Raw genomic sequence first — 261,419 nt, 5'->3', positions numbered from 1 at the left:
TTATTATTTACCTTTATTTAACTAGGCAAGTCAGTAAAGATCAAATTCTTATTTACAATGACGGTCTAGGAACAGTAGGTTAACTGCCTTGTTCAGGGGCAGAACAACATATTTTTACCTTATCAGCTCTATCTAATATGAGGTCTATCTAACCCTATCTAATATGAGGTCTATCTAACCCTATCTAATATGAGGTCTATCTAACCCTATCTAATATGAGGTCTATCTAACCCTATCTAATATGAGGTCTATCTAACCCTATCTAATATGAGGTCTATCTAACCCTATCTAATATGAGGTCTATCTAACCCTATCTAATATGAGGTCTATCTAACCCTATCTAATATGACCTCCACAACTGTACAGACAGCATTTTCTCCCCACCTAAAGCCCTGATATACATACCTGAGAAATATTCAGAAATAGCTATGCATATAATAAAGACTGCAGGAAGTGAAAGCTGGCAATATATCCCAGAGCTCCTGAATCACAGATATGAGAAATACAGAATGGAGAGATTAATAAAAGAATAATCAACCATGTATTAATTGGAAGCTTTAATCTGGGTTGAATGTTTCAGATGAAGTGTATGTATGATATAGTGAAGGGAGTAAAATCGTGAAATGTGGGACCACAGGGGCGTCTGTTGTCTTGTCTCTGTGTGTGGTGAATATGACATAACATAGATAACAGACAACCACTGAGCACTATCTGCCCTTCATGCTCCAGGCTTTCATCTAGTCACACACACACACACACACACACACACACACACACACACACACACACACACACACACACACACACACACACACACACACACACACACACACACACACACACACACACACACACACACACACACACACACAGACCATTTCATACGGAATAAAGTGTTATGGTGCATTAGGCACTGATGGAAACATCACTGTGCTGCTGATGGGAAGACAGAGTGAGGAGAGAGAGAGACACACACAGAGATAGAGAGAGAAACAGAGAGAGAGACACACAGAGAGAGAGAAATGAGCTGGGCAGCTAGCGGGTCTACTGGCTGGGCTGGGTGTTAAGGGTGGTGTAACATTGTGGTGTAACACCCACTAACTGAGTGACAGTGCTACTGTGCTAAGACACAGAGAAGGGTAGCTGTGGTGAGGTGGTGAGAGGGACGGTGTTAGGGGACTTATAGACCGTTGCTATGGTAGCCAGTGGAACAGATCAGCTGTGTGAACTCCAGTCTGTGTGTGTGTGTGTGTGCGCGTGTGTGTGTGTGTGTGTGTGTGTGTGTGTGTGTGTGTGTGTGTGTGTGTGTGTGTGTGTGTGTGTGTGTGTCAGCCACATTATTGATAGCTGAATCCTAAAGGTGACACCAGTGAGAGAACATACATCTTTTTTTAATGTCAGGTATGAGGTAAGGTAGAGGGGAGACACACACACACACACACACACACACACACACACACACACACACACACACACACACACACACACACACACACACACGTTTCTATTTAGGCCAAAACTCTTACTCAACAAAAACACCTTAATGAAAGTTACGGTGTCAGAATGTAAAACAGTTTAATTCCTCAGATAAGTTTGAATATTAATGAGACAGGCTCCTCGGTCTAGCCAATGACATGCTTGAATGGTCACTGTGGTGCTCTTCTTTATTCCAGAGGGAAAATGTGGTGACGTAGATTGGCTTCTGTTCCGGTTATTATGAACTCCATCTCGAGCATCATTACTGACCCCGGTGACAGAGAGAGGGGAAGAGAGGGGGGAAGAGACGGGGGAAGAGACGGGGGAAGAGACGGGGGAAGAGAGTGAAATAGACAGCCATGCAGGAGCTGATATGAATATTAATCAATCAACTCTTTATAATTACCAGTTGAAGACAGTTCACATTTAAGTTGGCCATTTACTGAAGGGGAAATGCATCTGTTGAGATACACTCAGATCAAGTATCTATGACTTTTATTGCGGGGTTCCATCTATTCCATAGAATCCATGTTCCATCATCAACAGTACATTCTCCAAACTGTTTATATTGTTCAGTGGTATTCTTTGTTGAATATTCTCTGATCCGCACACACAGAATTCCACATTAATATAATCATTCAATGATGTCAACTTACCTAGAATTCTAAATCTCATGTAAAACCAAATGAAATCACAAGTTAAACCATACGATCTGACAAAGTATGTAATACTCGCCTACATCGTCATGAAAGTTAACATTTAACTATACAGTAAAACAATATCACAGTACTGTTTCCAGTTGAATAAAATCGAAAGCACTACTAAACTCAAAACAGATACCTATAATAATAATCATGTAATTACAGTAAGACACATTAGAAAGAAACACGACTTGTTGATGTGCGTATACGTTATGTATTTTCTAATCAGTGGTTTTAAACACGAGCAGCTCAAGAGTATCTCTAGAAACATACACGTTTTATTTCTAATGTATCGGTTTGAATGTCTGTTATCTGTGGGTTCATCTGGCATGGCTGTGAATCTCTTGTCCGTTCAGAGAGGCCTGCTGTCAGTTCTGTGGTCTTAAAGTCAGAGGCCACGTCGTTCCAAACAATTAGTCTGTTCTACATGCCTTCGATCTGACGGACACTCAGGGGCAGACACACTCTGCATATCTACCAGTGGCAAGGTTTCCACCAGAAACCACGGAAGGAAAAACACAATATAACAAAGTCTGGTTATTAGAAGGAAGAAGACAATATGTTCAAGTCTAAGAGAAGACAGTGTCACGTTTTAGCTTCATTGGTTGTAGTATTCTCTACTGAAAAAACCTGTCCCAGTGTGTGTGTATGTGTGTGTGCGTGCGTGGGTACGTGCGTGCGTGTGTGTGTGTGTGTGTGTGTGTGTGTGTGTGTGTGTGTGTGTGTGTGTGTGTGTGTGTGTGTGTGTGTGTGTGTGTGTGTTGTACAGTCTCAATCCCTCTCGCTCTCTCCCCCCTCAGGTGTCCAAGGTGTGTCTGGGGGCTCGGTGTGGGTCTCCTTTCCCCCTCCCCTTCCTCTCTCCTATTTCCATTGGCTGGGTGTATCTGCGTTTAGTCTTCCTGCGTCTCTTCCCTGAGCACCAGACCCTCTCACAGTACTCCTCCACCTTCTGGGAGTCCCCATAGCCTATCAGCTGGAGAAACTCCTTGTACCACAGCTGTGAGGCAGGGCCTGGTCCTGGGGCTGGCAGCCTGGATGTAGTACCTGGGCCTGGGGCTGGCAGCCTGGAAGTAGGACCTGGGCCTGGCAGCCTGGAGGTAGGGCCTGGAGCTGGGGCTGGGGCTAGGGATAACCCTGGCAGGGCTCCTTGTAGCCTGGAACTGGGGTCAGAGTTGGAACCAGGGTGGGGGCCTGGAGAGGTATCTATAGGGAGGTGACAGGTTGCTTTTGTCTCCCCCTCTCCCTCCCCCTCCTCCCCTGTCCTGTGTATCAGGGCCCCAACCTTCTGCCCTCCCAACACGTGTAGCGTGACCCTCAGTAGGGTGTGGACATAGCCATGTTCCACCGTCTGACACACGTACACACCAGCATCCCCGCTCCGAACACGAAGGAATAGCAGCCCGTGGGTTGTCATAACTACACGCTCATCACCTCCGACCTGGAGGTAGGGAGAGAAGGGTAAGGTTAAAAAGAGGTGGGAAAGCAGGGAATAGGGGAGGAAAGTGATGTTTGTGTGTGTCTCACCTCCTCTCTGTCTGGGTCTCTCTGTATGTACCACATGACTCTGGCCTGTAGAGAACGAGGGGTACACTCTAGTAGAGTACTGTTACTCTCTACCCCATACACCTGCCTCTCCACTGCACCCTGGTACTGCTCCCCTACATAGACATCAGGAGACATTAGATGTGAGATATAAAAAAAGAGGACAACATAGTAATTCAACTTACAGTGATCTCTTTTATCTTCTTGCCTGTCACACAAAGCTTCTCTACACACACACACGTCTCTATCATCCACAGGTACATTTTTTTATGGACCTGAGCTTCAAAATTATTAGCTGCATGAAACATACCTCATAGGAGTTAAATCTCAGATGGGACAGCTTCACTCACACACACACATGAAATGTCAGGACTTTTTGGAGTGTAGAAATGTTTGACCATTAAAGTATTCCTATATTCCTTAACCCCCAACCCTAAACCTAACCCTAAACCTAACCCTAACCTTAACCTAAACCTAACCCTAACCTAAACCTAACCTAAACCTAACCCTAACCTTAACCTAAACCTAACCCTAACATTAACCCCAAATACCCTAACCCTAACCCTAAACCTAACCTTAACCCTAGTCGTAAACCCAAAACACTAAGTCTAACCCTTAAGCTTAAAATAGCATTTGAACAAATTCAGGACCTCAACAACAATTGTTTTCCTACCTTTTTGGGACTTTCAGGTGAAATGTTAGGACTTTGGGGTCCTGATAATGTAGGAAAACAAACACACACATAGACTGACCATCAATCTGTAGCCCGTTGCACAGCTGTACAGCGTTGCCATGGCGAACATCCTGTCTCCTGAATCGTCTACTGAGAGAGGGGTAAGGGAGGAGGGTGTTAGATTGGCATTTGAGAGAGTGAGATAAGGACAGAGAGGAATTAGGTAGGATAGAGGTGCTGGATGAGGTGCTAATGAGTGATATGTGATCCTTCTGCACCTTTGTGTGCTTGTGCACATGTGCATGAGTCTGTGTCTGTGTGTGACTGTACATGCCTGTGTGCCTTGTGTGTTTGTGTCTCACCTCTTGGTGTAAACCCCAGCAGGGTAGTATCGTGAGCAGGTGATTCCATCCCAGGCGCAATAAGGGTCCCTCGCTAGGCAACAGTCGGCACACTCAGACCCGTACAGGTCACACTGATGGAGCCTCACCTGAGCCACACCAACCTCAGAACCCACATAGAGCTGTTGCTATGGAAACAACAAAACAGGGACAGAAATGAATGGAGGTACACATTGGAGTATATATCAAGCACAGGAGGATGGTGGCACCTTAATTGGGGAGACAGGGCTCGTGGTAATGACTGGACCGGAGTCAGTGGAACGGTATCAAATTCATCAAACACACGGTTTCCAGGTGTTTGATGTCATTCCATGTGGTCCGTTCCAGCCATTAACATGAGCCGTTCTGCCCTCAGCAGCCTCCTGTGATATCAAGAACATAAAATGCATTACATTCCCCAAATTCAGATGTCAATACACTGTGATCTTGTGGTTAGATGAAGGTGCTACAGTTTTAAACAACCGCACATTTTCTTTTTATTAATGAAACATTTTAAGACAATACATAGATTTCATACCCGTTTAGCTGATATGAGGATCTCAGTTATTGGAAAAGGGACCTAAAGAAGTAAAATATATATATTTTTGAACTTCCACAATTAAATAAAATTGTTAAGTGCCGATCTTTTTTATGTGCGCAATGACTATTGTTTGCCACATGGTGGCGAGGACTAACAAAAGTACCTTGAACACCTGCAGTTCCTCCAGTAGAACTTCCTCTATGGTGTCTGTGTCTTTGTTGTAGATGGTGATAACCTTCAACACAACAGAGTCGTCTACGGGAGAGAGTGTTATCTGATGTAAATATAACCCTTTCACCAATACAACCACCCATTCAGAGAGGAAATCCAAATGGAAGAGTCAAAGGCTTTGTTTTGGGATGTCATTGCCTCTCTCTCTTCATCTTGTCTCTGTAGATTGCGATTGTAATGCACATTTTTGGAGTTCAAAATATTTTAAGCAAAATCTCATGAAAGGCAGATTGAGTGACATTAATAATTTGAATGCTTTGAACACTGGGCATACAGTGAGTGATACTGTATGCCCAGTGGAGGGAGCACTAACCCTGAAGATACAGTACACAGCACTGGACAATTTCAGGATTTGTACCTGTTCCTATATACAGAACATGATAGTGTCCATCCTGGGCCTGGACACGGTCCACAGCGATCTGAGTTAGTCTCCTCCCCCCTGGCTCTGTCTGCAGTAGAACTGGTCTGCGGTGGAGGGGGAGGACCGGGCTAAACATGACAGGGTGGGAACGCACGAATCGCAGAACCTCATCAGGGAACTCCTTAGAACCTGAGAACCCACCACCATTTACCTCACTGGCACACTGGAAAGAGAGAGGAAGGGAAAGAGATGGAGAGGGAGAAGGGATAAAGAGACAGAGACAGAGACAGAGACAGAGACAGAGAGAGAGAGAGAGAGAGAGAGAGAGAGAGAGAGACAGAGAGAGAGAGAGAGAGAGAGATCGAGAGTGATGGGGGAGAAGACATTTTGGAATAAGAAAATAGCATTACACTGTAATAGACTACAATAATTCACTGGCGTACCGGACACCCCTCCTGCCCCGCAAGGCTCAAACAAGCTCTGAGAGCCAATGCGCCTGTCTGACATAGTTGTCTATTTTTCTTTATATACTGTATACAGTATCAGTCAAAAGTTTGGACACACCTGCTCATTCAAGGGTTTTCTTTACTTTTACTATTTTCTACATAGTAAAAAAACAGTGAAGACATCAAAACTATGAAATAACACATTTGAGTGGTACTGTATATACAGTGCATTTGGAAAGTATTCAGACCACTTGACTTTTTCCATATTTTGTTACGTTACAGCCATATTCTGAAATTGATTACATTTATTTATTTTCCTCAACAATCTACAAACAATACCCCATAATGACAAAGGGAAAACAGGTTTTTAAAAATGTTTGCAAATGTATAACAATTTAAACCGAAATATCTTAGTTACATAAGTATTCAGACCCTTTGATATGAGACTCGAAATTGAGCTCAGGTGCATCCTGTTTCCATTGATCATCCTAGAGATGTTTCTACAACTTGATTGGAGTCCACCTGTGGTAAATTCAATTGATTGGACAGGATTTGGAAAGGCACACACCTGTCTATATAAGATTCCACCGTTGACAGTTCATGTCAGAGCAAAAACCAAGCCATGAGGTCGAAGGAATTGTCCGTAGAGCTCCGAAGACAGGATTGTGTCGAGACACAGATCTGGGGAAGGGTACCAAAACATTTCTGCAGCATTGAAGGTCTCCAAGAACACAGTGTTCTCCATCATTCTTAAATGGAAGAAGTTTGGAACCACCAAGACTCTTCCTAGAGATGGCCGCTTGGCCAAACTGAGCATTCGGGGGAGAAGGGCCTTGGTCCGGGTGGTGATCAAGACCCCGATGGTTACTCTGACAGAGCTACATAGTTCCTCTGTGGAGATAGGAGATCCTTCCAAGAGGACAACCATCACTGCAGCAGTCCACCAATCAGGCTTTTACGGTAAAGTGGCCAGACGGAAGCCACACCTCAGTAAAAGGCTATTGACAGCCTGCTGGGAGTTTGCCAAAAACTCTCAGACCATGAGAAACAAGATTTTCTGGTCTGATGAAATCAAGATTGGGCCTGAATGCCAAGCGTCATGTCTGGAGGAGACCTGGTACCATCCCTACGGTGAAGCATGGTGGTGGCAGCAACATGCTGTAGGGATGTTTTTCAGTAGCAGGGACTTAGACTAGTCAGGATCGAGGGAAAGATGATCGAACCAAAGTACAGAGAGCGATCCTTGATGAAAACCTGCTCCAGAACGCTCAGGACCTCAGACTGGGGTGAAGGTATATCTTCCAACAGGACAACGACCCTAAGCACACAGCCAAGACAACGCAGAAGTGGCTTCGGGACAAGTCTCTGAATGTCCTTGAGTGGCCTAGCCAGAGCCCGGACTTGAACCCAATCGAACATCTCTGGAGAGGCCTGAAAATAGCTGTGCAGCGACACTCCCCATCCAACCTGACAGAGCTTAAGAGGATCTGCAGAGAAGAATGAGAGAAACTCACCAAATACAGGTGTGTCAGGCTTGTAGTGTCATACCCAAGAAGATTCAAAACTGTAATAGCTGCCAAAGGTGCTTGAACAAAGTAATGAGTAAAGGGTCTGAATACTTATGTAATGTAATATTTCAGTTTTTTATTTGTAATACATTCTGCTTCTGTCAAGGTTGTCGAAGAGAGGAGCAGACCAAAGTGCAGCGTGTGTGTCGTTCCACATTTCATTTACTCTGTGAAACTATGCAATGCACAAATAAACTGAAATGACAAAACAACAAACCGTGACGCAGAGGTGAAACATACAGTGACTCAAAATTAATCTCCCACAAACCCAGGTGGAAAAAAACCCTACTTAAGTATGAGCTCCAATTAGAGACAACGAGGACCAGCTGCCTCTAATTGGAGATCATTCCAAACAAACTAACATAGAAATAGAAAAACTAGAACCTAACAACATAGACCTAGAAAACATAGAATAAACCCCCCGTCACACCCTGACCTATTCTACCATAGAAAATAACAGCTTACCATGGTCAGGACGTGACAGCTTCGTCATTATGGGGTATTGTGTGTAGATTAATGAGAGAAAAAAACGATTTAATAAATAGATTTTTTTTTTGCTGGAATGTAACAAAATGTGGAAAAAGTCAAGGGGTCTTAATACTTTCCGAATGCAATGTATATGAATAATGCTGTCAGTAACCCTCCAAAAAGTAATTTATAAAATTGTTTAATTTCCATATGTACTAGGATGCTAAGTATTTGTTTCTTGTGCTTCAAGAATGTGACTGATGAAAGTGCCTCAGGGCTTGAAAAATAAATAATTGAACCTATTGAAAGTATAAGGGGATATCGGTGAACAAATGCCGTGGTCAGGGCGCCAGTGCAATGAGTGGAGCTAACTCGGGTGTTCAAAAGTGCGTCAGGGATGGTTAAAAACAGCTTGATTGCCGTAGCAACATCGGGGAAATTGTGCAGAAGCGGGTGGTGCTTCAAATACAGCAGTTCTGCAACATCTTTAACTGAGCTTCTCGCATTCTCCTTTGTTGCCGGCCGCAACACGTGACAGAAAGAGATTAAGTGTCCAGGTAGGTCTGGGACAGGTCGTCTGGATACTGGACAGCCAATAACTTGGCAGATGCAAACAGATGATCATCTTTAGCGACCAACTGTTCTTGGCTCAAACAAAAAAAGCGGTTTGCGATTTTGTTCATACTGGTGAACTGGCCTTTGAGTTGTGTGGTTGCAAAATCAACAGTCCCTTATCTCTGGTATATCTTGGCATGCATCATTCAAGATACGTTTAAATTATGTGAAGCACAATGGGCATATAATGCACAATGTCTCAGGAAAGACCGTTTGGGTTGTCAATACTCAATATAGAAAACTGTTGGGCCGGCAACCTGGACCTACAGGCAGCTGTGAAAACAAGGCAATGCAGTCACATATTGCAGCTCCTATAGGCCTCTACATATAAAAAAGAGATTAGCATTAATAATACAATCTTAGAAAAGGGTTCCAAAAAGGTAATTCAGCTGTCCCCATAGGAGAACCCTTTTTGATTCCAGGTAGAACCCTCTTGGGTTCCATGTAGAACCGTCTGCAGAAAGGGTTTACACCATTTTCTATCCAAGCTGGGAGAGAGCGTGAGGACGGCTCATGTCATGCAGATTCAGGTAGGCTATACAGGAGTGTGGTATATTTTTAAGAAATACGTTGGTTGCTGATTAGTATGCTATTGTCTCTAACATTCTTTTTACAATCTGCAATGTTTGAATTTCCAACTTTAATTACTGAACCAGTGATTACATTGTTGCCACCAGCCAACAGTCTAAATGGACGCCCTGCGACATCATGTGTTGTGGGGGTCCAGAGAAATTGCGTTATGCCAGTGCAATGATTGCTTCTAAAGCTGTGTGTTACTGTATAAAAAATATAATATAGCATGCCTGTATTGGACTCAGGCCTAGATTGTCCTCTTCCCCGATGTTACCTGCAGAGATAGCTACAGTTGCTCTGACATTCACAGGAAAGGTTCTACAACAACTTGTAACACTATGTATCTGCAAAGGGCAGCTGCCAACGACAGGGGAGTGCTGGGAATGTACAATTCTGCTGCTTAAATATCACCTTGTTCAAAAATATTGTTGAAATGGTATGGTTTGGATATATGGAGTTTGCTGTAATGGAGGTGCATCTCTTAAGCAAATTCCACCATGCAGTGCTTGGACCCTTATTCATCAGGTTTGGAGAGGCAATCAGGTATATTGATAAGTCAGTAGATGTTGTAGCTGTGGGGGTGGCTGGTGGAACAGGACTCACAGATCCGGGGCGTGGGTAGGGGACCCGGCCTTCGTAGGGGGTCCAGTGGTGCTCTGGTCTCTCCCGGTGGGCAAACTGGCCATTGAACGCTGCTCGCACATCATCCATGTGGTACACACACACCGCATAGCCCTGGAACACAGCACTATGGAGGGGAGAGAAATGTATTTTGATATATTCATTTCAATATACCAGTAAATGGTATGAACATTAAAAACATGACTCAGCTGACCTTGTAGTGCTGAAGAGGCCAAAAATCTCTGGATTCTTCTCATCCTTGTTCTTCAACACAAATACATCCTCTGAAATGTGACATTTAATAACACATTTATTTATTTGGAATACATGCATAACAATAAGCTAATGAGGCGTGATTTCGCCTGACATAGTAAATGTTTTCACTCGTCAGGACACTGTTGTTCAGAGGAGCCAGCAAACATCACAGCTAACACAATCACTTCAAACTGAAGCTGGAAAGACTGCAAACTAGCTGCAATTTGTTTCGTTTCACATTTTTTCAATTTACATTTCTTTGTATATATGCCTAAAAAGTATGCCTGCTGATTCATTATTTCAACTGGCTGAGAAACGCTTCCTGCTTTTCTGTCTCATCCTGACTCCTGACATGTTCATTACTATGGGACAGCTGAAGATCTAATTTTAATATTGAAACAATGTTGCAAATGTTGGAGAGAAAGACAGCAAGGTTTACGCAAATCTCCTCCATTGAAAACTAAATGTTAGTCTAAAAGTAATGTGAGATCATTTCTAGATGCTTTTTATAGTGGAGATCAAGTTAATAAATTGCCTGGCTGGGCTGATGAGACAGTGGATTGTGCAGTCAGATGGAACAGAGTAAATAGGCATTTTAACGTCATAGATTTAGCCGGTGGTAACTTGTGGAATAAACACCTGCTGAAATGCGGTTTTGGCAAATCAGTATTCAGGATTAGACCCACCCACTGTATAAACGTTGCTATGGAGTTGCTACTGTAAGAGAGTTTATAGCTACTGGCTACCTGCTGTTAGCTAATAAACCTAACTAATAAATGAAAAAATTGACAATAAAAAAATGACAAAGGACAGGACAAAGGACGGTAAAACAAGTAACTAAACTTACACAAGCAAGAGAAAAGAATTCAGACAGAAAACAAGAAAGGTAGGCTTTGTTTATGTTCTAAAACTCCTAGGTACAACTAGCCAAGTGCAAACCAGCTGTAACATCTACTGTATCCAGCTGTAAACAACTAAGATGGATACATTTACAAGCCCCAAGCTCAGCAACCTTGCTATCAAATATGCAGAAGGTATTGCCAGTGAAGCAGGGAAGAAAAAATATAAAGCAAAAGTTTAAAAAACCCAGAGACCCTAGAGCAGACTTTATGCAACAAAAAGACAAAGAAATCCATGTGGATCTTCTATTTTTCACTGAACGTCCAAATGCTTGGCATGCAGCCCTCAGCAAAGCAAACAAACATCTTCACATGTCTGGAAACAAGACCATGAGACAGTTGTATGTGGACACAACCCCAAAATTGAATTCATATTAATATATATAATAATGGAACAGTAATGATCCAAGGCTCAGATGCCAGTCTAGAGCTGTTTGAAGAAGAGTTTGACAGGATGTATCCTTTAGTGGATGATGTACTAAAAACGGACATGTCTCCACTAACAATGCCTGCAACACCCCAAACTTGGAGTTAAAAAATAGGAGGCCTACAGTACATCACTCCCTCCCTTACCTGTAGCAGCCGTGTGCACCCCAAAAACTTTACCTACCCTGACCTGCCAACCTCCCAGCAGTCTGACCACGTTCAGCTGAACACACCTCCAGAGGACAAGGGACAGGATCCGGTTCAACCCAGGAGACCGCCCAAAACTGCAGTTCTGATAGACTCTAATGGAAAGTATCTGGAAGATAAGAGACTATTCCCAAGACACCAGACAGCTAAATTATGGTGTCCCACTACTGACAGTGCACAATAACTGCTCTATCAAGCCAAGCTGGAAAGTCTTGACAACCTTACATTACATACTGGGACAAATGACCTGCGCACAAAAGGAGAAAGAGTGGCAGAGAAAGCACACACCCTGTTCCCAAGGACAAACATGATTATATCCACCCTTCTACCAAGGAAAGATCTCTCCTGGCAAATGATCCATAATGTCAACCAAAGAATCACCATGGACTGTGCCTCACTAACAAATGTCAGCATCTCTCACCACCCCAACCTGACATGTAAGAACTTGTACGACCATGTACACCTGGTCCATGAGGGATTCAGAATATTTGCCAAGGACCTGAAGGATGCCACGTTAGGCAGAGTTCCACAATCATACCAGCCGAGAAACAGTCATACCAGCCACCTCCCCGCTATCTAAGAAGAGAGATGAGGCCAATTTAATCTCAGATGAGAAAGACACAGACATCTCTTGCCACTACTAACATATCCAACACAAAGGTGTTGAAGCACTTTTGGCAGGGATTACAGCCTCAAGTCTTCTTGGGTATGACGCTACAGAAATACCTTACTTACATAAGTATTCAGACCCTTTGCTATGAGACTTGAAATTGAGCTCAGGTGCATCCTGTTTCCGTTGATCATCCTTGAGATGTTTCTACAACTTGATTGGGGTCTACCTGTGGTAAATTCAATTTATTGGACATGATTTGGAAAGGCACACAACTGTCTATATAAGGTCCCAAAGTTAACAGTGCATGTCAGCGCAAAAACCAAGCCATTACGGACAAAGGAATTGTTCGTAGAGTTCCGAGACCGGATTGTGTTGAGCCACAGATCTGGGGAAGGCTATCAAAAAATGTCTACAAAATTGAAGGTCCCCAAGAACAGTGGCCTCCATCATTCCTAAATTGTAGAAGTTTGGAACCACCAAGACTCTTCCTAGAGCTGGCCGCTTGGCCAAACTGAGCAATCGGGGGAGAAGGGCCTTGGTAAGGTATGTCATGACTGTCCTGATCAGGTCAGGTTACAGGAGACCACAAACCTACAGATTATCTCTCAACCCCCAACAGAGGAGGAGAGATCTAGGTGTATGAGGATGTGGGGGTTTTGTGAACCCTCACGCCCATGATAAATCTTAGGACACAGAAAAATTCCTTTGTCCTCACTATGGAGAACTGGCCTCAGAACATTAAACATGCAATAAAGGGACTTTGGAACAATGGTTTCCGTCAGCCACAATGGTGGTCATGACGAGATGGAATATGAAAATGTATGTAATTTTTGTCTTGTTATTAAAGGTTAAGAGATGACGTTATTACGAAAACATTGTACCTTTAAGAGTTTTCCAAGTATATGCCTGATGTTTATACATTGTACGTTGTGTGGAAAGTATCCAAATCAAAGAGAATGTTTTGGTAAGGATGAAATGTGAAGTTAGTGTCTAAAATTGGATTTGAGTAAAATCTAGGCCTTGCTCTTAACTTGGTACGCTCACAGAATTGCCCTAAAGGCGCTTACGCCCACTTCTGACCAGAAGGTATAAGACATGGGACTGAAGAATTAACATATCAGACTAAAGTGACCCCAGGCTGCAGCCATGGTCTGAATGGTCAACGAACCCCAAAACGCAACACAAAGTTTGAAGACAAAGAAATCTTTTTCTACCCAAGCTACGGATGAGTAGCTGTGTCTAAGTGGGTGAATTCAAGCCGAACCACCTAGCCTCCCCTCTTCATTGAATCGTGGTATCTACACTGTCTCATTCCTACGCTGTGAGCTCTGAGCTACAGAGCTGTCTGTCCTCAGAAGACCCCTATCAGAGCAAGGACGAGGAATCAGACCACTAAGCCAAAAGGGACACTGACATCGTGAGGACAACCAGAGAGATGCGTCGGAGCAGTGCATCATTGAGAAGCCTAAACGAGCCATGCGGGACGCCCCTCTGAGACCTCCAACACGTAATTACATCATTATATTCTGACCCATAAGAGCGGCAGTTCGGGGCAAGGCTAGGTTTAAATAAGCATAGCTGATAAATGAACCCAAATGTATATTTCTCTCGTGTACTTTCTTTGTTTCTCTCTCTTTTAAATCCCAATTTTGGGTAACACGTGCCATAGTGTGTTGGCCTGTTATACTAAGTCCTAATCAATAGCCTAGACTGTGTTTTGTGTATGTGTATCTTTTATCATTATTTTAGCTTGCAAGTAAATAAATAATCAACTAAGATTGGTGTGGTAAACTCATTGGTGTAGCCCGGGTTCGTGCAGATTCCCGGATTATGCGACGTTCAGAAATGAGACAAGAGGAGATTGATTCATTTAGCGACTGTTGTAAAATTGATATTCTGGTATTCTTTGAGTTAATTTGGGAAATAGAAACTCAATAAAACTAATTTTCCCATGGTGCCCCAGGTTAATGAGTTAATAATTGCTTGATTCATTGCTTGATTCATTTAATCACGCAATTATAAACAGTTAATCATTCGATGAGCAACAGTCGTCACATTAACTAATACAAAGTCACGACAGGTAGGAGACCAAAATGGTTTAAGGACAACAAAGTCAAGGTATTGGAGTGGCCATCACCCTGACCTCAATCCTATAGAAAATGTGTGGGCAGAACCGAAAAAGCGTGCGCGAGCAAGGAGGCCTACAAACCTGACGCAGTTACACCAGCTCTGTCAGGAGGAATGGGCCAAAATTCACCCAACTTATTGTGGGAAGCGTTTGACCCAAGTCAAAGGGGGAGGAAGGGAGAGAGAATTTTAGGGTTCCATCAAGTAGAAGTACTATAGCTGTATCCCCTGCCTTCGCACACACACACACACACACACACACACACACACACACACACACACACACACACACACACACACACACACATCTGTACCTAGCTCGTCAAAGTGTGTGTCGATGCCGTTGGGTCCAGCCACAGAGCAGATGAGACGAGTCTTTAGGAAGGAGCTCCAACGATTCACCAACATCCTCTGACCTCCCTGATCATTCTGAAGGGAGAGGATGGAGAAAGGGAGAGGGAAGGGAATAGGTTAGAATGGGAGGGAGTTGATGACAGTATACAGTACCTCCAGAAAGTACTCACACCCCTTGACTTTTTCCACATTTGCTAAAACAGCCTGAATGTAAAATTGATCAAATTTAGATTTTTTTGTCACTGGTCTACACACAATATCGCATAATGTCAAAGTGGAATTATGTTTTTAAAAATGAAAAAAAATTAACTGAAATGTCTTGAATCAATAAGTATTCAACCCCTTTGTTATGGCAAGCCTAAATAAGTTTAGCAGTACACATTTGCTTAACAAGTCACATAATAACTTGCATGGTTTGTACTTAACGTGACTCCACACATACAAATATCTCTAAGTTCCCTCAGTCGAGCAGTGAATTTCAAACACAGATTCAACCACACAGACCAGAGAGGTTTTCCAATGCCTCGTCTGGAAGGGCACCTATTGGTAGATGAAAAAATATATATATATCCCTTTGAGCATGGTGAAGTTATTAATTACACTTTGGACGGTGTATCAATACACCCAGTCACTACAAAGATACAGGCGTCCTTCCTAACTCATTAAATGAAGAGGAAGGAAACCGCTCAGGGATTTCACCATGAGGCCAATGGTGTCTTTAAAACAGTTACAGTTTAATGGCTGCAATAGGAGAACTGAGGATGGATCAACAACATTGTAGTTACTCCACAATACTAACCTAATTGACAGAGTGAAAAAGGGAAGCCTCTACAGAAATAAAATATTGTTTGCAACACGGCACTAAAGTAATACTACAAAGGGTCACATTGCCTTCGGAAAGTATTCAGACCCCTTGACTTTTTCCACATATTGTCACTTTACAGCCTTATTCTAAAATTGATTAAATAAAAAATCTACACACAACATCTACACACACAAAAATATATACACACAATACCCCATAATGACAAAGTGAAAACAGGTTTTTAGAATTTTATGCAAATGTCTTAAAAATAAAAACAGTAATACCTTATTTGCATAAGTTTTCAGACCGTTTGCTGTGTGACTCGAAATTGAGCTCAGGTGCATCCTGTTTCCATTAATCATCCTTGAGATGTTTCTACAACTTGATTGGAGTCCACCTTGATTGGACATGATTTGGAAAGGCACACACCTGTCTATATAAGGATCTACAGTTGTCAGTGCATGTCAGAACAAAAACCAAGCAATGAGGTCAAAGGAATTGTCCGTAGAGCTCAGAGAGAGGATTGTGTCGAGGCACAGATCTGGGGAAGGGTACCAAAACATTTCTGAAGCATTGAATGTCCCCAAGAACACAGTGGCCTTCATCATTCTTAAATGGAAGAAGTTTGGAACCCCCAAGATTCTTCCTAGAGCTGGTTGCCTGGCCAAACTGAGCAATCGGGGGAGAAGGGCCTTGGTCAGGGAGATAACCAAGAATCCGATGTTCACTCTGACAGAGCTCCAGAGTTCCTCTGTGGAGATGGGAGAACCTTCCAGTAGGATAACCATCTCTGCACCACTCCACCAATCAGGCCTTTACGGAGTGACCAGACGGAAGTCACTCCTCAGTAAAAGGTACATGACAGCCCGCTAGGAGTTTGACAAAAGGCACCTAAAGACTCTCAGACCATGAGAAACAAGATTTTCTGGTCTGATGAAACCAAGATTGGACTGAATGCCAAGCGTCACATCTGGAGGACACCTGGCACCATCCCTAAGGTGAAGGATGGTGGTGGCAGCATCATGCTGTGGGGATGTTTTTCAGCAGCAGGGCAAGTTCAAACAGCCAAGACAATGCAGGAGTGGCTTTGGGTTAAGTCTCCCCATCTAACCTGACAGAGCTTGAGAGGATCTGCATAGAAGAATGGAAGAAACTCTCAAATTACAGTTGTGCCAAGCTTGTAGCGTCATACCCAAGAAGACTTGAGGCTGTAATCGCTGCCAAAGGTTCTTCAACAAAGTACATAGTATGTAAATGTGATAATTCATTTTATTTTTTATTTTTTATAAGTTAGCAAAAATGTCAAAAAATTGGGTTTTCTCTGTCATTATGGTGTATTTTGTGTTATTAATCAATTTTAGAATAACAAAATGTGGAAAATGTCAATGGGTCTGAATACTTTTCGAAGGCACAGTATGTTTGGAACAAATCCAATACAACATATTACTGAGTACCACTCTCCATATTTTCAAGCATAGCATCGTGTTATCGGTATGCTTGTAATCATTAAGGACTGGAGAGTTTTTCAGGATAAAAAAGAAACGGAACGGAGCTTTTCACAGGCAAAATCCTAGAGGAAAACCTGGTTCAGTCTGCTTTCCACCAGACACTGGGAGATGAATTCACCTTTCAGCAGGACAATAACCTAAATCATAAGGCCAAATCTACGCTGTAGTTACTTCCAAAGAAGACATGAAATGTTTGTGAGTGGCTGAGGTACAGTTTTGACTTAAATCTGCTTTAAAATCTATGGCGGCAGCGTAGCCAAGTGGTTAGAGTGTTGGACTAGTAACCAAACGGTTGCAAGATCAAATCCTCATGGGTGTAAATACTTATGTATTTCATTTTCTATAAATTTGCAAGCATTTCTAAAAACAGGTTTTCACTTTTCATTATGCAGTATTGTGTATGGTATTGTGTATGATTTTTTAAAAATACATGTTTAATTCAGGCTGTAGCACAACAAAATGTGGAATGAGTGAAGGGGTATGAATCCTTTCTGAAGGCTCTGTATATGGGGATATTCTGGCATGCAGGATAAAGCATAGCGTTAGTTCCGTTCTCACCGCACAGACCCGTCCCACCCTGGTGTAAACAGCCTTGTTAACCCCCTCTGCGTCCGTCCCTCTCTCCGTGAAGAAGAAGTAGACCTTGTCATCATCCCTGTCATTGTTATCAGGAATCACCACCGACCCAATAAACTTAGGCTCTGGAGGAAAGATGACAGTTTCAGAAAGAGAAGTTGACAGTGACCATGTAATGTAATTAACCTTTCCGATACAAAGTTCACTGTGCTGTCCTGGAAATGTCACGCAATCTACTTTTATTCAACTTTATTTAGGCTAGAAAGCATATACACTGAGAGTACAAAACATCAAGAACACCTGCTCTTTCCATGACATAGACTGACCAGGTTTATCCAGGTGAATGCAGTGTAGATGAAGGGGAGGAGACAGGTTAAAGACGGATATTGAAGCCTTGAGCCAAACGAGACATGGATTGTGTATGTGTCAGTGGAGGCTGCTGAGGGGAGGACAGCTCATAACAGATAATGGAATGGTATCAAACACGTTCCAGCCATTACACTCCATTCCAGCCAGGTAAGTGTGCCATTCAGAGGGTGAACTCAATATTAGGAAGTTGATCCTAAAGTTTGGAACACTCAGAGTATACTGTATAGTTTGTGAAAAAGGTACTGTTGGTATTATTATTGTAAATACATGTTTAATCCTCCGTTGTTAAGACAATGTAAAGGTCAAATTCTTTATTATCTAAATGTTGAAAGTGAGTGGGCAACGGAGAGAAACAAAATGGTGCAGTTTGAGGCCATGTGGAAGAGAGTGGTGCGGGCGCTGGAGATGGCGGTGTGAGCAGGTGGGTCTGGGAAGGTGTGATGTCGTTTATGTTTGTGTTACATTGTCGTTTGTATGTGTAAGTTCTGTATTGTTAAAAAAAATGAAATAATATTGTTAAAAAAAATGAAATACATGTTTAAGTATTCAGTGTATCCATTTGGGAAAATTAAAACAGTGTTAAAAGTAAGCAAATAGGAAATTCCCCATGCCACAGAGATTCAATAGGGACTACACCATCATTTCTGCTGTTAATTAAGAGAGAATTCTGCTCACACAATTGTTATTTGTGAAATAAGGTAAGCTATGACTTTACTGTGTTTTTGATGAACCCCCAGACTGAAATGTTAAAGGTAGGAATATGATATGTAGAATTCGCTCGGACATTACCTGGTTGCACAAATTCGAAAATGTTCACCTAATTTCAGTTTAGAAGTGTAGAGAATCATTGTACAATCTAAACTGATGGGAAAATATTTTCAATTATCCAAAATGTCTTATTTTCAGCTGTTTGAAGCTGGTGAACAAAAGAGCAAAAATAAGTAAAAGCTCAATTTAAGGACCGGGAGAAGCATAGAAATAGCACACGTAGAACGGATCTATCACTTATCACACTTGCTTTCAATGAGAATGAAAGATATATCAATCACATTTCTATGTGAATTTGGTTGTGTCGCCACAAAGCTACATACTGGACCTCTTCGGTATGTAGTATGTAGTTATTCGGAAGTTAAACATGTTTCAGGCCTAAAAGTTCATGGTTTATTTTTCATTTGTTTCCACATTGGGGTGGCAGGTAGCCTAGGTGTTAGAGTGTTGGGCCAGTAATTGAAAGGTTGCTAGATCAAATCCCAGCACTGACAAGGTAAAAACCTGTCATTCTGCCCCTGAGCAAGGCAGTTAACCCACTGTTCCTAGGCTGTCATTGTAAGTAAGAATGTGTTCAAACTGACTTGCCTAGTTAAATAAAACAATTGGAAAGGCATTCATACATATTGATGACTGCAGGTGCTGCTGGAGCCAACATGGTTAATAACTCAGCTATTTTGTGTAAAGTAATTTGTCATGGTCATTCTATTTCCTAATACATGTATCTATATAGTATCCACTCCTACAGTACAAATAACCCATGTTGCTAACGATTGTGGTGAGGCTGTATACGTTGAAGTTGTGGGATCAGATGGAGCCAAAAAAGGTCATGTAATTCACTATCGAGACATATGAAAGTTTGCTACAGAAAAAGGGACGGTTACAGTTACTCTCTTCACATGAATATGTTCTTTGAAAATTCATTGACCATAATCACAGTGTACTAGTCAAATTATTATAATATTTTTTTTTACATTTGATGTTGTCCTGGTGGTATATGAAACAATCTGGAAACCTGATGAATAACTAAATCAATACAATTTAATTAAAGTAATTTTAACATATTATTATCTACATCGGAGGCTTTCATTGCATCATTAGATTATCAAAACTGCTGTCTAGTATCTGATTATATGTAACTTTCCTCATTGTATTAATCATTGTTTTATATGATTTAGGAATATAAATCCAATACTGCATAACACTCTATTTCTAAATATGATGTTCAATTGCATTTTCATTTTCTACAGTATTTTCTTTCATTTGCCATTTTTGTTGCTTCATTTTAAAAAGGACTTTGATTTTACAGCTGAAAAACCATGAATTGTTTGTTTTATAGTCTGTGAAATAGAATAAATTAGCACATGGAATATTTTAGCTGTGTGTGTTTCCTTGAAATTCTCTGGTAAAAACAGACCCTTCAGTGGTAAGTATCTAGATGTAGCCTAGAGCTCCAGGAAAGGAAATATTTAAACCATATAACTCAAAATGGTACATAGCAGGGATGTACTGTGTTATAGCCCACCTTGTTTTCAACTTGAGTATTGATCATAATTTGCATTAAGCCTACTTTGTCTCTGACTTGTCCGATCTGTTTTAGAAAAAAAAGGTGTGATATGTGAAGTCATGTAGAGATGGATAAGAATCGAAGCAGCTATCAATCTTTATAGGGGCAGAAAAATAGAGTGGGAGATGCATACAAAAAGGGTTCCAAAAAGGTTATTTGGCTGTCCACATAAGAGAGCTATTTTTGGTTCCAGGTAAAACTCTTTTGGGTTTCATGTAGAACCCACTGTGGAAAGGGTTCTACATGGAACCCAATAGGGTTATATCAGAAACCAAAAAGGTTCTACCTGGAACCAAAAAGGGTTATTCAAACAATTCTCCTTTGGGAACAGCTACAGAACCCTTTTAGATTCCAGAAAGAACCACTTCGGTAGCACTTTTTTTTTTTTTTTTTAAGATTGCCGATCAAACAGAGAGTAATAATGAGACACCGTAAATGCCCAGCCACTGACCGTTGAGCTGTTGTCTGTCGTCTCTCTCAGTGCGTGTGTAGCTCTGGTTGTTCAGTCGACACAGAGCTGCGTCATTCTCCCAGTAGTCTGTGTACAGGCCAATATACAGCTCTCCTCCTAACAAACACACAGAGAAGCATTATAAACCAGATGTTTCACCAGAGCAAAGTTTTACACTCCTGATTTTTCACACAAACACACAATGAAGAACAAAATTACAATCAATTGCAAATGTTGGTAATTTTGGGAAACTATGTTTGGTTATTTATGCGGTTTACAAAATAGCCTCCAACACCCTACTCAACAAATTGGATGCAGTCTATCACAGTGCCATCCGTTTTGTCACCAAAGCCCCATATACTACCCACCAAAGCGACCTGTACGCTCTCGTTGGCTGGCCCTCGCTTCATACTCGTCGCCAAACCCACTGGCTCCAGGTCATCTACAAGACCCTGCTAGGTAAAGTCCCGCCTTATCTCAGCTCGCTGGTCACCATAGCTGCACCCACCCGTAGCACACGTTCCAGCAGGTATATCTCACTTGTCACCCCCAAAGCCAATTCCTCCTTTGGCCGCCTCTCCTTCCAGTTCTCTGCTGCCAATGACTGGAACGAACTACAAACATCTCTGAAACTGGAAACACTTATCTCCCTCACTAGCTTTAAGCACCAGCTGTCAGAGCAGCTCACAGATCACTGCACCTGTACATAGCCCATCTATAAACAGCCCAAACAACTACCTCTTCCCCTACTGTATTTATTTATTTTGCTCCTTTGCACCCCAGTATTTCTACTTTGCACACTCATCTACTGTCAAGTCTACCATTCCATTGTTTTAATTGCTATATTGTATTTACTTCGCCACCAGGGAGGGAGGGAGGGAGGGAGGACCGAGGGATGGAGGAAGGTAGAGGGGAGCAGGGAGGGAGGGAGGGAGGGAGGGAGGGAGGGAGGGAGGGAGGGAGGGAGGACCGAGGGATGGAGGAAGGTATAGGGGAGGGAGGGAGGGAGGACCGAGGGATGGAGGAAGGTATAGGGGAGCAGGGAGGGAGGGAGGGAGGGAGGGAGGACCGAGGGATGGAGGAAGGTATAGGGGAGCAGGGAGGGAGGGAGGGAGGGAGGGAGGGAGGGAGGGAGGGAGGGAGGACCGAGGGATGGAGGAAGGTATAGGGGAGCAGGGAGGGAGGGAGGGAGGGAGGGAGGGAGGGAGGGAGGGAGGGAGGGAGGGAGGGAGGGAGGGAGGGAGGGAGGGAGGGAGGGAGGGAGGACCGAGGGATGGAGGAAGGTATAGGGGAGCAGGGAGGGAGGGAGGTAGAGAGATAGACGGCAGGCAAGTTGACCTCAACTTGCCTACCTGGTTAAATTAAAGGTGAAATAAAAAAAAAATATATTTTTTTTTATCACAATCTATACTTTATTTCCACATGGTGGCAGCATTGTGCTAAAACTAAACCTGCCTCTGAGCACTGTGCAATTTTCTCAGTAACAGCAATTCTACTAGACTAGAGTACGAATTTTGAAAAGGGTTAGGGTTAGCATGCCTGACTGAGACAGAGACAACTAGGAGAAGAACATACTGTATCATGAAACACAAAATAAGGTAGAAAGTGAAAGAACAGAGGTGAAAATGCGTTGCATTATGTGTTAGGTATTCTTACTGTCCAGGGTGGATGTAACGGGGCTGTTGTGGTCGTAGGGACATCTCCCTCTGCCGCTCTCTACACTCTGCTCCTCCAGCTCAAACTGCCTGACCTGGGGACCAAAAAGTAGCAGTGAGAACACACACACATGCACACACAGCGACATCCCTGAGCTTGACCTTAGCCATAGCGTGCCTGGTGCCAGAGGAAGATTCTTTATTTTTCCTGATGGTGCTGTTGTCACAAGTCCACTCAGACTGACATTGGATTATATAAACTAAACTAACTCACAGCCCAAACAAACACACTCCCTCTCTCTCAGAGGACACACAAACTAACCTTAAGTACCAACTCCCTCTTTCTCTACCTCTCGCTCTATCTATTTCTCTCTCTCTCTCTCTCTCTCTCTCTCTCTCTCTCTCTCTCTCTCTCTCTCTCTCTCTCTCTCTCTCTCTCTCTCTCTCTCTCATGCACACAGTCCAAACAAACACAATCCCTCTCTCTCAGAGGACACACAAACTAACTTTAAGTACAAACTCCCTCTTTCCCTATTTCTCTACCTCTCTCTCTCTCTCTCTGTTTTTCAGAAGACACATAAACTAACTGCCAGTAGGCTACCATAGATGAATAAAATGTAAAATGTCAATGTTTTACCTACAGATTCCATATTACTGTATCTCATATTACTGTTTCTCATATTACTGTTTCTCATATTACTGTATCTCATATTACTGTTTCTCATATTACTGTATCTCATATTACTGTATCTCATATTACTGTTTCTCATATTACTGTATCTCATATTACTGTTTCTCATATTACTGTATCTCATATTACTGTATCTGATATTACTGTATCTCATATTACTGTTTCTCATATTACTGTATCTCATATTACTGTATCTCATATTACTGTATCTGATATTACTGTATCTCATATTACTGTATCTGATATTACTGTATCTCATATTACTGTTTCTCATATTACTGTATCTCATATTACTGTATCTCATATTACTGTTTCTCATATGACTGTTTCTCATATTACTGTATTGACAAAACAAATGTATTATTTGTGCAGTTCTTTATTAATATTTTTGTTATTTGTTACATTTGACTGTTTAAAACCTAGAATTACTACAAATTCTTCTGAAATTGAGACAGATATATAGTATTGAATAAATACATTGAACAATCTCTTTCATAAATTCGTTAAACAATAAAAGCTTATTTACCAACATTTCTGAAAATGGATATATAGCATTTTTGAAAAAAACTCATAATTTATGTCACTCCTTGTGTATTTCTGTGTTTCACTGTCAGGTGAATAAACAAACTCCCCTTCTCTCTCTCTCAGGAGACACACATTGTCCAGTGGATGTGTTGCGGTATTTACAGATCATTTAGGAAAGACTGATGACGAGACTGAGCCAAACCAGCAGCATGTCCTTCTAAATGTGTTCATACATTTATTAGGTTCACCACCCCGTTCACAAAAATGGTTTGTTCCTACAGACAGTAAGTCACGTGGCCATGGCTTGCTATATAAAGCAGGCAGACAGGCATCCAGTTACTGTTCGCTCGAACATTGGAATGGGCAAAACGAGTGACCTAAGCAAAAAACATCCAGTCATTGGCAGTCCTGGGGGCAAAAACAGCTTGTTGATGAGATGTCAAAGGAGAATGGCAAAAAGTACAACAATGGTGTGCAGAACGGCATCTTGGAACTCACAACTCATTGGTCCTTGTCACGGATGGGCTATTTCAGCAGACGACCACACCGGGTTCCACTCCTATCCATAGCCGCAGGAACTAGGGGTGCTCAGGGTGCTGTAGCACCCCCTGAAAAATCATAATTACATATTGTGATTTTTTTTCGCATACCTCCCCAATGGATCCTCAGATTACGCAATCTTTATTGCACTCCACACTGCTCTTTCACACCTGGACAAAAGGAACACCTATGTGAGAATGCTGTTCATTGACTACAGCTCAGCATTCAACACCATCGTGCCCTCCAAGCTCATCACTAAACTAAAGACCATGGGATTAAACACCTCCCTCTGCAAATGGATCCTGGACTTCCTCATGGGCCGCCCCAGGTGGCGAGGGTACGCAACAACACATCTGCCATGCTGACCCTCAACACGGGGGCCCCTAAGTGGTGTGCACTTAGTCCCTTCCTGTACTCCTTGTTCACCCACAGCTGCATGACCACGCACTACTCCAACACCATCATTAAGTTTGCAGATGACACAACGGTGATAGGTCTGATCACTGACGACGATGAGACAGCCTGCAAGGAGGAGGTCAGAGATTTTGCAGTGTGATGCCAGGACATCAACTTCTACTTCAACTTCAGCAAGACAAAAGAGCTGATCGTGGACTACAGGAAATGAAGAGCGGAGCATGCCCCCATCCACATTGATGGAGCTGTAGTGGAGCAGGTCGAAAGCTTCAAGTTCTTTGGTTCCCACATCACTAAGGAATTATCATGGTCCACACACATCAACACAGTCATGAAGAGGGCATGACAATGCCTCTACCCCCTCAGAATGCTGAAAAGGGCCCTCAGATTCTCAAAAAGTTCTAGAGCTGCACCATTGAGAGCATCTTGACTGGCTGCATCATCGCTTGGTATGGCAACTGCTTAGCATCAGACCTCAAGGCGCTACAGAGGGTAGTGAGTACAGCCCAGCACATCACTGGACCTAGCTTCCTGCCATCCAGGACCTTCCTGCCATCCAGGACCTCTTTCAAAGACTTCAACCACCCAAGTCATTGACTGTTCCCTCTGCTACCGTACGGCAAGCGGTACCGATGCACCAAGTCTGGAACCAATAGGACACTGAACAGCTTCTACCCTCCTTATACCCCAAGCCATGTTTCATGAGCTGAAATGAAAGATCTCAGACATTTTCCATAAGCACAAAAAGCTTATTTCTCTCAAATGTTGTGTACAAATTTGTTTACATCCCATTTAGTGAGCATTTTTTCTTTGCCAAGATAATCCATCCACCTGACAGATGTGGCATATCAAGACAATTATTAAACAGCATGATCATTACACAGATGCACCTTGTGCTGGGGACAATAAAAGGCCACTCTAAAATGTGAAGTTTTGTGACACAACACAATGCCACAGATGTCTGAAGTTTTCTCTACCATAAGCCGTCTACAACGGAGTTTAAGAGAATTTGGCAGTACATCCAACCTTCCTCACAACCGCAGACCAATTGTATGGCGTCATGTGGGCGAGCGGTTTGCTGATGTCTACATTGTGAACAGAGTGCCACATGGTGGGGGTGGAGTTATGGTATGGGCAGGCATAAGCTATGGACACCGAACACAATTTTTTTAAGGTGTCTGTGACCAACAGATGCATTTCTGTATTCCCAGTCATGTGAAATCCATAGATTAGGGCCTAATAAATTCATTTAAATTGACTAATTTGCTTATATGAACTGTTACTCAGTAGAATCTTTGAAACGGTTGCATGTTGCGTTTATATTTTTGTTCATTATAATTAGGTAAAGGGTTAACCAATAGCTACCCGGACTATCTGCAGTGACCCTTTTTGCACTCATCACATACACTGCTGTTACTTTTTATTATCATTCCTGTTGCCTAGTCACTTTATCCCTACGTATATGTACATATCTACCCCAATTACCACGTACCCCTGCACATCGACTTGGTACTGGTGCCCCGTGTCTGTAGCCAAGTTATCGTTACTCATTTTGTATTGTTCTTTGTATTATTATTTTTCTGTTGTTCTATTTTTTCTTTATCTCTGCATTGTTGGGAAGGGCTCATAAGTAAGCATTTCACTGTTAGTCTACACCTGTTGTTTACGAAGCATGTGACAAATACAATTGATTTGATTTTAGTCAGAATTTTGCGTGTGCAAGAATGTTTTCTTCGCACACGTTAGGTCCCTTAATAATAGCAATTGAGCAACTTTTCCATGCCCTGAAGAATTCAGGCTGTTCTGTAGGCAAAGGGGGTCGCACCTGGTACTAGATGGGTGTACCTAATAAACTGACCATTGAGTGTATATCAGCCCCATTAGTATCTCCAAGTCAACAAACAACCCTCCCAACCCTGCTCACCTGTCCTGTGTGTCCCACCCTGATTTTGGCACAGTGAGGGTTAAATGCTCCTGTTCCGCAGGCCAACAGGTGGGTGGTGTTATACCGCTGTAGCACCTTGATGTAGTTAGCACACTCTGGCTGTAGGGAGAGAGAGAGGGCAGAAGGATGGAGGAAGTTAGAGGGGAGCAGGGAGGGAGGGAGGGAGGGAGAGAGAGAGAGAGGGCAGAGGGATGGAGGAAGGTAGAGGGGAGCAGGGAGGGAGGGAGGGAGGGAGGGAGGGAGGGATGGAGGAAGGTATAGGGGAGGGAGGGAGGGAGGGAGGGATGGAGGAAGGTATAGGGGAGCAGGGAGGGCAGAGGGATGGAGGAAGGTATAGGGGAGGGAGGGAGGGAGGGAGGGCAGAGGGATGGAGGAAGGTAGAGGGGAGCAGGGAGGGAGGGAGGGAGGGAGGGAGGGAGGGAGGGAGGGAGGGAGGGCAGAGGGATGGAGGAAGGTATAGGGGAGCAGGGAGGGCAGAGGGATGGAGGAAGGTAGAGGGGAGCAGGGAGGGAGGGAGGGAGGGAGGGAGGGAGGGAGGGAGGGAGGGCAGAGGGATGGAGGAAGGTAGAGGGGAGCAGGGAGGGAGGGAGGGAGGGAGGGAGGGAGGGAGGGCAGAGGGATGGAGGAAGGTATAGGGGAGCAGGGAGGGAGGGAGGGATGGAGGAAGGTATAGGGGAGGGAGGGAGGGAGGGCAGAGGGATGGAGGAAGGTAGAGGGGAGCAGGGAGGGAGGGAGGGAGGGAGGGAGGGAGGGAGGGAGGGAGGGAGGGAGGGAGGGAGGGAGAGAGAGAGGGCAGAGGGATGGAGGAAGGTAGAGGGGAGCAGGGATGGAGGGAGGGAGGGAGGGAGGGAGGAAGGTATAGGGGAGGGAGGGAGGGAGGGAGGGAGGGCAGAGGGATGGAGGAAGGTATAGGGGAGGGAGGGAGGGAGGGAGGGAGGGATGGAGGAAGGTATAGGGGAGGGAGGGAGGGAGGGAGGGCAGAGGGATGGAGGAAGGTATAGGGGAGGGAGGGAGGGAGGGAGGGACAAGAAGGATGGAGGAAGGGAGAGTGGTTAGGTATGTATTTCAAGGGTAAACTATGACACATTACATTTTTGAAAAAATTACGGAGTGCTACAAACGTAGAATGATCAGATGATGTTACCTTCTCTCTGCCTTTCATCAGACAATCTTCTACCTGTGACACAGAGCTGGCCCAGTCGATCTGGGGAGAAATGACAATACATAACACACCAACACATGCATATCCACATGCACACACACTCACACATGCACAATGTACAGTATGTCTGTTTGACTGGTGTGCATCATAACATGTTGTGTCATGTATGTCCCTCTCTATCATCATTAAAGATACTATCTCATCAGTGATACAATATACATTTTTTTTACAATAATAATAATCTCCATTACCTAATAATAATGACTTAGAAGGAAATGGACAATAATAATCACATTATTTTCTCTACATTACAGATATTCTCCGTAGTAAGTTATCCTGCCCTTTATGTCATTGTCTAACATTTTAGTCGACGCTCTTATCCAGAGCGACTTACAGTAGGGAACGCATACATATCATTAATTTTTTTCTCCGTACTGGTCCCCCGTGGGACTCGAACCCACAACCCTGGCGTTGCAAACACCACGCTCTACCAACTGAGCTACACGGGACTACTTAAGTAAACAGAATTAAAGTTAATAACACCTCATTATAACACACTCAACTGTTACTTCAACCACCTCAAGGAAACAGTCGGATTTGACAGCCATTATTACACGTATATAGGGCTGGAAAAGTACTAGTAATACGGAGACAATTCCACCTAGCCTATCAGAGGTTAAGGGGCAGACCTGGCATATGGCAGTATCTCTTTCCTCTCTGTGTCCAACTGTGTGCTCTTTATGGAAAGACTTGGTAATATAATGAAGATGCACAAACACATACACTCTGTTTAGGTAACCTAATGACCTGGAGGGGTAAGAGTTCAAATCCCCTCCACACACGAACAGACAGACTGACAGACAGACAGGCCTACAGTACCTCTCTGTGTTGGTGGTTAACTCTCTCCAGGCTGAGGGAGTACAGGATGTTTTTAGCCCCTACATACAGCCTTTCATGGGCCTCGTCCAACAGCATGGTCTGGGGCTGCAGGGAGGGACCTGGTCCCTGAAACACCCACGTCCTGTTCAGATCCCATAACTCTGCACAGGGAGAGAGAAGAAAGAGAGAGAAAGTGGAGAAAGGGAGAAAGAGAGATGGGAGAGAGAGAGAGAGAGAGAGAGAAAGAGTGAGAGAGAGAGAGAGAGAGAGAGAAAGATGGGGAGAGAGAGACTATTACAGATCTATAGGCCCACTGACACAGCTCTAAAGCCTGTAGGCCCACAGAACAAGCATTTAAAGTTACACAACCAGTAGGATACAGTGGCGCCCACATGATCGAAGGCTTGTAAAATGTGAAAAATGTAACCACTTTATATCTGAAATCTGCACTCAGTGTTATAGCATACCTTCAAGCACTTTAATCAACATTACGTAAAAGTAGAGCGCCTGTGATGAATATAAATTTTGTTCACTGGCTGTTTAGCATCAGCATAACAAATTGCACACCCTAAAGTGCTTTGTCCATCTGTGTGTGGGTGTGTTTGCATGCATGTGTTTTAAAGCTGAGCAATTACCCTGTCATGTAGATTCCTAAAAGCTGCCCCAAATCCAACACTGTCTCGTACATGGTTCAAATGTTGTTGTATCATATGAACTTGAAGATACTAATCAGGAAGAACACTAGTCACATCCCAAAGCTTCTCCCAGAAGAGCATTGGTAAGAACTCGGATGTAATGCCTGGGAAAGATGTTGTGATTGCTGAATGGGATATTTGATCCTCACAGCCCAGCCTATCAGCTGTCTCGAGGGGAGGAAGTCATTTAATCAGACAGGAAACGGAACTGTTGTCTTTATCTGACCTTGGGTAGCGGTTGCCCTTAGGCACCGATCTAGGATCAGCTTACAATCCTCAAATCCTAACTTGAACCATTGGGAGAATAATTTAAAACGGGCCCTAGATCAGTTTCTAGGGGGGGACTTCTTCCTTCTGCCTTTATCTCTAAGTTTTATTTATCCTATTTATGTATCTAAAAGAGGAAACAGTGTGTCACTAGACCGTGAGTTTGATTAGGAGGGTGAAGTTTAATAATGACTGAACACATGGGTCACGCACGCATGCACGCACACACACACACACACACACACACACACACACACACACACACACACACACACACACACACACACACACACACACACACACACACACACACACACACACACACACATTCACATATTTTCCCTCTAATCAAACCTGTCAGGTCTGCCTTCGATCATGTCTACAGCTCTGGAGCCCAGGTCTGGGGGTGAAGGACCAGAGCCAGGAGCTACAGCCCCAGCGAGGGTCACTTCCTGTGGGCTGTGGTGGGTTGCATGCCTTGGGCCCTAGAGCACAACTGGATGTCCTTGTGGACGATGAGACAGAGTCTGGAGTGTGTTAGGAAACCCCCTAAAGCTTCGTAGCGTCATGCAGAGCAGTCCAGGACACGGGTGGTTTATATGATCAAATGAGACTCTCTATTTGTATTCCTCCCTTTCCCAAATTGGAGCTGCCATTTTTTCTTGCCCAGAAGAGAGGAGAATACTCCTGGCTACCATGACCATCACCTCCCCCTACCTGTCTCCTCAGACGTAACTTCTCTGGAGTTATATGTCAAGATTTAAGTGACTGCCAGTGTTTCAGGAGGGGGGCTCTGTGATTTGTTATTTCAGCATCTGTGGGTTTTTAGTAGCATTACATCTACTACAGTATTAGATGTCTCGGTAGAGACCAATAGATTCGGTTTATTTTTCTGGTTTTAGATTTCTCTGGTAGATCCAGTCTGTTTGTTTTGCTAGCATTAGAGATCTGTGTGGTAGAAACAGAGTGAAGGTTTGTTTTAAGAGGTATTAGATCTCTAGGTGCTGTTAGGATTGAGATTAGTCTGATTGTTTTGGTAGCGTCATTGATTTCAAACAGTGTGTGTGTATGTGTTTAAATAATAAAAATTGCCGTTAGATCTCTATGGTAAAGACAGAGGGGATATGGTGGTGCTGATATGCCAGTGCCCAGACACGCTTCCCGTAATGATCTAAACCAGGCAGTTACAGCTCTTAACACTTTTTAAAAGGAATGCACTGAGCACGCATTCAAGCACACATGCACACATACACGCCTGCACACACACATACACGCCGGCACTCACACATACACACACATGCACGCACACATACACCTGCATGCACGCACACATACACACAGATGCATGCAGGCACACGTGGCACGCAAACACACATACGTGGCGCTCACACACATAAGTGGGGCGCACTCACACACCTCCAGATGTAACACACTATGGAATGTGTAATGCTTCAGCTGACGATAACAAGGACAGGCGTGTAGTGGAGGAGGAGGGAGTTTGTCATCCACTGAGGGAATGATGGGAACTGAATGGGATAAGTTAACATTCACTGAGGGAATGAATGGGAACTTAATGGGATAAGTTAACATCCACTAAGGGAATGAATGGGAACTTAATGGGATAAGTTAACATCCACTGAGGGAATGAATAGAACTGAATGGGATAAGTTAACATCCACTGAGGGAATTAATGGGAACTGAATGGGATAAGTTAACATTCACTGAGGGAATGATGGGAACTGAATGTGATATGTTAACATTCACTGAGGGAATGATGGGAACTGAATGTGTAATGTTAACATTCACTGAGGGAATGATGGGAACTGAATGTGTAATGTTAACATTCACTGAGGGAATGATGGGAACTGAATGTGTAATGTTAACATTCACTGAGGGAATGATGGGAACTGAATGTGTAATGTTAACATTCACTGGACCAAAAGCCCTTCATATTGATAACAGTGTTGTTGGTGATGATGATAAGGATAAAGGTGACAAATTCTCATAACAAAAATTATAATGGTGATGAATCGTGATGATGATGATGATGATGATGATGATGATAATGAAATGACAGGACTTGACTTGAGTGAATTAAATATGAAGAGTGTATTTCCAAAATGGTATAACCACCGATTTTTCACATTTGGGTTTTTTCATCAAAAATGATGGCTTATGGGTACCTTCATGTGTGTCTAAAATACTACAGCTTTTTCATTCATAGATTTTAAATGTGCATGCTATATATCCATTGTTTAGCTGGAATGGAAAGTTCGTGTCGTTTATATTTGACTGCGATATGTGGTTGTCTTACCAAGCTATCTTAAAATGAATGCACTTACTGTAAGTCACTCTAGATAATAGCATCTGATAAATGACTAAAATGTAAATGTTTTACATACAGATCTCATATTAGATACTTTTTCTAAACTCTTAACACAGCAACACACCCACATCACACAATTAGGCAAATAGTTAATTTTCTGCTCAAAACCACATTTTGTTCATTAATACCAACTCTACATTTCAAAATACAAAAAAACGTTCCTTACATACTCTAACTCTATCAAAACACAGTAAACCCGACTCAATATCTAATCATTCTGTCAAAACTCCAGCACATGCTTACTATCTAAGAGGAACATAGTCAATCACAGCACAATGACTTTCAAAATACTAACAGTTGATGGCATTACAAAAACTGCAATGCTTTTCATGTTTCTGTTCTACCTGCATACAATAGACAATATGAAATCCATAGTTTTTTATAATTCAGTTTCCTATAACTGTAAACCACTCTACATTTTTTGGTTGAGTGTCGAATGTGTGCATTTTTGGCAACATACTATCTATCAGTGAGGAAGTCATCTTTACTTTATAGAATGTACAGAATGTACAGTTGAAAAAAGTAGTAAGTGACAGAATTGCTGCAGTAAAATATTTATTAGCAACATGAAATTGCTGCCAGTGATCAACATAAAATCCAACATACATGGCCTTTGGTTCCAATTGTGTAAAAATAAAACACATTTACGGTAAAAAAGGCACAGAAGGGAAAAAATGCAAAAATGCATAGTCCTGTTCTAATCTATGCGATCTTCAGCATTTGGCCACATGTTCTCGTCCCCATCACATTTTATGTCGTCTCTCGCTATGCACCTTGGATAGAAACGCTTGGCATGCCTTATCCACCCCTGGCAGTCTTCAGCTGAGATGTCTCTGCAGCCGGCATCCATTGCATCCAGGAGGGACATTTGGTCATGTGGTTGATGTTCATACACTTTCCACCTCCAGGCAGAAAAAAAATCCTCAATGGGGTTGAGGAAAGGCGAGTAGGGGGGGAGGAAAAGGGAAACCATTCTTAGATGGGCTGCAAACCAGTTTGTGATTACATGTGAATGGTGGAATGCTTCATTGTCCCATGCAATCACAAATGTCTTCATGTTTCCTCCCACCTGTTCCCTTTCTGCTTCTGGCACCAGTTGTTGGTGGAGGTCATCTAAAAACTAAAGAAGGTGCTCAGTGTTGTAGGGACCAATCTGGCATTTCTGCAGGACCAAACCAGCACTCCAGATTGCAGTACACATTGTGATATTTGCTCCTCTCTGACTTGATGTCATGACTTCCGCCGAAGTCGGCTCCTCTCCTTGTTCGGGTGGCATTCGGCGGTCAATGTCACCGGCTTTCTAGCCATAGCCGCTCCATTTTTCATGTGTACATTTGTTTTGTCTTGTTCCCTGCACACCTGGTTTTCATTCCCCAATCAATCTACATGTATTTATTCCTCTGTTCCCCATCATGTCTTTGTGTAAGATTGTTTGTGTTACGTGTATTTGGTCTATTGGTATTTTTGTTACGCGCCAGACATTTGTCTATGTTCCGTGTTTTGGGCACGTTGTTTGTGCTTTTGATATTTTACCGGAATAAAGTGTGCGCCTGTTCACTTCACTCTGCTCTCCTGCACCTGACTTCGCCTCCAGTACACATCCATTGACACTCGACACATCAACGGTGGCCCTTTTCTCGATGACGTTTCTTCCCCGCCCTTTTTTTTCCCACTTTAAACCCTGCCTCGGCTTCATCAATTATTTCATGTGGGTTCTGATTATCCTCCAACTCCATGACTCTCTGAAAGAAATCAAACACAGTATGTGTAAATGCTTTTCAGTATGTCCTGCTGTATGTACTGTAACCCATGTTAACATGTAGAGTAGCATAGTGTCCTGCTGTATGTACTGTAACCCATGTTAACATGTAGAGTAGCATAGTGTCCTACTGTATGTACTGTAACCCATGTTTACATGTAGAGTAGCATAGTGTCCCACTGTATGTACTGTAACCCATGTTTACATGTAGAGTAGCATAGTGTCCTACTGAATGTACTGTAACCCATGTTAACATGTAGAGTAGCATAGTGTCCTACTGTATGTACTGTAACCCATGTTAATATGTAGAGTAGCATAGTGTAAAACTCACTATAGAACTAGACATATTGGATAGACACCATACCTGGACATATTGGTGCTGGAGTTCCCTGACCCGCTCACTGTTCCTTTCAAAAGGAACTGTGTACAACTGTTCCTTTTGTCAGAGCAATGGTAGTCACGCTGATGCTTTCCACATTGTGAAATACCAGGTTGTCCTCTACAGTTCTGGTCTGAATTTCTCTTAGTTTTATTGCAATGTCAGCAATGAAAAAATCCTACAACGGCATGCTCTTGGTCTTCACTGAGGAGCTTTCCTCTTCCCCCAGAGGGAGGAAGAAGTTGCATCCTTTAGAGGAACAAAATAGAACATATGTATTTGCGTTGGGACAGGTGGCCTACAGTTACTGTGGGACATAGCAACATCAATGATAGAAGAAGCCCTTGTGAAATGTGTTACTTACCTGTTGGTTTGTTGAAAATTCCGGATAATGGAAGCCACGATTGACCGTCTGTGATTAGGCTGGACTCTTTCACCAGCTGTTCTCAGTGATAGACCATGGTATTAGGCTGGACTCTTTCACCAGTCTCTCTCAGTGATAGACCATGGTATTAGGCTGGACTCTTTCACCAGTTTCTCTCAGTGATAGACCATGGTATTAGGCTGGACTCTTTCACCAGTCTCTCTCAGTGATAGACCACGGTTTATCACATGGTCTATGATGGAGGCTCTTATTTCATCGGTGACAACAGCTCTTACTCTCCTTTGAACACCACCATGCATTCTTACTCCTCTCCCCCTACCTCTCCTTCTCCCTTGTCCTGGTCCAACTACTCCTCTGCCTGGTCCATTTACTCCTCTCTTTGGTCCAGCTACTCCTCTCCTTGGTCCAACTACTCCTGTGGCTAGTCCAACTACTCATCTGCCTGGTTCAACTACTCCTCTTCCTGGTCCAACTACTCCTCTTCCTGGTCCAACTACTCATCTGCCTGGTCCAGCTACTCCTCTCCCTGGTCCAACTACTCCTCTGCCTGGTCCAGCTACTCCTCTGCCTGGTCCAACTACTCCTCTGTCTGGTCCAACTACTCCTCTCCCTGGTCCAACTATTCCTCTCCCTTGTCCAGACATTATTTTTTCTCTCTCTGCTCCTCTGTGTTGTTCTGTATCCACATTGAACAAAATCAATCCAAAGAGTCCCCTTTTTACTGTGTATGTCCATGTAAATGAAATAACTTCAACACCTGGCTGGGTCTCCGATTGAGATTGGAATCAGCTGTGGTTGGTCTATTTTACACAACTTACAGTAAATCAGCTATTTCTCAATGTTTCAATGATCTGTTCATTCAAAAATGCTTAACAGCTGTTTCAATATAGCTTTTGAGCTGCTGTTGCAGAAGTAGAGGCGTTATACTATATTTAAGGTTTCAACATTAGGTCTTCATTTCTGGCATGCTGTGTGCAAGCATTTGTAAATAAGACAAGAAAGATCCATCATTTTGGTATTGGGTAAGCTTGTATGTAAAGAAAATGTAAGCATTTTAGAAACGTGTTAATTGACTGAATATTCTGTGAAAACAACATGACGGATGTTGTGCTAATTGTGTTTAGAGTTTTGAAAATGTGACTGCAGATTGGACTAAAGGATGTTAGCGATTATAAAAAAACTGTAAATTATTTGTTTTTTAAATATTGATGTCACAAATGTATGATCTGTACATTTCATTATTAAAAATGTAGTTATTTGTTACATTTGATTGTGTAAAACGTCCTGTAGCAGTACTACTTATTTCTCTGCTAGTGAGGCAGATATATAGCATTCTGCAAAAACATCAAGTGATTTTAAACAAATACATGTCTGTCAATGAATAACCCCATGCCATGATTAGATAGTGAAAAAACACACCAATCTCTTTCATAAGTTCTTTAACTTTTTGGTGACAGGGGGCAGTATTCGGAAATTCAGATGAATAACATGCCCAAATTAAACTGCCTGCTACTCGGGCCCAGAAGGTAGGATATGCATATTATTAGTAGATTTTGATAGAAAACACTCTGAAGTTTCTAAAACTGTTTGAATGATGTCTGTAAGTATAACAGAACGCATATGGCAGGCAAAAACCTGAGAAAAATCCAACCAGGAAGTGTGGAAATCTGAGGTTTGTAGTTTTTCAAGTGATTCCCTATCCAGTATACAGTGACTTAGGGCACTTCCTAAGGCTTCCACTAGATGTCAACAGTCTTTAGAATGTTGTTTCATGCTTCTACTGTGAATAGGGAGAGAATAAGAGGTCCTGGAGTCAGATGACTGAGAGAATGACATGAGTTCAGTGGCACGCTCTCACGTGACAGTTAGCTGTGTTCCTTTTCATTTCTGAAGACATTGGAATTGTCTGGTTGGAATATTACTGAAGATTTATGATAAAAATATCCTAAAGATTCATGCTATATATCGTTTGTCATGTTTCTACGAACGTAAATATAACTTTCTTGACTTTTCGTCGTGACATTTTGCGCGCGCTTCCTGCATTTGGAGTAGTGGACTAAACACGTGAACAAAAAGGAGGTATTTGGACATAAATTATGGACTTTATTGAACAAAACAAACATTTATTGTGGAACTGGGATTCCTGGGAGTGCATTCTGATGAAGATCATCAAAGGTAAGTGAATATTTATAATGCTATTTCTGATTTTAGTTGACTCCAAAATGGCGGGTATCTGTATTGCTTGTTGTTGTCTGAGCGCTGGACTCAGAATATTGCAAAGTGTGCTTTCGCTGTAAAGTTTTTTTGAAATCTGACACAGAGGTTGCATTAAAGAGAAGCGTATCTATAATTCTTTGAATAACAGTTTAATATTTTATCAACATTTATGATGAGTATTTCTGTAAATTTATGTGCTCATTCACCGGAAGTTTTGGGAGGCAAAACATTTCTGAACATAACATGCCAATGTAAAATGGGCTTTTTGGTTATAAATATGAACTTTATCGTGCAAAACATACATGTATTGTGTAACATGAAGTCCTATGAGTGCCATCTGATGAAGATCATCAAAAGTTAGTGATTCATTTTAGCTGTATTTCTGTTTTTTGTGACGCCTCTCCTTGCTTGGAAAATGGCTGTCTGGTTTTTCTTGTCTCGGCGCTGTCCTAACATAATCTAATGTTGGACAATGTGGTTGGATTAATGAGAAGTGTATCTTTAAAATGGGATATAATAGTTGTATGTTTGAGAAATTTTAATTATGAGATTTTTGTTGTTTTGAATTTGGTGCCCTGCTATTTCACTATTCCACATTTCCCAGAGAGGTTAATAAACCAAAAAAAATAGCCATAGCTAATTTACCAACATTTCTGAAAATTGATATCCAGTGTATAGTGTTTTGGAATTAAACTTCATATGATGATTTGATAATGCGGAGATATGCTTAGTAACAGGTAGAGCTTATACAAGTCAAACAGTGTATAATTATCTAAAACAGCTAATTATGTTCCGTCTCTATAGACAGAGGGGATTTCCACTCCTCTCCTCCCTATCATCTTCTGCAGCTGCTGTGTGTGTGTGCCTCTCTTCATCTAAGGAGTTGAACCAGGGAGTGTGTGTTCACTAAAACAAAAGCGAGAGAGAGACACACAGGTCTTACAGTGCTCCCACTTCAAATGGAAAATGGAGGGAGAGAAAAAGAGGAGAGACTCCCTCAAGTCTAATCCTTTCATCTCCTGCGTGGGGAGTGCTGAGAGATGGCAGGAGAGATTTAGAGAAATAAAATAATAATACAATATTTAAATCCCTCCATGGAAATGCTATAACTTTTCAGCAACTATGGGAGAGAGTGGAGTGTGTCAGACTGGGAGGAAACAAGGCTTCCTTTACTTTTCTCAACTGTGGCGAGGGAAACACTGATGTGTAGTTATAGAGGAATACAGAGGAGTCAATTAAACATGAACCTTGGCAAACCTTGGGAAAGGTAAAGACAATAATTAAATTTGTTGGAAGAAGTTGATGTCTTGCCACTGGCAAGTTGTTAGTTCTAACCACAGGTTCAATGTTAAAGTGTATGTACTGATGACAGGCATTCCCATTTGTCTGCAGAGAGACACAGCCTACTGAATAATGAAGTAGTGCAGGATCAAAAACAAAGAGAGATGGGAAAAGGGTTGCATTATAAAGGAAAATAATGAGTGTTTCTTGTATTTCTACAGGGGGGCGTGAGACTCCGTAGTCCCCAGAGGGAAGTGTGTGTGGCGCCTGCACGTTGGATGGCCATGTGTTCCAAGACCACCACGCATGGGGGAATGATGTCACAGAGTAAAATGAGAGCCACATGGAGTAGGACAGGACAGAAGAAAGGGGGAGAGAAGAGAGTAGCAGAGGAGCTAGGGGTGATGAGCTGGGGGAGAAGAGAGGAGCTAGGGGTGATGAGCTGGGGGAGAAGAGAGGGGCTAGGGGTGATGAGCTGGGGGAGAAGAGAGGAGCTAGGGGTGATGAGCTGGGGAGAAGAGAGGAGCGATGGGAAGAGGACATGAGGGAAACATAGGGGAAGAGAGGTGGACTAAGAGGTGGATATAAAGTAAAAGGAAGAGTTGGGAAGGCAGAGAGAAGAGACGGCTGGATGACAAAGGAAGAATGAGACCTGTGATCTTTGAATGAGACCATAGCTACATCTGGAGAGCAGGAGAACCAAATTGCCTGACATAATACTTCCTGTAAAGATCAACAACACAACAAACACACTGTCATGTGGTTCACCCAACTCTGTTTTAAGTTTGACGTGACTAGATTGTGCATTGTTTTGTGGGGTGTAAATCCTTGTAGCCCAAAAGAGAGACAGACATCAGAGGGCTAATATCTCTGAGCACTGCTCACGTCAGACACACAAAGACGGAGTCTCTCAGAGAGTGTACAGAGATTATATTATGATGGAGTTTGATTAAAGCCCAGCTAGCAGAGTAGATGCCCCAGCAACAGTCGTCTCTAAAACCCTAAACCCCATCTGCTCCATGGTGTGTCTGTGGGGGTAGTAAAGGCTGAGGTTCATTCAAAGGGAGGAAGTGGTGGTTGTGCTAGATATAGGCAAACAGACTGCATTGTGCTGCCTGATTAAATCTGCATTACCTCACATCACCGCTGCCTCATCCCTAACCCCCTCTCACAATATCCTAACCCGTGATCCCTCACCCCACTATCATTTCACCCACTGCATCCTCTCATCCCCTCATTCACCTCTCTTTCTTGCTCTCTCTGTCCCTCTCTCTCTCTCTCTCTGCTCTGTCCCTCTCTCTCTCTATCTCTATCTCTCTCTCTGTCCCTCTCTCTCGCTCTCTGTCTCTCTCTCTCTCTTTCTCGCTCTCTCTGACTCTCTATCTCTCTGTCCCTCTCTCTCTCTATCTCTCTGTCTCTCTCTCTCTCTCTCTCCCTCTCTCTCAACCCTGCTCATCTCCCCCTGGTGTTTGTACTGTTAAAAGGTCAGAGCAGAAATGTCTCACAAGCTGTTTCACCCTCTTGACACTACAGACCTACAGAGAACAAACACGACAGAAAGAGAGAGAGAGAGACTGAAAAAGAGAAAGAGATCCTATAAATACCCTCTCCTGAGGTGAATATGCTCATCTCCCTCTCACATCTTATCCAGGTACTTATACAGTACTTAATATAAAGACTATATTTAATGAGACAAATCTCCCTCATTTAAAAGATACAGGACTTCATCTAACAAACACAGGGCTTCATGCAACACTGGTATTCCCCAACTCATTCCTCATCACAATCCCACCTCAGCCATTCACATTTTAGTCATTTAGCAGACGCTCTTATCCAGAACGACTTACAGTAGTGAATGCATACATTTCGTACACTTCATGCATTTTTCTTTGTACTGGCCCCCCTGTGGGAATCGAACCCACAACCCTGGCGTTGCACACACCATGCTGGTGTTGCAAACACCATGCTCTACCAACTGAGACACAGGGAAGACCATTTAAGACTTTTAAACACATACAGCAGCTCTCTTCTGTTCTAGTCTGGGAAGTAAGGTTTTATATTACCACTCGGAGGGGGGCTCCTTACTGGTAATTACTACCTGAGTACTGCACAGTAGGATATCAAAGATTGAACAGAGGAACAAGGACTAGACATTGTAGTGGAACAGAGCCATGGAGGATCAGGAATGATCAGAATGCAAGTGGTGTACACATCTAAAATGTGCAAACTCTAAACATCTCAGGGATGGAATAGGCATCAGAGATGAAGCACAATATGTTCTGCATATTTTAAATCACCTCAGAATGCCATCTACAATAGGGGGACACCAGCTGTCTTAACTGTGTGCTTTTACTGCATGGAATTATGTATGAAGTATGTAAGGTACTGTATGTGTAGTTTAAAGTAGTGTGTTGGTGAAGTATGGCCATGAGAGCTTTTAGGCGCTCACTGTTTGACTTGTCTGAGAGGAAAATGTTCTGCTACAACATGGCAGTGGCAGGAGTTTATTTATCCAAGTGAACATATCTGACATTATCCCTGTCCAAACACTCTGACATCACCTGAGCACTTGATTCACCACGCACAGAAAATCAGAGGTTTTAGAAATAATATTTACCAATCTTACAAAATTATTATGCTTTCTAAATAAAGATTCATTTGGCAGAGGTACTGTTTGAATTATGCTAAAGTTCACTTTTCAGTAATTGCTGTGGTTTTCAACAGGAATATGTTTATTAAAATTGGCCGTTAGTGTGGGGTATAATAATGTTTTTCCCTGTGATCAGAAGCAGCAGAGAACTACCTCTCACTTTCAGCTTCAGTAACAACTTTTGCTCAGAGTTTAATGTGATTCTTAAACCCATAATGGTCTCTTTAAACACATTCAACGAGGAGAGCCTCTGTACAGGTAACTATTATCTGGGTGTGGTGACACAGTTAAGCTTGAACTCAGATTGGAATGTATGAATCAGAGGACCCCGTCTGCAATGCCTAGAGAACATGCCAATACTGGAGAGCTAATAACCTGCGTTTGAAGGAGGCCTGTACTCTCTCCCTAGTTTCTCTGTCCCTAGTTACTCTGTCCCTAGTTTCTCTGTCCCTAGTTTCTCTGTCCCTAGTTTCTCTGTCCCTAGTTTCTCTGTCCCTAGTTTCTCTGTCCCTAGTTACCCTGTCCCTAGTTTCTCTGTCCCTAGTTTCTCTGTCCCTAGTTACTCTGTCCCTAGTCACTCTGTCCCTAGTTACTCTGTCCCTAGTTACTCTGTCCCTAGTTACTCTGTCCCTAGTTACTCTGTCCCTAGTTACCCTGTCCCTAGTTCCTCTGTCCCTAGTTTCTCTGTCCCTAGTTACTCTGTCCCTAGTCACTCTGTCCCTAGTTACTCTGTCCCTAGTTACTCTGTCCCTAGTTACTCTGTCCCTAGTCACTCTGTCCCTAGTCACTCTGTCCCTAGTCACTCTGTCCCTAGTTACTCTGTCCCTAGTTTCTCTGTCCCTAGTTACTCTGTCCCTAGTTACTCTGTCCCTAGTTACTCTGTCCCTAGTTTCTCTGTCCCTAGTTTCTCTGTCCCTAGTTACTCTGTCGCTAGTTACTCTGTCCATAGTTATAGCAAGTCAATTAGTCCAATGCCTGGCTCTCTGTGGTATTTCTTTAGCTAATAACTGGATTGAGACTCTGAAAAAACTGTCTGTGTTGGAATCCTAGTGAAGGTCCAGCTTCCAGCCAAGTGTGAGGACAGAGATAGATGGAGATGGTAGAAGAGAGATAAATAATGTGTTGGCTCCATCTCTCCCTCCACCCCATCGCTTCATTTGTCCCGTTGCCTCCACCACATCATACTCTGACACATGCCAGCAGTAAAAACTTCTCATTAAACATACAGTATGATAGAACACTTGTTTTACCATGAAGAGTTCACTACAGGGCCACAATACGCAGATGAGCAGATCCAGAATCACCTTTACTTACCAAATACATTAGCATGTACAGGAATTTGACTTGGTGAAATGGTGTTTCCACAATAAACAGAATATACAGACAGACAATAAAAAGGACACAGACAACATATGATGCAAGACCACATATCATTTCAAGTAATGTAATGTATTCTACAGCTCTGTTATTGTTTTTCATTGTGTTTTTTAATAAGGAGTTCTGTTCTATTCGTTGTAATACTATGGCCAGACCAATCCCTCTGGAAGCCATTTTTAGACAATCAGACAGATGTGACAATTTTGACCACTAGGATTTAAGAGTTTTGATTGGCTGAAAGCACTGCCCAACGAGAGTGTATTAGGCTCTCATAAAGCGTGTTCTGCTTTGGAAACTGGAGACAATCTGTGATTGCAACTCGTTCCAAAAGCAGATCTTCAAAGCCAATTGATAGGAATGAGAGTAAATGGAGATTATAGTTGATGGAAAAGATCAACAGTGTTGGAAAAGAGTTGCGCTTACACGTGGTGAAATGTTCAGGGAAGAGAGGCAGGAGAGGAAAGAGGGAGATGAGTGGAATGAAAGAGTGGAGAAAGAGATAGTGATAATATAAACACAGAAGACAAGATGGTATCTCAATGTCAGAGCTCTGAGATGGAAGCTCTGATAACATTCCCAAAATAATTCTGACTTGTAAACTCAGTCCTGGAGGATGTCCATCTGAGAGCATATTTCCACGAACCTAAAGGGTAGACTTGATTGATCTCTACAGTACTGTAACACCTGTAAGCCAGACAGAAACTGGGTCACACATCTCTGATGACTACATCCATGATTTCAAACAAACTCCTCCACATCCAGATAGATTGTGATAGTTAATATTGTGATAGTTTAGTTCCTCAGGGCTAATAGCAGAGATTTTAACCACATTCCTCTCTTTTCCAGATCCGCCTTCAAGGCCTGCACATGGTAAAGTATTGACATTATTCTCTCTCTCTGTGTTTGTGTGTGTGTCTCAGTGTGTCGGTAGGTGGGTGTAAATCAAAGCTGGCAGAGACCATGAGACACTTATTATTAAAGCTTAGATGTTTTTCATTCCATAATGATAGGATTCACCAGCAGCCTTCTACAGCATGCTCTACCAGTCAGAACACGCTACAGGAGAGAAGGGGGGAAGGGGGGACACCCTAGACCCACTACAATTCTCATATCGCCCCAGCAGATCCATCGCCATTGCACTGCACACTGCCCTATCCCACCTGGACAAGAAAAATACCTATGCAAGAATGCTGTTCATCTCAGCCTTCAAAGAGAGCCCTCCAAGCTCATCACTAAGCTCAGGGCCCTGGGTCTGAACCTGTCCCTGTGCAACTGGGTCCTGGACTTCCTGACGGGCCGACCCCAAGTGGTGAAGGTAGGCAACAACACCTCCGCCACTCTGATCCTCAACACGGGGACACCACAGGGGTGCATGCTCAGCCCCCTCCTGTACTCCCTGTTCACCCATGACTTTGTTGCCTGATTAGCAACAACAATGAGACAGCCTACAGGGAGGAGGTGAGAGTCCTGGCGGAGTGTTGCCAGGAAAATAATCTCTCCCTCAGCGTCAACAAAATGAAGGATCTGATCGTGGACTACAGGAGACAGCAGAGAGAGCATGCCCCCATCCACATCAACAGGAATGGAGAGGGTCAAAACCTTCAGGTTCATCGGCGTGCACATCACTGACGACCTGAAATGGTCCCTTTACACAGACAGTGTCATGAAGAAGGCGCAACAGCACAATTTGGCTTGGCCACTAAGACCTTCACAAACTCCTACAGATGCACCATTGAGAGCATCCTGTTGGGTTGTATCACCACCTGGTACGACAATTGCACTGTTCGCAACCGCAGGGCTCGCTCCAAGTCCATTCTTTATTAAATGTTTTACTCCCCATACCTGCATCATCTCTCCAGTGTCATGGTATGTGACAGTTTTACTGTGGATATAGATACTTTTGTACCTGTTTCCTCCAGCATCTTCACAAGGTCCTTTGCTGTTGTTCTGGGATTGATTTGCACTTTTCAAACCAAAGTACGTTCATGTCTAGGAGACAGAACGTGTCTCCTTCCTGAGCGGTATGACGGCTGCGTGGTCCCATGGTGTTTATACTTGCGTACTATTGTTTGTACAGATGAACGTGGTACCTTCAGGCGTTTGGAAATTGCTCCCAAGGATGAACCAGACTTGTGGAGGTCTACAATTATTTTTCTGATTTCTTTTGATTTTCCCATGATGTCAAGCGAAGAGGCATTGAGTTTGAAGGTAGGCCTTTAAATACATCCACAGTTACACCTCCAATTGACTTAAATGATGTCAATTAGCCTATCAGAAGCTTTTAAAGCCATGATATAATTTTTGGGAATTTTCCAAGCTGTGTAAAGGCACAGTCAACTTAGTGTATGTAAACTTCTGACCCACTGGAATTGTGATACAGTGAATTATAAGTGAAATAATCTGTCTGTAAACAATTGTTGGAGAAATGAATTGTCTCATGCACAAAGTAGATGTCATAACCGACTTGCCAAAACTATAGTTTGCTAACAACAAATTTGTGGAGTGGTTGAAAAACGAGATTTAATGACTCCAACCTAAGTGTATGTAAACGTCCGACTTCAACTGTATATACTGTATTCTAGTCATTGCCCATCCTATATAAAATATATATTTTATTTTTCTTCTGGATTCTGTTTTTTATTATAATTATAATTTTTATAATTACTGCACTGTTGGAGCTAGAAAAACAAGCAGTTCTCTGCACCTGCGATAACATCTGCAAATCTGTGTACGTGACCAATAAACTTCGATTTGATTTTGAGTAAGAGAATGATGGGGGAGAGACAGCGATGGAGTGGAAAAGGGTGGACTGAGGGAGAGGAGACATACAGCAGACAAAATGAAAGTTTGTTTAAGATCGAGTTCAGTATGAGAGAGCTTGAAATAGAACTTTGGAACAAGTTCATGGTGGATGGGGGTAGCCACAGGCCTGTTCCAGTGCCCACCGTCTCTTCGCTCCTCTCCACTCCTCTCCTCTCCTGTGGTGTGTCTTCCTCCATCTGTCTGCCTTTCTCTCTCTCTCTCTTATCCTCTCTCTTGCTCTCACTCTAACTCTTTCTCTTTCTCTCTCTCTGTCCCGCTGTGTGTGTAAATCAGTCAGTGGAGCTTCTCTCCCCCAGGTTAGTAATGACTCAGGTGAAATATGAATGTCAGTGTTATTACTGTAATTGATGTGACGTTTATGACTGAACACATCAGCACAACTCAACACTCAGCAAGGGATTCTGTCAGTATACCAGCCTAACACACTTCACTTAGCAAACAAACCATACTCTCTCCCTCCCTTATTTCTGTTTCTCCTCTCCATTTCTACCATTTCTCATCTCTCTCGGTCTTTCCTTCCCTGCCTCCCGGGCTCGTCTCTCCCTTCTTTCCCTTCTTCTAGCATTCTTTTTCTTCTTCACTTTTTCAGTTATTCATCCCTTTTTAGCTCTCCTTTCCTACTCTCTCCCTTCTCTTTCCCTCTCCCTCCTCCTTCTACAGATATAGGATTTTCATTTGATCACTATTTTGTTGCTGAGAATTTGCACAGCAGGAAATGTAAACTTGTAGTGTATTTGAGTTTAAAAAAGGCTTCTAAAGTTTGTAATTCCACTTTAAAATGTCAGACTTGATTTGCCTCAACAAAAAATGTATCAACCCCTACAAAAATGTCCAATAATTATAATCAACATAATAATTCACATTTCCTGTTCCTGCAGGATTATTTTCCTGCTGTAGCAAACTGGCTCAAATGAATATCCTATATCTGTATTTATTAAGGTAATTTACTGTGAGATGTTATCTAAACTAGCATGGTGATAAGAGAGGGAAAATATTACAAACAGGCCCCAGTGAGCCTTCATAGTGGGGTACCATTTGGATAAACCACGCTGTTCTACTCCCAGGACAAACTCACTGCTTTGCCCCTTACACATATCCTATTTATTGACCAGGACAATTCCACACATACTCTTAACTATGGCCGACACCTTTTTATGTGGAATTACAGTATGTGTGTTACTGTTGCTATAGTGATCAAAGACACAGTGAAGAGAGAAAAGAGGTTGTGTTAACTACAGACTTAACTACAAAGACAGAGCCCTCATACTCCCTAAGATATACACTGCAAACACCACACACACACACACACACACACACACACACACACACACACACACACACACACACACACACACACACACACACACACACACACACACCACCATAACCTTACCAGTGTGCCCCTCTCTCATCCTACCAGCATAACAGTAGAATGCCACATTGTGGAATGCCAGCCACCGTGGCCAGAGGAAGAAAACAATCCTCTAGTCAACAACAAGAAGTGTGCCATTTTTAAATGTACAGTGCCAGTCAAAAGTTTGGACACACCTACTCATTCAAGGGTTTTCTTTATTTTTACTATTTTCTACATTGTAGAATAATAGTGAAGAAATCAAAACTATGAAATAACACATATGGAATCATGTAGTAACCAAGAAAGTGTTAGACAAATCAAAATATATTTTATATTTCAGTCTTCAAAGCAGCCATCCTTTGCATTGATTACAGCTTTGCACACTCTTGGCATTCTCTCAACCAGCTTCATGAGGTAGACACCTGGAATGCATTTCATTTAACAGGTGTGCCTTCTTAAAAGTTCATTTGTGGAATTTCTTTCCTTCTTAATGCGTTTGAGCCAATCAGTTGTGTTGTGACAAGGAAGGGTTGATATACAGAAGATATCCCTATTTGGTAAAATATCAAGTCCATATTATGGCAAGAACATCTGAAATAAGCAAAGAGAAATGGCAGTCCATCATTACTTTAAGACATGAAGGTCAGTCAATACGGAAAAGAACTTTCAAGAACTTCGAAAGTTTCTTCAAGTGCAGTCGCAAAAACCATCAAGCGCTACGATGAAACTGGCTCTCATGAGTACCGCCACAGGAAAGGAAGACCCAGAGTTACCTCTGCTGCAGAAGATAAGTTCATTAGAGTTACCAGTCTTAGAAATTGCTGCCCAAATAAATGCTTCACAGAGTTCAAGTAACAAACACATCTCAACATCCACTATTCAGAGGAGACTGTGTGAATCAGGCCTTATTGGTCGATATTGCTGCAAAGAAATCACTAGTAAGGGACACCAATAAGAAGAAGAGACTTGCTTGGTCCAAGAATTATGAGCAATGGACGTTAGACCAGTGGAAATCTGTCCTTTGGTCTGATGAGTCCAAATTTGAGATTTTTGGTTCCGTTTATTTGTGAGACGCAGAGTAGGTGAACGGATGATATCTGCTTGTGTGGTTCCCACCGTGAAGCATGGAGGAGGACGTGTGATGGTGTGGGGGTGCTTTGCTGGTGATACTGTCAGTGATTTATTTAGAATTCAAGGCACACTTAACCAGCATGGCTACCACAGCATTCTGCAGCGATATGCCCTCCCATCTGGTTTGCGCTTAGTGGGAGTATTATTTGTTTTTCAACAGGACAATGACCCAACTCACCTCCAGGCTGTGTAAAGGCTATTTGACCAAGAAGGAGAGTGATGGAGTGCTGCATCAGATGACCTGGCCTCCACAATAACCCACCTCAACCCAATTGAGATGGTTTGGGATGAGTTGGACCGCAGAGTGAAGGAAAATAAGTGCTCAGCATAAGTGGGAACTCCTTCAAGATTGTTAGAAAAGCATTCCAGGTGAAGCTGGTTGAGAGGATGCCAATAGTGTGCAAAACTGTCATCAAGGCAAAGGATGGCTACTTTGAAGAATCTAAAATATAAAATATAATTTGATTTGTTTAACATTTTTTTGGTTACTACATGATTCCATATCTGTTATTTCATAGTTTTGAGTTCTTCAATATTATTCTACAATGTAGAAAATATAAAAAATAAATAAAAACCCTTGAATGAGTAGGTGTGTCCAAACCTTTGACTGTTTCATGTTCTGTGTGGACCCCAGGAAGAGTAGCTTCTGCTATTGCAACAGCTAATGGGGATCCTAATAAAATACCAAGATAATCACATGGAGAAACCCACTTTACAATGTCATAGATGAGTTTAGGTCCTCTTACGTCTTACATAGAGTAATCTCAAATACTCATTAACAGTTTCTAACAGCAGAGATGATACTGTGGCTAGCTATACACTTAGTGATGAATACGAGCAGTTTAGTAAAGTAATAACTTGTTTCTCCAAATTGTTAAGGGGTTGTGCAGAGGTGTCTATTAGTAAACATTCTATATTGTCACTGACACACCTGCTGTGACATAACTGGAACAAAAATGTTAGCATGCTTTGACTAGTTAGGACTATAGAGAACACTGTGCATGAATATGTCATAAATGATGACGCTTAGCCAGCACGCACATACTAACGTTCCTGATTCCTACCTTTATGGGAGAGTCGTATTCTGGGGTAGACGCTCTGGGCTGAGTGTGCTGAGCTCAACAGGAAAACACTCAGAATCAGAGACACACTCTTTACACACTCCATCCTGACACACACACACCGGACAGGGAGTAAGCCAATCCAGTGTGAATCACCACTGAAGTCCAAGGGAAGAGTAGGAAATATCCACATGGGAGAGTCCAGGCTCTATGACCAGAGTATGTTATACTGAATCAGATATACAGTATCATCATCAAACTGTCCTCCATAGGAAAAGGCAGCAATCCAGTCTCTGACCAGAGGTATCGCAGATATCTCAGCCCTCCGAGAGGGAAGAATCCACACTTTCCTTCTACTGATCTCCAAGTGGAGCTGGACTGTTCTGTCTCAGTCTGTAGGGGCTACTGCAGTATTGTGTCCATCTTTATGAGAGGAGATCCTACAGGACTATGATTCAGTGATTGAGAGGGAGTGAGGAACTTAGCTCCTAAAACCAATTGCTTCAGGCGAGAGAGAGTACTCCAGCTGTTACAGCCCGAGCTGCATGACCACTGCTGCTCTCTGTCCGTCTGTCCGACTGACTGTCGTTCTTGTGGCAGCCTGGCAGGGATGTTGTATCTTCTTTCTATCTGAACAAATGAAGGAAAATAAATACTGCTGATAGTCCTTCCAAAGTGCTGCTGTGTGTTCTGTCATTCTGTCTAAGGCAGCATTGTGGTATCCTCAGCTTGTGTTCTTCCAGGATCCAAGAGAGTCAGTGTCTTGCCACTAGCCCAGGAGAAGCCGAAGAGGCAGAGGGAGACTCTCTCTCTCTCTCTCTCTCTCTTTCTCTCTTTCTCTGTCTCTCTTGGGATGTTTCTCTTGCGCTCTCTCTCTCTCTCTCTCTCTCTCTCTCTCTCTCTCTCTCTCTCTCTCTCTCCTCTCTGATCAGGCAAGGAGGATCCAAACAACCGTGTTCACTAATGTATACTGCTTCCACTCCTCAGAGGTGAGGATACATACCAGTGTGTGTGTGCCATTCATTAATTCATTAATTTTCCTTCTCAAGGCTGATGTTTGACTCCTGCTAATGAGAAGAAACATCTCTCTCTCCCTCTCTCTTTCCCCACTCTCTCTCTCTTTCGCTCTCCTTCTCTCTTTCTCTCTTCCTCTCGCTCTCTCTCTCTCTCTCCTATCACTCGTCAATCTCTCTCTCTCTCTCTCCCTCTCTCTGTCTCTCTCTCTCTCTGTCTCTCTCTCTCTCACTCTCTCTCCTATCTGTCCTCAATTTCGCTCTCACTCTCTCTCTCGCAGTCTCTCTCTCTGACAGCTGAAGTGCAGCCTGACCCTGTATCTCAGGGTCAGCCTCTCCCCTGCTCTGCTCCAAGAAATACTGCTTCTCCACGCGCCACACAGCACTGCAACGCACAGCACAGCCCACCACCTCTCATCTCCTCTCCTCCCTCTCTCCCTGTCCTCCTCCACTTCTTCCCCCGACCGCCCTTCTCCTGCAGCATTAACATGGACCAGAGCCAAAGTTTATCCTGACTCTTTAGTTTCTCCCTCTTCTTTTATCTCCTTCTCTCTCTTTCCTTTCCCCTCTGACCCTTATTTCTCACTCTTTATTAGCTTTTTGTTTAAAATTGTACTCTCACTTGTCACTTTCCACTTTCCTTCTCTCCTTTATCTCCACTGTATCTCTCTCATTCCCTTCCTCTCTGTCTCCCTTCTCCCCCTCTTCTCTCTCATCTGTCTGAAGCCCTGTTATTAGTGTGTTCTCTTCTCCAGAAGATCCTGCTGTTACTGTCTGTTCTTTCTCCAAGCTGTGTGTTTGTGTGTAGCCTGTGACAGATATGGTCAACACTCCTTATTGTGTTTATAACAGTGAACAAATGTCCCCCTCTTTGGAGTCCTTTGTTTTCTTTTTTGTCTTTCCATTTTCTTCAAGGAGACCATTTCTGTGAATCTGATTACCTCCAATTACATGGATCTATTTGAAACGTTACAGTTCTTTTGCTCACTGAATTTTGTGCATTCTGTATGATGAAAGTGTTGTGTGTGTCTGGGTGTGTGTATGTATGTGATAAAAATATCACCATGACAGCCTTAATATGTATTATTATTCTCTAGCTGTGTGATTGGTATACAACCAGGAGATCTGATACGGTTCAGGCTTAGCAGAGTTACAGTTGTGATAGGATGTTTCTCTGATGTTTGAAATACATGTGTAACCACTGACACAACTCTTCTAATTGCAGTCCTTCCCACATTGGTCTGTTGATTCCATTACACAGTATGTGCAGGATACGTGTGATAAGCAGGAAATAGAACCGCATCTCAAAAGAGACCGATCACTTGCTTCCAAAGTTGAGAGAGAAAACAAGGGGGAGAGAGAGAGAGTGTAAGCCCGCAGTTGACATATAGTGTGTATCCATCGGCATGGATTCTTTGATTATAAAGGATGCTTAAGTCAGGAGCAGAGAGGATCATGGTCCATAGAGAAGCAGCTGTCCTCCCAGAGGTCGAATGACTCTAACTCCCACTCTGCACCTGTTCACTGGCTGAACACAACAGAGCTCTCATTACACACGCATGCACACAGGCACGCACACTCACTCACTCACACACACACACACGCGCACACGCACACACACACACACACACACACACACACACACACACACACACACACACACACACACACACACACACACACACACACACACACACAGTTATGTTAACAACCCTTAATTATAAATCATTATCTGTTGTTGAGGAGGAGGTGAGTGGAATAGTTATCAGATTATTTTCCACATTTGAAATCACTCTGATGTGCATCTCCTTCGTTCTTACACTCCGTCTTATTACACTCCTTCTTATTACACTCCTTCTTATTACACTCCTTCATTATTACACTCCGTCCTTATTACACTCCTTCCTTCTTATTACACTCCTTCCTTCTTATTACATGACTTCCTTATTACACTCCTTCTTATTACACTCCTTCTTATTACATTCCTTGTTATTACAGTCCTTCCTTATTACACTCCTTATTACACTCCTTCTTATTACACTCCTTCCTTATTACACTCCTTCTTATTACACTCCTTCCTTCTTACATTCCTTCCTTATTAGACTCCTTCCTTCTTATTACCCTCCTTCTTATTACACTCCTTCTTTCTTATTACACTCCTTCTTTCTTATTACACTCCTTCTTTCTTATTACACTCCTTCTTTCTTATTACACTCCTTCCTTATTACACTCTTTCCTTCGTATTACACTCCTTATTACTACACTCCTTCCTTATTACACTCCTTCCTTTGTATTACACTCATTATTACACTCCGTCCTTATTACACTCTTTCTTATTACTGTCTTTCTCAGTGTAATGGTAGGGATCATTCAGATATGATTTAACATTGTCATTCATAGTATACACCCCTTTTATTCCACCCTCTTAGTCAACCAGCTGTCTGCCATCTATCTCTTGTGAATGATCTCCTTTTCTTCCTCTCACCCCATTCCACCCCTCTCTCTTTCACTATCCCTGTTTCTGGAGAGGAGAGGGGAGAAAGGAGAGGAGAGGAGAGGAGAGGAGAGGAGAGGAGAGGAGAGGAGAGGAGAGGAGAGGAGAGGAGAGGAGAGGAGAGGAGAGGAGAGGAGAGGAGTCTGTGTGAATGTACAGTATTCACTGTTGTATTCCAACATCCCCTTATTAATTTGGAATCAAGAATCAGGCAAAAGTCGGGGATTGGACATATTTCCATATAGGTTATCTGAGGTCCGTTAACATTTAAAACATCTGATCTTGACATATCTGGCTGTTTTATATTCATTACCAAACGTTTCACTGTTACCCACCTGGCCTGTAACAAAGAAGCCTCACTATGCTTCCTCTTAGACAAACACGTAGCAAGCTTTACCAAAACGTCTGGGAGCGATAGTGTGAATGACTGTTGTTGTCGATGGTTTGTTTTACTATGCCATATCCAGGAGTTCCTCTCAAGGTCTCCTCACACAGTCCAAATATTTTCACTCATGTTAATGTTGGGTCAATATCCGCCTCTGTCCAACGACTTTTCCTGCACACACCAACACACACACACACATATACACACAGAGTCGTATGCATGGGCTCATGCACGCACGAACGCAACATGCACACATGCACTCCACACGCACGCACGCACGCGCGCACACACACACGCACGCACGCGCACACACACACACACACACACACACACACACACACACACACGCCACAGTGCACAGCAGCAGCAGAGAGCGTGTAGTGTGTATATACCAGACCCCATGCTCAGAGGTCAGGCCGGGATCAGGGATGGCTACTACTCTTCTCCAGCAGTGTTCAGAAGCAGAGAGGACCCACTGTTCTACAGAGCCACCAGATACTAGGCCCGTTTACACAGGTGCACGTCATATGGCTCGGCACACATGTACTGTGTGATTTCTCAGTATTGTGTGTGTGTGTTTGTGTCCATCCGTCCGTGAGCCCATTCAGTGTTTGGCGTGTTGTGAAACTCTGATACCATCAGTTTAGTAGCTCTGGGAGAGATAGAAATGTATGGAGGTAGAGAGGACAGAAGGAGAGGGAGAGAGGAAAGGTAGATCTGAAGCACTCTGACTGAGAATCCAGGTCTGTTATGGTTGGCCAACAGAATGTTGTTGAACACTCATAGATGACATATATCTGGGCTGTCTAGTTCCTTAGTTGGTACAGCCCTGCACCCTCACTCTCCCAGCACATTGAATGCACTCGGCAGACACACGTAAAAAATATCACTTGTCCTCTGCCTGTATTGGTACAGCTCATCAACTTCTTATATAGCTCCCTGAACCCCGACCCCATTTCCCTTCTTTCCCCTTTCCCTCTCTTCTTCCCTCCCGTTGTCAGACACCAGAGATAATTTCTGAGCAGCTCACCTGGTCAGACATTCCATGAAGTTATGGAAGCTATGTGGCCACCATGTTGGCTCAGAGCCCGTACTGTGCTTGGGCTCCCTGGACAGACTGTTTCCCTGTGTATAGTGCCAGTAATGTGAAACCCAGGCCTAGTCAGAGATGGTTCAGCGGAAGGCTGGGTTACACCGCTCAAGTGATCTGCGGAAGTGATCGTCAAAGCTGCTGTATATTATCATCCATCATACGGAGCACTCTGAAATGTACTGATCTGTGTGTGTGTGACAACGTGAAGTGCCTATCAAGCCTCCTGTGTATTGTCATTCATCATGCTAGGCCTGGTGACATGTGTATTTATGGTTGTAACGTTTGGGTTCAGGAGAACAGAACAGAGGAGCGGAATTGAAAAAACATTTGAAAAGCACTATGACACGGTTGGCTTTATGACTGGGGAGACCTGAGGTCTTTCTCTCTCCTGACCTCTGCTTTAGTTGACCTTGTTTATGGAATATTCCCATTCTGATTCGATTTGTGGAGCTAACATACTGACAAATGACCATCATAAGGGTTGGCATGACACCTGTCAATGGCTGTCATTACAACAACTTTCAACCCTCCACTCATTTATACCAGTTTATGACAAATGACATGCCATTGTCGTTCAGTGCAGAGCATATTATTAAAGTGGTATGGAACAGAAGAATGTGAAACTGGATCTGAGAGAGAGCTGTATCTGAGGGATGTTGTGAATTACAAAGACCACTGTGGAATGCTTTGTGTGTGTATGTGTGAGTGTGTGTGTGTGTGTGTGTGGGTGTGTGTGTGCTAGATTGGTGGTGTTTTTAATTGAATCAGAGAGCTGCCATCCTGCTCCAGGACAAGACCACCATGAACAGAGCTACAGGGGAAACAGGGGAAACAGGGGAAACAGGGGAAAGGTCCTGCCACTTTCTATCAGTCTCCATGTAGCCACAGTCCCTTTCAAGTGACATAGAGGCAAAAAGACTCACCCCAAACCAGAGACACACTGATTGTCTGAGACTGAACAACTCATGCAAACACACACACAATAGCAGCGGTGGAAAAAGTACTCAATCGTCATACTTGAGTAAAAGAAACGATATCTTAATAGATAATGACTCAAGTAACAGTGAAAGTCACCCAGTAAAATACTACTTGAGTAAAAGACTAAAAGTATCCGGTTTTAAATGTACTTAAGTACAGTGGCTTGCGAAAGTATTCACCCCATTGGCATTTTTCCTATTTTGTTGCCTTACAACCTGGAATTAAAATGGATTTTTGGGGGGTTTCTATCATTTAATTTACACAACACGCCTACCACTTTGAAGATGCTAAATATTTTATTGTGAAACAAACATGAAATAAGACTAAAAAAAAGAAAACTTGAGCGTGCATAACTATTCACCCCCCCACCCCCTCAAAGTCAATACTTTGTAGAGCCACCTTTTGCAGCAATTACAGCTGCAAGTCTCTTGGGGCATGTCTTTATATGCTTGGCAAATCTATCCACTGGGATTTTGCCCATTCTTCAAGACAAAACTGCTCCAGCTCCTTCAAGTTGGATGGGTTCCGCTGGTGTACAGCAATCCTTGAATCATACCACAGATTCTCAATTGGATTGAGGTCTGGGCTTTGACAAGGCCATTCCAAGACATTTAAATGTTTTCCCTTAAACCACTCGAGTGTCATAAGCGTCGTAGTGAGTGGACCAAAACGCAGCGGGTATATGTATGCTCATCTTCTTTTATTGAAGAAAACAAAAACAAAAACAATTATACTAAACAAACGACGAAAAACAGTCCTGTAAGGTTCACTGACAGTACATGGAGACAACTACCCACAAATCCCATGGAAAAACACCCCTACTAAATAGGACCTTCAATTAGAGGCAACGAGGAACAGCTGCCTCCAATTGAAGGTCAACCCAAGAAACGTAAACATAGAAATAGACACACTAGAACAAACATAGAAATATACTAACATAGAACATAAACCAAAAACCCCGAAACACATAAGACAAACACCCCCTGCCACGCCCTGACCAAACTACAATAACAAATAACCCCCTTTACTGGTCAGGACGTGACAGTACCCCCCCCCCCCCAAAGGTGCAGACCCCGTATGCACCTCAAACAAAACACAAAATTAACCCCAACTAAAGGGAGGGAAGGGAGGGTGGCTACCGTCACCGACGGCTTCCGTGCTACACCCCCCCTTCCCAAACCTCCCCCCACGGAGGTGGCTCTGGCTCCGGGCTTAATCCCCACTCTAACCTGTCCACCCCTGCTGAAGGCTCAGGGCTGTAGCCCACCGCTGAAGGCTCTGGGCTGAGGGGCGACTTTGGCTGCGCCGGAATGGCGGGCGACTCTGGCTGCGCCGGACTGGCGGGCGACTCTGGCTGCGCCGGACTGGCGGGCGACTCTGGCTGCGCCGGACTGGCGGGCGACTCTGGCTGCGCCGGACTGGCGGGCGACTCTGGCTGCGCCGGACTGGCGGGCGACTCTGGCTGCGCCGGACTGGCGGGCGACTCTGGCTGCGCCGGACAGTGGGCCGTCTCTGTTGGGTCCGGACTGTGGGCCGTCTCTGTCGGTTCCGGACTGTGGGCCGTCTCTGTCGGTTCCGGACTGTGGGACGTTGCCGGAAGCACTGGACGGGGAACTGTCGCCGGAAGCTCTAGACGGGGCACTGTCGCCGGAAGCTCTAGACGGGGCACTGTCGCCGGAAACTCTAGACGGGGCACTGTCGCCGGAAGCTCTGGACGGGGCACTGTCGCCGGAAGCTCTAGACGGTGACTGCGCACTGAAGGCCTGATGCGTGGGACTGGCTTTGGAGGCGCCAGACTAGTGACACGCACCACAGGGCTAGTGCGAGGAGCAGGAACAGGACGTACTGGACTGGGCAGGCACACTAAAGGCCTGGTGCGTGGGACTGGCTTTGGAGGCGCCAGACTAGTAACATGCACCACAGGGCTAGTGCGAGGAGCAGGGACAGGACGTACTGGACTGGGCAGGTGCACTAAAGGCCTGATGCATGGTGCTGGCTTTGGAGGTGCCAGAACAATAACATGCACCACAGGGCTAGTGTGAGGAGCAGGAACAGGATACACCGGGTCTTGAAAATGCACTGGAGGTCTGGAGCGCACACCTTGCACAACCCCTACTGGCTGGCTTGTCAGCGTATCCCTGCACGGGCGGAGTGCTGGCACAGGGTGAACTGGGCTTTGCTGAGGACTGATGGCTGCCGTGCGTAGAGCAGGTGCAGGGTAGCCTGGGCCTTGGAGACGCACTGGTGGCCAGATGTGCTGCGCCGGCACACTTCTCCCTGGCTGGATGCCCACACTAGCATGGCACTTGCAGGGAACTGGTATCGACCGCACCGGGCTTTGACTGCGTCTGGGCAATACAGTGCGCATTTCCGCATAGCTCGGTGCCTTCTTGATCAGTTGCTCCTAATAATAAGCATGGGGAGTTGGCTCAGGTCTATTGCCTGACTTAGCCACACTACTCGTGTGCCCCCCCAAAAAAGATGTTTTGGGGCTGCCTCTCGCACTTGCCACTCGGTGCGTATAACGCCTCGTAATGGCGCCGTTCCGCCTTGGCTGCTTCCAGCTCCTCCTTAGGGCGCTGGTACTCCCCAGCCTGGTGCCATGGTCCTGCCCCATCCAGGATCTCCTCCCAGGTCTATGACTCCTTATAGCTCCTCTGCTGCTCCTTCCTCCGCTGCTTGGTCCTCTTTTTTTGGGTAGTTCTGTCATAAGCGTCGTAGTGAGTGGACCAAAACGCAGCGGGTATATGTATGCTCATCTTCTTTTATTGAAGAAAACCAAACCAAAAACACTTATACTAAACAAACGACGAAAAACAGTCCTGTAAGGTTCACTGACAATACATGGACAGAACTACCCACCAAACCAGGACCAAGCAGTGGGGATTGGAGCACCGAAAAAAAGGATGGACGTGGGAGGATGAACGACGATTCTGGGAGGACAAACTAAGGGAGCTAGTCAGGATGGAGACCTGAGCCAACTCTCTGTGCTTATTATGGGGAGCGACGGATCAAGAAAGCACCGAGCTATGCGGAAATGTGCACTGTATTGCCCAGACGCATTCAAAGGCCAGTGCGATCGGTAAAAGCTCCTCAGTATGTCCAGGCGATGTTTAGCACTCAGCCAAGAAGGTTTGTGCAGGCTGTATGCTCCAGACCTCCAGTGGATCTCCAGGGTCCAGTTTACCCTGTTCCTGCTCATCGCACTAGCCTTGAGATGCGTGTCACCAGTCTGGTGCCTCCAAAGCCAGCCCCATGCATCAGGCCTCTAGTGCGCCTGCCCAGTTCAGTACGTCCTGTACCTGCTCCTCGCACTAGCCTTGAGGTGCGTGTCACCAGTTTGGCGCCTCCAAAGCCAGCCCCACACATCAGGCCTCTAGTGCGCCTGCCCAGTTCAGTACGCCCTGTTCCTGCTCCTCACACTAGCCTTGAGGTGCGTGTCACCAGTCTGGCGCCTCCAAAGCCAGCCCCACGCATCAGGCCTCTAGTGCGCGAGCCCAGTCCAGTACGTCCTGTTCCTGCTCCCCACACTCACCCTCCAGTGCGCCTCCATAACCCGGTACAGCCAGTGCCTGCTGTGAGCACTCTGCCATTAATACGCCCTGTTCCTGTTCCCCGCACTCACCCTCCAGTGCGCCTCCATAACCCGGTACAGCCAGTGCCTGCTGTGAGCACTTGGCCTCCAGCGACGCCCTCCAGTCCGGAGCTGCCAGAGTCGCCCGCCAGTCCGGCGCAGCCAGAGTCACCCGCCAGTCCGACGCTCCCAGAGTCGCTCCTCAGCCCAGAGCCTTCAGCGGTGGGCTACAGCCCTGAGCCTTCAGCGGGGGTGGACAGGTTTGAATGGGGACTAAGGCCGGAGCCAGAGCCACCTCCATAGTTGGAGGATTGGGGAGGGGGGGGGTGTAGCACGGTAGATGTTGGTGACGGTAGCCACCCTCCCTTCCCTCCCTTTAATTTTGGGGTCTGCACCGGGGTCTGCACCTTTGGGGGGGGGGGGGGAATACTGTCACGTCCTGACCAGTAAAAGGGGTTATTTGTTGGCGTGGCAAGGGGTGTTTGTTTTGTGTGTTTCGGGGTTTTTGGTGTATGTTCTATGTTTTCTATTTCTATGTGGGTTTTCTAGTTTTTCTACTTCTATGTTAGTTTTGGGAACGACCTCCAATTAGAAGCAGCTGATTGTCGTTGCTTCTAATTGGAGGTCATATTTAAGTGGGTTTATTTTGTCTTGTGTTTGTGCGTAGTTGTTTTTTGTATAGTCCTTGTGTCCTTACGGAACTGTTGGTTGATGGCGATTTATTTTGTTTAAGTGTTCACTATATAAATAAAAGAAGATGAGCACGATACCCGCTGCGCCTTGGTCCACTTTCTACGACGCACCTGACATCGAGTGTTACTTTAGCAGTATGCTTCGGGTCATTGTCCTGCTGGAAGGTGAACCTCCGTCCCAGTCTCAAATCTCTGGAAGACTGAAACAGGTTTCCCATAAGACATTTCCCTGTATTTAGCACCATCCATCCTTCCTTCAGTTCTGACCAGTTTCCCAGTCCCTGCCGATGAAAAACATCCCCACAGCATGATGCTGCCACCACCATGCTTCACTGTGGGGATAGTTTTCTCAGGGTGATGAGAGGTGTTGGGTTTGCGCCAGACATAGCGTTTTCCTTGATGGCCAAAAAGCACATTTTTTGTCTCATCTGACCAGAGTACCTTCTTCCATATGTTTGGGGAGTCTCCCACATGCCTTTTTGGTGAACACCAAACATGTTTGCTTATTTGTTTCTTTAAGCAATGGCTTTTTTTCTGGCCACTCTTCCGTAAAGCCCAGCTCTGTGGAGTGTACAGCGTAAAGTGGTCCTATGGACAGATACTCCAATCTCAGCTGTGGAGCTTTGCAGCTCCTTCAGGGTTATCTTTGGTCTCTTTGTTGCCTCTCTGATTAATGCCCTCCTTGCCTGGTCCGTGAGTGTTGGTGGGAGGCCCTCTCTTGGCAGGTTTGTTGTGGTGCCATATTCTTTCCATTTTTTAATAATGGATTTAATGGTGCTCCGTGGGATGTTCAAAGTTTCGGATATTTTTTTATAACCCATCTGTACTTCTCCACAACTTCGTCCCTGACCTGTTTGGAGAGCTCCTTGGTCTTCATGGTTCCCCTTGCCTTGTGGTGTTGCAGACTCTGGGGCCTTTCAGAACAGGTGTATATATACTGAGATCATGTGACAGATCATGTGACACTTAGCTTGCACACAGGTGGACTTAATTTAAATAATTATGTGACTTCTGAAGGTAATTGGTTGCACCAGATCTTATTTAGGGGCTTCATAGCAAAGGGGATGAATAGATATTCACGCACCACTTTTCCGTTTTTTATTTTTTTGATATTTTTTAAACAAGTTATTTTTTTCATTTCACTTCACCAATTTGGACTATTTTGTGTATGTTAATTACATGAAATCCAAATAAAATTCAATTTAAATTACAGGTTCTAATGCAACAAAATATTTAAAAATGCCAAGGGGGATGAATACGTTTGCAAGGCACTGTTCAGTGGTGGAAAAAGTACTCAAGTAAAAGTAAATGCTATACACCAAATTCCTTATATTAAGCAAACCAGACGGACAGACAGGCATATGCCAACACTCCGACATAATCTACAAACTCTGTATTTTTGTTTAGTGAGTCTGCTTGATCAGAGGCAGTAGGGATGACAACGCATTATATTGACAAATAGATTTTCAAGTGGGTTTTGGTATTTCCTCAGACATCGTGGACAGGAATGTTGGATGGGCATGTTCAAATGCAGCAAGAAAAATTGTATTTTTAACCCTTACCTTAACCATTAAGAGTTAATGCCTAACATTACGAATTCAGAGTTAATTCCTTAATTTAACCCTAACCTTAAGAAATGTGGACTTAATGCATAAACTGAACCTTAAACACTTCAGAATTAGCCTATCCCAAACCTTAACTCCTACTTTAACCATTCGAATTTAACATGGATGAACATCTCATTTTGACGTGAGACTGTGAGAACTTGTTGCATAATAGCCCCTTCACTGATTTGTGTCCTATTGTAACCAGGCTGCTCCTGCCTATCTGTCTGCTACAAATCACACACATGCTCCCCATCAACACTTTGATCATGTCAGCTGGTTCCTGTGTGGAGGAGCAGGAGTTGGGTTAGGGTTCAGTTTAACTCAGAATAATCATCAGCTGTACAGAATCCTCAGGCTCAGCTAAAACTGTGGCTCACCAGGACCAGACACCACAGGATAGAGATTAATCACAGATAACTTTTACAACTGTTGTATCTGCTGAGGTTATTGTAGTCTACAATTACTCTTATGGACCTCTTTTTTCTTACCACTACATGGGTCGTTCCACAAAATGAGTCCCTTTTGCATCACTTTGATATTTCAAGTAGAAATTGTGCACCAAGACTAGATTGTAAAAGCTTGTTATATTAAATTAAGTGCCCTTTAATATAGACCACATGGACAATTCAATCAATGTTATGTTTTATATGAATAAATAAATGTCTTTCTGTGCACTCTCTGTGACTTCTCTGAAGAGTACAACTCACTTAACTACAACATTTCTCCAAGTTTTCATCATTAATGTAAAACCCTAGTTATTTTGTTGCTTTTACAAAGTCATTTCTAAAGATTATTATTTATTTCATGCGATTAGTGATTCATTTTAAGGTCGTTTTAATATTGTGAAACTATTATTTGAGCTGGTTTTGTGGTGGAAAACTGTGTCGGTCGAGCATAACACATCAACCCTGTGACCCATAGATAGACATGCTAGAAATGTTTTAACAATTACATTTTTTTGTTAACCTTGCATGCAATTGCCCCTCCCTGTGTCACACAGCAATCTACCATTCCCTCTGTCATAAGGGGATTTATGGCTGATTTAATATGAAATCGTCAACCCTGTTACGGTCAACGTTGTTACGGTCAACCCTGTTACTTTATTTGGCACTTATTAGGCACTTACAATAGTCATTTTTTTAATTTAACCTCTTGATATGGGAAAACATGTTTTTATTAAGTTTAACATGTGCACGTCAATACAGAATGTTAAAATATAATGTTTTTTCCCCCACGAAGTTACACTACCCAAAAAGTATTGAATTCAGGGAAAGACCCACATCACTGACTAACAGGTCCAAGCATCCGTGAGACCTCTAACATAATTGGATCCTTTATACCCACAAGTCTTCATTGTTGTTCCGAATAAAGTATTCAACTAGGTTTGAGACAGGCGCCAGTGTCTGACCAGTTTATAGTAGAGTCTGGTAGGATGCATATGAGTCTGAGACTGTTGTGTTTTCTGTAAGTCTGTAAAACTCCAGGTATTGTTTTTCTCTGTGTTTGTCTGGCAACTGTGGCTCTGATCAGTAATTAGTGGACAGACAGACACAGAAAACGACTCCAACAATTATACCAAACATCGTCAAAACATCCGCTCTGATTGTGTGAGTAGAGCTCTGAAAGTAATCTGGTTTTCACTCCCAATTATAGTAAAAGTGCTGTTTATGGCAAGTGGGAAAAAGTTTGTCAAAATGGAAGACATTTTTGGGGACATGCGTACATGTCCCCAAAAATACACATTTTTATTGCAGCTTAAGGTTCTGTTCTATTCTGTATCTGACATATTTATTTGTCTTGTGATTCAGCATTAGTTGGTAGCCACCAAAGACACAGTTTATCTTTAGCAAAACAATGTTTTACAGACAGAAGTTAAAAACAAGATGGAGCTCAGATTCCTTTGTCTTTTCTACTGTAGCTCAAACTGCACAGTCTTTGTTCAACTAAGTTAATACTTTATCATAAGAATTTAATTATTTATGACAATAGATAATTTTTTTTGACAATACCATACTTCGACAGCCAAGTTTGCACTAACACAGCAGTCTGAAACTCCTGGTTTGCAGGCCACATCTGCAAGTCTCTTTATGATGTCTTGCAAAGTGTTCTATAATTTGTATTGGAATCCTGCTGAAGTTATGATGTCCAACAATACCCTCAATGCACATTCCACGCTCAAATGTTCCAAGCCCTCTTCATATCGGGGGAGCCGTTTCCAGAGCGTTGTCAGTCATTGCGAACATGGAGGAGATCTTGTTAATTATGGATCAAATTCGTTAAAATTACTAAATGATATTCACAGAATTTAAAAACTACAGCAATGCGCTTGTGAGAAGAATTTGAGAAAATTTGAAAACCAGTATTTCAACATAGTATAACCACTGCAAAGCTGATGCTAGCTAGGTAGCCTCTTCCATAGACTTGACTGGTTAGCTAGCTTACATCAGAGCCTTCTGGCTAATATCATACTGGATCTAACAATGCTTTTCAGAGCAATAGGTCTATGTACTTTACAAAATGATTGTTCGGTAAGGTGTATATTTGGTTGGCTTTGCTATCTAGCCTCTATGGGCTAGGCGGGACGAATTAGTCCCACCTACGTAACAGCCACTTGAAGCCTGTGGCGCGATTTTCAAAACCTTAAAAATCCTATTACTTCAATTTCTCAAACATATGACTATTTTACAGCTATTTAAAGACAAGACTCTCGTTAATCTAACCACACTGTCCGATTTCAAAAAGGCTTTACAACGAAAGCAAAACATTAGATTATGTCAGCAGAGTACCAAGCCAGAAATAATCAGACACCCATTTTTCAAGCCAGCATATAATGTCACCAAAACCCAGAAGACAGCTAAATGCAGCACTCACCTTTGATGATCTTCATCAGATGACAACCCTAGGACATTATGTTATACAATACATGCATGTTTTGTTCAATCAAGTTCATATTTATATCAAAAACCAGCTTTTTACATTAGCATGTGACGTTCAGAACTAGCATACCCCCCGCAAACTTCCGGGGAATTCGCTAACATTTTACTAAATTACTCACGATAAACGTTCACAAAAAGCATAACAATTATTTTAAGAATTATAGATACAGACCTCCTCTATGCACTCGATATGTCCGATTTTAAAATAGCTTTTTGGTGAAAGCACATTTTGCAATATTCTAAGTACATAGCCCAGGCATCACGGGCTAGCTATTTAGACACCCGGCAAGTTTAGCACTCACCATAATCATATTTACTATTATAAAAGTTTGATTACCTTTTGTTGTCTTCGTCAGAATGCACTCCCAGGACTGCTACTTCAATAACAAATGTTGGTTTGGTCCAAAATAATCCATCGTTATATCCGAATAGCGGCGTTTTGTTCGTGCGTTCCAGACACTATCCGAAATGGTAAAGAAGGGTCGCGCGCATGGCGCAATTCGTGACAAAAAAATTCTAAATATTCCATTACCGTACTTCGAAGCATGTCAACCGCTGTTTAAAATCTATTTTTACGCCATTTTTCTCATAGAAAAGCGATAATATTCCGACAGGGAATCTCCTTTTCGGCAAACAGAGGAAAAAAATCACAAAGGCGGGGGCGGTCGGGTCACGCGCCTAAGCCCAGTGTCCCTTGATCGGCCACTTGAGAAAGGCGATAATGTGTTTCAGCCTGGGGCTGGGATGACGACATTCTGTTTTTTCCCGGGCTCTGAGCGCCTATGGACGACGTAGGAAGTGTCACGTTAGAGCAGAGATCCTTAGTAAAAGATAGAGATGGAAAAGAAGTTCAAGAAATGGTCAGACAGGCCACTTCCTGTAAAGGAATCTCTCAGGTTTTGACCTGCCATTTGAGTTCTGTTATACTCACAGACACCATTCAAACAGTTTTAGAAACTTTAGGGTGTTTTCTATCCATATGTAATAAGTATATGCATATTCTAGTTACTGGGTAGGAGTGGTAACCAGATTAAATCGGGTATGTTTTTTATCCAGCCGTGTCAATACTGCCCCCTAGCCCTAACAGGCTAGCAAGCTGACATCTCATTGCTCAAGTTGAACCAATGTTTTGAAAATCTAAAGTTATCCTAAGTAATGTTATTTCTCTGCATCGTTTCTTTTGTCATTGATAGGCTCTATATTTACCTGATTATTCCCTGACATTGTCCATGTCTTTTACAGCTCTCTGTTTATACATCCATAAACTGATTACTCATTCATTCTCCCTTCCTCCGATGTATTCCATATTGTCCACTACTTTGCCAGACAGTAGCAAACAACTAATAGAAACAGTGCTACTTTTTTAAATGAGTAGTAGACATTTACAGATCATAGTCTAGGCCAAAACTAATGAGAATGTTTCAGCATTTACAAAGTAACAAAACGTAATTTTTGCAAACATTTTGAAAGGCAACATAAAATAATCCAAGTGACCTGTGACTGAATATATATTTTATAAACATTTTAAAAAAATACATTATATTACTGATCTCCTAAATTATTCACATCTATAAAAAAAGTTAGAAACAAAATTAACAAAATGTATCCTGTATTTATTTTAGAAGATGCAACAATTGTTCGTGAAGCAAAGATTGGACGACTTGGTGAAGGTTTGGTACAGAGAAACTGTCTAATTTCCTCCCCCTCCTTCATCTGTGGTGTTTGTTCAACACAGCATTTGGAGAGTCCTGTGAATATCAACAGTCATGAACATGTCATTCTGAACAACACCATCTTCCTAATTGAGCCAATTTAAACTAATGTTAGTCATCAGTCTGTGTTGGTAATCCGGATTTAAAAAAAAATGTATTGTGTAGTGGAGCTGCATAAGTGTTGCTCTCCACTTTCTGTAGGATCAAGTTTTGAAATCAGTGGAATTAGAGTATGATAGCTAAAGAGATGGAGAAAACACCTGTCTCCAGATTACATCTTCAAACTAAGTGCAACCGTGGTATGGTATTCCTGACAGGGAGACGGGTCCACCATGCATGATGACGTATACAGGTATGATTGTCTAGTGTTAGCTAGCTACATTTTCAGATATTACACATTGAATTTTGACAGAAAGTGGTTTCATTTCAAGCTAAAGTGTACTGTTAGCTAGCTAGCTAACGTTAGCTGGCTGGCTCCCTAGCTGGCATTTTTATTCATTTCCCAGAGCTGTTTGCTTTTGTAGTTAGAGCCTAATGTTAGCTAGCTAACACTGAACCTGGTTGGTTAGCTCCCAGCACTGTGGCATTGTTGGCACTGTTCATTGTTGTTTAACTAGCTAACATTAGCTGGCCAGCCAAATTCAACACCCGTTGATATGGCCGGTGTCAGTAAACGTCTGCAAAAAAGCATCATTAAATTGTTGCCAGCAGAGCTGGTTAGGCTGTTTTCATGTTATCTAGAGATAACGAATCATCAGCCAGAGTGTCAAGTGTGCGCTCCGAGAGCGAAACGAGATGGGTGGGGCTAAAGCTTAAGAGGGTGTGAACGATGCTGAACGGTGCAGCCAAGAAGACCTCTTCACTAGATACCAAAACATTCAAAGGCTATTTTCTCAAAAGTGTGTTTACAAGTTGATCAACTTTCAAAGTAGAATTACTTTCCCATTGTTCCTCAAATGCAGTGTATGATATACCATTTTGTAGCTCTACTTTTATCCAATGTAAAAAACACAATTTCAAATTTTACTACGTAAGACCGAATCCAGATGGTGAGTCACAAATGACAAGTACGTAGACCTTTTGCTCTGTTACACAACTTAATAACAACCATAAGTTACAGGCTAGCCAGACATCTCTTATGCTAGCTAGCTAACAGCCATGTTATTTCAATGAAAAAGAAGCTAGCTAGCTAGTGTCAGTTTTGCAGCGGTAATGCTGTGGAAACGCTCGTGAAAAGATTTTCCTCAAATTTTCTCATCAATGTCTTGCTGTAGCTTACAAATTATGCAAATGTCATTTGGTAATTTCAACAAATTTGATCCATATTTAGCGACATCTCTTCCCTCCCTGAGTTAGCGCAACATTGCGATGGGCTGGAAGTCAAACCGAAGTCAAACGGAAATGAAACCCATATGAAGAGGAATGGAATGTGGGAGGTGCTAGAATGCATTAAGCGTATTGGAACTTTTGATCAAATAAAATAAAATAAAATTGTATTTGTCACATGCGCCGAATACGACAAGTGTAGACCTTACCGTGAAATGCTTACTTAGAAGCTCTTAACCGACAGTACAGTTCAAGAAGAGTTAAGAAAATATTGACCAAATAAACTAAAGTAAAAAATAATAAAAATTAACACAATAAAATAACAATAACGAGGCTATATACATGGGGTACCGGTACCGAATCATTGTGCGGGGGTACAGGTTAGTTGAGGTATTCTGTACATGTAGGTAGGGGTGAAGTGGCTATGCATAGATCACCTGCAATCTGCAGTTTGAATGACTGCCAATGTAGGGAAGATTAAAAAAGGAGACTAAATAAACCATCTCATTAACGAGTTAAATAAATTCAACCACTTACAGATTGGATTAGTTTAGAAAAAAGTGATGTTATTTATCTTCATGTAGTATAAGATCAATTAATGAATGTGTATGCAGAAACATAGATATTAAAACAAACTATTCTAAAAAGCAACCTATAACAAAGCATGCTGGGAAATATGATAATGAGAGAGTCTCTGAGAGAGTTAACGGATGTTGATTCCACTGTGATTCAAATAACACTTCATTTATTCCCTACAGGTGGCATCAATTTCAATCCCACTGGTGTTAACCCACTAGAATCAACACTCAGATATAACATTCAGAACACTTTTTACCTCAACACCAAGATTTTAACACCCGCAAATATGCTGTGTTTGTCTCTCTCATTCTCTTACCCATCTGGTTGGTAGCATAGAATGACAGTGAAGTAAAGCAGATCATTTGGAAGTGGGAACCCAGACCAAACCATATTCCAGCCCTAGAGGTTTACTGCCAATGCTAAAACACACTTATACACTGCTACTGCCAAGGTTAAAACACAACGTCACTGTTAGTGCTAACACTCAAACAGGTTCCTCTCCTCTACGAGTAATGTTCTGACACATTGAGCATACTGCCAACTCAGGGGGTTCAAAATAACAGAGTACACACCCAGACTATTTAGAGAGCATGAGGATTGCTCCGAGGCATTACTCATGATCAAGTCAATCCACAAGTCTGCAGAATTCGATTTTTCAGTAAATCACTTCAACTGTGTCAGTATTGACTCAATGAGACATGGCAGCGACACAACCCTACAAGCCTTTGATGAATGACAGAAAGAGAAAGAAAGAAAGAAAGAAAGAAAGAAAGAAAGAAAGAAAGAAAGAAGAGAAAGAAAGAAAGAAAGAAAGAAAGAAAGAAAGAAGGAAAGAAAGGGGTACCATTGCCACATGCAAGGTCTATTTGAAATAATGACATTGTAGTTGTTGTAATGTGCTAAATGTTCTGAGGGGTCATTCTCCAGGTGTAAACGGCAGACATGTTGAAGTTTAAGGGGAGGGTGTGAGAGTGGGCAGTAGGCCCCTCTAACTTTACTTAACTTTGCTTTCAAGTGACCCTTGTCACTATTCATATGGTCTATGCATGGAATCTGAAGTCAACTGTAACTGGCATCTGCATGTGTAGTACCCACCAATGGCTATATGAACATAGATAAAGACCTCTGGGTCAATAGGTTGTCAATAAACACACATGGGAGTATATATCACAGAGAATGGAATCTTCTCTTTTTGATTTTGGAATTTTCCATTGACCCACTGTATAAACATCACCCATGTCACAAGCCGCGACCCAAAACTAACCAGCTGAGAACCACCAGTGGTTCCCATCCCTCCGTGTGTGTGCGTGTGTGTGTGTGTGTGTGTGTGTGTGTGTGTGTGTGTGTGTGTGTGTGTGTGTGTGTGTGTGTGTGTGTGTGTGTGTGTGTGTGTGTGTGTGGGGGGGGGGGGGCGCGTGTCAAGTGTGCGTGTGTGCGTGAGTGGATGCTTTTGTGTGTGTGTGTGTGTGTGTGTGTGTGTGTGTGTGTGTGTGTGTGTGTGTGTGTGTGTGTGTGTGTGTGTGTGTTTATTCTCTTCAGTAAAGCGCTATTCACCCAGTGAGAGCTAACCCAGCGTCTCCCCATGGCAGAATGTGAAAACGACTGTATCTCTGCACCACTTCACCTCCACTAAACCAGGCAATAAGAGAGAGAGACTGATCCCTCCATCCCTCAGGCACCATAAAAGAGAGAGAGGAGTGTTGAATGTGATTGCCAATGTGACATGATTATTTTACATTTCTACTCTTATTCATATTGCCAATTGGTAATTGTTTTTGTGATTTCTTACTGAAGTTACTTCTTAGTCAACAGTAAAGGGGAAGTGTATTTCTCCCTGTGTCTGTCTCTCATTCTGTCCCTCTTATCAGTTCTTTGTGAGTCTTGTGGCGTCCCCTGGAGGTGAGGGATGGGAGGACAGGTCTATCCAATCAGACTGATGATGTGACTGATCCATGATGACAAAGGTCTGCTCTGCCAGAGGGGGGCAGTCACGTACCACAAGACAGACAGTGTTGTTCCAACGCAAAGGCATGTCAGCTATGTCAAACAACCATATCATCAACCTGCGGAGATTTCTGTTTGTTGAATTTCAGCATAGGACGAGATGATTAATCATCAAGCATCAATTATACTTTTCAGTGCTTGTAATTTATAATACTCATCTAATCCTGATGGTTAATGGGCTGTGTGCTCTTAACTAAATGTATAAAAACAACTATATTTTGGCACCATAGTTTTAGCGCATGGAAGATCATTGTGTTTGAATTAAATGTATAACTCTATAAATACGGTTTATTTACAATTTACAATACTGCAATTGTATTACAACTATTGTATCACCCTTGACAACCAGATCTCTCATCTCTTGGAGTTGGTATTTTATATAGATTAATGTGCCCAAGTCCACCATGGGCTTCAGTCATATGACATAGTAACATTGTGGCAGTGTAGAGTAACAATCTCAGATATCACAAATAACACATGACAATAAGAACAGGCTTTAGGAAGATGTTTTTATTAGAACAGTAGAATACATCATCATCATCATCATCATCATACCAAACACAGTCTTTACAGCAGCAGCAGCAGTTTACTCCCTCATTTACACTCAGCAGCCCTGCCAGTGGTTGAAGTGGGACGGAGATGAATGGTACAGAGAATCAGCACCTTTTATACTGTAGAATACCGGCTCTAAAATAGGACCTGGTATGGCACTTTAAGAACTGATCCCCATACAGAGACAGACCTACTGTACTGCTTCACTATGCGAGCCCACTACCACCTGTTGTAAGAGGTCTGGACTCTGTGGGCAGTATGTCACTGGTTCAAACCCTGTTTAGGCTGTTCCCCCTGGATCTCTACATCCACACTGATACAGATAATGGGGAGATCATGTATAATCTTGTTACCTGACCATGTGCACTGATCCATGTTGCATTGTTGTGTTTGATAAGAATTACATTGTAATATACTTTATATTTACTGTAACTTTATATGTACTGTAACTATGTGTGATCTGTATAGATGTTTGCATCCAAAGTGATTTCCAGCCCAGATAAACAAGAGTATCTCTGAGTGCCAGTGGAATACACCAGAGTACTTAATTTATGCCGTACTTCCAGTAACTCGTTCTGTGTGTCTTTACACCTCAGTAACAGGTAAATGTGTGTTGCCTCTAAGCTAAGAGCAGACCATCACAAACAACATTAAACAATGCATCATTATAGAAACAAAAGTACACTAGAATGGCATTCACATGCAATTAGTATACAGTGTCATACTGTTGGACCATGGGATTTACTCTTAAATGTTTATGTTGTGTTCACAGGTGTGTACATTCCAGGTTCTCTGTCTGTCTCTGTATGTCTCTCTGTGTTGAGGTATTTCAAAAGGAAACATCTCCTGACGTACATAAGATACACATGTCAGAAAAAAAACATCTCCTGATGTACATACTCTCAGAGTAATGTAGTGATTCAAGGAAAGATACACAGAAGAACAGATATACTCCTGGACAATAACAAAATACATGTGTGTATTGCTGGAAGAGTAAGATATGCTTGAAAGTACATTTGCAGGCTGACATGGGCAAACAGACATAGACAGATGGTACAGTAGTGGTATGCTAAATATTGTAATAGAACCCTGCATGTTCCATTCAACACCAGTGGTGTTTTTTTTAAGAGTGGAAAGTATTTGCACTGTTAGTTGGTCCTGTTTGCCAGCATGTACATTTACATGTCGGTGTTATCATAAAGTAACAGTTACAGGCATATAATGACATGTTACACAATGTTTTCTCAAATAGATAAACTTATATCATATAATTTTTCACAGTGTACATATACTGTACATCAATATATATGAACAGTACCTTCAGAAAGTATTCACACCCTTTGACTTTTTCCACATTTTGTTGTGTTACATCCTGAATTTAAAATAGAGTACATTTAGATTGTGTGTCAGTGGACTACACACAGTACCACATAATGTAAAAGTGGAATTATGTTTTTAGAAATTTTTACAAATGATTTTTGAATGACTACCTCATCTCTGTACCCCACACATACAGATAATTGTAAGGTCCCTCAGTCGAGCAGTGAATTTCAAACACAGATTCAACCACAAAGACCAGCGAGGTTTTCTATTGGTAGAAGGATAAAAAAATAGACATTGAATGTCCCTTTGAGCATGGTGAAGTTATTAATTACACTTTGGATGGTGTATCAATACACCCAGCCACTACGAAGATACAGGAGTCCTTCCTAACTCAGTTGCCAGAGAGGAAGGAAACTGCTCAAGGATTTAACCATGAGGCTAATTGTGACTTTTAAACAGAAAAGAAGGAAACCTGTACAGAATAAAAATATTCCTAAACATGCATCCTGTTTGAAATAAGGCACTAAAGTAAAACTGCAAAAAATGTGGCAAAGAAATTAACTTTATTTCCGGAATACAAGGCATTATGTTTGTGGCAAATCCAACAACACATCACTGAGTACCACTCTTGATATTTTCAGCATGGTGTTGGCTGCATCAATTTATGTGTATGCTTGTCATCGGCAAAGACTAGGTCGTTTTTTTTAGGAATAAAGAAAAGGAATAGAGCTAGGCACAGGCAAAATCGTAGACGAAAACCTGATTCAGTCCGCTTTCCAACAGACACTAGGAGACAAATTCACCTTTCAGTAGGACAATAACCTAAAACACACATACACTGATTGTCAAAATATTAAGAACACCTGCTCTTTCCATAGACTGACCAGGTGAATCCAGGTGAAAGCTATGATCTCTTATTGATGTCACTTGTTAAACTCACTTCAATCAGCATAGATGAAGGAGAAGAGACAGGTTAAAGAAGGATGTTTATGCCTTGAGACAATTGAGTCATGGGTTTTATAGGTGTGCCATTCAGAGGGTGAATGGGCAAGATAAAAAATGTAAGTGTCTTTCAACAGGGTATGGGAGTAGGTGCTAGGCGCATAGGTTTGTGTAAAGAACTGCAAGGCTGCTGGGTTTTTCACGCTCAACAGTTTCCCGTGTGTATCAAGAATGATCCACCAACCAACGGACATCCAGCCAACTTGACACAACCATGGGAAGCATTGGAGTCAACATGGGCCCGCATCCCTGTGGAACGCTTTTGACACCTTGTAGAGTCCATGCCCCAACGAATTGAGTCTGTTCTTGACAATGGCTGTCTAGCAATGATCAACAACCAACTTGACAGAGTTTGAAGAATTAAAAAAATAATAATGTGCAAATATTGTACAATCCAGGTGTTCAAAGCTCTTAGAAACCTACCCAGAAAGACTTATTGCGGTAATCGCTGATAAAGGTAATTCTAATATGTATTGATTCATGGGTGTGAATACTTATGTAAATTAGATATTTATGTATTTAATTTTCAATAAAATCACAAGAAATTAAAAAAACATGTTTTCACTTCGTCATTATGGGGTATTGTGTGTAGGGGTGGAAAAATATTTATTTAATCCATTTTGAATTAAGGCTATAACACAACAAAATGTGGAGTATGTCAAGGAGCATGAATACTGAAGGCACTGTATGTGGTGAAAACAAGTTTTGTATGCAAATTGATTCAATCAAACAACGTGACATAGTCGATGCAGAGACATGTTAAAGTTTTAGTTAAAATGGGATGCAGTGGTTGGACTGAAACATAAAATAAAGAAAATAAAGTCAACTTCAACTATGAAACAAATACTTATACAGGGCTCTGAGCAAATCAAAAAGAAACACGTTTAAATAAAACATTAAAACATTTGTGTCTTGGAAGAGTTTATCTATACACTTAAAACAGTAACTTTCAGAATCATGTTGGATACTTTATTTACCTACTGCTTTCGGAAAAACTAAATCACTTTCTGTTAAATACATTTGTTTATGGGGAAACAACATCATGTAACAAGATAACCGCAAACCCTTCCCTTTAGTACGAGGATGTGTCAAAGCATATTTACATGTCTGATTTAAATTAGAATTACATAATTAGTTATAAATCCATGGCTACTCTGAAGTATCTTGCAGTGCTCAGTCATCCTCCTCTCTCCTTAGGACTCTTCATTTCTCATAGAATCCAATCAACATCAAACTGTTGTGCTTTACATGACCTGTATGTAGTTATGTCCTTGTGATACACACGAGGTCCATCCCTGCTCCGTCATTTCATCGAACACTATCATCCCTTGTTCCAAGATAGTGGTTGTTAGGAGAAGCTACCTACTATATCTGGGTGGACAACAATAACGAGACACGACTAACAAACAAGGCTACACTACAGTGGAGACAGAGCCATGTTTTCAATAAGTTATTCTGCAGTATGTGGAGTCCAGTCCACATGTTGGCTAACACTGTCCCTCCATGGTGCTGGGGCTACAGAGGCCAGCTGAGACTATAGAATAGTACTGTATCATCTTGTGTCCTGTAACATCCTTTGTCTCTGTGCCGTGTCACTGTAAACATGGGTGGCCACGCAGCCTACCCGCACAGACCAGGGCTAGATATTGCCTTTTTTTCCAGTTGAGATTCTCTGTACAAAGTCAGTGTGGAACGAGTCTTTATCTCTGTAAGGAGAGATGAGGCAGGGGAGGAGGTTCAGGGGGGATCTGAGGATGAGGACAGTGTACATGGATTAGGGGTTGGGGGTCAGGGGGGGTCAGGGGATTTAGACGGTGCGAGGTCAGACGCTGCGGGGGGCTCTCTCCAGTTCGTGGGTCCGACGGTTGCGACCCTTCTGCCTCTCCTGCAGGTGTTTCCACTTGGCCGCAAGCCCATGGGCGTTCACGTGGGTGTGAGCGTGCACGAGGCCCTGCTGCTGCTGGTGTAGCTGGACCTGTTGGGATAGGTGTGCTTTCTGCCTCCTCTGCTTCTTTTCCCTCTTCCACACCTGCTCACAGAACTCATCCACGCTGTTCAGGGTCGGGTGGTTCACTAACGACAGGAAGTCACGGTACCATAGCTTCTGATTGGGCGATTCCCGGGCTGGGGGCGTGTCCCAGGGGGTGGTGTGTGTGGCAGCGGTGTGTGTGGTGGTTTCGTCATCACGGTGAATGAGATCGTCAAGGCGTTCGGTGTCGATGACTTCCAGGGTGACCTTTAGGAGCGTCTGCATGAAGCCGTGTTCTACAGCCTGGCACACATACGTCCCAGAATCCTTTTTGTTCAATGTGCGGATCAGTAGGCCCTGCTCCGTACGGACAAAACGATCCTCTGCTTTGATCTGCACAGAGGAGTAATAGAACAAAGTTTGCTTCACTTGACTTAATTGTATCTTACATACTAAGATAAACAACACCACATTTGAGATCCATATGTTCAATATTCTTTGTAGATATGCAGCTCAGACACAGTACCTAGTATTTGTAATACAGTATGCAGTCATTTATACACTGCTCAAAAAAATAAAGGGAACACTTAAACAACACAATGTAACTCCAAGTCAATCACACTTCTGTGAAATCAAACTGTCCACTTAGGAAGCAACACTGATTGACAATAAATTTCACATGCTGTTGTGCAAATGGAATAGACAACAGGTGGAAATTATAGGCAATTAGCAAGACACCCCCAATAAAGGAGTGGTTCTGCAGGTGGGGACCACAGACCACTTTTCAGTTCCTATGCTTCCTGGCTGATGTTTTGGTCACTTTTGAATGCTGGCGGTGCTTTCACTCTAGTGGGAGCATGAGACGGAGTCTACAACCCACACAAGTGGCTCAGGTAGTGCAGCTCACCCAGGATGGCACATCAATGCGAGCTGTGGCAAGAAGGTTTGCTGTGTCTGTCAGCGTAGTGTCCAGAGCATGGAGGTGCTACCAGGAGACAGGCCAGTACATCAGGAGACGTGGAGGAGGCCGTAGGAGGGCAACAACCCAGCAGCAGGACCGCTACCTCCGCCTTTGTGCAAGGAGGAGCAGGAGAAGCACTGCCAGAGCCCTGCAAAATGACCTCCAGCAGGCCACAAATGTGCATGTGTCTGCTCAAACGGTCAGAAACAGACTCCATGAGGGTGGTATGAGGGCCCGACGTCCACAGGTGGGGGTTGTGCTTACAGCCCAACACCGTGCAGGATGTTTGGCATTTGCCAGAGAACACCAAGATTGGCAAATTCGCCACTGGCGCCCTGTGCTCTTCACAGATGAAAGCAGGTTCACACTGAGCACGTGACAGACGTGAGAGTCTGGAGACGCCGTGGAGAACGTTCTGCTGCCTGCAACATCCTCCAGCATGACCGGTTTGACGGTGGGTCAGTCATGGTGTGGGGTGGCATTTCTTTGGGGGGCCGCACAGCCCTCCATGTGCTCACCAGAGGTAGCCTGACTGCCATTGGTTACCGAGATGAGATCCTCAGACCCCTTGTGAGACCATATGCTGGTGCGGTTGGCCCTGGGTTCCTCCTAATGCAAGACAATGCTAGACCTCATGTGGCTGGAGTGTGTCAGCAGTTCCTGCAAGAGGAAGGTATTGATGCTATGGACTGGCCCGCCCGTTCCCCAGACCTGAATCCAATTGAGCACATCTGGGACATCATGTCGCGCTCCATCCACCAACGCCACGTTGCACCACAGTCTGTCCAGGAGTTGGCGGATGCTTTAGTCCAGGTCTGGGAGGAGATCCCTCAGGAGACCATCCGCCACCTCATCAGGAGCATACCCAGGCGTTGTAGGGAGGTCATACAGGCAGGTGGAGGCCACACACACTACTGAGCCTCATTTTGACTTGTTTTAAGGACATTACATCAAAGTTGGATCAGCCTGTAGTGTGGTTTTCCACTTTAATTTTGAGTGTGACTCCAAATCCAGACCTCCATGGGTTGATAAATTGAATTTCCATTGATTATTTCTGTGTGATTTTGTTGTCAGCACATTCAACTATGTAAAGAAAAAAGTATTTAATAAGATTATTTATTTCATTCAGATCTAGGATGTGTTGTTTAAGTGTTCCCTTTATTTTTTTGAGCAGTATATAATGTACTGAACAGTGTACCAGTCATTTGATGGACATCATGATTGAAATGCTGTGTTATGTGTAAGGACTAGTGTACGGTGGTTTCATACGTCTTGTCTCCTGTCGTCGTTGACTTGTTTGTACTGCCAGTAGGTGAGTGCTCTCTGGGACTTGGGGCTACACTCCAGGAACGTACTGCTGTTCTCCACAGCATACACTGTCTTATCCAGCACCGTGGGCTGCCCATTCAGGTTATCTACAGGGACACACACAGAGATCATACTGTGAACACAACGTGAACTCAGCACCATTATAATGTGAAGGGAAGAGAGGAATCTTCCATGAGGAGGTTTATTTGTGAATACATACCATGAGGCTGCAGGTCTGAACACTGGGTTAAAGGGTCTCCATTCCTGATGTCCTGTCTCCTTGTCCTCCTGTAAAAACACACGTCAACAGTCAGTTTGCGAGTATGCACGTGCGTGTGTGTGGTTTTGGATGTGCTGTACTTGTGGTTGTGAGCCAGCCAGGCAGATTAGCTAACACCAGTGAGCTTCATACCACTGTAGACCGGCTTAGTTCTAATTACAGGGTGGCTGAGGAATCCAATCAATCAGTCCCTCATAGCTATTTTACACAGCCTGACTAACACAGTTACTCTCAGCCAAGGATACAGAGGGGATGGATTCGAAACACACACATGTATTGTAAACAATGACTGAATAAACAATGGAATATCCAGAGTGAGAAATAGAACAGAGATTTATTCATTGAGAAAGAACAAGTGTCTTCTCTCACATATATTCCCTTCCCCACAGGTCTGTTCTCTCTGAGAGTATCAGAGTATTCAGAGTGTAAAATATGTAGAAATATGAGACCTTCAGGCTAAAGCTCAAATCAATAACCCAACGGAGACTTTATGCGTGGGTGGGAGGCTACAGTGCACACACACACACACACACACACACACACACCCACACACACACACACACACACACACACACACCACCGCCCCTCCCATGAACAGCTAGAACCTCGAACACTTTATTTCACCCTGCATTCACCCAAACAGTCTGCCTGCAGATATGACTAACATTAGTTCTCATTGCCAGTAAACACAGCTCAGGGTACGTTTCTGTGTCTTAGGGAGAAATGTGACCTGGCTATCTTCAGGGCTAACAGATCTCATTTTCTGTACACAATGTACTCATTCTTTACAGTCTTTGAATGGGATAAATAGTGCTTGAATATTCACTATGCGATGAGTGTGTGTGTGTGTGTGTGTGTGCGTGTGTGTGTGTGTACCTCTTGGCCATGGGAAAGTATCGTGAGCACTCGGTCCCATCCCAGGCACAGTAAGGGTCTCTAGCTAGACAGCACTCAGCACACGCCTTCCCGTACACCTCACAGCGATGCAAAGGCATCTGGGATATGCCCAGCTCTGAGCCTAGGTACAACTGTTGCTGTAGAAACAGAACAGGAAACATTCTAAATACCTGATACCATATTTTTGGGCATTATGCAAATGTAAATGGTTTAGAAAGGTTCTCAGTGCCTGGTACAGTACAGTAAAAGAAGGCCTCATCATATTATTACAGGTGAAGGATTCTACAGCACAGTACTTCTACCATTGTCTTCCTCCCCTGGTATTATCACAAGAGATCTGTTGGTTGACATCCTAACAGTAGACATCCGTCTTAGACAGTCAGCATCATTTTAACGTCTTCTAACAAGTGTTGATTTTGTCCTTATACAGTCCTCAGGCTAGGTGTTACCCATGATGTTGACAGGTCACATCAAGTCTGTACTAAGAACACAATTCCATTGTATAAATAGCATAGATACAATTGAGTTAAATTCTTCTATAGTAGTGTCCCTCTCTTCTGCAGCTCAGTGTGTACAGCAAGTTGGGGTGTAAAACACTTGTTTACCCCAAAACAACACTCAGAGGTCACCAAGCGCAACATAGCTTCAGCGTGTAAATCAGCTAGAAAGATGTGTCGGCATCGATTAATTGTCTCTGGCCCCCTCCCAGTTAGGGGGAGTGATGAGCTCTACAGCAGAGTCTCACAACTCAATCGCTGGTTGAAAACTGTTTTCTGCCCCTCCCAAAAGATAGAATTTGTAGATAATTGGCCCTCTTTCTGGGACTCACCCACAAACAGGACCAAGCCTGGCCTGTTGAGGAGTGACGGACTCCATCCTAGCTGGAGGGGTGCTCTCATCTTATCTACGAACATAGACAGGGCTCTAACTCCTCTAGCTCCACAATGAAATAGGGTGCAGGCCAGGCAGCAGGCTGTTAGCCAGCCTGCCAGCTTAGTGGAGTCTGCCACTAGCACAGTCAGTGTAGTCAGCTCAGCTTTCCCCATTGAGACCGTGTCTGTGCCTCGATCTAGGTTGGGCAAAATTAAAAATGGCGGTGTTCGCTTTAGCAATCTCACTAGTATAAAGACCTCCTCCATTCCTGCCATTATTGAAAGAGATTGTGATACCTCACATCTCAAAATTGGGTTACTTAATGTTAGATCCCTCACTTCCAAGGCAGTTATAGTCAATGAACTAATCACTGATAATAATCTTGATGTGATTGGCCTGACTGAAACATGGCTTAAGCCTGATGAATTTACTGTGTTAAATGAGGCCTCACCCCCAGGTTACATTAGTGACCATACCCCCCGTGCATCCGGCAAAGGCGGAGGTGTTGCTAACATTTACGATAGCAAATTTCAATTTACAAAAAAAAAAACAACAATGACGTTTTCGTCTTTTGAGCTTCTAGTCATGAAATCTATGCAGCCTACTCACTCACTTTTTATAGCTACTGTTTATAGGCCTCCTGGGCCATATGCAGTGTTCCTCACTGAGTTCCCTGAATTCCTATCGGATCTTGTAGTCATAGCAGATAATATTCTAATTTTTGGTGACTTTAACATTCACATGGAAAAGTCCACAGACCCACTCCAAAAGGCTTTCGGAGCCATCATCGACTCAGTGGGTTTTGTCCAACATGTCTCTGGACCTACTCACTGCCACAGTCATACTCTGGACCTAGTTTTGTCCCATGGAATAAATGTTGTGGATCTAAATGTTTTTCCTCATAATCCTGGACTATCGGACCACCATTTTATTACGTTTGCAATTGCAACAAATAATCTGCTCAGACCCCAACCAAGGAGCATTAAAAGTCGTGCTATAAATTCTCAGACAACCCAAAGATTCCTTGATGCCCTTCCAGACTGCCTCTGCCTACCCAAGGACGTCAGAGGACAAAAATCAGTTAACCACCTAACCGAGGAACTCAATTTAACCTTGCGCAATACCCTAGATGCAGTTGCACCCCTAAAAACTAAAAACATCTGTCATAAGAAACTAGCTCCCTGGTATACAGAAAATACACGAGCTCTGAAGCAAGCTTCCAGAAAATTGGAACGGAAATGGCGCCACACCAAACTGGAAGTCTTCCGACTAGCTTGGAAAGACAGTACCGTGCAGTATCGAAGAGCCCTTACTGCTGCTCGATCATCCTATTTTTCCAACTTAATTGAGGAAAATAAGAACAATCCGAAATTTATTTTTGATACTGTCGCAAAGCTAACTAAAAAGCAGCCTTCGCAAATGGAGGATGGCTTTCACTTCAGCAGTAATAAATTTATGAACTTCTTTGAGGAAAAGATCATGATCATTAGAAAGCAAATTACAGACTCCTCTTTAAATCTGGGTATTCCTCCAAAGCTCCATTGTCCTGAGTCTGCACAACTCTGCCAGGACCTAGGATCAAGGGAGATACTAAAGTGTTTTAGTACTATATCTCTTGACGCAATGATGAAAATAATCATGGCCTCCAAACCCTCAAGCTGCATACTGGACCCTATTCCAACTAAACTACTGAAAGAGCTGCTTCCTGTGCTTGGCCCTCCTATGTTGAACATAATAAACGGCTCTCTATCCACCGGATGTGTACCAAGCTCACTAAAAGTGGCAGTAATAAAGCCTCTCTTGAAAAAGCCGAATCTTGATCCAGAAATTATAAAAAACTATCGGCCTATATCGAATCTTCCATTCCTCTCCAAAATTTTAGAAAAAGCTGTTGCACAGCAACTGACTGCCTTCCTGAAGACAAACAATGTATACGAAACGCTTCAGTCTGGTTTTAGACCCCATCATAGCACTGAGACTGCACTTGTGAAGGTGGTAAATGACCTTTTAATGACGTCAGACCGAGGCTCTGCATCTGTCCTCGTGCTCCTAGATCTTAGTGCCGCTTTTGATACCATCGATCACCACATTCTTTTGGAGAGATTGGAAACCCAAATTGGTCTACATGGACAAGTTCTGGCCTGGTTTAGATCTTATCTGTCGGAAAGATATCAGTTTGTCTCTGTGAATGGTTTGTCCTCTGACAAATCAATTGTAAATTTCGGTGTTCCTCAAGGTTCCGTTTTAGGACCACTATTGTTTTCACTATATATTTTACCTCTTGGGGATGTCATTCGAAAACATAATGTTAAATTTCACTGCTATGCAGACGACACACAGCTGTACATTTCAATGAAACATGGTGAAGCCCCAAAATTGCCCTCGCTAGAAGCCTGTGTTTCAGACATAAAGAAGTGGATGGCTGCAAACTTTCTACTTTTAAACTCGGACAAAACAGAGATGCTTGTTCTAGGTCCCAAGAAACAAAGAGATCTTCTGTTGAATCTGACAATTAATCTGGATGGTTGTACAGTCGTCTCAAATAAAACTGTGAAGGACCTCGGCGTTACTCTGGACCCTGATCTCTCTTTTGAAGAACATATCAAGACTGTTTCAAGGACAGCTTTTTTCCATCTACGTAACATTGCAAAAATCAGAAATTTTCTGTCCAAAAATGACGCAGAAAAATTAATCCATGCTTTTGTTACTTCTAGGCTGGACTACTGCAATGCTCTACTTTCCGGCTACCCGGATAAAGCACTAAATAAACTTCAGTTAGTGCTAAATACGGCTGCTAGAATCCTGACTAGAACCAAAAAATTTGATCATATTACTCCAGTGTTAGCCTCCCTACACTGGCTTCCTGTTAAGGCAAGGGCTGATTTCAAGGTTTTACTGCTAACCTACAAAGCATTACATGGGCTTGCTCCTACCTATCTTTCCGATTTGGTCCTGCCGTACATACCTACACGTACGCTACGGTCACAAGACGCAGGCCTCCTAATTGTCCCTAGAATTTCTAAGCAAACGGCTGGAGGTAGGGCTTTCTCCTATAGAGCTCCATTTTTATGGAATGGTCTGCCTACCAATGTGAGAGACGCAGACTCAGTCTCAACCTTTAAGTCTTTACTGAAGACTTATCTCTTCAGTAGGTCCTATGATTAAGTATAGTCTGGCCCAGGAGTGTGAAGGTGAACGGAAAGGCTGGAGCAACGAACCGCCCTTGCTGTCTCTGCCTTGCCGGTTCCCCTCTTTCCACTGGGATTCTCTGCCTCTAACCCTTTTACAGAGGCTGAGTCACTGGCCTACTGGTGTTCTTCCATGCCGTCCATGGGAGGGGTGCGTCACTTGAGTGGGTTGAGTCACTGACGTGGTCTTCCTGTCTGGGTTGGCGCCCCCCCCTTGGGTTGTGCCATGGCGGAGATCGTTGTGGGCTATACTCGGCCTTGTCTTAGGACGGTAAGTTGGTGGTTGGAGACATCCCTCTAGTGGTGTGGGGGCTGTGCTTTGGCAAAGTGGGTGGGGTTATATCCTGCCTGTTTGGCCCTGTCCGGGGGTATCATCGGATGGGGCCACAGTGTCTTCTGATCCCTCCTGTCTCAGCCTCCAGTATTTATGCTGCAGTAGTTTATGTGTTGGGGGGCTAGGGTCAGTCTGTTACATCTGGAGTATTTCTCTTGTCTTATCCGGTGTCCTGTGTGTATTTAAATATGCTCTCTCTAATTCTCTCTTTCTCTCTTTCTGTCTTTCTCTCGGAGGACCTGAGCCCTAGGACCATGCCTCAGGACTACCTGGTATGATGACTCCTTGCTGTCCCCAGTCCACCTGGCCGTGCTGCTGCTCCAGTTTCAACTGTTCTGCCTGCGGCTATGGAACCCTGACCTGTTCACCGGACGTGCTTGTTGCACCCTCGACAACTACTATGATTATTATTATTTGACCATGCTGGTCATTTATGAACATTTTAACATTTTGACCATGTTCTGTTATAATATCCACCCTGCACAGCCAGAAGAGGACTGGCCACCCCTCATAGCCTGGTTCCTCTCTAGGTTTCTTCCTAGGTTTTTGGCCTTTCTAGGGAGTTTTTCCTAGGGAGTTTTTCCTAGCCACCGTGCTTCTTTCACATGCTTTGCTTGCTGTTTGGGGTTTTAGGCTGGGTTTCTGTACAGCACTTTGAGAATATCAGCTGATGTACGAAGGGCTATATAAAAATAAATTTGATTTGATTTGATTGATTTGATTGTTTGTGTTGATGAAAGCTGACTACTAGTGCGATACACTCACCTAGAAGCACCACTACTTCATTACATATGAATGTAGCTGACTCTGCCTGTCAGAAATATGACGTATCTCTGTTTAGAGGGTGGATCTGTATGACATGGGCTGTGTTAGGTGTCTCTAGCTTCACTAAGGCCATGATTCTATAATGTAGGACTGCCTAGTACACCCATTACTTTTCCTGTTCTCTTCACGTCATGAGGAATATGATCAGCATTGGTTACCTGCTTCGTGGAGAGTTCCATTGCTGTAATAGCAGTTGGCTCCTAGGACAAAATACATGAGAAATGTCCCAAATGTTACAAACCCATATTTTGATAAAGTAATAATTGTGATGTTGTTTTAGCTGTAGGACTTTAACATAAACATGATCTGATAGCAGTAGGAGTGACCTACCCTGAACACAGTCATCTCCTCCAGTAGAACCTCTTCCAGGTCATGCCAGGACCCTCTGGGGATTGACACCACTTTCAGCACTTTACCCATATCTACAATGCAGAAGCAACATACACACATTCTTAGTGTGTGTGTGCACATATGTGCATGTGTGTGTGTGTGTGTGTGTGTGTGTACCTGTGCCTATGAACATGACGTCATACTGTCCGTCCTCAGCCTCCACTTTGTCCACCACTATCTGTGTGAACTGGTAGTCCGTGTCGGTCTTGACTATGATTGGTCGGTTGTTGATGGGATAGATGGGGTTAAACATCGCTGGGTGTCCTCTCGCAAATGTTATGACATCATCAGGCAAGTCCTTTGTTGAATCAAATCCTCCGAATGTCTTGCTGGGGCACTGTGGATTAAAAAACATCCATTACTATGTGGATCCTTACCTTCATGTCTTCCACTAGTTTACAATACAAAATGTTATAAAGGTGGTATGGATGTCTTATGTATAGCCCCTTTATGTAAAGTGTGTCCCTCCCCTCCTCCACCCAAAGACCCCGTCATGCCCTCACCGTGCCAGGTCGTGGGTATGGTACCCGTCCAGGGAAGGGAACCCACTGATAGTTAGGGCCGTCCCTGTGGGCATAGGGACCTAGAAACACCCTTCTGATGTCTGCCATGCTGTACAAACACACTGCTGAGCCCTTGAAGATGTTACTGAGGGAGAGAGAGAGAGAGAGAGAGAGAGAGAGAGAGAGAGAGAGAGAGAGAGAGAGAGAGAGAGAGAGAAGTTAATCAATTAGAGATACACATCTACTACAAAAATCTTCTGCAGGATCCATACTTCTCCAATGGGAGTGTAGACAGACAGGTGGCTGACCGAAGTAAGTACCTGGATGTAGTGAACACTGCATAGATGGTGGGGTTCTTAGGATCCTTAGCGCTCATCAGAAACACATCCTCTGAGAACAAAAACAACCAAAAGAAGAGTTAGTGTCGGGAATAAACCGAATACAGTAGACTGGTATACATGTGATATTTGTTTGCCCAAAACACACTCTCACACACTACAGCCCCCTTTTCCAGCCACACAGACACGCATAACATGCAACACAAAGGCTGATGTAAACACTCACGTAGTTCGTCAAAGTGTGTGTCTATGCCATTGAGTCCAGGTACAGAACACACCAGTCTGGCCTTCAGGAAAGTAGTCCACTTATTCACCAAACTCCTGTGGCCTCCAAAGTCATTCTGATAGAGGAAACACACCAGAGTCCAAACATTTACTACATCCCCCACAAAACAATACTGCAATACAGTAACTGCATTTTGTTATATTAACTATGACTGACACCTGAAAAGACAACAATGGCTTAATGCAGCTGTCTTACAAATTCTCATAATATGTTATCAAAACAAAAGTGACTTTGTTTTTCTGCACACATCGACAGAATACAGGCTCCCAGTGATTTTTGACGGTCTATTAAGACTGACGCCCCAAATATGCTCCGCCTAAATGTATATGGCATTATGAATAATGAATGTATTGTGTTGTGTAGAGAAAAGCAGATACCTCACATACTGAGAGATCAGGCTGGAAGGGTGCGTGTGTGTCCGTGTCTGTGTGTGTAATTGTGTGTGTTGGGCAGGCTAAAGGGTGACAGAGGAGACACCAGTCTCTGCCAATACCAGCCATCATCCTACACTCAGAAAAAAAGGTGCAATCTAGAAGACATTGGCTGTCCCCATAGGAGAACCCTTTGAATAACAATTTTTGGATCTAGGTAGAACACTTTTGGGTTCCATGTAGAACCCTTTATACAGAGGGTTCTACATGGAACACAAAAGGGTTGCACCTGGAACCAATAAGGGTTCTCCTACAGGGACAGCTGAAGAATCCTTTTGTAACAGTACCACCATTGTTATTTACTCTCTCTCTCTGGCTCCAGTGTCATTTTTAAACCACCTCTCTCTCTCAGGTTTTCCTCAGTAAGAGAACCACACCAAGCACAACAAACCTAAATATAACCTGAGAGGAGAGAGACAACTGGTTAGGAAAGCATCCATTTTGGAAATCCCTTTCATTCATCAACTCTGTTTGAGATAGAGGGAGCTGTTTTAGTCTGAGGTGTCTGAATGTGTTTGTGTTCTGAATGTGTACAGTACCTTGCAGAGCTGTCCGATTCGTGCGTGTGTAGCCTTCCCTGCGTGTTCCCCATCCATAGCGTTCTCTCTGAAGAACAGGTAGATCTTGTCATCCTCGGGGTTGTCACTCTCTGGGATCAGATGGACACTCACAAACCTGGGATCTACACATAAATATATAATATTTAAGAAATTATGAAATGGGAATCAGAAACTTCTTCCCCAGTAAATCGCTAAACATAGTGGGCCAATTGCAACCATCAAAAGTCACCAGATTATCATCAGCTGATTTATTGTTATTAAACCATCAATACATGCTAACATCACCCGCACAGCTGATCTCAATTGCAACCAAAATTTGGCAGCAATTTACCGTTCCCTGACGTGGATGTCAAGGTTATCTTTTAGTCTTGATTGCAGCCAATATTTTTCAAGACCATTTTGCCCTCTGGATGGTGTTACAGTATCATCGGAACAACTTAGTCCTACTTTATGAGCAGACTAAGAGCGATTTATCTATTTGACACAGAAAATCTATTCTGGCAATTTATCCGACATGTTGTATGAATGGAATACTACTGTTGATAGTGTAGTCAATTCTTATTATTTTATTAGTTTCCAATTCTGAAGGTGAATTTGTCTCTAAGTGTCAGTTGAAAAGCAGACTGAAACAGGTTTTCCTCTAGGATTTTTCCTGTGCTTAGCTCTATTCCTTTTATCCTAAAACACTCCTTAGTCGTTGCTGATGACAAGCATACCCATAACATGGTGCAGCCACCACCATGCTTGAAAATATGAAGAGTGGTACTCAGTAATACGATGTGTTGGACTTGCCCCAAACATAACGCTTTGTATTCAGGACGTAAAGTACATGTATTTTCCATGTTTTTTGGAGTTTAGTGCCTTATTGCAAACAGGATGCATGTTTTGGAATAGTTTTATTCTGTACAGGCTTCCTTCTTTTCACTTTAATCATTTAGGTTAGTATTGTGGAGTAACTACAATGTTGTTGATCCATCTGCAGTTTTCTCCTATTACAGCCATTAAACAGTAACTGTTTTAAAGTCACCATTGGCCTCATGGTGAAATCATTGAACAGTTTCATCCTCTCTGGCAACTGAATTAGGAAGGACGCCTGTATCTTTGTTGTAACTTCACCATGCTCAAAAATGACGCAGAAAAATGAATCCATGCTTTTGTTACTTCTAGGCTGGACTACTGCAATGCTCTACTTTCCGGCTACCCGGATAAAGCACTAAATAAACTTCAGTTAGTGCTAAATACGGCTGCTAGAATCCTGACTAGAACCAAAAAATTTGGTCATATTACTCCAGTGCTAGCCTCCCTACACTGGCTTCCTGTTAAGGCAAGGGCTGATTTCAAGGTTTTACTGCTAACCTACAAAGCATTACATGGGCTTGCTCCTACCTATCTTTCCGATTTGGTCCTGCCGTACATACCTACACGTACGCTATGGTCACAAGACGCAGGCCTCCTAATTGTCCCTAGAATTTCTAAGCAAACGGCTGGAGGTAGGGCTTTCTCCTATAGAGGTCCATTTTTATGGAATGGTCTGCCTACCAATGTGAGAGACGCAGACTCAGTCTCAACCTTTAAGTCTTTACTGAAGACTTATCTCTTCAGTAGGTCCTATGATTAAGTATAGTCTGGCCCAGGAGTGCGAAGGTGAACGGAAAGGCTGGAGCAACGAACCGCCCTTGCTGTCTCTGCCTTGCCGGTTCCCCTCTTTCCACTGGGATTCTCTGCCTCTAACCCTTTTACAGGGGCTGAGTCACTGGCTTACTGGTGTTCTTCCATGCCGTCCATGGGAGGGGTGCGTCACTTGAGTGGGTTGAGTCACTGACGTGGTCTTCCTGTCTGGGTTGGCGCCCCCCCTTGGGTTGTGCCATGGCGGAGATCGTTGTGGGCTATACTCGGCCTTGTCTTAGGACGGTAAGTTGGTGGTTGGAGACATCCCTCTAGTGGTGTGGGGGCTGTGCTTTGGCAAAGTGGGTGGGGTTATATCCTGCCTGTTTGGCCCTGTCCGGGGGTATCATCGGATGGGGCCACAGTGTCTTCTGATCCCTCCTGTCTCAGCCTCCAGTATTTATGCTGCAGTAGTTTATGTGTCGGGGGGCTAGGGTCAGTCTGTTACATCTGGGGTATTTCTCTTGTCTTATCCGGTGTCCTGTGTGAATTTAAATATGCTCTCTCTAATTCTCTCTTTCTCTCTTTCTGTCTTTCTCTCGGAGGACCTGAGCCCTAGGACCATGCCTCAGGACTACCTGGTATGATGACTCCTTGCTGTCCCCAGTCCACCTGGCCGTGCTGCTGCTCCAGTTTCAACTGTTCTGCCTGCGGCTATGGAACCCTGACCTGTTCACCGGACGTGCTTGTTGCACCCTCGACAACTACTATGATTATTATTATTTGACCATGCTGGTCATTTATGAACATTTTAACATTTTAACATCTTGACCATGTTCTGTTATAATATCCACCCTGCACAGCCAGAAGAGGACTGGCCACCCCTCATAGCCTGGTTCCTCTCTAGGTTTCTTCCTAGGTTTTTGGCCTTTCTAGGGAGTTTTTCCTAGGGAGTTTTTCCTAGCCACCGTGCTTCTTTCACATGCTTTGCTTGCTGTTTGGGGTTTTAGGCTGGGTTTCTGTACAGCACTTTGAGATATCAGCTGATGTACGAAGGGCTATATAAAAATAAATTTGATTGACTGATTTGATTTGATATTCAATGTCTTTTTGTTCATCTACCAATAGGTGCCCTTCTTTGAGAGGCATTGGAAAACCTCCCTAGTCTTTGTGGTTGAATCTGTGTTTGAAATTCACTGCTCAACTGAGGGACCTTACAGAAAATTGTATGTGTGGGGTACAGAGATGAGGTAGTCATTAAAAAATAATGTTTAACACTATTATGGTGTCACACCCTGATCTGTTTCACCTGTCTTGTCTCCACCCACCAGCAGGTGTCTCCCATTTGTCCCCATTATCTCCTGTGTATTTATACTTGCATTTTCTGTTTGTCTGTGCCAGTTCGTTTTGCCTTGTCAGGTCTTACCAGCGTGTTTTATCATTTTTCCTGCTCTCAACTTTGTTTTTCTAGTCTTTGCGGATCTGATCTATCTGCCTGTCCTGACACTGAGCCTGCCTGCTGTTCTGTCCTTGTTTGACCCTGCCTTAGATTACGAACCTCTGCCTGCCCTCGACCTTCACTTTGCCTGCCCCTTTGTATAATATGGAACTATCCGTCTCCTGTGTCTACATCTGGTTCATATCCTGAGCCGTGATAGTACGAACTGGCCATGACTGACCCAGCAGACTCGGACCAGCTCCGCAACGCTGTCTCCTCCCAAGCAGCCACCATTGGAAGCAACGAGGAGTTCCTTCAAAGACTTATGGAAAGACTCCAGACCATGGCAGAACACCCTGACCATGCTTTCAATGCATTACTGGAGCTATTCCGCGGATTAACTACCAGGCAGAAAGCCACTATGGTAACCTTCTAGAATCTCAGTAACCAGTGACATTTCTCCCCAGCCTACCCCGGCTTTCTGTGAACCCCACTTACCTCCTCCGAAGCACTATGCTGGAGATCTAGGAACCTGCCAGGCGTTTCTCTCCCAGTGCTCCCTCATCTTCGAGCTGCAGCCTTCTTCATTTCCCTCGGATTGCTTGAAGATAGTGTACCTGATAACTCTCATGTCCGGGAGAGCACTTGCCTGGGCTACAGCGGTGTGGAAGCAACAATCCGCCGTTTGCCTCAGTCTGGAGTTTGTGGCGGAGGTAAGAAAGGTGTTTGATTCTCCGTTGTCCGGAAGAGAGGCTGCTGGGAAGCTTCTTCAACTGCATCAAGACTCCTGTACTGTGGCAGACTATGCAGTGTATTTTGGCACTTTTGCTGCCGAGAGTGCCTGGAACCCTGAATCCCTGTTCGACACGTTCCTTCATGGATTATCGGAGGTGATATCTGATGAGCTCGCAGCCTGGGAGCTGCCCATGGATCTCGACTCTCTCATAGCTTTGACCATACGGATCGATGGGCGGCTACGGGAAAGTAGGAGGGAGAGGAGGAGCGCTATTCCTGGCCACACTCGCTCATCCACGATTCCCACCTCGCCTCCGAGAAATCCCGGAAGTTCCCGAAGTCTACAGGGCTGAGAGAATCCGATGTCACCCGAATTCCCTCGAGAATCACAGACTTATCTCCTCTGGAGCCTATGCAACTGGGGAGGGCTAGATTGTCTCCTGTTGAATGCTTGCACAGACTGAGCAGCAAGAGCTGTCTGTATTGTGGTACAACAGGACATTACATATCAACCTGTCCATTAAAAGACCAGGCTCATCAGTAGTATGAATATGCTGGTGAGCCGTACGGGGAGTTTCCAATCTCCCCTTACTCGTACCCCTCTTCATGCCATCCTGCTGTGGGGTGACCGGTCCAAATCTCTCTGGCTGCTCATTGACTCGGGCCGACAAGAGTTTTATGGACACTACGCTAGTGTTGGAGCTGGGTATCTCCACACAACCCCTTTCCATTCCCATGGATGTCACTGTGCTGGATGGGCACTTTATTGGCAGAGTTACCCACAATACGGTTCCTATCAACCTGCGAGTGTCAGGTAATCCCAGTGAGTCTATGCAGTTCCTACTCATTGAATCCCCTTATGTACCAATGGTTTTGGGGTTTCCATGGCTCCAGAGGCACAATCCTCTGATCGACTGGGCTACTAGATCTATCATGTGTTGGAGTCCGTTCTGTCATGCACATTGTCTGAAGTTAGCACAGCCTGCCCCGGGAACGTCTTTTTGTGGGCTTGGGAAAAGTCTCGGATCTCTCCGCTGTTCCTGCGGAGTACCAGGACCTCCAGGAGGTTTTCAACAAGGTAAGCACCGCATCTCTTCCTCCGTATCGAATCTACGACTGCGCCATCGACCTCCTCCTGGGTACTACAACACCTCGGGGGCCGAATTTATTCCCTGTCGGGTCCGGAGACCAAGACTATGGAGAAGTACATTGGGGACTCTCTTGCGGCAGGGAGTATTCATCCATCTGTCTCCCCTGCTGGCGCAGGGTTCTTCTTTGTGGAGAAAAAGGTCAAAACCCTGCTTCCGTGTATTGACTACCGGGGCCTTAATGATATCATGGTTAAAAACCGTTACCACTCATCTCCTCAGTTTTCGTACCTCTCCAGGGGGCTACCATCTTCTCGAAGTTGGACCTTCGGAACACCTACTATTTTGTTCGGATACAGGAAGGAGACAAATGGAAGACAGCCTTTAACATGGATAGCGGGCTCTATGAGTACCTAGTGATGCCATTCGGACTGTCCAGCGCTCCCGCAGTGTTCCAGGCCCTTGTCAATGATGTGCTCCGCGACATGTTGAACCAGTTCGTGTTTGTCTACCTCGACGACCTCCTCATTTTTTCCCAGTCAGCTTAAGTGCACGTCCCCCACGTCCAACAGGTCCTCCAGCATCTCCTGGAGAACTAGCTGTTTGTTAAAGCAGAGACGTGAATTCCATCGCTCCACCATCTCTTTCCTAGGATACGTCATCGGTGCAGGAAATATTCAGATGGATTCTGACAAGGTGAGAGCGGTGGTGGATTGGCCTCAACCCACATCCAGAGCGCAGCTGCAACATTTTCTGGGATCTGCACATTTCTACCGCCGCTTCATCCGGCATTACAGCACCTTGGCTTCCTCCTTCCTCAGCACTCACCTCTCCCAAGGTTCCTTTCATATCGTCTCCAACAGCAGACCGGGCATTCTCAGATCTCAAGCATCGATTCACTACAGCTCCCATCTTAATCCATCCGGACCCGTCCCATCAGTTTGTGGTGGAGGTCGATGCCTCTGACGTCGGAGTAGGGGCTGTCCTGTCCCAGTGTTCTGCCCAGGACTAAAAGCTGCATCCCTGTGCCTTCCTTTCCCATCGTCTTAACCCAGCTGAGAGGAACTATGATGTGAAAAATTGAGAGCTACTCACAGTTAAGATGGTGTTGGAGGAGTGGAGGCACTGGTTAGAGGGGGCATCCATTCTTACTGTCGGACTGACCATAAGAATCTGGAATATGTCTGAACCGCCTTGTGCCTCAACTCAAGGCAGGCTCAAGGCTATTATTCACTCTCCTACATGCTAACTGGATGTTTGTCCCAGACTCTGTCCATTCTCCGGTCCTGGAACGGGCCCATTCCTCCAGACTCACCTGCCATCCTGGCTCTCGTCGGACTTTGGCTTTCATCCGACAACGTTTTTGGTGGCCCACCATGGTTTCTGACGTCTCAGAGTTCGTCGCCGGCTACACTGCGTGTTCTGACAATAAGACTCCGCAGCAAGCTCTGGAGGGCCTCCTTCAACCACTCCCGGTTCCTCATTGCCCCTGGTCTTATATTTCCTTGGACTTCATCACTGGTCTCCCGCCGTCAGATGGGAATACCGCCATCCTAATGGCGGTGGATAGGTTTTCCAAAGCTGGCCATTTTATTCCCCTTCCCAAGTTGCCCTCAGCCAAGGAGACTGCCCAGCTCATGGTGCTGGGCAGGGGATCCCCTCGAGCAGGGGATTCCAGTACCTGGTTGACTGGGAGGGTTATGGCTCGGAGGAGAGGTGCAGGGTTACCTCTAGGAACATCCTGGACCCAGCCCTCATCACTGAGTTCCGGCACCCCGGTCAACAAGCTATGTGCCCAGTTAGGACTCCAGGTTGCGCCCCGGGATGAGGAGGGAGGGGGGGTACTGCTACACCCTGATCTGTTTCACCTGTCTTGTGCTTGTCTCCACCCCCCACCAGGTGTCTCCCATTTTCCCCCATTATCTCCTGTGTACTGATACCTGCATTTTCTGTTTGTCTGTGCCAGTTCGTCTTGTCTTGTCAGGTCTTACCAGCGTGTTTCCCGTTTCTCCTGCTCTCAAGTTTGTTTTTCTAGTCTTCCCAAATCTGACCTATCTGCCTGTCTTGACCCTGAGCCTGCCTGCCGTTCTGTCCCTGTTTGACCGTGCTTTGGATTAAGAACCTCTGTCTGCCCTCGACCTGGCCTTTGCATGCCCCTTTGTATAATAAATAGTATCGAACTATCCGCCTCCTGTGTCTGCATCTGCGTCATATCCTGAGTCGTGATATATTGCACACAGAGTGAGTCGATATTTCATTGGGGGCAAGAGTGAAGAATCCAGACCAGCTGTCCGCATACAGTTATTGGCATAAATTCTTGACATGCTAACAACGAGAGATCAATTGATCTGTTGGTCTATCCTTGTGGGTTTTTCGTTGCAATGCAGCTTAATTTAGGCCACAGGTGCATGTAATTTCCCATTCATAGTGTTTTAAGAAATCCAGCGGTAACCTCAGGAGCGTGTTAAGTTCTGCCTGTTCGTTGCAATCGAGCCACTGTGTCTGCTACCACTCCCCCACTACAGCCATGTCAATCATGGAGGATTTAAACTTAATGCTGCCTATTCTTGTTATTCCCTTTCCCTCCTTCTTTTGTCCTCCCTCTCACGCTTCTCTGTCTTCTCTGTATGTCTCCTTTGTTCTCTTACTATGTGAAAAACTTGATGTCTCAGTTTCTGTCTCTGTCTTTTTAGTTTCTGTCTTTGAAACACTTTCTGTCTCAATTTGAGACGAAATGCATTAAATCAGACTGGTCTGCATGCCAACAGACTGTTAGCTTGCTGAGCTATAGCCTGGGCATCAACTTGGGGAGCTAACACAAGTCTTCAGTACTCAAGCAAGGTTTTTCATCATGCAAGCATAGTTCACTGAACTGAGAACTGAGAATGCTCTTTATTTCCATCTCACCATTCAGCCAGCGGGAGTCGTGTTGCTCAGTTCTGATGGGGTGATGCTGTCCCAACGTACGGAAGATGGCAAAATCCCGCCCCATGAAGTCCGCTGACGTCCCAGAATACAGCTCGCCATCTGGAGGACAGGGGAGGAGGACAATATCAGGTGTATGTGTGAACGTGTGTGTGCATGCTGCAATATATGTTTTTGTGTGTGCGCATGTGAGTGTTTGTGTAACCTGTGTGTGTGTGCGTCTCATGACCTTTCGTGTACAGGTGTCAAGTGTCTGTATTAGTCTATCAGGTACAGTATGGTGCCTGCAGGCTTAACAGTACAGGTAGAATATGTTCTCACAAGGAACACCTTCATCTACCAGATAATGAACCAGAACAAATAAGTGTGAAAGTCAGATTTAACAGGAAGAGACTCAGAGGGCCAGGTGGTTGCATTAAGAGAGCATTAAAGGAGGGAGGGGGGATTAAGAAAAAGAGAGGAGAAGGGGCTCCTCTCTTTGGCTCAGTTGGTAGAGCATGGTGTTTGCGACGCCAGGGTCGTGGGTTCAATTCCCACGGGGGGCCAGTAGGAATAAAAAAAAATACAAATGTATGAAATGTATGCATTCACTACTGTAAGTCGCTCTGGATAAGAGCGTCTGCTAAATGACTAAAATGTAAAATGTAACATGGATGGGAGGATATCGAGGAGAGAGAGGAGTTGGGAGACAGGAGGAAGTGGAGAGAAAGAGAAGGAAGGAGACAGGGTGAGAGAGAGGAGGGATAAAGGTGAAAAGACAAAGGGGAGAGAAAGAGAGGGAGGGATACAGGGTGAGAAAGTGGAGATGTGAGAAAGAGAAGCAAGGAGATGGGGTAAGAGGAGAGACAGGAGGAGATAAAGGGTGATGGAAAATGACCATCTATTGGTTGGAGTGATGTGATGTCATAAAGTATGACTGGTTCTGGTGATGAACATGGTGAAGAAATGAAGCTGACACACATGCATCCACTACACATAGGCTTGGAAATTAGTGGGTGTCCACTGTAGAGCACTCCTAATGATGAACACTATATATAGCCAGCCCTGTCATTCACCCACTTCCTCTCAGCTGTAAATATGCTTAATGAATGAGTGGAGATGAGTGAAGAGGTACAACTCCCTCTTTATGTGGTGAATAGTTCTGGGTGAAATTAGTGCCTTAAAAAAAAAGTTGGGTGTGCTTGTTTGTTTGGGTCACTCACCGATGAGCATGGACGCTGTGAGCAGCTTGGGGTCATAAGGGCTCTTCCCTCGACCGTTCTCTATCAGGGGCTCCAGCCTGAACACACTGTCCTGTTACATGAAAAATAGGTCAAAAGAAAGAGCATTTAGAATTCAGAGTTTATTGCATTTTCCTATTGATATCAACGCATGATGTTGGCGTCCTTGAAAAAAAATCTCTCTTTTTTCAGAATTAGATGTTTTACTTTCTCCTAGAGTCACTTTAACCAGGGGCCCCAGCCAGGGCAGTAAAGAGAGGAGACTGCTATACTCAGAGCTATTCTCCCTCTCTAATTCTCTGAAAATGACTGCAGTCTAATGAATAGGAAACACATTTATAAGCCTGACTCACTAACATTGAGAGGAGACATAGAACACGCACGCACGCACGCACGCACACACGCACACACACACACACAGCGAATTGGGAAACCTCTAAACAATGAAACTCTGTTTAATTTTCCACCTTATTTACTGAATGAATAAAAACATTTTTCCTAAGGCCATGAACAAATCGTTACGAGAGATTACCTCACACTCCACGGTTTATGATTTTAAATCGAAACCCAAAACCATAGTCTCACATTTCAGTGAAGAGTTTTTCTTAATACTATAGTCTAGCTGTAGCTCATACAAGACTTGAATTAGTCAGAACCATGACATGCCCTATGCGGAAGACACATTTCAGTTGAATGCATTCAGTTGTACAACTGACTAGGTATCCCCATTCCCCTTTCCCTTTTCTTCTACCACGGTTCATATTGGTCAGTAAATAGTAGAATACTAGAGCTATAACTGCAGTAAGCTGACAGATGGCTGAATAGGGTATTACCGGTTGGTATACCTCTAGTTTCTTCCCCACCTCCAAGTAGGCGCAGACAGGGTGGAAGGCTCCGGTTCCACATACATACAGATGGGTCTGGTTAAACGGCTGCAACACCTTGATGAAGTTAGCGCATTCCCTCTGGAGATAGAGAAAGAGAGATATTTTATATGGCATGGGTTTGCCAGGAGATAAACAGTTTCTGTAAACAACTAAAATAGAGGATAAAGCTGTCTAAAGCTGTTGGGTCAAAACCCAGTCCTTTCCATTTGGGTCAAAACCCAGTCCTGCCCACTTGGGTCAAAACCCAGTTTGCCCATTAGGGTCAAAACCCAGTTTGCCCATTTGGGTCAAAACCCAGTTTGCCCATTTGGGTCAAAACCTAGTTTGTTCATCAGAAGCAGGCCCTCCTATAGAGCTGATCCACTGGACAGAGAAAAGGGTTAACCCTCTCTGAACGTAACACAACATCACATAGAGCTATGCAGAAAAACAAACATTTAAATTGAGGGAATTAAGGGCATCTGTAATCAGAATTAAAGGCTTGTCCTGTCTGTAGAATATATAGGTAATTTTCCAGGAATATTTAGCGTTTACCTGATCAACATATGAATAACAGTGTTAGGAAAAGGAACAGCCCTGATTGATTTTACTGTACAAATGACATCATGGCCAGGCCTGCTGAGTGAGTCACGGTTGTGGTGTTTTAGAGATAATCCAGACTGTTGTGCTGTGTAATAACTCAACAACTCGCTGTTCAGATTGAGACCAGTAATCTGTAATTCTCAGTTATCTTTTATTCACTCCATCCTTCTCCTCTCTCTCCCTTTGCCTCTCCCCACGTGTACTCATGATCTCTCCAATCCAGACTCCTGATCAGAAAGGCTCAGAGACATCTGAGTATTAAAACAGCCAGGATTTTTATGATGGACATCAACAGTAAGACTTTCAATGCATAACTGCGTTGCAACCAACCAACAAACGTCCCACAACAACAAAATGTTATGAGTATCACATACTGTAACCTCGTCTGAGCTTACTGTGTAGTGTGTGTGTGTGTGTGTGTGTGTGTGTGTGTGTGTGTGTGTGTGTGTGTGTGTGTGTGTGTGTGTGTGTGTGTGTGTGTGTGTGTGTGTGTGTGTGTGTGTGTGTGTGTGTGTGTGTGTGTGTGTGTGTGTGTGTGTGTGTGTGTGTGTGCGCATGTCTCCATGCTGCGAAGACAGTTTCCCCCTATGATCTGTCAGCACTTGCCTGAGCAGGCAGCAGGCCTGATCTCATATGAAAATGAATGTCATCACACTGACGGAAAAAGAGAAAAAAGAACCACAAATAATGCATGACTAAGTTTCTCTGCCTTTAGTAGGTCACCAACAGAAAGCAGCTCTGTTGATTGTATATGCCTTTGTTGTCATCTGAAGAGCTGTCTGTCATTTCAGGGTGGTTTACCTGGTTGATGATCAATAAGGTTAATGTTTCTCATGCTGGTGTGATTTAGATGGTGTTAAAGTTTCTTGTGAGATCAGGGTGAACAGTGTGAACCCATTGGCCAAACCATGCACTGAACCAGCAGAGTTTGTATGATGGAAGTTAGTGAAGCTTGGATGTAAAGACCCGTAATCTAACTTTTAGGCACAACATTATTTTTCCTGGCCCTGTGTATCACCCTCCCTTCTTCATAGATGTACAGTAAATTAGCAATTTTCTCTCTCTCCTTCACTGTCTTCCCCATGGCATGTTCACAAGTGTCTTTGTTGCAGTTTATCAAAGAGCATCTGTGGTCTTTCTTCCTCTCCTCCTTGTCTCCTATGCCCTTCAAACACAAAGACCTTCCTTCAGGGCTCCCCGCTCATCTCTGCCAGAATGTTTACAGAAAACACATGCACATACACACAAAAGACCCAATGGCCCTTCAAAATCAGCCCTATAGAAACTCAGCAGAAGCTGACCCTGTGCCTGTGATCTCAGTGAGGCAGATACAGCGGTGCTAAGATCTTATATTGCAGGCAGTACATGGCCCCAGGCTGTATCTGAGAGGAAAGTCAGAAGGAGAGAGATGCAACTGTGTCTCTTTGGGTGTTTACACAGTGTACTGCTTGTATTGAGACAGATATACAGGACAAATATACAGTACATGGCTGAGCTAGTCATGCAAGCAAGACACACAGTATTGAAGTGCCACTGGTATCGACATGACTCTTCATAGACTAAGGAAAACACACACCTAAATGAACTTGTGATATGTCATATGACTGTGTGGACAGAAACCGTGCAGCATTTGCAACTAACAAATACACATGTCTCGACAAAGCCATAGCTGTTAGGATACTGCTCCTGTGTTGAAAGTAGTGACTGTAAGCCCATTGGCTGTCCACTGTTAACCCTGGATCGAAGCGGCTAGCTCAACTTCTCTATGGTTGGACTCTAGATGACTAAGGTCATGTGATGTCTCTAACTTGGCCAGCGGATTATGATCAGATTCAAAGATTTCTGTCCATGTGACAACACACAGACTATACCAACACTGTAATGTAAAAGGCAGTACTCCGGGAGGGAGAGCTAGTGTAAAGGCAGTACTCCGGGAGGGAGAGATAGTGTAAAGGCAGTACTCCTGGAGGGAGAGTCAGTGTAAAAGGCAGTACTCCAAGAGGGAGAGATAGTGTAAAAGGCAGTACTCCGGGAGGGAGAGACAGTGTGAAAGGCAGTACTCCGGGAGGGAGAGACAGTGTAAAAGGCAGTACTCCGGGAGGGAGAGACAGTGTGAAAGGCAGTACTCCGGGAGGGAGAGACAGTGTAAAAGGCAGTACTCCGGGAGGGAGAGACAGTGTAAAAGGCAGTACTCCAAGAGGGAGAGATAGTGTAAAAGGCAGTACTCCGGGAGGGAGAGACAGTGTAAAAGGCTGTACTCCGGGAGGGAGAGACAGTGTGAAAGGCAGTACTCCGGGAGGGAGAGACAGTGTAAAAGGCAGTACTCCGGGAGGGAGAGACAGTGTAAAAGGCAGTACTCCAAGAGGGAGAGATAGTGTAAAAGGCATTACTATGTGAGCGAGAGATGTGTGATGTATAAGATGAGGTAGCTACTCACCATGAGGTCCTTCCCTGCCCATTTACACTCATCTCTTCTGGAGGTGGATGCAGGCCACGGGATCTACACAGACACAGAAAGATAAGGATACTTCACTACACAATACACATGGATACATTAAATCAGACACTAACTTTAACCAGTCTCTAACCCTAACATCTTGACCAAGCAGCTGGTCAGCTAACATTCCTTACATTAGCTGAGGTGCTTCTGCCAGCAGCGTCGCTAAAAATGTACTTTTGGAGGAGGTGGGGCATATTTTTTAGATTGCGTTGATATATGTGTGTGTGTCTGCGTGCACCTACAGTATGTACGTTCACGTGTGTATATGTGTGTGGTAGGGGTAGAGGAGTCACAATGAGATTTGTTCTCCACTTTGTTTCCGTTTACTCTATTATTCATCCAGGTGTGCAGGGAGCGGCTAACATGCCTGGCGCAGCGTGAGATCCTGTGCGACAGCTTAGGTCTGAATTATTCATAAGTCATTTCTCTATAGAAAGAGAGTCTCTGGATACCTGGCTGAGACTGGCTTAGACTGACAGGGGTTGGGGAAGATATGCAGACAGACAGACTGCAAACAGACTTGTATGTATGAGAGTGTTTACATTTGACATCAAATCAAAGTGTATTTGTCACATACACGTGTTTAGTAGATGTTAATGCGGGAGTAGCAAAATGCTTGTGTTTCTAGCTCCAACAGTGCAGCAATATCTAACAAGTAATATCTAACAAAACACACAATCTAAAGTAAAGGAATGGAATTCAGAATATATAAATATATGGGACGAGCAATGTCAGAGCGGCATAGACTAAGATACAGTAGAATAGAATACAGTGTATACATATGAGATGAGTAATGCAAAATATGTAAACATTATTAAAGTGACTAGTGTTCCATTATTAAAGTGGCCAGTGATTTCAAGTTTATGTATATAGGGCAGCAGCCTCTAATGTGTTAGTGATGGCCATTTAACAGTCTGATGGCCTTGAGATGGAGACTGTATTTCAGTCCCAGCTTTGATGCACCTGTACTGACCTCGCTGTCCGGATGATAGCAGGGTGAACAGTCAGTGGCTTGAGTGGTTGTTGTCCTTTATGATCTTTGGCCTTCCTGTGACATTGGGTGCCATGGGCGGTGCAGTTGCCGTACTAGGCTGTGATACAGCCCGACAGAAAGCTCTCAATTGTGCATCTGTAAAGGTTTGTGAGGCTTTTAGGTAAGAAGCCACATTTCTTCAGCCTGCTGAGGCTCTGTTGCACCTTCTACATCACATTGTCTGTGTTGGTGGACCATTTTGGTTTGTCAATGATGTGTACGCCGAGGAACTTGAAGCTTTCCACCTTCTCCACTGCGGTCCCGTCGATGTGGATAGGGGGGCGCTCCTTCTGCTGTTTCCTGTAGTCCACGATCAGCTCCTTAGGTTTGTTGACGTTGGGTGGGAGGTTATTTTCCTGGCACCACATTCCCAGGGCCCTCACTTCCTCCCTGTAGGCTGTCTTGTCATTGTTGGTAGTCAGGCCTGCTACTGTTGTGTCGTCTGCAAACTTGATGATTGAGTTGGAGGCGTGCGTGGCCACGCAGTCATGGGTGAACAGGGAGTACAGGAGGGGGCTGAACATGCATCCTTGTGGGGCACCAGTGTTGAGGATCAGCGAAGTGGCGGTGTTGTTTCCTACCTTTTTCACCTGGGGGCAGCCTGTCAGGAAGTCCAGGACCCAGTTGCACAGGGCGGGGTTCAGACCCAGGGCCTCGAGCTTAATGATGAGCTTGGAGGGTACTGGTCTTGGAGGGTATGTTGTTGAATGCTGAGCTATAGTGAATGAACAGCATTCTTACATAGGTATTCCTCTTGTCCCGATGGGATAGGGCGGTGTGCAGTGCAATGGTGATTGCATCATCTGTGGATCTATTGGGGAGGTAAGCAAAGTAGCAGTGGTCGAGTGTTTTAGCAGCGAGAGTACTACAGTCAATGTGTTGAAAGAACCTCGGTAACGTTTTCCTCAAATTTGCTTTGTTAAAATCCACAGCTACAATAAATGCAGCCTCTGGATATGTGGTTTCCAGTATGCATAAAGTTTTGTGAAGTTCTTTGAGGGCCGTCGTGGTATCGGCTTGAGGGGGAATATACACGGCTGTGACTATAACCGAAGATAATTCTCTAGGGAGGTAATATAGCCGGCATTTGATTGTGAGGTGTTCTAGGTTGGGTGAACAAAAGGACTTGAGTTCCTGTATGTTATCACAATCACACCATAAGTAGTAATTCCTGTATGCGCAATGAACTGAGAACCCAACTGGCTGAACGGACCCAGACAGTATATCCTGAGAGAGCCATGCTTCCGAGAAACAGAGTATGTTACAATCCCTGATGTCTCTCTGGAAGGTAATCCTCGCCCTGAGCTCATCAACTTTGTTATCCAGAGACTGAACAATAGCAAGTAACATAATCGGAAGCGGTGGGTGGTGTGCGCGCGCCTCCTGAGTCGGACTAAAAGTCCACTCCGAGTACCTTTTTTCCACCTGCGGTGTTTTGGAACTGCCTCTGGAATCAGTTCAATTGCTCTGAAGGGTACGAACAAAGGTTCCGATTCGGGAAAGTCAAATTCCTGGTCATAATGCTGGTGAGTTACCGCCACTCTGATTTCCAAAATTTATTCCCGGCTGTATGTAAAAACACAAAACATTTCCTGGGCTAATAATGTAAGAAATACCACATAAAAAAAATACTGCAAAGTTTCCTAAGAGCTAGAAAAACGGCAGCCCTGTCCGTCAGCGCCATTTAACATTTTAGTAATTTAGCAGACGCTATTATACAGAGCGACTTACAGTAGTGAGTTTATACATTTTCATATTTGTTCATACTGTATTGTATGTAAAAGTGTGTTGATATTGACCAAATGTAACTGTTACCGTTGCAAGGACGTTGCTGATGTTGACTTGGTTGTAATGTATCATAGATAGTTATTAATGTATTATAAGGTGTACAGTACCTGGTGCCAGGGATCTGCTGATGTTAACTAGGTTATTAAAATGCATCATAAATAGGTTATATGTGTATTATATGTTCAGTACAGTACCTGTGCCAAATTACTGCTGAATTGACCAGGTTATGATGTATTATAAGGCGTTCAGTACCTGTGCCAGGTCTCTGCTGATGTTGAGCAGGTTGAAGGAGAATATGTGGTCCTTGGCTCCCACCACCAGACGACCCTTCTCCTCATCCAATAGGAACGTGTGGTAAGCTGAGCTATTGGCCAGGCCCTCAAATGTCACCAAGTTATTGGACTCCAACATCTCTATAAAGAGAACAGAGGGAGAGAGAGCATTGAACATTTACAATAAAAGACCGCAGTAATTCCTACGGTTTCTGATATACCCTGGGAAATAAATACATTAGACTTAAGAGAAAAAAAGAGAGAGTGAATAAGGGAGACAGTGAAGTCTTAGCATACACAGCATCTAATAGCATCTTATAGCAGACATCATGATGTGTCTCCTCAGTATATTCACCATGACAGAGAGGAAACATCCCATCCCAGACATGCAGCAGGGTCCCCACTGGTTGAATCAATGTTGTTTCCACGTCACTTCAATTAAATTACATTGAACCAACGTGGAAAAGATGTTGAATTGACGTCTGTGCTCAGTGGGTCTAGATCTCAACTCCAAAAGCCTAGGGAGCTACCAGAGAGAGAGCGAGAGAGCGAGAGAGCGAGAGAGCGAGAGAGCAAGGGAGCGAGAGAGCGAGAGAGCGAGAGAGAGCTTTGGCTCAGATTTCATATCTCTCTGTTGATTGTGTTCTCTCTTGCCCATCACACATTCTCCCTCACACCCTCTTCCCCACACTAGCTTGCATCCAACAAAATGTTTTCTATGAATCAGCACTGCCAACCGTGCTTAGACTGTGTGGCCACTCGGGCAGTGCCTATGCTGAAGAGCCAACGACCAAATGGTCTGGCTGGGGGAACTGACCTTGACTGGGCCAGTCAAGCAGAACTAGATCACAGAGCCAACTCACAGTGGAAAACAGAGACTATTCTCCATACACTATTATGACCAGCCAGTCTCAGTGTAGACACTGGTTAATTACTGCAAACCACAATAAATAGCCAGCCCAGTGTTTTTGCTGTGTAATGCCTGGGTGCTTGAACAGGTTAGGCAAACAGAGCTAGACTATATATCTCACAATGGAAAACTGTGGGGAATATGAATATGACACTGGAGTAAAAATAGCACAATAATGACTGTCTGGATGTCTGTTTTCCTGTAGGCTCTGGTGAAGAACTTCAAACCACTACAACAACCATTTGGTCATTGTCAACTAACAGCCCAGTATTATGCAATGCAATATTTCCCACATTTTTGTCTGAGGGGTGTTATTTTGACTGCCAGGGGTGGGAGTTATCGATTACATGTAAACTGATTACAAAAAATGGTAACTGTAATCGGTTACATTACCAGCAAACAGATTTTAATCAGATTACAGATACTTTTGAAAAACTAGATGATTACTTCTTGGATTACTTTTAAATAAAGGATGTTTGTGGAAAAAAATACATTACGACACCTTGCTCAATTACATTCATTTCAGCATTGAAAAAAGATGACGTTTGTTCCACCTGAGTGAGTCTGACCACAAGTCAGAGACCACTATGATGATACACCAAATGCATTTAATGGATCCTTTTTGTCATCTTCTAATGACTTTTAAGGGGAAAGTAACCCAAAAGTTTACTGAAAGTAAACCGCCTTTTGAGATTATACTGTCACCATTACCTGGTACCAAAATTGTTTCTCTCAAACCTAAACCTCTCTAACACATCATCTCTAACACACACACACACACACACACACACACACACACACACACACACACACACACACACACACACACACACACACACACACACACACACACACACACACACACACACACACACCGACCCCCTGTGGCCCCCCCCCCCCCCCCTCCTCTCACACTCTCTCCTCACCCAATAAACCCAACCACACCCATCGCCCCCACCAGCTGACCGTGTGTGTGTGTGTGTGTGTGTGTGTGTGTGTGTGTGTGTGTGTGTGTGTGTGTGTGTGTGTGTGTGTGTGTGTGTGTGTGTGTGTGTGTGTGTGTGTGTGTGTGTGTGTGTGTGTGTGTGTGGAGAGAGAGAGAGGGAAAGAGAAAAGGGAAAGTAATTATGCATAATTATGGGAAATGTATTGTGAAACTTGTGAATAAGCGACAGTCAGGTGGAGGGAGGGAGGGAGGGAGGGACAGGGAGAGTGTGTGAGAGAGGGCGGGACAGGGAGAGAGTGTGTGAGGGAGAGCCAGTAATGAAGTAGTCTCTAAGGAACTGTTGAAATGAGTGTCTGTAACACTCTGTAATTCTGGGCGCCTCAGTCCCTACACTCTTCCGTTGTATTTTTCCTCCTCTGTCTCTCGGTCTCCCTCTCTGTCTCTCTCTGTCTCCCTCTCTGTCTCTGTCTCTCCCCACAGACCAATGTGGTTGGACAGAGGCAGTATTGACACACTCCCTCCACACTTATAGCTGGAAAGCTGGATGGAATATCTGTTTACTCGAGTCCTAGAAAAACATTCACACAGATGAACTAGAAAAACGTAGCCACTATGTATAAACATTGGTCTCGTCTATCAGGAGGGATGACAAAGACATTAGATGGGAGGACAGGGCTCCAGATTGTTGGACTCCTGAGCAAGACTATTTTTCCCTTAAATGTTTTTGTCAAAAAGTGTTTTTCCTGAAATACTGACAGCCAACATGTGCGAGTGTTCTCTGGGGTGATATTAGTAATGTTCAGTGTGGCCATGAGTGTAATAACACTATGTGGGGGTAGAGATACAGCTCACTAGACTCTATGTGGGGGTAGAGATACAGCTCACTAGACTCTATGTGGGGGTAGAGATACAGCTCACTAGACTCTATGTGTGGGGTAGAGATACAGCTCACTAGACTCTATGTGTGGGGTAGAGATACAGCTCACTAGACTCTATGTGGGGGTAGAGATACAGCTCACTAGACTATGTGGGGGTAGAGATACAGCTCACTAGACTCTATGTGGGGGTAGAGATACAGCTCACTAGACTCTATGTGGGGGTAGAGATACAGCTCACTAGACTCTATGTGGGGGTAGAGATACAGCTCACTAGACTATGTGGGGGTAGAGATACAGCTCACTAGACTCTATGTGGGGGTAGAGATACAGCTCACTAGACTCTATGTGGGGGTAGAGATACAGCTCACTAGACTCTATGTGGGGGTAGAGATACAGCTCACTAGACTCTATGTGGGGGTAGAGATACAGCTCACTAGACTCTATGTAGGGGTAGAGATACAGCTCACTATACTCTATGTGGGGGTGGAGATATAGCTCACTAGACTATGTGTGGGTAGAGATACAGCTCACTAGACTATGTGGGGGTAGAGATACAGCTCACTAGACTCTATGTGGGGGTAGAGATATAGCTCACTAGACTATGTGGGGGTAGAGATACAGCTCACTAGACTCTATGTGGGGGTAGAGATATAGCTCACCAGACTATGTGGGGGTAGAGATATAGCTCACTAGACTATGTGGGGGTAGAGATACAGCTCACTAGACTCTATGTGTGGGTAGAGATACAGCTCACTAGACCATGTGGGGGTAGAGATATAGCTCACTATACTCTATGTGGGGGTAGAGATATAGCTCACTAGACTATGTGGGGGTAGAGATACAGCTCACTAGACTCTATGTGGGGGTAGAGATACAGCTCACTAGACTCTATGTGGGGGTAGAGATACAGCTCACTAGACTATGAGGGGGTAGAGATATGGCTCACTAGACTATGTGGGGGTAGAGATACAGCTCACTAGACTCTATGTGGGGGTAGAGATACAGCTCACTAGACTATGTGGGGGTAGAGATACAGCTCACTAGACTATGTGGGGGTAGAGATATAGCTCACTAGACTATGAGGGGGTAGAGATATAGCTCACTAGACTATGTGGGGGTAGAGATATAGCTCAGTAGACTTTGGGGCTGGGCAGTATACAATATTTTACTATATACCGGTATTGATGCATGGACTGGTTTTGGTTTTTACTTTTCCTTCTATAACAGTGTTTAAATGTTTGGTTTGTTAAATGTGATGTCACTCCCTTTTTATCGTTTACTCTGCTGCCTGAGTCGTATCTCTCCATTTCTCTCAACAATCTCTGCCCTCTGTCACTTCAGGAGCACAGTTGTTGTTGCTCAACCACGAGATAATTTGCAGACTGTTCACTCTTCAGTCTCCATTGTCATGGTCAAGATTCAGCAATATGTTGATGACAATGATGTTGCTTCCACTTGGCTTCTTAATAGAAATCCACAAGCTCTCTATAATTACACTGTTAGTTTGTGTATCTTACTGAGTCAGAGCAAACATAGCTAGCTAATACAGCCTGATACCAGGGCTGGTGTATGCCTAAATCAGCATGTTGTACAACCACAGTACAACCAATCTGAAACCAAGGCCTCTACAACTAATCTGCAGCTCAATGTGGGATTGATAGTAGATGTATTACTATGTGTGATAAATCAAAACATTAGCTGGTGGTAGGTTTCAAAGTGCCTTATGATAAATCAACACCTTACATGCTGACTACACAGTGCGTGCATGTGCGCCATCGTGTGCATGTTGATTTTGTCCACCCACACCAGACGAGATCAGGACACGCAAGGTGAAATATCAAAACGAACTCTGATCTAACTATATTAATTTGGGGACAGGTCGAAAAAGCATTAAACATTTATGGCAATTTAGCTAGCTATCTCGTTGTTGCCAGCTAATTTTCCTGGGATATAAACATTGGGTTTAAATTTTACCTGAAATGCACAAGGTCCTCTACTCCGACAATTAATCCACAGATAAAAGGGTAAACCGAGATTGATTCTAGTAATCTCTCCTCCTTCAGGCTTCTTCTTGTTTTTTGGACTTTATATGGCGGTTGGCAACCAACTTTAAGGTGCATTACCACCACCAACTGGACTGGAGTGTGGACCTCAGTTCATCTTTCAATCACACACGTGAGTATATGCTCCTAAAAACCAATGATGAGAAGGGAGAGGCGGGATTTGCAATGTATCACGCACCACAAATACAACCAAGCTCTATTTTAGCGCCTGGCTACATAGTTGCTCATTGACGCGCATGAGCGGTGTGGATGCAATGATTGAATAACATGTATGTGTACATTTATTTTGCAACGCTCGCACGCTAAACGTAAGTGGTGTGGTCAGCCTGTTAGTGTGCAGTTGGCTGTTAGCTAAAGGTATATTTAAGTTCAGTAATAAGGCATGAGAACCCAGGGATTGTCATGTGATAACTCCCGACCAAGGGCTGTTCTTAGGTCCGAGGCGAAGGCAAGGGTAATTCCCAGGTCTAGGGCCTTATTTATTTTATAAAACGATAATTCACAGGTTCGAGGAGCTTATTGCTTTTATAAAACAGTTGCCAACATGTTTGAAAAAGATTAACGACATGTTTTACTTAAAAACGTTATTTTACCTAGTACATTCATTTTATTTCATCCTTCCACCAGACGATAGAGTCTGGGCAAAAATAATTTGTTATTTCTGAGCTAACCAAACAGGCTGGTCGTATTACCGCAGTGGGCAAAATCAGGATCACACTGAGTGTTGCTTGGTAGTCTTAAAAAAAGTATTTAAAAAAAGATGACACCTGTACCATGCCAGACATAGAGTTGAAATGTTTATTAATTAAAAAATATTTAAAACATTCCACTCATGAGGTCACTAGAGGGTGCTTTGGTCATTTGACAGCAGGAAAGGATTTTATTCTCATGTTATGACCAATTATTTATATATACACTAGATGGCAGACCAGGGCTGCTCTTTTGAAGCCACCGCACCTCCATCTTGGCACTCCCCCACATTTTCCTTAAAGAATAATTTATTAAAATGTTCTAATGTTACTGTAATCTTGTCCTTGAAACATTTAATTGAAATACTGTAGAATTCTATTCATTCCTACGGAGGACTGCTTCTTCTGGGATGTGCCAATATCGCCGAAACCACTCACTGGTCCAATACATAGCATTAGAAATCCTGGGTTTATGTACCAGCAAGGTCACCCGTGATAAAGTTCAGTATTTGACATCCATCCTGTCTGAGGCTGTCGGAGAAGATGTGAAAACTCTCCACTAGGGGCAACAGTGTTCGCTATTACCTTCAAGTAGGTTTTGGTTTTGCTAGGATGTTGTGGACGGCAATGGCAGATGGGCGTAAGCATCTGATTCCAAAGGTTGCAAGTTTGAATCCAGCAATAGAAAGTTATTTTTGTTTTACGCATATCCCAAGCCTTAACTCTTACCTTAACCTTATGAATTTGGAGTTGATGCCTGAACTTATCCCTAACCTTAAAAATATGGAGTTAATGACTAAACTTGAAATTTGACGTTTGGAACCACCTCGAAATTTGATATTTAAACTCCAAGCGTGCTGTCATGTGCCTTTTACTGAGTAGTGGCTTCCGTCTGGCCACTCTACCATAAAGGCCTGATTGGTGGAGTGCTGCATAGATGATTGTCCTTCTGGAAGGTTCTCCCATCTCCACAGAGGAACTCTAGAGCTCTGTCAGAGTGACCATCGGTTCTTGGTCACATCCCTGACCAAGGCCCTTCTCCCCTGGTTGCTAAGTTTGGCCGTGCCGCCAGCTCTAGGAAGAGTCTTGGTGGTTCAAAACTTCTTCCATTTAAGAATGATGGAGGCCTGCAAGCTGACTTCGGTCGCCAGCTGGACGGTGTTTCCTCCGACACATTGGTGCGGCTGGCTTCCGGGTTACGCGAGGAGTGTGTCAAGAAGCAGTGCGGCTTGGCAGGGTCGTGTAGGGGAGTTGCATCGAAGGGACAAGACTGTAACTACCAATTGGAGATCACGAAACTGGGGAGAAAAATTAATAAAGAATTATGGAGGCCACTGTGTTCCTGGGGACCTTGAATGCTGCAGAAATGTTTTGGTACCTGGTGTGTGCCTTTCCAAATCATGTCTAATCAATTTAATTTACCACAGGTGGACTCCAATAAAGTTGTAGAAACATCTCAAGGATGATCAATGGAAACAAGATGCACCTGAGCTCAATTTCGAGTCTCATTGCAAAGGGTCTGAATACTTATGTAAATAAGGTACTTATTTTATTAATGTTTTATAAATGTGCAGACATTTCTGAAAGACAGTTTTTGCTTTGTCATTATTGTGTTCAGATTGCTGAGGATTTTTTATTTTATTTAATCAATTTTAGAATACGGCTGTAACGTAACAAAATGTGGAAAAAGTCAAGGAGTCTGAATACTTTATTTTGTATATGATCTTTCTGCCACCGTCTCTTATGACTGAAAAGAGCTTCTGGGTATCAGAACAGTGATTACTCACCGCGAACTGGACGAAGATTTTTTCTTTAACGAGTCGGACGCGAAGGATTTACTGCTGCTCCTAGAACAGGCCCAAGTTCCCGTCTATCACGGCTGTCTGAAGGATCAGACCAAAATGCAGCGTGTTCGTTGTTCCACATATTTATTTATTCCGTGAAACTAAATGCAATCAATACACTAAATGCTTGAAACACAAAAAACAACAAACCGTGACGCAGAGAGGAAAACACACTACTCAAAAGATAATCACCCACAAACACAGGTGGGACAAACATCAACATAAATATGACCTCCAATTAGAGTTAACGAGGATCAGCTGCCTCCAATTGGAGATCAACCCAAACAACACCAACATAGAAATACAAAACTAGAAACTGAACACAGAAATACAAAAACAGACAAACACCCCCTGTCATGCCCTGACCTACTCTACCATAGAAAATAACAACTTACTATGGTCAGGACGTGACACCGTCATTCGCATGAAGAAGAGACGCCGATACAGGGGATGCATGTCCGGGTGCCTTGTGAGAATTGTTTGGCAAGTGTGTAACCCGCCTCTACCATCCGTCCTATTGGCCAACGTGCAATCATTGGAGAATAAACTGGATGAGCTCAGTTCATGACTATCCTACCAATGGGACATTTCACCTAGTCGTGGCTGAACGACAACATGGATAATATATAGTTGGGTTTTCCATGCATCTAGTATTGAGGAAGTCTCCAGGTTTTGCTTGCTTGAGGTAGAGTATCTCATGACAAGCTGTAGACAACATTATTTACAAAGAGTTTCCATCTATATTTTTCTTAGCTGTCTTTTACCACCACAAACTGATGCTGGCACTAAGACCGCACTCAACGAGCTGTATAAGGCCATAACCAAACAAGAAAATGCTCACCCAGAAAGTTATTTAAGGAAAAGTGAGTCACCCAGTAAAATACTACTTGCGAAAAAGTCTAAACGTATTTGGTTGTAAATATACTTAATAATCAAACGTAAAAGTACAATTATAAATAATTGTATATAAAATGTATGGATAGCCAGGGACACACTTCAACATTACTTACAAAATATGGATTTTGTGTTTAGTGAGTCCGCCAGATCATAGGCAGTAGGGACGACCACTTGTTCTCTTCATAAATGTAACAATTTTCCTGTACTGCTCAGCACTCAAAATGTAACAAGTACTTTGGGTTGTCAGGGAAAATGTATTGAGTAAAAATACTATATTTTCTTTAGGAATGTAGTGAAGTAAAAGTAAAAGTAGTCAAAAATATAAATAGCAAAGTACAGATACCCATTACACTACTTCAGTAGTACTTTAAAGTATTTCTACTAAAGTACTTTACACCACTGGCCCTGACCAACTACCATCTAAGTGTCTTCACTGACATTTTCAAACTGTCCCTGACCAAGTCTGCAATACCTACATGTTTCAAGCAGACCACCATAGTCCCTGTGCCCAAGAACACCAAGGTAACCTGTCTAAATGACTACCGATCCGTAGCACTCACGTCTGTAGCGATGAAGTGCTTTGAAAGGCTGGTCATGGCTCACATCAACACAATTATCCCAGAAACCCTAGACCTACCCACATTTGCATAGCGCCCCAACAGATCGACAGATGACGCAAATTCTATTGCCCTCCACACTGCTCTTTCCCACCTGGACAAAAGGAACACCTACGTGAGAATGCTGTTCATTGACTATAGCTCAGGGTTCAACACCATAGTGTCCTGAAAGCTCCTCACTAAGCTAAGGATCCTGGAACTAAACACCTCCCTCTGCAACTGGATCCTGGACTTCCTGACCGGGCCGCCCCCAGGTGGTAAGGGTAGGTAACAACGCATCTGCCACGCAGATCCTTAACACGGGGGCCCCTCAGGGGTGCATGCTTAGTCCCCTGCTTTGCTCCCTGTTCACCCATGACTGCGTGGCCAAGCACGACTCCAACACCATCATTAAGTTTGCCGACGACACAACGGTGTTAGGCCTGATCACCGACAACTATGAGACAGCCTATAGGGAGGAGGTCAGAGACCTGACAGTGTGGTGCCAGGACAACAACCTCTCCCTCAACGTGATCAAGACAAAGGAGAAGATTGTGGACTACAGGAAAAGGAGGGCCGAGCACACCCCCATTCTCATTGACGAGGCTGTAGTGGATTACATTGAGAGCTTCAAGTTCCTTGGTGTCCACATCACCAACAAACTATCATGGTCCAAACACACCCAGACAGTCGTGAAGAGGGCACAACAACGCCTATTTCCCCTCAGGAGACTGAAAAGACTTGGCATGTGTTCTAAGATCCTCAAAGACTTCTACAGCTTCACCATCAAAAGCATGATGGCTGGTTGAATCAACACCTGGTATGGCAACTTCACGGCTTCTGACCGCAAGGCGCTACAGAGGGTAGTGCGTACTGCCCAGTACATCACTGGGGCCAAGCTTCCTGCCATCCAGGACCTCTATACCAGGCAGTGTCAGAGGAAGGCCCTAGAAATGGCCAAAGACTCCAGCCACCCTATTCATTGACTGTTCTCTCTGCTACGGCACAGCAAGCGGTACTGGAGCGCATTGTCTAAGTCCAAAAGGCTTCTTAATAGTTTTTACCCCCAAGCCATAAGACTGCTGAACATCTAATCAAACAGCTAATCTGTTTTTTATCTGTGCATAGTCACTTTACCCTTACCTACATGTACATATTACCACAATAACCTTGATTAATTTGTACCCCCGTACATTGACTCGGTACCGGTACCCCGTATATAGTCTCGTTATTTTAATTTGAATGTTTCTCTTTGATTTTACATTTTTTTTATTAACTATTATTTTTCTTAAAACAACATTGTTGGTTTAGGGCTTGTAAGTAAGTATTTTATTTTATTTGATAGCTATTGAGGGTAGCTAGGTGTCACGTCCTGGCCAGTATATAAGGTTAATTGTTTTGTAGTTTGGTCAGGGCGTGGCAGGGGGTATTTGTTTTATGTGGTTCGGGGTGGTGTGTTTTGTGTAAAGGGTGTTTGATTTAGTAATTCCGGGTTTTGGTTTATGTTTAGTAATTCTATGGTTAGTCTAGGTTGTGTGTTTCTATGTTTGGTTGATTGGGGTTGGGACTCTCAGTTGAAGGCAGGTGTTGTCTATCTGCCTTTGATTGAGAGTCCCATATATTAGGGTGTGTTTGTATGTGTGATTTGTGGGTGATTATTCTGTGTATAGCCTTGTGCCTTACCAGACTGTTTATTTGTCGAGTGTTCGTTTTTTGTGTTTTGTATGTTCTTTGTTGAGATTAATTAAAAATCAAGATGAGCATTCACGTACCTGCCGCATTTTGGTCCTCATTCACCGACAACAAGTGTGACAGAATCACCCACCACCAAAGGACCAAGCAGCAGAGGAAGGAGCAGACGGAGTTCGAGTTGGACTGGCGGGAGAAGTGGACTTGGGAGGAAGTTCTGGACGGGGCCGGACCCTGGCATCAGGCTGGGGATTATCGACGCCCGCAGGGGGAAATTGAGGCAGCCAAGGCAGAGAGGCGGTGGTACGAGGCCAAGTACGCGCTGAAGGAGAAGCACGAGAGGCACCCCCAAGAAAATTTTGGGGGGGGGCACACGGGTAGTTTGGCTAGGCGTAAGAAGAGCCGGAAGCCAGCTACTCGTGGTTATATGGAGGAGCGTATGGGTTGGAGAGCGCTATGTTTCGCTGAGGAGCGCACTATCTCACCCATACGCACGCACAGTCCGGTGCGCGTTATTCCAGCCCCTCGCAGGTGCCGTGCTAGAGCGGGCATCCAGCCTGGTAGGAGGATGCCTGCGCAGCGCATCTGGTCGCCGGTACGCCTCCGAGGACCAGGCTACCCAACTCCCGCTCTACGCACGGCTACCATCAGGCCCCTGCACAGCCCAGTCTGCCCTGTACGAGCACCCCGCTCGTACAGGGCTACTAGTTCCATCCAGCCAAGGCGGGTTGTGCAGGAGGTAAGATCTAGACCGGCTGTGCGCCTCCATAGCCCTGGGTTTCCAGCTCCTGTCTCTCGTGCGGACCCGGAAGTGCGTCAACCCAGTCCGACTCGTCCTGTTCCCGCTCCCCGCACTAGCCTGGAGGTGCGTGTACATAATCTGGTAAGCCCAGTACCAGCACCACGCACCAGGCTACAAGTGCGTCAACCCAGCCTCGCCAGTCAACAGTCTTCATCAGAGTTGCCCGCCAGTCAACAGTCATCATCAGAGCTGCCCGCCAGTCAACAGTCATCGTCAGAGCTGCCCGCCAGTCAACAGTCATCGTCAGAGCTGCCCGCCAGTCAACAGTCATCGTCAGAGCTGCCCGCCAGTCAACAGTCATCGTCAGAGCTGCCCGCCAGTCAACAGTCATCGTCAGAGCTGCCCGCCAGTCAACAGTCATCGTCAGAGCTGCCCGCCAGTCAACAGTCATCGTCAGAGCTGCCCGCCAGTCAACAGTCATCGTCAGAGCTGCCCGCCAGTCAACAGTCATCGTCAGAGCTGCCCGCCAGTCAACAGTCGTCAGAGCTGCCCGCCAGTCAACAGTCGTCAGAGCTGCCCGCCAGTCAACAGTCGTCAGAGCTGCCCGCCAGTCAACAGTCGTCAGAGCTGCCCGCCAGTCAACAGTCGCCAGAGAGGTCAGACTGCGCTGAACTGCCGGAGTGGCCAGACTGCGCTGAACTGCCGGAGTGGCCAGACTGCGCTGAACTGCCGGAGTGGCCAGACTGCGCTGAACTGCCGGAGTGGCCAGACTGCGCTGAACTGCCGGAGTGGCCAGACTGCGCTAAACTGCCGGAGTGGCCAGACTGCCCTGAACTGCCGGAGTGGCCAGACTGCCCTGAACTGCCGGAGTGGCCAGACTGCCCTGAACTGCCGGAGTGGCCAGACTGCCCTGAACTGCCCCGAATTGCCAGACTGCCCAGACTGTCCCGAATTGCCAGACTGCCCAGACTGTCCCGAATTGCCAGACTGCCCAGACTGTCCCGAATTGCCAGACTGCCCAGACTGTCCCGAATTGCCAGACTGCCCAGACTGTCCCGAATTGCCAGACTGCCCAGACTGTCCCGAATTGCCAGACTGCCCAGACTGTCCCGAATTGCCAGACTGCCCAGACTGTCCCGAATTGCCAGACTGCCCAGACTCTCCCGAATTGCCAGACTGCCCCGACTGCCCCCCGGCGATGCCAGACTGGTCCGACTGCCCCTCGGCGATGCCAGAGTGGCCCGACAGCCTGGAACGGCCGGAGCCAGAGCCACCTCCAGAAATAGGTGGGTTGGGGAGGGGGGGTGTAGCACAGTGCCGTCGTTGACGGCAGCCACCCTCCCTTCCCTCCCTTTAGAAAAGGGGAGTTTTTTTTGGTGTTGCTTGGGGTTATTTTTTGTTAAGGTGCTTCTGGGGTAGCACCTTTAAGGGGGGGGGTACTGTCACGTCCTGGCCAGTATATAAGGTTAATTGTTTTGTAGTTTGGTCAGGGCGTGGCAGGGGGTATTTGTTTTATGTGGTTCGGGGTGGTGTGTTTTGTGTAAAGGGTGTTTGATTTAGTAATTCCGGGTTTTGGTTTATGTTTAGTAATTCTATGGTTAGTCTAGGTTGTGTGTTTCTATGTTTGGTTGATTGGGGTTGGGACTCTCAGTTGAAGGCAGGTGTTGTCTATCTGCCTTTGATTGAGAGTCCCATATATTAGGGTGTGTTTGTATGTGTGATTTGTGGGTGATTATTCTGTGTATAGCCTTGTGCCTTACCAGACTGTTTATTTGTCGAGTGTTCGTTTTTTGTGTTTTGTATGTTCTTTGTTGAGATTAATTAAAAATCAAGATAAGCATTCACGTACCTGCCGCATTTTGGTCCTCATTCACCGACAACAAGTGTGACAGAATCACCCACCACCAAAGGACCAAGCAGCAGAGGAAGGAGCAGACGGAGTTCGAGTTGGACTGGCGGGAGAAGTGGACTTGGGAGGAAGTTCTGGACGGGGCCGGACCCTGGCATCAGGCTGGGGATTATCGACGCCCGCAGGGGGAAATTGAGGCAGCCAAGGCAGAGAGGCGGTGGTACGAGGCCAAGTACGCGCTGAAGGAGAAGCACGAGAGGCACCCCCAAGAAAATTTTTTGGGGGGGCACACGGGTAGTTTGGCTAGGCGTAAGAAGAGCCGGAAGCCAGCTACTCGTGGTTATATGGAGGAGCGTATGGGTTGGAGAGCGCTATGTTTCGCTGAGGAGCGCACTATCTCACCCATACGCACGCACAGTCCGGTGCGCGTTATTCCAGCCCCTCGCAGGTGCCGTGCTAGAGCGGGCATCCAGCCTGGTAGGAGGATGCCTGCGCAGCGCATCTGGTCGCCGGTACGCCTCCGAGGACCAGGCTACCCAACTCCCGCTCTACGCACGGCTACCATCAGGCCCCTGCACAGCCCAGTCTGCCCTGTACGAGCACCCCGCTCGTACAGGGCTACTAGTTCCATCCAGCCAAGGCGGGTTGTGCAGGAGGTAAGATCTAGACCGGCTGTGCGCCTCCATAGCCCTGGGTTTCCAGCTCCTGTCTCTCGTGCGGACCCGGAAGTGCGTCAACCCAGTCCGACTCGTCCTGTTCCCGCTCCCCGCACTAGCCTGGAGGTGCGTGTACATAATCTGGTAAGCCCAGTACCAGCACCACGCACCAGGCTACAAGTGCGTCAACCCAGCCTCGCCAGTCAACAGTCTTCATCAGAGCTGCCCGCCAGTCAACAGTCATCATCAGAGCTGCCCGCCAGTCAACAGTCATCGTCAGAGCTGCCCGCCAGTCAACAGTCATCGTCAGAGCTGCCCGCCAGTCAACAGTCATCGTCAGAGCTGCCCGCCAGTCAACAGTCATCGTCAGAGCTGCCCGCCAGTCAACAGTCATCGTCAGAGCTGCCCGCCAGTCAACAGTCATCGTCAGAGCTGCCCGCCAGTCAACAGTCATCGTCAGAGCTGCCCGCCAGTCAACAGTCATCGTCAGAGCTGCCCGCCAGTCAACAGTCGTCAGAGCTGCCCGCCAGTCAACAGTCGTCAGAGCTGCCCGCCAGTCAACAGTCGTCAGAGCTGCCCGCCAGTCAACAGTCGTCAGAGCTGCCCGCCAGTCAACAGTCGCCAGAGAGGTCAGACTGCGCTGAACTGCCGGAGTGGCCAGACTGCGCTGAACTGCCGGAGTGGCCAGACTGCGCTGAACTGCCGGAGTGGCCAGACTGCGCTGAACTGCCGGAGTGGCCAGACTGCGCTGAACTGCCGGAGTGGCCAGACTGCGCTGAACTGCCGGAGTGGCCAGACTGCCCTGAACTGCCGGAGTGGCCAGACTGCCCTGAACTGCCGGAGTGGCCAGACTGCCCTGAACTGCCGGAGTGGCCAGACTGCCCTGAACTGCCCCGAATTGCCAGACTGCCCAGACTGTCCCGAATTGCCAGACTGCCCAGACTGTCCCGAATTGCCAGACTGCCCAGACTGTCCCGAATTGCCAGACTGCCCAGACTGTCCCGAATTGCCAGACTGCCCAGACTGTCCCGAATTGCCAGACTGCCCAGACTGTCCCGAATTGCCAGACTGCCCAGACTCTCCCGAATTGCCAGACTGCCCCGACTGCCCCCCGGCGATGCCAGACTGGTCCGACTGCCCCTCGGCGATGCCAGAGTGGCCCGACAGCCTGGAACGGCCGGAGCCAGAGCCACCTCCAGAAATAGGTGGGTTGGGGAGGGGGGGTGTAGCACAGTGCCGTCGTTGACGGCAGCCACCCTCCCTTCCCTCCCTTTAGAAAAGGGGAGTTTTTTTTGGTGTTGCTTGGGGTTATTTTTTGTTAAGGTGCTTCTGGGGTAGCACCTTTAAGGGGGGGGGTACTGTCACGTCCTGGCCAGTATATAAGGTTAATTGTTTTGTAGTTTGGTCAGGGCGTGGCAGGGGGTATTTGTTTTATGTGGTTCGGGGTGGTGTGTTTTGTGTAAAGGGTGTTTGATTTAGTAATTCCGGGTTTTGGTTTATGTTTAGTAATTCTATGGTTAGTCTAGGTTGTGTGTTTCTATGTTTGGTTGATTGGGGTTGGGACTCTCAGTTGAAGGCAGGTGTTGTCTATCTGCCTTTGATTGAGAGTCCCATATATTAGGGTGTGTTTGTATGTGTGATTTGTGGGTGATTATTCTGTGTATAGCCTTGTGCCTTACCAGACTGTTTATTTGTCGAGTGTTCGTTTTTTGTGTTTTGTATGTTCTTTGTTGAGATTAATTAAAAATCAAGATGAGCATTCACGTACCTGCCGCATTTTGGTCCTCATTCACCGACAACAAGTGTGACACTAGGCTAACGTTACCTGTCATTTATATCCATTATAATATATATCATGAATGAATTTTATAAATTGATTGTCTGGGCTGTGGGACAGTTGATCCACATTGATAAATCTAATGGAACTGTTAACAGGCATTACCCGTGGCATGCGGGGATTGTGGTGCTATAACTCCCTGCTTTCAACCAATCATCATCCAGAATCCAAACATCCCGTTTTATAATGCTTTGTAATAAATGGAAACTTTCATTAGTGACTGGGTCCTGATTGCCACATGATGTATGGATTATCTATCTATCTTCTCTTTCTTTCTTGGAATAAATAACTGTGTACATCATTCATCTTTAGCAGGGAGGAGAAGAGAAGGGAGACGGGAGGAAAAAGTGGGAGAAGAAGGGAAATGGACATGCAGTACAAAAAAAGGCAATGGAAGGGAAAATGTGTGAACGGAAGAGAAAGATGGGAGTGACAGAGTAAGCTAGGGAGGGAGGGGGAGAAAGAAAGAGAGAGGGAGAGAGAGACTTGCTGCTTGTAGTTAGAAACAGATTCCCTCAAGTGCCCTCAATTCTGCTCTGTCACAAACACACCACCGCTCCCACACACCCTCTCCCACACACCCTCTTCCACACACAGCCCAGCACTATTCCCCTCAGCCGCACACACACACACACACACACACACACACACACACACACACACACTGCATGCGCACACACAAACACACACACACGCAAACATATAAACACACATGCACGCACAAACAAACGCACACACACATACACAAACACAAACAGAATCCAAACAACCCGTTTCGTAATGCTTTGTAATAAAGGGAAACTTTCATTACTGACTGGGTCCTGATTGCCACATGATGTATGTAGTATGTATTATCTTTCTTTCTTTCTTTCTTGGAAAAAATAACTGTGTACATCATTAATGTTTCATCATGGAAAATGCCCCACTCTCTGAAGTGTGTTTTTATGTCAGAAGCCCTGAGAGGGAGGGGAGAGGGAGGAGAAGGGAAGGGAGACAAGGGAGGAAAATGGGAGAGAAGTGGGGAAAAGAAAAGAAAAGAGAGATGGACGTGCATTACAAAAAAAAGCAATGGAAGGGGAAATCTACGAATGAAAGAAAAAGATGAGTGACAGAGTAAGAGAGGGAGGGAGGGGGAGAAAGAAACAAAAAGAGGGAAAGAGAGACCTCCTGCTTGTAGTTAGAAACAGATTCCCTCAAGTGCCCTCAATTCTGCTCTGTCACAAACACACCAGAGCTCCCACACACCCTCTCCCACACACCCTCTTCCACACACAGCCCAGCACTATATCCTTAGCCGCACACACACACACGCACACGCACGCACGCACACACACACACACACATAAACACACCTTCACGCTCAAACGAACACACGCACACGCACACACACAAACACAAACAGATAATGCTTTGTAATAAATTGAAACTTTCATTAGTGACTGGGTCCTGAATGCCACATGATGTACAGTTGAAGTCAGAAGTTTACATACACCTTAGCCAAATACATTTAAACTCAGTTTTTCACAATTCCTGACATTTAATCCTAGTAGAAATTCACTGTTTTAGGTCAGTTAAGATCACCACTTTATTTTAAGAATGTGAAATGTCAGAATAAGAATAGAGAGAATGATTTACGTTTTTTACAATCACTTTGGCGCTAATTTCGGAATCTTGATGTTATTTTTCAAAACTCTAGACACAAAACTCACAACCAATGATCAAAATGCACATTTTTCAAAACTCTTAACACTTTTTCCAATTGCTTGGATACAATACACATAAAGATAAGATCATTTGTTCATTGAACTCAAATCACCTGTTCAAAATGACACAACTTACAGTTTTTCTCAATTGTTTACACAGAAATACTGGTACTTGAGACACAATGACCACAACATGTAACTCATGCACCAACCCCCTGAACCAATTCTGCTAAACTACAAGCACAATTCCTGCTTTACACTCAAATTGCAGTTCTAAAACACACTTTTTTTCAAAACACTACACACAATTCTTTGCATTTGGCACAATTTTCATGCAGAAAATCTCTGACTCATCACATGGGCAAACACCCGTCACACAGTTTTACAATTAGCAATCAGAGCTTTAGCATAAAAGGTCAACAGGTGAGCTCTTCTGTTTTGGAGCAATGGATGCCAACATTGGAAACAGAGGCAGAGCCAGAGGAGTGAGAGTAAGAGGGGGAGGACAAGGACGAGGACGAGGACGAGGAAGGCCAAGGACCGTAATCTCTGATGAGATCCGAGCCACTTTGGTTGATCATGTGGTCAACCATGGTCTAACAATGAGGGAGGCTGGGCAAAGAGTACAGCCAAATTTGAGCAGGTACACTGTAGCATCCATCATCCGGACATTCCGCAATGAGAATATGTAAGAAATCTACTCTCAGAGTGCAGCGCAACCGTACTCAATGAGTACAGTAGTACAGTATTGCGTGCGGATTGTTCTGTAGGACTGCAAAAATAAAGTATGTTTCAAGTATTTGGGAAATGTATTCCTACTTTGTATTTACAGTATTTTCCTATTTGTTTGGCAGAACTGAAAGATTACCAACACAAGGTGGTCGGGAACGTGTTCTGTCTCCTGAACAGGAAACTGAAATCATGAACTTGGTCCTAGAAAATAACGCCATAACATTACGGCAAATACAAAGAAAAATAATAGAAAACAATGAGATATTTCAAAATATTGATAGGGTAAGCTTATCAACACTGGACCGTGTCTTGCGCAAAAATAATCTCATGATGAAGCAGGTCTACAGGGTGCCATTTGAACGCAATTCAGAAAGAGTCAAAGAATTGCAATATAACTATGTGCAAGTGAGTCCTATACAATCCCACAATTGATGCATACTCTCAACACTGTATAAATTATACATATTTCAGTATTGTAATCATAATGATTGTGCTTCACAATAGTGACCACTCCATGTCTATTTCTGATATTGTCATGTGTGTTTCAGAGACTCCTTGAGTTAGATGTGGCTGCAGTGGAGCACCAGTTCATCTTCATTGATGAGGTTGGATTCAACCTCACAAAAAGACGAAAGAGGGGAAGGAATATCATCGGCCAGCGTGCCATTGTTCAAGTCCCTGGCCAGCGCGGAGGGAACATCACAATGTGTGCAGCGATTACCCACCACGGCGTCATCCATCACCATGCTACCCTTGGCCCCTACAACACCGCCCATCTGATCACATTCCTGGACACCCTACACAACACACTCATTCCACCAGATCAGGTAGATGGCCCAGAGCAGCTCAGGTACGTTGTCATTTGGGACAAGGTAAGTTTCCACAGGGCTGCTCTGGTTCGTAACTGGTTCACTGCCCACCCACGCTTTTTAGTTGTTTATCTCCCTCCATATTCTCCATTCCTCAATCCTATTGAGGATTTTTTTTCTGCCTGGAGATGGAAAGTGTATGACCGAAATCCACAAACGCGTATACCTCTTCTCCAAGCTATGGAAGACGCATGTGGAGATATAGCAGCTGATGCTTTACATGGCTGGAATCGCCATGCTAGGCGATATTTCCCCCGCTGCTTGGCCAGGGAAAACATTGCTTGTGATGTGGATGAGGTGCTGTGGCCAGACCGCAACAGAAGAGAGGATGCAGCATAGTTTTTTATTTTTTAATTTTTTATTTTTACTGTAAATTCTTCTGTTTTGTATGTAGACCACTGTATGTGCAACTTTGTGTTGGTTTGGAATGGGATGTACACTGTGTACATTGTTTTTGTGGGAAAAATAAAATCTATTTGTTACCGTGTATTTGTGTGTTCTGAGGACAAAAACAATATTCTCAAATATTTTACAACACACTTATGTAGGTACTGTCTGTAGTAATGGCAACACTGAACCAAAAAAGGCCTAAGTCATTATGATGAATGGAGAAGAAGTGTTTTCCATTCATCATAGTGTTTTTACATTGAGCACATCAGTGTTCAACTGGTTCTTATAAATGTCTATTCATATGATGGTTTGTGTGTGTCATTTGAAAACAAAATACCATTTAGATAAGAAATAACATTGTTTTGAATGTAAAGTTTCATTTTGCTGGAGAATTGAGGGGTTTTGCCCATTGTGTGTGTGTGTTTTTTGATTTGTGTGTAGAGTTCTGAGAATATGAGGCATGCTTTCAGAAAATGTGTGTAAACAATCGAGAAAAACTGTAACATCAAAGTATTACCATTTCAAAATGCAATTCACACATTACGTCTGAGATGACTGTCTATTCATTTCATTACAATGATCTAAATATCAATTGGTACAACTGCTCAAAATGATAAGTAACTGTTGCATTACTCTTAATCCATAGTTTTATGGAAACTGACAAACAATATTCCATGTTTAGATAATGAAAGTTTCAGGATAACGAGATCCATTGACACCAATTACCGTGGAACAAATTGGACTACATTATCTATGGATGTAATATTCCATCATCATTCTTTATCAGAAACTGTTTCTATGGTCCCACGTACCACTTTTCCAGACCATGTTTTCAGATTTGACATTACTGTACACTCACCAGCCACTTTATTAGGTACACCTATCTAGTACTGGGTAGGAACCCCTTTTGCCTCCATAACAGTCTGAATTATTCATGGTGTTGTACGTTAAGAGATGCCATTCTGCATACCACTGTTTTAAACAGCTGTTATTTGAGCATTTGTGGCCTTTCTGTTAGCTTGAATAAGTCTGGACGTTCTCTTCCGACCTCTCTCATTAACAAGGTGTTTTTGCGTAAAAATCCCAGGAGGGCAGCTGTTTCTGAGATGCTGGAATCACCATGTGTGGCATCAACAATCCTACCATGCTTAGATTACTCATCTTGCCTGTTCTAATGTTTGGTCGAACAACATCTAAAGCTCTCTACTCTATATACTCTATATATTGAGTTGCAGGCAGCCACATGATTCGCTGTTCGAATGAAACCTTCCTTGATGAGCTAAATCAGGTCTGTAGAGCGGATGGCATGACCTATGTCATTGTGTTGGATAATGTCAGGTTCCACCATGTTCAAATGGTGCAAGCATGGTTTCAAGCCTAACCACAATTTACCACCCTGTACTTAACCCCATAATCTCCTTTCCTTAACCCGAGTGAGGAATTTTTCTCCACATGGAGGTGGAAGGTATATGATAGGCGCCCTCACGAACAAGCCGCCCTTCTCCAGGCTATGGATGACGCATGCAATGACATCACGGCAGACCAGTGTCAGGCCTGGATTCGCCATGCCCGAAGATTCTTCCCAAGATGTTTAGCTAATGAAAACATCCATTGTGATGTGGATGAGAACCTATGGCCAAATCCACAAGACAGGGTTGAGGGAAATATAGAAGTACAGTAATCAATCCTTTGTTTTCCTTTTTACAGTAAGCCAGGTGAGGAACACTGCAGTTGAAATTTTACTGTAATTTTTTTCTTTTTTTGTTGCTACTTATTTTTGCTTTGATTCAAAGAAACCTATGTTGTGATTTTATTGTATTTCATCAATAAATGTCATATTTTGTTCAATGATTCCACTGTGTCTGTAGTATTCCCTCTACTACTCCTTTTACAGTGATGTATTTACGTGTAGTAGCATAATGAAACATTTATCACATATTTTGTACTACAATATTTAAAGATTGTACGAACAACTACACAGTGAAACTATCGGTATCTTGTGTGTGGGTGATCTAAATGAATGATTCTATGGTATTTCATGATAAATTAGTTATTTGAAACAATGTTTCTTTAAAGATATGAATGCACAATGCAATGTTTTGAACATTGGACAGCCTGTGTTACAAGTGATGACCATTTTGAGTTTTGTGTCTAGAGTTTTGAAATAATTAGTGCAAAAGGGATTGTAAAAAACTGTATTTTAGCTTTTATTTCTTTCATCACATTCCCAGTGGGTCAGAAGTTTACATACACTCAATTAGTATTTGGTAGCATTGCCTTTAAATTATTTAACTTGGGTCAAACATTTCGGGTAGCCTTCCACTAGCTTCCCACAAAAAAAGTTGGGTGAATTTTGGCCCATTCCTCCTGACAGAGCTGGTGTAACTGAGTCAGGTTTGTAGGCCTCCTTGCTCGCACACGCTGTTTCAGTTCTGCCCACACATTTTCTATAGGATTGAGGTCAGAGCTTTGTGAAGGCCACTCCAATAGCTTGACTTTGTTGTCCTTAAGCCATTTTGCCACAACTTTGGAAGTATGCTTGGGGTCATTGTCCATTTGGAATACCCATTTGTGACCAAGCTTTAACTTCCTGATTGATGTCTTGAGATGTTGCTTCAAAATATCCACATCATTTTCCATCCTCATGATGCCATTTATTTTGTGAAATGCACCAGTCCCTCCTGCAGCAAAGCACCCCCACAACATGATGCTGCCACCCCCAGGCTTCACGGTTGGGATGGTGTTCTTCAGCTTGCAAGCCTCCCTCTTCTTCCTCCAAACATAACGATGGTCAATATGGCCAAACAGTTGTATTTTTGTTTAATCAGACAAGAGGACATTTCTCCAAAAGTACGATCTTTGTCCCCATGTGCAGTTGCAAACCGTAGTCTGGCTTTTTTATAGCGGTTTTGGAGCAGTGGCTTCTTCCTTGCTGAGCGGCCTTTCAGGTTATGTTGATATAGGACTCGTTTTACTGTGGATATAGATACTTTTGTACCTGTTTCCTCCAGTATCTTCACAAGGTCCTTTGCTGTTGTTCTGGGATTGATTTGCACTTTTCTCACCCAAGTACATTCATCTCTAGGAGATGGAATGCGTCTCCTCTCTAAGCGGTATGATGGCTGCGTGGTCCCATGGTGTATATACTTGCGTACTATTGTTTGTATAGATGAAATTGGTACCTTCAGGTATTTGGAAATTGCTCCCAAGGATGAACCAGACTTGTGGAGGACTACAAAAAAAATTCTGAGGTCTTGGCTGATTTCTTTTGATTTTCCCATGATGTCAAGCAAAGAGCCACTGAGTACGAAGGTAGGCCTTGAAATACATCCACAGGTACACCTCCAATTGACTCAAATGATCACAAGTAGCCTATCAGAATCTTCTAAAACCATGATATCCTTTTCTGGAATTTTCCAAGCTGTTTAAAGGCACAGTCAACTTAGTGTATGTAAACTTCTGACCCACTGGAATTGTGATACAGTGAATTATAAGTGAAATAATCTGTCTGTGAACAATTGTTGGAAAAATGACTTGTGTCATGCACAAAGTAGATGTCCTAACCGACTTGCCAAAACTCTAGTTTGTTAACAAGACATTTGTGGAGTGGTTGAAAAATGAGTTTTAATGACTCCAACCTAAGTGTATGTAAACTTCTGACTTCAACTGTACGTAGTATGTAAACTCAGCAAAAAAATAAACGTCCTCTCACCTGTCAACTGAGTTCATTTTCAGTAAACTTCACATGTAAACATTTGTATGAACATAAGATTCAATACCTGAGACATAAACTGAACAAGTTCGACAGACATGTGACTAATAGAAATGGAATAATGTGTCCCTGAACAATGTGTTTGTGGGGGGGTCAAAATCAAAAGTAACAGTCAGTATCTGGTGTGGACACCAGCTGCATTAAGTACTGCATTGCATCTCCTCCTCATGGACTGAACAAGATTTGCCAGTTCTTGCTGTGAGATGTTACCCCACTCTTCCACCAAGGCACCAGCAAGTTCCCGGACATTTCTGGGGGGAATGGCCCTAGCCCTCACCCTCCAATCCAACAGGTCCCAGACGTGCTCAATGGGATTGAGATCCGGGCTCTTCGCTGGCCATGGCAGAACACTGACATTCCTGTCTTGCAGGAAATCATGCACAGAATGAGCAGTATGGCTGGTGTTATTGTCATGCTGGAGGGTGATGTCAGGATGAGCCAGCAGGAAGGTTACCACATGAGGGAGGAGGATGTCTTCCCTGTAACGCAAAGCGTTGAGATTGCCTGCAATGACAACAAGCTCAGTCCGATGATGCTGTGACACACCTCCCCAGACAATGACGGACCCTCCACCTCCAAATTGATCCCGCTCCAGAGTACGGGCCTCGGTGTAACATTCATTCCTTTGACGATAAACGCGAATCCGACCATCACCCCTGGTGAGACAAAACCACGACTCGTTAGTGAAGTGCACTTTTTGCCAGTCCTGTCTGGTCCAGCGACTGTAGGTTTGTGCCCATAGGCAACGTTGTTGCCGGTGATGTCTGGTGAGGACCTGCCTTATAACAGGCCTACAAGCCCTCAGTCCAGCCTCTATCAGCCTATTCCGGACAGTCTGAGCACTGATGGAGGGATTGTGTGTTCCTGGTGTAACTCGGGCAGTTGTTGTTGCCATTCTGTACCTGTCCCGCAGCTGTGATGTTTGGATGTGCAGATCCTGTGCAGGTGTTGTTACACGTGGTCTGCCACCGCAAGGATGATCAGCTGTCCGTCATGTCTCCCTGTAGCGCTGTCTTAGGTGTCTTACAGTACAGACATTGCAATTTATTGCCCTGGCCACATCTGCAGTCCTCATGCCTCCTTGCAGCATGCTTAAGGCACATTGACGCAGATGAGCAGGGACCCTGGACATCTTTCTTTTGGTGTTTTTCCAGAGTCAGTAGAAAGGCCTCTTTAGTGTCCTAAGTTTTCATAACTGTGACCTTAATTGCCTACCGCCTGTAAGCTGTTTGTGTCTTAACGACAGTTCCACAGGTGCATGTTCATTAATTGTTTATTGTTCATTGAACAAGCATGGGAAACAGTGTTTAACCCCTTCACAATGAAGATCTGTGAAGTTAATTGGATTTTTACAAATTATATTTGAAAGACAGGGTCCTGAAAAAGGGACGCTTCTTTTTTTGCTGAGTTTATTATCTTTCTTTCTTGGAAAACATAACTGTGTACATCATTTTTTCATCAGGGAAAATGCGCCACTCTCTGAAGTGTGTTTTTATGTCAGAAGCCCTGAGAGGGAGGGGAGAGGGAGAAGGGAAGTGAGACAAGGGAGGGAAAAGGGAGAGAAGTGGGGAAAATAAGAGAAGGGAGAGATGGATGTGCATTACAAAAAAAGGCATTGGAAGGGAAAATGTGTGAATGAAAGAAAAAGATGATTGACAGAGTAAGAGAGGGAGGGAGGGGGAGAAAGAAAAAGAGAGAGAGAGACCTCCTGCTTAGAAACAGATTCCCTCAAGTGCCCTCAATTCTCACAAACACAAACACCAGAGCTCCCACACACCCTCCCACACACACAGCCCAGCACTATTCCCCTCAGGCGCACACACACGCAGTCACCTGAACAAACAACGAGACAAGTGTGTGTTACTGTAATCCTACTGTATATGCTATCCACCATGTGAAAAGGAAACAGTTAAATTACCTAGAGCCCAGGCTGGTTGTCGTATAAACAGTTATATGTCAGACATGTAGAAAGCCAGTCTGGAAATCACCATAGCTGTGTTCTAATACTCATACTAACTGTACTATTTGTGACCTAAAATGAGTATATATATCATGCTTATTGGTCACAGTTAGTATGCCAAAAGTTCCCAGATGTTTACTACATTCCCCAATATACGAAGTATTCAAGCATTAGACACTATTTCTGTGCTTTTAGGGCCCATAATGCAATCCTTCAGAAAATCGCGGTGGCTTCACAACCTCTTTAGATTTGAATAAAATCGAGGAAAATATGCAGCCAAAGTCCAACAAGAGCGCATACAAATCAATTGCTTTAATAATGACAAATGTTTAGATAATGTAATGAAGTAATGACTTTTCAAATAAGTTACCTGTTGGCTGACAATTTCTTAGCTACGCTATCCTTACGAACCACATAACATGTCGTTACAGCAGTATGTACCGGTATGTTAGCTAGCTACCTAGCATTAATTGGCTACTAATACATCGAACTTGCCAGTATATTAACTACATACTAACTACCCAATGTTTATTGACTTGATTTTTCCTGTCATTCTTAGTTTAGCTAAGTAGTATAGTTGTTGTGCATTCTCAATGCACATTCGGGTGCATTCATAAATTCGCTCTGGCTATCTACTCCGATTTCAGAGCACACTTGTCTGAGTGTACCAGAGCTCAGAATAACTGATGAATTTATGAACACTCAACACCAGTGTCAGTAAATGTTGGCATTAAAGCGTACTTCAATTGTTGCCAGCAGCACAGTCACTAACGCTCTGGATAACTTGAAAACAGCCTAACCAGCTCTGCTAGGGCAAGTAAAATGGTCAGATTGAGGTGTTCTCTCATTTGTGTCTGGAAGTAGCTAGCCAATGTTAGCCAGTTAGCTTGGGTGCTTGACTGCTGTTGTGAAGTCGGAACGCTTGGATCAACACTACTCCTCGGCCAAAACATCCAGTGATACTGCCTGGCAGTGTGTGCTCTGAAAGCGCCGAGAGCGAAACACTATGATTTTACAAACGGACAATCTGACAACGCTCTGAATTTACAAACGACCAGGGCGCACTCTGAGCGCACTCCAGATTGAATTTAATAACACACCCAAAGTTGTAAAATGTCTAGCTACTAATTTGTCATGCTAACAAGCTAGCAAGAGTTGTCATGCTAACAAGCTAGCAACAGCATCAACTTCTGGTAGACAGGCGAAGCATTAGTATGCTCAACTGAAAGGATACTTGTCACGTCCTGGCCAGTATAATGGTTAATTGTTATTGTAGTTTGGTCAGGACGTGGCAGAGGGTATTCGTTTTATGTGATTCGGGGTGGTGTGTTTGTTGTAGGGGATTTGATTTGTGTATTCCAGGGTTTTTGGGCACTGTTCCTTGTTATGTATGTCTATGATTGATCTAGCTGTTGTATGTCTATGTGTGGTCAATTGGGGTTGGGACTCTCAATTGAAGGCAGGTGTTGTCCATTTGCCTTTGATTGAGAGTCCCATATATTAGGGTGTGTTTGTATGTGTCTTTTGTGGGAGATTGTTTGTGTGCACTGTGTTTGTTTGAGCCTGCCACACTGTTGCCGTTGTGTTTATTGTTTTGTTTCGTTTCAAGTGGATACCTTACATGTTTTATCAGTAATAAACATGAGTGTCCACAATCCCGCTGCATTTTGGTCCTCCTTTCCTCAACACGACGATAATCGTGACAATACTGTTCGGTTACAGAACACTAAAATGAACTAATAGAATATAGCATATACTCATTAAGTATACAGTATGTTAGTATGGGTATTCGAACACAGCTCTACTCAACACCACACACAGCTCAGGTGAGTGTGTGTTTGTGTGGGACTAGCGTCCATGGAAACCATCCATTCACCATAATATTGTCAGATTATACAAATAAATGGATACATTGACACACAAAATCTTATCACTATTTTTAATAATCAAATAAGGGAAATCAGCCATGTTAGAGACTCCTAGCCCTACTATTCACCCCTATCTGCATATGGGTTACTCAACCTTCCTCCCTCTTTCACCCTGTTAGGTTACAGCTGTATTTTATTACAATGGATCTTAGGTGGAGGGAGTGAGAGAGGAAAGGAGAGAGCAAGGGCAAGGGCAAATGGAGGCGAAAAATCAGTCTTATGTGAGACTGATAAACTATTTTACCCTACATTCGTTCTCTTTCACACTCGCTCTTTCTGGGCTGGAGGCCATAGGGAGTGTTATTTAGTGCTGCCATAGAAAATATCAGAAACACATCTAAACAAAACATGAGCCAGTAGTGTATGGAGTTCTATATCTCAAGGCGTTGTTCCTATAGATCAGTTTATATCCGCATGGCTGACAGTCCGCTCGGTGACAACAGATAAAGCATATCCTGATCATTTCAACATACAGATTCCAGAGCCCTACTCTATGTATCAGTTTTGAGGCGTTACCGAGGTAACCTTGGTCAACTCCTGAGTTCAACGCGGGATAACCGGTACTACAAATGTGGCTCACCTTTTAGCCAGGTACATTTTTATGTCAACTAATCCTTTAGAACTAACCTGCTTCTTGTAAAAACATAACAATTTTAAAACAGTAATCACATTACCAGTGGTGACCCGTCATTCAGGGTAGAACCTGTTTTGAGCCCCAAAATATTTGCAACACACACATTCAAAAGATTGGGGCCACTTAGAAATGTCCTTGTTTTCCATGAAAACATACATGAAAAGAGTTGAAAATTGAATAGGAATGTCACGCTGGTGTAAAGGATTTGGAGACCGGCGCAGGAATACATCTGGGTTTTTAATACACCCAAAACAAACATACTGTAACGCCCTGGCCATAGAGAGGGGTTTTTTGTTCTTTATTTTGGTTAGGCCAGGGTGTTACATTGGGTGGGCATTCTATGTTCCTTTCTCTATGTTTTTGTATTTCTTTGTTTTGGGCCGTGTGTGGCTCCCAATCAGGCACAGCTGAAGCTCGTTGTTGCTGATTGGGAGTCACACATAAGGAGCATGTTTTTCCTTTGGGTTTTGTGGGTAATTGTTTTCTGTTTAGTGTGTTCCTAACAGAACTGTTGCTAGTCGTTTTTTGGTTTCTTTTGTATAGTGTTCGTTGATCATTAAAACCTTTTATGATGAACACTAACTCCGCTGCACCTTGGTCTCTCTCTCACGACAGCCCTTACACATACAAAACACTGGGATGTACCCAAACAAAGGAGTGAGGGTAAACCTCATAGAACGACACGGGACGAGACCCGTAATATACAATGCACAAAATATGCAGCACAGGCTGAGCCAACGCATAGGACATGGGAACAACGACCAATGGACATGGGAACAATAATCGACAGCCCAATGGGGAACCAAAGGGCACATTTAAACAAACACAATCAGTGAGGAACTGGAACCAGGTGTGCGTAATGACAGTTCAGTGTAGCCTAGAAGGCCGGTGACGTGGACCTCCGGAATTGGTGAACAGAATGAGCAGCAGTACCGGGGGGATCTGTGACAAGGAAATATAGTCAAGACGTTGACAAGGTTATAAATAATGATTTTTAATTGAAATAATAATTGAGTCCTTCAAACTTTGTTTTTGTCAAAGAATCCTCCATTTGCAGCAATTACAGCCTTGCAGACCTTTGGCATTCTAGTTGTCAATTTGTTGAGGTAATCTGAAGAGATTTCACCCCATGCTTCCTGAAGCACCTTCCATGAGTTGGATTGGCTTGATGGGCACTTCTTAAGTACGTACCATACGGTCAAGCTGCTCCCACAACAGCTCAATAGGGTTGAGATCTGGTGACTGTGCTGGCCACTCCATTATAGACAGAAAACCAGCTGACTGCTTCTTCCCTAAATAGTTATTGCATAGTTTGGAGCTATGCTTTGGGTCATTGTCCTGTTGTAGGAGGAAATTGTTTCCAAGTTAGCGCCGTCCACAGGGTATGGCATGGTGTTGCAAAATGGAGTGATAGCCTTCCTTCTTCAAGATCCCTTTTACCCTGTACAAATCTCCTACTTTACCACCACCAAAAGCATGCCCAGACCATCACATTGCCTCCACCATGCTTGACAGGTGGCGTCTAGCACTCCTCCAGCATCTTTTCATTTTGTCTGCGTCTCACTAATGTTCTTCTTTGTGATCCAAACATCTCAAAGTTAGATTCATCTGTCCATAACACTTTTTTCCAATCTTCCTCTGTCTAGTGTCTGTTCTTTTGCCCATCTTAATCTTTTCTTTTTATTGGCCAGTCTGAGATATGGCTTTTTCTTTGCAACTCTGCCTAGAAGGCCAGCATCCAGGAGTCGCCTCTTCACTGTTGACGCTGAGACTGGTGTTTTGCGGGTACTATTTAATGAAGCTGCCAGTTGAGGACTTGTGAGGGATCTGTTTCTCAAACTAGACATTCTACTGTACTTGTCCTCTTGCTCAGTTGTGCACTGGGGCCTCCCATTCAGCTGTGCTAACATAATTGCAAAAGGGTTTTTTAATGATCGATTAGCCTTTTAAAATGATAAACTTGGATTAGCTAACACAACGTGCCATTGGAACACAGGAGTGATGGTTGCTGATAATGGTCCTCTGTATGCTACAATAGTCATTTACAACATTAACAATGTCTACACTGTATTTCTGATCAATTTGATGTTATTTTAATGGACCAAAAAAATTGCTTTTCTTTCAAAAACAAGGAAATGTCTAAGTGACCACAAACTTTTGAACAGCAGTGTATATATATATATATTATGCAAGTTATTTTTGCATTAATATGTGTCACATATCAGTTTCAAACAATGTAAAATATATATATATATATATATATATATATATATGTAAAATATATATATATATATATCTCATTGAGTTAATAAAGCCGCATACAAACAGACAGCTTCAAAATGCAGGTGTTTCAGCCTAGCTCAGTGCTTTCTGTTGTGGTGGAGCAGACCAGCAGAAAATAGGAGCATTGCACCATGATTGGCTCAGCATTGTACCATGATTGGCTCAGTGTTCTGTCACTCATGGGGACACTACGTCACACACCTTTAGTAAGGGTAGACATCAAGAATGTGAGCCCTTTGGGTTCTGCCATAGACTTAGATTGGAAGTGCCCTTCCAAGAAGGCTCAAGGTCATTGCCCACAATTACGTTATATCTACAGTAGCTTTGATTGGACTGATCATGTCATATGTTGTCATCAAGTTGTCATAAAGCCTGAGCTCGAATGTGTAGCTAACTGATGCTGTCTGGTTTCAGAAAACCCTGAGTAGATCTTGTTTCCTTCATAGTATACCCTTCAGGTTGTCTTGCTGTTTTTTGGGAGGGGGGAGTATAGTCAATGACCAATGAAGTGTTCTAGATACTGCAATACCATCACATTAGTCACTGTCCACAACATCACATGCAGACATATTTCAGCATGTCATCTGTCTCTGTGAGATACTGATGGGTAAAGCTTAGACAAATAACTACATAATTGTCTGAATAGGTAAATAAAAAAATATAAAAATACAAAACTATGAAGGTGATGAGAGAAGTTCCCATTAACACAACTGGAGATGTGTAGAGAGGCATGCCCATGTAATACAGTTCCAACCCGCTCCAGTGTTTGTGTGATACTGACCTATGGAGAACCTCTCTGTCTCACACACACAGAGAGAAACCCAACCCTGGTCTCTAGATTCTCTACATACTTATGGACTAAACATTTTAAAAGAACCTTCCTCATTCCATGCCCTAATTAAAAGTCTATTCACACCCAGACAAACCCAGAGGATAACATTACTACAATAAGATTTGCATGACCTCAGGAAGAGAGAGAGATGGATAGAGAGAAAGAGGGAGAGATTTTTTTTCTTTTTGCAATTCAGGGTCTTTTGTTTTTGTGGGGTTAGACCTTGGCTGGTGTTGTTTAGTGGTTTATTGTTTTAAACATCGGCTTTTGTTTTTGTGGGGTTGGACCTTGGCTGGTGTCTGCTGTATGAGAGTATATGTGTTGTGTGAGTATGCGTGTGCGTGAGTGTTTACGTTACGTGAGTGTACGTGTGTGTGTGTGTGTGTGTGTGTGTGTGTGTGTGTGTGTGTGTGTGTGTGTGTGTGTGTGTGTGTGTGTGTGTGTGTGTGTGTGTGTGTGTGTGTGTGTGTGTGTGTGTGTGTGTGTGTGTGTGTGTGTTGTGTGTGTGTGTGTGTGTGTGCGTGTGTGTGTTTGTGTGCGTGTGTGTGTGGGGGGGGAGGTGTTTCTCTTGGATGCGGGTATCAAAGGGGTGGACAGGTCTGACAGAGACAGAGCTCCTGGAAGTCCCCTCACCGGCCATTAAACTAAAGTACCCTTTCTTTCACTCTCCTTCCCTCTCATTTCTTCTCCTTCAAACTCTTTCGTTTTCTCTTCCTCTAGTTCCCAGACACTTAACAATACCCCCCCCCCCCCCCCCACACACACACACACACACTTGTCCTGGCTATGACACATGTATGACATACTGTACAGCTAAGTTTAAGTTCCTATGTCTCTGGCAGCGTACAAAACCCATTAAAACCACACCTCAGATGACCAGCATCACATCTTTCTCTATCCTGTTTCTCTACTCCCCTTTTGTCCTGTAGTCCTATAGTCATGCTGTTGTTACAGTTGGACCTGGAGGGATAATGTTTAGGTAAGCAGGCTATTGTTAACATCCCACCATGCCCCCCGTCGGCTTCCCTGCCGCCCTGTCCTACTGCCCTCTGCAGTTGGGGTTAGGATGTGAAGGAGGTGGTTGGGGGGTTAACAGTGGATCCCCCCCATGTTTCTGCCCTGCTGTGCTAATGTTTGTGTATGCGTGTGTTTGTTTGCATGCGTGTATGTTTGTGTGTGTGTGTGTGTGTGTGTGTGTGTGTGTGTGTGTGTGTGTGTGTGTGTGTGTGTGTGTGTGTGTGTGTGTGTGTGTGTGTGTGTGTGTGTGTGTGTGTGTGTGTGTGTGTGTGTGTGTGCTGAGTGCCACCTGTAGGGATCAGGGTCCCTACACTTGTCGGTCACAGAGAACAGACTGTGGTAACACAGTCTGGTAACAACCAACCCCACTCTCAGAAGTCACAGACACAGACACACACACACCTCACTCCACAAATGTTTAACAATGCCAAACATGAATTTACCTTTTATCCACAGCGGTATGTAAGCCTATATTCATAATTGAAAACTCAGAATGAATGGGTCCATATCATTAACAGAGACTGTCTCTCAACCCTGTTCTTTGTGCAGGTTTGCTCTTTGTGTGTTTTTCCATCCAAGTACAGTAGTTCAGCTGTGCTATGTATGTGTAGTGCTGTGGTCTAATAGAGAAATCACAGAGGGTGTGATATAGAGATGACTGATACACACACACAGGTATCATTATCTACTGATGGCCAATGTGTGTGAGAGTGTGTGTGTGCGTGTGTGTGTGTGTGTGTGTGTGTGTGTGTGTGTGTGTGTGTGTGTGTGTGTGTGTGTGTGTGTGTGTGTGTGTGTGTGTGTGTGTGTGTGTGTGTGTGTGTGTGTGTGTGTGTGTGTGTGAGTGTGTGAGTATGCGCGTGTATAATTATGATTGTGGTGGTGCTGAGAAAGAAATGTCTCGGTTTGAGAGAGCCATCTGTTGAGACAGACTCACACCATTCATCCTCAACGTAATTACCATGCAGGGAACGACAGAGCGGAAAAACGGCAACCAGGAATATGAGGGGGAGAGAAGGATAGACAGATTAACGATGCTTCACTTAAGCACTGGCAAGTCACTCTGGCATGTCTCTTCATTAACAAACTGAAAACAGTAGACAGCAGAGAATATTGTACACTCATACACATTGCTGAGTCAAAGATACTTTGAGATTCCAATGACAGATTGAATCCTTGCTTTTCTTCTGAGTTATCTGAGCTCATTCAGATGAGAAATCAGGCCTAGGCCAAAGCAAGGAAACTGACTCTGTAGTGGACTAGCAATCTTTCAGACGAGAAACAGATATCTTGATTAGGAAAGCTAAATCAAGCTACTTGTTAAGCTCTATCCCTGACTCTGCTGGGGATCCTTCTGTATTTTGGAAACAGTAAATGCACTGAAGAGTACAAATTCCTCTTCTTCCCAAGCAGGTTCTGTCTGACTGGCATCATAACTGAGAAGAATGGGATAAGTGACGCTTTTAATCATCATGTTATCTCTGCAGGCTTTTTACTTGAGAGAAACGGTGGTGTAGTTGACCCTGGTCAGCTCTTCTCTACGCTAGCCTCTAGCTGGCTCAATGGTTAACCCATCAACTTCTAGTGAATCTTTATTTTAATTTGAACAATTTACTATCTGTGGTGCTAGATGCCTTGATTAAGATTGATCTAAAAAATCCACTGGGGCTGATGTGCTCGATCCATTCTTGCTGCAGCTCTCTGCTCCCCTGATTGCTCAATCATTAACCCATATTTTTATCCTGACAATAATATCTGGTACTATCCCCAAGGTTTGGAAGGCGGCCAATGTATTCCCCTTTCACAAAGGTGGTAACCCTTGTGACCTAAATAATCATTGGCCTATTTCTAAACTATCTTGCCTAGCTAAAATATTAGAGTCCGTTATTTAAATCTCAGCTAAGATCTTTCTTGTCTTTGAAATGTATTCTAAATGTACATCAGTCTGGTTTTAGACCAGGTCATAGCAATATCGCTACTGCATCCCTAGTTATAAATTATGTTAAATCAGGTTTCCTGGATATTTCTAAAGGTGTCCCGCAGGGGTCAATTCTGGGTACTGTACTTTTTACTGTTTACATTAACAATATCATCTTGTCTGTAAAAAAACCTCCTCTTGTATGACAATGATACTGTTGTGTATGCTACTGCCCCCACTGTTGACCAGGCTCTATCTGAACTACAGTCTGCCTTCATTGTAATACTGCAAAACTTTATTGACTTGGAATTAGTACTAAATTCAGGTAGAACTAAGTATATGTTGTTCTCTAGAGAGCATAAAAATAAGTCTGATGATTTAAGCATATGTACTTTGGATGGTGTCCATGTAGATCGTGTCCCTGCTTACAAATATCTGGGCATCTGGATAGATGAAAAGCTGTCTTTTAAAAAGCATATTAATGAGTTAGTTAACAAGCTGAGAATAAAAATGAGCTTCTTCTATAGAAATAGGTCCTGCCTCTCGCTAAATAGTAGAATGCAGATTATTAAGTTGACGTTCCTATTGGTCCTAGACTATTTCGACATCATCTATACGAACTCAGCTGCCACTTCATTAGATGCAGTTTATCATAGCACACTGCAATTACATCTTTTGAGGATCTGGGGACCTATGCCAAATATTTTCAGTCTCCTGAGGGGGATAAGGTGTTGTCGTGCCCTCTTCACAACTGTCTTGGTGTGTTTGGACCATGATAGCTTGTTCGTGATGTGGACACCAAGGAACTTGAAACTCTCAACCTTCTCCACTTCAGCCCAGTCGATGTTAATAGGGGCCTGTTCGGCCCTCCTTTTCCTATAGTCCACAATCATCTCCTTTGTCTTGCTCACATTGAATGAGAGGTTGTTGTCCTGGCACTACACTACCAGGTCTCTGACCAACTCCCTATAGGCTGTTTCATCGTTGTTGGTGATCAGGCCTACCACTGTTGTGTCGTCAGCAAACTTAATGATGGTGTTGGAGTCATGCTTGGTCACTCAGTCGTGGGTAAACAGGGAGTACAGGAGGGGACTAAGCACACACCCCTGTTGAGGATCAGCGTGGCAGATCTGTTGGTGCCTACTAGCGGCTCTAGGGCAATTCAGAAACATGATTGAGGACCTTATTACCGATGAATGTGTTTTTTTTTTTATGATTGTGTTTTTCTTTCTGCTTGCGTTTAGTATTTTCTGTAATTTATATAATTCAGGCCTCATCTGTAAAAGAGACCTTGGTCTCAGTATGACTCTCTGATAAAATAAAGTTTAAATAAAAAAAATATCTGGATGATCTGATAATGCATTCTAGAATTTTCTAGGAAATTAGAGAACTTTCGTTTCCACCTGACCCATGACAACACAGTGGAAATAGTATAATCAATTCCAGTGTATAGTTTTCTAGAGATGGATATCAGAACAGATCTCTGTATCTCACAGAGCTGGTCACAATAAGTAGCCTACAGAGACACTCTATTCATAGAGACTGTATGTTCAGTAAATATCTAACAGATTCCATCCAGTGTGATCTAACAGATTCGTACATATCCACTCTGATACATATCTACTCTGATCTGAAGGACTACATGGTCAGTAATTATATTTTGTAACAGATCCTACTACGTTCAGTAAGCATGTCTTTGATCAGCCATATGGCACATGGAATTCTGAGGAAGAAAGTGTGTACCTATGCACATCAAACATATCTCAGATGCAGAGTACATAGGCTATCAATGTGGTTTCCTTTTCAATCCCATGCATATGGCAGACACATATCTTCCATTCTCAGTAAAAAAATGCAATTAATGCTGAAAATGTGCTGTATAAAGCCAAATTCATAAAACCTTTTAAAAGCAACCAAACAACATCATGGAAATATGGGTTGCACTTTATGTTGACACACACTTCAGCAGAAATGCCGTATCACAGTCAATCTTTAGTAGTTAAGTGAATCAGTTCTTTCTCAACACAAACAGACACAGGCACCAGCAGAAACCTCTATCCCTGCTAGATATACATACAGACATGTATGAACATAGAGCAGCTGGTAAGAACAGAGTAAGCATAGATGATTCTGCTTTTAGAATAGCTTTAGAGTAATAGTAGAAAGAGGGAAGAAATATGGTACAGTATGTGTCAAGGTAAATGAATAACACTCACCTTTATAAGAGAGTTTTAGCCGGGGCATATTGCTCTTCGTCTTCTGTGCTCCAGAAATAACCACCATCCCACACAGCAACACCACCATGCCCCAGAAAGAGGCCATGATCCTGGGGAGAGAGAGGCCAGACAGGTCCCTGAAGAACCAGTCCTCTGGAACACAGAATAGATGTCAGCAGAACCAGGATCAGTCCCAGATCAGGGGTAGAATTTCCAGAAAATAAAAAACTATTGAAATACTGTCAAACAGAAGTCTGTTCAGTCCAGTAATTTTGCAAAACTGGACCAGAACCTGTCCTACGTTCAGGGGTTATGGGTCAGGGGTTCCAGAGACAGAGAACCTGAAAATGGAGCAGGGGTATGGGTCAGTGTTATAGACAGCCAATCTAAGCAAGCCAAACGGAACCGAGCCAAACCGAACTAAGTGGAACTGAACAGAGCTGAACCGGACCCACACAGCAGACTCAAATCACCTCAGTGTTGGAGGTCAGAGGCAAGGGGAGTCCCACCATACCGATCCTGGGGAGAGTGAGGGGAGCTGGGCTAGAGATCAGTCTTTACGTGGGTCTCTGCTCCAGCAATTCTCTAGTGTTGACTCTATTTGTTTCTCTATTTTCTCTCTTCCAGCATGCCCTCAATTAAAACTCTGTCTTTAGTTAGTAAAGACAAACAGGTCCAGTATGTTCCAGCTCCTAATCCAGTTAGCTTGGGAAACAGACTTCACTGAGACACTCTATGTCCTCAACATAGCCCAGCTCAGCCTAGCCCTGTCCACACTACACACTGCACACAGAGCAACTGAGAACAGCTGAGGGAGCCAGCACAGCCAGAGAGAGGGGGGTGGAGGGAGGGGAGACGGGTAAGAGAAAGAGCACAGGGACGTGTGAGAGAGCGAGAGAGCTGCAAGACTGAAAAAGTGAGGAGGAGGGGGAGAGAGAGAGAGAGATAGAGAAGGAGGGCAGAGAGAGTAGTAGAGATAAGTGCGGTAAGTGAATGTTGTACTGTAAGTGAATCCTGTAACAGAGAGGTTGTGACTGTTTTTTTTCTACACTGAGCTCTACTGTTCTACCTCAGATTTCTCTATTCCTCTACCCTGGACCTCCTCTATTGTCCTTCTCCCAATGTCCAGTTTACCTTATACTGATATACTGCATCTTTGACAGCAGGACTCTATCAGTGCCACTGCCAGGACATTAGGTAATTGCTCTAATGGGTATTAGACAGGTTCGATCCAAGTCACTCAACAGTCTAAATGCTCCATAATAATAGTCCCATACAGCCTCTACAGGCCTGGCTGGCTGTACACCCCACTGTTACTGCGTCTCAGCCAAACACACAATTTACTGGTCAGCCTCGCAAAACAGGCCCAAGGACTTCACTGTCCTTGAAACAGAGAGAGGGAGAGCGATAGAGAGTGAAGAGTGGGGGTTAGACAGAGAGGAGGAGAGGGGTTAGAGAGAGAGCGGAGGAGAGGAGAGGGGGTAGAGACTGAGAAAGAACAAATAGAGATAGAGAGAGGGAGGAGTGTGGGAGAGAGAGAGACAGCAGGAGAGAAAGAGAGAGGGATAGCTAATGGTATTGTAATAACAGCTTGCTACCGTAGTTGCAGAGGGCTACAGACTAGTAGCTCTGAGAACGGACTAAGTTTTAGATTACTGTCCTGTGAAAACACTACCATTACAGTAAAGCTCAGGCCATATCTGGCTTTTGTCAAACATTGATCATTTATAACATGTTTCAGATTAGTATTAGGCCATTAAACATATAGATGTATCTTTATTTACATTTCCTGCTTTTGTTGAGAAGAGTTTTTTATTGAAGTTACACAGCAGTACAGTGAATAGATAACATCCAACAGGCTTTACACTCTGTTACCAATGTACTGACCTTGGAGCTCTCCATTGAGCTTAATTTGGCTCTGTGAAACCAATAACCACTCTAACGGCAAGATTCCAGCTGGTCCTGACATGTCTGCTGTGTCCACATCTGTTCTGACCTGTCTCACACCTCTACTTCCCTTTCTATATCCAAACCCATCAACAGTCATCCCTCTCTCTATCTCTTCCTCCCTCCTTCCACCCTGTTTTCCTTCACCCCTCCTCCATTCCCTCCATCAGCAGTTTTCACTATTTTCTCTTCAACCTCTCTATCCCACCTCTTTCACATTTCTTTCTACAGTAGTTATACATCAGTGGAGGCTCCTCAGAGGAGGAAGGGGAGGACCATCATTCTCAGTGAATTTTTTTTAAAAAAGTGAAACATTAAAAAGGTTATCCCTTTTAGATACAACTTTAATAAATACATTCACATGTCACCAAATAATTGATTAAAACACACTGTTTTGCAATGAAAGTCTACAGTAGCCTCAACAGCACTCTGTAGTGTAACACCATGGTGTAGCTGGTGTACAGCTAGTTTCCATCCTCCTCTGGGTACATTGACTTCAATACAACACCCAGGAGGCTCATGGTTCTCACCCCCTTCCATAGACTTACACAGTAATTATAACTTCTGGAGGATGTCCTCCAACCTATCAGAGCTCTTGCAGCATATACTGACATGTTGTCCACCCAATCAAAGGATCAGATAATGAATCTAGTACTGAAAGCATAAGCTACAGCTAGCTAGCACTGCAGTGCATAAAACTTGGTGAGTAGCTGACTCAAAGAGAGAGAAAGACAATAGTAGAACAGTTTTGAACAAATTAATTTTGTTAAAAATTAAGGAAAAGAAAGAGAGAGAGAGCGAGCTATATTTAGTTGTATTTTTTTCAGTTAGTTAGCTTAGCCTATTTAAACAGCTCAAACAGAGAAGAATGCTATGCTAGCTAGCTGACTATGGCTATCCAACACTGGATCTCTCCCAAGTCAAGGTAAGCTTTTGGTTTTATTAATTTATTGCCACCGGGGCCCACCAGTGTAACTGCCAAACTGCTTGTAGCGGGTTTCGGCGTTACTAACGTTGTTAGCTAACATGATGACAACAATGTAGGCTTTGTGTAGCGGTTAGTGGTTATGATATGAATGTTTGGCTTAGAAAGTTTTTTTCGCCTGATCACAGACAGCTCATGTGTTGTGCACTGAAGTCCATAAGCAAAGGGAAAAGGTGAAAGGAGGAGAGCGCGTAGATGCGAGAAGGAATTATACAATGTTCTGGCTGCTATGAAAATGATCTGTGATTGCGTGTGACTATTGGTCTATTCATTCCTGCGATTCTGTTGAAAATGTTTCTTAAAAGGAAGCAAATAGAATGAAACGGGGTTAAACAGTCCTGAATTTGTCCAATAGAAACTCTCGTTTTGCAACTGCTGAACTAATGATTAAACTCTAGATTAGCTAGATGCAGGCAAGAGTGTGCAACGCGGTATTGAATGTGTCACTGTCTGTCACCTTGCTTACTAAAATTGTTCTCTCGACCTGTGTACCTACTTGTATACTTACATTTATAGGCTAGTTTGTACCAATCTCATGATGGGTACAGGGATAATTAGAGTATCATGTAGTAGCCTAAACCTATCGATGTTACATTCAGCTGGGTAATGGGATACATGTATGAATGACAGTCATCCAATATGCTGTAATTTAAAGAAGGCCATGATTTTTCTCCCTCATCTTAAACTTCACCTCCCGCCACTGTTTTACATCTGTTTCTCTCTCTCCTTCTCTGTGAGATAACCTCTTTCTACAGACAGACATCATAATTACTATTAATCGTACTGAGATCACTTGGTAAGGCTTGCTATAGTCTGCTGCCAATGCTTACAGTAAGCTTTCATCAGTGACAGTTAGTTAAAACATTATGGTTAAATATGAAAAAGCTTTTATAAAGGTACTGTCATGTAATTGTAGAGTTGTGTTGAGATGGTGTAAAGTTACTTAGCACTGTATTCCAATGCTGTGAAGTTTTTGTATTTGTAAGTACCTAGAACCTAGACTGGCCTAAAGTTATAGATACTGTATGTTTTGTGATGGAAAGTGTTATGTTGGTGCTTTTCTATTTATACATTTCTGTGTCCTATGTTTGTGCTTTTCTAATAACAGTTTTCTTTGTTCATGTAAGTGACTGATTGAACGAACCCTCACTATCAGTATCTGAAATTTGGCAGTACGCCAAGACCCTTGTTTTGAGAACCAAAGATATCTCAGTTTCAAGATCTCAGCTTAGAGTGAAGAAGCCTTGTGAGGTATTGGTCTGTCACATGCATGACCCAGTATTGGTCAGTCACATGAACGAAGAAAATGTTAATGATGAATTAATTATAATTGAATAAGCTAAATAATGCAAATATAACTTGTCTGTATATAAGAGATATAACGAGACTGCCCCGGCAGAGCTCCTGACAGACGTTCATCAAGTGCATCAAGTTTGTTGGAACCTCTCCAGCGCACTGATAAATAACAATGATTAATTTAATATTGACTTTGAGTGTCCCTGTGTAGTATTTCCACGACAGTATGTTCTAGAAAAATAATATATTTCCTAAATGTATAATTGAACTCTAAATTACCCTGTTACTTAAATTAACCCTCAAACTACCAACATATTTTACTGTAATACCCTTGTTAAAACCAAGTATAGAGTTTATTTGTTATAATTAATTGGTATTAGATTTAAAAGGTGGTTGAATTGCTCCTGATTTGTAATGTCGTTAATACATTAATTTTGAAGCAATGTTTTTTTAATGTACAAGTGAATAGGTTGGTTTACTGTTAAGTTTAAGTTTCCCATGTATCTTGTTAAGTTTTGACCATTAAGGTAGCTTGTTAAGCTGGGAGAGTTGACCTGGTTAACAGGAGGGCTGGGAGAAAAAGAGAGAGGAGAGACATCGGTGTGGTGAAGAAAAATGACTAAAGGAGATGATAAGGAGAGAACAAAGACACACCTACAGAGTTTTGAAGGGAGATCCTGATCGTTTTTTTTTTAAGAGAGTATTATTATTTTGTTAAACAGCGGTTGACATGCTTCGAAGTACGGTAATGGAATATTTAGACATTTTTTGTCACGAATTGCGCCATGCTCGTGACCCTTATTTACACTAGTGTGAACGCACGAACAAAACGCCGCTGTTTGGATATAACTATGGATTATTTTGGACCAAAACAACATTTGTTATTGAAGTAGCAGTCCTGGGAGTGCATTCTGACGAAGAACATCAAAGGTAATCAAACTTTTGTAATAGTAAATCGGAGTTTGGTCAGGGCTAAACTTGGTGGGTGTCTAAATAGCTAGCCGTGATGGCTGGGCTATGTACTCAGAATATTGCAAAATGTGCTTTCACCGAAAATCTATTTTAAAATCGGACACCTCGATTGCACAAAGGAGTTCTGTATCTATAATTCTTAAAATAATTGTTATGTTTTTTGTGAACGTTTATCGTGAGTAATTTAGTAAATTCACCGGAGGTTTGCTAGGTATGCTAGTTCTGAACGTCTGAACGTCACATGCTAATGTAAAAAGCTGGTTTTTGATATAAATATGAACTTGATTGAACAAAACATGCATGTATTGTATAACATAATGTCCTAGGTGTGTCATCTGATGAAGATCATCAAAGGTTAGTGCTGCATTTAGCTGTCTTCTGGGTTTTAGTGACATTATATGCTAGCTTGAAAAATGGGTGTCTGATTATTTCTGGCTGGGTACTCTGCTGACATAATCTAATGTTTTGTTTTCGTTGTAAAGCCTTTTTGAAATCGGACAGTGTGGTTAGATTAACGAGAGTCTTGTCTTTAAAATGGTGTAAAATAGTCATATGTTTGAGAAATTGAAGTAATAGCATTTCTAAGTTATTTGAAAATCGCGCCACGGGATTACACTGGCTGTTGCGTAGGTGGGACGATTTCGTCCCGCCTAGCCCAGAGAGGTTAACACTTTTTTGGTTACTACATGACTCCATAAGTGTTATTTCATAGTTTTGATGTCTTAACTGTTATTCTACAATGTAGAAAATAGTGTAAATAAAATAAAACCCTTGAATGAGTAAGTGTATCCAAACTTTTGACAGGGACTAAAATCGCCACTGGTTGGAAGTAGGTGTTTTTGGCTGCTGTCAAAATGAACCCAAACTTAAAAATTCCATATTGATACAGAAACACAAAATTGTTAAGAGCAAGTTGATTGACAAAGTAATGAAAAAATTTAAGATTTGAATAAACCACCTTTGAGCCATGATCAAAATGACCCCAGTCAGTAGTTTGAGGGTTAAAGACCTTTAAGTAAGTTTACTAGGAAATTATTATGTGTATTGTTGACTGCTTTGAAGTACCAGAAAGTCTACTGATATTACATCACTTCTTGGTAGATTTCTCAGTTGCTCTTGCAAATACAAAAGCTGCACTGTGTAGCTGGACCCTCAGCCATTCAAGGGGACATGGATATCTAACAACCTATCTTTAAGTAAGACTCAGTGGCGACGAAGTTACCCAATCTTATCGGTGCCCAAAGCGGTCAGCTCACGGTGTTATGGCACAACGTACACCCTGTGTATTTCTGAGAAAACTGTGCGGTGTTGAAGGATTGTCCTCTCCTGGTTTCTGAGGTCATAAATGCACAATGTCCCACTCCTCAACTGTGCCCTTGATATTTTTTCTATGTGCTCATCAGGTTCTCAAACATCCAAGGTCTAAACAACATGATGAAAGGGATTCAACATGGTTCATCCTACAGACAGACCTACGCCATGCTGAGTGAGTGACTGGCTCTATCACAATACAAAACATCCTAGGTATATACAGTACGTAGGACATGGATTTCTGGGGAAGTTCCCACAAGGTAGAGTACTCAGACACTTGGCGGCTGATCCCATAGAGACATACACCATGCTCTCCATTTCTCTCTCTGTCTGATATATATAGTATTCCCACACTCATAGAGTCACACAAGGAAGTTCCAAGAAGCGAACTGGAAAACTGTTGTTGTTATATGAGCTCAGTGAGATGATCACATGATACTTTGAATTCAGGACAGGACAGAAGCACTGTTTGGTCCATGTACACTGTTTTAACAGTTACAGTGGGGGAAAAAGTATTTGATCCCCTGCTGATTTTGTACGTTTTCCCACTGACAAAGAAAGGATCAGTCTATAATTTTAATGGTAGGTTTATTTGAACAGTGAGAGACAGAAAAACGCATGTCAAAAATATTATAAATTGATTTGCATTGTAATGAGGGAAATAAGTATTTGACCCCTCTGCAAAACATGACTTAGTACTTGGTGGCAAAACCCTTGTTGGCAAACACAGAGGTCAGACGTTTCTTGTAGTTGGCCACCAGGTTTGCAGACATCTCAGGAGGGATTTTGTCCCACTCCTCTTTGCAGATCTTCTCCAAGTCATTAAGGTTTCGAAGCTGACATTTGGCAACTCAAACCTTCAGCTCCCTCCACAGATTTTCTATGGGATTAAGGTCTGGAGACTGGCTAGGCCACTCCAGGACCTTAATGTGCTTCTTCTTGAGCCACTCCTTTGTTGCCTTGGCCATGTGTTTTGGGTCATTGTCATGCTGGAATACCCAACCACGACCCATTTTCAATGCCCTGGCTGAGGGAAGGAGGTTCTCACCCAAGATTTGACGGTACATGGCCCCGTCCATCGTCCCTTTGATGCGGTGAAGTTGTCCTGTCCCCTTAGCAGAAAAACACCCCCAAAGCATAATGTTTCCACCTCCATGTTTGACGGTGGAGATGGTGTTCTTGGGGTCATAGGCAGCATTCCTCCTCCTCCAAACACGGCGAGTTGAGTTGATGTCAAAAAGCTCAATTTTGGTCTCATCTGACCACAACACTTTCACCAGTTGTCCTCTGAGTCATTCAGATGTTCATTGGCAGACTTCAGACGGGCCTGTATATGTAGTCTTGAGCAGGGGGATCTTGCGGGCGCTGCAGGATTTCAGTCCTTCACGGCGTAGTGTGTTACCAATTGTTTTCTTGGTGACTATGGTCCCAGCTGCCTTGAGATCATTGACAAGATCCTCCCATGTAGTTCTGGGATGATTCCTCACCGTTCTCATGGTCATTGCAACCCCACAAGGTGAGATCTTACATGGAGTCCCAGGCCGAGGGATATTGACAGTTCTTTTGTGTTTCTTCCATTTGCGAATAATCGCACCAAATGTTGTCACCTTCCCACCAAGCTGCTTGGCGATGGTCTTGTAGCCCATTCCAGCCTTGTGTAGGTCTACAATCTTGTCCCTGACATCATTAGAGAGCTCTTTGGTCTTGGCCATGGTGGAGAGTTTGGAATCTGATTGATTGATTGCTTCTGTGGACAGGTGTCTTTTTTACAGGTAACAAGCTGCGGTTAGGAGCACTCCCTTTAAGAGTGTGCTCCTAATCTCAGTTCGTTACCTGTATAAAAGACACCTGGGAGCCATAAATCTTTCTGATTGAGAGGGGGTCAAATACTTATTTCCCTCATTAAAATGCAAATCAATTTATAACATTTTTTACATGCGTTTTTCTGGATTTTTGTTGTTATTCTGTCTCTCACTGTTCAAATAAACCTACCATTAAAATGATAGACTAATCCTTTCTTTGTCAGTGGGCAAACGTACAAAATCAGCAGGGGATCAAATACTTTTTTCCCCCACTGTACATGAGATATACCTATTTCATACACAAACTACCAGATACAATCAATTAGATATTTTCGCAATTAAAAGATAAAAGCGAACCGTTTTCCTTTACTATCACATACTGTTTTGATATTTCCACAATCAACAGATATCGCCCAGTTTTCACAAACAAGGTTAAAACTGGAAAATGTAAATAAACACCATCAATCAACACACAAAGCCATAACCAGAGAGTCATCAATCATAGACTAAACAAGAGGACGGTTGTCTTTCTTCTTAAAGCGGGTAAAGTGGGACGTTACTCCTTAACAAACGTCTGACAGTTAGCAAGCTGTCTCCCTACCATAGTGAATGATAATGAGTTATAGTGAGGATGCTCTGGCCATAGACTCAGGACAGATAGAACCGACATAACCCTGAAATCCACATCATTTCACACCCAATATCAGAATGAGCAGAATAAAATGTGTCATTGTTGAATGTTTTTAACACCGAGTAAGACACTGTGTTATGTTGTGTACCGAATTCAGAATTTAAGTCATTCAACATTTCAAATGGCACATCTGGTCATCAGTGCTCTTCCCACCACAGAACCTAACTTTGAATGGGGATGTGTGTTCTAGTTATTCTAGGTCTATGTATCTGGTCTAGGCTTACAGCTGATGGCAGGGACCACTAATAGGCCGTAGCAGAGTGTATAAAGACCCTTCAGACACACAGAGAACAGCAGAACTAATCCCCTACTGAAACGGATGGACTCATGGTTATGGTAATGTAGCCACACACACACACACACGCCCACACACGCCCACACACGCCCACACACACACACACACACACACACACACACACACACACACACACACACACACACACACACACACACACACACACCACACACACACACACACACCACACACACACACACACACACACACACACACCACGCACACACAGAACGAGTGTCACACATAGTACTTCCTAAACAGGCTGGATTAAGAGGTGGAACAGACAGGAGCTTTTATCTGAAACTGGGGACTGGCAGCGTTGCGACACTAGTTCATTATTCTGAGGATGTAACCCTATCTGCTACGCTGAGCCCAGACAGAACTATTGTTGAGATGGATGACTGGTGAATGGCCCACTTGAGATTGATAAAACACACTTTGTCTTCTTTCCCATCTGTTGACAACTGGGATTGAATTATAATTCAATCTCATGGAAGGTTATCAGTTTGTTAGAAGAGTGGAACCAACCTCCTGTGTTCAGACTCCTAGACAGAGAGTGGTGAGAATCCTTCCATTCCTTTTAGGGAATGTATTCAGGACAACTCAAGAGTCCTCCACTGCTCCCTCTCCTCCTCTTGTCACCCCTTCAACTGTTCTCCTCCACTTCTCCAACCATCTGTACTTATTTCAGTCCCTTTCTCCACCTCTCGTCCTCATGTCTTAACTCCTCTTTTCCTCCTCTCTTCTTTCCACCTCGCTCCACTCATCCCCCCCCTATCACCCCACACTTTTCTTCCTATCTCTATCCTCTTCCATTACCCCTCTCTTTTCCTCTCTCTCCTTTCCTCTCCTCCTTTCTTCACTCCTCTCTCTTGTGCTATCAAATCTCCTGAACCTGACACAAACTCTCACTCTCTCCTCTCTCTCCTTCTCACTCTCCTTTTCTCGGTCACAGTGTCTGATTTCATCTTTACAACCTTGTAAACCTCTAAATATTGGTCTCCTCTGCCTCTCCTTTCAGCTCAGTTACAGTTCAGAAACACACAAAATTACATTAGTCTAGTTTAACAGATATGTCCTTTATTATTCAGACAGTATCCAGTAGGTCCATGGAAATTCAGAGCTCAAAGAGAGTGTCTGTGTTTCAAGGAGGCAGAGTCTAAACTCAACTGAGAGGACCTCAAGTGGTCTCACCTCAAAGGACTGAAGAGCATTAAACTCAGATGTTTCTGGGGTGAGAGGGGGAAGGGGTTGAGTTTATCAGGCAGTAGAGTGGTTGTGGTATGTTATGAATTGGGGGTTAGTGGAAGGGTTCTGTTAATACCCATTGGGATTCAGGATCCCCCATCAGAACTCACTCAGCCCCTCTCAAACAATACCACCCCCATCGCTGCACCCCCCCCCCAACTCTCATATGTCTCCAACCTAATCCTGCTCAAGACCCCCTTCCAGACCAGCCCTACTACCACCGCTGTCTCAAAACGGCCCTGCACCCTTAACTCACTCTCAACCTTTCTCCCCTCTCTTTCAGTCTCTTCTCTTCACTCCACTCCCCTCCACTCTCTCTCCCCTCCCATCGATTCTCTCTCCTTTCCACTCCACAGGGGTGGGAGCATAATCCCCTAAATGAGAGGATTTGGCTAAGTAAATTAACCACATAGTCTGAAATCAGCAACTGAACCACAAGCATGCATGTACAGCAGGGGTAGGCAACTAGATTCAGCCGTGGGACAATTTTTGTTGGAGTGAATGGACAGGGGGGAGGATAATTACAATAATTTGTACAACTAAGTCCAAAAAGAGATTATATTTGAAAATAACAATCATTTCATACCTTGATTACATTGACACACGATCACATATGTCAACTCTTTCTATTTGTGGGAATACTTGGGGTAATATTTACTATATTAACAATTTGTTTTGCAGAATTCCAGAATTCCTTGCGGGACGGTTTTGGCTTGCGTCTGTTGCCGACCCCTGATGATCAGACATCTCCCTAACCACGTACTGACCCCCGTCAATAGAAGACTGTCTACACAGTCAATACTTTTCCATTTACCCACCTACCCCCTACAATACGCATTCAACATCTGAATATTTACTGTAACAGGTCCAATGCTGAAGAAATGAACCCAGAGATGACTGGTCTTAATGTTACGGCCCATTATGATGCAGTTGCTGGGCTGATGTTACAGTTTTTTACAATCACTTGGGCACTAATTTCAGAACCTTGTGGTCATTTTTCAAAACTCTAGACACAAAACTCACAACGGTCATCACTTGTAACAAAGGCTGTCCAATGTTCAAAACATTGCATTGTGCATTCATATCTTTAAAGAAACCTTGCACTTGCAGAATCATTGGTTCAAATAACTCATTTATCATGAAATACCATAGGAACATTCATTAAGATCAGCCACACACAAGATACCAATAGTTTCACTGTGTAGTTGTTCGTACAATCATTAAATATTGTAGTACAAAATATGTGATAAATGTTCCATTATGCTACTACACGTAAATACATCACTGTAAAAGGACTAGTAGAGGGAATACTACAGACACAGTGGAATCATTGAACAAAATATGACATTTATTGATGAAATACAATAAAATCACAACATAGGTTTCTTTGAATCAAAGCAAAAATAATTAGCTACAAAAAAAGAAAAAACAGTTAAAGGTGAACTGCAGTGTTCCTCACCTGGCTTACTGTAAAAAGCTAAACAAAGGATTGATTACTGTACTTCTATATTTCCATCAACCCTGTCTTGTGGATTTGGCCACAGGTTCGCAGCCACATCACAATGGATGTTTTAATTAGCTAAATATCTTAGGAAGAATCTTCGGGCATGGCGAATCCAGGCCTGACACTGGTCTGGCGTGATGTCATTGCATGCGTCATCCATAGCCTGGAGAAGGGTGGCTTGTTCGTGAGGCCGCCTATCATATACCTTCCACCTCCATGTGGAGAAAAAATCCTCAATCAGGTCAAGGAAAGGAGAGTATGGGGGTCAGTACAGGGTGGTAAATTGGGGATGGGCCTGAAACCCTGCTTGCACCATTTGAGCATGGTGGAACCTGACATTATCCCACACAATGACATAGGTCACACCATCAGCTCTACAGACCTGATTTAGCTCATCAAGGAATGTTACAAGGAGAGAAGCATTATATGATCTAATACAAGGTCTGCGTCCCACTACACCATCTTCCAATATAGCCGCACACATGGTGATGATGGCCCCACGTTGTCCAGGTACTTGGATGGTTGCCCGCTGGCCAATGAAATTCCGACCTCTCCTCCTTGTCTTGGCCAGGTTGAAGCCTGCCTCATCCAAAAAGAGGAATTTGTGATGGTTTTCATCAGCATCCAGCTCCATTACCCTCTAAAAATACATTTTGGAAAGAAAATTACTGATTACAATGATGTCGAATTTTGGGGGAATTTTTCACAACAGGCATCTTGAAACTGAACATACCTGAACATACTCAGTCCTCAGTTGCTTCACTCTGTCTGCATTTCTTTCTAAAGGCACACGGTGTAGCTGTTTTTGAGACACCTGGTGCCTTTTCAGCATGCGTGCAATAGTTGGCAAAATTATGGCTTCCACATTGTTGAACATGTCATCATTGTCCAAGATGTGCTGCCGAATTTCTGTATGGTGAATATCATTTCTGGCCAGAACCAAATTGACCACAGCCCGCTCTTGTTGGTCAGTCAGAATTTTGACTCTGCCTCCCCTATTTGGCCAGTCTCAATTCTGTTGGGAAAATTACAGTAAGAACACATTTAGTCAAATCACCTACTCAGTGGTGCACATTGGCATGCAGAACAGGGCTCCGGGCAGCCGAGCGGAAATGGAGGAAAACTCGCCTCCCTGTGGACCTGGCGTCCTTTCACTCCCTCCTCTCTACATTTTCCTCTTCTGTCTCTGCTGCTAAAGCCACTTTCTACCACTCTAAATTCCAAGCATCTGCCTCTAACCCTAGGAAGCTCTTTGCCACCTTCTCCTCCCTGCTGAATCCTCCTCCCCCTCCCCCCCTCCTCCCTCTCTGTGGATGACTTCGTCAACCATTTTGAAAAGAAGGTTGACGACATCCGATCCTCGTTTGCTAAGTCAAACGACACCGCTGGTCCTGCTCACACTGCCCTACCCTGTGCTTTGACCTCTTTCTCCCCTCTCTCTCCAGATGAAATCCCGCGTCTTGTGACGGCCGGCCGCCCAATAACCTGCCCGCTTGACCCTATCCCCTCCTCTCTTCTCCAGACCATTTCCGGAGACCTTCTCCCTTACCTCACCTCGCTCATCAACTCATCCTTGACCGCTGGCTACGTCCCTTCCGTCTTCAAGAGAGCGAGAGTTGTACCCCTTCTGAAAAAAACTACACTCGATCCCTCCGAAGTCAACAACTACAGACCAGTATCCCTTCTTTCTTTTCTCTCCAAAACTCTTGAGCGTGCCGTCCTTGGCCAGCTCTCCTGCTATCTCTCTCAGAATGACCTTCTTGATCCAAATCAGTCAGGTTTCAAGACTGGTCATTCAACTGAGACTGCTCTTCTCTGTGTCACGAAGGCTCTCCGCACTGCTAAAGCTAACTCTCTCTCCTCTGCTCTCATCCTCCTAGACCTATCTGCTGCCTTTGATACGGTGAACCATCAGATCCTCCTCTCCACTCTCTCCGAGTTGGGCATCTCCGGCGCGGCCCACGCTTGGATTGGCTTCCTGTTGAAGCCTCTCCACTGGCTTCCTGTTGAAGCTTGCATCCGCTACAAGACCATGGTGCTTGCCTACGGAGCTGTGAGGGGAACGGCACCTCCGTACCTTCAGGCTCTGATCAGGCCCTACACCCAAACAAGGGCACTGCGTTCATCCACCTCTGGCCTGCTCGCCTCCCTACCTCTGAGGAAGCACAGTTCCCGCTCAGCCCAGTCAAAACTGTTCGCTGCTCTGGCACCCCAATGGTGGAACAAGCTCCCTCACGACGCCAGGACAGCGGAGTCAATCACCACCTTCCGGAGACACCTGAAACCCCACCTCTTTAAGGAATACCTAGGATAGGATAGTAATCCTTCTAACCCCCCCCCCCCCCTAAAAGATTTAGATGCACTATTGTAAGTGGTTGTTCCACTGGATATCATAAGGTGAATCCACCAATTTGTAAGTCGCTCTGGATAAGAGCATCTGCTAAATGACTTAAATGTAAATGTAAATGCAGTATACAGTCATTTGGCAATTGAGAGTAGCCTAATGTTTAGTGCATGCTGAAGACTTACCGGTTCTCATTGCGGAAAGTTCTGATGATTGAGGCCATGGTTGATCTTCTGATGTTTGGTTGAATCATTGTAGCTGCCTCAGTCATTGTCATGCCATGATTTACGACATGGTGTACAACTATTGCTCAGATTTCATTGGACACTCTTTGCTGGTGCTGCTGGTCCGTGGCCTTGTCCTCTACCACGTTCCCCCACATCTCTCAAACGAGGCCCACGACGACCTCTCAGAAGGAGTGCTTGTCCCCTGCCATTCCTTTGACCACCACGTCTTCCTCATCTTCCTCCTCCCACTGCTTGACCTCTATTGTGACCTGGATCACCTGCCGGCTCCATGTTATCGCTATGTTGTTGTAGGTGGATACCACTCATTTCACTATATACTCGTACCACAATGTGATATCAGTCATCGGTAACGAGTTGGCAGTATTGGAAAAGCAATTACAAGGGCCTGCATACAGACACCCCCGGTGGCCACTTTATTAGGTTCACCTGCATGTTAATGCAAATATCCTGCTTCTTTGAACAGCGGTTCAAGTGGCTGCCTGCAACTAAATATATAGAGCATATAGAGTAGAGAGCTTTAGTTGTTGTTCGACCAAACATTAGAACGGGCAATATGCGTAATCTAAGCAACTTTGACCATGGTAGGATTGTTGGTGCCACACATGGTGGTTTCAGCATCTCAGAAACAGCTGCCCTCCTGGGATTTTTTACGCACTACAGTCTCTAGAGTTTACAGAGAATGGTGAAATTATCAAAACACATTTAGTGAGCGGCAGTTCTGTGGGCAAAAACACCTTGTTAATGAGAGAGGTCGGAAGAGAACGTCCAGACTTATTCAAGCTAACAGAAAGGCCACAAATACTCAAATCACAGCCGTTTAAAATGGTGGTGTGCAGAAGGGCATCTCTTAACGTACAACACCGTGAATAATTCAGGCTGTTGTGGAGGCAAAAGGGGGTCCTACCCAGTACTAGATAGGTGTACCTAATAAAGTGGCTGGTGAGTGTACAGTAATGTCAAATCTGAAAACATGGTCTGGAAAAGTGGTACGTGGGACCATAGAAACAGTTTCTGATAAAGAATGATGATGGAATATTACATCCATAGATAATGTAGTCCAATTTGTTCCATGGTAATTGGTGTCAATGGATCTCGTTATCCTGAAACTTTCATTATCTAAACATGGAATATTGTTTGTCAGTTTCCATAAAACTATGCATTAAGAGTAATGCAACAGTTACTTATCATTTTGAGCAGTTGTATCAATTGATAGTTAGATAATTGTAATGAAATTAATTGACAGTCATCTCAGATGTAATGTGTGAATTGCATTTTGAAATGGTAAAACTTTGATGTTAAGTTGTGTCATTTTGAACAGATGATTTGAGTTCATTGAACAAATTATCTTATCTTTATGTGTATTGTATCCAAGCAATTGGAAAAAGTGTTCGAGTTTTGAGTATAGTGCATTTTGATCATCGGTTGTGAGTTTTGTGTCTAGAGTTGTGAAAAATGACATGAAGGTTCTGAAATTAGTGCCAAAGTGATTGTAAAAAACTGTAATGCATCTAGTGGGTTCTAGATCTAGTCTTCTGTTTCTGTCAGGCTTATAGCAGAATTAATGACCCATGAATGAATAAAAATATCTCTGAATGACAGAAGAGGTGTGTGTCTGTGTGTGTGTGTGTGTGTGTGTGTGTGTGTGTGTGTGTGTGTGTGTGTGTGTGTGTGTGTGTGTGTGTGTGTGTGTGTGTGTGTGTGTGTGTGTGTGTGTGTGTGTGTGTGTGTGTGTGTGTGTGTGTGTGTGTGCCATACACCTGAGAAGAGACCTATGACATAGATACACAGTCTCTCCCATTGCCACGGATATTGAGTTGCCTGTGACGATGAGACAGATGCATTGGCATCCTGGTCAGAATGGACACACACAAACACACACATACACACACAAACGTTTCCCCCAGTGATGGAAGCCAGCTGTTTAGGCAGCTAGGGCTCTGACCTGGGAGAGAGAAGGGTCTGTCTTTCATCACTGAAGGAGCTACCAGGACTGGCTAGAGTGAGGGAACCTATTCTACCATGGGTTAGTCTATGGAAATATTTTATACTCAGCAACAGTCCACCACAATGGAAACACTGAGGCAGGGCCCTTCATTGCCTAATTCTGAGGACTAAAGTTAAAATGAAATGTGTCCCTTAGACATGCCAGACAGTTAAAACCCTCATGGGTGAGATGTGCTAGGAAAATATGCCACAACAGTATGAGGACAGAACGATGTTTTAGTAAACACTTTGTAGTTACAGAGACAGAGTATGGTTAAATAGACAGAGTAGTCCATGCAGTATTTATAAAACAATAAACCACACGTTGTTGGTAATTTACTGTTTCTTAATGAAAAATGTATCAGAAAACAGAGTGAAAAACCACAGAGCTATGAATAAATGACTGGGGACAGTGTTCTGTCCTCAACATCCATGCAGCCCCACCCTATCCACCCTATATGTCCATGCAGCCAGGGATGTAGTGGAGCGTAAAAGCACATAAACACTGTTTAAGAACCGGTTACAGATGTTTAAGCTAAATTAGCGTTGTTCGAGTGTACATTACCTGCTGCCAGTCATTTTGACAAACGTTTAGCATTCCTACCACTAAATCCCTCTGCAGGACTAGTAAACTAGTGCACAGTACTGTTTACTAATAGTTGCACATTGTGAAGGTGATCTATGACCCAGTATACTCGAGTTAAGTATAGTAAATACAGTGAGCCTACCTGTCATCAGGGAGTAGTCTTTAGGAATTCCTTTGGTTAACTGGCAGGATCAGCAGAGCTCTAAGGGCCTTGCTTCACTGTTCTCAGCCTGTTCAACCTCCACATTAATTTATTATCCGTCATGAATATTTCACTGTGAGTCTACCTGAGTTGCACCGGCATGTCTATCCACACAGAGATGACACGAACTGGGATAGGGACATTTACCTTTTACCACCGTCGCGCCAAGTTGCCTTGGCTCTACTGCTGTGGGTTGAGCTCAGGGTTCTGTTAAATCTTCCGTTACAAATACAGTGTTGAAAAGTGTTGTTCTCTGCTACAGTCAGCAAGCGGTACCGGAGCATCGGGTCTCCGACCAACAGGCTCCGAGACAGCTTCTATCTCCAAGCCATAAGACTGCATAATAGTTCATCAAATGGCTACCTAGATTACCTGCATTGACTCTATTTTGCACTGACACTCTCACACATGTACAGTGCCTTCAGAAAGTATTCATACACCTTGATGTATTCCACATTTTGTTATGTTACAGCCCGAATTCAAAATCAAAATACTTCTTTCTCACCAATCTACACACAATACCCCATAATGACAAAGTTAAAACATGTTTTTAGACATTTATTTTTATGTTTTGAAAATGAAATAAAATATTTGCACATTATTTTAAACAATTATATTCAAGCTCTGTCAAGTTGGCTGTTGCTCGACAGCTATTTTCAAGTCATGCCATAGATTTTCAAGACGATTTAAGTCAAAACTGTAACTAGGCCACTCACGAACATTAACGTTGTCTTGGTAAGGAACTCCAGTGTATATTTGGCCTTGTGTTTTCAGTTATTGTCCTGCTGAAAGGTGAATTTATCTCCAGTGTCTGTTGGGAAGCAGACTGAACCAGGTTTCGTCTAGGACATTGCCTGTGCTTAGTTCTATTATGTTTCTTTGTATCCTAAAAAAATCCCTAGTCTTTGCCAATGACAAGCATACACATAACAGTATGAAAAGGTATGCACTTACTACTGTAAGTTGCTCTGGATAAGAGCGTCTGCTAAATTACTTCAATGTAAAAATGTAAATGATGTAATGTAATGATGCAGCCACCACCATTCTTGAAAATATGAGGAGTGGTACTCAGTGATGTGTTGTTTTGGATTTTCCCCAAACATAACGCTTTGTATTCAGGACAGGCAGTAGATTTCTGTGCCACATTTTTTTGTCAAGCCAGCTTATCATTTTTTATTAATTTGTAAAAAACACTTTGACCTTATGGGGTAATGTGACACACAATCTCCATTTAATCCATTTTAAATTCAGGCTGTAACACAACAAAATGTGGAAAAAGTCAAGGAGTGTGAATACTTTCTGAAGGTACTGTATAGACTCATCTTATATGTTGCAGCTACCTAGTTTTTTACTCGAATTATTATCTATCCTGGTGCCCCCTTTACCACTGTCGACATGTACATACCTACTTATAGCTTCATTCCTTTGTATTTTATTTATCTTGCTATGCCCTTGCTATCAGGGCATGGACTGTCACAGGCGTAGAAAGGATTAGACCAAGGCGCAGCATGTATAGTGCTCATCTTCACTTATTTTGAGAGAACACTTAAACAAAATAACCAAACGACAACCAGTTCCGTAAGGTACACAGAATATACGGAAAACAACCACCCACAAAACCCAAAGGAAAACAGGCCCCCTAAGTATGGCTTCCAAACAGAGACGACGAAAGACGCCTGCCTCTGATTGGAAACCATACTCGGCCAAACCTGGAAAACGAAGCATAGAAAATGCAAACACATTCCCCCAGAAACAAACAAAACCCAAAACACACAAAACAACCCCCCTGCCACGCCCTGACCACTCCACCATGGCAAATTACCTTTTTCACTGGTCAGGACGTGACATGGACTCTACAAGGTGTCAAAAGCGTTCCACAGGGATGCTGGCCCATGTTGATTCCAATTGTTCCCACAGTTGTGTCAAGTTGGCTGGATGTCCTTTGGATGGTGGACTATTCTTGATACACATGGGAAACTGTTGAGTGTGAAAAACCCAGCAGTGTTGCAGTTCTGGACACAAACTGGTGCGTCTGGCACCTACTACCATACCCCGTTCAAAGGCACTTAAATCTTTTGTCTTGCCTCTGAATGTCACACATACACAATCCATGTCTCAATTGTCTCCAGGATTAAGAATCCTTCTTTAACCTGTCTCCTCCCCTTTATCTACACTGACTGAAGTGGATTTAACAAGTGACATCAATAAGGGATCATAGCTTTCACCTGGATTCACCTGCTCAGTCTATGTCATGGAAAGTTCATAATGTTTTGTACACTCAGTGTATAATGTATACCGATGATGTCTGAGTACTATCTATCCAAAATGTAATGTGTATTTTTAAAAAACATGTCTGTGAATGCTGTGTATTAAAGTACCATGTATGTAAAATGTGTGTAAAATGTACTGTATATGTAAAAACAAAAATGTACTGTATATGTAAAAACAAAACATGTAATTCAAAGATAATTTGGTCCTCTGGTGGATGAAAAAAAAAAGAATATATAGCTGTACAGTTCAATAAGTTACTTGGACAGAGATGCTGTCTTATGGTGCATGACCATAGCCGCGGGAAGTAGTTAGAGGGTGGGGGTGCTACATTTCTTTCACCGACGGGGGGAAGTCGTCAGTTCAGCTAAACCTAGGGTATGGTAAAGTGGGGTGTGTAGAAATACCCCCACCAGGAGAAGCTCATTTTGTGTATTTTAAAACTCTAAAATGCTATTTGTAGAACAGAACCAACAAACAAAAATGTCCCCCAGACATCATCACCTCAATATTAGGTTTATATTAGGTTTAACGATCTTTGGAATGGTGTGTACAATGTACTACTCACCTTCGTCATACATAGGCTACGTTGACTTATTTAGCCTACTTGTGGAACAGTGCATACAGTGCAACCAGAGCATAAAACAGCTGACTGCGAATGCAAACTATGCCAGATAAATCCTACACATGCATTGAAATAAAAGGCATACATCAAAGGATTTACTTAGGCTTACAATCAACAAGAACACATCAAGACAAACAAACTCGACCAAGGAAAGAAGAACAATCTACACATTAAGGCCTCACCCGTGATTCAGCACCGCTTAATGGATAGCGCCTCGGTACACAGTGAAGCTCCCTGTGGTGTGGCTGAATGGACTGGCCTCTGTCTAATAGCCTGCTAGCATTAGGCTATTCAGCTTGTGGGCATTTAAACATTTTCTGGGCACAGTTAAGGAGCCTACAATGCTTATATCAAAATCATAACAGGCACATAGGCCGAAAAATTCTTGGATCAATTGGAAATTGTCACTCATATGAAAAAGGTTGCAGAGCCCCTGCTATAGGCAATTGGAAGTCACCCTTGTGGAACGGCGCATACAGTGTCATTGTCTCGTGTGCTTCCCACCAAAAGTGTAGCTCTGAATTTAGAGATGTTCCTTATAATGTGTGCGGACAGCAAATTTTTGTATTTGCCTGACTGCATTATTCGCCAGGTGTAACGATGTACAGTGAGAGTCGGGAAGCAAGTTGAGGGAGCGAATACATTTAATAAATAAACTAACAAAACAAGAAACATGAACAGCGCACCGACATGAAACAGATACAGCAAACAATAACGCCTGTGGAAGGAACCAAAGGGAGTGACATAAATAGGGCAAGTAATCAAGGAGGTGAGTCCAGGTGAGTGTCAATAAACACTGGTGTGCGTGACGATGGTGACAGGTGTGCGTCATAATCAGCAGTCTAGTTACCTAGAGGCCAGAGAGGGAGTATACGTGACAGTACCCCCTCTCTGACTCCAGACGCAGGACGCCAACAACAGGGACGATCCCGGGGATCAGGAGCGGACCGGACACCTCTGCCGAAGCGTGGGAACCTGTCGAGCCGGGTGGGGCGTGGGAGCTTGGCGACCTAGAGCGCCGAAGAAGGAGCATACGAAACAGCATCCCTGCTCCGACGCGTGGCTCCAGCCGCAGGACGCCGACCAGACAGACATTCCAGGGGATCAGGAGTGTATCGGTCACCTCCTTCAAGGCACAGGAACCTGATGAGCAGCTTGAAGCGCTGGAGCCTGAAGAGTCAGCTGTGGCATGGGAGCTTCCCGAGTCTACCGAGTCTTGAAAACCTGACGAGCTAGCTAAGGCATAGAAGCCTGACGAGTTAGCTGAGGCATCCTCAGTAGACTCGGCAACAGACGCTTGACCCGCCAACCGAGTCTTGACACCCTGATGTACCGGCTGAGGCATGAAAGCCTGAAGAGCCACCGGCAGTGGAACCTAGACCCGACGTCACCTCCAACACAAAGAAAAAAACCACTCCCTGATGCTTCCCTTTGGTGAGGCGTTATTCTGTAACGATGTACGCTGAGAGTGGGGAAGCAAGTTAACCTTTTCACATGTGAGTTCCAAATATCACTAATGGTCGCCCCCAGCGTGAGTTGTTTTATGCACGTGATGTCAGAAGACACTCCCTGTTCCAAAATGGGATTGTTACGCGATAGGACAGTTAACACACGCTGCCTGCTTATTATCTACAGGCTATTTTTCTAACAACAGTTTGAATTGACATAGAAGTAGCCCATGAAGCCGGACAAAACTTCCCTCTTCGAGGAGAGGTCGTCACCATTTTTATCGCACATCAAGTATGATTTGCTCAGTTTTCCACGAACTGGCACATTTTCTGGCTGGTGCTCGCATTATTGCGTTGTTGTTTTCCTTACAAATAATATCTTTGGACATGTGTGCGTTCCAGTCAAGGTGATTGCCATATTTTCTGTATATTGTGTTGTCATTTCTACTGTAGCATACAGTATGCATTTATGTATGTACAGTTGAAGTCAGAAATCTACATACACCTTAGCCAAATACATTTAAACTCAGTTTTTCACAATTCCTGACATTTAATTCTGTAAAAAATTCCCTGTCTTAGGTCAGTTAGGATCACCACTTTATTTTAAGAATGTTAAATGTCAGAATAATAGTAGAGAGAATGATTTATTTCAGCTTTTATTTCTTTCATCACATTCCCAGTGGGTCAGAAGTTTACATACACTCAATTAGTATTTGGTAGCATTGCCTTTAAATTGTTTAATTTGGGTCAAACATTTCGGGTAGCCTTCCAAAAGCATCCCACAATAAGTTGGGTGAATTTTGGCCCATTCCTCCTGACAGAGCTGGTGTAACTGAGTCAGGTTTGTAGGCCTCCTTGCTCGCACACGCTTTTTCAGTTCTGCCCACTTATTATCTATAGGTTTGAGGTCAGGGCTTCGTGATGGCCACTGCAATATCTTGACTTTGTTGTCCTTAAGCCATTTTGCCACAACTTTGGAAGTATGCTGTCCATTTGGAAGACCCATTTGCGACCAAGCTTTAACTTCCTGATTGATGTCTTGAGATGTTGCTTCAATATATCCACATACTTTTACTGCCTCATGATGCCATCTATTTTGTGAAGTGCATCAGTCCCTCCTGCAGCAAAGCACCCCCACAACATGATGTTGCCACCCCTGTGCTTCACGGTTGGGATGGTGTTCTTCGGCTTGCAAACCACCCCCTTTTTCCTCCAAACATAATGATGGTAATTATGGCTAAACAGTTCTATTTTTGTTTCATCAGACCAGAGGATATTTCTGCAAAAAGTACGATCTTTGTCCCCATGTGAAAGTAGTCTGGCAAACCGTAGTCTGGCTTTTTTATGGTGGATTTGGACCAGTGGCTTCTTCCTTGTTGAGCAGCCTTTCAGGTTATGTCGATATAGGACTCGTTTTACTGTGGTTATAGATACTTTTGCACTTGTTTCCTCCAGCATCTTCATAATGTCCTTTGCTGTTGTTCTGGGATTAATTTGCACGTTTTGCACCAAAGTACATTAATCTCTAGGAGACAGAACACATCTCCTTCCTGAGCGGAATGACAGTTGTGTGGTCCCATGGTATTTAAACTTGCGTACTATTGTTTTTACAGATGAACGTGGTACCTTCAGCCATTTGGAATATGCTCCCAAGGATGAACTAGACTTGTGGAGGTCTACAATTGTTTTTCTGAGGTCTTGGCTAATTTCTTTTGATTTTCCCATGATGTCAAGTGAAGAGGCACTGCGTTTGAAGGTAGGCCTTGAAATACATCCATAGGTACACCTCCAGTTGACTCAAAGGATGTCAATTAGTCTATCAGATGTTTCAAAGCCATGACAAAATTTTCTGGAATTTTCCAAGCTGTTTAAAGGCACAGTCAACTTAGTGTATGTAAACTTCTGACCCACTGGAATTGTGATACAGTGAATTATAAGTGAAATAATCTGTCTGTAAACAATTGTTGGAAAAATTACTTGTGTCATGCACAATGTAAATGTCCTAACCAACTTGCCAAAACTCTAGTTTGTTAACCAGAAATTTGTGGAGTGGTTGAAAAACGAGTTTTAATGACTCCAACCTAAGTGTATGTAAACTTCCGACTTCAACTGTATATAGTGTATGTGGTAGGCTAATCTTTGGCCTAATAATTTACAGTATTTATAGTCAAGGGGTGTTAAGCTTGTTTTGGCCCGCAGAGAGAGCCGCTCACTCTAGTGGTTGCTTGACGCGCCCTCACTCTACAGCGGCTCTTGCGCTAGCCTTCCTAGTCCTTGAGTCAGTTGAATGTGTAACGGGCGTCGTAAGGATTAAGTGAAATAATCTGTCTGTAAATAATTGTTGGAAAAATGACTTGTGTCATGCACAAAGTATATGTCCTAACCAACTTGCCAAAACTATAGTTTGTTAATAAGATATTTGTGGAGTGGTTGAAAAACAAGTTTTAATGACTCCAACCTAAGTGTATGTAAACTTCAGACTTCAACTGTATGTACAGTATGTATGGAGCATAATGTATTTACAGTTTTTATGTTTTCAAGTAATGGTGACAAATAATGCATTCAGAATATTGCATTTATTGTAATTGACACCTATGATGTGTGTAAAATATTTTGGGGGTATTTTGTTTTACTGATTCTAATGAGCTAATGCTAAGCTCCACCACTGTTCAAAAGTTTGGGGTCACTTAGGAATGTCCTTGTTTTTTAAAGAAAAGCACATTTTTTGTCCATTAAAATAATATCAAATTAATCTGAAATACAGTGTAGACATTGTTGATGGTGTAAAAGACTATTGTAGCTGGAAACGGCAGATTTGTCATGGAATATCTACATAGGCATACAGAGGCCCATTGTCAGCAACCATCACTACTGTGTTCCAATAGCATGTTGTGTTAGCGAATCCAAGTTTATCATTTTAAAAGGCTAATTGATCATTAGAAAACCCTTTTGCAATTATGTTAGCACAGCTGAAAACTGTTGTCCTGATTAAAGAAGCAATAAAACTAGCCTTCTTTAGACTAGTTGAGTATCTGGAGCATCAGCATTTGTGGGTTCGATCACAGGCTACACAACCAAGATTGCGTAACAGTCGGACGTGTGTTTGTCTTGTCCCGTGTAGTAAATAGTCTGTAGTAAATAGTCTGTTTCTTCAGTTTTTTTTCCCGTAGTATATATTTTAATCTCACTTTCCATTTACGAACTATATATACTTTCCTGCAACCCGCCTCACCCAATGTGGTACGGATCTGCTATTTTTATACTTTATAACTCTAACCTCCATCAGCAGCTAGCCAGCTAACTAGCTACTAGCAAATTGTTAGCCACTGCTAGCAGTCTTCACCTTTAGCCCGGACACAAGCCAGCTTTAGCTAAGTCAATACCTGCCAGTCTGCACAGCGTGATATCAACCCAGAGCATATCGGACTGCTTTTCTCTGCCACATCACCGGATTCCTGCCGCAAGCTCTGGACCATTACACTGGATCATCACAACTAGCTAGCTAGCTGCAACCAAGTGGCTATTGTTGGCTAATGCCTCTGTCCCGAAGCAAACACCAGTTGACCTTGAGCTAGCCTAGAGCTAGGCCCATCTCCCGGCTAGCCAACAAAGTATACCAGCTAACTCTTGGGCTACAATACCTCTTTTGCCAATTGGCATGGACCCTTTATTGTCGACAATGAGCCCCGCCGATCAATCACGACTGGTCTGCCAAGGTAATGGTCCGATGTGGATTTAACAGGCTTTTCCGTTGCAATGACGCCGAAGACCCATCTGCTAGCCCCGGCCCACTAGCTTTCTGAACGCTGTGTCTCCCGCTCGCCTAGCAGAGTAGCGACTACCGAACGGCTCCCTGACTCACCTATTTTTGCTCATTGGACCCTATGATCACTCGGCTACACAGCTGATGCCTGCTGGACTGTTCACTAACACGGAACCTCATTTTGTTTATCTGTCGGCCCCAGCCTTGAACTCAGGTCCTGTGTGTACCTAACAGACCCTCTCTTCCCATTCATCGCCATTTACCCGTTGTTGTCTTAGATCTCCCGATCATCACCTGTGATTGCTTTATGCCTCTCTCTAATGTCAATATGCGTTGTCTACTGCTGTTTCTGTTAGTTCTTATTGTTTTATTTCACTGTAAAGCCCCCAGTCCCACTCAACATGCCTTAGATAGCTCTTTTGTCTCACCCCCACACAAGCGGAGACCTCACCTGGCTTAACTGGTGCCTCCAGGGATGCAACTTCTCTCATCATCACTCAATGCCAAGGTTTACCCCCACTGTACTCACATCCTACCATACCCTTGTCTGTACATTATGCCCTGAATCTATTCTACCAGGCCCAGAAATCTGCTCCTTTTATTCTCTGTTACCAACGCACTTGACAACCAGTTCTTATAACCTTTAGCCGTACCCTTATCCTACTCCTCCTCTGCTCCTCCGGTGCTGTAGTGGTTAACCCAGTCCCTGTAGCCACCTATTCCCCAGGCGCTATCGTTTGTTGACTTCTGTAACCGTAAAAGCCTTGGTTTCATGCATGTTAATATCAGAAGCCTCCACCCTAAGTTTGTTTCTTTCACTGCTTTAGCACACTCCGCTAACCCTGATGTCCTAGCCGTGTCTGAATCCTGGCTTTGGATGGCCACCAAAAATTCTGAAATTTCCATCCTAACTACAACATTTTCTGTCAATATAGAACTGCCAAAGGTAGCGAAGTTGCAATCTACATGCAGAGATCTGTCATACTATCCAGGTCTGTGCCCAAACAGTTCGAGCTTCTACTTTTAAAAATCCACCTATCCAGAAATAAGTCTCTCACTGTTGTCGCTTGTTATAGACCCCCATCAGCCCCCAGCTGTGCCCTGGACACCATATGTGAATTGATTGCCCCCATCTATCTTCAGAGTTCGTACTGTTAGGTGACCTAAACTGAGATATGCTTATTAACACCCCGGCCATCCTACAATCTAAGATAGATGCCCTCAATCTTACACAAATTATCTTTAAACTGGGGACACTAATAGATATCATCCTGACTAACTTGCCCTCTAAATACACCTCTCCTGTCTTCAACCAGGATCTCAGCGATCACTGCCTCTTTGCCTGCGTCCGTAATGGGTCCGTGGTCAAATGACCACCCCTCATCACTGTCAAACGCTCACTAAAACACTTCAGCGAGCAGGCCTTTCTAATCGACCTGGCCCGGGTATCCTGGAAGGATATTGACCTCATCCCGTCAGTAGAGGATGCCTGGTTGCTCTTTAAAAGTGCTTTCATCAACATCTTAAATGCCCCATTCAAAAAATGTTGAACTAAGAACAGATATAGCCCTTGCTTCACTCCAGACTTAGCATCGAATAGCCCCCGCGATATGCAACTTTTCAGGGAAGTCAGGAGCCAATATACACAGGCAGTTAGGAAAGCAAAGGCTAGCTTTTTTAAACTGAATTTGCATCCTGTAGCACTAATTCCAAAAAGTTTTGGGATACTGTAAAGTCCATAGAGAATAAGAGCACCTCCTCCCAGCTGGCCACGGCACTGAGGCTAGTAAACACTGTCACCACCGATAAATCTAGGTTAATCGAGAATTTCAATAAGCATTTTTCTACGGCTGGCCATGCTTTCCACCTGGCTACCCCTACCCAGGCCAACAGCTCTGCACCCCCCACAGCAACTTGCCAAAGCCCCCCCGCTTCTCCTTCACCCAAATCCAGATAGCTGATGTTTTGAAAGAGCTGGAAAATCAAATCAGCTGGGCTAGACAATCTGGACACTCTCTTTCTAAAATTATCCGCTGCAATTGTTGCAACCCCTATTACTAGCCTGTTCTAACTCTCTTTCGTATCGTCTGAGATCCCTAAAGATTTGAAAGCTGCCACGGTTATCCCCCAGTCTCTATGGGGCTGCCACAGGGTTCAATTCTCGGGCCGACTCTTTTCTTTGTATATATCAATGATGTCGCTCTTGCTGCTGGTGATTCTCTGATCCACCTCTACGCAGACGACACCATTCTGTATACATCTGGCCCTTCTTTGCACACTGTGTTAACAAACCTCCAAATTAGCTTCAATGCCATACAACACACCTTCCCTGGCCTCCAACTGCTCTTAAATGTTAGTAAAACTAAATGCATGTTCTTCAACCGATTGCTGTCCGCACCCGCCCGCCCAACTAGCATCACTACTCTGGACGGTTCTGACTTAGAATATGTGGACAACTACAAATACCTAGGTGTCTGGTAAGACTGTAAACTCTCCTTCCAGACTCACATTAAGCATCTCCAACTCAAAATGAAATCTGGAATCAGCTTCCTATTTCACAACAAAGCCTCCTTCACTCATGCTGCCAAACATACCCTCGTAAAACTGACTATTCTACCAATCCTTGACTTCGGCGATGTCATTTACAAAATAGCCTCCAACACTCTACTCAGCAAATTGGATGTAGTTTATCACAGTGCCATCCATTTTGTCACCAAAGCCCCATATGCTTCCCACCACTGCGACCTGTATGCTCTCGTTGGCTGGCCCTCGATACATATTCATCGCCAAAGACACTGGCTCCAGGTCATCTATAATTCTTTGCGAGGTAAAGCCCTGCCTTATCTCAGCTCACTGGTCACCATAGCAACACCCACCCATAGCACGCGCTCCAGCAGGTATATTTCACTGGTCATCCCCAAAGCCTTTCCTTCCAGTTCTCTGCTGCCAATGACTGGAACGAATTGCAAAAATCACTGAAGCTGGAGAATTATATCTCCCTCACTAACTTTAAGCATCAGCTGTCAGAGCAGCTTACTGATCACAGCACCTGTACACAGTCATCTGTAAATAGCCAACCCAACTACCTCATCCCCATATTGTTATTTTTTTTGTTGCTCTTTTGCACCCCAGTATCTCTACTTGCACATCATCATCTGCACATCTATCACTCCAGTGTTAATGCTAAATTGTAATTATTTTGCCACTATGGCCTATTTATTGCCTACCTCCCTAATCTTACTACATCTGCACACACTGTACATAGATGTTTTTATTGTGTTATTGACTGTACATTTGTTTATCCCATGTGTAACTCTGTGTTGTTGTTTTTGTCGCACTGCTTTGCTTTATCTTGGCCAGGTCGCAGTTGTAAATGAGAACTTGTTCTCAACTGGCCTACCTAGTTAAAGAAAGGTGATTATTATTTATTTTTTTAAACCTCAAAAGGGCTAGAAACAAGTACTTTCTTCTGAAACTCATCAGTCTATTCTTGTTCTGAGAAATGAAGGCTATTTCATGTGACAAATTGCCAAGAAACTGAAGATCTCTTAAAACGCTGTGTACTACTCCCTTCACAGAACAGCGCAAACTGGCTCTAACCAGAATAGAAAGAGGAGTGGGATGCCCCGGTGCACAACTGAGCATGAGGGCAAGTACATTAGAGTGTCTAGTTTGAGAAAGAGACGCCTCACAAGTCCTCAACTGGCAGCTTCATTAAATAGTACCCGCAAAACACCAGTCTCGATGTCAACAGTGAAGAGGCGACTCCGGGATCCTGGCCTTCTTGGCAGAGTTGCAAAGAAAACGCCATATCTCAGACTGGCCAATAAAAAGAAAAGATTAAGATGGGCAAAGAACACAGACACTGGACAGAAGAACTCTGCCTAGAAGGCCAGCATCCCGGAGTCGCTTCTTCACTGTTGAGACTGATGTTTTGCGGGTACTATTTAATGAAGCTGATGCTCCAGATACTCAACTAGTCTAAAGAAGGCTAGTTTTATTGCTTCTTTAATCAGGACAAGAGTTTTCAGCTGTGCTAACATAATTTCAAATGTGTTTGTAATGATCAATTAACGTTTTAAAATTATAAACTTGGATTAGCTAACACAACATGCTATTGGAACACAGGAGTGATGGTTGCTGATAATGGGCCTCTGTACGCCTATGTAGATATTCCATGAAAAATCAGCCGTTTCCAGCTACAATAGTAATTTACTACATTGACAATGTCTACACTGTATTTCTGATTAATTTGAATAAAACAAAATAAGGACATTTCTAAGTGACCCCAAACTTTTGAACGGTAGTGTTCTTGCCGGCTATGTGTGGCGCCATGTTTGTTGACATTATACAATGCACGCTATGTGTGTCACGTAAATGTCTGTCAGACCAAAAATGTTATAATGAGGTGAAGGAATTGTTCACTTATCTTTCGAGTAAACTTCCGGAAGTGAATGAAGGGAAGTAAATTATCGTTGACGACCGTAGATGACACACCCCCTTCAACATACATACTGCAAACAGACCAAACTCATCTTGTCTCCTCTTATTATCTTTGGTTGACACGAAAAATCAAACATGGCGACGTGCACAAACTACCCATCTTTGGATTACTTTGATTTCTAGAAAAGTGTTTTACTCAATTATTTCGATCAATGTTGAGCTCAACATTGAATTATAAATAGTAAATTATATTAGCTAATTCATATTGTGGTTTCTGTCAGCCGAGAGTTCTCTAAATATGACCGCTAGGACTAATGTAGCCTACTTTTTCCGATTTGGATGATTGTGTATGCTGTCGCTACTTCTGTGAATGTCTGAACATTGCGTCCAAAAATAAACTCTTCACATTCAGGACATAACTTTGTAAGGAATATGATCGTGAAAAATGTTTCTGTAAAATAAAACAATGTGGCTAGCTCAATTGCTAACTGTTGCGTCAATCAAAACTGGACATTCTAAATAAGCGTTCTAATCAAACCAGTTTGATCGTACGAATGATCACACCCATTTGTTGGTATGTGTGAAAAGGTTAATTGCCTTTTTACCTAAGCATGCAAACACCATCAGATAGAATTCATAGCAAGCAGCACACTGGAATGACATTCAGATTAACTGGAATGACATTCACTCTCATGGGATGGGTGCCCAAAAATAACTAACTGAAAGCCACAGCCCCAATAAGCCACAAATATGACCGCATTGAGGCATATGTCACTGTGCTTCTATGGCTATATGCACCATGCTACTGCCTACTTTGTGTGTTCATTTAGCAAACAAGACAGCTCATAATCCAGTGCCTTTATCACAGTCAACACACCTACAGTATATACAGTAGTGTTTTCATGAATAATCTATTACCAATCATGAACTTTTTAATCCCACCCCTCAGCCACTTTCAGCCCATCCCACCTATATCTGTAGACCACCCTCTATTGATTGTGCCATATATTTTTCAACTGTGATGTCTTACAAGAATTTGAACCTTTCTAATCGCATAGTATCCACAGATTGTGAGTTAAAGATGGAAAAAAATGTCCTAAGAGTTTCTACGTCTGCATTGCTTGCTGTTTGGGGTTTTAGGCTAGGTTTCTGTATAGCACTTTGTGCCACCGACTGAGGTAAAAAGGGCTTTATAAATACATTTTAATGATTGATATTGTTGATTGATTGATTATGGCTTTCCAAATCGCCCAACATTGCTATTTGTAGATTTAATTTTAAATGAATGTTGTGATTTTTCAGCCATTCTTGAACCTGTGACGAGGAAAAAAGCTACCAGAATAAATTATCTAATGATTCTGACATTTCGCAGCAAAATCTGCAGAGCTGAGATTGTTGTATGCCCCATATATACAGTACCAGTCAAAGTTTGGACACACCTACTCATTTTGGAAAAGCATTCCAGGTGTACAAAGCTGTCATCAGGGCAAAGGGTGGCTCCTGTGAAGAATCTGAAGTATAAAATATATTTTGATTTGTTTAACGCTTTTTTGGTTACTACATGATTCCATATGTGTTATTTCATAGTTTTGATGTCTTCGGTATTGTAATGCATGCGTACTGGTGGCAGAGAAGTCAGGCGCAGGAGAGGAATGACTGTGTTACAACGGTGCAGTTTAATAATAAAAATCACTGTGAACAAAAACAATAAATAAATACAATGGGACGAAACCCTTCGCACGCCAGACATAACGTGCACAAACTCTTACAATCAACAATTCCGGACAAGGACATGGGGTAACAGAGGATTAACCTGTTGGGTCTAGGGGGCAGCATTTGCACGTCTGGATAAAAAAAATTTCCCCGATTTAATCTGGTTACTAATCCTACCCAGTAACTAGAATATGCATATACTTATTATATATGGATAGAAAACACTCTAAAGTTTCTAAAACTGTTTGAATGGTGTCTGTGAGTATAACAGAACTCATTTGGCAGGCAAAACCCTGAGACATTTTCTGACAGGAAGTGGATACCTGATGTGTTGTATTGACTTTAAACCTATCCCATTGAAAAACACAGGGGCTTAGGAATATTTTGGCACTTCCTATTGCTTCCACTAGATGTCACCAGCCTTTACAAAGTGTTTTGAGTCTTCTGGAGGGAGATCTGACCGAACAAGAGCCATGGAACGATGATGTCCCATTAGACACCTGGCGCGCGAGTTCATGTTGGGTACCCTCGTTCCAATACGTTATAAAAGAGTATGCATTCGTCCACCTTGAATATTATTCATGTTCTGGTTAAAAAAGGCCCTAATGATTTATGTTATACAACGTTTGACATGTTTGAACGAACGGAAATATATTTTTTCCCCTCGTTCATGACGAGAAGTCCGGCTGGCTTACATCATGTGCTAACGAGACGGAGATTTTTGGACATAAATGATGAGCTTTTTTGAACAAAACTACATTCGTTATGGACCTGTGATACCTGGAAGTGACATCTGATGAAGAGAATCAAAGGTAATGGATTATTTACATAGTATTTTCGATTTTAGATCTCCCCAACATGACGTCTAGTCTGTATCGCAACGCGTATTTTTCTGGGCGCAGTGCTCAGATTATTGCAAAGTGTGATTTCCCAGTAAGGTTATTTTTAAATCTGGCAAGTTGATTGAGTTCAAGAGATGTAAATCTATAATTCTTTAAATGACAATATAATATTTTACCAATGTTTTCTAATTTTAATTATTTAATTTGTGACGCTGACTTGACTGCCGGTTATTGGAGGGAAACGATTTCCTCAACATCAATGCCATAGTAAAACGCTGTTTTTGGATATAAATATGAACTTGATAGAACTAAAAATGCATGCATTGTCTAACATAATGTCCTAGGAGTGTCATCTGATGGAGATTGTAAAAGGTTAGTGCATCATTTTAGCTGGTTTTATGGTTTTGGTGACCCTGTCTTTGACTTGACAAAACATTACACACAACTCTTGTAAATGTACTGTCCTAACATACTCTAAATTTATGCTTTCGCCGTAAAACCTTTTTGAAATCGTAAAACGTGGTTAGATTAAGGAGATGTTTATCTTTCAAATGGTGTAAAATAGTTGTATTTTTGAAAAATTTGAATTTTGACATTTATTTGGATTCAAATTTGCCGCTCTTGAAATGCACCTGCTGTTGATGGAGTGCACCACGGGTGGCACGCTAGCATCCCACCTAGCCCCAAGAGGTTAAATACACAACACGTAATTGATGGAATTGAAACCAGGTGTGAGGGAAGACAAGACAAAACCAATGGAAAATGAAAGGTGGATCGGCAATGGCTAGCTTCTTGGTGACAGGGGGCAGTATTCAGAAATTCAGATGAATACATGCACAAATTAAACTGCCTGCTTCTCGGGCCCAGAAGGTAGGATATGCATATTATTAGTAGATTTGGATAGAAAACACTCTGAAGTTTCTAAAACTGTTTGAATGATGTCTGTGAGTAAAACAGAACTCATATGGCAGGCAAAAACCGGAGAAATAAATCCAACAAGGAAGTGACTTGTAGTTCTTCTATCTAATCCCTGTTCAAACTACAGTGTCTGTGGGGTCATTTTGCATTTCCTAAGGCCTCCATTGGCTGTCAACAGCCTATAGAAACTAGTTTCATCCATCTACTGTTACTGGGCAGAGAATAGGATCTCAGTCAATCAGTGGACTGCCTGGGAGCAGTGAGTTGCTTATTGTGCTGGCACATTTGGCGCGCAGCTCCTTCTTTTTCTTCTGTAATGAATACGCTATTGTCCGGTTGGAATATAAGCAACGTTTTATGTTAAAAAAGACCCTAAGGATTGATTGTAAACATCGTTTGACATGTTTCTATGAACGGTAATGGAACTATTTGACTTTTCGTCTCTGGTTCTGCGCTCTCGCGTTATGCCTTTGGATTAGTGACCTGAATGCGCGAACAAAAGGAGGTATTTGGACATAAATATGGAGTATTTCGAACAAAACAAACATTTCTTGTGGAAGTGGGAGTCCTGGGAGTGCATTCTGATGAAGATCAGCAAAGGTAAGGGAAGATTTATAATATTAATTCTGAGTTTAGTTGACTCCAGAACTTGGCGGGTAACTGTATAGCTTGCTTTGATGGCTGTGCTCTGTACTCAGAATATTGAAAAATGTGCTTTCACCAAAAAGCTATTTTAAAATCTGACACAGCGGTTGCATAAAGGAGTAGTATATCTATAATTCTTTCAACAACTGTTGTAAAGTTTATCAACGTTTATGATGAGTATTTTTGTAAATTGATGTGCTCATTCACCGGAGGTTTGGTGGGAATACATTTTCTGAACATCACACGCCAATGTAAAAAGGGGTTTATGGATATAAATATGAACTTTATTGAACAAAACATACATGTATTTTGTAACATTAACCTGTTATGGCTAGGGGGCAGTATTTTCACGGCCGGATAAAAAACGTACCCGATTTAATCTGATTATTACTCCTGCCCAGAAACTAGAATATGCATAATTATTAGCTTTGGATAGAAAACACTCCAAAGTTTCTAAAACTGTTTGAATGGTGTCTGTGAGTATAACAGAACTCATTTGGCAGGCCAAAACCTGAGAAGATTCTGTACAGGAAGTACCCTGTCTGACCATTTCTTGGCCTTCTTGATTATCTCTATCCAATACAGGCGATCTCTGCTGTTACGTGACACTTCCTACGGCTCCCATGGGCTCTCAGAAGGCGACAAAAAGCTGAATCGTGGCTCTGCAGGCCCTGATTGAAAAACAGTAGCGCGTTTGGATAGTGGCCGGTCACAGTACTATGAGACTCAGGCTCGTGCACGAGGGGATCCCATGCTTTTATTTTCTCTCTCTTTGTACGTATACACGCTTTCCCGGTCGGAATATTATCGCTTTTTTACGAGAAAAATGGCATAAAAATGTATTTTAAACAGCGGTTGACATGCTTCGAAGTACGGTAATGGAATATTTAGAAATTTTGTGTCACGAAATGCGTCGTGCTCGTGACCCTTATTTACACTTCGGATAGTGTCTTGAACGCACAAACAAAATGCCGCTATTTGGATATAACTATGGATTATTTTGAACCAAACCAACATTTGTTATTGAAGTAGCAGTCCGATTTCAAAAAGGCTTTACAACGAAAGCAAAACATTAGATTATGTCAGCAGAGTACCAAGCCAGAAATAATCAGACACCCATTTTTCAAACTAGCATATAATGTCACATAAACCCAAACCACAGCTAAATGCAGCACTAACCTTTGATGATCTTCATCAGATGACAACCCTAGGACATTATGTTATACAATACATGCATGTTTTGTTCAATCAAGTTCATATTTATATCAAAAACCAGCTTTTTACATTAGCATGTGACTAGCATGTGACTAGCATTCCGACCGAACACTGCCGGTGAATTTACTAAATTACTCACGATAAACGTTCACAAAAAACATAACAATTATTTTAAGAATTATAGATACAGAACTCCTCTATGCACTCGATATGTCCGATTTTAAAATAGCTTTTCGGTGAAAGCACATTTTGCAATATTCTAAGTAGATAGCCCGGCATCACAGGGCTAGCTATTTAGACACCCAGCAAGTTTAGCTCTCACCAAAATCAGATTTACTATAAGAAAAATGTTATTACCTTTGCTGTTCTTCGTCAGAATGCACTCCCAGGACTTCTACTTCAATAACAAATGTTGGTTTGGTCCCAAATAATCCATTGTTATATCCAAATAGCGGCGTTTTGTTCGTGCGTTCAAGACACTATCCGAAAGGGTAAATAAGGGTCACGAGCATGGCGCATTTCGTGACAAAAAAAATTCTAAATATTCCATTACCGTACTTCGAGGCATGTCAACCGCTGTTTAAAATCAATTTTTATGCCATTTTTCTCGTAAAAAAGCGATAATATTCCGACCGGGAAATCATTTTTATTACAAAGAGAGTGAAAGTAAAAGCATGCACGAGCCTCAGTCTAATGGCCCTCTGACAGAGCACTTGCCAAACGCGCTAATGTGTTTCAGCCTGGGGATGGAATTACATCGTTCAGCTTTTTCCCGCCTTCTGAGAGCCCATGGGAGCCGTAGGAAGTGTCACGTCATGCCAGAGATCCCCTGTATTTGTTAGAGATGATCAAGGAGGGCAAGAAATTGTCAGACAGGCCACTTCCTGTAAGGAATCTTCTCAGGTTTTGGCCTGCCAAATGAGTTCTGTTATACTCACAGACACCATTCAAACAGTTTTAGAAACTTGAGGGTGTTTTCTATCCAAAGCCAATAATTATATGCATATTCTAGTTACTGGGCAGGAGTAGTAACCAGATTAAATTGGGTACGTTTTTTATCCGGCCGTGCAAATACTGCCCCCTAGCCCCAACAGGTTAAGTCCTGGGAGTGTCATCTGATGAAGATCATCAAAGTTTAGTGCTTAATTTTAGCTGTATTTCTGGTTTTTGTGATGCCTCTCCTTGCTTGGAAAATGGCTATGTGGTTTTTCTTGTCAATGTGATGTCCTGACATAATCTAATGTTTTGCTTTCGCCGTAAAGCCTTTTTGAAATCGGACACTGGGGTTAGATTAAGGAGAATCTTATCTTTAAAATGGTGTATAATACTTGTATGTTTGAGAAATTTGAATTATGAGATTTTTGTTGTTTTGAATTTGCCGCCCTGCTATTTCACTGGCTGTACTGCGGGTGGGACGCTAGCGTCCCACATAGCCCATACTAGCTAGAAGGCCAGTGACGTCGACCGCCGAATGCCGCCCGAACTAGGAGAGGGGCTGACTTCGGAGGAAGTCGTGACAGCTATTATTCTACAATGTAGAAAATAGTAAAAAGAAAGAAAAACCCTGGAATGAGTAAGTGTGTCATAACTTTTGACTGGTACTGTGTAAAGAATGTTACATATATATATATATATATATATATATATATATATATATATATATATATATATATATGTAACATTCTGTTGGTGGCAAGAATTGTATATAACAATTTAAATTGAAACACTTAAAATGTTGAATCAAGCCTTGTTTTGTGTATCAGTTCATATGTAACATGGAATCGATACATTCAAAATCTCTTCCCAACTATTTTGCAACCTGTATGGCACAGCTGTCAGCATTTTTGTTCAGTAAAAACTATGTTTGATGCTTATCTACTGTACTTTGATTAATTGTTTATCCCTAATGTCTAATATGTACATGAACAATCTGATTCTGATTCTGAGAAGCCAGGGGCAGTGCAGCTGTGCTCTAATGTATTCGCCATGCCTGGGAATTCACACACCACTGTTTTATGTTCTACACACACAGAAACCTAGTCTTGCAACCCCCCCCCACCCCCCTGTGACGCTAAAGACAGACTTCATATATATAGTGTATCTTTTATATTGTATGTATTGCTGTATATATATGTATTTCACTAAACTTTCACAGCATTTTGCCTTGCTGTTTTTCTGAAGTTGGCTAAATGACAAAATACTTCTGCAAGCGAGACAATAGTAACGTGATGTCACTCACAGCTGAAATACTGCCTCTGCTACCTCACCCTCAATCAGTGGTGATCATATTTCCATCCTGGACGTTGTGCATGTGAAACTGTATGTGATTATTAACCCAGACATCTGTCACACGTAATGTATATTTTTATGAGCTTTGTAAAAGTGGAACAGTTTTACAGATTTACTGAACTAGAAGTCCTAAATCACTTATGAATAAAACACCTACGTTAGCAAACTGAGATTTCAGTTACTGCTCAACTTTCACTACCATGAAAGCAGTGTGTGTGTGTGTGTGTGTGTGTGTGTGTGTGTGTGTGTGTGTGTGTGTGTGTGTGTGTGTGTGTGTGTGTGTGTGTGTGTGTGTGTGTGTGTGTGTGTGTGTGTGTGTGTGTGTGTGTGTGTGTATATGCTTGTGCTTGTCTGTGTGTGTATGTTCCTGTAGTTCAGTTTCCAGAAAAATACCAAAGAGAATGTGTTCTTAAAAATGTATACATGTAGATGTTATTAGTAAAACCCTGTCTGAAACCCATCACTAGTCTTGTTTATTGACTCAGTCGTCAGGCCTATGTCAGTCCACAGTGACAAGGGTCTAGACATCACACACATGCACTGGCTCAAGGTTCAACAAGACTCACTGAACAAAACCATGTACCCCCCATCTCTCTCTCCTTTCATGCTGAAACCACCTAAATGATTCCACTAAGTCTGAGGATGAAAGAGAGAGTCGGGGAGAAGAACAAAGAAAGGGAGAGTGGGACTAACCCATAGCCTAGCTAGTAATGGTACACCTCCTTGCAGTAGACATAACAATAACTTCTCCACAGCTAAAATGGCACTGGCTCTGGACTCCTCATTCCCTCTTTGTGGGCAGTGCCCAAAGCAGAGTGGTTAGTGAAACACAGACGCTACTGTTTCACCTCCTTCAAACAGAACACTTTCAACATTCCTCAGGATACACACTATTTTTAAAACAGTCAAATCGTTCTATGTTCAGTGAAGTGTTCTGCCAACTCCTACAGAATCAGTAGAAATAATAATCATCATATTTTAGAGAGTGAGTGGTGTTACATGGCTTGAATTATTCCAGAACAAGAACATGTCTGTTTATGAGAGAGAGAGAGAGAGAGAGAGAGACGACCATCCATTAGACAAATTAACAACACATTCAACATCATCTGCAATCCAATCAGCATGAAGGACCAGAGGAGACAGGCAAGAGGCAGGGGGTCAGAGGTCAGGGGGGGTGAATCATTGAACATCCATAGGGGGTTAATACAGTACCCCTGCCGTCCCTTTGATCAGGGCAGAGGGGGGATCCATGTGTCACAGAGAGTTAAGCCTGATGTCCAATTGTTTTAGAATTCATTTGGAACATGGAGGCAAACTTGTGAGGTCTTATTTGAACAGTTTGAAAACAATTGCGTCCTTCCTTCCCCCTATTCCTTCGTGCCATTAGACTCTGGTAGCCTGCTGATCTAACGCCTAGAAATTAGCTTGGCAAGCTAACACAAATTAATTATGAGGTATCTGGCAAGTTTACTCATCTTGTGAGCGGGATCAACAACATTATACACATCCAGTAGTGTTGGATCTATGATTACTGGATGGCAGTATTGATGTCACTGCAGTAATGATCTAATGGTGAAAGTGTGGATGATGTTCTACAAACATAAGCAATAGGGGCCATGGGCCATGGACAATTACTGTCAGAGATGAATAATCTCTCTCCACGGAGAGAATTAGAATTGTAGGTCAATCAACCTGATGGTTATCTCTATGGCTTTCACTGCAGCTGAATAAGAGGACCAGTCCAAACAATACACACCCTTTATCAGTGCCTGAGCTGACACACACACACACACACACACACACACACACACACACACACACACACACACACACACACACACACACACACACACACACACACACACACACACACACACACACACACACACACCACACACACACACACACACACACACATACACACACACACACACACACACACACACAAAATCAATTGGTTCTGTACTTTACCAGTTGTCTGTAATGCTAAACTGAGGTCAAACATAAAGGATCAGTGGGTTTTACTCCCCGATATACACCTCCTAACAAAACACTGACACACACAGACCTGACAATCTCCACTGAGCTTGGTCCTATAGCCTGGTCATAGCTGCCCATCCTAAATCACCTATAGCTAGAGCTATAGAGGAGGAGTGGAGCGAGAGAAGGACACAACCCCATCCATTTCACAGAGAGGACAGGGGACAGGATCATTACTTAGTGTTAGTGCTGAGAGTGTTGAGTTATCCCTGTCTACAGCTGAACATCTCTCAACATGTTGGATCTCAGAGAATAGCCTTTCATCAGGCCAACAGGCTCTCAGAGAAACAGGTCACTTACACTGGGAGGAACATGGTTAACTACAAGCCACATTTACCTTTGTAAGGACTTTTTTTGTACACTCTTAAAAGAAACATCCTTATAGAACCAAAAAGGGTTCACTTGCTTCATATATCACTTGATTCCTATATTGAACCCCTAAAAGCTCTATATAGCACCCTTTTATAGGGTTCTTTGATCGGAATTTTCACTGAACCAACATGGTTGCATAACGAATCCTGCATGGTGCCATTTATGAATTATGGCTACTACTATTTTTCTAAGAACATAAATGAATAAACAATTAAATAATGGACAAGAGAATACCAGCATAGCTTTAATAATTTCTTGTCATTATATGCAAACATTGTTTGGAAATGTGCACTGGAGGCCAGGGAGGCATCTCTTTGTTTAAATGAAGGCCCATGTCAACTCTGGCTGACATTTTTAATACAATACAACTCTGTCCATTAGTTACAAACAACACAAATGTGTATTCTGCTCCATTCTCAACCCCCCCAAACAGCAGACTTCACAAAGACAGTTGAGAGATGAGTACAGGTTCAGCTGCAGTGCAGTGCACCTGAATGAAGAGCATGCTGTGGGGTTAAGGGCCTTGCTCAAGGGCCCAACGGCAGGGGAATGTTTTGAGGATGTGAAGCCAGAAGCCCTCCAGTTGTCAAATCAATTACACCCATTTTCTTTCCAGCGCACGGCCCAGGATTCAAACCGGCAATTTTTCGGCCATAGGTCCAACTCCTGTCACAACTCCATAGCCAATGGACTACCTACCACCAGTACAGTAAGGGTTGTTGCCTGACTGGTTCCAGAGTAGAAGAAAAAAGGAACAAAAACACGAGTTAAGACTTTAGAAATAAGCATGAGTTAATCTGCCAAAATTAAGACAAACTGCAATTCAGACACATCATTATGATGATGTAGAAGAACATCTTGCGTGTAGTTATTGTCAGCAGCAGCTGAAAGAGAGATCCTCTGCCTCTGATAGTTCAGGGTTTCTGCCAGACTGAGCAGAACATAAATAGTTTGTTCAAAATCATGTAATGATTAACTATGATTTTAAATCACCAATACTTTTTGTACATCATTTATTATAAATAATGTATACATAACTCCTCTCAGTCAGCAACAGTCTTCTAATGGCTTCATGAAAATTGTCCCCTCAATTGACTCCACACTGAAATACTGAAATAAAAGTAACAATTATCTAATTGCCAATGTCAGGCTGGGTCTGTAACTATATTTGGCATATCCCATAATACAAAATAATGTTTATTTGAAAGAGTTGGCTGGCAAGCTTGTAAAGTGGTGTATTAAAGTAGCCTAGCTTTTTCTATTTAGCCAGCTAAATTAGCCAACTAGCTGGCTTACAAACATGCTCATATTCTAGTAATGTTTCAACTTTATTTATCCAGCCAGTAGTTTATTATGACCTTGGTTTCATATCCGTTACAAAAATGTACAATGGTACTACTGGGGTACCTTCGTTTATACCATGGTACTACTATCATACTTTCACCTATACCATGGCATAGTCTGAATCATGGAAATGTACCATGATTTTAGCTTTGAATTATGATAGTACTATCATGGTACTGCCATTGTACCTAAATACACTACATGGCTACAAAAAGTATGTGGACACCGGCTTGTAAAAAATCTCATTCCAAAATCATGGGCATTAATATGGAGTTTGTCCCCCCTTTGCTGCTATAACAGCATCCACTCTTCTGGGAAGGCTTTCCAATAGATGTTGGAACATTGCTGCGGGGACTTGCTTCCATTTAGCCACAAGAGCGTTAGTAAGGTCTGGCACTGATGTTGAGCGATTAGGCCACAGTCTGCTTTCCAATTCATCCCAAAGGTGTTCGATGGGGTTGAGGTCAGGGCTCTGTGCAGACCAGTCATGTTCTTCCACACCGATCTCGACAAACGATTTCTGTATGGACCTTGCTTTGTGCACAGGTGCATTCCTGAAACAGAAAGGGCCTTCCCCATATTGTTGCCTCAAAGTTGGAAGCACAGAATCGTTTGCGGCTGATCGGCCATGGAAGCACATTTCATGAAGCTCCCGAAGAACAGTTATTGTGCTGACATTGCTTCCAGAGGCAGTTTGGAACTCGGTGGTAAGTGTTGCAACCGAGGACAGATGATTTTTACGCACTATGAGCTTCAGCACTCGGTTGTCCCGTTCTGTGAGCTTGTGTGGCCTACCACTTCTTGTGTGGCCTACCACTCCGAGGTTAAGCCATTGTTGCTCCTAGGCATTTACACTTCACAATAACTGTACTTACAAGTGAGCGTGGCAGCTCTAGCAGGCCAGAAATTTGATGCACTGACTTGTTGAAAAGGTGGCATCCTATGACAGTGCCACGTTGAAAGTCATGGAGCTCTTCAGTAAGGCCATTAAACTGCCAATGTTTGTCTATGGAAATTGCATGGCTGTGTGCTCGATTTTTATAGACCTGTCAGCAACAGGTGTGGCTGAAATAGCAGAATCCACTAATTTGAAGGGGTGTCCACATACTTTTGTATTAAGTTGAAGTCGGAAGTTTACATACACCTTAGCTAATTACATTTAAACTCAGTTTTTCACAATTCCTGACATTTAATCCTAATAAAAATTCCCTGTCTTAGGTCAGTTAAGATCACCCCTTTCTTTTAAGAATGTGAAATGTCAGAATAATAGTAGAGAGAATGGTTTATTTCAGCTTTTATTTCTTTCCTCACATTCCGAGTGGGTCAGAAGTTTACATACACTCAATTAGTATTTTGTAGCATTGCCTTTAAATTGTTTAACTTGGGTCAAACGTTTCAGGTAGCCTTCCACAAGCATCCCACTGTAAGTTGGGTGAATTTTGGCCCATTCCCCATGACAGAGCTGGAATAACGGAGTCAGGTTTGTAGGCCTCCTTGCTCCACAGGCCGTTTCAGTTCTGCCCACAAAATGTCTATGGGATTGAAGTCAGGGCATTGTGATGGCCACTGCAATACCTTGACTTTGTTGTACTTAAGCCATTTTGCCACAACTTTGGAACTATGCTTGGGGTCATTGTCCATTTGGAAGACCAACTTGCGACCAAGCTTTAACTTCCTGACTGATGTCTTGAGATGTTGCTTCAATATATCCAAATAATTTTCCTCCCTCATGATGCCATCTATTTTGTGAAGTGCGCCAGGCCCTCCTGCAGCAAAGCACCCCCACAACATGATGCTGCCACCCCCGTGCTTCACGGTTGGGATGGTATTCTTCGGCTTGCAAGCCTCCCCCTTTTTCCTCCAAATATAATGATGGTAATTATGGCCAAACAGTTCTATTTTTGTTTCATCAGACCAGAGGACATTTCAACAAAAAGTAGGATCTTTGTCCATGTGCAATTGCAAACCGTAGTCTAGCTTTTTTTATGGCGGTTTTGGAGCAGTGGTTTCTTCCTATCTAACTGGCCTTTCATATTATGTTCATATAGGACTTGTTTTACTGTGGATATAGATACTTTTGTACCTGTTTCCTCCAACATCTTCACAAGGTCCTTTGCTGTTGTTCTGGGATTGATTTGCACTTATCGCACCTTAGTACGTTCATCTCTCGGAGACAGAACCCATCTCCTTCCTGAGCGGTATGACGGCTGCGTGGTCCCATGGTGTTTATACTTGCGTACTATTGTTTGGAAAGATGAGCGTGGTACCTTCAGGCATTTGGAAATTGCTCCCAAGGATGAACCAGACTTGTGGAGGTCTACAATTGTTTTTCTGAGGTCTTGGCTGATTTCTTTTGATTTTCCCATGATGTCAAGCAAAGAGGCACTGAGTTTGAAGGTAGGCCTTGAAATACATCCACAGATAAACCTCCAATTAACACAATTGATGTCAATTAGCCTATCAGAAGCTTCTAAAGCCATGACATCAATTTCTGGAATTTTCCAAGCTGTTTAAAGGCACAGTCAACTTAGTGTATGTAAACTTCTGACCCACTGGAATTGTGATACAGCGAATTATAAGTGAAATAATCTGTCTGTAAACAATTGTTGGAAAAATTACTTGTGTCATGCACAATGTAAATGTCCTAACCAACTTGCCAAAACTCTAGTTTGTTAACCAGAAATTTGTGGAGTGGTTGAAAAACGAGTTTTAATGACTCCAACCTAAGTGTATGTAAACTTCCGACTTCAACTGTATATAGTGTATGTGGTAGGCTAATCTTTGGCCTAATAATTTACAGTATTTATAGTCAAGGGGTGTTAAGCTTGTTTTGGCCCGCAGAGAGAGCCGCTCACTCTAGTGGTTGCTTGACGCGCCCTCACTCTACAGCGGCTCTTGCGCTAGCCTTCCTAGTCCTTGAGTCAGTTGAATGTGTAACGGCGTCGTAAGGATTAGACCAAGGTGCAGCGGGAACGTGTATACTCATCTTCTTTATTAAATCAAAAGAAGGAAAAACAAACAAATCACGTATACAAAACAACGAACGACACTAAACAGTCCTGTCAGGTGCACAGACACAAAACAGGAGACAACTTCCCACAAACCCCCATAGCACAAACACCCCTATACATAGGACCTTCAATCAGAGGCAACGAGGAACAGTTGCCTCCAATTGAAGGTCAATCAACAAACCCTAAACATAGAACTAGAAAACTAGACTGAACATAGAAAAACACTAACCTAGAACATAGACCAAAAACCCCGGAACACTCTAAACAAACACCCCTCTTACATAAGTACATAGCCCAACAAACCCCGAACCACATAAAACAAACACCCCCTGCCACGTCCTGACCAAACTACAATAACAAATAACCCCTTTACTGGTCAGGACGTGACAGTACTCCCCCCCAAAGGTGCAGACCCCAGAGGCACCTAAAACAACAAAACCTAATCCAATAACTCTAAACACAAACAAACAAATTATCCCCAACTAAAGGGAGGGAAGGGAGGGTGGCCACCATCACCGACGGTTCTTGTGCTACACCCCCCTCCCCCAACCTCCTACTATGGAGGTGGCTCAGGCTCATGCCTTACTCCCCAACCTACCCTGTCCACCCCCGCTAAATACTCATTAAACTTTACCCCTCCCGAAGTCTCTGGGCTATGGCGCATGGCTGAAGACCTCGGGCTGATGTGCGTTGCTGGAGACCTTGGGCTGATGCGCGTCACTGGAGACCTCGGCTGAAGGGCGACTCTGGCTGCGCCGATTCCGGACTGTAGGGCGACTCTCGCTGCCCCGATTCCGGACTGTAGGGCGACTCTCGCTGCGCTGATTCCGGACTGTAGGGCGACTCTCGCTGCCCCGATTCCGGACTGTAGGGCGACTCTCGCTGCGCTGATTCCGGACTGTAGGGTGACTCTCGCTGTGCCGATTCCGGACTGTAGGGCGACTCTCGCTGCGCCGATTCCAGACTGTGGGCCGTCTCTCTCTGCTCCGGACTGTGGGCCGTCTCTCTCGGCTCCGGACTGTGAGCCGTCTCTCTACGGGGCACTGTCACCGGAAGCTCTGGATGAGGCACTGTCGCCGGACACTCTGGACGAGGCACTGTCGCCGGACACTCTGGACGAGGCACTGTCGCCGGACAGTCTGAACCATTTACTGTTGCCGGACGCTCTGGACGAGGCACTGTTGCCGGAAGCTCTGGACGGGGACTGCGCACTGAAGACCTGATGCGTGGAGCTGGCTTAGGACGTGCCAGACTAAGAACACGCACCACAGGGCTAGTGCGAGGAGCAGGAGTAGGACGAGCTGGACTGGGCTGACGCACTGGAGGCCTTGTGCGTGGGGCTGGTAGTGGAGGTACCAGACTGGAGACACGCACCCCAAGGCTAGTGCGAGGAGCGGGAACAGGACATCCTGGACTGGGCTGACGTACTGAAGGCCTGGTGCGTGGTGCAGGCTTTGGAGATGCCAGACTGGAGACACGCACCTCAGGGCTAGTGTGGAGAGCGGGAACAGGATACACTGGGCCGTGAAGGCGCACTGGTGGACTCGAGCGCAGGATTGGCACCACCCTTACTGGCTGGGTGCCCGCTTACCCCCGGCAAATGCAGGACACTGGCACCGAGCATACCGGCCTGTGGATGCTTGGCCTCGACGCCGTGCGCATCACCCCATAGCACGGGGCCTGACCAGTACCACGCTGCCTCTGGTAAGCATGGGGAGTTGGCTTAGGGCTCAACCCTGGCCCAGCCAAACTACCCGTGTGCCCCCCCCAAAAAATGGGGTCTGCCTCTCAGATTTCCATGCCAACCGTGTTCCAGCAAAACACTCCCGATCCTCTCCAGCCTTCCTCCATGGTCCCTCTCCGGCTAAGATCTCCTCCCAGGTCCACGACTCCCGATAGCTCCTCTCCAGCTCCTTACCCCGCTGCTTGGTCCATTGGTGGTGGGTAGTTCTGTAACAGGCGTTGTAAGGATTAGACCAAGGTGCAGCGGGAACGTGTATACTCATCTTCTTTATTAAATCAAAAGAAGGAACAACAAACAAATCACATATACAAAACAACGAACGACACTAAACAGTCCTGTCAGGTGCACAGACACAAAACAGGAGACAACTACCCACAAACCCCCATAGCACAAACACCCCTATACATAGGACCTTCAATCAGAGGCAACGAGGAACAGCTGCCTCCAATTGAAGGTCAATCAACAAACCCTAAACATAATAGTAGAAAACTATACTGAACATAGAAAAACATTAACCTAGAACATATACCAAACACCCCGGAACACTCTAAACAAACATACCTTTTACATAAGTACATAGCCCAACAAACCCCGAACCACATAAAACAAACACCCCCTGCCACGTCCTGACCAAACTACAATAACAAATAACCCCTTTACTGGTCAGGACGTGACAGAATGAGAGCCAAGCCAAATGAAAACTGAAGAGAAGATAAGCCAGATAAACAAAATATTTTAAATGTTATCATCACGATGAGCGAGTTATAACGCATAGGATATGAAACACCAAGTTAAGCGGAGTGTAATTATATAATTGTTTTTATTTCTTGATGATGTTTTTATAGTTTCATTAATTTTGGATAAAGTTAGCTCTAGTCAAGCAAGCCTGTCATTGTCATGGCAACAGGAGCGTTCACACACTGTAAACGAAGGGAAACATTGTAACTTTCTGTTCCTAGGGACATGTTGAGAATTACATGATGAAAATGTATCTATGAGATAAGATGATAATTAATACCTTTTTACAAAATGTTTTTTGTTGTTGTATGTTGGCTATTTAGAATTGTATAAGAGTAGCCAAGTCAGTTGAATGAGAGAAAGCCAACTGAAAACTGAATTGAAGAGAGAAGCACCAGATAAACTAACTATTTAAATATTCAAGGTTTCAGACTCTCTTCATTCTTCTCACCATTCCCTGTCCATTTCACAAGGTTTCAGACTCTTTTCGTTCTTCTCACCATGCCCTGTCCATTTCCCAAGGTTTCAGACTCTCTTCATTCTTCTCACCATACCCTATCCAATTCCCAAGGTTTCAGACTCTCTTCGTTCTTCTCACCATACCCTATCCATTTCCCAAGGTTTCAGACTCTCTTCATTCTTCTCACCATACCCTATCCAATTCCCAAGGTTTCAGACTCTCTTCATTCTTCTCACCATACCCTATCCAATTCCCAAGGTTTCAGACTCTCTTCATTCTTCTCACCATACCCTGTCCATTTCCCAAGGTTCAGAGGGTACACTGCACTACTAGACCATAAACTACAAAGTTTTTGGTCAATTTACCTACAAAACAGTGGGACACAGACCGTCATAACCCATACAGGATACTCTCTCTTCCTGCTCTTAACACAGGTGTGTGTTGTTATATACAGGTATTAACAACCTCAGCTGGTGAACAAACTTTTACTGCTATCTATGTAACATATAGGTAACCTAGTAGTTAGAGCGTTGGGCCAGTAATCGTAAGGTTGCTGGATTGAATCCCTGAGGTGACAAGGTAAAAAAAAATCTGTCGTTCTGCCCCTGAACAAGGCACTTAACCCACTGTTCCATGGTAGGCTGTCAATGTAAATAAGAATTTGTTCTTAACTGACTTGCCTAGTTAAATAAAAAATTACCAAGTGAGGCTATAAAACCAAGGAGACATAACAACGTTTTCTTTTGACCATTGCGATTTCAGCATTACAGAGTAATTTGATTGTGGGTTAAGTTATGTTTGAGGTAACTATTTTAGTTAGGCTTGCTCTGTAGAGCATTGTCTAAGAGCCATGTCATGTGATAACAAATTAAGTGCATATGTATGTCTATTAATTAGTGGTCAAACATATTCATAAGCATATTACATTGTATTAACTGTAATTCAATATTTATTAAAACTATGTAGTGTTTCTATGTTTATGGTTATTGCACGCGGACAGCCCACATTCCTGTAAGTTAATATGATATGTTCACCGTACAGCAGGAGTTAGAGCTCCCGAAACAGAAAAAGTCACAAAACAAATGTAACTGTAGAGAGTGAAGGGGTGTTATGTTTATGCTGTAGCCCCCTTAGCTGGAGTATCAGTAACTGCTTGGACTTGGATTTCTCAGTGAGAAATGTTGTTACCTGGAGGGAGAAGATAAACACAGAACCAACTCTCCTTTTCTGATAAAAGAGCTGATAACCACAGCCACTTTCTCCATGATCGGGTGAAGCATGAGAGGAGAGAATTCAGGCACTGTGAAAACAGATTGGGAAGAGAGGAGAGGAGAAGAAATGACAGGAGATGAGAGGAGAGGAGAAAGAGCTAAGGGGAACCAGTATTGTGTATCTATGCAGGAGAGGGGCCCAGCTGTCCTTTTAAGCAGAAGCTCATGCCCAGAAACTCCTACCCTCTGTGCCCAGTAACTCACGCTACATTAGCCAGGCTTCTCTCTCTGCCAAGCCCCAGGCACATAGCAGAGTTACAGTCACACTCTGTCCAACTGCAAAACTGTCCCATTTGCCAACCCTAAACCCAGAACAAATCACTGCCAGTGACTGACAAGGGAAGTGGTCTCTCATTTAGTAGTGATATTCCTGCATTGTTCTGCTTACCTGCCAGGGCGGCAGGTAGCCTAGTGGTTAGAGCGTTGGGCCAGTAACTGAAAGGCTGCTAGATCAAATACCTGAGCTGAGAAGGTAAAACTTTGTTCTACCCCTGAACAAGGCAATTGACCCACTGTTCATAGGCCATCATTGTAATTTGTTCTTAACTGATTTGCCTAGTTAAATAACACTTTTTTTAACCAAATGCCCTCTACATTCTTCATATCCTTTGCCACTCTCGTTCTCCCTTTCCCCTTCCTGTGTCCTCTTTCTCTCCCTCTCCCTCTCCAGCTCCTTTGACTCTCTTCTCCTCTCTGCCTGTCCTCTGCCCATAGAACACTGATGGTCAGGCAGGACCATGGCTGGGTGACATGGACAAAAATTGAAGGGGGCCACTGTTTGGAAGCAGGGGGAAAAATGGCACTGCTGCCCCTCACACACAACAAAAGGATCAAGCTTTCCCCCCGTTTCACCAACTCTACTCTCTCTGTTAATTTACCAGAGACATGGTTTTGTTTGATGTAATGCTGTCTCATACACAAACAAAATAAACAAAGCCCTCTCTCTCCCTTTTTCACATCTAAAACATTTAGGATTTCTTGGCCAAAGTTTGGCACAGAGTTACATAGCGCATTATGATACTTTCGATTTTTCTGTGAAATCTATATATTTATTTAATTTATCTCAGATTTCTGTCTCCGATTTTGCTAGTAAAGAGAAAACAATGTTCAGCAAAACCCTAACCGTGCTCCAGCACTACCACCTTTCTATCCAGCCCTACCCCCTTCTCCTGGCCCAGTCTGTGCGGTATTTATTGGGGGTGGGTAGAGGCTAGTCCGCCCTGCCTACTGTGCTGTTGCATAATGTATTGTGGAGGTTGTGTTACTGTAGTGTTGTCCCCAGATTGTGAGAGCTGTTTATTGTCCCAGTCTCATTCTGTCTGCTCTGTACTGTGTATGGCTCAGATGTCAGAGTCTGCAGGCCAGGCTCAGGTTCAGTAGGCACCGAATGGGAGGAGAGACTCGCTGAACTTGTCCAACAAAATATGCTCATTTATGGAAATTAATTATGTCATAAAAAATACCTAGTAGTCTTCTTGGGAGCCAACAGTTTTTATTCAGTTACATTCAGCTGGGAGGTGTTACGTTTGGCTTGCCAGACAAACCATCCACATCGGCCAAACGCCACGCAAACTAGCGTTTCTTCTCGTATGGAGCGATCGAAAGAGCAGCGGGTATTAAATTCAGAGAGAGTTATCAGGCAAGCATTTGGTTCCTGTTGTAAACAGACTTCCTTGAAATCTTGAAAGAGCGACTGAACACACCAATTCCGCATGTGTTTCTCTGTTGCTCATTAAGAAAAACAAGATTTCAGTCTTTGGGGTGTGGTTCGATGTGGCAGTTACTGATGTTTGTCCCCATGAGACGCCATAGGAACAAAGCCAGTATCAATTCCTCAAGGGCAGCATGTCTCACTGTCTGTGTTTTCTATGGTATGATTGGACAGAGGCAATCACCTCAGCTGTGTATCCAGTGTTAGTGGGCAAGTGAGCATTGTCGAAATCAAAACCCAACCCTCAAGTAAGTGATGACTTACAAAACTGTTTTGGACAAAACTGACTTTATGACCAAAATTATCCTCTTTACACATTATAGTAAATTTTAAGACTACAATAAATGTTTCTGACTAATATTGATGCCACATAGGCCGTTTCTATCAGATAAGTTCTATACTGCCTTTAGTTGAGCTTTAAATGTTCAAAATCACCATATTACTTCACCTAAATCTCAAAACATTGATAGCCAAGGTTTCTACTCACTTAGGCTCCAGGAAGAAGAAAACATGGAGATACAGTAAGGTATCCCCATCGTCTAGTTCTAGTCTGAGACAGGCTTAAATGGGTCAGGACACTGAGCGACCACCTGACAAGCACTGCTTGGGATCACGCCCCTGCCAAGACAGTGGTTGTGGTGTGTGTTTGTGTGTTCTAGGCACGCGATGGGACCTTAGCTACCTTTCTGAGGTGGGCCTGAACATGCCTGCTGGAAATTGTGAATTGAGCCTAGATCCAAACTTCATTAGGGATTGTCACGCAAACAACCACTGTTGACTTGTATGTACGCTGTTAATCTTGAGGTGGATATGCAAAGCATCAAAGAAAGACTTAAAATGTAGAAAGCTAATTCATTTGCTGTTAAAATCATAAGGAATTTGTTTGGACAAAACCTGTGCCCAACTAATGTCCCCCTGAATGAAAGAAAACATAATGGGCCCCCAGGCTTTATGTTTGTGGTCTGTGAGGACCCCACCCCATCACTATATGGCACGCTGTATACCCACCTGCATCCCACCACTCCAGCATGGGCACCCCCTGTCCACCTCAACACCATCTTAGGGAGCAAAGGCCCCCTATAAAGACTCAACTCTGACTTCAACTAACAAAGACTTGATGAAGAATACCTAAGACTGGAAAGTCATTGACTAGTCTGAGTTGAGAGTAAATGTCATCCTTTAAGAGTACTAATAACATTTAATGTAGAATAGGGGACACAATATTCATTTTAAAACTATAATAACTGTATTGTTCCTTTCAATGTCATTCTATCTGTAATAAAACAATAGAAATAAGGATTTATATTTTTTAACACTTTTAAACAGCAGCCAACCATCTGTTGTAATACGAGATAAGAGCAGCAGGAATGAGCAGGCAGCGTGGTGTTAATGAGAGTACCAGACAAGACCATTCCTCATATCTTAATTATAGCTACGTTCATTAACTTTATCTTAATTACTCCCTTCTGAAGACCATGACTCATTACACAGATTAAGATATCTCCTATGCCGTTCAGACAGCAAGCAGTTTTCAAAGTTTTTCTTTTACCTCACCTTTTAGAGAAGTTTATCAAATTACATACTTTTCACTGTCCATAATAAATTCTCAGGCCTAGTCTCCCGATTACTCCTGGACTAAAAAGAAGCTTACTTTATTCAATGAAGATTGTCTAAGCTGGGTCTGGGAAACTAGTCCTGAATGTTTGTAGGATGTGAAGGGAGGCCTTCACAGTGTGCCTGCCATCTCTATCTAGAAGGGAGGGCTGAGTATGAGAAAGTGGGTGCATGAATGTTTATATTTATGTGTTTATCGTTTATTCTACTGGCCAATAGATAGGCCAGCATCAAAATCTATATTTCATCAATTTACAGATATGCGTACTTTCATAATTACACCCTGATTCGTTATTCTTAAGTAATCGTATGAATGGAAGTTATGTGCTGTCATTATCTAGTGTTATCATTTTGTACTCTTTTTGTTCCCTCTCTCTCCTCACTCTATCCCTGATCACAGGTGATGAGCTGCACCTGTGGCAGAGGGGAAGTGTATATATTATTTGGGTGCTATGGGGTGGGCCCCGGGAGAACATGTATGAAGGTGTCTCCGCGAGGAGGCCTTATTGGCACCCATACCATGTATTTTCAGCCATGTATTTGCATCAGACAAAGTGGTGCTGTGATTCCTTTCATTGATACGGTCCAGGCCACGGCCTGTCTGTGACGGGGAACCACATTTCTCTTGTCCCAGAGACATCCAGCCAAATATTGATTGAACCCCCTCCCCCCCACCCGCTCTCTGCTTTGTCCATCACACAGCTGAGCGGAGAGGGCCCGAGATCCTGATGATTACATTTCTGGATCACAAAGCAGGGCTTGGAGTGAAAGACAAATCACTCAGTGTAAGGTAAGGCGAGGTATTCCCCCATCACTCCTTTAACCCCCACGCCCTTACACACACACACACACACACGCACACGCACACGCACACGCACACGCACACTCACCAACTGGGGGCAGAAGCTCATGCAGAACCTCCTGTCTGAGTTTCAAGGCCCAGGATGCCACGGGTTTGAGTGAGTGTGTGTGCATGTGAGGGCATGCAAGGGGGTTTGTAGAGGAACAAGCCCAGATGCCCTGTTTCTCCACACTCCCTGCACCTCCTGAATAGACAGAATTTGATATTTTGTCACAGTTTGCAAACATTGGCATCCAGGGGGAGAGAAGGGAGAGGAGGTACACTTGACGGGTCACATAGCATGAACAGGCAGAGGGATGGAGGAGGGGGACAAGGGGAGGGAGGGGAAACAGAGGAGGGAGGGAGGACAGAGGAGGGAGGGGGAACAGAGGAGGGAGGGGGGACAGAGAAATGAGGGGGAACAGAGAAAGGAGGGGGAACAGAGGAGGGAGGGGGGAAAGAGAAAGGAGGGGGAACAGAGGAGGGAGGGGGGACAGAGAAAGGAGGGGGAACAGAGGAGGGAGGGGGGACAGAGGAGGGAGGGGGAACAGAGAAGAGAGGGGGAACAGAGGAGGGAGGGGGGACAGAGAAAGGAGGGGGAACAGAGGAGGGAGGGGGAGCAGAGAAGGGAGGGGGAACAGAGGAGGGAGGGGGAACAGAGGAGGGAGGGGGAGCAGAGGAGGGAGGGGGACAAGAGGAGGGAGGGGGAACAGAGAAGGGAGGGGGAACAGAGGAGGGAGGGGGAACAGAGGAGGGAAGGGGAGCAGAGGAGGGAGGGGGAACAGAGGAGGGAGGGGGAACAGAGAAGGGAGGTGGAACAGAGAAGGGAGGGGGGACAGAGGAGGGAGGGGGAGCAGAGGAGGGAGGGGGAGCAGAGAACGGAGGGGGAACAGAGGAGGGAGGGGGGACAGAGAAAGGAGGGGGAACAGAGGAGGGAGGGGGAGCAGAGAAGGGAGGGGGAACAGAGAAGGGAGGGGGAACAGAGGAGGGAGGGGGAGCAGAGGAGGGGGGAGTAGATTATGGAGGGGGAACAGAGGATGGAGGGGGAACAGAGGATGGAGGGGAAACAGAGGAGGGAGGGGGAACAGAGAAGAGAGGGGGAACAGAGGAGGGAGGGGGGGCAGAGAAAGGAGGGGGAACAGAGGAGGGAGGGGGAGCAGAGAAGGGAGGGGGAACAGAGAAGGGAGGGGGAACAGAGGAGGGAGGGGGAACAGAGGAGGGAGGGGGAGCAGAGGAGGGGGGAGTAGATTATGGAGGGGGAACAGAGGATGGAGGGGGAACAGAGGATGGAGGGGAAACAGAGGAGGGAGGGGGAACAGAGAAGAGAGGGGGAACAGAGGAGGGAAGGGGGACAGAGAAAGGAGGGGGAACAGAGGAGGGAGGGGGACAAGAGGAGGGAGGGGGAACAGAGGATGGAGGGGAAACAGAGGAGGGAGGGGGAACAGAGAAGAGAGGGGGAACAGAGGAGGGAAGGGGGACAGAGAAAGGAGGGGGAACAGAGGAGGGAGGGGGACAAGAGGAGGGAGGGGGGACAGAGAAAGGAGGGGGAACAGAGGAGGGAGGGGGACAAGAGGAGGGAGGGGGACAAGAGGAGGGAGGGGGAACAGAGAAGGGAGGGGGAACAGAGGAGGGAGGGGGGACAGAGAAGGGAGGGGGAACAGAGGAGGGAGGGGGGACAGAGAAAGGAGGGGGAACAGAGGAGGGAGGGGGACAAGAGGAGGGAGGGGGAACAGAGAAGGGAGGGGGAACAGAGGAGGGAGGGGGGACAGAGGAGGGAGGGGGAGCAGAGGAGGGAGGGGGACAAGAGGAGGGAGGGGGAACAGAGAAGGGAGGCGGAACAGAGAAGGGAGGCGGAACAGAGAAGGGAGGGGGAACAGAGAAGGGGGGGAGAAGAGATGGGAGGGGGAACAGATGAGGGAGGGGGAACAGAGGAGGGAGTGGGAGCAGAGAAGGGAGGGGGAACAGAGAAGGGAGGGGGAACAGAGAAGGGAGGGAGGGGGAACAGAGAAGGGAGGGGGAGAAGAGGAGGGAGGGGGAGCAGAGGAGGGAGGGGGAACAGAGAAGGGAAGGGGGGCAGAGGAGGGAGGGGGAAGAGATGGGAGGGGGAGCAGATGAGGGAGGGGCAACAGAGGAGGGAGTGGGAGCAGAGAAGGGAGGGGAAACAGAGAAGCCAGGGGGAACAGAGGGGGAGGGATAACAGATGAGGGAGGGGGAGAGGAGGGAGGGGGAGCACCCTCCCATCTCTTCTCCCCCCCTTCTCTGTTCCACCTCCCTTCTCTGTTCCGGGGAACAGAGAAGGGAGGGGGAACAGAAGAGGGAGGGGGAGGGAGAAGGGACGGGGAGGGGGAGCAGAGGAAGTAGAGGAACACAGGAGGTAGGGGGAGCAGAAAGACAGGAGGGAGAGATGAGGGGGTGGAGAGGAGGACCTGATGGATAGACAGAGCAAAATAGAAGAGGGAGAGTAGGTGGAGTATATGGAGAGAGGAGGAATGCACAGGAAAACCCTACAGTAGTGAGAATCAGTGGATAACAAAGAGGCATGCGCTACTTCTACTAATCCACTAATCCACAGATGTCTCTATCTGGAGCCTTCTTTCTGAAAGGAAAGACCAGCCATTGAATGGTATTCTACAATTAATTTTCTTTGTTGTGATTCTTAAATACAACCAATGATTCCCCCAATACATTTTCACAAAAGCCTCTGATGGCAAACGTAGCACAATCCTACTTACACCCCAAAACCAACTAAAAACCCCACCCTCCAAACATCTAGTCTATCTTCCTCTCAAGAGGCAGATCAGAAGCCCAGAGCCTGTAATGAGCTTGGCAGGATCAGAAGATACCCATGGTGTCATTTTGTTGACTTCAGAGCAAAGGGTTGAAACATAACAAAGTCATCCATTAGAGCTGTGACTGGCTGGAGGCCCAACCATTAGTCTGAGAGAGTGTCGAGAGGGAAACCTGACACTGAGCAGATGTGTCTGCGTGCGCGTGTGTGTGTGTGTGTGTGTGTGTGTGTGTGTGTGTGTGTGTGTGTGTGTGTGTGTGTGTGTGTGTGTGTGTGTGTGTGTGTGTGTGTGTGTGTGTGTGTGTGTGTGTGTGTGTGTGTGTGTGTGTGTGTGTGAAGAGTGTGTAAGAGTGTGTAAGAGTGTGTAAGAGTGTGTTTGTGTGTGTTTGTGATGGGATCTCCTCTGAGATAACCTTGGAGATAGCAAGGTAGCGTGCTAAATTAGGCTAAATATGATACATCATACTAATGTTTCAGAGGGACAATGTCTAAACAATATATCTTATTAACTGGGATTTTCAGAGTACATTTTCTGTTAGATGTTTAAATTCACTGGTTGACCAATTGAGATATTTGTGACCCGATTCAGGAAACTAGGCGTATGTTAGTTGGTTTAGCCACAGAGAAAATGAGCAACCTTCCCGCTACGCATGGTTGGCTGAGATAATGAGTGGGCTGGACATGCCGAGAGATGAGTTTGGATTGGTCTGCGGTGTTGCATCATGTGTCTATAAAATTTACATTTTAGCAGACGCTCTTATCCAGACTGACTTACAGTAGTGCATGCAGAGATTTCATACATTTTTCTCTCCTTACTGGTCCCCCGTGGGAATCGAACCCACAACCCTGGCATTGCAAACACCATGCTCTACCAACTGAGCCACATGAGACTAAAATGAGCTGCTCGTAATGCATAGATAATCCTTTCTACTGCAGTAGCCAAGGAGAACTGCAAATATGTTGCTACTGCTCTCAATAACATTGCTGCCCTAGATTTATCAGGCGCTATCGACAAAGGTCAGTGGGAAAAAGTTGTAATAGATTACTTTCTGGAGGATGATCTTGCCATGCTGACTCTCTCTGACTCTGAAAATGAATCAGATGATGATGAAATCCCTGATTTAGGTAAAAACATTTTAATTGAAGAAGACATTGTAGAGTCTTGTGATGGAGAAGAAACGGCGACAATCAACAGGGTTGTTGTCACGGAAGAAGTTGATCGAGTTTTGAAATCAGTGGAATGTCTGGTAGAATCAATAAGACACAGGACGTCTAATTTAATAAAATGGGTTGCAGTCTGCCGTGAAGCTTTCATCCATGTATACGGGTAAGAATCTAACATTGAACCTACTATATTCGGTTAACTTTAGCTAGCTATGACAATCGGTTTCTATTGGAATTTAAAGCTTGCTGTTAGCTAGTCAGCTGGAGTTCGAAGGCTGGCTTGCTAATGTTACTCTACGGATTGGGATTTTAGTACATTTTTTAGCTAGCTAACGTTAATGTTACATATCTAAATAAAAGACCCGAAGTTAAAGCTTGCTGTTAGCTAACTACCGTTAGCGGAGGTTAGAAGTTGTTAAGTCAGCCAAGCTGAAGAAGCAAGCGCAGCATCTCCTGCTTGTTCAGAGTGAGCAATCTGTCTACCGGAAGATGGTTGCTAACTGCAAGACCACCTGTCAAGACCTGCAGTTGTCTCTGGGGGCCCCTACTGAACCAGCAGGCAAAGACATCAGGATGCATTACAGCTTTGATCTTGCTCAACAAGTAAGCAACATTTCCTCCTTTATACTTATATATATATATATATATATATATATATATATATGGGAGGCAGGCAAGCAAATACATTTCACTGAGCAGTGTAAAGACAGATTGACAAGGGTGAGACAAATAATTGTAATTTATCTTAATGTTCTTTTGTTGTTTGCAGGTGCACTATCCTTTTGACCCTATGCAGCCATGTCCCATCTACTTTTTAACTCCTCGCAAGTGTGGCTTGTTTGGTGTTTGCTGTGAAGGAATACCACAACAAGTCAAATACTTGATTGATGAAGGCATGTCATCCAGCAAAGGCAGCAGTGCAGTCATCAACATGCACCATTTCTTCACCAACTACGGAGTTGGGGAAACACGTGTGGACCTGAATTGTGATAACTGCAGTGGCCAAAACAAGAACAAGTTTGTGCCCTGCTATTGTGCCTGGTGGACCATGCACAAGCTCCACCACAGTCTGGACCTTCACTTCCTGATCACAGGCCACACTAAGGGTGCCCCTGACGTGTGCTTCGGCCTCATCAAGCAGCGCTTCAGAAAGACCAGAGTGAACACTTTGTCTGAGATTGCTGGTGTTGTGAATGGCAGCACTGTGACAGGGTTAAACATCCCACAACTGGTTGGACTGGAGGACGGTACGGTGCTGGTGGAAAGCTATGGCTGGCAACAACACCTGACTCCGTACTTCAGGCCGCTGCCACAGAACAAGCAGTAGCAGCACTTCAGGTGAATATAATTTTCATTGCATTGTATGAGGTTATTCTTCTTATCTAAACTTGGGAGGTGAATTGATGTAGTGCAAGGTTGTAATGTCTTCAAATGTGTTTTGTTATTTCCTGTTTTACAGCTTCGATGCTCTGGAGCCTGGTGTTGTTGTTGCCAAGGAGCGTTTGGACTAAGTCGGGACCACGTTTCAGCTTCTGCCTGTACAAGCACCACCTGGACTGGACACAGCTAGACAAACTTATCTTTTGAGAAGATTTGGGAGTTTTGCGACAAAGAGGCTATGGACATCACATGCCCTGCACCAAAGTCAAAGGCAGGACAGAAACAGGCTCTCCGAATATAGATTCCCTTGTTCATGCGTGGTTTGGACGGACCAGTCATCAGCACTATCTGCAGTGCCTCTATTCAAATGACTCTCTCTTAACACACACACCATACGTTGCTGCTACAATAACTTTTTTATCCTGCTGCTCAGCCGCTTTACCCCTGATTGTATGCATGGAACTACCTCGTCTATCACTAACGTTATTGATACTGTTTGAGTACATACTGTATAATTTATTTATATTGACACTATCTATTTCTGATATTGCTACTATGCAAGTAACTATTGGCTTTACCATTTACACCTTCTGTAGAGATCCATCCACTTAGCAAGACTTGATATATAAAATTAATATTGTTTGCAAATTATGTCTGTGTTGGAGTGTGCCCCTGGCTATCCGTCAATAAAAAATAAAAATTGGGCTGTCTGGTTTAAGGAATTTGAAATTATTTATACTTTTACTTTTGATACTTAAATATTTTTAAAACCAAATACTTTTAGACTTTTTCTCAAGTAGTATTTTACTGGGTGACTTGCTTTCACATCAGTAATTTTCTTTTAAGGTATCTTTACATCTGGACACTTTCTGTTTAACTGTAATTTTTCCTTGTAGGCTACTACCACTTTTAGTCTTAATATTTACTACACTACTCACTGTTTAGCAAATGACCTCACATGTGAATCCTTAAAGAGATGTGTGGGGCTGACTTAAGAGGATGTGAACAACGCTGATTGGGTGTAGACAAAGGAGAGCTCTCGAGTAGGCACCAAAACATTCAAAGGCCCTTTTCTCAAAAGTGAGTTTACCAGTGTATCAACTTTCAAAGCAGAATTACTTTCCCATTGTTCCTCAAAAATGCAGTGTATGATATACCATTTTCTAGCTCTGAGTCTCTACTTTTTACCAATGTACATTTTATTTCTTAGAAATTTTGGTACATAAGACCGAGTCCAGGTGGCGAGTCACATTTGCACATTCTCTCATGGAGCCCCATTCCAATAAAACTGGTGACCAACATTCCAGGAGTCAAAAGCATGTTCTTTGTCCTCTGCAACTTTAGAATTTCAAGCTTTCTTTTTGGAAACATTCCTTAGAATACAAATTTGGATTCCTGTCAAATAAGAATCATGTTTTGGACTTTCCTGACTGCAGAGTTGATTGGTGATATTTACCCTCTTGTAAAGGATTACTATTTTCCACTTCACATTGACACACTGCTATTCACTTCAACTACCTGAATGAGTTTGTAGATGAATCCCAAACCACATCTGAAAGCATTCCTCTAACATTCTAGCTGATTTCAGGAAATCACAGTCCTGCCACTGAGAGCATTAATTAATCTTGGGTGTTAACAAAGAGCCTACTAATAAAACAGGAATTCTCATTCCGGAGGGAAACCATAACAACCACTTTGTACTGGGGGCTAGCTCTTTCATCCCAGTGACAAGTCTATGGGGGAGGAAACTGGTAGCATGTTTTAGAGGAGCGGTCCGGAGGCTCAATTACGCCTGTGTTCATTGACCCTAACACGCTGTGTGTGAAGAGGTGTAATGAGAGGAAATAGACATAAGTGACTCCATGCTTTCTGCCTTGCTATTTAATGTTGAATGAAGTCTGATGATGACCACACTTTTTGGGCATTCAGCTACCTGAGCTAGACTATGTCCTAGATAGGGAGAGTTCATCTCAGAGTTTTAGCTGTTTTATAGTGCAACAACTTCACAGTAAAATTGTATTTCTGTGAGAGTAGTGAGGTGTCTGCCACTTCAGGTCTCATGGCCCTCCCACCCCTACAGGAGGGCAGCTCTCGCTCAGCCAAGTCCAAGCTCTTCTCTGTCCTCGCACCCCAATGGTGGAACTAGCTTCCCCCTTAAGCTGGGACAGCAGAGTTCCTGCCCATCTTCCGAAAACATCTGAAACGCTACCTCTTCAAACAGTATCTTATCTCCTCACATCGAACCCCTCCCCCACTAAAAAAATACCTAACCAGCACTTGCACTTGACAACCCCCCATCCCCCTTCTAGCTCTGACTTTACTGATAGCCACGTTATTGAGGAAAAATGTAATTACTATGACTGAGGTATGTGGTTGTCCCACCTAGCCATCTTAACATGAATGCACTAACTGTAAGTCGTTCTGGATAAGAGCATCTGCTAAATGACTAAAATGTATAATGTAAATGTGTCTTGAGCTATATCATGTTTTACGGGATATGGTTCACCAGTAGCAGAGTAGTTGTGTTAATCTCTCTGTGGTAGTGGTCAGCTAGTGGAGCCCCACTCTGTGACTAAACCTAACAGACCATGTTGCAACCCTGCACATTCACTAATGCATCAAACTGGAACTCTGAACAAATTACTCTCTCTCTCTCTCTCTCTCTCTCTCTCTCGCTCTCTCTCTCGCTCTCTCTCTCGCTCTCTCCCCCCCCCACACACACACAGAGGGCAGCTGTGAGAGATCTATTTTTGCCTAATGGGCTGGAGCTCCCATTAGGCAATGTGTGTGTGTGTGTGTGTGTGTGTGTGTGTGTGTGTGTGTGTGTGTGTGTGTGTGTGTGTGTGTGTGTGTGTGTGTGTGTGTGTGTGTGTGTGTGTGTGTGTGTGTGTGTGTGTGTGTGTGTGTAGAGCTGGCTCATAGAGGCATGAGCCACTGTCAGCACCTTTAACTAGTCTCTACGTCACGGCAGGAGTAAATAAGCTCACCCTGCTCATTGAGACAATTACGTTAAGCTACTCTACATGACTATTAATTAGCATGTACAAGATGGTCGTAGGGAGCGGAACACAGCAGTTATGATGTACAACCACATGTTGTTAGGAGTAGTGGATGGAGTTCTGTGGAATCTGTCATACTCAAGTGTCACACTTATATGTACTTGTACAAATCACTATTCTGAACCCTTTCAGCATATTCATTGCTTCCCTCGAATCAAAGGACATGTGGAAGAGCAGAGATAAATTATATATTTCAATATTTTTTTTATAATAAATGGACTTACAAAACCTGTTGATTGCACAGATCTATAAAGGTTCTATAAAGGTTATATGACCATTCTGTCTTGGCTACTATCAGCTGGTGGCAGTGGCAAACCAAACACGACTAACGCATGGGCTCATAGACTTTCAGGGTAAAGAAACAGTTGTATTATCAACACATTTATTCAATCATTAGTGTGAACTACCTCTTTAAAGTCTCCAGTGAAGATGAATCAGGGTGCTGACTAGGGAATGTGTGATTGAGCTGAGTCATCTGTGCCAGGGCCATTAGATGTATGCTCAGGTTACACCTCAAATACCACTACTGGCATCAAGGTTAGACAAGGAGGGGACTGGAGCACAGAGGTGTGTGTGCGCGTGTCTTCAACAGTTCTCAGACTGCTGTATGGAAACAAAACGAAGGCAATCTCCCCAGAAATCCCAATAACCTTTTAATTACTTTTTGTCTGGTGTTTCTGATGATTCCCTGGAGTTGTAGAGATAATTAGGTCCACAGTGAATTTTCAGAAATGAAAATCCCTGTTAGCCAGCCTAACTATTAATGACTGGGTTGAATACAGATAGTACATACAATTCATAGTTTTACTCAAGGAGTTAATTATGCATACATACAGTCCACCAGAATTCTTATCACCACTATCGTAAAGATGCTGCTAATTTACAGTCTGCTTTGACCTGGAGAGATCGCTTACACCACTCTTTTGTACAACTTGTATAATCTGCATCTATGGTGTGTACAGTACTGTCTCCCGGGTATATGTCTTGGCACCGTTTACACATCTGACATTACGCCCACAACAAAGAGTAACAGTAAACCTGTAAAACACTGTGACTAAGACAGTAATCATTGAACTACTGACCCTGATACTAGAGAGAAAACACAATAGGACTCTATGGAACCAATAACAACACAGTAATACCGCTCACAGTAATACCGTTCATCACCACAGGGTATATTGTTTATTGTATCTTTTTAAATTATATTAAAATATCACTCATTAGATTAACACAAAAGTTTTTACTTACAGTGTGATCTCTCTCCACTCTATCGACGAAAGAACACTGTCTGTACAGATTCCCTGGTGAGTGTGTGTGTGTGTGTGTGTGTGTGTGTGTGTGTGTTCAGCTCTTCTTACAGCAGTGTAGAGTATCATCAGAAACAGCAGAGTGAGTGTGAGTGGGCAGTGGGGCAGTGGGAACTATCCTCTCTCTCTACACTATACTACTGTACAATCTGCAGTATCCTCTGATCAACACTGTTGCTTTCCCTCAGAGCTGAGGATATTTGTGTGGCAGTGTGTGAAGCCTGAGGGTGTTGCTCCTCCACCTGGGAGTAGAGTAGATGCGTCACAGGGTATAGAGGCAGAGGGACTGTGGCTGGTTGGCACAACACTATAGACACACAGAGCATGTCTGCATGTGTGCCCATGTAAGTGCGTGGAATTATATATATATATATATATATATATATATATATGTGAGAGAGAGAGAGAAGAGAGAGGGAGAGAGAGAGAGAGAGAGAGAGAGAGAGAGAGAGAGAGAGAGAGAGAGAGAGAGAGAGAGAGAGAGAGAGAGAGAGAGAGAGAGAGAGAGAGAGAGAGAGAGAGATGAGAGAGAGAGAGTCACAGCTGTTTGAATCCATCCCTGTGGAGAGGATGAGCCTGGGCACAAGCATCCCTCCATGGAAGAGGAATACACACCTCACCCCTAGTGTGAGTGTCCTTCCGTCAATAGCGTAAAGAGAAACAGAGTAGATTACATGATGTGTTGGGTGGGACCAGGGAAAACAGTGTTTTCTCTACTGGAACAGAGTGAATGGTTCCTGGGTTGCCAGGCAGTACCACTGTACTTAGCATCAACATCCATAATTATCATAGAGTACCGCTACAGTAGGCACACGTGTTACTCTGTAAGACATCTATCGGTCCCGTGTGGCCGGGGGAGCATGGTGTTTGCAACGCCAGGGTTGTGGGTTCAATTCCCACGGGGGACCAGTACTGTATGAAATGTATGCATTCACTACTGTAAGTCGCTCTGGATAAGAGCGTCTGCTAAATGACTAAAATGTAAATGTATTGTATAGATTAGGTTCAGTGAACTAGGCTACACTATATACCAGGGTTCCCCAATAGGCAGCCTGCATTCCAAATGTGGCTGGTGGGTGATTTTACTTAGCCCCCCAAGTTCTCTGAGCAAAATCAATAAATGCCAGTTTTGTTTTATTTTTTCAACTGCCCCTTCTTGAAAAAATGTCACCTTAAATTCCTATTACTAAAACCTAAAATAGGAACGTCCAAAACTGGATGTTTATTTAGGAAATAACAAATCTCTACCAAGCAGATGAGAAGTCAAAAGAAGGTCATACCATCAATGCCATATTAGAATAATATTACAAAAATTACTTTATGTCTGCTTTAATGGCTTTTATAGATAGGCAAGCATTGTTTAATAAGACATTTTAACTAATTATTGTAATTGAATGTGTTTTCAAGTGGTGTACAGCGCAATTTAAGTTTAAGTTTAATTTATTTGCCCCCGAAAAGAAAACAGTATGCATGTATGGTTGGAAGCCCTAATTGTCTAACATTAATGTTGTAAATAGACAAGATATTGAGTTTCTTCAACAAAGGTGCAGATGGATCCAGGTAATTTGAGGAGGTGGCTAGTCTTGCAAATTTATTTTGTATGATGATTAATTTGTGTAGGTAGGAGGCGAATGTACTGACCCAGACAATATTACAGTAAATGAGATATGGGTAAATTAAGCTATAGTATAGAGTTAGGAAGCAAGTCTGATGAACCAAACCACACATTTTTCTGATGATACCAACATATTTTACCACTTTGCTGCAGACAAATTGATATAATCTTTCCAGAGTAACTTTTCATCAATTACAACGCCAAGGAATCTAGTGGATGTGAATACAATAAAGTTAGATTTATTTAGATTTCAAGATCATTTGTTTTTCTGGAACCATTCAGAAAGTGTGACTATGCCCAAGTTGGCTTCATTAATTAGTGAATCAAAAAATGTTTGTGATAAAATCAAATTGGTATCATCCGCAAAGAGAATAGGAAGTAGGGTAGAAGACACACATCAGTAAGGTCACTGATATAGATTAGCAATAACAAAGGTCCAATTATCCAACCCTGAGGCACAATGTAAAAAAATATATACATCATTGAGTTAATAAAGCTCTACACACATGGTCTCTTTTGTTTTGTTGAGTAAGGCATCTCCAAAATGCAGGTGTTTCAGCCCAGTGCTTTCTGTGGTGGTGGGGCAAGCCAGCAGAAAATAGGAGCATTGCGCCGTGATTGGCTCAGTGTTATGTCACTCATGGGGACAGTACGTCATCGTCAAGTTTAAGTGCTTAATAAGGGTAGACATCCAAAATTTCTGCCCTTTGGGTCCTGCCATAGAGTTATTTTACAAGTGCCCTTCCATGAAGGCTCAAGGTCATTGGCCACAGATAAAATGACGTAAAATGTACAGTAGCTTTGATTGGACTGATCATGTCAACATCTTACTTTCAAAGTCTTAGCTAGGAGTCATCATCATGAATCAAGTCGACAATCTACTGGCAAATCCTTTTTAATCCTTGTCATATAAAGAGAAATAATGATGAAAAATTATAGAAAGAACGTATCGGTGGTCATCGGCCATTGGACATAAAGATTACACAACAAGTTGGATATAGCAAATTCAACAATGAGTCGTTTGGAAGGAATCAGTGGCTAACTGCAAGAATTGCAACGCAACCACTAATGTTAGCCTGCTATTCAATGGAGTGGCTGTGTGTTTTTTTCCCCTATTTCCCACCATAAATCCAGAGAATGCCAGACTTTGATGTCAAAGTTTGATGACAAAATTTGCCCACAAAGGACCGCTGCGCCACCTTCACAAGGTGAGTCCAAAAATGTATTAAATGCAGCTCCATAAATAATGTAATATGCAAGGGAGATATGTTTACTTTAGCTTGATTGATTTGGAGGTGGAGGGTCCGTTATGGTCTGAGGCGGTGTGTCACAGCATCATCAGACTGAGCTTGATGTCATTGCAGGCAATCTCAATGCCGTGCGTTACAGGGAAGACATCCTCCTCCCTCATGTGGTACCCTTCCTGCAGGCTCATCCTGACATGACCCTCCAGCATGACAATGCTACCAGCCATACTGCTCATTCTGTGCGTGATTTTCTGCAAGGCAGGAATTTCAATGTTCTGACAGCGAAGAGCCCGGATCTCAATCCCATTGAGCACGTCTGGGACCTGTTGGATCGGAGTGTGAGGGCTAGTGCCGGGAACTTGCTGGTGCCTTGGTGCCTTGGTGGAAGAATGGGGTAACATCTCACAGCAAGATCTGTCAAATCTGGTGCAGTCCATGAGGAGATTCACTGCAGTACTTAATGCAGCTGGTGGCCACACCAGATACTGACTGTTACTTTTGATTTTGACACCCCTCTGTTCAGGGACACATTATTCCATTTATGTTAGTCACATGTCTGTGGAACTTGTTAAGTTTATGGCTCAGTTGTTGAGTCGTGTTTTGTTCATACAAATATTTACACATGTTAAGTTTGTGAAAATAAACGCAATTGACAGTGAGAGGACGTTTCTTTTTTGCTGAGTTTATATACATATAGTCATGAAAATCGCAATAACAAAAGCAATATTTCATGATCAACCGTGTCAAACTTTTTAGATAAATCTAAAAAGATGCTATGAGCGTATTCATTGTTGTTAAAAGGGCTGTAAAGATTTTATCCACAAGTTGAAAAAGAGCCATATCTTTGGAGTAGTTATTACATAAACCATATTGGTGCTCATATAGAATAAATTGCTGATTTAAATGTTTCAACATTCTCTTATTCACAATTTTTTCTAGGATTTTAGAAAAACATGGTAGTACAGATATTGGAGATAATTTGTAAAATATTGTGGATCAGGGATAACTTTGGCCATTTTAACATCTTTAGGAACAATACCAGTTTAAATAGATTTGGTGAAGATATACCTTCCCTGTAGCTCAGTTGGTAGAGCATGGTGTTTGCAACACCAGGGTTGTGGGTTCGATTCCCACGGGGGGCCAGCACAGAAAAAAAAAAACATGTATGAAATGTATGCATTCACTACTGTAAGTCGCTCTGGATGAGAGTGTCTGCTAAATGACTAAAATGTAAATATACCATAGGTTAGAGGCTCAGTAATCGAGGAAGACACTGATTTCACCAAAGAGGCACCAATCTCATCATTAACTGCTGATGATATCTTTAAGTTACCAATTAGCTCCACCACCTCCATTACATCTGGAGGATGAAACTTAAGCAGAGAAGGGAAATGTTGACAGAGAGGAACCCAAAAATGTCAATGCCCCATCAAAATGTTTTTCTTACATTTCAAATGATCTCGGTTCTTCCACCATGTTTCCCACATCTACCTTTTGAGATAATATAAGCAGCCAGGTCACCCGTGATACAAGTCAGTATTCAACGTCCATCCATGTCTGAGGATGTTAGGAGATGCCGTGGAAATCCGCCAACCAATCAATAAATCAAATGTATTTATAAAGCCCTTTTTACATCAGCAGATATCACAAAGTGCTATACAGAAACCCAGCCTAAAAGCCTAAAACCCCAAACAGCAAGCAATGCAGATAGAAGCACGGTGGCTAGGAAAAACTCCCTAGAATGACAGGAACCTATAAAAATCTAGAGAGGAAACATTCTCAGAGGGGTGGCCAGTCCTCTTCTGGCTGTGCTGGGTGGAGATTATAAGAGTACATGGCCATTTAAGGCCAGATTGTTCTTCAAGATGTTCAGACATTCATAGATGACCAGCAGGGTCAAATAATAATCACAGTGGTTGTAGAGGGTGCAACAGGTCAGAACAGCAGGAGTAAATGTCAGTTGGATTTTCATAGCCGAGCATTCAGAGGTCAAGACAACAGGTGTGGTAGAGAGAGAGAGAGTCGAAAACAGCAGGTTACACGTCTGGTGAACAGGTCAGGGTTCCATAGCCGCAGGCAGAACAGTTGAAACTGGAGCAGCAGCATGACCATGAGGACTGGGGACAGCCAGGAGTCATCAGGCCAGGTAGTCCTGAGGCATGATCCAAGGGCTCAGGTCCTCCGGGAGGGGAGGGAGAGAGGGAGAATTAGAGGGAGCATACTTAAATTCCCACAGGACACCAGATAAGACAGGAAAATTACACTAGATATAACAGACTGACCCTAGCCTCCCGGCACATATACTTTTGCAGCACAGATACTGGAGACTGAGACAGGGGCGGATCGGGGGACACTAAGGCCCCGTCCGACGATACCCCTGGACAGGGCCAACCAGGCAGGATATAACCCCATCCACTTTGCCAAAGCACAGCCCCCATACCACTAGAGTGATATCAACAGACCACCAACTTACTACCCTGAGACAGGGCTGAGTATAGCCCACGCAGATCTCCTCCACCGCACGAGCCCGAGGGAGCACAAAACCAGACAGGAAGATCACGTCTGTGACTCGACCCACTCAAGTAAAGCACCCTTCCTAGGGACGGCATGGAAGAGCACTAGTAAGCCCGTGACTCAGCCCCCGTAATACGGTCAGAGGCAGAGAATCCCGGTGGAGAGAGGGGAGCTGGCCAGGCAGAAACAATAAGGGCAGTTCGTCACTCCAGTGCCTTGCCGCTCACCTTCACACCCCTGGGTCAGACTACACTCAATCATAGGACCTACCTAAGAGATGAGTCTTAATCCTTTCCTACACTTAAAAGGATCCTCACCATAAGGCGATAGTTCTTCTACATGTTATGAGTACAGTGGCTGCAATTAGATGACATAGTGTTAACGTTACTACTTTGCTTTTTCGGCTGGTGGAGGTCCTGTAGAAACATGTCCAGATAAAGCGTCCAGGGTGAAAAAGTAGAATGAAAAAAGTAGAGTGAGGAAAAAACTAAGATGCTGGTAAATGTATTAAAAGTAAAAGCCGAAAGGTTTGGCAGATAGCCAAGTAGCAATAAACAGCACAACAGCTACTAGGGGCAACAGTGAGTGCTGTTACGTTCACGTAAATGTTGGTTCTGCTAGGGCATTGCGGATGGGGATGGAGGATGAGCGTAAGCATCTGTCTCTGATTCCAAATGTTGAAAGTTTGATATAAAGTTGCTTTTGATGTTTTTGTTTTAAGCCTATCCCAAGCCTTAACCATTCCAAAGGTTCAAGTTCGAATCCAACGATAGTAAGTTGTTTATTTGATATATTTTGCTTTAAGCCTATCCCAAACCTTTACCCTTACCTTAACCATACTGAGTTAATCCCTTACCTTAAGAATTTGGAGTTAATGACTGAACTTAACCTTAAAGTTTGGAGTTAATGCCAAAATCAAATCAAATCTTATCACATGTTATTGGTCACATACAGTTGAAGTTGGAAGTTTACATCCACCTTAACCAAATATATTTAATCTCAGTTTTTCACAATTCCTGACATTTAATCCTTGTAAAAATTCCCTGTTTTAGGTCAGTTAGGATCACCTCTTTATTTTAAGAATGTGAAATGTCAGAATAATAGTAGAGAGAATTATTTATTTCAGCTTTTATTTCTTTTATCACATTCCCAGTGGGTCAGAGGTTTACATACACTCAATTAGTATTTGGTAGCATTGCCTTGAAATTGCTTAATCTGGGCTAGGCGGGACGAATTCGTCCCACCTACGCAACAGCCAGTTGAAGCCTGTGGCGCGATTTTCAAAACCTTAAAAATCCTATTACTTCAATTTCTCAAACATATGACTATTTTACAGCTATTTAAAGACAAGACTCTCGTTAATCTAACCACACTGTCCGATTTCAAAAAGGCTTTACAACGAAAGCAAAACATTAGATTATGTCAGCAGAGTACCAAGCCAGAAATAATCAGACACCCATTTTTCAAGCTAGCATATAATGTCACAAAAACCCAGAAGACAGCTAAATGCAGCACTAACCTTTGATGATCTTCATCACATGACAACCCTAGGACATTATGTTATACAATACATGCATGTTTTGTTCAATCAAGTTCATATTTATATCAAAAACCAGCTTTTTACATTAGCATGTGACGTTCAGAACTAGCATACCCCCCGCAAACTTCCGGGGAATTCGCTAACATTTTACTAAATTACTCACGATAAACGTTCACAAAAAGCATAACAATTATTTTAAGAATTATAGATACAGACCTCTATGCACTCGATATGTCCGATTTTAAAATAGCTTTTTGGTGAAAGCACATTTTGCAATATTCTAAGTACATAGCCCAGGCATCACGGGCTAGCTATTTAGACACCCGGCAAGTTTAGCACTCACCATAATCATATTTACTATTATAAAAGTTTGATTACCTTTTGTTGTCTTCGTCAGAATGCACTCCCAGGACTGCTACTTCAATAACAAATGTTGGTTTGGTCCAAAATAATCCATCGTTATATCCGAATAGCGGCGTTTTGTTCGTGCGTCCCAGACACTATCTGAAATGGTAAATCAGGGTCGTGCGCATGGCGCAATTCGTGACAAAAAAAATCTAAATATTCCATTACCGTACTTCGAAGCATGTCAACCGCTGTTTAAAATCCATTTTTATGCCATTTTTCTCGTAAAAAAGCGATAATATTCCGACCGGGAATCTCCTTTTAGCTAAACAGAGGAAAGTAAACAAAGCTTTCGGTCGACGCGGGCACGAGCCTGAGTCTCACAGTACTGTAACCAGCCACTACCCAAACGCGCTACTTTTTTTCAGCCAGAGCCTGCAAAGCCACGATTCAGCTTTTTACCGCCTTCTGAGACCCTATGGCAGCCGTAGGAAGTGTCACGGGACAGCTAAGATCCTCACTCTTCAATAAACAGAGACAAGAAGAACGACACCTTGTCAGACAGGCCACTTCCTGAATGAAACCTTCTCACATTTTTGCCTGCCAAATGAGTTCTGTTATACTCACAGACACCATTCAAACAGTTTTAGAAACTTTAGGGTGTTTTCTATCCATATGTAATAAGTATATGCATATTCTAGTTACTGGGTAGGAGTGGTAACCAGATTAAATCGGGTACGTTTTTTATCCGGCGGTGTAAATACTGCCCCCTAGCCCTAACAGGTTAAAATTAAAAACTTCTTAAGGATCGGCGTCCCCTCAATGGGACAGTTGTAAATCATGCAGCGCGTTATGTCTGGATCGCAGAATTTAGAGAAACAACAAATTTCGGTTCATATAAGTGTCTTACATTGGCTGAAAGCTTAAATTCTTGTTAATATAACTTCACTGTCCAATTTACAGTAGCTAGTACTGCGAAAGAATGCCATGCTATTGTTTGAGGAAAGCTCCTAACAACAAAACAGTTTTTTCACCACGATAGGTTTGATAAATTCACCTCTGAAGGTGAAATGTGTACATACATTCTGAAATCTTGCTCAGATTTCTCATCCAAAGGGTCCCAGAGATAACATGAAGTGTCATTTTGTTAGATAAAATCCTTTTTCATATCCTAAAAAGGTCCATATAGCATGCACGATCGAATTTGTATTTCCACTTGTTCAATTTGCAAAGAAAGGAACTGTGAACATCTCATCCTAAACGTTGTTTCAATGAGTCAAATCACATTTGTATCTATTCCTCAGAGATCCTAGAAGGTAACAAGACTTCACTATTTCATTAAGGGTGTAGTATATCCTATAGGACACCATATTTGGTCAGAGAGCGATGCCTTCATGGCACGCCAATGACGCGGGGGGCCATCACTTGAATGACTGTATCTTTGTCAAATAAGCTCCAATCGGTGTCAAACAAAGCTGGCTAAATAGCCAATGAGATAGGCTTTACGGGAGTATCATGTATATGGAAACCATGTATATGTCGTAAAATGTAGCTACTAACCTTGTACGACACAATGCCTTTTCATTTTGGACAAAAATTATAAGGATATTCAGAGTTATGAAGGTATGAAAACTGGTTAATATGGCTACTAATACTTGGAAAGCTAAATCAAAGTCCAATTATACAGATTTCACGATTTTCTTGCTGAAAAATGGAATATGAATGTGAATGTCTCCTTCACGATTTGCCCAAATGTACTTGGGGACTTCACATTAAAAGTCTTGAGGTTCAGTCATACTTCAAGTTATCCATCTGAAACTTTGCACATACACTGCTGCCATCTTGTGGACACTACCGGAATTACAACCAGAGTAACGGCTATTACTGTGACCTTTCTCTTGAATTTCAAATATGGTGGTAAAAAACACTGGTTGGTTTTTTCTTTGTATTTTCTTCAGATATATTGTGTTATATTCTCCTACATTCACTTTTCCACAAACTTCAAAGTGTTTCATTTCAAATGGTACCAAGAATATGCATATCCTTGCTTCAGGGCCTAAGCTACAGCCAGTTAGATTTGGGTATGTCATTTAGGTGAAAATTTAAAAAAAGGGGGCTATCCCTAATTAACTGGGTCAAACATTTCGGGTAGCCTTCCACAAGCTTCCCACAATAAGTTGGGTGAATTTTGTCCCATTCCTCCTGAGAGAGCTGGTGTAACTGAGTCAGGTTTGTAGGCCTCCTTGCTCGCACATGCTTTTTCAGTTCTACCCACAAATGTTCTATAGGATTGAGGTCAGGGCTTTGTGGAAGGCCACTCCAATACCTTGACTTTGTTGTCCTTAAGCCATTTTGCTACAACTTTGGAAGTATGCTTGGGGTCATTATCCTTTTGGAAGACACATTTGTGACCAAGCTTTAACTTCCTGACTGATGTCTTGAGATGTTGCTTCAATATATCCACATAATTTTCCTCCTCATTATGCCATCTATTTTGTGAAGTGCACCAGTCCCTCCTGCAGCAAAGCACCCCCACAACATGATGCTGCCACCCACGTGCTTCACGGTTGGAATGGTGTTCTTCGGCTGAATTGTGATAGTGAATTATAAGTGAAATAATCTGTTTGTAAACAATTGTTGAAAAAATTACTTGTGTCATGCAAAAAGTAGACGTCCTAACCGAAACTATAGTTTGTTAACAAGAAATTTGTGGAGTGGTTGAAAAACATGTTTTAATGACTCTAACCTAAGTGTATGTAAACATCCGACTTCAACTGTATTTAGCTAATGTTATTGTGGGTGTAGCAAAATGGTTGTTTTCTTAGCTCCAACTGTGCAGTAATATCTAACAATATGCAACAATACACAAAACTCTAAAAAGTCAAATAATTGAATTAAGAAATATGTGACTCGTTTCAGGAAACTAGGCCTATGTTGCGGGTCACTACTTCACAGGAGAGCCATTTGAAGGTAAACTTTTTTTCATCAAAATGCATTTTATGGGCGAAATGCCTTCTGGAACATGTGAACTTTCATGTGCCTTATTAACAAACTTGTATGCCATCTGTAAATACGAATAACATGTTTAAATTATGAGCCTAGTTGGTTAAGCCATTGAAAAAGTCTGCAACCTTCCCACTAGCCATGATTGGCTGAGATAATGAGTGGGCTGTACATGCCAAGAGAGGAGTTAAGATTGGTCTGCCATGTAGCCTTCTCCCCTTCCTCACCTCGCTCATCAACTCATCCTTGACCGCTGGCTACGTCCCTTCCGTCTTCAAGAGAGCGAGAGTTGCACCCCTTCTGAAAAAACCTACACTTGATCCCTCCGATGTCAACAACTACAGACCAGTATCCCTTCTTTCTTTTCTCTCCAAAACTCTTGAACGTGCCGTCCTTGGCCAGCTCTCCTGCTATCTCTCTCAGAATGACCTTCTTGATCCTAATCAGTCAGGTTTCAAGACTGGGCATTCAACTGAGACTGCTCTTCTCTGTGTCACGGAGGCTCTCCGCACTGCTAAAGCTAACTCTCTCTCCTCTGCTCTCATCCTTCTAGACCTATCTGCTGCCTTTGATACTGTGAACCATCAGATCCTCCTCTCCACCCTCTCCGAGTTGGGCATCTCCGGCGCGGCCCACGCTTGGATTACATCCTACCTGACAGGTCGCTCCTACCAGGTGGCGTGGCGAGAATCTGTCTCCGCACCATGCGCTCTCACCACTGGTGTCCCCTAGGGCTCTGTTCTAGGCCCTCTCCTATTCTCGCTATACACCAAGTCACTTGGCTCTGTCATATCCTCACATGGTCTCTCCTATCATTGCTATGCAGACGACACACAATTAATCTTCTCCTTTCCCCCTTCTGATAACCAGGCGGCGAATCGCATCTCTGCATGTCTGTCAGACATATCAGTGTGGATGACGGATCACCAGCTCAAGCTGAACCTCGGCAAGACGGAGCTGCTCTTCCTCCCGGGGAAGGACTGCCCCTTCCATGATCTCGCCATCACGGTTGACAACTCCCTTGTGTCCTCCTCCCAGAGTGCTAAGAACCTTGGCGTGATCCTGGACAACACCCTGTCGTTCTCCACTAACATCAAGGCGGTGACCCGATCCTGTAGGTTCATGCTCTACAACATTCGCAGAGTACGACCCTGCCTCACACAGGAAGCGGCGCAGGTCCTAATCCAGGCACTTGTCATCTCCCGTCTGGATTACTGCAACTCGCTGTTGGCTGGGCTCCCTGCCTGTGCCATTAAACCCCTACAACTCATCCAGAACGCCGCAGCCCGTCTGGTGTTCAACCTTCCCAAGTTCTCTCACGTCACCCCGCTCCTCCGCTCTCTCCACTGGCTTCCAGTTGAAGCTCGCATCCGCTACAAGACCATGGTGATTGCCTACGGAGCTGTGAAGGGAACGGCACCTCCATACCTTCAGGCTCTGATCAGGCCCTACACCCAAACAAGGGCACTGCGTTCATCCACCACTGGCCAGCTGGCCCCCCTACCTCTGAGGAAGCACAGTTCCCGCTCAGCCCAGTCAAAACTGTTCGCTGCTCTGGCACCCCAATGGTGGAACAAGCTCCCTCACGACGCCCGGACAGCGGAGTCAATCACCACCTTCCGGAGACACCTGAAACCCCACCTCTTTAAGGAATACCTAGGATAGGATAAAGTAATCCTTCTAACCCCCCCCCCCCCCCCCCCCCCTTAAAAGATTTAGATGCACTATTGTAAAGTGGTTGTTCCACTGGATATCATAAGGTGAATGCACCATTTTGTAAGTCGCTCTGGATAAGAGCGTCTGCTAAATGACTTAAATGTAATGTAAATGTAGAAGGCTTCTGTGTATTTGAGCTGGTCGGTCTGTGTTGGTAATCCTGTCGAACACTTCTTTAAAAAAAAAATGTATTGTGTAGTGGAGCTGCATACGTGTTGATCTCCACTTTCTGGAGGTTCGAGTTTTGAAATCAGTGGAATTAGAGTATGATAGCTAAAGAGATGGAGAAAACACCTGTCTCCGGATTATATCTTCAAACTAAGGGCAACCATGGCATGGCATCCGTGACAGGGAGACACGTCCATCATGCATGATGATGTATACGGGTAAGATAGTCTAGCTAGCTACAGTTTCAGATATTACATGTTTCTAATTTTGACAGAAAGTGGTTTTATTTCAAGCTAAAGTGTACTGCTAGCTAGCTATCTGACGTTAGCTGGCTGGTACCCTAGTTAATGTTACGTGTATGATGCTATTATTCGTATCCCAGAGCCATATGCTTGGGTAGTTAGAGGCTAATGTTAGCTAGCTGGCTGGCTTGCTAGCTAACATTACATGTATGACGTTATTATTCGTATCTCAGAGCCTTTTGATTTGCTAGTTAGAGCCTAATGTTAGCTAGCTAACACTGAACCTGGTTGGTTAGCTACCACTACCAGCAGATTCACGCAAGGTGTAGTAACATCATGAGTTGGCACTATGTTCATTGTTATTTAACTAGCTAATGTTAGCTCAGGTGCATCCTGTTTCCATTGATCAACCTTGAGATGTTTCTACAACTTGATTGGAGTCCACCTGGGGTAAATTCAATTGAATGGACACAGCTGTCTATATAAGGTCCCACAGTTGACAGTGCATGTCAGAGCAAAAACGAAGCCATGAGGTTGAAGGAATTGTCTGTAAAGCTCCGAGGCAGTTGGAGTTTGCCAAAAGGCACTTAAAGAACACTCAGACCATGAGAAACAAGATTATCTGGTCTGATAAAACCAAGATTGAACTATTTGGCATCAATACCATGCGTCATGCCTGGAGGAAACATTGGCACCATCCCTACGGTGAAGCATGGTGGTAGCAGCATCATGCTGTGGGCCCGAGAATGTGCAAAGCTGTAATCAAGGCAAAGGGTGGCTACTTTGAAGAATCTCAAATATAAAATATATTTTGATTTGTTTAACAATTTTTTTGGGTTGCTACATGATTCCATATGTGTTATTTCATAGTTTTGATTTCTTCACTATTATTCTACAATGTAGACAATTGTCACGCTGTGATCTGTTTCACCTGTCCTTGTGCTTGTCTCCACCCCCCACCAGGTGTCGCCTATCTTCCCTATCATGCCCTATGTATTTACACCTGTGTTCTCTGTCTGTTTGTTGCCAGTTCGTCTTGTTCGTTCAAGCTAACAAGCATTTTTCCTGTCAGCTCCTATCGTTTCCCAACTTCTCTTTCCTCTTCCTCCTGGTTCTTGACCTTTGCATGTCCTGACACTGTACCCGCCCACCTGACCTCTCTGCCTGACCCTGAGCCTGCCTGCCATCCTGTACCTTTGCTCCACCTCTGGATAACTGAACTCTGCCCGTCCCTGACCCTGAGTCCGCCTGCCGTCCTGTACCTTTGTCTTAACCTGGATCTTCGACCCCTGCCTGCCTTGACCTGTCTTGCCTGCCCCTGTTGCTACAATAAACATTGTTACTTCGACAGTCTGCATCTGGGTCTAACCTTGATTCCTGATAGAAAATAGTAAAAATAAAGAAAAACTCTGGGAATGAGTCAGTGTGTCTAAACTTTTGACTGGTACTGTATATGTACATACAAATTGGGTTAAACAGTATGCAAACAGTATGTACACATTATTAAAGGGACCAGTGTTCCATGTCTATGTACATAGGCAGCAGCCTCTAAGGTGGATGGTTGAGTAACCGGGTGATAGCCGGCTAGTGACAGTGACTGAAGTTCAAGGCTGGGTACTGGGCTGAGGCCGGCCAGTGGTGACTATTTAAAATAAGCTGTTTGTCAGTCTCTTGGTCCCAGCGTTGATGCACCTGTACTGACCTCGCCTTCTGGATGGTAGCGGGGTGAACAGGCCATGGCTGAGGTCCTTGATGATCTTTTTGGCTTTCCTGTGACACCAGGTGCTGTAGATGTCCTGGAGGGCAGGCAGTGTGCCTCCGGTGATGCTTTGGGCAGACCACACCACCCTCTGGAGGGCCTTGCGGTTGCTGACGGTGCAGTTGCAGTACCAGGCAGTGATATAGCCTGACAGGATGGTGCCAATGGTGCATCCGTAAATCTTTGTGAGAGTCTTAGGGGTCAAGCCAAATTTCTACAGCCTCCTGAGGTTCCTGTCTTCACTGTCGATGTGTATGGAGGCGTACTCCCTCTGCCGTCTCCTGAAGTCCACGATCCACCCCTTAATTTTTTTTACGCTGAGGGAGAGGTTATTTCCCTGGTACCACTCCACTAGGGCCCTCACTTCCTCCCTGTAGGCTGTCTTGTCATTGTCGGTAATCAGGCCTACCACTGCTGTGTCGTCTCCAAACGTGATGATTGAGTTGGAGATGTGCTCGGCTATGGATGGCGTCTGGGCCAGCAGCCTTGCGAGAGTTAATACACTTAAATGTCTTACTCCTACTCTTCATGGTCTCTACTAACAGGAACGGCACAATATTAATCCTTTACCAAATACATTCTTGCCTTTTATCCCATATCTTTGGTGACTTATTCTGAGTTTTCTTATAGCCCTCTGAGTTGGCAAAATTAGAGTGCCACAACACTGAACTGCAGCAACCCAAAATTATACAAATTATGTTAATTAGGTTAACCAGCCAGTTGAGAATAGGTTTAAAGGGTTAATCATTTTTGTTGTTGAACATAAAAGACTGTAAAATAACCAGGAAGTCCTACATTTGAATGTATGAAAGTATTCCCACGAATAAATAGAGAGGCATATGTGATTGTATCTAAATATAATTAAAGTTTGAAATTATAATTTTTTTGATCAAATACTGTATCTGTTTGAAATTCTTGAGGTTAATTTGCAGTGTACAAATTATAACTATTTTCCAGCCCTCGACCATCCGCCTGTGTCCTACTGTTAGGAACAGTGGAAACACAATTGGGTTCCAAATTGCACAGGGGGTAGGGGCTGGGGGTCGGTTTGGGATTGGACATACTTTCTTGGTTTATATCCCAAACTGCTTTGGGGTAGTAAAGTTATCCAGGGTCGCAACACGACTGTCAGATGGTTGTCAGGACGCTAAATTAAAAACCACATACACAAATACACACACACACACACACACACACGGAAACATACACACACACAGCTCTCCCAGCACACGACAGTGGCAGGCAGTTCCTTTCCAGCTAGAAAACACAGAAATTAAAAGCTGCGTAGCTTCTGTGCATGTGTGTGTGTCTAAAACATAACATCTCTCCTGTCTTTCTCCTGATCTGAGGAGACAAAGTGACTACAGAAGCAGTTATATAAATCCCTTTGTTATGAATCCTTTTCTGAATTAAACAGAGCTGTTGATTAATGTCTGAGCTGAACACACACAAACACGCACACTCACACACTCACAAATATGCCATGAGCTATAAGTAATTTAAATCAAATTAATTTACATTGCACAGGTCAATGTACCCCAGCATTACATGTTTTTTTTGTTATTCAGCAGAGCTGACTGAATAGCAGTGTGTGTGTGTGTGTGTGTGTGTGTGTGTGTGTGTGTGTGTGTGTGTGTGTGTGTGTGGATAAATATTCAGAGGTAAGTCAGCTCATATTAGTATGCTCTTGGTTAGCTCAGACAACAGTTTCTCCATGTTGTTCTATGTACCGACAACAATGGACCCATAGTAGACAAGTATTTTACGAGACGTTAAAACATAATGATACAAAAATACAACCATTCAGCAGGAACAAACTCGAAGAGTTTATTTTCATTAAAAGTAAACATGTAAATAGGGCTCCACTTGAATGAAAACTGAAGTGTTGCAAAAAACAATTTGTATCTTTGGTTTTCACCGGCTAAATGAGAAACAGTATTTATATAAGAAGTGAACAGACAGAGCCAAGCAGCCAGACCATAACAACACGGATCACTATTCATTTAGTCCACAACCAGCCGGCCCTGTCAAACAGATTAGTGACACTTTCCATTCTCCATCTGAGAGTGAACTGTACAGCTAGACTCACTACACATATTAGCAGTGACCTTTAGTTACCTGTACAGCAGTAATGGTGAAGTGAGGAGATAAATTAAACACAGCAAAAGAAAATTACTTCAATGATCCGTCCCTGAGACAATGAATGGTTCAATGTTAATAAAGTGAGAGACCAAACTTCTGACCTTGGGGTAGATGCAAGAGAGTGTGAGAAAGAGGGTGAACGACAGATAAAATAAATAAAATACAAGAATGAGGTAAAGGGGAAAATATCAAAGGAAGATTTTTTTTTACATATGTCTGAAATAAGTGCACATCTCCAGTTAGGATTACTGACTGTGGGAGAACAAGGTCATCAGACTTGTTTCTCAAGGTAGTATAACGGACACACCCATCAGAGGATTGGTGAAATACTGACATATTGTGGTCTCAGAGTAAAACCTGCCTAAAGTCAGCAGACATACAGAGAGAGTTGGGACAGAAGGTAAATACTATGTTCAATGTGTTTTCTTGGTGAGTAGGGCCATCTGTGAGACATTAGATTATTAGGACAGGCCCCCTTCCAGCGACGCCTCTCAGCCCGGGGCCTCCAGCGACGCCTCTCAGCCCGGGGTCTTCAGCGACGGTCTGCAGCGCAGAACGGGGGCTACGCCCGGAGCCAGAGCCACCTCCGTAGCTGGAGGATTGGCGGAAGGGCTTGGGGTGTAGCACAGGAACTGTCGTAGATGGTGGCCACCCTCCCTTCCCTCCCTTTAGGTTTGGGGTTGTTTTTGTGGGTTTTTGTTTGGGGTGCAGTCGGGGTCTGCACCTTCGGGGGGGGGGGGGGGGGTACTGTCACGTCCAGACCAGTGAAAAGGGTCATTTGCCATAGTAGAATGATCAGGGCGTGGCAGGGGGGTTGTTTTGTGTGTTTTGTTTTTTTTTTGGTTCAAGGGGAATTTGTTCTAGTTTTCATTTTCTATGCTTTGTTTTCCAGGTTTGGCCGAGTATGGTTTCAAATCAGAGGCAGGTGTCTTTCGTTGTCTCTGATTAGAAGCCATACTTAGGCAGCCTGTTTTCCTTTGGGTTTTGTGGGTGGTTGTTTTCTGTTTAGTATGTTAGGATACCTGACAGAACTGTTTGGCTTTCGTTTGTTTTTCTTTGTGAAGTGCTTTTTCATTCAAAATAAAGATGAGCACTCAACACGCTGCACCTTGGTCTATTCACTAGTCTATTCACTGTGACAGCTAGTACACTCTAAAGAAGGCTGGGTTGTTTTGAAGACTCAACTGCTGCTTTACCGGCATTGAGTCAATTAGTTGGGTTGATTTCTTTAAAAATAACAATATTGGAATGTTGATGCTGAGTTATTGATGCTGGGTTATTAAAATATGACCCAGCGGGTCAGATCAGAAGACTGGAGGCGTTGCTTATTAGGGGCATGGCGTTCAGATAGTTATTTTTGGCCACCCTTGAGCGTAAATGTCATTCTGATTAATCTGTTGGGATAAGAATCATGTAGCAGTCTATGCTGACCAGCGTAGTTAGCATGCTAACATTAGCTAGCTAGCTAATGACGATACACCACAGTTGTGGGTCTGCAAAATCAAGCAAATGGTACTGAACTCATGACAAAATCATGTTTTGACATTGTAGAGGGTGTTTGATGTTTTGGTTTGTTTTTTGCTTAATGACATTGCGAATATCATATTTTTGGCATTGAACTCTGATTTAACTACCAGTATGTATCTAATCCGGTTTCAGCATGAGAAAAATTGTTTAGTCCTAAATTCCTCCATGGTGAAGTGGTGATTGATCAGGTGTGTGTGTGTGTGTGTGTGGCCAGTAGAGGATTACTATAACAGCTGGACCACAGCAAGGCTGGCTGGGTCAGATTGGAAACAGTGCTACTGAGAGACAGACAGTCACACATACAGCCCAGTCTCTCCCCATCAGGTTTCAGTTGAAAGCTCAGTTTGTGTATCATTGGACACATTGGTGTTGAGTGGAGACAAAAGGGAAGGATAGTAGAGTGGAATAGTGTGCGTGTGTGTCATGTTATTCAACCACCAATGAGTGAAAAGCACAAACACAGAGGAATAACATGTAATACTCTCACTTTATACTCCCCTTCCTTTCATCTTTCTCTCACTTTTCCCTCCCTTCTCACAGGTGGCAGTGATAAGGGGAGGGACAAAGAGGAGGACAGAGTCTGGTGTTTTTATTCTCACCCACAGTGTCAAACCTGTCAAACACATGGCATTATTATCATCCTGATCCTCACTCCTCAGGGTTAATTGAGAAAACACACACTACTGGCTCAATGGAAGGGACCACTATTCAAATCAAATCAAATCACATTTTGTTGGTCACATAAACATATATTTAGCAGATGTTATTGCGGGTGTAGCAAAATGCTTGTGTTCATAGTTCCAACAGTGCAGTAGTGTCTAACAATTCACAACAATACACACAAATCTAAAGTAAAAGAATGGAATGATACCATCTGTAAAATGGTATAGAAACAGCTTGATCCCCTCTGTCGAAGACGCTTGGGCCTTATTTTTTGATATTTTCCGTGGTATTGTTAACAAACACGCCCCCATAAAGAAAATGAGAATTAAAAACAGGTTCAGCCCCTGGTTTGACCGTGATCTTGCAGAGTTACTCCACCTCAAGAATTGCACTTGGCGAAAGGCTCAGCACACGCATACTCAGGCTGACTGGCTCTCGTTCAGGCAAATGAGGCTATCCGGAAGGCCAAATTTAGTTACTTTAAGGAGCAGTTCTCTCTCTGTGGGTCTAACCCAAGAAGTCCTGGAAAATGGTTAATGACCTGGAGAATAAACCCTCCTCCTCACAGCTGCCCATGTCCCTTAAAGTTGATGATGTGGTTGTTACTGACAAGAAGCACATGGCTGAGCTCGTTAATCACCACTTAATTAAGTCAGGATTCCTATTTGACTCAGCCATGCCTCCTTGCCCGTCCAACATTTACTCATCTCCCACCCCTTTTAATGCAACTATCCTCAATGCTTCACCATCTTTTTCCCCTGCCCTGCTACAAAGTTTCTCCCTGCAGGCAGTCACTGAGTCCGAGGTGCTAGAGGAGCTCCTGAAACCTGACCCCCAAAAAACATCTGGGTCAGATGGTTTAGACCCTTTCTTATTTAAGGTTCATCGTGAAGAAAATCTCCAACCTTTTTAACCTCTTTCCTTTCTGGGGAGGTTCCCATTGCTTGGAAGGCAGCCATGGTTAGTCCTTTATTTAAAAGGGGAGATCAAGCTGAACCTAACTGTTATAGGCCTATTTCTATTTTGCCCTGTTTATCAAAAGTGTTGGAAAAACTTGCCAATAATCAACTGGCTGGCTTTCTTGATGTCTATAGTATTCTCTCTGGTATGTAATCTGTTTTCCGCTCAGGTTATGAATGTATCACTGCAACCTTAAAAGTCCTCAATGATGTCACCAATGCCCTTGATTCTAAGCAATGTTGTGCTGCTATTTTTATTGACTTGGCCAAAGCTTTTGATACGGTAGACCATTCCATTCTTGTGGGCCGGCTAAGGAATACTGGTGTCTCTGAGGGGTATTTGGCCTGGTTTGCTAACTACCTCTCTCAAAGAGTGCTGTGTATAAAGTCAGAAAATCTGCTCTCTCAGCCACTGCCTGTCACCAAGGGAGTACCCCAAGGCTCAATCCTAGGCCCCATGCTCTTCTCAATTTACATCAATAACATAGCTCAGGCAGTAGGAAGCTCTCTCATCCATTTACAGTATATGTAGATGATACAGTCTTATACTCAGCTGGCCTCTACACAATTGTTGTGTTAAATGCTCTACAACAAAGCCTTCTTAGTGTCCAACAAGCTTTCTACACCCCTAATCTTGTTCTGAACCCCTCCAAAACAAAGGTAATTTGGTTGGTATGAAGAATGCCCCCCTCCCCACAGGTGTGATTACTACCTCTGAGGGTTTAGAGCTTGAGGTAGTCACCTCATACTTGGGAGTATAGCTAGACAGTACACTGTTCTTTTCTCAGCACATATCAAAGCTGCAGGCTAAAGTTAAATCTAGACTTGGTTTCCTCTATCGTACTCGCTCCTCTTTCACACCAGCTGCCAAACTAATCCTGATTCAGATGACCATCCTACCTATGCTAGATTATGGAGACATCATTTATAGATCAGCAGGTAAGGGTGCTCTCGAGCGGCTAGATGTTCTTTACCATTCAGCCATCAGATTTGCCACCAATGCTCCGTGTAGGACACATCACTGCACTCTATACTCCTCTGTAAACTGGTCATCTCTGTATACCCATCGCAAGACCCACTGGTTGATGCTTATTTATAAAACCCTTGTAATGACGTTGCCCTGTTGGTGAGGTTTTTGAACCCCATAAATACCTTTCCCCCTTTTCTCTCTCCACTCTACAGATTGTACTCTTGGAAAGCCCTTTGTCAAAATAGAGAGAGTCTGGTAACATCAAAAGGTTGGGAACGGAACCATATTTCGGTAATCCAACCAGTTCAAAAAATATCCGTTGGTACTTAAAGAATATGATGTCAGATCAGTTGTCGTCCGAGACATTATTACTGATGATAGGACGACATAAAGTGTATCTTGGGAAGTCTACACATTCTAGTTATCAGATTCACATGGAATTGTTGTGCAATTTAAATGTTTAATTATGAAACTATTTGTGAAAAGATGAAATGTAATTTTAGCTTCTAAATGAGAGAATTGTTTTCATAAGTGAACTATGCTCACTCATTTGCCCCACCCAAGTGAACAGGCATTGGTTGTGAACTATGAAACACACCCTTCTCTCCCCCACTACAAAAGGCCATTGACGAAAGTCAACCTCTTATGTTCCCGATGAAGTGAGGACTGCTGTCCATACGTTTAAAAAGGCTAATATCAACTACAGAACAAAGCCAACCTCAGTGTGAGGTCTGGTTGCGATTGGTTGAACGACTACAACCTAATGAAATTAACATTGTGTTCCTGATTACGTGAGGACTGCTGTCCATACGTTTAGGAGGGTGAATTTCAATGTGGAGGTAACGATCGCCACGCTGGAAGGATGATTTCAACTATACCGGCCAGAATATAGCATGAGCTTATAGTATGGCGACTTGGTATGAACTTTGAACTCTTATTCACTAAAGAAGTGATACATCCTAGATGTCGAGTTATAAGCAGCCACTATAAACGTGTGTGGCCTAGGAAAGGACGAACAATCTCTTCAAAAAGACAGAGTACTACAACATATCCGTTCTACCACAAGATGATGGTACTACAATGTATCCGTTCTACCACAAGACATATTCTTCAAAGGATAAGGGAGATCTCTGCTGGGCAACCCAGCCTTCCATCTTCAACCAATCTATCGAAGCGCAGCTCAGAGTAAATATATTTCTTGCATTTTCCTTTTCCGAATGGGTGGTTATTTAGAATGCATAAGATTCTGTATTTACGATAGCATAGCTTCATAAGGTCTGATAGAGACCCAATCCTTTTGTTCCTCAGTCTTCCCGCGCTTTCATTCAAACCCAACCCCCTTTCTTTGTGTAACCAGCTGTCATATCGGTTTTGTCTGCCAGGGACGTTTTCTTTTATGATATAATTAGTAATCAATATATGATCCATTCTGTGTATATGGATCATATACACAGAATGTGTATATGGCTATTTAACAGTTTGATGGCCTTGAGATAGGAGCTGTTTTTCAGTCTCTCGGTCCCAGCTATGATGCACCAGTGATGACCTCGTATTCTGGATGGTAATAAGGTGAACAGGCCATGGCTCGGGTGGTTGATATCATTGATGATATTTTTGGCCTTCCTGTGACATCTGGCACTGTAGGTATCCTGGAGGGCAGGCAGTGTGCCCCCGGTGATGGATTGGGCAGATCACACCACCCTCTGAAGAGCCCTGCGGTTGTGGGTGGTGCAGTTGCCTTACCAGGGGGTGATACAGCCTGACAGGATGCTCTAAATTGTGCATCTGTTAAAGTTTGTAAGGGTCTTATGGGCCCTATTTCTTTAGCCTCCTGAGGTTAAAGAGGCGCTGATGCACCTTCTTCACCACACTGTCTGTCTGTGTGGGTGGACCATTTCAGATTGTCGGTGATGTCTACGCCGAGGAACTTGAAGCTTTTCACCTTCTTCACTGCGGTCCCGTCGATGTGGATAGGGACATGCTCCCTCTGCTGTTTCCTGAAGTCCACAATCAGCTCCTTTGTTTTGTTGACGTTGAGGGAGAGGTTATTTTCCAGACACCACTCTGCCAGGGCCACCACCTCCTCCTTGTAGGCTGTCTCATCATTGTTGGTTATCAGGCCAACCACTGTTGTGTCGTCAGCAAACTTGATGATTGAGTTGGAGGCCTGTGTTGCCATGCAGTCATGAGTGAACAGGGAGTACAGGAGGGGGCTGAGCATACACCTTTGTGGGGCCCCTGCATTGAGGATCAGCGAAGTGGAGGTGTTGTTTCCTACCTTCACCACCTGGGATGGCGGCCCATCAGGAATTCCAGAACCCAGTTGCACAGGACAGAGTTCAGACCCAGGACCCCAAGCTTAATGATGAGCTTGGAGGGTACTATGGTGTTGAAGGCTGAGCTATAGTCGATGAACAGCATTCTTACATAGGTATTCCTCTTGTCCAGATGGGATAGGGCAATGTGCAGTGCGATTGCATCGTCTGTGGATCTATTTGGCGGTATACATATTGAAGTGGGTCTAGGGTATCAGGTAAGGTAGAGGTGATATTATCCTTAACCTGTTGGGGATAGGGGGCAGTATTTGCACGGCTGGATAAAAAACGTACCCGATTTAATCTGGTTACTACTCCTGCCCAGTAACTAGAATATGCATATAATTATTGGCTTTGGATAGAAAACACCCTAAAGTTTCTAAAACTGTTTGAATGGTGTCTGTGAGTATAACAGAACTCCTATGGCAGGCCAAAACCTGAGAAGATTTCAAGCAGGAAGTGGCCTGTCTGAGAAGTAGTGTTTCATCTTGGCTCTTTTTATTGAAGACTCAGGATCTGTGCAATAACGTGACACTTCCTACGTCTTCCATAGGGTCTCAGAGCCCGGGAAAACGTTGAACGATATCGAGGCAGGCTCTGGCTGAAACACTTTATCGCTTTTGGCAAGTGGCCACTCAGAGTACTATGGGCTTAGGCGCATGCCCGCTTCGACCGAATGGTTTCTTTTCCTTTGTCTGTTTATCTAAACGCAGATTCCCGGTCGGAATATTATCGCTTTTTTATGAGAAAAATGGCATAAAAATTGATTTTAAACAGCGGTTGACATGCTTTGAAGTACGGTAATGGAATATTTAGAATTCTTTTGTCACGAATTGCGCCATGCTCGTCACCCTTATTTAGCCTTTAGGATAGTGTCTAGAACACACAAACAAAACGCCGCTGTTTGGATATAACGATGGATTATTTTGGACGAAACCAACATTTGTTATTGAAGTAGAAGTCCTGGGAGTGCATTCTGACGAAGACAACAAAGGTAAGAACATTTTTCTTATAGTAAATCTGACTTTGATGAGTGCTAAACCTGCTGGGTGTCTAAATAGCTAGCCCTGTGATGCCGGGCTATCTACTGAGAATATTGCAAAATGTGCTTTCACCGAAAAGCTATTTTAAAATCGGACATATCGAGTGCATAGAGGAGTTCTGTATCTATAATTCTTAAAATAATTGTTATGCTTTTTGTGAAGGTTTATCGTGAGTAATTTAGTAAATTCACCGGCAGTGTTCGGTGGGAATGCTAGTCACATGCTAGTCACATGCTAATGTAAAAAGCTGGTTTTTGATATAAATATGAACTTGATTGAACAAAACATGCATGTATTGTATAACATAATGTCCTAGGGTTGTCATCTGATGAAGATCATCAAAGGTTAGTGCTACATTTAGCTGTGGTTTGGGTTTATGTGACATTATATGCTAGCTTGAAAAATGGGTGTCTGATTATTTCTGGCTCGGTACTCTGCTGACATAATCTAATGTTTTGCTTTCGTTGTAAAGCCTTTTTGAAATCGGACAGTGTGGTTAGATTAACGAGAGTCTTATCTTTAAAATGGTGTAAAATAGTCATATTTTTGAAAAATGGAAGTAATAGCATATCTAAGGATTTGAATAACGCGCCACAGGATTCAACTGGCTGTTGAGTAGGTGGGACGCAAGCGTCCCACCTAGCCCATAGAGGTTAACTAGCCTCTCAAAGCACTTCATGATGACAGAAGTGAGTGCAATGGGGAAATAGTCATTGAGTTCAGTTACCTTTGCTTCCTTGGGTACAAGAACAATGGTGGACATCTTGAAGCAAGTGGGGACAGCAGACTGGGATAGGGAGAGATTGAATATGTCCGTAAACACTCCAGCCATCTGGTTTGTGCATGGTCTGAGGACGCAGCTAGGGATGCCATCTGGGCCGGCAGTCTTGCGAGTGTTAACCCACTTAAATGTCTTACTCACATAGGCCACAGAGAACGAGAGCCCACAGTCCTTGGAAGCGGCTGGGTCAGTAGCACTGTATTATCCTCAAAGCGGGCGAAGGATGAGTTTAGCTTGTCCGGGAGCAAGACGTCGGTGTCTGCGACGTGGCTGGTTTTCCCTTTGTAATCAGTGATTGGCTGTAGACCCTGCCACATGTGTCTCATGTCTGAGAGGTTGAATTGCGACTCCACTTTGTCTCTGTACTGATGTTTTGCCTGTTTTATTGCCTTATGGTGGGAATAACTACACTTTTTGTATTCAACCATAATTTCCAGTCACCTTGCCATGGTTAAATGCGGTGGTTCGCGCTTTCAGTTTTGCGCGAATGCTGCCGTCTATCCACGGTTTCTGGTTTGGATAGGTTTTAATAGTCACAGTGGGAACAACGTCACCTATACACTTTCTGATTAACTCAATCACCATGTCTGTGTATACATCAATGTTATTCTCAAAGGCTACCTGGAACATATCCCAGTCCACATGATCAAAATAATTTTGGAAGGGGGAGTAGCAGTAGTAGTCAAGTGTTTTAGCAGCACTAGTACTACAGTAAATGTGTTGATAGAACTTCAGTAGCGTTTTCCTCAAATTTTCTTTGTTAAAATCCCCAGCTACAATAAATGCGGCCTCAGGATATGTGGTTTCCAGTGTAGCTCCTTGACGGCCGTCGTGGTATTGGCTTGAGGTGGAATATACGCGGCTGTGACTATAACCGTACGTTATCACAATCACACCATGAGTAGTTAATCATGAAACATACACCCCCGCCTTTCTTCTTCTCGGAGAGTTCTTTATTCCTGTCTGCGCAATGTACTGAAACCCCAGCTGGCTGTATGGACGGGGACAGTATATTCGGAGAGAGCCATGATTCTGGGAAACAGAGTATGTTACAGTCCCTGATATCTCTCTGGAAGGATATCCTCGTCATGAGCTCATCTACTATATTGCCCAGAGACGGAACATTAGCGAGTAATATACTCGGAAGCGGTGGATGGTGTGCACGCCTCCTGAGTCGGACTAGAAGTCCACTCCGAATACCTCTTCTCCGCCGACGGCGTCTCGGAGCAGCCTCTGGGATAAATTCAATTGCCCTGGGGGGACCGAACAAAGGATCCAAATCGGGATAGTTGTATTCCTGGTTGTAATGCTGGTGAGTTACCGCCGCTCTGATATCCAAAAGTTATTTCCGGCTGTATGTAATAACACAAAAACATTCTGGGCTAATAATGTAGGAAATAATACACCCAAAAATGAAATACTTTGTTGATGTGTGTGTGCATACATATATATGTGTGTGTGTGTGTGTGTGTGTGTGTGTGTGTGTGTGTGTGTGTGTGTGTGTGTGTGTGTGTGTGTGTGTGTGTGTGTGTGTGTGTGTGTGTGTGTGTGCGCATACATATGTGTCCGTGTGTGTGCGTTTGTGCTTGAGCCCTGTATGTCACAGTGCTGATTTACTCAGACAGCAGGAGTTCCACCTGTCACTCAGTTACAACCAAGAGGTCCTGTGGTAAACCTAGTACAGAGTGGTAACACACTTAACACTGAAGGAGAGTGGGAGGAGGGGAAAGAAGAGAGAAAGAGAGAAAAAGGTGGGAGAGGAAAGAAAGAGAGAGTGATACATGTTATTGTAAAGACCAGGGGGTCGTCACCATAATGGAAACTCTCACACAGACAAACACACACGCACACGCACATATACACACACACACAGGTCATCTGTGTGGCCTGTGAACCCTGAGCACCAGGACAGCTTAAACAAACGGTCCGTCTCTCTTAGGACAAAGGCTGCAGTGTCCATCTCCGCAACACACACACGCGCCCACACACACACACACACACACACACACACACACACACACACACACACACACACACACACACACACACACACACACACACACACACACACACACACACACACACACACACACACACACACACACACACACACAGCTGGCTACTTTCTGTTAGAGAGGGAAAGAGGGCTCCCATGCAATCTCATATACATTGAGCAAGGAGGGGAAAAGGGAGAGAGAGAGAGAGAACAGATCTCCCCCAAGTAATGGTTTTGGAGGCGCTATTATATTTCATACGTAGGCCACATCGAGAGAGGGTGCGTTTACATTTTAAACCAGAAACTGTGAATGCAAGGATGATGATGTCATATGTGACCAGAAGACTATGGTGTTTTGATTGTCATAAAAACAGAGATCAATATGGTTGTACTGAGCTGAACCATCTGTGTGGAGTCAATCACCACCTTCCGGAGATACTGAAACCCCACCTCTTTAAGGAATACCTGGGATAGGATTAAGTAATCCTTCTAACCCCCCCCCCCCAAAAAAAAAGAAAGAAAAAAAGAAAAGAAAGATATAGATGTACTATTGTAAATTGGTTGTTCCACTGGATATCATAAGGTGAATGCACCAATTTGTAAGTCGCTCTGGATAAGAGCGTCTGCTAAATGACGTAAATGTAAATGTAAATGTGTGCTGCCAAGTAAATATACAGGCATTTGTCCACATTTGTATTATTTGTTGTGCACTAAGGGAAAGTACAACATTTATAATGATAAAATGAATATTGCATAACTATGTCTAAAGCGCAATACAGATCATGACATAAGTTATTTAGGTCACAATGAAACTGTAATAAAATCATAGCATTGAGACCTCCCTGGGAGGGCTGGATCTATGCTCTCCCAGAATGCACTGGTTCTGTGATATTGTCCATGCTCCATTTCTCACCATGGGGGGAGGGGGGCTAACATATGGAATTGTTTTAAAGATGGTCATATCATGGATCATTTAGCCATTTTATTTAGAATTTTAGGACCCCTAGAGGTATATCATTTTTGGGGGGTATAAAATATAGAATTTGCACTTTACTACTATAGCCCATAGAAACACATTAAATAACACATTCACAGGTTGCAACAGACAGTCAAAAAATACACCATAAAGAATAAGGTTTTGAAATCTCTTTCCTCTATCTAGGAGCTATATTTAACCCTTTTTGTTGTTGGCACAAAACTACCTCCATACTTCCATAAATGTTTTAAACCAGTACTGGGTTACCTTCAGACAACTTCTGTGACACGTATGGGGGTCGTTGAGCAAAACGGAGAACACCATGACGTTGGTGAGAGTCTCCCCTTTCCATAGTGGGTTATTAGTTAGTAGGCCGAACCGTTCAGAAGCTACAGACATTTTGTGAGAAGACCGATTTTCGGGATGTCTCCTGGTCTGACAAACAGAGGTGTAGCTCTGCCACTTCCCACCGCAGACGCGGAAGCCTGACATCGGCGGATGCAGTGGATTGAGACGCAGCCCATGCAAAATAGATATCTCTAGCTTAAACTGACGGATTTTGATTGGGATTTTTTATTATGTTACTTAGACTCTTAAGGTCTAAACTATTAACCTTTGTGTTGTTTCTGTTTGAACCCTGTAACCATGCATAATTAACTCTGTAACCACGCAGAATTAATCTGTCAAAAATAGACGTTCATCCATAATATGGAACATTTTGAATGGAAACTATGAGATCTTGTTGACCTGGCTTGCCAGAGGAGAGCAGAGCAGATTGGAGTGAGATGGAGGTTGAGGTACGCTGAGGTTTGAATTTACTTTCACACCATTCACCTTTTTTATTTTTTATTTGTTTATTTCACCTTTATTTAACCAGGTAGGCCAGTTGAGATCAAGTTCTCATTTAAAACTGCGACCTGGCCAAGATAAAGCAAAGCAGTGCGACAAAAACAACAACACAGAGTTACACATAAACAAACATACAGTCAATAACACAATAGAAAAATATACGTACAGTGTGTGCAAATGTAGAAGATTAGGGAGGTAAGGCAATAAATAGGCCTTTACAGCAGGGAGCTGGTTCTTTATATACACACTGTGGTTTTGGTGTCGACTCACTTTACCACTCTACAGTACATCATTACTGATTGCTCTCCCATCACACATACTCCAATAAATATTTATGTCCTATGACACAGAAATAAATATGGACATACACTAGGACATAAATATGTATTTACTAAAATATGCACATGAAAAAATGTTTGCAACAGCCACATGATGTACGTGTCTCAAGAGTTTTAATTGAGATTAATGGACCTGACCCTGACACCGACACTGAGCCTGTTTACTGCAGCTACTCAGACACCCAGGCAACATGGGTGACACACACACACACACACACACACAGACTCTCAGACACAGGGGCAACATGGGTGACACACACACAGACTCTCAGACACCCAGGCAACATGGTTGACACACACACAGACTCTCAGACACAGGGGCAACATGGGTGACACACACACAGACTCTCAGACACAGGGGCAACATGGGTGACACACACACAGACTCTCATATACAGGGGCAAAATGGTTGACACACACACAGACTCTCAGACACCCAGGCAACATGGGTGACACACACACAGACTCTCAGACACAGGGGCAACATGGGTGACACACACACAGACTCTCAGACACAGGGGCAACATGGGTGACACACACACAGACTCTCAGATACAGGGGCAAAATGGGTGACACACACACACACACACACACACACACACACACACACACACACACACACACACACACACACACACACACACACACACACACACACACACACACACACACACACACACACACAGACTCTCAGACACAGGGGCAACATGGGTGACACACACACAGACTCTCAGACACAGGGGCAACATGGGTGACACGCACACAAACTCTCAGACACAGGGGCAACATGGGTGTCACACACACAGACTCTCAGACACAGACTCTCAGACAAAGACTCTCAGACACAGAATGTCAGACAAAGACTCTCAGACACAGGGGCAACAGCGATTGTGACATATAATATGAATAATTGTTATTAGGTCACATTTCCTCTGTAGAGAGACCTCAGCACTGCAGTAGCAAACACATTCTTACATTACACCATCATATACTATAGTCTATTTGTTAAATTACCCAACTACATTCCAACCAGGGTCATCTGATCACTGTAGGACTGCGTTTTCTCACTGAACTATAGCCTAGGTATTTTATTCTGTGTGCTTCCTTACAGGTATGCCCAAGAAGTGGCATGGAATAGGAAATAGAGCCCACTGGCCTAGTGAAGCTGTCATCCATGTTTTGTTGATGCTACCTGTCAGGCTGACTAACTAACAGATCTCCAGGGTTTCATGTCAACCCACACTGTACCCTAACCCTGGTACACTAACCCTGTACAGTCCCAAATACTACTTCCCCAACTTATTGTTGTACACATACCATCTAATATGCATTCTTACAAATACTAGACGTTCTCAGCCGGGCTGTGTGTATGCGTAGGTGCATGTGTGTGTGCGTGTGTGCGCGTGTGTGTGCGTGTGTGTGTGCGCACGTGTGTGTGTGTGAGGGGTAACAATATTCGGTCACATTGCCTCACTCAGGACAGCTGCATTGGCCACAGACTGGCCTCACACCTCCTCTGTGTCTTAAGGAAACACACTGAGACACATCCAAGGGATTTCCTCGTGTTCAGAGATCCTGATAGACACAACTCTGAGGTTAGCACGGAGCCAGTCCTGTGTGTGGTCTGTAAGCTAATGCCCTTGTTATGCTGCTGTACGTGACCAACACTCTTACCTCCAGATTTACTTGAGAGGTTGGACATACACCAGAATTATGCATGCATGCCAACACACACACACACACACACACACACACACACACACACACACACACACACACACACACACACACACACACACACACACACACACACACACACACACACACACACACACACACACACACACACACACACACACACACACATACATATACATACACACAAAAAAAGCATACACACTCACACATGCTGACGCACACACTGTACTTCCGTGCAAACACCAGGTGTAAATGCCCCACTAACGAACACACACAGGCCTATTGTCACATAAAAAAATGAGTACATTTGTCACAGAAAGCAGGTTTTAGACACCCGCAACTCAGCTAAGGAGAGGTTAGTGTTTCCACTATAAGCTAGTGTTACACTGTTGAACAATCCTGACAGCCTTAATCCCAGTGTTAGAGAGTAGACAGTCAGCTGAGGACATCAGCTCTCCACTTCAAGCCAGGTTACACATGACATTTTACATTTACATTTGAATCATTTAGCAGACACTCTTACCCAGAGTGATTTACAGTCAGTGCATTCATTTTAAAATAGCTGGGTGGGACAACCACGTATCACAGGCACGGTGAGTATACTTTTCCTCAGTAAAGTAGCTATCACCAAAGTCAGCACTAGAAAGTGATGGGGTGTCAAGTACAATTGTTGGTTTTGGGGGGAGGGCCAAAACCCCACATCTTTGAAGATGTAGGGTTTCAGGTACTTTCAGAAGATGGGCAGGGACTCTGCTGTCCTAGCCTCAGAGAGAAACTGGTTCCACCACTGGGGTGCCAGGACAGAGAAGAGCTTGGACTGGGCTGAGTGGTAACTGCCCTCCCATAGGGGTGGGAGAGCCAAGAGACCAGAGGTGGCAGAACAGAGAGCTCGGGTTGGGATGTAGGGTTTGAGTATAGCCTGAAGGTAGGGAGAGGCAGTTCCTCTTGCTGCTCAGTAGGCAAGCACCATGGTCTTGTGGTTGATGTGAGCTTCGACTGGAAGTCAGTGGAGTGTGCAGAGGAGCCGGGTGATATGGGAGACCTTGGGAAGGTTGAAAACCAGGTGGGATGCAGAGTTCTGAATAGTTGCAGAGGTTTGATTGCACAAGCGGGATGTAACCAGCCAACAGTGAGTTGCAGTAGTCCAGACAGGAGATGACAAGTGTCTGGATTAGGACCTGCACCGCTTCCTGTGTGAGGTAGGGTCCTACTCTACAGATGTTGTAGAGCAGGAAACTGCAGGAGCGAGTCTGTGCTTTGATGTTTGCAGAGAATGACAGGGTGTGGTCCAGGGTCACGCCAAGGTTCTATGCACACTGGGAGGGAGACACGGTGGATTTGTCAACCGTGATAGAGAGGTCTTTGAGGTCTTTGAGCTACCTCTGCTAGCTAAAGCTACAGGGACATTCAAGACGATCCACACTGCTACCTCTCAGATCTAGTCACCCCAAGCTTTCAACATCATACATAAAACAGATAACAGCCATGCAACTTAGTTTATTATTCATTACTAAGGTGAATCATGATGGCACCCAACTATATCCTAACCAAGGTGGCACCACAAGTCTCAAGACAACATCATTATAGTAAATCGATATTATAATGTTAGTTTCATGGAACATTTGGTGCTGTAGGATAGTTGGCCAACTATTTAGTAGGCTATCCAAAACAGCTGAAAACTCTCTGGGTAAAAACATACAGTACAATATTTCAGCAGCATGTGCAGGCAGTGTGATATTGGTAATGAGAGAAGCTAGAGTAACGTCTCTACCCAGACCCGGTAATGGATATGCCTGTCACTCAATTAATAGAGTTGTCAGTTTTACGTGAACATGAGATCACAGTGTCAGTGTCAGCATTACAAGGGTTAATAAAGATCATGCAAAAAATGCTGGCTTAAAAACAATTAAATTTGGGTAAATATTAGACAGAAGACATTGGGTTATTTTGAGCCAGCAGTTGGGTCACTCATCAACCCATTGCCAGAGTCAGGTTGGGTTGTTGACGCTGGGTCATTGAGCTAAGATCAGAGATGTGCAGTATTTCTTTTGCATGTATTTGAAATACATACTTTAATTACTTTTGGTTTGATATGTTGTATTACAAATGGCTAAACTACACTCCAATGAATTTTGTGACAAGATATTTTCGGTAGCTGTAATTAAAATTCTTAAAAAAAAAATTCTGTAGTTCAGCCCGGTGTAATACAAAATACTCTGAAGTAATTAAAATAGGTATTTGAAATACATGTAACAGAAGTACCGGCCATCTGGTCATAGCTCAATAACCCAATTTAGTGACCCAACTCCCGGGTCAAAAATAACCCATCGTGTGTTCTGTCCACTATTTACCCAGCGTTGGGTTGCTTTTAACCCAGCATTTTTTAGAGTGCAGATTGAGACATCTTGGGAGGTGTCACCCTAGTAGTTGTAGAAAACTTCATATACATAAGAACAACAACATGCATTCCAAAAAGGAATCATACTATATCTACACAAAAATAACGTAAACCATATATTGAACAGTTGCTGTGTTGTAGGGTCAAGAGATCATGGTTGGTGGAGGATATAGGAGCATGTAATGAAGACCCTGCTACAGCTTCTCTCCATTCCACTCCACAGACTGACCTGACACTGGGGCTAAGAATAAACCACCACAGATCTCTCCTCGGGGAGAGAGAGAGAGAGAGAGAGAGAGAGGTAAAAGAGAGATAGAGCCAGTAACAGACTGCCCTCACCCTGGTTTGGGCATCTTCATAACCTGACCCAGTCTCCTGATGGCCATTCCATCTCTAGCCCTCTCTAGCTCTGGGGTTACTGTGTTTAGTGGCCTACACCTTTTTTTTGACAGAGTAAAATGTCCGTCCTCACACGTCTGGCATGGAGGGGGTGGATGGAGGGGTGAAGGGGATGGATAGAATGGGGGAAGAGAAGAAGGATAAAGCACTAGTAGGCAGGATCATTTTTAAGTGGGTGTCAGAGAGGGAGTGGTCTAGGGGGCTGGTTACATCCTGGTTACATCCCAGTAAAAGGGTATTACAACTAATAACAGGATATGGCTTAGAGCCCCATATTTACAACTGTGGATCTGAAGTCCCCTATACTGTATATCTCAAACTTAAGTTAAGACTTCCTGTTTGTAGCCTTCACAGTACTGTACATTTACTTCTTTCCTCCTAAAATTCCGATATCTATTGTATTCCATGGATTACAGACTTCAGCCATGTCAAAGAGACTGAACCTGAACATGAATGGGTGGAGACTGGCTGGAGAGGGTACTTAGAAAAACAGCATCAGTGGACATGCACACATGCAAACACACTCCTGTGCAGAGTTGAGGTTATGACCTGTCCCTAACAGCTCTATTTCCTCTGCCACCCAACACCATGGCTGTGTTCAGGAAACCACAATGGTTGTCAACTGTTTCCAAATGGAAACACTGGATAATGGAATAATCAAAAAGACTGATATAGAGGTTAATTCTGTTGCTGTCATGAGCTATTACGCAATCCCCAAACCTACAATTGTGTGTGTGTGTATGTGTGTGTTGAGAGGTATATACCAGGGATATGAATAACTGTAGTGGAAGACAGAGAGCAGATAATGTGTGTATACATTTTGAAAATCTTGGCCATTTTCTGTTATAATCTCCACCCGGCACAGCCAGAAGAGGACTGGCCACCCCTCATAGCCTGGTTCCTCTCTAGGTTTCTTCCTAGGTTTTGGCCTTTCTAGGGAGTTTTTCCTAGCCACCGTGCTTCTACACCTGCATTGCTTGCTGTTTGGGGGTTTTGGCTGGGTTTCTGTACAGCACTTTGAGATATCAGCTGATGTACGAAGGGCTAAAAAAATAAATTTGATTTGATTTGATTTGTATCTGATAATAACATCTCATCGGGAGTAATTGGGTAAATGTGGTGCCATCTCTAATGCCATCGATAATGTAATCTTCTGCTCGACGGCTTCCTCAACAACATGATTACCTGATTACCTGAGAGACTTCTACACCTTTCAGACAGACACATTATCGTGTGTGTGTGTGTGTGTGTGTGTGTGTGTGTGTGTGTGTGTGTGTGTGTGTGTGTGGTGTGTGTGTGTGTGCGTGCATTTGTGTGTGCATAGTGAAATGGTGATTGATCAGGTTTGTGTGTGTGTGGTGAAGTGGTGATTGATCAGGTTTGTGTGTGCGTGGTGAAATGGTGATTGATCAGGTTTGTGTGTGCGTGGTGAAGTGGTGATTTATCAGGTTTGTGTGTGCGTGGTGAAGTGGTGATTGATCAGGTTTGTGTGTGCGTGGTGAAGTGGTGATTGATCAGGTTTGTGTGTGCATGGTGAAGTGGTGATTGATCAGGTTTGTGTGTGCGTGGTGAAGTGGTGATTGATCAGGTTTGTGTGTGCGTGGTGAAGTGGTGATTGATCAGGTTTGTGTGTGTGTGGTGAACGGAAACGGCTCTATTAGGCTCTTTCATTATCCTTTCCGCCCTCCAAGCATCCTTCCTTCTCTTCACCCAGGAGGTGAGGGAGGTAACAAATGGACACTAAACATCCTCACACACACACCACCTGCATCCTGAGCGATAGGCCTTACTCATCTCTGGCCATCAATCGTCCCACTCCCACTCAGCCCTGTCACACTCATTGCACCCTTCCCATAGTACCCCCACTCTCTATGGTTTAACTAGTCACACAATAGAGAGAGAGAGAGAGAGAGAGAGATGGTGGATCAGTAGGGGAATAGAGACTTATTGACATCATTACGTTACTCTGGTTGCATTGCCTGGTATTATGAGCTCAATGACACAGAGATATACTGTACATCCAACCCTACTTAACCTGCTCATTTACATAATTACTCCCATCACTTTGATCTAACAGTCAATCTCTCCTCACACGCAGGCACGCACACACACACACAGATAGGATCATAAGCCATTAGCATACAGTTAGCATATATGAGGAGGACATACGTAATCCACAGCAGTGAAATATGATCCTGTTCCCAGTATTGAATGAACCCTCTGCCATTACTGACTGACATAAAATATGCATTATTACAATGTCAAGACAATATTTTATTAGTACATTTAATCTTTTAAATTTGTTGTACCTTCCCAGAAACTGTTACCCATTATACAGTCTTCTTTCATATTGACCTTAAAAAAATGAATAGTCTATTGTATACGTAATGCAATGTCTCCAGTGACTTTATCTGAATATCAGTGAACTTCCTCAGGGAAAGTCAAATTGGGAGTCTGGAGTGTGAACTGGAGAGACTGTGTCCCATGGATCACATGAAATGGTCTGAAAATGTGTTTTACCATTCAGCAAGCATTCTGACTTTTATTTCACCCCCTCTCTTTCCCTTTCTCTCTCTCTCTCTCTCTCTCTCTCTCTCTCTCTCTCTCTCTCTCTCTCTCTCTCTCTCTCTCTCTCTCTCTGTTTACATCTCTGTCTACCTCTCTCTCTCTCTCTCTCTCTCTGTCTACCTCTCTCTCTCTCTGTCTACCTCTCTCTCTACCTCTCTCTCTGTCTCTCTCTCTCTCTGTGTCTCTGCTTCTTGACATCTGTGAAACATTCCACTTGAATGAATAAAATGTATCCCATTTCTGAATGATTTCTGACGTGACACTGTGTCCAATGTGAAATATATTCTGAGATTATTCCTTTCCATATTTCAGCTTTAAGGCTCAAGTGGAGGGCTATAAAGTAAGAGTGAGTGTGGTCATCTTTCACTCCCATGCTACTGAGAGGATGTAGTAATGACAGCATTCCCCTGCTCTTCTGGTTGTGTGTGTGCGCGTGTGTCTTCTCTGCGTGTGTTTTAGATGCGCTCACGTGGAGGACAGGAATGTGACCACTGCAAGGTGCCATGATGACCAATGGAAACATGACTGCTGGGCACCACATCAAACAAACTGCCATATGGGTCAGGTTACCATGACGAGAGGAGTCGGCACCGCAGTGAGAAAGAGAAAGAGAGAGAGGGAGAGGGAAAGCCACAGAGGACAATATAATTACCTTATGCTAGATAAAGATTAAGGAAGTTAATTAGTTTATTAACTCAGAATCAATTAGGGATAAATAAGAGAGTCAAAGAGGCTTATCACAGTGAAACAAGCGGTGGTTTCAATGTAAGTGGCTTGAAATCTACAATAACCCCAATCATCAGGCAATAGGATAATGAAGACTTTATTGGCTGATGCGTTTGTAGCGTAGGGCTTCTTTCTATATGCTAAAAAAGCGCTCTCTGCTAAATGATGTCATGGTTATTTTGTATTTTTATTATTGTAATTTAAAAAATATATAGTTATCTAACCTTTATTTAACTAGGTAAGTTATTATGTACAATGATGGCTTGCTAATGAGCTGAAGAGAACAGGCAAGCTCCTCTTATGATGAGAGACATTCATCACTAGTAATTTTAGTAATTTTTATTAGGTTCCACATTAGCTAACGCCGTAACGCTAGCTAATCTTCCTGGGGTCCAACACCAATTAACAAGACATTACAAACAACAACAAATCAAGACTTCACAAACATTCAACAAGTAAACAGTACAGACAATTAAAATACCTGACAGGAAATACATTTAACATTCAGTTGATGCTTTCTATTTCCTGTCCAGTCATATGGTCTATCGCATTATATGTTCTTACATTTTTTTCTTGAAGGTGGATTTACTTTTTGCCTGAGAATGATGGATTGGTAAAGAGTTCCATTCAGCTATGGCTCTATATTAAACTATAGATTTAAGGCAATTTGTCCTTGGCTTGGGTTGTCTTAGCTGCTCTGAATTTGTCTGTCTGGTTTGGTGGTTATGCATGTTGTTAGTATGTACTAACTGGCCTGAAAAATACTACTTAAAAAAAATATATAACTTTCCATAAGAAAATCAGAAGACTGGATAGTAATTTGTTTTTATCGTGAAGCCATGAGCGATTCTGATAATATTGGATAATATTCATACAGTTCGAGAAATTAAGAGCTAATCTGGCAGCCCTGTCCTGAACGATTTGGAGCTTTTTTATATCTTTCTTTGATGCAGATGACCATATAACTGGACAGTACTCTAAGTGTGATAGGACCAGGAATTGAATCACCTGATTCAGTATGCTAGATGTTACATGCTCTGAACATTTTCTTGTGACAGCAATTCCCTTACCCATCTTAATAACAATATTATCTATGTGTTCTGACCATGATAAAGCTGCATCCAACGACACCTAGTAGTTTTGTTTTTTTCACTTGCTCTACATGCGTTCTATTCATCGACAAATTCAATTGGGGATCATCAGCAAGCATATATCTTGAACCAAATACATTACATTTAGTTTTAGAAATGTTCAACACCAATTTGTTCATATCAACCCACTTGTTCTTAACTGACTTGCCTAGTTAAATTCTGATGTTGCGCTATAAATTGTAGAGTCATTAGCATACATGACCACTCTTGCTTTGTTCATTAGTAAAGATAAAGTAGAGAAGTAGACCTAGGCAACTTCCTTGAGGAACACCACAGTGTATATTATTATTGTTTGAAAAAATACCATTAAAGAACACTTTTTCCTTCTCCTGGATAGATAGCTTTCCATCCAGGATAGAGCTGCAGACTTAAAACCATAACATTTGAGTTGAGCTAGTAACAGTTCATGATCATTTACATCAAAAGCAGCACTGAAATCTAGCAAGTGCACCAACTAACTTCCTGTCATCCATACTCTTTAACCAATCATCTGTAATTTGTGCTAAGGCCGTACTCGTAGAATACCCTTCTTTGTATGCATGCTGGAAACCCATTATCAGACCATTACACGAGAAATAATGCTTGATTTATACAGATACAAATTTTCCAATAATCTACTTAACACAGTTTATAGGATGACTATTAGGACCAGTGAATGCAGATTTCTTATCCTTAGGTAGTGGAATAACCTTTGACTCTTTCCAGACTTCTGGGCACATCCCATACATCAAGCACTTATTTAAAATATGAGAGATTGTTGTAGATATTTGGTTAGCTGTAACTCTAAGCAATATGGTGTCAAGATTATCGGTACCAGTTGACTTGTCATCCGAAAGCGACAACAGCATCCTTTCTACCTCTTCCCTTTCTACTTGATGAAATTGAAACATGCATTGCCTCTCCTTCATGATACAATCTTTTATGAGGGTATATGACATGGAGCCATCAGTTGGAATCATGATAGAATCCTTTCTTCTTTCCTTTCTCTGTCCCCTCCTGTACTCCCTGTTCACTCATGACTGCACAGCCAGGCATGCCTCCAACACCATCATTAAGTTTGCAGATGACACAACAGTAGGCCTGATCACAGACAATGACGAGATAGGCTATAGGGAGGAGGTCAGAGGACTGGTTGTGTGGTACCAGGACAACAACCTCTCCCTCAACGTGATCAAGACAAAGGAGATGATTGTGGACTACAGGAAAAGGAGGACCGAGCATGCCCCCATTCTCATCGACGGGGCTGTGGTGGAGCAGGTTGAGAGCTAGAAGTTCCTTGGTGTCCACATCACCAACAAATAACATGGTCCAAGCAAACCAAGTCAGTCGTGAAGAGGGGACGACAAAACCTATTCCCCCTCAGGAGACTGAAAAGATTTGGCATGGGTCCTCAGATCCTCAAAAGATTCTACAGCTGCACCATCAAGATCATCCTGACTGATTGCGTCACTGCCTGGTATGGCAACTGCTCGGCCTCCGACCACAAGACACTACAGAGGGTAGTGCGTACGGCCCGGTATGTCACTGGGGCCAAGCTTCCTGCCATCCAGGACCTCTATACCAGGCAGTGTCAGAGGAAGGCCCTAAAAATTGTTAGAGACTCCAGCTACCCAAGATGATTCTAAACAGCTTCTACCCCCAAGCCATAAGACTCCTAAACATCTAATCAAATGGCTACTATTTGACTATTTGCATTGCCCCCCCCCTCCCCCTTTTACGCCGCTGCTACTCTCTGTTATTACCCATGCATAGGTACTTCAATAACTCTACCTACATGTACATATTACCTCAATTACCTCAACTAACAGGTGCCCCAGCACATTGACTCTGTACTGGTACCCCCTGTATATAGTCTCGCTATTGTTATTTTACTGCTGCTCTTTCATTACTTGTTCCTTTTATTTCTTATTCTTATTCATATTTTTTTTAACTGCATTGTTGGTTAGGGGCTTGTAAGTAAGCATTTATACTTATACCATAGCTTTAATTTTTATTTGGACTTTGTCCATTTTTGTTATGGCTGTCATTTTGTCATATTTATTTATTTACAGGTCTACACCTGTTGTATTCGGCGCATGTGACTAGTAAAAGTGGATTTGATTTGTTTAGCTTGGTCACAAGATTTCTTAATTTACAATAACTTTGCTTATAAAACAGAGTGCCAGATTTAACTGCTACTTTTTTGGCTTTATTTAATTGAATCATTACATTTCTCAGCTCATCATCAGTCCATGGGGCACCGTTTGACCTCACAGTGCATTTTCTTAAAGGGGCATGCATATCAGCTATACTCATGAATAATTTCATAAACAAACTTAGTGACATTTTAGGATCATCCTTACTACACACTTCTACCCATTGCACATTCTTAATCTCATCCACAAATTAGTCATGATTGAACCCTCTGTAGGACCTTCGGTAGATTACCTTAGGGCCAGCCTTTGGTATTGTCACGGTTGTCGAAGAATGAAGTGGACCAAAGTGCAGTGTGTGTGTCTTTCCACATTTTATTTTCACTGTGAAACTATGCAATACATGCACATAACTAAAGAACAAAAAACAACAAATCGTGACGCAGAGGTGAAAGATGCACTAACTCAAAATCAAACTCCCACAAACCCAGGTGGGAAAAACACCTACTTAAGTGTGATCTCCAATTAGAGACAACGATGACCAGCTGGCTCTAATTGGAGATCATCCCACACAAAGCCCAACATAGAAATACAAAACTAGAACATCACAACATAGAAAAATTAAACTAGAAAACCCCCCCTGTCACGCCCTGACCTACTCTACCATAGAAAATCCCATGTGGCTCAGTTGGTAGAGCATGGTGTTTGCAATGCCAGGGTTGTGGGTTCGATTCCCACGGGGGGCCAGTATGAGAAAAAAAAATAATAACGTATGAAATGTATGCATTCACTACTGTAAGTTGCTCTGGATAAGAGCGTCTGCTAAAAGACCAAAATGTAATGTAAATGTAAAATAACAGCTTACTATGGTCAGGATGTCACAGTACCCCCCAAAGGTGCGGACTCCGAACGCACCTAAAAAAAGGGAGGGTTAGGGAGGGTGACTAATGTCTATGGCGGCTCTGGTGCAGAACCTTCTCATCCCGCGGATCCTCCAGGAGAGGAGGCGGCTCCGGTTCGGGGCGTAACCCCCGCTCCGCCTGCTGATCCCTCCACTTTAGTGTCACCGGACCCTGGATTGTCGCCGAAGGACCCGGACCGTGGATCATCACCGGAGGTTCTGGACAGCCGACCGACTCTGGACTGCGGACCGCTGCTGGAGACTCTGGACTGCGGACCGTCGCTGGAGACTCTGGACTGCGGACCGTCGCTGGAGACTCTGGACTGCGGACCGTCGCTGAAGACTCCGGACTGCGGACCATTGTTGAAGACTCCGGACTGTGGGCCATCTCAGGAGGTCCCGGACTGTGGGCCGTCTCAGGAGGTTCCGGACTGTGGGCCGTCTCAGGAGGTCCCGGACTGTGGGCCGTCTCAGGAGGTCCCGGACTCTGGGCCGTCTCAGGAGGTTCCGGACTGTGGGCCGTCTCAGGAGGTTCCGGACTGGGGAACGTCTTAGGAGGTTCCGGACTGGGGAACGTCTCAGGAGGTTCCGGACTGTGGGCCGTCTCAAGAGGTTCCGGACTGTGGGCCGTCTCAGGAGTGTCATGACGTTGGCCTGTGGGTAAGGTTTATGACCCCCCCCATAAATACCTTTCTCCCTTCCCCTCTCTTTCTGACCCTACTGAAGGACTGAAGACAATGCTAGACCTCATGTGGCTGGAGTGTGTCAGAAGTTCCTGCAAGAGGAAGGCATTGATTCTATGGACTGGCCCGCCCATTCCCCAGACCTGAATCCAATTGAGCACATCTGGAACATCATGTCTCGCTCCATCCACCAACGCCACGTTGCACCACAGACTGTCCAGGAGTTGGCGGATGCTTTAGTCCAGGACTGGGAGGAGATCCCTCAGGAGACCATCCGCCACCTCATCAGGAGCATGCCCAGGCGTTGTAGGGAGGTCATACAGGCACGTGGAGGCCACACACACTACTGAGCCTCATTTTGACTTGTTTTAAGGACATTACATCAAAGTTGGATCAGCCTGTAGTGTGGTGTTCCACTTTAATTTTGAGTGTGACTCCAAATCCAGACCTCCATAGGTTGATAAATTGGATTTCCATTGATTATTTTTGTGTGATTTTGTTGTCAGCACATTCAACTATGTAAAGAAAAAAGTATTTAATAAGATTATTTAATTCATTCAGATCTAGGATGTGTTATTTTAGTGTTCCCTTTATTTTTTTGAGCAGTATATATATATATTTATACCTATAGGGGTCCCGTCATATAGCTAAATGACACATGGTATGACCATCTTAAAACAATTCCATATCTTAGCTTAGTATTACTCGTACTACTCAATCTATCTCCGAGAATTACTGGAGGCCCAGGTTGGCGCAGCACGTTATTCGCTACATCAACTCCTGTTCCGTATGTGCCCAAAATAAATCCCCCCAGCACGCTCCAGCAGGGAACCTCCTTCCCTTTCCCGTGCCTCAGGGTCCCTATTGTCTTCTATCCATTGATTTTGTCACTGATCTCCCCTCTGATGATTTCTCCACTATTTTGGTGGTTGTGGATAGATTCTCCAAATCCTGTCATTTTATCCCTCTCTCTGGTATCCCTACTGCTCTCCAGGTCGCTGAGGCACTGTTCCAGCAGTTCTTCCGGCATTATGACTATCCGGAGGACATCGTCTCTGACCGTGGCCCCCAATTCACATCACGGTATGGAGAGCCTTCATGGAGAAGCTCTGGGTTACGGTCAGCCTCACTTCCGGGTAGGTGGAGAGGATGGACCAGAAGCTGGGGAGGTTCCTGAGGAGCCACTGACAAGACCGGCAGGGGGAGTGGGCCCTATTCCTTCCCTGGGCGGAGTATGCCCAGAATTCGTTACGCCACTCCTCCACCAGGCTGACTCCCTTCTAGTGTGTTCTGGGTTATCAGCCGGTCCTGGCTCCGTGGACCCAAGGCCAGACTGAAGCTGTTGCGGTGGATGAGTGGTTCAGGTGCACAGAAGAAGTGTGCAGCGATGCCCATGTGAGACTCCAGTGCACCGTCCACCATCAGAAAGAGCAAGAGGATCGTTACCGCAGGGAGGCTCCCATGTTCTATCATGCTGATCGTGTCTGGCTCTACACCAGGAACCTCCCACTCCGCCTGCCCTGCAAGAAGCTGAGCCCCCAGTTTGTGGGGCCGTTCAAGGTTCTCTGGAGGGTCAACAAGGTGACTTATAGATTACAGCTCCCCAGTGACTACCGTATCTCACCTTCATTTCATGTCTCCCTTCTCATGCCGTTGGTTCCTGCTCCCCTGGTTGAGGCTGTCCCCACGACAGCCCTCCGCCTCCCCTATGCCGTCAGATTCCTACTGGACTCCCGACTTCATGGGGGTCAGCTCCAGTACCTGGTGGACTGGGAGGGGTAGGGTCCAGAGGAGCGGTGCTGGGTTCCGGTGATGGACATTTAGGATTCCAACATCATCTGTGATTTCCACCTTTGCCATCCAGACTGGCCAGCAACTTGTCCTGTATGGCAGATGGTTTACTAATCACTGGCTCTGACAACCTTCATTATGCACAACTGGCACCATCGTTACTCGCACCGGTGCCTCATCATGAGACAGATCTGGACTCCATCACGTCACTGATTACCTCCCCTGTATTTATCACTCCCTTAGTTTCATTCCCAAGGCAGTATTGGTTATGTGTTTCATGTCCAGACGTTACTCTTGTTTGGTATCGTTAGATGTTCATTGCATTATTAAAGTCACCACCTACACCTGCTTCTCGACTGCCAGCGTCTCCGTTACACAAAGCTTGAAACTCTAGGCATATATGTATTTTTTTGTTGAATCCTGGTTTGAATTTAAACAATAGCCATTTATGACTTCCCAAATGCTATACAGACCTGAATAGCATTGTTGATGATATATGGTTCCAATTCATTTGCTCTGTTAAACCTCCCCTTTGGAATGACATTGAAAGCAGCAGCGAATTTATTAAGTGGAGACTTCTCAATCATCATTCTCACAATAGAACATTGGTAACAGTCAGTGACAAATATCAAAGCTGAGCAGGACTGGTATTGGTTAAAACCCTGCATGAGAGACCAAAGGCATAGCTGTAGAAAGATCCTCTCTCTAGAAAGAGGTGCTGCCCAGCCTACAGTTACTTTGTTTTATAGTGGAGATTATGTTGAAGATCTGACAATGTTTCAAAGGTACAAATTCAACATGTTTTATACGACATGTTTTATATCTATGATCACTCGACTATACAGCTGATGCCTGCTGGACTGTTCATTAACACGGTACTTCTTTTTTTTTTCTGTCGGCCCCAGCCTTAAACTCAGGCCCTGTGTGTAGCTAACTGACCCTCTCTGCCCATTCATCGCCATTTACCCGTTGTTGTTGTCTTAGCTGTTTACCCGTTGTTGTCTTAGCTCTCCCAATCAATACCTGTGATTGCTTTACGCCTCTCCCTAATGTCAATATGCCTTGTTTACTGTTGTTTAGGGTAGCTCTCATTGTTTTATTTTCCTGCAAAGCCCCTAATCCAACTCAACATGCCTCAGATAGCTCCGTTGTCCCACGCCCCAAACACGCGGAGACAACACCTAGCTTAACTGGCGCCTCCAGACATGCAACCTCTCTCATCGTCACTCAATGCCTAGGTTTACCTCCACTGCACTTGCACCCTACCATACCCGTCTGTACATTATGCCCTGAATCTATATCTACCACACCCAGAAATCTGCTCCTTTTATTCTCTGTTCCCAACGCACTAGACGACCAGTTCTTATAGCCTTTAGCCGTACCCTCATCCTACTCCTCCTCTGTTCCTCTGGTGATGTAGAGGTTAACCCAGGCCCTGTGTGTCCCCGAGCGCTCTCATTTGTTGACTTCTGTAACCATAAAAGCCTTGGGTTCATGCATGTTAACATCAGAAGCCTCCTCCCTAAGTTTGCTTTATTCACTGCTTTAGCACACTCCGCCAACCCGGATGTCCTAGCCGTGTCTGAATCCTGGCTTAGGAAGGCCACCAAAAATTCAGAAATGTCCATCCCCAATTACAACATTTTCCATCAAGATAGAACTGCTAAAGGGGGCGGAATTTGCAATCTACTGTAGAGTTCTGTCATAATATCCAGGTCTATGCCCAAACAGTTCGAGCTTCTACTTTTAAAAATCCATCTCGCCAGAAATAAGTCCCTCACTGTTTCCGCTTGTTATGCTCCCAGCTGTGCCCTGGACACCACATGTGAATTGATTGCCCCCCATCTAACATCAGAGTTCGTACTGTTAGGCGACCTAAACTGGGATATGCTTAACACCCTGGCCATCCTACAATCTAAACTAGATGCCCTCAATCTCACACAAATGATCTAGGAACCTACATGGAACAACCCCAAATCCGTAAACATGGGCTACCTCATAGATATCATCCTGACCAACTTGCCCTTTAAATACAGTAGGATGAGGGTACGGCTAAAGGCTATAAAACAAGTGTAGACCTTACCGTGAAATGCTTACTTACAAGCCCTTCACCAACAATGCAGTTCAAGAAGATTCTAGAAAATATTTACCAAATAAACTAAATTAAAAAATAATAAATAGTAACAAAATAACATAACAATAACGAGGCTATATACAGGGGGTAGTGGTACCAAGTCAGTGTGAGGGGGTACAGGTTAGAGGTAATTTGTACATGTAGGTAGGGGTGAAGTGACTATGCATTGATAATAAACAGAGAGTAGCAGCAGTGTACAAAACAAATGGGGGGGGGGGGGGGGGGGGTCACTGTGATTACTTGTTCAGCAGTCTTATGGCTTGGGGGTAGAAGCTGTTAAGGAGCCTTTTGGTCCTAGACTTGGCGCTCTGGTACGACTAGCCATGCAGTAGCAGAGAAAACAGTCTGTGACTTGACTGACTGGAGTCTCTGACAATTTGATGTGTTTTCCTCTGACACAGCCTATTATATAGGACCTGGATTGCAGGAAGCTTGCCCCAGTGATGTACTGGGCTGTACGCACTACCCCCTGTAGCGCCTTATGGTCAGATGTCGAGCAGTTGCCATACCAGGCGTTGATGCAACCAGTCAGGATGGTCTCGATGGTGCAGCTGTAGAACTTTTTGAGGATCTGGGGACCCATGCCAAATCTTTTCAGTCTCCTGAGGGGGAAAAGGTTTTGTCATGCCCTCTTCACTACTGTCTTGGTGTGTTTGGACCAGGATAGATCGTTGGTGATGTGGAGGCCAAGGAACTTGAAACTCTCGACCCGCTCTACTACAGTTCCGTTGATGTTAAAGGGGGCCTGTTCGGCCCACCTTTTCCTGTAGTCCACAATCAGCTCCTTTTGTCTTGATCACATTGAGGGAGAGGTTGTTGTCCTGGCATCACACTGCCAGTTCTCTGACCTCCTCCCTATAGGCTGTCTCATCGTTGTCGGTGATCAGGCCTACCACTGTGTCATCAGCAAACTTAATGATGGTGTTGGTGTTGTGTTTGGCCATGCAGTCGTGGGCGAACAGGGAGTACAGGAGGGGACTAAGTACACAACCCTGAGGGGCCTCAGTGTTGAGGATCAGCGGGGCAGACAAGTTGTTGCCTACCCTTACCACCTGGGGGCGCCCAGTCAGGATGTCCAGGATCCAGTTGCAGAAGGAGGTGTTTAGTCCCAGGGTCCTTAGCTTAGTGATGAGCTTCGTGGGCACTATGGTGTTGAACGCTGAGCTGGAGTCAGTGAATAGCATTCTCACATAGGTGTTCCTTTTGTCCAGGTGGGAAAGGGCAGTGTGGAGTGTGATTGAGATTGCGTCATCTGTTGGGGCAGTATGTGAATTGGAGTGGGTCTAGGGTATCCAGGAGAATTCTGTTGATGTAAGCCATGACCAGCCTTTCAAAGCTCTTCATGGCTACCGACATGAGTGCCATGGGGCGGTAATCATTTAGGCAGGTTACCTTCGTGTCCTTGGGCACAGGGACTACGGTGGTCTGCTTGAAAAATGTAAGTATTACAGAGTTAGGGAGAGGTTAAAAATGTCAGTGAAGACATTTGCCAGTTGGTCCGTGCATGCTTTGAGTCCTAGTAATCCATCTGGCCTCGCCGCTTTGTGGCATACATACTCCTCAATGCCATTGGATGAATCCCGGAACATATTCCACTCTGTGCTAGCAAAACAGTCCTGTAGCGTAGCATCCGTGCCATCTGACCACTTCCGTATTGAGCGAGTTACTGATACTTCCTGCTTTAGTTTTTGCTTGTAAGCAGGAATCAGGAGGATATAATTATGGTCGGATTTGCCAAATGGAGGGCGAGGGAGAGCTTTCCATGCATCTCTGTGTGTGGAGTAAAGGTGGTCTAGAGTTTTTTTTCCCTCTGGTTGCACATGTGGCATGCTGGTAAAAGTTAGGTAAAACTGATTTAAGTTTGTCTGCATTAAAGTCCCCGGTCACTAGGAGCACCGCTTCTGGTGCCTTATAGAGTTGGTTGAGCGCGCTCTTAGTGCCAGCATCGGTCTGTGGTGGTAAATAGACGGCTACAAATAATATAGATGAGAACTCTCTTGGTAGATAGTGTGGTCTACAGCTTATTATAAGGTACTCTACCTGAGGCCAGCAATACCTTGAGACTTCTTTAATATTAGACATCGTGCACCAGCTGTTATTGACAAAAAGACCTATGCTGATACAAGATTGATTTAACCAGTTTGTGCCCAGTGGGTGGGGTTAATGGCTGGTCTGGTAAATGACTCCAGTTATTGTCATGTTGGAATCTGACAGAATCTGACAGACTGACTTCCTTAGCTAGTAAACCGACAATCTATGGACGATTTAAAAAACAAATTGTGCCCACCAATATGTGCGAGTGTGTATGTGTTTGTCTTTCATGTATAGCTGATCTGAAGACCTAAACCTTCAAACATGCAAACATGGTGCCGTTAATATATTTGCACAAATATTTCATCTTCTCGTCTGGCAGTGGGGTTGTTCACTATGTGTTGTTCAGTCATAGTCCCAAACTTGCGTAATATTCTCTCCCAGTCTGCCATGCAAGCAGACTTGACCCAATATTATGCCCAGTTCAAACTGCCTCAGCTCTGCTCTGTTTGGAACTACAGAACCGAACAATGTGTTTCAGCATGCAGAACAACAACACATTGCTTACACAACAACCATGGTGGCCTGGTTCTGATCTGTCTGGAGGGGTGGCTAACTGAACTGGTACCTCCAATCTTCAATAACCTGAGGACTAGTTCCACTCATAAAATACTGATCTCTGTGCAGTAACATTGTAAGTGACGAGTATATATATATTTTTCGCATTCTACTTCAAGGTCTGGATATGTCTTAAGTGTAAATCACATGATCAGCACACAGCTTGCTGGTCCATGCCAAGAGAGGTATCACATTTAACACATTAGCAAGGGAGGTGTGTAGGCTAGAGACAGACTGTCCTAAGTGTTTTCAGGGGAGTATGTGTGTGTGTGTGTGTGTGTGTGTGTGTGTGTGTGTGTGGGTGGGGGTGGGTGGGGCCCTAAGTATTTTCAGGGGAGTATGTGTGTGTGCGTGTGTGAGTGTGTGTGTGGGTGTCCTAAGTATTTTCGGGGAGTGTGGTCTTGTTGAGTGGCCAGCAGTCTGAGATCAAAGGATTAAAAGGACCGGTTGTCACTATGACAGCTGTAGCAGTTTGGATATCCACTTGACCGAGCAGAGACACTGTAATAAAATGGATGAACAGAAAAAGAGCTAGAAAGAGTGAGTGAGTGAGTGAGTGAGTGAGTGAGTGAGTGAGTGAGTGAGTGAGTGAGTGAGTGAGTGAGTGAGTGAGAGAGAGAGAGAGAGAGAGAGAGAGAGAGAGAGAGAGAGAGAGAGAGAGAGAGAGAGAGAGAGAGAGAGAGAGAGAGAGAGGGAGAGAGAGAGATGAGCAAACAAACAGATGGACGGACTGAAGGAGAGACAGACAGACAAAGAAACAGAGAATGAGAGGGATAGAGAGATGGGGATGGAGATAGGGAGAGACAGAGAATGAGAGGGATAGAGAGATGGGGACGGAGATAGGGAGAGACAGAGAATGAGAGGGATAGAGAGATGGGGACGGAGATAGGGGAGACAGACAGACAGAGAGACAGAGAATGAGAGGGGTAGAGAGATGGGGATGGAGATAGGGAGAGACAGAATGAGAGGGATAGAGAGATGGGGATAGAGATAGGGAGAGACAGACAGAGAGACAGAGAATGAGAGGGATAGAGAGATGGGGATGGAGATAGGGAGAGACAGAGAATGAGAGAGATAGAGAGATGGGGACGGACGGCGATAGGGAGAGACAGAATGAGAGGGATAGCGAGATGGGGATGGAGATAGGGAGAGACAGACAGACAGAGAGACAGAGAATGTGAGGGATAGAGAGATGGGGACGGAGATAGGGAGAGACAGAGAATGAGAGGGATAGAGAGATGGGGACGGAGATAGGGAGAGACAGAATGAGAGGGATAGAGAGATGGGGACGGAGATAGGGAGAGACAGACAGACAGAGAGACAGAGAATGAGAGGGATAGAGAGATGGGGATGGAGATAGGGAGAGACAGACAGACAGACAGAGAGACAGAGAATGAGAGGGATAGAGAGATGGGGACGGAGATAGGGAGAGACAGAGAATGAGAGGGATAGAGAGATGGGGACGGAGATAGGGAGAGACAGAATGAGAGGGATAGAGAGATGGGGACGGAGATAGGGAGAGACAGAATGAGAGGGATAGAGAGATGGGGACGGAGACAGGGAGAGACAGAATGAGAGGGATAGAGAGATGGGGACGGAGATAGGGAGAGACAGAATGAGAGGGATAGAGAGATGGGGATGGAGACAGGGAGAGACAGAATGAGAGGGATAGAGAGATGGGGACGGAGATAGGGAGAGACAGAGCTGGCAAATATTCAGTGATATGATCTGACAGGTTTCCAGACACATGCTACAACGCTGTAGAACCATCCCAATCCTCCACTCCTCTTTGCCTTTCCTCACCTCCTTTCTGCTCTTCCTTTCCCCTCTCCTTCCATCCAACATCTGATCCCTCTGATACCTCTCACCATTCTCCATGTGTTCCACTCAGTCCCAACGACTGGAAATATATACCTCACTGATCAATACCACTCGCTCTCTCTTCCCTGATTTTCCTTTCTCTCTTTTTTTCTGTTCAATGTATCCTATGTGTTCTTTCTCTCTCACTCTCTGTTTCAAAAGTTTGAAGACAGTTTAACTGACAGAGTCAAAAGTCATTGAGTGCTTCCAGCCCACCCCATGGCCTCCTCTATGCCCCCTGCCTCTCTGCCCCCCTGCCTCTCCACTCTGGTCGTCCAGACCTCCAGGGCCCCAGCCCATCTACGTGGCCCACCCGAGGCTGTCCCTGGCTGGGCAGAAGCATGGTAGAGACAGGGGGACAGATGGAGGCATCTGAGGCTCTAATCTCTGCCTGGTGGGGAGGGTTCTTCATGGCTATCTTAGTCACTGTGCCAACATCTAAAGGCCAACAACACACCCAGATACACCACACACATTACAGCACAGAGAAGCCATTGACTTTACAATAGCAATGCTTCCAGATAAGTATGTGTGTCTGCCTGTATAGCTAATTATCTAGCTAGCTAATAATCTTTCCATCTATTACTGTACTTTCCAGCATAAATTATAGAGAAATGTTCAGCTGTGTTGCTGTGTAGTATTAGTACATGTGACCAATTGGAAAACTGATTAACAGGCTAAAGGTCAATGAAGTGTGGCACCAAACTGTTGAGAATGGAGTATCAGTTACCCAGACATACTGTACACACATTGCTACTCCCAAGGGAAAAACAAGGACGCCAGCAGCAACATGAGACTACACACACACATACACACACACACACACACACACACACACACACACACACACACACACACACACACACACACACACACACACACACACACACACACACACACACCCCCCTAGAAGTTGACACAGGAGTGAAAATTCATTGCTGTCCCCTCCTGTCTTGAAATTGTTTTCCCCGTACTGTCCTGATTCCGCAACAGTTCTAAAACCAAATAACTTTCCTGTCTCGTCCCAATAAAATTCCTTCCCATCCTGTCCCGTGCTAGTTTTTACGTGCAGAAGTCAGAAATAACTTGCTCCATTAGCTTCTCATAGCTAAGTAGTGACTGGCTGCAACTGGAGTGTGGAGTGAGAGTGAGCCAGGGGAGGGTGGAAATGGCCTACACACTGTTTTTTTTCTGAAATCCTCCATACATTACATATTTCTAACCCCCCACCCCAAAAAACACTCCGTTTAGAACTATTCCTGTACTGCCCGTTCCTGTGGACTGTCGATCCTTTCCCGTCCTGACTCTAGAACTTGACTCCCATTCCTGACGAAATCCCGAACGACCCGCAAGACCCATGTGAGTCCTGTTCCCATGTCAACCTCTAACACACACACGCGCGCACACACACACACACACACACACACACACACACACACACACACACACACACACACACACACACACACACACACACACACACACACACACGCACACGCACACGCACAGGCACAGACACACACACACACACAGACACACAATCTGCAACCCAATCGCCAAATAAAACGCCAACCCATGACGTAACTGCAGTAACAGTATTACGCCATGGCGGGGAGTTGCCATGTTTTACTGTCACAGAAGGAAGTCATGGCTTGATGCTTTAATTATGCCATTTGGTACTGTATCTTAGCTGTCTGTCATACTACACAAAATTAAAACTAAAACGTATGTTTAGGCATTCATTCCGAATGGTTAAGGTTAGGGTTAAGGCTAGGATTGAACACACAACCTTCAGAGCCAGAGTCTACGGCTTACACGACCATCCCCCATCCACAACACCCCAGCAAGCCGCCAGCCTGCTAGAAGGTAATAGGAGCTCACGTTGCCCCTAGTGGACGACATAGCTTCCATATTTCGGCAAATCCAGATGTAATCTGGTACCTGCAGAATCGGCACCTCCTGACTTATTCCGTAGGAGAATGGGCTGTCTGACACATTTCACTGGTGGGGATCATAAGAGTATGACCTCAAATGCCTCTCAAGTGTTCTTAAAAAGGCCTATCCAATTGCACACAATTGAAATCAAATACAAATGGTGAGATGAATACAAGCTGGTACACAGAACACAGCTCACAATCCATGTAAAATGAAATCCATATTCTGTAAATGCTTACATAAACTAAATTCCAACATGTGGAAAGACAGTAATCCAGACATTTGTTTTTAGGGTCAAACTGAATCCAGTGTGAAAGGACCATTGTCTCTGATCTAATCCTAACTTTATTTACAGGCCTGGGTATGAACCCAGCGCTAACCATGGTTCACCTCACACTGCCTGGAAACACACAGCCAGGAATGAGTTAGAGCAAGGCTTCTCCACAGGGCTCTCCAACCCTGTTCCTGGAGAGCTATCATCCTGTAGGTTTTTGCTCCAACCCTAATCTAGTACACCTAATTCTAATAATTATCTGGTTGATAAACTGATTCATGTCAGTTACAACTGGGGTTGGAGCAAAAACCTACAGGAGGGTAGCTCTCCAGGAACAGGGTAGGAGGGCCCTGGGTTAGAGACCATGTCGAATTTCAAATCAAATCAAATGTATTTATAAAGCCCTTCTTACATCAGCTGATATCTCAAAGTGCTGTACAGAAACGCAGCCTAAAACCCCAAACAGCAAGCAATGCAGGTGTAGAAGCACGGTGGCTAGGAAAAACTCCCTAGAAAGGCCAGAACCTAGGAAGAAACCTAGAGAGGAACCAGGCTCTGAGGGATGGCCAGTCCTCTTCTGGCTGTGCCGGGTGGAGATTATAACAGAACATGGCCAAGATGTTAAAATGTTCATAGATGACCAGCAGGGTCAAATAATAATAATCACAGTGGATGTAGAGGGTGCAACAGGTCAGCACCTCAGGAGAAAATGTCAGTTGGCTTTTCATAGCCGATCATTCAGAGTATGTCTACCGCTCCTGCTGTCTCTAGAGAGTTGAAAACAGCAGGTCTGGGACAGGTAGCATGTCCGGTGAACAGGTCAGGATTCCATAGGCAGAACAGGCAGAACAGAACAGTTGAAACTGGAGCAGCAGCACGGCCAGGTGGACTGGGGACAGCAAGGAGTCATCAGGCCAGGTAGTCCTGAGGCATGGTCTTAGGGCTTAGGTCCTCTGAGAGAGAGAAAGAAAGAAAGAAAGAAAGAAAGAAAGAAAGAAAGAGCACACTTACATTTACATTTTAGTCATTTAGCAGACGCTCTTATCCAGAGCGACTTACAGTAGCGAATGCATACATACATGTTTTTACATTTTAAATGTTTTCTGTGCTGGCCCCCCGTGGGAATCAAACCCACAACCCTGGCGTTGCAAACACCATGCTCTACCAACTGAGCTACAGGGAAGGCCCTGTAGCACTTTAATTCACACAGGACACCGGATAAGACAGGAGAAATACTCCAGATATAACAGACTGGCCCTAACCCTACTGACTGGCCCAGACTGGCCCTAACCCTAATAAACTACTGCAGCATAAATACTGGAGGCTGAGACAGGAGGGGTCGGAAGACACTGTGGCCCCATCCGACGATACCCCCGGACAGGGCCAAACAGGCAGGATATAACCCCACCCATGGCCGAGTATAGCCCACAAAGATCTCCGCCACGGCAAAACCCAAGGGGGGGGAGCCAACCCAGACAGGAAGATCACATCAATGACTCAACCCACATGCCGGGACGGCATGGAAGAGCACCAGTAAGCCAGTGACTCAGCCCCTGTAATAGGATTAGAGGCAGAGAATCCCAGTGGAGAGAGGGGAACCGGCCAGACAGAGACAGCAACGGCGGTTCGTTGCACCAGTGCCTTATCGTTCACCTTCACACTCCTGGGCCAGACTACACTCAATCATAAGACCTACTGAAGAGAGGAGTCTTCAATAAAGACTTAAAGGTTGAGACCGAGTCTGCGTCTCTCACATGGGTAGGCAGACCATTCCATAAAAATGGAGCTCTATAGGAGAAAGCCCTGCCTCCAGCTGTTTGTTTAGAAATTCTAGGGACAGTAAGGAGGCCTGTGTCTTGTGACCGTAGCGTACGTGTAGGTATGTACGGCAGGACCAAATCGGAAAGATAGGTAGGAGCAAGCCCATGTAATGCTTTGTAGGTTAGCAGAAAAACCTTGAAATCAGCCCTAGCCTTAACAGGAAGCCAGTATAGAGAGGCTAGCACTGGAGTAATATGATAAAAAAATTGGTTCTAGTCAAGATTCTAGCAGCCGTGTTTAGCACTAACTGAAGTTAATGTAGTGCTTTATCCGGGTAGCCGGAAAGTAGAGCATTGCAGTAGTCTAACCTAGAAGTGGACTATAGTGTCTTACTCTGGGGTCAGGCAAGAATATATACCTGAATGAAAACAAGCTCCAAGAAACATATATGGTTACCATACCACTTATTCAGTGTGCACTAATAAAACTGTTGATGTGATAGAAATCTGAACTAACTTGTCCACGTCACAGTTGTTGGTATTGAGACACATTCCAGGAACAATCCAAAAATGCGTTTTCAGGAACTATGATTTTTTTTAAAATATTTTTGGGATAAAATACCATTTTTAAATGAGAGCTAAGCCTGGATCCACACCAGAGTTTAAGTTGAATTATGACAACTGTTTCTCTCCTATTTTCCTAAGATTTGTGGAGGGAGGTAAATGTAGCAGGTTTACGGAGACTGAACAAAAACAGAAGCAGCGTACATGAGATTTGCCAATTTCCCGAAACACCTCACCCACACTTGTTCACCCTCCCCCTGCCCTCACCCCTGTCCTACCCCACCCTCACCAATCCCTGGAGAGATGGAGCCCTTTCATGACCTGCCCAGGACACCCAGCGATCCACCAATCACAGACCAGGACCAGAAACACTAACAGACCTTTCTACTTGTGGAAATCAGAAAAGACAAACATGACCACCCTGTAAAAACAACCTGAAGGAGAGGGGAGAGGTTTCTGTGTGGAACAAAAGCAGCTCTAGAATAACACACATTCTGGTTCAGAAAGAGAGGAATTCATATGTGGAACGTTAACAGTCAGTAGACCTTAGCGATGGCCCACATGGGCTTCCATATATCCTCCACCTTTCTCCCCCACAGATACCCCTTATCCTCACCCACATCCCCATTCTGTCAAAAATAGACTACTGGGAACCTGCACAGATGAGGTGATCATAAGAACGAGGATGTGGTGGATAAAATAAACCTAAATAAACTAAAATCTACAGTTTTTCTGGACCTCGCTACCAGGGGCCTTGGCTTGATGATTGTACAGATATGATGAAGTCAAAGAGGAACAGCTCTAAGCTCTATACTGGAGCTTCCTATGTCATGAGACCACAACCAAACAATCCATACATTTTATAGGTTACAGAACCAAAACAATCCTTTTGAACTGTGTTTACTTGATACTCAATACCCATCTGTGTTTGTTTCTCTTTGTAGAGTTTCTAAATTGGAGATGTATTGTAACGACAAGGTTAAGAAAGGGTAGGTAGCTCTGAAAACAAAGGGGACGTGAATCTTCCGGTAACCACGATCAGAGATTACTTAGGCTCCTTTGAAAAATACTGCAATACAAGTTAAAACAATATTTACCATCTGTAAGGGTAACTCTGTAAGGGTTAAAACAATATTTACCCTCTGTAAGGGTAACTCTGTAAGGGTTAAAACAATATTTACCCTCTGTAAGGGTAACTCTGTAAGGGTTAAAACAATATTTACCCTCTGTAAGGGTAACTCTGTAAGGGTTAAAACAATATTTACCCTCTGTAAGGGTAACTCTGTAAGGGTTAAAACAATATTTACCCTCTGTAAGGGTAACTCTGTAAGGGTTAAAACAATATTTACCCTCTGTAAGGGTAACTCTGTAAGGGTTAAAACAATATTTGCTCTGACATTATGATGCATATACATTGGTTTTCCTCCAAAATGCATTATGACAAACAAGCTTCAGTTATTGGATAATCACCAACCGTTACCCAATGAATTCCTCATGTTGGTCTTAGTTTGTGTAGAGGTCCTCAGCTATAGATGGTATTTGGTATTCAATAATAAATTATATGGTTGTAATGGTAGTTACTAAGTTACATAATTCAACACAGCTGTAAATTGGTTGCAAGTGGTTCCAGTGGTGCTTCTTTCAATAAGATTGAAATAGATCTAAAGTAATTATGTAACTAACAATTTCACAGTGTTGCACAGCGTTTCTAAGTTCAGTCAAAGTGAGTGGCTGTAAAATATAGCATCACCCTTTTTTTCTCATAAAATGTTAGGACCTACTGAGCTGGTTGAAAACATCAAGCTGTGCTTAGTGATGGACAACTTTGACATTTCTCCTTTTTGATTATTTGACCCCTCCCTTCCTGTTTAAAGACGGAGAGAGAGGAAAGTCATTAAACTCTGACCGAATGTGTAAATCTTTCAGGATGCCAGTGGAGCCTCCAGTCCAGACCACACAGTCAGTACTGGGTATAAGGTGGCTTTGGCTGCTGTGAAATCCTGTCAATGCCTTTCTGTGTGACTGAGATTCCCATGTCCTTGCCATGTGGAAACAGGGTTTCCCCCCCATCTTTTTCAGTTTGACCCAGATTGAATGCCTTCCAGTCACTGTGAGACAGAATGGGTAATGGTTGTGTGTAGCTGATAGACTAGATTAACCATTACGCTGTCTGAATGACTGACAAGTTAATGAAGTAAATTTGCAGGATGATTCCCTGCATTTATCTCAGGAGCTTGTGTCATTTCTACATACCATGATGACAGACACTTTCATATGTATTGACGAATGACCATGCACAAGTGCAAACACGCACGCATGCACGGACGCACATAAACACACACACACAAACACACACCTCGTCTCCCTCAACAATCCCCCATGCTGAACACAGGCTGTGTAAATGGAGATAATGAAACAGCACTTGATTCTGTGTTTCAAAAACCAGGAAGGAAGGATTCTTCTGCCAAGACCTTTCTACTTCCTGGGAGCAGGGGTCAGAGGTCACAGAGACTGTTTATGAATGGTAGAGAGTGACGAGGTCATGTTTGTGATTGTCAAGATTGATGGGGTCATGTCAAAAAGCAATCAGGCATGTGATCAGAACTGAATGAGAGCAGACAAACACGCACACACGCGCACACCCACACACACACACACACACACACACACACACACACACACACACACACACACACACACACACACACACACACACACACACACACACACACACACACACACACACACACACACACCAATTAGCAAATACCAGAATATGAATAACTAGGATATATTTACCAATCTCTTTCCATTTAGGTAGTGTCTAACAAGGTCTATAGTATTTCCTATGAGTTCCATAGGTTAATGATATGATGGTGTGTGATGCTGTCCCCCCAGGCATTCAGACACAGCTTTGATACTAAAGACATCTGAGCTCTACCCCCCATCCTCTCTGTACCCTCTGACCCCTGATAAGTGGAACATGGCCGTGATCAGAATCTCAGGGAAACAGGATATGCTTGGACGCACTCCGCTCCACGACACCCCATGAAACGGTGTCTCCCATCATGACCCCACAGAGAGAGGTGGTGGGTAGGCGGTCAGCTCAAATACATACCACTGCAGAAAGAGAGAGGTGGTGGGTAGGCGGTCAGCTCAAATACATACCACTGCAGAAAGAGAGAGGTGGTGGGTAGGCAGTCAGCTCAAATACATACCACTGCAGAAAGAGAGAGGTGGTGGGTAGGCAGTCAGCTCAAATACATACCACTGCAGAAAGAGAGAGGTGGTGGGTAGGCAGTCAGCTCAAATACATACCACTGCAGAAAGAGAGAGGTGGTGGGTAGGCAGTCAGCTCAAATACATACCACTGCAGAAAGAGAGAAAGACTATGGACTTTCAACTGCTCTTCATTGAACCCCTCACAAAGTGACACAAAACAGTACAGGGAGGGAGGGAGAGAGAGGAAAAGAGGGGGGAGAGAGAAATTACCTTGAATTCCAGGACTGAAGGAAATTCAGGATATTAGTTTTTTAGTAGTATGAGTAGCTACATGCAGATATCCTTTTCTGCCTGCAGTAGAGATAATATGACTTAGAAAAAGTCAGTTATCTGCATCATTGTGGTATACGTCTGACAGATCTGGTGTAGACGTATTCAACTTCTCCAAACCCTATGTGAATGAAGACAATATTTAAAGGTGTGTGTGTGTGTGTGTGTGTGTGTGTGTGTGTGTGTCCCGGCACACACTCTGCAGCGAGGAGAGAGGCTGTACATTACTAAATCACCTGTATAGACCACAGGTAGTTATTAGCTGCTCACAGCTAACTGATTCTGCCTCACACACACATACCTGCTGCTAAGTACACACATACCTCCAGGCCCATTCCCCCAAGCTGCTCCATGCCCATTCCCCCAAAATACTACTCTACACAGGCTGCCATCAATAGTACTCTACACCGGCTGTCATCAATACTACTCTACCCATTCCCCCAAAATACTACTCTACACAGGCAGCCATCAATACTACTCTACACAGGCAGCCATCAATACTACTCTACACAGGCAGCCATCAATACTACTCTACACAGGCTGCCATCAATACTACTGTATACAGGCAGCCATCAATACTACTCTTCACAGGCAGCCATCAATACTACTCTATACAGGCTGCCATCAATACTACTCTATACAGGCAGCCATCAATACTACTCTACACAGGCTGCCATCAATACTACTCTATACAGGCTGCCATCAGTACTACTCTACACAGGCTGCCATCAGTACTACTCTACACAGGCTGCCATCAGTACTACTCTACACAGACAGCCATCAGTAATACTCTACACAGGCTGCCATCAATACTACTCTACACAGGCAGCCATCAGTACTACTCTACACAGGCTGCCATCAGTACTACTCTACACAGGCTGCCATCAGTACTACTCTACACAGGCTGCCATCAGTACTACTCTACACAGGCTACCATCAGTATTACTCTACACAGGCTGCCATCAATACTACTCTAAACACATACACTCCATGCAAGCATGCAAGCAAGCAAGCAAGCACATGGCCCACATACAGTACAAACACACAAACACACACCTCCGTGTTTCCAGGACAGCCCAGCAGAAGTTGACTGTCAACACCTGAGTAACAGAGACATCTGCACCTTGGTAAATACTCATAATATACTGTATGTGCTGAAACACCTTGCTTACATCTCAATTCAGCATAATTCTTTCCTCTTTCCTCTTCCTGTCAGGGGTTTGATATCTTGATTTTAGCAGGAAGGCTTTTGATGTCGGCGTGCTTACAGAAAAACACCTTTGCTTTGCATTCCACCACTACAACACATCTGAATAAGCAGTGGTGGAAAAAGTACCCAATTGTCATACTTGAGTGAAGGTAAAGATACCTTAATAGAAAATGACTCAAGTGAAAGTGTCACCCAGTAAAATTCTACTTGAGTAAAAGTCTAAAAGTATTTGGTTTAAATATACTTAAGTATCAAAAGTAAATATAGTTGCTAAAATATACTTAAGTATCAAAAGTAAAAGTATGAATAATTAAACATTCCTTATATTAAGCAAACCAGACAGCATCATTTTCTTGTTTTTTACATTTACGGATTGCCAGAGTCACACCAACACTCAGACATCATTTACAAACAAAGGATTTGTGTTTAGTGAGTCCGTCAGATCAGAGGCAGTAGGGATAACCAGGAATGTTCTCTCGATAAGTTTGTGAATTGAACCATTTTCTGTCCTGCTCAGCATTCAAAATGTAACGAGTACTTTTGGGTGTCAGGGAAAATGTATGGAGTAAAAAGTACATTATTTTCTTTAGGAATGTAGTGAAGTAAAAGTAAAAGTAGTCAAAAATATGAATAGTAAAGTACAGATACCCCAAAAAACTACTACTAAGTATTTTTACTTAAGTACTTTACACCACTGTGAATAAGCTAACTCACATGCAAACCTATACTTACTGACATCAAGATCGTGGAAATCAATGATGTTTCAGGTCACTGGACTGTTAAACTATTAGGTTTGCTGTAGCATTACAATATTTCTGTATGGATTCCATTATCTGTATGGAAATACTATAAGGCCATTTTGACCACACCTTAAACAATAACATAGGCCTACTGAAAGCCTCAAGCGTTTATTTGTGTCTGTCCGTAAGGTCTCTTCTCACCTCTCATAGCAGGGTTTACAGCAGACTCTCTCACTCATTACACCAATCACGTCAACTCACACACTCTCTTTCTCTTTGTCTTCCACTTCCCCTCTCATGTCTGTCTGTCTGTCTATCTGTCTGTCTGTCTGGGGCAGTTAGCCTGACCTACTGACCCCTCTTATCCAATGAGCACTCAGACAGACAGACTGGGTTGTGTTTTAGTCACGCGTAGAGACACGCAGAGGCACCCTGACTGATCCACTGGTTCCCTCTAGAGAGGGCTAAGACATAACACACAAACAAATCACATCAGTGTGTTTCACCGTGAGGAAATAAAAGAATGTGACAAAAGCAGAGAGCTACTAGTAGTCCTTGATCAAACAGTATACTGAGCCACAGAGGAGGCACTCAGTCAATCCCAAGCGCTATGGGTGGATCTGGTGAAGAGAGCACATGGGCAACACTGGTGGACATTCTGTGCATAGCCCATGAAACCCTGAAGTTTCACATTGCAATTCCACAGCAGAAGCGGCAATAAACAATTTCTCTTGCCATTACTCTCATTTTATATCTGAACGAAAGAAATGGGTGTGTTACAAAATCCCTGAAACGTTAAAACTAGAATCAGCAGTTGCTACATCCATTTTTGGACTTCTAAATGAATAATATGTACCCATTGATTCTTGAAGAATTTAACTTGTTAGCTTAGTTCAACTGTCGTACCCCATCAGATCACAAAATATAAGGTTTGCTTTACTTCAATGTTTGTAAACAACATACATGTAAACAACACTGTATTGCCTCAAAACATGGTTAAAACCATAATATTGATATCATGGATGGACAGTCCTTGCATCCATTGTTTTGTCTATAAATTTTAGAAGTTACATTCTAGCTTTAATATGTAAATATGGTCACAGAGCAGTGCTTAGCAGTGGGGGTTAACTTGGGATCTGGTAATGTCTGTCTGGTGTCTGGGTCCTGGGGAGTCTAACTAGCAGGCTGTTTTCTGCTTGTCCAGTTCTGTAGACCCTTGCTCCTCTGACTGTGCCCTGCCAATGCCCTCTACCCCTCCCTGTCCCCCTCCTCTACCCCTGTAGAGAACTCTTTCTCCGTCTACTGCTCTCTGTTCTAGTCCACCCTCTCTCTCTCCAGACCTCTCACCCATTCTTCTCACCTCTTGATGCAACCCATCAAGCCTCCAGCCTTAACCACACTTCATCCTCTCCCTTCAGTGCCCTTCTGATGCTGTCCATTCCTACTCATATAACCCCTCTCCTCACCTTTCTCCTCTGTCTTTCTCTTTCCTCGTCTTTCCCTCTCTCCCTATGGAGTGGGCTAACTGTCTGTGAGACAGTGGGAGTTTGGTGAAAGGGGCAGAAGTGGGGCCAAGGGTATGACTGGAACACAATCCCATACTAATGGATATGTGAGACCATCAGAGAGTATAAAACATTTAGAAACAAATGCAGGATTTCCCCCAGTGATTCCTGTGGTCTTCTGACAACCTCACAAAGCATAAGAAAACAACCACGAACAGAGATTACACTGACAATGAAATATTGTGGTAATGTGATTACTGTTGTGTGAACATTCAAATGGTTAACATTGTGTGTGAGCATTATAATGGGCAGATTAAGGCTGTTGTTTCAGGCTTCTCTCTGCTCTCTGATGGAGGTTAATCATAAGGCTGTGCCTTGTTTGGCTCCGCTGCTCCCTCTGGTCTCCTGTTTCCTTTCAGAGAGAGTGAGAGAGAGAGAGATCCTCTGTGTTCTGTTCCTCTTACTGATAAATAAGCAATAGGCCGAGATAGAAGAGCTCCTCAATGCAACGCACAGTCAAGCTGAAATATTAATCATCATTGTTATGGGACAGAGAGGGAAATCGCTGCGGGGAGGAGAAGGAAAATGTATATCTTCTAGCATCAAATGATGCGAGAGAAA

The 261,419-nt window shown here is 43.7% G+C and overlaps 2 protein-coding genes across 4 annotated transcripts; both read right to left on the bottom strand.

Annotated features, from left to right (window-relative positions):
- Window positions 1-1,550: 1,550 nt before the first annotated feature.
- LOC123724463 (semaphorin-3E) lies at window positions 1,551-50,079 on the bottom strand. The gene is made up of 17 exons (XM_082957238.1): window positions 48,701-50,079; window positions 28,933-29,093; window positions 28,036-28,095; window positions 26,871-26,990; window positions 22,778-22,871; window positions 21,122-21,238; window positions 17,949-18,091; window positions 15,038-15,152; window positions 10,411-10,480; window positions 10,179-10,323; window positions 5,903-6,128; window positions 5,477-5,568; window positions 5,311-5,352; window positions 4,755-4,921; window positions 4,472-4,542; window positions 3,702-3,835; window positions 1,551-3,615 (listed from the first exon to the last, which is right to left on the bottom strand). Exons 1-17 carry the CDS (start codon window positions 48,888-48,890, stop codon window positions 2,974-2,976), a joined length of 2,589 nt encoding a protein of 862 aa, XP_082813364.1. The 5' UTR covers window positions 48,891-50,079; the 3' UTR covers window positions 1,551-2,973.
- A 19,499-nt stretch (window positions 50,080-69,578) lies between these two features.
- On the bottom strand, window positions 69,579-199,504 carry LOC106561204 (semaphorin-3ab). 3 transcript variants are annotated; one of them, XM_082957237.1, is made up of 18 exons: window positions 199,402-199,504; window positions 137,034-137,186; window positions 101,164-101,324; window positions 98,028-98,090; window positions 94,967-95,086; window positions 94,104-94,194; window positions 92,884-93,003; window positions 85,090-85,232; window positions 84,060-84,174; window positions 83,816-83,885; window positions 83,496-83,640; window positions 83,110-83,329; window positions 82,933-83,024; window positions 82,761-82,802; window positions 77,362-77,519; window positions 76,426-76,493; window positions 76,167-76,312; window positions 69,579-74,329 (listed from the first exon to the last, which is right to left on the bottom strand). In XM_082957237.1, exons 2-18 carry the CDS (start codon window positions 137,137-137,139, stop codon window positions 73,790-73,792), a joined length of 2,400 nt encoding a protein of 799 aa, XP_082813363.1. In that variant the 5' UTR covers window positions 137,140-137,186; window positions 199,402-199,504; the 3' UTR covers window positions 69,579-73,789. The 3 variants fall into 3 exon arrangements, with proteins under 3 accessions (XP_082813363.1, XP_082813362.1, XP_045544189.2); XM_082957236.1 differs by lacking the exon at window positions 199,402-199,504 and adding an exon at window positions 137,507-137,935 and having other exon boundaries at window positions 137,034-137,374; XM_045688233.2 differs by lacking the exon at window positions 199,402-199,504 and having other exon boundaries at window positions 137,034-137,935.
- Window positions 199,505-261,419: the final 61,915 nt, after the last annotated feature.

This window comes from Salmo salar, chromosome 10 (assembly GCF_965601325.2).
Source record: "Salmo salar chromosome 10, fSalSal1, whole genome shotgun sequence".
NCBI lineage: Eukaryota > Metazoa > Chordata > Actinopteri > Salmoniformes > Salmonidae > Salmo > Salmo salar.
Note: the sequence above shows the minus strand (reverse complement) of the source record. Positions and strands in the feature narration are given on the sequence as shown.

Coding starts and splice junctions, on each gene's coding strand:
- LOC106561204 (XM_082957237.1), bottom strand. CDS start 137,139: ATGGCCTCTTTCTGGGGCATGGTGGTGTTGCTGTGTGGGATGGTGGTT. Junction 76,313..76,425: donor TTCAGACCTGCAGCCTCATG/GTATGTATTCAC, acceptor GTGTCCCTGTAG/ATAACCTGAATGGGCAGCCC. Junction 74,330..76,166: donor ACGACGACAGGAGACAAGAC/GTATGAAACCAC, acceptor TCCTCTGTGCAG/ATCAAAGCAGAGGATCGTTT.
- LOC123724463 (XM_082957238.1), bottom strand. CDS start 48,890: ATGTGGATATTTCCTACTCTTCCCTTGGACTTCAGTGGTGATTCACAC. Junction 5,569..5,902: donor TGTTCTGTATATAGGAACAG/GTACAAATCCTG, acceptor TCTCTCCCGTAG/ACGACTCTGTTGTGTTGAAG. Junction 4,543..4,754: donor GCTGGGGTTTACACCAAGAG/GTGAGACACAAA, acceptor CCCCTCTCTCAG/TAGACGATTCAGGAGACAGG.